A 253167-nucleotide genomic window follows, 5' to 3' on the forward strand; every position below is an offset into this window, starting at 1 on the left:
GTACAGGTTTTGTCCCATTTTAAAGCTAACTGGGACAAGATGGGGAGAGAACTGGTATGGGGGAGAGTTATGGAGGAAAAGAGCTCAGCCCATAACCACGTGGATGACCAGCAGAAAAATGGTTGAAGGGTTTCTTAGGAGAGATGGAAACCACAGCATGAAAGATCTATCAAGGGAGAAGCTTACTTGCTGAGTTGGGCTTCAGGTTTCATGTAAAGTTTAGCCTTCCGATCAGGGCACCTGAGAAGATTCACTTAGGAGGGCTTTTGCAGAAACAGTTGGGAATTCATGAAGAAGGACACATCCATGTGAGTTTTATTTAATTTTGCGTGCGTATATGTAATCATGAAAACCAATGACTGGTTGTCCAAGGCTCTGCCCATGATGGTTTTTGACATAGGGATGCAAATCCTTCCTGGCCACAGTCCTGGCTGCCTTTCGGTGCTTTGAACCCCATTCTGCAAGCAAAGGTCTTTGGAATTAGGGTGGACTCCAAAGGAACTCATTTGTAGGTTGGACAGAGCCAATTAGATTCTTTTTATCTTCAAGAATCTCACTAAGAAACTAAATTAGTTGATAACTAGGAGCTTAAGTGAGGAGGGCGTGGTCACAGAGATCTGTGCTAGGTAGCCATGTCTTCCATGAGCACTCAGATGCAGAGAACAACACTGGTGGGGGCAAGGAGGATTCTTTCTTTCTTTCTTTCGCTTTCTTGCTTTTCTTCCTTCCTTCCTTCCTTTCTTTCTCTTTCTTTCTTTCTTTCTTGATTTCTTTCTTGCTTTTCTTTCTTTCTTCCATCTTTTCTTTCTTTCTCTATCTCTTTCTCTTTCTTCCTTCCTTCCTTCCTTCTTTCTTTCTTTCTCTTGCTTTCTTTTCTTTCTTCCTTCCTTCCTTTCTCTTTCTTTCTCTCTCTCTCTTTCTTTCCTTCTTTCTTTCTTTCTTGATTTCTTTCTTGCTTTTCTTTCTTTCTTCCATCCTTTCTTTCTTTCTCTATCTCTTTCTCTTCCTTCCTTCCTTCCTTCCTTCTTTCTTTCTTTCTTTATTTCTTTCTTGCTTTTCTTTCTTTCTTCCATCCTTTCTTTCTTTCTCTTTCTCTTTCTTTCTTCCTTCCTTCCTTCCTTCCTTCTTTCTTTCTTTCTTTCTTTCTTTCTTTCTTTCTTTCTTTCTTTCTTTCTTTCTTTCTTTCTTTCTTTCTTTCTTTCTTTCTTTCCTTCCTTCCTTCCTTCTCTCTTTCTTTCCTCATTCAAAGGTATTCACTGAGCACCTGCCATGCACCATACCCTCTTCTGGACAACAGTGACTAAAACACAGCCCCTTTCCTCATAGAGTCTACTTTCTAGTGAGGCAAAGGAGAGACGTAAAATAATTAAACACACACTATGCGCTCAGGCAGTAATAAGTGCTATGAAGGAAAAGAAAGCCACTGGGGCCATAGAGATTCATGGGGTTGAGAGGCTGCTGCTTTAGATAAGAGGGACAGGGAAGGTGAAACAAGCGAACAATCCCTGTAGCTATCTAGGAGGAAAGAATGAGGGGGGTGGCTGAGAGGATTAGGGACAAGGCTTCATGTGGTCATAGAGAAATGCAGAGAAGGATTCTTTAGAGATCTGGCTGTCCTTACTGTCCTTGGGTTCTGTGAGATACCCTGCTATACATCTAATGAATTACCCCTTTTTGCTTAAGCCAGTTTGAGTGCCTTTCGTTTTCTTGTAGTTAACAGATTTCAAAATCATCTGCAAATCCACAAGGTGAGTCTAAAGCAGTTACAAGCTACCTAGAATTTCTGTCAAGGCTCCCTAGTCAGAGCACGTGGCGCTTTATCTCCACCTGGTGCCAATATTCTGAAGGTGCAGGAGCCTTAACAAAGGAGCGAAAACCAGTCTGTGAGCACAATGGATGACAAGAGATAATAAATGTAACTGTTTCTTATCCCCAGTTTTAGCAAATTTTAAAAATGGAAGAAATTATATTCTTGAAAACATTAAAAGCGTATTTATTCATGTCAAGATGATCCCATTTCATCTGTAGGATTCCGGGAAACTTGGAGATATTAGTTGTGATTTCTTTGAACTGAGGGCAAGAGCTGGTCCCATCTTGGAGTCACAGGTCACACAGATCACTCTCGATGGCTCTGAATAATTCTGCGTGTGAACCTGGGGCACAGTTTATTCCTGGCCTTTTGCTTTCACTCTAGCTGGAGAACCAACCAGTAAGCTGGGATCCCTCTAGAACTGTGTGGATCCCCAAGATGCACATGTAATCAAATGTCAAAAAGGAACATAGGGGCTTCCCTGGTGGCGCAGTGGTCGAGAGTCCGCCTGCCAATGCAGGGGACGCGGGTTTGTGCCCCGGTCTGGGAAGATCCCACATGCCGCGGAGCGGCTGGGCCCGTGAGCCATGGCCGCTGAGCCTGCGCATCCGGAGCCTATGCTCCGCAGCGGGAGAGGCCACAACAGTGAGAGGCCCGTGTAACGCAAAAAAAAAAAAAAAAGGAATATAAGTAACACTGTAGCTTGAGGCTCTGACTGCTCTTGGACTTGTGTTTAAGGAAATAGTATTTGCTGAGTACTCTGATGCCAGACACTGAACGTATAGTATCTTCTTCTATCCCTAAGGAATTAACCCTGTTGTAAAGATGGGGAAACAACTGCAGAGAGTAAGCACCTTGCTGGATCAGTCAAATTCTGGGTTGCAAGCTCCAGAAGATTGCTCTGGCTGGTAAAGCAGAAACAGGATACTAAAAGGATTTGGGGAAGCTCACAGAGAACCAGGGCCAAGCTTCCAGAGGTATGCCTACAGTTGCACTGCAGAACTGGTCTGATGAGCAGACCACGGCCACTCTTCCAGAGGACTAGATGCCAGGACACGCACCACTGCCATTTTTGTGCAGGTACTCGGCTAGACTGCTTCTGCTATTTTTGCAAGCCCCATTCCTCTTTTGTGCCAGAAATTCAGCTTTTCAGCTGTCATGACTCCCACTGCGCTCTGTCCCTTCTTCCTTGTCTCATCAGCTTCCATGTAAAAATTTGGCCAAGTGGTCTGACCAGGAGAGCATAAAGCTGGGCTGCAGCTGCAAGGGAGGCTAGGAAAGGAAGTGCTGGTGTTTTTCAGCTCCTCTGAAAGGCTGCTTCCACCCCTTATCAGGGAGGGAATTCCCCCCCAATGGAAAGGGGTTCAGATGGGGGCAGCCAAACGCCGTCACATGCCCTCCAGAGTTGCCAATATGACATGACCAGTGAGGGCTGGGGTTGGCGTCTCTTTCCAGAGCCCACTACTTCACAGTCCTTCTTTCTGTCCATCAAATGGAAGGAGATGCTTGCTTTAAAAAAATTCATCAAACAAATATAGTGTTGAGTATTTTCATCATGTCACAAAGTGGTGGAGGAGGGGCGCCAAGGTCAAAAGACACAGTCCTTGCCCTCAAGGTGATAGCTTATCGAGCCATCATCACATGATCGTGGGTGGCAGTGATGGATGACTAGTATATTGATTACCTTCTGTACCAGGCGCTTTGTATCTGTTGTTTCTAAATCCTGACAACAACCCTGCAAGGAGATATTCGTAATGTCACTTTTTTCCAGATGGTAACACTGGTGCTCAGAAAGGCTATATAACGTGCCCACATGACACAATTAAGAAGCAGCAGATCCCAGACTACAACCAGAGGTCTGTGTGACCAACTCCAAGCTGGCGACCATTGGGGGACAGAGGGATTCAGTGGCTTGACAAAAGTCTGCAGCTGATGGCAAAGGTAGGCTTAGAACCGAGGCCTCTGACTCCGGTGTCTGCGTGCTTAGCTGCTAAGGCAAGCTGGCTTGACAGCAGCTGTGCTCACGTCACACCAGGTGTAGGCTGACCCGACCCTCTTTGCCTTCATTGTTCTGAATGCCTTTTATTCAGTCTTGAGGTTTTAAAACTTGTCCTTTCTAGTCCCATGGTTTTGAGGGATGCTGTCCACCTCAGGTGATTCCAGGAGGTAGGGTTGTGTCACTAAAACCAGATCACCCAGAGACCCTCTGAGGACCAGGGCATCGGCCAGCTGAGCGTGCAGGTCACTTCCCCGTCTGACTTTCCACGAGGAGGGCTCATTCCTAGAGTGTGTGACTCCTTCTTGAGAGAAGCTCTTGATTTTAACTCTCCTCTGTGAGGCTGATGGCTTCTATGACCTCAGGGCAGTCACCCTGACTGCTGGGATGAGTTCCTTCCCTAAAGGACAAGGACCGGCTGCTTTTTTAAAACAAAGAATTGCTGCATTAAAGCAAACTGTTAACATGTACACACAAATGGTGAAGCTTAAATATTGAAGTCATAGCAAACAAATGGCAATTCAATATCCAGGGCTGGTGGACAGAATGCTTGGGACGGGGTAGCACCAGATCAGACTCCCATGGCAGACAGGGCGTCTTCAGAGGTGAGGGGCCCTGGGACGGGCTGCTGGTGGTGATTAACTCCCTAATGAGGAAAACGGACTTTTGAAGAAGGAGCATGCGCAGAGCCTTGGTGGGGGATGACGTGAGTGACATTATGAGGACACGCCTCCCAACTGGACAGGTCTGGCAGCACTGAGGGTAAAGAGCAGAGGATATTCCGAGAGAGGTCATGCGAGGCTGAGGGAAAGAGACAGAATTAGAGGAACTGGTTCTTTACATCTTTCTCTCCCGCCTCCCACCACTGATCCAGCTTTCGCCACGGTTACGCAGCCTTAGCTTTCATCTTGTTATTTAATGCGCCCATGCTCCGTATGTAAGTGCTTAGACATTATCACTGTTGTTGTCTGAGCACCACTGGACCATTTCTATTCAGTTCCTGTAAATATGAGCCCATACCATCTCCTCCCACTTCAACTCTCACACACACGCACGCACACACACACACACACACACACACACACCTGTGAAAACCTCAGAGCCTTTTGCTGCACCCTGGGGATTGCTTTGTCTTTGAGAGACCAAAGAGAAAAACCCATCAGCTGTCAAAGATTTTAATTATTTATTTTTAATTACATAAGCAATGCATGAATATGTCTGGTTGTAAAAAATTCACACAATCCATATAAAATTAAAGTCTCCTCCAAGTGACGAATTTTAAATAGTTCTGGTCCTTACCTGTCAGACCATAGGTCTGCGTGGAACAGTTCTGGGGGATGTGGGTGAACCGGGCAGGGGTTTAAGGCAACTGGAGCCTTCGTTATACAGGGAAGGGTAGGGAAGATGGGGTCACTTGTTAATGAAACAGGGGTGGTCTCTAGTTGAACCTATCCTTTCTGTTTAGAAGCTGTAGACTTTGCCAGGAATGTGTTCTTAGAGTTTCGCAGTTTTCTTTTCAAGGAGTGAGGAAGAGGGGACATGGGCTCCTGCACCTCTGTAGAGATTCACCCTTTTCTCTAACATGTGCTGCTTTAAGGCAACCAGCATCAGAGGCAAATGTTTGGCACCCTGGCCCACTGGCTTCTCTCCAGAGGGCCACCTTCCCGGTTCAGGCAGAAGAAAGAGAGTCATCCTCACACATCCCCTGTCCCATGTGACTTAGTGAAGGAATTTCTCAATATTGGTTCACACCCTCCTTGAGTTTAAGGGACCTGGACATGCTTGGCCATAGCAAGCAGGAAGACTTTTGTCAAATATATCTCTTCTCATCAACATTTTATCAGTGGGTATTTCCCTATGACTCAATAAAACCCTGTACACATTGGCTGCAGAACCAAATGGAGATGAGTGAAGGATTTAGGAGGAGGAATAAGAAATGCATTGAATCCAAGAGAGACTGAAGTGGAAAGGATCTTAGAGACAATCAACTGAGTTCCTCACTTTACAGGTGAAGACATCGAAGACCAGAGAAATTCGGTCTAGTGCTTCAAGTCCCATAGGCAGGGTTAGAAGCAGAGGGAGAGCCAGGATTCCCAGTTCCAGACTCAAGGCAGTGCTTTGTCCCTTACCCCAGATTTGGAATTCAAGCTGCCACTGAGATTTACCCACAGGACCTGGGCAAGTGACAACAATTCTTGGTCCCAGTTGCCTCATGGCTCCTATCTACCTTAGAGTAGCACTGCTAAGAACATCACATGAAATAATGACTGTTAAGTGCCATGCAAATCACCAAGCAATTTTCAGGTACAAAGAGTGAACTGCATTTCAGTTATTGGCAAGACAAACATTCTTAATTAGTCAGTCAACGATCATCACCTAGCTGAATAAACATTTTTGGAAATCTGGCCAGCAAGGTTTGCTTTTTAGTTTTGTTCTGTGTTTTGAAGTTCCCTAGAAACTTGGTTATAGACTGAGTGTTGTATGATCTTAGGAAGTTATTTTTAATTCAGTTAGGTGTGATCACGGTGTCGTGGTTATGCCCAGGATGCCATTAATTTCGGGGACTTGGTGATGAAGTGTTTCTGGGTTATTGTTTAGGTGTTCGTATCATGTCTGTAATTTACTTTTTAATGGTTCAGCAATTACAGATGCATGCTTATGTGTGTACACACATATATGGCAAAATGTTAATTTTTGAATCTTGGTGGGAGGTATCTTATACGCCTGGCTGTTGAGTAGACTATCATCCTAACTTCCTGTGTGTTTAAAAATGTTTATAGTAAAATGACTAGTAAGACAAGTTTTCCAGGTGATCCTGATTCTCTCTAATGGTTTGAGCCCACTGACGTGGAGCTGTGAGCCACTGACCAATGACAATGTGTGAGTGAAAAAATCTTTTAAATTCCCTGCTTGGTGTCTTGTCAGAATTGGAATCACTTTTCCTCAGCAGTACTGGTGAGGTTCTATTTCCCGTTGCTCTGTTTTGCTTGTCTGAGTCATCTATAAGACCAAAGTATTGAAATAATAAACCATCTTCAACATTTCCAGGAAGACCTAAGAGGTGATATTGACTCAATTTGAAGATATTGACTAGTCCAGTGGTTCCCAAACTTAGGTGCCTAGAAACATCACCCACAGAATTTCAGCAGGCTTAGGACAAGACACAGGCATCTGATTTAACAGATATAATTCTAATGTACATCGGAGGTAATTCTAATGCACATCTAGGTTTGAGACCCATATTTTAGACCACAATGACCACAAAGCCAAGGTCATAGGTTTGATTCCCAACTGAAGAGCTATTTAACTTTGCAGAAAGAAAGTTCTGTTCCTTAAAGATATCCTACACACCTTATTCTGTTCTGTCATTTTAAAATAGGGGTCCTGGTGGAAAAAAAATGAAAAAAGGGAACCAGGACAAAGAAGGTGAATGGATCAGAGCAATTTACTATTGCAAACCCATATACGATTTTTTTTCCCTTCTCATGAAAACCTGCTACATTCTATTGTAGAGGTGACTGCATTTTGTTGATGGGTGAAAAGAGGCCTTTGTTCGTCGTTCTCTGACTGCCAAGTGTATTCCTACCTCAGGAATTTTGGATGAAAAGGTAAAAATGTCTTGTTAGTATCAGTGAATTATGATCCAAATGACTCATGCTTTTAATGAAAAACACTTGATGCACCCTTACCCGGAATGCCTGAAAGGAGAAACTGAACCTTGGGAAACAGAAAAGTGAGCACTCCCCCCTCACCCAACTACCTTTATTACGAACATTTTCTGGGACTTCCTACACCCCCATAAAGGAAGCCAGGAGCTGCCCTTTGGTGCCGCCCTGGTTTCTTGCAGCAAGAACCAGCAGTGCCCTTCATCAGCACGCCACAAAGCAGCTTCCCGTGTTCTTATGTAATACGTCTTTGCAGCTTAAACCTTGAATTAACCAGAGATGTCATCAAGAAAAGTTTGCCAAGGAAGAGGATGCCCGGTTTAATTAAAAAGATCTTTAATAGTTATTAAGGAAATCAATTTGGAATTCAGGCCTGAGAGCAGTGTTGAGGGAAGAGATCACTGAGAGGAACTTCGCCATCTCTCTGGGTAATGGATTTTAACCCTTTGATCTGCATTGCTTCAAATCCCTGGGACGGTGGTGCAGGGGGATGGGGACGGATGCTTATTCATCACTCATCACTTTTGAATCTACCTTCCAGATCCCAGAGGCAGGTCTGCCTTACATACAAAAAGCCCAAACTTTCTGGAATGCAGTTATCCTGGCAATCAAAGGAAATGGAAAACCATTATAAATTGAAAATCTGCTACCTCATAAGTATGAGCTATTTCTTTTCCCCAAGAGATGCATTATTTCTCCCAGAGGATTTGTGCTTGGCCTGTGCATCAGGTGTCTTTTTCTATTACCGCGCAAACCCTCCTTCTTCGGATCAAGCCAGAAAAAAGGAATTTGGCTCTTTGGAGCACAAGAGAAATATTATTTTCAGTTGTCTCATGAAAATGATGACACCAAGGGTGAAACAGCCAGAGGATGGGCGAAATAAATTGCCTGTGGTGTAGAGGGGACTGCAAAAGGGAAAGAATTTTTATTTGAAAAGAACAACGTTCTGCCAGCAGGGGGATGATTTTAATATCATCCTCTGATGCAGCCCAGCTGAGTTCAAATGCTAAAAGAACTTTTCAAATAATCTCTGTTTAATTAATATTTGTACAGCACTTAATGAGGGAAACTGAAGACAGGTGAGCAGTATGGCTACAAAAACGACTTTCCTGTTGCAATGTAGCTCGTTCTCAGGTGGACTGAAGCGCCTCTACCTGGAACTCCTATCATTACTCAATGGAAACTCAACAGAAAGGATGAACCAGATCTTTGGGCGCTCAACCGGCATCCTAATCACCAGCTTACACTTTCTTGAAGAGTTGGGAACAGGCTTGTATTTATTTATATTACTCGCAGCAAATTGCCCAGAATCTGTGCCTACAATGTCTCTGTTGATTGCTGATTACCTGGAAACTTCTGGGCTTGTTAGCCCCCAAAATGTCTCCGTTCCCTGTTTCACTTGGTCTATTGAGCCTAGTGAGGGGTGTCACTTGGGAGAATTGGGGGTTCGGGGTAGATGCGTTATAATGCAAGCTCTACTGATGAACTTGTGTTGCTGGAAATAGATCAGGTAGCTTCTCTGAGCTCTACTTTCCTCAATTACAAAATAAGAAGCATTGAACTAGATGTTCTCCAAGGCCCCTTCTGACTCTAATAGAGTCTGCTCCACTATTTCCCCTTTGTCTTGGCTGGGTGTATCTGTTCTAAGTTAGTAGACTGATGGTAAACAGGAAATAGTGCTTATTGAAGCATTTGTGGCTGAAGTACCGGTTGTAAACTGGCGAGCAGGAGGCTGGATCCAGTCTGCAGACCTGTTTAGTTTAGCCCACCTAGTTTTTCGGAGAGGGGGTGGGAATTGAATTAGTTAACAACAGTTAAAATCCAGGCGATATCACGAAGTTGGACTTGTGTTTCTTTTGAGAAGTTGGGAAACTCTGGTACCGCTTCATCTTCATTGGCAATGATCTGCTTCCTTGTGAGTCCGACATGGACCCAGCCCCTTCCCGCTGTGTCCTCAACAAGAAGGTTGAATGTCAGTTTCATTGTTTTCATTGATCTCATACCATTTCACTCATTCATGGCCCACGGAGTTACGTGGGTAGAGGAAGAGAGGGTTGGAGGGATAATTTAAGAGTCTGATGTCAGGAACCTCCTGACCTTTGAAGAGACATCTGTGCCAGGAGCCTGGCTGCTTCCTGAGATGTGTGAGCTGCTAGGTGGTTAAAGTTCCTTCAGTTGGGTGGATAGAATCAGACAGCCTTTGACTGATACGGGCAACACAATGATTTCCCATTTAAAGCCAGTGCGATTTGTCTACATTGTCTCTCCTTTGAACAAATGTTTTGATTATCGTTCACTCAGAATTGTGCCCCACAGGAACATTTAGGCTATCCCACACTCAGCACACCCACAGAAGAACTGGAACAGCAAAGACCCTTTTGTCACCTAAGGACATCAATCTTTTTTTAGCGACATCACTGGAGTCCTCCTGTCCATTACAGTGGCCATCTAATTTATTGCCTAAAATATGAATTTCTTGAAAGTGAAAGGGGGCACTATTAATAATTATGCCAGGAAAATAGGAATAAATCAGGACTGCCCTAAGCAAACTGGGGCATGTAGTCACCCTGCTCAATGTGCAACACCCACTAATGACTTGATCACAAAATCTGCTACTGGCCATAGCAGCTTGTCCTGGGAACCAGATTTGTCCCACTTCCACCCCTGGGCATGCGTGGCTCCTCTCCTGTTGAAATTCCTGCCAGATTGGAGAGGACTCACCCTGTTTCCATTCCTTCCAGGATTTGAGCTCTCCAGCCCCTTTCTACCTTTCACTGATGCCTCTAAACTGAAGCCTGCCAAGAAGGACTGTCTTTGATTTGTCACAGATGATGCAGGTGGTGATGAGACGTGGCTGTGTGAACTCTGGGTCCTGGGGAATGAATGATATCTGTCTTCGGATCCCTCCATTTCTTCTTCTGCCCCTGCTCCCCTCTTTCCTGCCACGTAATTCAGGTTAAAGAATTTTCCTCTCCTTTTCTTTAAGCTAATTGGGTCATCCCTTCATGCTGCTAGAACTTTACATTTTCTATGTGGGAGAGGTGGTCCATGGCTCAGGTCACTGCAGGACACCATCACTGAAGATCAAACCATTTTCACAACCAGCAAAGGCATATCATTGCAGCAATGGTGAGTTTTATACTTGGCATTTGGGTGAGGAACAAAGAAAGTTTGGGGGCACGTCAAATAATGAAAGAAAGGAGCAGGCTTTTGAAATGCAAAGATATAAATCCCTTTCCAGGAAGCAAATTATACCGTGGTACATAAGAAAAAAAAAGGGAGGCGGGGTTGAGGGTAGTAGGATGGTGAAAGGAGGTGTTTAACGGATGGAGAAAGATCCAGAAAGCTGAGTCTCAGATCCCTTAGATAAAGCCACCCATCTACGTGGCGAAGATAAGAGGAAAAGTCGGCGGCTGGCTTTATTCTTTTGACAAAGATGCACCAGTGTGGCAGAGAGAGGAAGTAAGAAGGTTGGTAACAGCTCATTCTCATTTACCACACAGCCTAAACTATTCTATCACTCACTTTATAAAAAGGCCTCGCAGGAGACTCGGGACATACAGTTTGACAGAGTCTACAGTGGCAAGGAAAGAGGGGAGGAACACAGAGAGAAAGGGAGCTGATGTATTATTTACAGGTGAATAAAGAACTTGAATAAAGCAGGCTGCAGGATCAGGCCCAAAGACCTGTGTCTGTACGACTGTGGAATAAAGACAGACATCTCTGATTCCTGCTGCTGCCCCTTTTGCTGCTGGAGACCCTTTCCAGTGCTGGGCCTGTATGCATGTGTCTCAGCTCATCGCCGTGCTCCAGTCTGCCCTGCTCTCAGTTACATTTCCCTGCGGCCCAGAAGGGGTAAAGCCCTCACCAGGAAGCTGCCAGGCCTCTGTGGGTACAGTCTCATTAGGCTGGGCACAGAGGGCATCTCACTGGTGGTGGCAGGTCTAATAAGCATGCAGATGGAAGACACACATGCACACACACACTCTCACTGAAGTCATGCAGTGGGCAGAGAGCAGGGATATGGGGGATCAGATCCGAAAGGAACAAAAGGCTGCAGCCTCTGCAGTGAGCTGAATGAGCGTGACAGGGGGACAGCTAAAGGCAACCAGAAGCAAAGTGTGAAAACCCACAGCAAAAGGCACCGGAGAGCATATGCACCGGACTTCACAGCTTCCTCCCATTCCCGGCTTACATTGGCTCCATGTGCCGCTTTACACAGCTTTCTGGGCCCATAATGGGTTTTATTCCACAGTTTTTATACTAACACGAATGACTCACATCTGCTCCAATACCCAATTCGCTCTCTAATGACTTCGGCTGCTAGGAGAGAGCTTGCTAACGACAGGAGTGGCCAAAAAGAGTCCCAATTCAGGGACGAGGAAGGCTACAACCCCATACGTGTGAGCTGGAAGGCCTTTGAGAGGGTATGACGTTAGGAATGGGGAAACAGACCCCGAGAAATCAGGAATTTGCTCCAGACTGTAGAGACCAGAGGTCGATCCATTTTAGGGCACCAGGATAGTACTAATTCAGAATGTTCTTATTTTTCTTATTTTCCTGCCGTGTTAAATCTTTTGCTAGGAGCTTTTCCTCCCCATATAGGCTGTGATGAGAAAAAAGTAACTTGGATTAATCACCAATGATCGCTAATCCCCCACTGGGATTAACTGTGCTCTGCATTACTTAAGGTGGATATTAAAGTTTTAAATAGCTGGGGGACCCCTGAATAGGCTGGGAGAGACTTAAAGGGCTGGACCCTGCATAGAGACTCACCTGGCTTCCAGATGTTTGAAGTCCCAACTGAAATCAGTTTCAACCCTAATGACAGTGACTGGCTTGACAACCCAGAATAATATGCCTTTTGGCTGGATCAGGTAATGACACTTGGCGAAACTGGATTCCCTTCACAGCTCTCATAGGCCCAGGGAATCTTCTGCACTTGAATGGAGGACAAAATAGTAATCGAGAAGCAAGCATTTGGAAGGCAATCCCTGCTGCCCCAGGCACCACAGGCCCTGCAGGGAGCTGCCATGGGAGACCCAAGGCCTCAGTTTCCCCAGGAGCCAAACAGCACAAAGCACCTTACACCTCAGCAGCAGGTGGTGTGCTGCACCATCTCTAAAGCTCGGCGGTGGTGTTGTGTAACTGTTCGCCATCTGGTACTCAGAAGCAGCATCACAAAGCGCTGGAGCCTGGAGCCTGGAGCCGACAGCACCTCAGCGGCTTGCCTGGGGCTCCCCTGCACAGCCTGCTGCAGAGCACTTTGCAGGCCCCAGCCTGCAGGTCCAGGGTGAGGCTCCTGGAAGGATCCAGGAAGCTCAAGATGCTGCAGAGAGGGGTTCTCTTGCTGCTGTCCCCACCCCTCCCATGACCATGATCTACCTGGACCTTTGCCCAGCCAAAGCAGTGGCTGGGAAGCCTACCTCAACCTTTCAGAGTTCTAATAAAGGCAGATCCTAGACCATCCCCAGGGTTCTGTGGGATGGTCTGAGAGCTCAGCTGAATCTTGAGATGGGCCGGCAAGAGTGCTCAGCTTTTCTGGGCTGTTTGATTTCCACCTTTGTTCCCAACCAAAAACTTCTCATCTATAGCCTGGCCGAGAACACTCTGGGGCTACGAGAAAGGACTGCCCTGTGACTGAAAGACAAGGTACCAAACACAGGGGTTTTCAGCAGATTCCTCCATTTCTGACTGCACTTTTTGCTGACTCCATCTTACTGGAGGGTGAATTCTGGAGCCGTGCTTTACACCTGCGCTACCTCCCCACGCTGAGCTCTGTAGGGAGAGGCAGGGAGGATGACGGCTGCAGTAGTAGATGCAGCTTTCACCTCCCCAGGCAACTTGATGAGCTGAGCATCCCTCCAACTCAGGCGGCAGACATGATAGGGCGCTGTTCCCCAGGGAGAGCAAGGTTTCTTTCTTTCCCTCTTTGAGGGATGAGATGATCAGGTAACACCAGCACCTTGCATTTAGTTTTCACAACTATTCATTCACTTGTCAGAGGAGGTAGTATCATCCCCATATTACGGATGAGGAATCTCTAAGGCTCCGGGAAGGTAAAGGACTTCCCCAAGATTCACACAGCTAGTGTGGCTGACCCGGGCCAGGAACCCCTAGTCCAGTGATATCACCATCATTCCAGCCTAGCTGAGACCCACACGGGAATCCAATTCACACTTTGCTCTGCCTCTGGACTCAAGTAGTTTTAATCTTCAGGAGGAAGGAGGATGCACTTCCAGAAGGCATTTGGGAAAAGGGGTTTTTGAAAGATAACCCTCTGTGCTCAGTACCCCCCTGCCCCAAAACCACTTTCCAAGAACCCCATGTGGTTGACCCAGCTTTGGACTCCATCCCCCACCCCCTTTCTGCAAGCACAGAGCCCTGGGCCTTATAGGGAGAGAAAACCCTTACGGGAGATAATTACACCTTAATTTTTAAAAGGATTTCTTTAAAGTTAAATTTAGACCAACTTCAGCCTTCCATTAAGCAGAAAAAGTTGTCAGGCAGCTGCAGGCAGGCAGAGAAGCACCCTGGGGAGCTGGCTGAACTCTGCCTTGGCCCTGAGCGGCCAGGAGCGTGGCCTGCGGGGGGGCAGTAGCCCCGCTAGCGGCCCAAGGTCTCAGCGTCAGCTCCCATAGGGCGGGAGCCCAAAGGGCGGGACCGGGCTGTGAGCGCCACGTGCAGACCCCGGCGGCGAGCCGGAAAGTCCTCCCAAGCACAGCTCCTCCTGGCGCCGGCTGGCTCTTGGATCCCAGCTCGCAGCTGGGGGTGGCGGGTCTCGGGGACGCACCTTTCCCGCCCCGCCCCATCCCAGTATGGCCCGGGAGCTGCGCCCAGGGCTCGCCGTGGGCGACCCCAGAACAGCACCCGGCGCCTCGGTGGGCGGGCGGCGGTAGCGCCCCTCTCAGAGCCCCGTTTGCTCCTGCCCGGGCTCCCTCGGAGTCGGTCTGTCTGTCGGCCCTCCCTCCCCCTTCGCTGTTCCTCCCCCGTCGTGTTCCTCCCGGGGTGCCGGGCACAGCCTCGGATTCCTCGCTCCCCACAGCTCGAGTCAGTTTCCCTCGCGGCGGCTGCCGAGGCGGCGGCAACGGCGGCGGCGCGGGAAGCATCTCTGCGGCCACCGCGCTTCTCCGGCTGGAGCGGGCGTCCAGCTTGGCTGCCCCTCGGCCCTTTCCTGCCGCGCCTCGGGGCACCGTGTGGCCACCACCCCTGCTCTCTTCTCTCCCAAGCGGGCGGGGCGCCTGGTAGGATCCCACCGGCCCTCCACCCGGATCCCGGGGCTAGCGCTCCCGGGAGCAGGGCGCTCTGAGGACTCCTGCCCCGCCGACCCTGACCGCCAGGGGGTGCCCCACGGGCGCAGCGCCGCCGAGAGGAGAAGGCAAGAGGGACCATGCGGCGTCTGACTCGCCGCCTGGTGCTGCCGATCTTCGGGGTTCTCTGGATCACCGTGCTGCTGTTCTTCTGGGTAACCAAGAAGAAGTTGGAGGTGCCGGCGGGACCTGAAGTGCAGACCCCCAAGGTACCGGTTTGGCGGCGCGCCGGGCGCGGGGCAGTGGTTGGCCGGAGGGCGCGCAGCTCGCGCGCCGGGTTTGCGGGCTCCCGGGAAGCCAGGGCTGGGGTCTGGGTGCTGCGAGCAGGTAACCGGGCGCCGGATGCGGCTGCAGTGTGATGTTTCTGGATTTCAAAAAGCTCAGGGGCATCCCCGGCCCCGCGCCGTGTGTAAGTGGGAGTGGGAGTGGGTGTGGATGGTGGGCGCGCTGGCGGGCAGAGGGGGGCTCTCAACTTGGGCAGCGCGCCGGGGTCCCTGGGCGGCGGGGGCACTACGGTCGAGCAGCCCAGGGGGTGGCCGTCCGTGGACGCCGCGAGAGAGTCGCCGGTGGTGGGGTCGGGTGGCAGGGCCGGCAGGTGCTGGCGCCCGCGAGAAATCGGGCGGTCGCGCTGATCTCCTTCCTTGCCTCAGCTGCCAGGCCCGACCGGGGGAGGCCGGAGACCGAGGGTGCGCCGCGCGCGCTTGTGCGGCGCGGGAGAGCGCCCTGCAGCCTCCCGGGCGGTTGCTTCCTTTCGCCACCCCTGCTTTGTAATTTTCCTCGATCCCTCCAGCTGCATTGGAAGTTGAATTGAATGTGCCCTGAACATCACTAAAGAGCCTGTAAAAACAGACGCCTTGGTATTGGTGGGGAGTTGGGGAAATGAGAATCCAAGTGGCTTTTCCAACTCCTGCCCAGTCGGTTCATATGAGCGGAGCCGCAAGGCTCCGTCTTACGTTTATTCAGAGCCCCTATTCCTCGGTCTCCTCTTCCACAGACCTAGCTGTAGGACACAGAAAAAGGAGGCCTCAGGGGGTTTCCTGACCAGCCAGGAAACGTGTATGAACTGGGTCCAGAGAGGTCCTCCAGCGACCGCGAAAAAGCCCTTGGAGAAGATTTACGGTCCCAAGCTGGAGACAGAAAATAATGGGGGAAGGGGGAGAGAGGGGAGGCTCCCAGTAAGTACAGTGCAGAGCACCTACTAGGTGCAAGGTACATAGTGGGTGCTTCTTTATAAGTAGTTGTATGAGTTGGGTAGGATTCTCCTAATTCCGTAGATTAGGAAACCGGTTCAGTCTTTAAGTACCTTGCCTTAGGACACTACTGGTTTGAACTCAGACCTCCGATATTCAGGGTCTTTCCACTATATCAAGTTGCCTTTGAGATTGCCTTTTAACTAAGTCTCTGGTCACTTATGTTTTGGAATCTTGCCAGTGCTCTGTTGAATTCCACAATCATTTATTGATGATCTGCCATGTGCCAGGCAGTGTGCTAGGTACAGTGGGTACAGAGATGCAGAACTTGTTCTCTGCAGTAGGGGGATCTGCCCAGGAATAGACCAGGACCATACAGTGTGCTGAGGGCTACAATGCCTCAGTGCACTGGGCGTCATGGGAGCCTGGGGACTTCCTGGAGGAGGAAGAGGACATAAGGGAACTGAGTTGAGAAGGATGAACAGTAGGTTTGCCAGTAGGTAGGGAGGGCATTCCAGGTAGAGGTTAATTGCACCAAACAGGCTGAGAGGAATTACACAGCACACTGGGTGAGTTTGGTGTCAAAGCATGTGGCCAATGGCAGGGATGAGGTTGGGAAGATGTGTAACGGTCCTGTTGGGTAGGACCTTGTGGGTACCAGGGAACCTTGGAGGGGTACTAAGCAGGGGAGTGATGAGGTCAGACTGATGATTTCAAACAGCCTTCATCCCACTGCATCAATTTTCTCACTCACCTCAGACCTAAAGAGGTCTGAGGTGGGTGAGATCTGGAGAGCTCATAGATCTGGAGAGCTTTTCGTCTTTTTCCCTGGGTGATTCTTCTCCTTGTGAGGTTAATGATGCCCGTGGGGGCATGAACTCTCTCTGTTTTGCGTTGAACCTCATTACCTTAAGCTTGCTTATTCTAGTCTACACCAGGGAGCTGGGACAAGAGATCTGTTTCCTTCTTTGTGCACTTTTTCCGTCTTCTTTTCCGGCCTCTTCTCATCCTGGCGAGCGCTGAGCACACATTGATCGAATGCAGCCACAGGCCAGGCTCTGTGCTAGGTTTGGGGGCGGCTGTGATGAATACACTGTGCCCCTGCCGTTTGGTGGGGGCGGCTCTCACAAGTTCCTGGTTGAGGCAGAATTGCAAACAAAGGAGTAGCGGCACGGTGCGGGGGCAGTGGTCTGATGTCAGAAGTCCGGACATAGTGCTGCGCGGTCACTTGCTCTTTGTCTTAGTATCTTCCTTTTCCCTCATTTTCTGTATCCTTTATAACCATGAATTCTCTAGACTTCAAAAATCTTGATAATTGTTATTATTGGTCACCCTTTTTTGTTAGTAGATTTCTTCTTCCTGTCTTTCACCTGTATTATGCCTTTTTGTGTCTACATATATGTGTTGTGTGTATTCATATATGTGTGGGTGTATTTTGTGTCTGGTGGATGAGCAGCCCTCTGTATCTTAGTGTATATGTACCTGAGGGGCGGGCTGGAGAGACAAAGAGAGGTCCTTCTTAGCACTAGAACAGCTGTATTCACATGACTGATCTACTCAGGAAATTTGCATGTCAGGTCCCAAGGAGTGCGGTGGGTTTCCAAACCTGATTCCATGTCAGAACCACCTGGAAAGCTCGTTTAATTTACATGTTTTTGTGTTTATTGCAGAGATGATTATTCTGTGGATTTGGTAGAAGGTCGTAGAATCAGTATTTTTACAAGGGCTCCATGTGAGTCTGAGGCAGCCTATTGATGGGAGCTAGATGAAGAATACCAAGTCTCTTGGGTTTTTTTGTAGTTCGGTGGGCCCCATGTAAATATGGCCGAATGATTTCATTCCTCTTGAGCTCCTCGTGGACCAAGCCTGTGTGAGCACGTGCATTCATGTGAAATAACAATGGCTAGCATTTGTATCGTGCTTTACAAATTCACAAACTCCGTTTCACATATATTAGCTCATTTAAGCTTCACAATGACCACAAACAATAAGGCAGATCGTACTTTTATGCAGATGAGATTGAGTAATGAGGTTAAACAATTGGCCCAAGACAACAAGACTATTATTAAGTGGCAGCATCGGGACAAGAATGGAATGGGATTATTCTGGCAACTGCTCACGCAAGTGCTCCTTCCATGCCATCAAGTCACATGGATGCCTGGGTCTGCGCTAGTGGGTGATGGGGTGAGGTTAGGGATGTTAATAGCTGCACGATGCCCACCTACTTTCCAAGCACTTCCATGGCTTATCCCTAGGTGCTGGCCTTTGGAGAGCTCCAGGGAGGTTGGTGTAATTTGTGGGGAAAACGTTTCAGAGGGAATCCTGCTCTGCCCTTGGGGGAGGTCATATGGGGCAGAGGAGGCTCCTCTGGCTGGATAGAGTGCACCCTGGTGGGGCGGGTCTGATGGAAGGTTGTGGCATCATTGCGGGGTTGCCTCAAATGGTTGCAGCACCGTTGGTTGAGGAATCATTTGCCAGGGCGGAGATTGTTTCCTCAACAGTAGGAATTATCCAGGGACATTTGTCTATTGTAGGGAAACATTTTTGGTTTTTGAGTGAGTTCAGTATCGTAGGTTTTCCTAGACGATGCTCCTGCAGTCATGGGGAGAGCTCTTGCCTTGGACATGTCTGAAACCAGGGGTCCTCTCTGCCTAAGGCTCTTCCCAGTGTGGTGGAGGGGGGTCAGTGTATTTTCTAAAGCAAGAGCACTGGGCTCCCTTCCCCTAAAAATATTTAGAGAAGTTGAAATGGTGGAGGGATTGGTCTAGAGAGGGCTATGGCGAGGGCTCCTGGGCTGGGGACTTGCCAACTTGTAGATTCCATGTAGCCCATTGCCTTCACGGGGGGCTAGACCCTTATTCCCCTTTCCTCAGTGTTAGGGAACATCCTCCTTCACCCGGCATGGGATCTCCAAAGTGGGCCTGATAATAAAATGGAACCTGTGCTCCGTCACAATCCAAGTGATATGGAGAAGCCAAGCTGCACTCCAGGTTTAAGAAAATCAGTTGGATTTTTTCCCTTAGTTTCAAGAAGGGCTGTTTCTATTAATAGCTCAAATAAAGATTTAAGTTTGACTTTTCAACGTTGATTTGATTTTTTATGGGGTTTCCCACCCCCAAATTCAGCAAAGCTCTAATTCCTAATTGAAAATCCTGTAACAAGCTTGACGCCTTAATTTAAACAGTATTTTAGCAATAAATCCTGTACCACTAAAAAAAAGGACCTGAAAGATGTTTCCATTTTTTCTCTCCCCTATCATTTGTTTGCTTCTTGGAGAATTATACAATAACTGGCAGAATTAAAAAAAAAAAAAACCCAGCAAATTTGTCTCTTATTTCCAAGAAACTAAATTTAGTCCAGGGGCTTAGGGCTTAGGAAAAGCAGAAGAATTTGAAGGCCTGAGGGTGCTTTTGGAGGAAGGTATTGGAAATGTAAAGGCTTTGAATAAAGTGCCTCAGGCCCATGTAAATGTATTTGCGCTGTACTAGAAATATAGCAAAAACTATTAGAAGAGAGCCTGTTTTCTGTAATATTTGTATATTGCAAATGCCTTATGTATATGACACTGTTATTGTATTCCCCATTTATTAGGTAATTTCTCCCACTCAAAAAAATTCATCGATTTTAGAGAGAGGCCCTAATAATCTGCTGACGCTCGGTGGGTGTATGTTAGACTGTCCAGGGAATTTTAACTCTGGCATGACCAGAAACAGCTCATTATCTGATGAACGTTCATCCTTCATGAACATTCATTTCTGTGTGTGCTGGTGCCTGCGCCGGACGCTGTGCTGTTTTCCCATCTAAGGCAGTTCCTGGAGAAGGTGGCGGGGATGGTGTTGCCTTGTGGGCCAGATGTGGCTGCTGTGAGAAGCTGGGAAATACGAGGCTAGAAGGTTGGAGCCTCAGGTGTTCAAGAAATAGCATGCTTTTGCTTTCTAGATACCAACAAGCTTAGAAAAACAAACCAACCCCAAAACCCTGAGCTCCCCTGTGCTTCCTCTCTTGCCCTGTTCAGTCCCATCAGGCTGAGAGGAATTTCTCCTCCTTGGGTCATTTTTGGCCTGCCCTGGGTTGCACCCTTGTCCCTGCTTGCTTTCCCAGCTGGCATTCTCCCCCAGGCCCTGTCCCAGGGACCCACAGATCTATTCGAAGGGAACCTCTTTGAGTCGGTCTGGGGAGCGCTGTCTCTCTCTCTCTCTCTCTCTCTCTCTCTCTCTCTCTCTCTCTCTCTCTCTCTCTCTCTCTCCCCCTCCCCCTAAACCCTTGTTCCCCTAAGTGGCCTGGTGCTTTTGGAAGCAAAGACCAGGAGTCCCTGTCTCAAAATTTTCTAGAGGCACAGAGTGATATCTGCTCAAATCAGGGAAGACAAAGGGGCAAAACCAGAAAAGAAAGAGAAATTAATGTCCCTGTCACAAGCTTCCCCAGCCTGTCTAGAGACTACCCTTTTCCAAGGTTGCTCATCTGTTTGTATCATTTAAAAGCGTTAATTTCCAGTCATCAGAGGCCATTTATTAACCGAACAGGGACAGAATGAGGCTGCCGTTGGCTGATACCCAGGGCCTGGGAGTTTTACAGGGACTGGTTCACATGCCATCTCGTCTGCTGCCTTTGCCTGCATCCTTTCCCACACCTCTCCCATCCCAAATTTCCCAAACAGTCTTATGCATTATCAGGCACCCAGGAACACATTTTGCAGTTGAAGAAATGTGTTTCTGTGCCCTTGTTTAATTTCTAACGTTTACAGTTTTGTCACTCTTCCAGAGCATTTCAAAGTCCCCAATGCATTTTTTTGGAAAAGAATCTGAATTAGAAAGTAGGGAAAAATCCCCAGCTCCTCTCTCTGGGAGCATCTGTGAACCCTGTCATGACTTTTGCACATTCTACCCGAGACCAGCATTTATGGACCCACCATCTGTTTGGGGAAGGGAGTCTGACATGCCGAGTGCCCTCTACAGCCGGCTGCTGCCTCTTCCACTTGTCCGCAGTGACCCTGAGCTGGGTGGTCAGCCTTCCTCCTTGTCTGGACCTCAGAGACTCACTGTTCACCAGGGTTGAAAGATGGAGAGCCCAGCCCTCTCCTGGCAGCTCCCATGATGCCATAATCAAGTGTGGTTTCACCTTCTGGTTTTACTTATATACGTGGCAACCCGGGTGTCTCTTTCTGCCATTGGCAGTGCTGGGGATAACTCAGATAGTCTCTTCCGGGCTCAGTCTCCTCAACTGTGAAATGGGAGCAGCACGCTACAGCACTGCCTGTCTCCCACTTGCCCTGCCTTGCCAGCAGTCTGAGTCATTTTGGGTTAATTGTGAATAATTCTGAAGTGAGACCTCGTGGCTTTAAATAATTATACCACAGATTCTCTGTGTCTATTACTTATCTTTTAATTATTTTACCAGAAATGTTAGATTAACCAAAAGATAAGTCAGTTTCCGAGTTCTCAGATGTTGAACTGATTAAGAAAGAACCCCTTTGGGATACTGAAGAACGCGCATGCACACACGTGTACACTGGCACCCTGGGGAATTCTGCAGAAGCTCCTGAAATTTGCTGGCTCGGGTGTTTTGGTATTTCAGAATAAATGGCCTGAGATGACCTTCTGGGGCAGCAGTCTTTGCATTTGGCATCACAGGACCTAATGAACACTAGGAAGCTAATGGGGAGAGCGAGGAAGAGATCTATCTCTGTGGCGGGAGGAATGTATGTGCCACTCAGGGAGTCCTCTTTCCTCCTGTTTTTCTTTCCATCGCTTCCCTCCTCCCTTCATCATTCTTCCTCCTCCTCTTACTCACATCTCCTGGAAAGCCAGGGGGCCCCAGAGCAGAGAGGCACAGGGCACTTGGTCAGGAGCCCCGGGAAGAAGTCTGGAGGTGCAGGAACCCAGTACTTCCCTGCAAGCACTGACCAAGGTCAGGAGCAGCCTGTCTCGCTGCTGCTCTGGACACAAAGGCCGTTCTTTCCGAAGGAGGGAAGTAGCCGCTTTGGGCCATCCTGAGCCATTCTGCTCAGATGCTCTTATATCAGCATGAGCCCTCATGGCAGGAATTAAGGAGCCGTCAGACCACTATCTCCCGGACAATGCCAATTTCAAGTACAAAGTCTCTTCTGTGTACCATTTCCTGGAGACAAGATTAGGCATTTGAAAAAAATAATTAAATTCTCCTCATGTCACTTGTCTTCTTAACTGTGAGAACTACAGAGATCTTTCAAGGAAATACAGGGCGAGCAGCACACGCACATGTTCCTGCCACTGGGTCTGAGTGCCCAGACGAAGAGAATCTCCACCAGCTGCCTCTTTTCTAATGATCCCGTTGTTTAAACCCAATTTGCATCTCATTCCCAGCCAGAGAAGCGTGGGTAACATCTACAGAGCAGGTAGGACTGCCCCGTCTTGACAAGCTGTCTCCCAAGAGGCCATCGGACCCTTTCCTCTGTCCTCACTAAGGCTTGGAAATAAGGATTGTTTCCCCCTAATGGTCCAGGCTGGGGATTTACGTAGCCCCTGTTGTTCCTCTGAGAACACTCTAATCGTTAATTCCCCACCCCCCCCAGCCACAGAGACACTGAGCCAATCAATATTTATGTTCCCATCACTCACAGCTGCAACGCACAGGCATAATGGACGCCCAAATCCTTGATGGTCATGGAGAAATTAGCTGGCGCCCGTGTTTCGGGCTCATTGTTTTCTAGGATCTTGGGGAGATCGGACCATGTCGTCCATGGATTATCTGTTTCAGGCTCGTTTTCCAGGATCTTGGCGAGATCAGACCAGGTGGTCCATGGATTAATTAAGCCACCCAGCTAATGGGCTGTTAATAGATGGGCAGTTGATAGCTACCAGCTGAGTGCTGAATCGACCTATGGCCTTATTATGGTGGGCTGGTGGTCTTTACTTGCAGAGGCACTGGCTCAAAGACCTGACTAATTAAAGGTGAATCAGGAACTGGAAGATAAGAGGTAGCTTCCTCCCTCCACCTCTTTGTGCGATGTTTTACAGTTTACAAAGCGTTATTATTCACAAGTGCCTCGTTTGATCCTTCCTGCAACCCCTTGAGGTGGGTGTTATTATTATCCTCGTTTTCTGAAGTATGATGAAGCTGAGATTATAAGAGGGAGGAGACTGGCAAGCTCGCCCAACCGTAAGTGGCCTTGAACTCACTCATCTGACTGTAAAGCATATACTGTTTGTATCATGGCCGCACTCAACGTCTGGCTAGCTTCCTTTTCCAGGGGAAATGAAATCTATTTTATATATGTATGTGTTATGTATATATTTTCATATGGACAAAAAGCTTGTGCTCTTGCTGAGAAATGACTCCGTACCTCTGATAAAACACCAGTGTTGCTTTTCTGCATGTAAAAGGGAACGGAGGGTTTGATTAAGGGAATTGTAGAGCCGGTCTCCAGAGGGCCAACAGGACTTTGGCTTTTCTCCCAGGACAGGCCAAGTTTAACTCACTCGCAGGCCCAGCAGAAACATTCCACAGGACACTGTTTTCTACTGTGGGAAGGTGCCGGCCTGGAATGGCAGACTCATGGTCCCGGGAGAAGTGGAGGGAGAGAGGCTTTCCCACCCCTGAGTCCTCTAGTCGGCATTGTCTCTGTCCTTGATTCTCCCTGGCTGGCGGGTTTTGACAGCAGCAAATGAGACTCTGCTGTCATTCAAGAGGCTGCTTAACTCAGAAGTCAACAGGGTTGTGCAATTAAGACAGAAACCGTTGATATGAATCCCTTTCATGATGAATGTGGTTCTTAAACAATCAGAAGCAGTTCCCCTCTAAGAGGAAAAACGTCATTTGAAAGAACCCAAGACGTACATCCTATTTGACATGCGAGGCAGGTGTATGGGAGAATGACTCCAAAGAAGTGTCTTTGGAAGGTACCCAGCATCACCTGAGAGCCTCCTGGCTCGAAGACAGAGGTTGCCCTGCCTGTGTCGTGCCCTTGAAGGCCCAGGGTTCCGCCTCTCGGTGGCTGCTTCGGAGGTTGGGTGTGGGTAACGTAGTTGCTGCCCGTGTATGTGCTTAAACTTACGACAGCATAAAAGCAGGAGGTTGCTAATATCTTCCTGGTATTTTGTCTGCAATTCGGGTAAGCTACCCGGAGGGCTCATGGTGGTGCTTTTGTGATGTGGCCTGAGTGACACAGTCTCTATTGTGGGATCCTGTGCAGAAGCATGACTTCACCACTCTTGTCCATTTCTGCAGAGCGTGGCAACGTTAAAGGGGACTATATTTTTAAAGAGTGTGCATGGAGTAAGAATGAAAAGAAATGTAAACCTAGAGAACTCTGATATTTTCGCTCTCCACTCAAAAGTCCCGATGGTTTCTAATCATTTGTTTAATTCTGGATCAGGTAAACACCCTGTAATTCTCCCTGCCTCTCTTAACACTGAGATTATGGCTTCTGCTCCAGGTTTTAGCTTTTCTCTTAAAACTGAGTGTATATTTTGGAAAACGTCTTGGCAGTGTCTGCTAAAGCAGAACACATGTGTATACCTATGACCCTGCCATTTCACTCCTAGTGATAAATCCCAAAGAAATGCGTTTCGTATTTTGACGAATGCCTCGCACTCAAATTGAAGTCGGCAGACTTTTTCTGTAAAAGGTCACGTACTCAGAAATTTTGTTTTTTTAGGTCATATGGTTTCTGTTGTAACCAACTCTGCTGTTGCGGAGTGAAGGACAATAAGTGAAATTGAGCACGGCCGTGTTCCAATAAAACTTTATTTATGGACCCTGAAATTTGAATTTCGTATAGTTTTCACATCTTGTGAAATATTAGTCCTCTTTTAGCATGATTTTCAAAGATTTATAAATGCAAAATCCATTCTTACTTTGCCAGGGTATCCTTAGACAGGTGGCAGGCCAGATTTGGCCCTCAGGCTGTGGAATTCCACTTACGTAAGGTACAAGAACAGAGCAAAATAATCTATGGTGTTTGAAGTCAATTTCACGGTGACCCTTGGTTGGCATCAGTGACTAGAAGGAAGCAGGGGGGCATTTGGGGCATTGGTACTGTGTCAGTTTCTTGATCTGGGTGCTTGTAACTGGGGTGTGTTCATTGTGGGAATCCATCGAATGCCTGCTTTCTTGTGTTTGTATATGCCTCCTCTATAAGACGTTCAAAAAGAAAAAGAATGAACTGAGTGGGTGGCTTCTGACTTCAGGTGTTAGCACCTCTTTGGGGTCAGAGCATAGAAGTTTTCATTCTTTTTACAGCCACTGGCTTCTATTTCTGAATAAGAGAGTCTTTGGAGAAAGGTCTTGATAGGTCTTTCCAATTTCCCAACTCTTACTCCCTTTTACATACAGGGAGACGTTTAATAACTAGTGTAGTACAGGTACCAGCCACCCAAAGTACAATACCTGTGGAGAGTTACCCTCTAGTTGCTGAATCATAGGAAGTTGGTTGGGGGAGGGGAATCCCAGAGGAGAGCCAGGCGGTGGGAAAGCCTTCAGGGCAGTGGGAACTGCCAATAGGAATTCGGCTCTGTAAGTGATTCCGGGCTGAAATCTACCTATGTTTATAGTTAAGAGATGGAGGCTTAGTTACAGTGAGTGGAATTATATGGCTACAAGCTAGTGGCTTGTAGCAAACCACCTTCTATTCTTTTTTTTTGCACCCAGGACAAAAAGCAGAGAACTAACAACCTGAGCCCTTATGAGTGCCAGGTGTTTCCTGTGTCAGACATCTGTCCTTCCTAACAGCCCTGTACAATAGTAGCTTTATTTTTCAGATGAGGAACATCAAGGCTTAGGGAAGTTAAGTGACTTTCCCAAAGTCATACCACTCATCAGCAGAGGAACTGGATTCCAATCCAGATCTGTCTGGCTCCAGAGCCCACCTTCTTCCCACGTCACCACGCTCACGCCAGGTTTCTCCTCCCTTCACAGTCACACGGAATCTGGTCTCCTGAAAGCGATGATTGAATAGAGTTTCCCCTTAGTAACCTGCCTTTATAGCCCGCTTTGGTTCTGCTTCCTGGAATTACACACATCTTACTGAGACCAGAAGCTGTTGAATGAAGTAGTTTTATATCAGAAGCTATCTCTTCCAGGACAAGTCATTTTAAAGCAATAGTCAAGGAGAAAACTTTACAAAACTTTCAAAGAGAAATAGATTGTGCTTTCAGCACTGTTTGATATCCCTTGTGAACATGACAGATGACTGGGGATGTTTCTGATCCCAGGGTTAAACTTTGAAAAAGGAAATCTCCAAGCTGTCACACTCTTGACCATGTTAAGGTGCTTTCGACATGCCTCAAGACTGATGAAAGGGGGCGTGGTAAGGAGTTAATCAACAGATGCTGAAAATGCAAAGGCCATAGTGAATGGTAACCCCCCTCCATATCACCCCTCAGACAGGAATAGTCCTGTATCCGACATAATAGCACCAATTATTTGGTTGTTTGTGCTGAGGAGTTGAAAGCTATCATGTGCCGGGAAAATACTCAGCATGGAGCAGTAATTATGGATCAGCTGATAATAAAGGATGCACTGGATTGACTGCTAATTAGATTATTAGCACCAAAAACAAATACCTGCTATTAACCATAAATAAGCCACATTTGGGGACTTCCCTGGTGGCTCAGTGGTTAAGAATCCGCCTGCGAATGCAGGCGACACGGGTTCGAGCCCTACTCTGGGAAGATCCCACATGCTGCAGAGCAGCTGAGCCCATGCACCACAACTACTGAGCCTGCACTCTAGAGCCCGTGTGCCACAACTACTGAAACCCTCGCGCCTAGAGCCCGTGCTCCACAGCAAGAGAAGCCACCGCAACGAGAAGCCGGCGCACCGCAAAGAAGAGTAGCCCCTGCTCACCACAGCTAGAGAAAGCCGGCACGACACAACACAGCCAAAAATAAATAAATAAATATTAAAAAGAATAAGCCACATTTATGATATTTTCTACTTTTAAATACACATTTCTTTTTATAATGTGCAATTTCCTTTCTTCCCTTTCTGTGCCAAGACTTCTAATTCTCCCCAGTCATATTAAGCATAGCTGTTTTCTGAGCTGTAACCAAGTTGTTTTCTTGTTTCCTTCTGGTCTCAAAAGCAGTTGAGAGCTCTGACATGTACTGAGTGTCACGTGTCAAGGCCCTACGTGAGATGTGCTAGTTCTTTTCAGGGAAGAAGTCGGGGTTATTCCAGAGCAGAGTCCCGGTCTTTCCCACGGGCACGGAATCTTTATAAGGGGTAAGGGATTGTAGAATTTTCTCTGTGAACTATATGCTGGAGTTAATTGCCAAAGAAATGACCCAGTTGCTTTTTTTGTGGCACTTGGAGCTTTGGTCCTTGTTTTCCTGATTTGAGAAGGATGGGATGGGCGTTTGGGTGCCACCAGCACCTACCAGCAAGTAGCCCATCTTCCTACAAGTGGGTTGACTGTGTATCCCCAGTAGAATGAGATTCCAGCTGTCTTCTGCCCAGGGTGGCTGTGAGTTCTGTGGGTAGGACCATCTGAAAGAACCCTCGGGAGCTCCCTGGGTTGTCTGCGAGGAAAAGCTGCAGTAGGAGTCAGGAGGCGGCTCTGGCAATGTGCTCAGTAAGTGGTGCAAGTGACTGTCAGGTGTCCTGCAGGAAGCGCTAGTGATGGAGCTTTTCGTGGCCACTGTCATAGGCCAGGGGGCTTCCATGGGGAGAGGGTGTGTGGCTGCCTTTCAGGAGAAATGCTAGGTGTTCTATCTGTGTTAAGTTATTCATTCTTTACAAGGCCGACCACAAGGTAGGCAGGCTGAGATTTACCTGGGACTTGCCAGTACAGTCATACTGGGTGTTTAAGGCTGTCACCTTTCTGATTAAACAGTGTCTGAGCCATACGGGTTGTTAAATGTTCTCTTACGAACATTATCTTTGGGTGATGTATTGATTACCCTTATTTTACCAATGAAGAACGTGAGGTTCATAAACATCCAGTGAAACTTGCCCAAGTCAACAGAGCTAGTAAGCGGCGGAGCTAAGACAGGTCTGGGTGATGCCGAGGTGCCAGTGGGGCAGTCGGCAACTGAGAAAGACAGGGAGCTCCTTGAAGGAGTTTCTCCCTTTGAGCGCCCATACAGCATGGGGAGACAGGCTTATCGAACAGGTGGACACAGAGTGGGCCAGTTGCCCTGCACCAGGCCACTGGGTCAGGCTCATCCGTTCATTCAGCAAACCTACGTGGGCATTGCTGGGTGCGAAGCGCTGTGCAGGATGCAGGAGACGGCTGAGGCTGGTTCTGCCCTTCTTGCCCAGGGCGAATTCTTAGGGAGTAGTGGAGTGTGGCGCAGTGGCCCCCGGCTGGCGCCTGGCGACTTCTGTCTCTAGAACTCTGTCTCCCTCTTGGACTTTCAGGTGTGTTGTTTGTTTCTGGAAAGATAGAACTGTGTCGCTGGGATGGCTGTTAAATGGTGAAATGGGCTGCAAAATGGCTAGAAGTCTTTTGTCACTCTTCTGTTAGCTCAAAAAACTGTGGTTGAAGTTTAATCTCCTCCTTAAAGCTCTTCCACTAAAACAGGAACCTGTTATTCCACAGGGCCTCTTATTAGAAGAAGGATTTAGGACGGCCCTTTTTTTTTTTTTTTTTTTTTTAGGACGTCCTTTTAAAGGCCGTTCAGTGAGTTTTGAGGAAGTACATTTGCCAGCATCCACTTGTCCCCAAAGTATCTGCTGTTTGAAAAGCACAGCACTAGCGGAAGGATCACGGGAAAGGAAAACCAACTTCAGGATAGAAAAGTAGGCTGAGCACCCCACTTTAATTAGTTGATGCCTATCGTGGGTTTTATGCTGTGTTGGACACTCTAGACCAGGATCGACCCACGGGCCAAATTCAGAACCCCAAATTCAGTCCTCCTCTGCTTATCCTGTGAGCTAAGAATGGTTTTTAAAAATATTTTTAATGGTTGGAAACAAAACGAGGAAGAAAAATATTCTGTGACGTGAAAATTATCTGAAATTCAAATTTCAGTGTCCATAAATAAATAAATTTCAGTGTCCATAAATAAAGTTTTATGGGAACCATCACACTCGTTATGTGTTGTCTGTGGTTGCTTTCACACTGCCGTGGGTGGCAGAGTTGAATAGCTGTGATGGAGACTAGGTGGCCCGCAAAGCTGACATTTTTACTATCTTCATAGGAGAAGTTTGCTAACCCTGGCCTTAGACCTTTGCTTCTCAAAGTGTGGTTCTTGGGCCAGGGGTGGAAGTTTGCTAGACATGCGGATTCTCAGGCCACTCCACAGCTACTGATTCAAAATCTGCATCTTAATAAGACCCCCCCAGGTGGTTCTTGTGCAATTAACATTTGAGAAGCGCTGCATCAGATAGCAACTAACTCTTGCTCACGAAAAGCCAGTATGAATCATACTTCATGAACTGGGGTCTAGAGTTGGTGCCACATTTCCCTATTTATTGAATTCAGTTTGATTCAGAGCTCCTATTCTCCCGGGTTGGAGTGGGGAATTCCTCTCCTACTCACAGCTTCACAAGGATCCTCATTGTCTGGTGATGTGGGAAGAGCCTAGAACCTTGTGAGCATCATGGTCATGTCTGTAACATCATTGACTAAGCTCTCATCATTCTGTTGCTCTCGGGCTAGTGGGTTCCTTGTGATGCTGGGAGCCCAGAGCCCAGGGCCCAGCCTCCCTAGGGGCACCACACAGCCATGCCTCTGGGACCCTGCTGCCCCCTGGGGCACCCACCACTTTCAGGACTGGTTACCTTCATTGTCTTTCCAAGCTGGAGGAATTCCCTTTTTCCATCACCTTCTGGGCCACTTATTCTTTCAAAACAGCTTTTATGTACCACTTACCTGGGAGTGAGGGAGTTTCCTGTCCAGGTTGTATGCTGAGGTTAGGGGCTGGGACGAGGCTGGGGTGGGAGTGAGTGGGTGGAATGAAAACAAATACAAATGAACATCCCGGTACATTATCCTACCATGCCTGTAGTGTGTTAGGGTGCAGTCTGGGGACATGAGCAGTGCCATGGACTAGCAAGTCCAGGATATCTTCCTGTAGAACAGGAAGTAAATTCTGTAGGAATTTAGAGAAAGGGCAGTTGTGTGGTTGGCAGGGGTGGGGAAGGTCTTCCTGAGGCGGTGGTACTCGGCATGAATGACCAGAGGTCCATGCAGACCAGGAGCAGCCCAGACAGTGGAAGAGTTTGAAAATAAAGCCATTTGCTTATGTTTGTTTTCAGAATCGAATGTATCTGAAAGTAAATGGATCTCTTCAGTTGGGAATATTATGGTCTACTCACTGCGGACTTTGTTCAGGAAATATTTTTGGTTTAAGGATTTTAACTGCTCACAGTTCGCTAATTGCTCTTAAAGGGGCAATTCAGGGAAACTTCAGTGTGGCATTCCCTTTCTCTTACTCCCTGGCCTAAATGAGAGTTGCTGTTTATGTTCTCTATTTCTCACCAAGGCTGGTTCTGGCTTTTCTTGACCACCTAGTTTCATCTTTAGTTCATGTAGCTGCTCTTAGAGAAATGCCCCGTGGTGAAGTCATCTTTTCTACCTACATCCTCTTCAATGAGGTCTCGGCAGGGCTGTGACCAGCAGTCATGTAGAATAGTCACGTCTTCTGAGTCCAGAAGACCTGAGTCTGTATGCATTCGTTCAAGGAATGAAGAAGTGAAGATATCCTGCCTGGTGTCACCAGGAGGGTGGATGGGGATCGGGGCCTGGGAGATTTCTTTCTTCATATATATGCCAGGTAGACCAAAGGCTGATGGCTGGCTGGTGTTCCCTGAGATGTGTGACTGGTCCACCATGCCTCTCTCCAAATTATCTTCTTGGGAAGCTAGACTAGGAAAGTACCTGACCCAGTGGGCATGGAAATATACTCATGATGTACGAAGTTAAAAATAACCTGTGGGGCTTCCCTGGTGGCGCAGTGGTTGAGAGTCCGCCTGCCGATGCAGGGGACACGGGTTCATGCCCCGGTCCGGGAATATCCCACATGCCGCGGAGCGGCTAGGCCCGTGAGCCATGGCCCCTGAGCCTGCGTGTCCGGAGCCTGTGCTCCGCAATGGGAGAGGCCACAACAGTGAGAGGCCCGCGTACTGCAAAAAAAAAAAAAAAAAAAAAAAAAAAATTAATGAATGTTCTGTCTTATTAAAAAGATCTTCCTAACTACTAGGTTGTATATAGAACATCCTAAATTTCCTCTTCTACGTGAATTTCAAAAAACTTTTAAATCTTAAGTCCATCTGGATTTTATTTTTATTTCTAGTCTGAGGTAGAGATTTAACTCCATTTTTTTCCAAATGGATAGTTATTTGTGTCAATATCATTAATTAAACAAGCCATCATTCCCTCCACTAACTGAAATACCACCTTTGTCATATATTTATTTCCCCTAAACAATGGGTTTTAGTTCTGGGAACTCCACTCTGCTCTATTGATCTGTTTATCTCTTACTATATCAATATCATACTTTTTACCAGAATTTTCTTATTAAACCTAGGGGTTACTTGTTAATTAGTCCATTAGATTTTCCAGGTATAAAATCATATCATTATCAAAATGAGTTAAATTTCTCTCTTCTTTCTGAAGATTATTGATTGATTATTTCATTATCTTGTTTTGTCACCTTCATGAGAACATTCAAAATGAAATAACGTGGCAAATACAAGACTCTTTTCTTGCTTTTGATGCAAATGGCTGTAGTAGTTCACTATTTACTAGTTCACATTTATGAAATATTCTTTACCATATTGTAGTGGTTTCCTTTCCTGTTTTGCTTCAAGTTTTTATTAGAAATAATTTTGTATTTTTAATTATATTTTGATTGAGTCATATAATGTTTCTGTTTGATGCAGTGAAATATTTTGACTTCCTTATTTTGAACCATCCTTGCTTTCCTGGGATAAACCCTCTAGAGTTATAGTTTATTTTTATTTTTACTACTGGATTTTGTTTGTTGGCATTTGTTTGGAATTTTAACAGCTATATTCATGAATTAGCTTAATTTATAGATTTTTTTTTTGTACTCTATCAAGGTTTAGATTTAAGAATATACTGCTTCCATAAAATGAATTAGGGAGATTTGTGTTTCTTTTTAATGTAAAATAGTTAAAATAATAGTTTAAATAACTTTGACATATCTGTCCTTTAATGGGCACATAAAAACTCAGCTCTGAAACTATACTGATTTCTTCGATGGTAGCCCTTGACTCCCTTGAACACCTATTTTTAATTTTCAGTCCAGCCTGAAAATGGTCATTTTTGAATAGGAATATTCAGCCTATCATAATCAGTGAAATAATTGATATATTGAATATTTACTATTTATTTTTCTTTCTCCTTTTTATTATTGTCACTAGTTTGGCCAGTCATTATTTCAACTTCTGTTTCCTTTTTAAATGCAGATATCTTACTATACCGTCAACACTGACAGTTACCTTTCTTTTCAGGACATTCAAATAGATATTTCTATAAAAACAAGATATGGATGAGTTTTCCCCACAAAGATGTTTTATTCACTTATTTTCAGTCTGATACATTGAGCCTTTTAGGAGCACTTTTACTTCCTTACTGTTTCTTACGCTGAAATCTGCCAGACCTTTAGAAGGCTTTTACTCCCAACCTCCACCCCCACTAATTTCTAGGTTTTGCTAAGATAATTTAACACTTTTAGAGCTAAATGGCAAATTTTTCTTTGCAGAGTGCCACTTCTTTTTCAAGTATTCTTATTTGTCCCTTTTGTTACATGTTTCCAGCACTTTATACTATCTATTTAGATTCAGCCGTGCAAATTGCATGGTTCATCACTCACCACTGTTTTCATCTCATTCATCCTGAGATTTCTGTTTGAATTCATTCATTTTTTGACCTGAGTATTTTCCTTAGAGGGGGTATGTGGGTTGTATTTTCTATGAACCCTTGCATATCCACAAATATTCTACAAATCAGACAGGTGGATAACCGCTGGCTTCGATGACTGGCGGTCTGTGGCTGGTTTCCTGCTGTCTTCTAGACTCCCGTTTTGCAGATGGCAGGGAAACTTGATAGCTAACTACTTTTCATTTGTAAGTCACTTGTTCTTTCTGTCTGGCAGCCTGTGAGATTTCCTCCTTATCTCTGGAACTTAGGAACATACTTTGGGGTATGTCCTTTCCCATGACTCCTGCAAGAAGCTCAGTTCCATCTGCAGACTTCAAGGGAAGCCCTCTACTTTCAGTTGTTTAATTCTTGTCTGTTCTTTCTTTGTTCGTTTTTGTCCTCCTGGGATTACTCTTATGCACAAATTAGGTCTTCCGAATAGATCTGTTATCCAAATATCTTTTTTGCCCCGATTGCTATTTCTTTGTATTTTTGCTCTTCTTGTGATATCTTTTTTCCATTTGCTCTTCTGAGCCACTGATTCAGGTTGGTACAGTGACCGTCCATTTACTCAGCTTATCTGATGAGCTTTTTAGTTTGAAAATCATGATTTTTAGTTCCAGAAAGTCTTCTTTGTTTGGTGTTGTAGTTGAGCATCATTAAGTGCTGTTATTGTGTTGCTTGTGTTGTCCTTTGCCTCCTCCAGCAGCTCCCACTTCTAAGTGATTTGCTCCTTCATCTCTCTGCCTCCTGGTCCCCTCTATGGGGAACGTTTGTCTACTGGATGAGCCTCAGGACCAGCTGCCTTCAGGTAAGAGCAGCAGAGTGGTGACGGTATTACAGTCTTTGCTCCTGTACTTTGGTATGGTTCCACCTGGCAGGTAGTCAGTTCCCTGAGACACAAGAAGGAACCCCTGAGCTACCCTGGCTTCAGGCTAGAGGGGACTCGGCAGGCCTGTTCAGCTTCCAGTCCTTCCTGTGGGCTACGGAGCAGGAAGTCCTCTCTGAACACTCTCGCCAGCTGAGCTGCATTCCTCCCGGGGTCCATCCCACTCTGGGCCAGGCTGCCCACAGGATTTGGGAGCTCTGAGCTTGCCTCTCTGCTGCTCCTCTCCAGGCTCTCTTTCAGCCCTGCATCAGCTTTCTCCACCCAGCTCTGCAAGACCTGAGGTCTCTCTCATCACAGACTCCAGACCACACCCGTGTGCTGGCCTCAGCGGCTGCCAGGCTCACAACAGCAACCTGCAGTTAGTTAGATAGACATTGAGTGAAACAACTCCAACTGTCAGCAGGGGCACGTTCAAGACCGTTGTCCAAAATTCCTTCATCAACTCCTGCATTTTCAACAGTGAATTTTCAGAAACTTCTCAGCAGATTCTGTTTGAAATTTAGGTTTCTTTGTAAAGCAATTCAGTTCTAGGAGGAAGATGAGAAGATAGAGTCTTTGCATCGACTTTTGTATCTTGTCACCTTCTAGGAGAGGGGGTTTTGCTTTAGTGTTGAAAGAATTTCTTTGCATTGAGAAGTGTTACTGTGATTTTATAGTAGCTGCATATAATAATACCGCTGTGTTAGCCTAATTTATCTAGACCAAAATTACTTCCTTATGGGGTCATTTAGGGGCTGGTAGGTTTAGTCCATCACAAAGTAAGAGTTCCAGAAGCATATGGAGATGGGGTTCTCTAACCAGAGGAAAGAAGACTTGCTGTAGCCTGAGGATCAAAGGGGAGAATTTGGGGGTGGCAGGAAGGAGAAGGTTTGAAGTAGAATTAGGGACAGACTCAGTGGTGTTGTGGACCATGAGAGTGACACGGGATCTTGTTCCACAGAGCGGACAGAAAGCCAGGTGGACCCTGGGTTGCTGGGAAATTCATTGCCAAGATGTTATCAGATGTCCTTTCAAGTGCAGAGAACTGGAATATGACCTAGGTCGTGAATGTTGGCCATTTTGCGTTGAAGACTGTGGCCTGTCCCAAAAACTAGCTCATGAAGAATTCAAGAGATCCTCATGTTTTTCAGAATTTATTAAATACCGGTTCCTTACAAAACATTGTGCCTGGTGCCGTCCCACACATCTCGTTTACTCTCCATCCAATGTTCTGTGTTAGACAGCCTCTTCCCCAGTTTACATAAAGAGCAGGAATGAGAAGCTAAGTGACTTGATCAAGGTCACAGGTCAATAAATGCCCACCGGGCTTCTCTGGTGGCGCAGTGGTTGAGAGTCCGCCTGCCGATGCAGGGGACATGGGTTCATGCCCCGGTCCGGGAGGATCCCACATGCCGCGGAGCGGCTGGGCCCGTGAGCCATGGCCGCTGAGCCTGCGTGTCCGGAGCCTGTGCTCTGCAACGGGAGAGGCCACAACAGTGAGAGGCCTGCGTAACGCAAAAAAAAAAAAAAAAAAAAAAAAAAAAAAAAAAAAAACGCCCACCGTGATTTATTAGCTGAGTCGGAGGCCTGACTCCCATGTGATAGTGTGGCTGAAATGCATAGGTTTTTGCCCAGAATTTGCTCAAACAGTGATCAGAATAAGAAAGCAACCTCGGTACGTTTGCTCCCCTGCACCCTGGAGCCGGTTCGCCGGGAGGAATGTTTCAAGGACCTTCTGCTGAATGGGCAGAATGTGACCACTGGCCGTCTCCAAGGACAGCCTTTTACAGAATTGGACTGAAATAGGAGCTCAGGTCCTCTGAGGAATAAGGAGGGATACAAAGAAGAAAAGAGAAGAAGCAAATACACAGAGCTACAGAGAGAGAAGGCGCCCAGCCCTGTCGGTGGAGGCAACAGCCGTGTGAGAGGCTGTGCTCTTGGTACCGGTGCTTCTGGCGGCCTGTTTAAAAAATAAACGGTAAATAAGGCATGAGAGAGAAGCAAAATAGATACAAAGGAGGAGAGGGTCAAATTGAAACTCATCTTGCATAGACAAGTGAAGAAAGCCAGATAAGGCCCTTTGAAAAAAAGTCTTAAGCAAACATCTATTTACCTGCATCATCTCACCTCATTTTAAAAGGAAACAAAAACTCTTAGGGTACAGCTCAGGAGTCTCCAGAGGGGTGGGGTTTGCGTAGTCCTTGATAGTTTGTTATAGTTTATTGTTGGTTTGATGGGTTGTGGTTTGAAGTCCTGGGTAAAAGCCACACAGGGGGTGGACAGGAACGCTGTCCCAGTCAAACCAGCCTGGGAACCAGCAGAGAGGGGCTTTCCTGCCGTCGATTTAGTGAACAGATTAAATTCTACACGTGTTTAGGATGAATATCTGTTGTGCGTCCAGGGATGAACTCAGCCTTGTGGGAATAAAAGTGTAAGCCCAGGTCCTTTTGCCCCGGAGACTTGTGAAGCCTTTCAGGGTAGCTGCCCTGGGAGGCCTCCATCCTGGTGTCCTTGGGGCTTGTGCCTGCAGAATCCCGGGCAGCTCAGCGATGGCATTTCCCCGTCTGCAGCCTGGACGGTTCCCTGGGGCTTCGGAGCGGAAGCAGGGGGACAGCATATACTTTCTGCCTCAGCCCAGCTTGCACCTTTGAGGCTCTGGGGTGCTCACTGGTTTCAGTTCTCTGGCTCTGCTGGGAGACTCCAGGGAGAGGGTCGGCTTGTCTAGCTGTGTCTTACAAATGGGCTACACACATGAGGGAGGACTAAAGTCCTTGACCCCAAGTCATCCAGGGCTTTGGAGTTACAGTCCAAGTTCCCTTAATCCACATGAGTCAGGTTGAGTCATATCTTTGAAAATCTGACTTGCAGATTTTTTTCCCTCATGAATCTAGTGCCTATGTGAGAGTTGATATAAGTCTTGCAGAGTCAGTTTTTCCCATTCAGAGAAAAAGACCAGTCAGCTTGACATCAATCCCTCCCAATTTTTGAACAGATGGTTTTCTGAGCACTTAAGAAAAAAATGTGGTGGTCGCCAGGGCTAACATGGCTTCCCCTCAGGACAAAGCACGTCTTCTTTCCCATGGTCGTCTACTGGGAGGCCAGGGGAAGGACACAGCAAGCGGTGGCTAACATCTAGCGCATGTGCTGTCACTCCTTCCCCAGCACTCAGGCCAAGGGAGACAGCGCTAACTGTCCCCTCTGCCAGCATATGGCCACAGTTTTCATGGAAGCCGGAACCAGGCTTGGTAGCTCCTGTTCTGCCTTTATTTTGCTCATTAAAGATTGCCTTCTGGGTAAGAAACAGGGTTCTTTCTTTTTTGTGACTTTTTAAACCCTTGGCCTGTTCAATTTCCAAGATGCCTATTGTGTGGACGATGTGTCCTTTGGAGTCACTACAGGTAGGCCACCTTTGACTTGATTAGCCAACAAAGGGAGTGTCTAGAAATGGGGGCCAGGAGGAGGGATCTGTGTGCTTCTTGCATTTACAGGGACTAAAGAGATTGAGGAGGGAAGACAGGGAGAAAGAAGGATTGAGTTGGCTATTCAGACACCTGAAATATTGTTTCAAAGAAAGGCAGTGCAGAAATTAAACCATTTTTTTAAAAAAGAGATGGGGCTCAAAGACAAGGAAAGAATGGATTTGTTTTTAACGATTTCGAGTGGAACTGAGGCTGTTCCTGTGATTGTTGGAAATAAAATTGGTTAGAAAATGATGTCAGCAGAGAGTGGGTACTGTGAACCAGGAAAATAAATGAGCTCTGAAACCACCTTCTATTTTATAAATATTGTTTCTGGAGCTGAGAAAATTGAGACAGATTATTCCTTTTTCTCGCTCCCAAGCTATGGGTGGAAGAAGCCCCGAGTATCCCATTTGGACCTTGTGAGAAGCGTCCCATCTTGTCCTGGCGCGCTAAGTAGCTTTGTCTGCATTTAGACACACTCCATTTCGCTCTCAAGGACCGCTATCGGCAGTAGCCAATTACAAACACACCTCATAACACATTATTGAGACACACTGCAAGCAAATAAGCTGGAGAGATGTTTAATGATTGTATCGCATCGTGTCCATTCCAATCTGTCCGCACTGCCGGAGGACGGAGGGGCCGTGCCTGGGTGCAAGCGTCTCTGTGAATTTGTGCTTCTGTGTATTTCATTTTCACTGTGTCCTAATTGGACATAATTTGAGCCAAACCAGTTTACACTGTCAAGGAGGGAGAAAGGGCATCATTTCACATTCTGACAGGCTCTTTTTAAGCCTGAGATTCCTTGTCTTTGGTTTTCTAAAAGTATCAGCGCTGTTAGCAGCCTGGATTCATCTGAGAACAAGGGATGATGCATTTTCCGACTCCATGGGTGGTTTTCTTCTGTTATCTGTCTCTTGTGGAGAGGCAAAAGTTGGGCATTTTAGAGAAATGTTACTTAGACAGTCACTTCCTCCACTCTTTCATTTGCGGGTTTGGTTTTGCGGTAAGTGTTTGGTGAGTTTTATTTTCTCTGCCGTTTGCCATTGCTGTTGGTTTTGAAGTAATGCCTGCGTTTTGCCACAGTAACAGCAAGCATTCCAGGCCTGGGAGAAGTGGTGGCTGATTCACAAAGCGTGAGGCCTTCTCTTACGGTGTGGGGTTAGGGGTATCAGAGCTGAGAGTGAGGTAACAGCCAGGCTCCGGGGGATAAACCGGAATCCTCGCTTGCTGAAGCAGGGAGCCTTTGAGCTTATCACACCCACTTGCTCTCCTTACATCTGAGGATGCTGAGGCTCGGGAGAAGGTACCCTCTCAAGAGTACTGAGCTGGTTGGTGGTGGAACGTATCTGGAACCTGGCCTCTTGGCGCCTAACCCAAGCTCTTTGCATTCTGCCTGTTCCAAGCTGACTGTGTTGGCCTCCATCAAATGCAGGGCTCCGGGGGGAGTTGGGGGCTGCTGGCAGGATGCTGGGGGCCTGCCGGAACCTCCAGCCATGAAAAGCACCCCAGAGCATGCAGACGATGAACACTTGTATGCTTCTCATTCCTCCAGGAGACTCTTCCCATTCCACAGAGGCTTCTGAAAGAGGGCATATGACTTCAAAGGAATATCTTTTCAAAGGGTTGTTTTTATCCTCCTTCTTTTGGAAGAATGGGATGCCCAATGCTCCTACCCATCTTGTCTTGCTTGAGTTTCACTCTTGTAGTTCTGAGCCTTCCTTGAAGGGGTAGCAGAAGGAAGAGAGGACAAACCTTTGTGTATGCCTGGAAATCAGCCGGGAAGGTTCTCAGCCGGGTGGAAAACTAGGTCAGGTCTTCTAGAGCCTGTTTGTACAGCTGAGTGGGTGTGTCTGGCCTCCCGACTTGGAAAAATTTACTGTTTCACACTTCATTCATAATGTTCCCTAGTCCTTGGCAAGTGAATTGCTTTTGAAGAACTTATGTTCCCATCTGCCACTTCAATTACTAAGGGTGAACATTTGTGACTGATACGGTGACGGCAGAGTCCTGGGTGATTTGACATTGCCCATCTGCAGCCTGAAACCTTGGGGTTCACATGGGGTCATGGGTTTGGTATTTCCCAAATCACACTGCCTGTCTTTGGGAGCCTGTGTTTGCTCACAGCCAGGTGGATGGTGCCAAGTAGCGGCACATTCCTACTGCTACTTTTGCAGCCAGCAAGAGGAATGAGACAGGGCAGCCAGCAAGTTGGTATTTTGAAGAATCTGCTACGTCTGTGGGTGTGAGTGTGGGTGGTGTTGGGGAGGGGGTGAGAGTCTGCAGTCTAGTCTTAAAGAACCAGCTGTTTCCTGGCTGGTCTACAGAAGAGCTGGTGCTAAAGGAGAAGTAGAATGGGAGGTAAAGCGATCAGCACCACGGAAAGCACCCTCCCGAATAGCAGGGAGACTTGCGTTCTGTCTGCGCTTCCCATACTCTGCTTGGATCATCTTCAGAAGGAGCTCCAGAAGGACAGCAGTTCCTTCTGCCCATTCTGCTCTTGGGGAGACTGAGGCTCACGGGGTGACTGGTTGGAGATGTTGTGGTAACCCAGTAGAATAGGCAAACAGGACTTCCAGCGTGCTATGGTTGTTTGTGCAAGACAACCTCTTGCTTTCTGTCCTTGGATATTATACAGAAGCAACAAGGGGAATAATAATAATTTAAAAATGCAAAATGTCATTTTCAGTGGAATTAGAGAATAGATACAGTCTGTGGGATCTGAAGTATGTGCAAGGGCTACCTAAGCAGCTGGGCTTGGGAGAGGCCACTGGCAGATGTGAAGAGGTTTAGAAGAGCAGCAGGAGAGCCTCGGGGCAGCAGATGGCAGAGAGTGTGTCCTGGAGGTGCAAGGGCATCCTGAAGATGTATTGCTTCTTTTCAAACACTGGGCAGGGACTGGCATGAGCCAAACAGAAGGAAGGTGCCTCCCGGGCCTGTTTTGCTTTATAGAAGCAGAGGAGGTGGATTGATACAAAGTATCCCCCAGAGAGACCTATTTGCAGGAAGTAATTTCTGTTGCAGCAGAAAAAGTCATCCCTCCCTTCATCCCTTCCTTCCTTCCTGCCTACATTTTTCTTGAGGTCTAACATACATGCAGTAAAGTATATAACTATTTTTTAGCTTGACAAGCTTTTATATATGTTCACACTTGTGTAACCACCACCAGTTCAAGATCTAGGGCATTTTCAGCACCCGAGAAGTCTCCTTGCGCCTCCTCCCAGTCATTACCCCTCCCACAAAGAGCTTTTTTTTTTTTTTTAAATAGTGAAATGCTACCCTGGTCCTTCCTTCTATCCCACAGGGACTTCCTGCAAAAAGCTGGTCCAAGAAAATCCCCTCGTACAATGATAAGTAATGAAAGAGAAATGAAAAATTGAGGGTATTGGTAGAATAGAAGCAAAGATACTACAGTGAAAAAAGGTCAATAGTAGCCACAAAAAGTACCCCAAATAAGGAACATTTCCATGTAAATGTAGGGAGGAGATGAAAATTTCAATCAGGTATTTCACAGCGTATTTAAAGAACCCAATGAAGCAATCATTTCTATGAAGAAAAACTACAAAGCAGAAACAAGAATTCTGGAAGGGATGACAGGATGGCAAGAGGTGGTGAAACGCAAGCTGTCAGAACCCAAGGAGAAAATAAGGAGGGAAAAGGCAAATCTATCTCAGAAACGAAGATAAAGTTGGAAGGCTCTCAAGGGAAAATAGACACTGGAAAATTCAGTGTGGAACATAGACAGTAGAAATGAGTACAGTGAATAAATGCAATTGTAATAAGTGTTCATGAAGATGGGAGAGAAAATGATAGATATAGAAGACATGCAGTGGAAATCCAAAGAAAGCATCCTTTTAGTCCCTGAAGGAAAACACAAAACCATTGAATGGAACAAACGTTTAAAATATAAATTAAGAAAGCTTTCATGATCTAAAAGAGGAGTTAATATCTAAATGTTGAAAGAACACAAATTTGGGCTTTGGGGAAAATTACCCAGAACAGTTAACACCAGGATATAGCCTTGGAACGTTTTAGGCATTAAGGGAAGGGAATAACTCCCTTCTTTCCTACTTTCTCTCCTCCCTCCTTCCTTCCCTTTCCTCTCCTCCCCTCCCCAGCAGAGTATAGAGTAGGCGTGGAGGTGGCAGGCACAGAAGTTAATTTATTGAGCAAGTAAAGATATATAGAGAGGATAACAGGACCCATGGTTTTCACTGTTTGAGAAGAGATTTATAAACATGTAAAGAGGAAGGGCTAGAAAGAATGTGGAGTGCTGGATTGGAATTAGAAATATCCATGTGTATATGTGTATACATCCTAACTCATTCTGCTGAGATGGTCTGGAGGCAGTGGAACTGTAGCAGCCGTGGGTGTACACTGAATACTCAGAGCCTGTTTTCTAAATACTGTCCTTCCACTAGGAGTTACTGGGGCTCCTCAGAGAAATGGCTGATTTAAGGGATGGGGCAGAGAAAGTGTAAAATGAACCTGAAATATTTTATTTTGCAGAAAGTCAGGAAAAGATTGGAACCTGTCAGGACACAGAAACCAGCTTGGAGTATCCATGGGCCAAAGGACAGTATAAGCATCAAAGTAAAATAAGTATCAGATTACAACCATTGTATAAAATAGGAATCCATGTTAGAGATGAATGAATGAATAAATCAATCAATAAATATATAGATAAACAGATAAGTGGGGGAAAAGGGGAAATGTTTCCTTATGGTAGAATGCCAACTGAGAAATGTAGAAGGAATAACGGAAATAGATATTCATCACTTGGCAACGATCATGATGGTAGTTGATACAGGCAGGAGTTGTCAATGGATGCTAAGTCTTGTGGGTGGAGGTTTCATAAGGATCTAATGTTATTGGCACAATACGGACTAGCTTCCCACAAAATTGTAATCAAATACAATGGAAACATGGGAATTGTCAGTGGTGAAACCTGGCAGACACCGCCTTGGCCAGGTAATCAAAATTAACATGAGTAGTGGTGGAATGTGTTGACCTAGGGTACCCTAGATGTGATGCACTGAGAATACAGCATCATTTCTACTGTATTCCTACCAAATGTGCGTGGCCTTTGTCTGGTCATGGGGAAGCATCGGATGTACCCAGGCCCTACAGAATGAAAGGTCTGTAACTGAGACTTTTAAGGACTTGAGAAACAGAGAAAGGCTGAGGGACTTTTCCAGATTGGAGGAAACTGATGAGACAGGACAACTAAATGGAACACGTCTTGGTGGATAGGATCCTGTACCGGGAAGGGAAAGGAGACATTGTTAGGACAGTTGGAGATATTTGATTAGGCCTGTGGATCAGGCTGTGCTGTATCAGTGTTGATTTTTTGACCAGAAGGGTTTGTATGGTGGTTCTGCTTAGAAGGGTCCTTATCTTTGGGAGGCATACACTGGAGTATTTAGAGATGATAGACATCATGTCACAAGAAAAATCTCTCGCTTTCTCTCCACAAATGGGAAAAATACAGTAAAATGCTCTCATCTAGGGAATTTGTGTGGAGGGGAGTGTAAGAGTTTGTATTGTTCTTCCAACCTTTTTTTTTAAGGTTTGAAATTACTTCAGAAATAACAAAGGGATCATGAAAAAGTTTAAAGGAAGGACGGAAGGAGGGAAGAAGGGAAGAAAGAAAAGAAAGGCAGACAGGCAGGAAAGAAAGACAAGAAAAAAGCAATGAAAGACAGGAAAAGGAATTCATTGGGAATCTGGGCAAAGAAATCAAGTCACTTATGAGGAGAAAAATATCAGGTTGGCCCCAGTTTCCTCTGCAGAAACATTAAACGCCTGGAAGTCAGTGAAACGTCTACAAGATAAGCAAGGGAAAAAAATGTGAGCCAAAATTCCCATCCATCCTAGTCATCTTTTAAGTATAAAGACAGTTTTGAGCATGTGATAACTCAGGGAATATTGTTCCCATGAGCGCTTCCTGAGCAAACTAGTAGAGGATGAACTTCAGTCAACAAAGGGAAGAGTGAGGATGAGCGCCGAGTAGCTCCAACTGTCAATCTACACTAAAGCTAAAACAAATATAAGGATTAGAGCAACAGAGGAGAATGTAAATGTTCTGTGCCCTGATGATGTAGAAATAACACAACCAACAAATACTGGAAGGGGAAGGGGGAAAAAGTAAGTTGTCTGAATGCCTCACTCGATAATAGCAGGGAGTCAAAAGATGTAATTTAGAGCTGACAAATGAAGTAATATAAGCGTAATTATATTTAACAATAAATGGTAAACATTATGAAAGATGATATTATTGATTAAAATCAGGTGATGGAAGAGAGATGCAGCCTAGCCAGAGTAAGTGGTGCCAAGGGGCTCTGTAATGTGTTTGTCAGCTCCCTCCCTGCATGCAGCTGCCACTGTGTTAAATTTCTTTGCATTTTTATAACTGGTGTCCAGGGATGTAAGTCTCTTTCTCTCCCTACCCTGACCATGCCTTTGCTATGCCTCTGTGGAAAGGAACGTGAAGGGGAAGAGGAGGAGATATACCAATTTTATCTTTGCTTGTAGTATAAGACTCATAAATCACGTCTAAAGACATAGATTAAGATTAGTATATAATGTTTTAGTTATGAAATGTAACCACTAGAATGAAAGCATGAGCCTTCCCAGAGGAATCCCACAGCATAAACAATCACAGAAAGACTAGAAATAATGCCAAGAATTCAGGAAACATGATATAAAATGAGAACGAGGAGCAAGCCCATTTGTCATACTGCTAAATATAAATGAGTTTAACTCACCTTTTAAAAAGATTTTCGGATAGGATTATAAATCACAACCCAGTTCTATGTTGTTTAGAGAGACACCCTTAAGGAAAGTGAAATGGCAAGGTTGAAACTACAGGAAGAATGAGTAAAGGAACACCAGGAAAATGCTTTAAAAGGTTAATAAAAAAGTAAATATGGAAATAAAGTAATAATCACAGGCTTGCATCAGAAAAAGTAGAATTCAGGTTAAAATGCATTAAATGAGATAAAGGAACTTCATTATGCTAAAGTATGCATTTCACAATGAAAACAACAGCAATATTGAGAAAACAGAACTTTCAGGAGATTCAAGGAGAAATACAGCAAAGCACACTAGTAACAGATCACTTTAATTTACATGTTTCGGTCTCCAGATAACTGGACAAGAATAAAAATCAATATTGAAGACCTAATTAGCATAAGTAATAAAGCAGATCTGATTGATAAATAGCAAACCCTACAGACTAAATAAATGAAGAGAATGCATCTTCCAAGGGCCCACAAAACATTCACAAGTATTGACCATCTATTAGGGGCTAAAGATAACCTCAGTAAATCCCCCAAATTAGAAAAAAAGATACAAGCAGTATTCTCTAATTACAGTACAATTAAGCTAGAAAGTAATACTAAATCAGAAAATCAAAAGACCATTCCACTAAAAGTAAAATCAAATCAAAACAAAATAAAAAGACCCCTTTAATGCATAGCTCAAAGAGGAAACTAGAAACTGAAAATTCAGATTTTCTGGAAAACAGCAATTGATAAAAACACTAAAAATCAGGACAGATGTGATGAAGCTAAAGCAGTACTCAGAGGGAAAATGATGACCTTAAATATTTACGCAGAAGAATGAAAACACATGAATTAGTCATCTAAGTCAAGGAGTTACAACAGAATGAAAAGATTATAGCAGAGGGAAAGCAGAAGGAAGAAGTAGATAAAAGTAAAAATTAATGAGTTAGCGAAACAGTTGAAATAAATTTCAAAGCTGGTTTTGGGGAAAAACAACAATGAAATAGGTAAACTACTAGTTAACCTAATCAGCAGAATGTGGGAGCAATTGCAGATACATAAAATAAGAACTGATATATGGGAAATAATGACAAAAACAGGAAGTTAAAGGAATCACAGGGGACTACTTCGCTCAGATTTATGCAGCTATATTTGAAAGTCTGAATGAACTAGATTATTTTCCAAGAAAATAAAATTTACTAAACTGACCTAAGAAGAGAATCCAAAATTTCCAAGGCAGAACACAAAAAAACAAACAAAAAATCCTTTTCAAACAGGTATACTCCACCCCAAAATAAGAAAAAAAACAGTCCAGATGGTTTTACAAAGAAAACTTTATCAACCTTCCAAGGAACAGGCAATTCCAATACATTCCAGAGCATAGACAAACAAGAGAAATAGTTACCAAAATCTGACAAAGAAGGCACAAATAGAAAGCCAAAGACTAATCTCACTTATTATATCAATTCAAAAATCCTAGGAAAAATGGCAAAACAATTTCAGTAATACATTTGAAAACTAATAAATCATAATCAAGAGGGTTTTAATCCTGGAATGCAGATACAGTTTTACACTAGTGAACATTAGCAGAAAAGTGATATGGTTATCTTCATAGATGTCGAAAAGTCCTTTGAGAAAGTTCAATCATCATGTTTTATTAAAAAAAATACATACAAAAGCAGGAGCAACTAGGTACTTTCTTTTCTTTTTCTAATATCTTTTTTTTTTTTTTTTTTTTTGCGGTACGCGGGTCTCACTGTTGTGGCCTCTCCCATTGCGGAGCACAGGCTCCGGATGCGCAGGCTCAGCGGCCATGGCTCACGGGCCCAGCCGCTCCGCGGCATGTGGGATCGTCCTGGATGGGGGCACGAGCCCGTGTCCCCTGCATTGGCAGGCGGACTCTCAACCACTGTGCCACCAGGGAAGCCCTTTCTAACATCTTTATTGGAGTATAACTGCTTTACAATGGTGTGTTAGTTTCTGCTTTATAACAAAGTGAATCAGCTATACATATACATATATCCCCATATCTCTTCCCTCTTGCATCTCCCTTCCAGCCTCCCTATCCCATCCCTCTAGGTGGTCACAAAGCGCTGAGCTGATCTCCCTGTGCTATGCGGCTGCTTCCCACTAGCTACCTGTTTTACATTTGGCAGTGTATATATGTCCATGCCACTCTCTCACTTTGTCTCAGCTTACCCTTCCTCCTCCCCATGGCCTCAAGTCCATTCTCTACGTCTGCGTCTTTATTCCTGTCAGCTAGGTACTTTCTTAACATGCTAAAAATACATCTATCTCGGACTAAAAGCCAGCATCATTCTTAATGGGGAAACACTAAAGGAATTCTCACTAAAGTAAAGAATAAGGATCTATACTATTAGTACTATTATTAATCATTATGCTGGTGATACTTTCCATTGCAACTAGACAAGAGAAAACAATTAGAAGAGAGAAATGGGGAGAAGGCAATAGTCACTGTGTGAGATATTATGGCTGCATGACTGGAGAACATATGAGAAATCACTGTAAAACTTTCAGACAATAAAAGAATCCCGTGAAGTAACAATGTACAAAAATTAGTAAACAGAAATCAATACCTTTTGTATTTACAGACATCAAACAGAATGTACATTGGAAAAGCCCTCGGTTACAATAACAACAAAAAATGTAAAACAATAATAAACTTAGCAAAAAGATATATAGGGTGTATAAGAGGATTTAAAAACACTACTAAAGGATACAAAAGGAGCCTTGAACAAAGGGAGAGATATATCATGTTCAATGGAAAGACAACAGATGTTATTCTCTTTATAAATTTAATACAATCTAAATACAATCTATAAATTTAATACAATCTAATTAGGTAAGCTTAAAGTTCATATAAAAAAATAAATAAGAATATTCAGGAAAATTCTGAAAAAGAAAAACAATGTGGGAAGACTGGCCCTCCCAGTTATTAGAACTTACTATAATGCCTCATTTATTGAAAGAGTGTTGGAGGCACATGCACAAATAGTTAAAAGAAGCAGAATGGATAGTTTAGAAATAGACCCAAATACATGTGATCATTTAGTATTTGTTAGAGGTGGCATCTCAAGTCATGGGAGGAAAAGCTTATAAGTTTAAAAAATCCCTATGGGAGAAAAATAAAATTGCATTTATACCTCATACCATATATATTCCAGGATAAAATTCAAAACAAAACTAAGATTTAAATGTAAAAATAAAACTATAAAGGTACCAAAAGAAAACAGAGAGAAGGCAATTCTAAGCAAGATTTAAATCCAGAAGGTGTAAAAGAAAAATCTGTTATATTTGACTAGATAAAAATTGAAAGAAAAAAACCCCAACAAAATCACCTGAATAGTAAAAAATATTCTGTATAAAGTAAACCTAAAAGACAAATGACAAAGGACTAATCACTTTAATAGATAAAGAGCTCCAAAGAGTCAATAAGAATTTCAGTCCTATAGAAAAAATAGGCAAAGATATAACCAGAGAAGTCATAGAAAAAGAAATATGAATGGCCCTAAATGTGTTGAAAGATATACTCAAACTTACCTCGGAAAAAGCCAAATTAAAACTACATATAAATACCATATTTCACCTATCAGAGTGCCAAATGAAGAAAAAAATTCTGAACAGAGTGTATACAATACTCACTTTTGTATAAAAGGTGGTGGAGTGGGGGTGAGGCAGAATTAGAATGTATATTTCACATTTGCTTCTATAGGCATGGGAAATTCTGGAAGGAAACATAACAAGCTAACAATGGTTTGCCTTTAGGGGTGCTGATGTGAACTCGGGATGGACAGGGGTGGAAGGGAAACTTTCCATTGTGTGCCTTTTTTTTTTTCAACCATGTAAATGCATCCATTTTTAAAAGGGATTATTATACTAGCAGGATTCTGACATATTCACTGATATATTTATATCACAAAATGATGCACACCCCCTTATCCCTCACCTACAGAACAGGGTACAAATGCTTCTACTCTAACTGAATGTAATTTACCCAAACCTTTCCCCCTTTAATAAGCTGTGAAGGATAAAGGCAGAGCTCCTCAGAGTCCGCTGTGAGTTTTTCAGGTAAAATCAGCATCATCTCGAATCACTGACTTTTATGAGGCAGTGGAACGTTTGTTTGCAGAATGCAGTGCATTTGCTGAGTGTGCGGTTTACATCTCCCCTGACGCTTTGGTATGGATCTGGATCAAGTGTTAGATGCTTGTTTTGCAGCTTTTCAATAGAGATGTATGAGGGTAACTGATACCAGCTTGCGATTACTCAGTTCCCAGCTCTAATGTAAGTATGAACAATTCTGACCATGTAGAGCCTAGGACATGAAACAGAGGGCATGGAATGGATCACTGAGATTCACTCGTGAAATTCCCCCATTTTATTGGTGAGCAAACACTCCAGTCCAGGTGGAAGGTGCTGAGCTAGAGCAAGAGCCTTGAGATTCTGGGCTGGAACTTGCCAACTCTGGATTCTTTCCCATCTTCCCATTTCCCATGATCACAAAGGTCTTAGAGTGGTCAGTACAGTGTGACTCTATGGACAGTATGAAGGAGGCTTAGTATTAGGGTGTGAATGTCCTATGTTAGGATGCTTGCATGTGGACAACAGGAAACAGAAGAATTAAGCTAACATAACCGAAAAGTCCAGATAATAATAATCTCTCTGTAACAAACCCCTATTTTATTTTCCCATAGCGCAAAACACTCTCAAAAAGATCTTGTTGAATTTTTTTTTCTCATTTGTTTATTTTTTAGCTCTGTGACCAAAGAGGTCTCATCTGGCTTGTCTACTCTTGTATCTCTGATGCCTAGAACACTTATTAGGTGTTCAATAAATACTTGTGGGAGGAGTTAGTTCTCTGCCCTTGGAGTGGAGGATGGAGGATAGAGCAAGCGCATGGTCTAAGAGTGGGGAGAGGAATTGTCCCCCAAAGACATTGAGAGGTGACAATGGATGCACGAGGCCAAAAGACAACTAATGTCCACTGCACCTCAAAGATTTTCAGATAATCTTCTTTAGCTCTCTTCTCCTTCCTTGTTTCTTAGAAAATGTCTTCATGTTCATGTTTTCCCTTCTGCTGCATTTGACTCAGGAGGACGGGGAGAAGCTTCCGTAATTGTGGTTGGTTATTGTGTCTCACACAAGCAGGAGGCACCTCTCACACCACCTGGCACCGCACAGAGTACCTGAGACTCCCCCGCAGTCCTTCCCCAGCTGGAGGATCCTGACTACTTCTCCTTGATTAGAACCAGGACTGACCTGATGGTGTGTAGTCGCATAGCAAGAAAGGAAGAATATGGTTTTAGGAAGATACTTTCAATGGGAAACAGCCAGACAGAGGACGAAATGCAAAGTGAGAGACCCAGGGTTCTGAGTTATATTCAGAGGCCAGTGTCTGCTATTGCCACACCTCTCCACTGAGGTCAAGTTGTGCTTTGGCCGAATGGTGGTGCTGGTGATGCTGGTGGTGATGGTGGTAGTGGTGGTTACCATCTTCCCTGTGTGTACATTTCCATGGTATTCAGAACAGGTTTTCACGCAGGGCATGTGTTATTAGAAAACTCTAATTTGAGACCACAAGTGTTATCATTTGTTAGTTGTGTGATCTTAGGCAAATCATTTAACTTCTTACTCTCAGATTATACGTCTACAAAGCGTGGATGATGGCAATATATTCCCTATGTATCTTCCAATTGATGCGAGGATTAAATGAGACAAAGCATAGGCAAGTGCTTTGAAAACGAATGCACGCGACAGAAGCTAATCTTTTAATGACCTTATTTTATCCCCATAAAGTTACGTATCTTAAAGATCTGAGACTAAAGTCCTTGATTTTAGAGGAGAAAACCAAAGTGACAAGAGGTTTGGCCAGGGTCATATGCCTTAGCTAGTAGAGGAAACCGTTTCCCACTGTGGTAGGTAAAATAATGCCCCCTACTCCCCCAAGATGTCCTAGCTCCTAGAAACTGTACATTAGCTTACATGGCAAAGGGGAGTTACATTGCTAATCAGTTGACTTTAAAATAAGGAGAGTAGCCTGGCTGACCCAGGTGAGTCTAATGTAAATATGAGTGTCCTTAAAAGGGAAGAAGGAGGCAAAAGAGGTCAGAGGGATGGATGTGAGAAGGACCCCACCCACCGTTGCTGGCCATGAAGATAGAGGACAGAGCCGAGAAATACAGGTGGTCTCTAGAAGCTGGAAAAGGGAAGGGAACCCATTCTCCCCTAGAGCCTCCGGAAGGACCATACCCTTGCAGACACCTTGATTTTCGCTCACTGAGACTCGTGTTGGATTTCTAACCTAGAGAACTGAAGGAGAAGAAATGTACATTGTTTCAAGCCACTAGTTTATGGTAATTTGTTACAGCAGCCATAGACGAGGAATACAGGTACCATTCCTCACATAAGTAGGCAAAGAAAGGTAGAGGGTCTTAGTTTCTAAGTCATAAGTGTCAGCTACTTTGGGAACTTCTTCTAGAGAAAGGAGTTGTGTTGAAAATATTCAATAACTACTATGGAGATAGCCTGGAAAAGATTAGGATATTAAATAGCTGGTCGTGGAAATAAATTTTCATCTCTTTCTAGCTAGCCTGCATTCCCTCCACGGAGGGTCGAGAGCTGTAAAATTTTTCAGTGACCTGCTGTAATCATGACTTGTCCTGCTGAGTAGGCAGGTTGACCTTCTCAGGACCAAAGAACATCTTAGTGGAAAGTAAAAAGTAGGAGGTTGAGGCGGAGACTGTTTCTTGTATAAATGGAAGTGGAGACTTTGGCGTAGGCACTTTTTTTTAGGAAGATTTCCCCTGTGTCCAGTCAGCTTAATGCAGGGCCCGTGCTCTGTCAGATACTCAGCGTGCAATTGTTCTCTTGTCGGGGTTCATGCACATTTGTCAGCACATCTGGAACAAGGGTGAAATTCATAGACGCTGAATGCTGGATGGGATCCCAGTGCTTAACCTACCTCGTTTTGTGTTGATGGCATTAAGCTATTGCAGTGACAAATCTCGAGCAAGATGAAGTCATCTCTGGTTGTCTTCTCTGGGTTCTGCCATCTTTCTGTCTTTTTCCACTCCCACTGATGTTTCCATGAGTATTCTGCTGTCCATATCTCTTTAACTCAGCACGCTGTTTGCACTCTCAGTGACTCAGCCTGAATACGCTCATTGGTTCCACTCAAGGCTTGATGTTTACCTAGTGGTTCTTTTGTATCACTGCCTGGCCTATTTCTCATTTTGATCTTCTTACTCCTCCCCTGTGGCTCTGACCTGGCTTCTGGTCTCATATGCTCATTGGTCAGATGATCTACTAAGGCCATAGAAGAGAAATGACCCGCATGGGGCCCCCTATCATTGGGGCAACAAGGGGGCCAGAGCCCGGTTTCCTTTACTCCATTCCATGCCCCTCACCCAGCACACTTCCCACAGTGAGTCTCGGTGGAGGACCAGACACACACAGCCTGTGCCTTCCAGTCTCAAGACCAGCCTTATGTTCTTTGGGAAAATTCCTTAATCGTAAACTTCCATTCTCCATATGCAAAATGGAGAGAGCAGAGAAGCTGAGAGACACCTGGGGAGTGGTGAAGTCTGGGATGTGCAATAAAAATGCATCAAGGGAGACCCAAGGACATACTAGTGCCAGAGCAAAAAGAGTGATCAAGGGGATCTGGCCACATGTTGCCCGTGGCCAGTTTCCGTGGCTCTCACACAAATAGCTTTGGCCTCCAAATGGGCCAGGTCAAAGCCTGCAGCTGGGGTACATTTTATTGCACCATAAACTAATGTGAGTGACCTGGATGCAATGGGTTTCCAGCCAATCAACATGCTTGGGAAGGGCTTCTCAAGTCCAGCTCAGCGTAGTTCAGTCTAGGTCTTGGAATAACCTGGCAGCCTTACTGTTCTGCTCTTGGGTGTTTTTCTTTATAGGAGGCTGCAAGTCTGTAAAAGTGTATTTCAGCCCATTTGCATTCAACACCTGCTGGATACTACAGAAATAAATTGATGTATACATGATAGATAATAAGAAGAAATGTAGCACTTGTCATTTGTTAACAGTGCTATTCATTATTCTTTGCAGCAGCGTGGTGTGATAGATTCACGTTATCTTTTTCCTAAAGAGGAGAGATGAAGCCTGGTGTGTGGGAATCAACATACCATGTCTGTGGTCCCTGCTCAGGATGTGCAGCCCCAGACTCCCCAGGCACTGCTTCTAGAAGTGGCATGGCCTCTCCTGTTGTACAGTCTTCTAAAAGATGAATAGATGCTGGTCATCGATCACTACATTTTATACTCACAGTATTGTATACTCACTACTCTGAGTACATGTAGTGGTGGGGAACTCATCGCTTGAGTTGGCACAGACAGCCAGGATGCTGCTTTATGTTGAGCTGAAGTGGGTCTTCAGTCCTAAGTTTACTCCTTGCAGCCACAGAGAAGGACCCTTATCTTCCTTCTTCCTAACAGCTCTTTGGATAATTGAAGGTACCCGCTTAATTATCTCTCTAACCATTCTTCCTGTGACACGTGTCTGGGTCCCAGAGCATTCCTGGTTGCCTAACTGAATGTGATCCATTTTGTCTATACCTCTATTAAAGTACGATTCCCAGAATCAAATCCTGACTCATTCTAGATCTTTTTCTGGGAGTAGCTTTGGAGCAAGTAGAAAGATGGTCTATATCAGGAGTTGGCAAACTTTTCTGCTGAAGAACCACTTAGTAAATAATTTGGTTTTACGGGCCATATGGTCTCTGTTGCAGCTACTCAGCTCTGCTGGTGTAGCATGAAGGCAGCCACAGACAATATGTAAACAAGAGAGCATGGCTGTGTTTCAATAAATCTTTATTTATGGACACTGTAATTTGAATTTCGTATAACTTCCATGTGTCACAAAATGCTCTTCTTCTGACTTGTTTTTCCAACTATTTAAAAATGTAAAAACTGTTCTTAGCTCACCTGTCATACAAAAATAGGTGGTGAGTCAGATTTGGCAGTGGGCTATAGCTTGCTGACCTCTGGTCTATATTCTCTATTTAAGAGCCCTGAGCTCCTTCCTCAGACCAAAAAAAAAAAAAAAAAAAATACAACTCCTTTCGTCCATGCCTGAAATACCCCCGCTGATGAAGGAGGGAAACATTGCACTCCATGCAAGAGGGAAGGGATGTCAGAGGGTCTACTTAAAAGTGAAAATATTTTGGGGTGAGGGAATCCAGGCTTTACAACTTTAGTATGAATTAGTACTAATGACTTACCTTGTAAAACACTTGCCAGTTTATAAACATGCACTATTTAACTCTGTCATCACAGAACCTGTGAGGTACATATTAAAATATCTACCTTCACAGAAGAAAAAGTGCCTTAAAGATGAAGTGACTGCCTCGGGCTTCATGGTTCAGGCAGAGCTGAGGCTTATCCCAGGCAAGTTGAATTCTCTGCTACCTCTGTTGTTTGAATATAATAAAATATAACATTTATTCAGTGCCCACTTGTGTCTGGCGCACTGCTAGAGAAGGAAGGACAGTAGATAAGACACAGCCCCAGACCCAGAGAGCTCAGAGCCTCGTAGGGGAGATACCTAATGTCATTGTCGTTGCTTGGCTAGAAGGTGAGAGTAGGGTACTCCCGGAAGCTCAGAAGAGGGGACCCTCACCCAGCCCAGCTGTGGACTGGAGGGCTTCTTGAGGGACACTTTGCTCCAACAGAGAAGGAGGGGTGGGCTGGCTTGATGATTCTGGTGTCTGAAAATGATGGGAACTTGGGAGGGTGGATTGGAGCGCTCAAGGGGATGGAAGGTGAGCACCCGCACCTGCTTCATGAGTTTGCCTGTGGCAGCCCTGTTGCCAAGCAAGTGTTCTTTGGACCAGTCCTGTTATCCCCACACATAACTGGTGGGTGTTGAAGATGGCAGTGCAGGACCTTCGGAAACTGTCAGGTACCTTGAACCTAGACTTCAAGTATACTCTGCTACCCTGGCTCAGGCTGGGAAAGCCCTTGAGAGCGAACTTCCTCTAATCTCTTTCAGGTATAAATAAGATCTGCGTAGTTGGGATGGAGGGAGCAGGCCTGCTGCTTATTATTTCTGGGACCCCTTGCATGAAATACACGCTCCCGAGCATCACCTGTCAGATCTGCTGCCTTTTGTTTCATTAAAAATAAAACAGAAAGCCCTCTAAGCAATGGCATTAAAGAACATCTGGAAAATAATCCTGCTTTCCCAGGGAAGATGTCAGTACGTCCGAGGCAGGACTGATGAAGGCATTTTGGAAGCAGTCAAGAAAAAAAAAAGAAAAAACGGATCAGGCTTCAGGGAAGTCGGCATAAGAAGTGAGAAAAAAAATAACCCCAAACCAGAAAATGTGTCTGTCTCCAGAAAACAGTAGTTCTGGTGGCTAACTCTTAACAGCTGGTCTTGCCTGGTTTGTTTTGGTCCAAGTCAGCTATTCTAGAAGATGAAACAGTGACAGACAAATACTTTTTCCTCTTAAACCAGTTAACAAGTAATTATTAAGCCTCCTCAGCATGACCATCATTATGTCATTGGTATTTTGGGGGACTCAAAAGAAGCAGACCGCCTGGCCCGCGTGTCTTATCAAGCTGAAGTCCAGCAGAGGGAAGAGGTGGCATTAGTCTTGAAGCAAACAATGAGAAGGCTAATCAGTATTGGACTGGGGTTGAGACTGCAGATATGGTAGGAGAAGTGAGGGGTCATGGTAAGCTAGAGTAGTTAGCAAAAGCTTTCAAGGAGAGAGTGGGGCTTATTAGAATTTAAATCAGTGGAGAAGATTAGACATTTAAGCAAAGACAAAGAGCAGGCAGCAAAGCATCCCGTCACCACAACCAAGGACACTTCCTACAAATGACCTTGCAACATTAGTCCTTGAGAAGTTCGAGTCCGTCCAACCTGAGCTCCTCATCTTTCCTCGACCAGATTTTTAAACTTTCTGGCATCTGTACCCACATTTTCCTCTCTTATTACAATGGATACACCACCCTCCTCTTACCGAAGACCAGCCCCTCCACTTGTCCTTGGGATCTCATTCCTTTCCACTCTTCTCATAGATGTTGCCCTTCCAAAGCTATCTCACATTTCCCAGGCATCAAAATCGTTTTTCATGTCAGTAGATCATTTTCCTATTAGTATACAAACATAATCTAGTGTCACCTATCTTAAAAATAAAGATATCTGACTACATGTTCTCCCTTGTATCAGTCAGCCATATCCATAAAAATGCTGCATAACAAATAACCACAGCATCTCAGGGGCATTCATACAACAAGCATTTGTTTTTTGCTCATAGGCCTTCAGGTTGGCTAGGAGTCCACAGATCTAAGCTGGGCTCCAAATTGTGGGTTTTGTCCTAATGTGTTCCACATGTCACTCATCCTCCTTCATCCAGAGGCTACCCAAGGTATGTTCTCATGGAGAAAGGCAGGAGCTGCAGAGAGCAGGCCCAATCAGGCAAGTGCATTTCAAGCCCTTGTTCAGGGCATATCTGCCCATCTCATATGCCAGATCATGTCAGAGGTCCAAGCCCAACATCAATGGGGTGGGAAACACACTCCTCTCCTGTGGATGGAGGGAGAGGGAGTGCATGCTTGCTGAGCAGTATTCCACCGTATTCTTTCATCTTCCACACCTTTGTTCTGTTTCTCTTGATGGCCAGACCTCTGGAAGAGGTTGCCTACACACCGTGTCCCCAGTTCCTCACCTCCTGTTCTGTTTTCGTCTCCTCCAATGGCTACTGCCACAACCACTCCACTTAGGCCCCTCTGATCAAGGTCAACAACATCATTCACATTGTCAAAGCCAGTGGATATGTTTCCATTCTCATCTTACGTTCTCCATGTCTCAGTAGCATTCCACCCAGGTGGGCACTCCCTCCTTCTGGAATTCCTTTCTCTTTGGGATTTCACACCCTCACCAGGTCCTGGTTTTCCTCTCTTTCCATGACTGTCCCTCCTCATCTCTTTCTTCTCCTCCTCTCCCCCAGCTCAGTGATGGTATTTCTCAGGACTTGGTCTAGAGCCCCTCTTCTCTACTTTCTCTAAACTCCATCACTGTTCACAGAGTTTGAGGTGCCTTCTCTGCACTGATGACTCTTGAATGTATGTGTCTAGCTCAGGGATCTGAGTGTTCACCTCCTCTCTATTCAGCTGCCTTGATGGTGCCATTTGGTTGCCATGCATAACCCTTGAAGTCAGTACATCCAAATGGAATTGTTTGTCTCTTCAATGTCTCTTCAGTAATTTGCCCCTTCAGTGTCCCCACCCGCAGCCATAAAGATCTTAAACAGACCACATTGGCACCTGCCTCAGAGCCTTTGGAAAGGCTGTTTCTTCTTCCTGGAATGCCTTCTGCCCCTCTTCTCCCCAACCCACCCCTTCCCATGGCTGGTGTCTTGCCATCGTCCAGGTCATATGGTCAAATGTTACTACCCTGGAGAAGCCTTCCTTAACCATTCTCTCTAAAGGAGGCCACTCTCCTCAGACTACCTCATTTTTTATGTCTGTCCTATGTTTCCTACCAGTTACCACAATTAGTCATTCTTTCATTTGTTCTCTTGGATTTTTTTCTGTTTCCCTAACTAGAATGTAAACTTACTGGCAGGCACTCGGTAAATATTTGTTGAATTAATGACCTTGAAAGGCCCTTGGAGATTATCTAGTCCTCTCTTCGCCAACCTACAGGCTGTGGACCCCTGGGGGACTGTGGAATCATTACCCTGGGTCCAAGAAGCCGTAATGTACCAGTAATAACAGATCTCACTCATCTATGTACTGCTAGTTTTCAAATGATGGTATTGTAATGAATAAGATACAAATTCATTTGGAAGTATTACTACATTCATAGGGTCTTTTTATCTCATCTTCTAACATAATTCATAGACCTCTGTCCTTATCGTTGTAAACACGGCTCCAGAGGGATGAAGTTACTTTCTCAAGGTCACATTCTGCAACAGTAGAAAGGCCTGGAGGGAGATGGAAAGTAAAGGTCAGGGGCCTAGGGGGCCATCACTTATAGCTTGGTGATTAAGAGCATGGCTGTGAGCACGTGCTCTGGAGGCATCCAGTTCAGCAGGGTGAGCCTGTGGCTGTGGCCTGAGCTGACTGGTGGGGCTAAAAGGCAGTGACTCGGAGGGTAGTGGCAGGTGAAAGGGTTAAGAGATGGCAACTCTGTGTGCCTGAAAATCACGGTTTAGCCTGGAATAGTGTGACCCCAATCCAGAGATCTTGGGACGTAGTGAAGGCCTGATGGCCGGGGTGGGAGGTGACAGAGCGAGTGTTACACATGGCCAGGAACTGAGCATTTCAATTAGAGAAGCATCAGAAAGGCACAGGAGAGATGAGGGGTCACAGCAATGCACGGAAAGGAAATGGAGTGCCTTCTAATGAGCCCATTAGAGGGGGGCAGGGGAGTGATGACAGGGAGCCGGAGAAAGTGTGATGGAGGTGGCGGAAGTCAGGTTGGGACTTAGGTTTTCCCGGTGAGGACACCAGTTCCCAGGCCAGGGCTGCAGAGGCTGACTCCCTTGCCTCGCCCAGCGCGCCTGCCACCCCATCTCCCCGCCACCTTCCTGTGATTAAGGCTCCCTTGTCCCTGGGCTCGGAGTTGCGCTCTGCGGCTGTGCTTGGGGGCATCTTTTTGAGGCTCTGAAGGTTTCGCTTGAGCACTGGCTCCGCCCTCTCTCTGGAAGCCCTTCTCGTTGTCCTGATCCTGGCTTGCCTTTCTGGATGCCTGGAAGACCAGGAGTGAGGAACGAAGGCTTTGAATCGGGCTCCTGGTCAGACAGGTCAGTCTGGCGTGGTTAAATGCCGTTAATGGGGGGGTCCTATCGCTTCTGTTTGGCTGGTGGGCCTGGCACCCTGGGGGGTTAGCAAATGTTGCTCAAAATAACGTTCCCCATGTATGGGCTACACTGCACCCCATGCGATGCTAAGCATGTCACACATGCTATTTTTAATAGTCACACCAGCTATGGGTGATCCAGGTTATAGATGAAGAGACTGAGGTTCAGGGAGGCTAAGCGACTTGCTTAAGGCTGCCTAGTTACCAAGGAGCAGAGCCATTATTCCAGCCCTACTGTGTGGGGTGTACGAACCCATGCTGCTTCTCCTTCACTGGCCCACCGCCGCAGTGTCTCCAAGGAGGACGCCCCATGCCAATCCCATCCCCAGGACCCAGGCAGGCTGAGCATCAGGTCAGGGTGTCAAAGCCCTTAATGAACGTGGAGGAGCTGGATACATCAACCACGGGGCTTCAAACGCCACACCAGACGACTGGTCCGAAGAAGTCTGTTCCTCTGGCACCAGGTTCCTGGTTCCTTGCATCAGCCACCATCGGTTCGGTGCATGTTCCTGATCTCCGTCCCAACCCACATCTTGAAGGTTCCAGAATCAACTGCTTCTGCTTTAGCCAACACACCAAACTCCTAAGTAGCTTCGTTGCATCAACAGCTCACTTCTCTTAGCCTCAGAGTCTGCCTCCCTGAGATTGTTTCCTCATCAAAAAAAAAAAAAAAAATGGGGCATAATAATGCTTATTGTAGAGTCTTGTGCTGAGGAGTAAATGAGGACAAAATCTGAGCAAGTGCCTTGCACGGTGGCTGCTCCCAGTGCCTGTCCGGCGTGTGTTGGCCGAGGCTGAATTTGGAGGGTGATAGGCAGGTTCGCTTTCTCCCCCCCTTGCTGTATATCAGCCGTCTCTAGAAATCGTGTTCCTGAGTCCATCCCAACAACCTCAGGGAGCTGAGGTGTCCCTTGTAGCTTCCCCCACCAACAGCCTCTCACCAGGCATCCCCTGGGCCCTCCTTGCTTCCACTGTTCTGAGATTCGCCAGCAGCAGGAGAGGAAGTAGGGACTCGAAGTTGTGTAACTGCCCTCTTGTTGGGTTACACGTGGGGTCTGGTGACGGGTCATGGGGAAGGCCTTGGGCCTCAGCCCCTGACCCGGGAGACCAGGGCCTGCCCACTGAACCAGGGCTCCCTGATAGTAATTCCCAGCTGAGAGTCTAGGCCTTTCTGCAGAGACACAGCCAAGGAGGCAGCAGATGGGAACCCTGGCCCCATCACTTCACTTACTCAGATGCTTTGCACGTGGCTGAGTGCCCACCACCTGCCAGGCTCCTGCAGTGAGTGAGGCTCTGGGTAGGCACCTGATGAAGGGTGGGGAGACCAGCTGAAACTCAGTGAGCCCAGGCACAGCCAGACCCCGCTTCCTACCATCCCCTCCCACCCCCTTGTTCTGTTTTCTTTAACTGGAACCGACGGGAGGAAATGATTAGGCTGGGCAGCTCGTTAACGATCATCGATTCACTACGTTCACTTCACCAGGCACTGTGACGGGAAATGCCAGACCATGATCCTCAAACAAGAAAACTCAGCTTTTCCCCCAGGAAGGTATGGTTCCTGGCTCCCTGACTGTAATGGCCTCGGATGCCCGCAGCTAAAGGCACTTAAGCCCACCTGCAGCTTCCAACCCAGCCCAGGCTCTGTGATCATTTTGGGCACAGCGCAGGGAGACAAGCCATCCCAGTTTGCCTGGTTTAGCACTGGATGAACCACGTCTTGGGAACCCGGCCCTGGATAGTTGGTTATGCTAGCAGGGAACATTTCATCCTCCTCCTTGTCGGTAATAACTCATATCAAGTACTTCCCATGTACCAAGTTGACCTGGGCCACACATTGTACATCTTTAGGAAGTTGGTAATCCCCTTCAGGAAGCTGAGACAGAGGTTACAGTTAATTTACCTGATCAGCTTCTGCACGATTCTGTTTCCCCGAACCCCTAACTCATGTTCTTAGCAGCAGGTCAGCCTCCTGCAGGGGCTACTCTAATCCTCTGGTTCCCCCCAAGCTCCTGCCTTGTCCTGGTCTCTGGCTCTCAGCCTCTCCTATGGCTGAGATCCGCTGAGCACTCCAGTACCCTGGGACCAAGGTCAGCCTTATTCCTGACCTCCATCCTGGAAGTCTACAAGAGCCTGGGGTGTGGCACTTGAACTTCTATCGCTGAGGCTTGGCCTTTACACCTGCACTTGGATCCTGTGTGGCTGCCTGCTCACTGCTTAGTAATTATAGCTGCTGCTTGGTCAGCCTTCCTGGAATTATCTGCAACTGGTCTGGGCTTGCAGAAGGCTGTGCTCTTGCCCTGTTGGCACGACGTGGGGAGCACAGCCCTTTTCATATCAGTCTGAACATCCTATAACTAGAGAGTCAAATAGACCACTGGAAATAACATCATGCACTCCAAAGGCACGTATAAATGACTTTTGGAAAGGGTGGGCTCGATTAAAATCAAATTGATTCAAATCATGATTTGAATCACTAGTCAGGAAGAGTCGATTAAATCAATATTTTCCCTTCAAAAATGCATTCACTTTTGATACAATTTTAATGCACAGCCTTCACATCTCTGACAGAGATAGATGTGGTTTTCATTTTTAGAAGTTACATACCATGCATTTTTAAGCTGTGATTTATTTTGACATTTCGTTGAATCAATTTTGCAGCCACGTCTGTCTTGAGTGATGACTTGGTTATTTTATTTACCAAAGCTAATCAAACAAATGTGTATAATTTTCCCAACAAAATAAGCATGTGTACTTTTGAATGTTTAACTGTTTTTTTCTGTAAATGTAAAAATGTGTCTTTGCTGAGATGAAATTAGACTGTTTCGGGCAGATCCAACCCCAAACGCTTATTATAGTTTGCAGTTAACTCAGTCTTTACCTTTCCTTTCTGCTTGCATACATATTAGGAAAGAAAGGGTAGGCTTTTCTCCTTTTGTAGTTCCCAAATGGTTTTAAAATTTAGACTGAATTAGTCTTCTTTGGGAGACACTCTTGTATGTGTAGAGAAGAAATAGCTGTGATCACACAAACTCGATATTCATCCTCATCGTTCCTGAGAATCCAGTGCTTGACTTCTGCCAGCCTTTGGTGTGACCTTCCTGAAGCTTTGTCAGCATCTTTCATGATTAACTGAGCTTTACCCTATCTGAAACAAATTGTCTTCATGCGGATCAGTGGATTTTATTTTAAGAAAGTATTTTCACAACAACAAAACCTTTTAAGACACACCTTTGGAATCAGATACAGTCTTAATAGGGCTGTTGATGGAATGGCTTCTCTTTCCTTCTATCAGCCTTAGAAGGTTTGGGATGGACCCCCATAGAGCAGTAGAGGCCCTGGAAACTTACTTGGGTTTATCTTTTCTGACCCTATTTCTGGCTTCAATTCGTGACACCATCTCTTAGAACACGGCTGTGTGAATTCTGTGCCTGCTGGGAAATCAAGTGCCTGCCAATGGATGAATGGATAAAGAAAATGTGGCTTATATATACAGTGGAATGTTATTCAGCCATAGAAAAGATGGAAATCCTGTCATTTGTGATAACATGGATGAACCTGGAGGTCATTATGCTAAGTGAAATAAGCGAGACACAGAGAGAGCAATACTGCATGATCTCATTTATATGTGGAATCTAAAATAGTCACTCATAGGAGCAGAAAGTAGAATGGTGGTTACCAGGGGCTGGGGGGGAGGGGAAATGGGGAGATGTTGGTCAAAGAGTTCATGAAGGATGAAGAAATTCTAGAGATTCAATATACAGGATGATGACTCTAGTTAATAATACAGTATTATATACTTGGAATTTGCTAAGAGAATAAACTTAATTGTTCTCAATGCCCACCCCCCCAAAAAAGGTATCTATGTGAGGTAATGGGTGTGTTAAAAAAGAAAGAAGAGACCTGCAAAGAAAGAAAGAACCTACATCTTTCTGCAAGAGATGCCCTCTAGTTTTGTTTTTCTAGGACTTGGAACATAAATACATTTGTTTCATCCTGTTCATATAGTTCTAATTGAATAGAATCATAACATTTCAAGATTAGAAAGAAAATAGCCATTTCCTAGTCCATCCTCAAAGTAACTAACATAAAAATTAAGTGACTTGCACAGGTCACAAGCCTGGGACAAGAAACCATGTCCTCTGGGTCTCCCAGAACATGGTGTTTCCTGTAATAAATCATGCCTGGATCTGAGTAATTTCTCCTCTAAGTCTTCCTCTTCTGGAAAGTAATGATTTTTTTAAAAAACTATTTTCCATATATAAACATCTAACTTTTGCTCATTTATAACTGTTCTTGGCTAGACTTTCATAGAACTGCACTTAGAGTCTAGGTATAGAATGGGTGGTTTTCTGGTAAGGATGCCAGATTTAGCAAATAAAAACAGAGGATGCCCAGTGAAATTTGAAGTTCAGATAAACAATACTTTTTTAGTGTAAGTATATCCCAGAAATTGCATGGTGTGTACTTATAGTAAAAACTTAACTGGGCTTCCTGTATTTTAACTGGAAATCCTATTCTCCCTATTATTCAGAGTAATGTGTTTTATTTGGTTACCCATGCTCTTTCTAAGGTGTCGAGTAACATATCTAATCCATCTTACAGGTGGCCAGACATGCTTGAGTTATATTTTCACTGCATACTCTGCTCTTCTGTTTTGTTTCATTAAAAAAAAAATCATTTTGTGTATAGAAAAGCAACAGATTTCTATCTATGAATCTTGTATTTTGCAACTTTACTGAATTCGTTTATTCTAATTTTCTTTTGGTGGAGACTTTAGGGTTTTCTATATATAGTATCATGTCCTCTGCAAATAGGGACCATTTTACTTCTCCAACTTGGATTCCCTGTATTTCTTTTTCTTGTCTGATTGCTGTGGCTAGGACTTCTAATACTGTGTTAAATAGAAATGGCAAGAGTAGGCATCTTTGTCTTGTTTCTGATTTTAGAGGAAAAGTTTTCAGCTTTTCACCATTGAGTATGATGTTAGCTGTGGGTTTGTTATAAATTGCCTTTATTATATTGAGATCTGTTCCCTCTATACCAACGTTTTGAGAGTTTTTATCATGAATGGGTGTTGAATTTCATCAAATGCTCTAATAATGAATTAACAGAAAGAGAAAGCAAGAAAACAACCCCATTTACAATCACTTCAAAAAGAACAAAATACCTTAAAATAAATTTAACCAAGGAGCTGAAAGACCTAAATTCTGAAAACTATAAGACATTGATGAAGGAAACTGACAAAAAAAATTCATTTTGATCAGCTCTGATTTTGCCCCATGCACCATTCTCATTAATGTGCACCACTGCATCCTTTCAAGAAGGGATCCTGATGCTTGCAGAACTCACATCTGCTTAAGCCAACCTGTGTGGCACCAGGTCACAGGAGACTGGCCAAGTCCAGGTGCTGGAGGCTGGAGCGGTGCCCTGAGTTCCCAGTATGGTATTTCTGGGAAGCACCAGGAGGGCCTGGCATCAGAGTGACCACCAGATGGAGTAGCTGTGATGGGGGCTGAGTGACATGAACCTCACTGTGCCGAGGATGGGAGATCTAGACCCTGCCTGATTAGGGAAGCCTGTGGAAAGCTCATGCTGACACAGCCAATTTGCTGGTGGATGGGAGCCTCACACAGAAGCCAATTAGCCCTAGATGCGTGGCTTTCTAATTGCAGTAGTAGCTCTTATTGGCCATCATCTTCCCTCTGGACATGGAGCCTAAGCTGTGGCTCTTGATTCAGACAAACTGTTTCCCAAAGGTGTGGTCACCTGAGCCACGTATCATGGCATACGTTTCCATTTCTTATTTCTTTATGTTTTTGTGAATTGAAAGCGGGTCTGCAGCTGAGGTCTGGGCCCACCCATCTCTGAACCCAGCTGCAGCCCCCCAACATAGCTCCTCTGCTCTCCCTCCAAGGCCCTGAGATGGGCTTGCACAGCAGCAGACCTGGGTACACAGCTTCCTGCTCCAGCAGACCTGAAGTGCCCGAGTTTGCAGCCCTGTACTCTGATCTATGAACCAACCCTGCTTTGCTCTGCTCTCTGGCACCCGAGTTCTCCCAGGTCTGTGTCTCGTCCCATGCCTTGAGCTCAAGTGCCTGTGCCCATCCCTGTTACTCATCTTGGTGGCCTCACCATGCTGTCCAGCTTCTGAACCTTTGCCATGAGTGAGCACTGTCCTGAGTGGGCAGCGTGGCCCCCAGGAGCCTGGGCGGGCCTGAGAGCTCCCTGGTTCTGGCACTGCTGCAGGGCTGGCCCCAAGACAGCTCACCTCAGCCAAGCTCAGTGCGGGGTAAGTGGGCTGATTTGTCGGACTTGCAGAGAGTGGGAGGAGAAACCTTTAGTAGACCAAATCCTCCCAGGATTGCTTTGATGAGAAATTCCGATTGAGACCCTTTCTTCTAAAGTCATTTAGTTGGCTTTAACTCTGGATGCAATTTTCTGGTAACCTTTAAAACAATAGGGTTTTCTTATCAATCTGTGTTCTGTTAATTAGGGAAGGGCTGATGAAGACAGGAATGGGGGGCAAACCTGGTGAACTTATGTATCTAATGATAGCAAACCTAATTACCATTTTCAAAGCCTGGCTGAAACTGTAAAGTTTTGGAGTAGGATCATTACCATTCAAGTTTTCTCCTCCTAACGAGACTGAACTTTCTCTGCCATAGCTGAGCCTGATACTTTTTAATGGTTGTCCCTATTGACTAATGAACATAATTGGTCCTGGCCTTTTTTTCCAGCCTCCTCTTTTCATACTCAGCACAGTCTCCGCTGGAGCCAGTCTTTTCTCAAGATTACCTGTATCCCTTCACTTTTGCTCATGTGTTGTCACCTCTGGCATGACGTAGCAATGTCCTCAACTCCCGACTTGAGCCTCGTGGCCTGCCCTGGTCTCTCCTGTACGCAGGGTGGTACCAGACAACTCCATCTGTGACCTGGTACAAATTTCTCTGTGGACACAACATGATGAATCTTGGTCAGGTTCCTCGGCCCATCCACCATAGCCTTTCAGCATAGACTGGCACTGAAATGCAACGCATATGCAATGGCAAATAGGCAGTGCTGTGGCTGCCCTGCTCATTAGGGGATGAAACCCAAAGGTGATGAAATAGAGTGAGAAATGTGTGTATTTTGCTGGTACTCAGGGAGAAGTCGATTTCATTAAAGACAGATGAAGAGGTAGATAGAGATTTCTGGGAATTGTGCAAGGCGACTTCTGGGCACTTTCAATGTCACTATTGGATGATATAACTGTTTATTATTTTAAATTTTATTTTACAACTTAGGTTTTCATTTGCCTTCATGAAGGAACTCTTAGGCTTATCAAACAAGATTAGTGAGCATCTTCGGAGATTTGTAACAGGAATGGAAACAGGGAAAGCAATATTTAGAGAAAACGGGAAAGTATTTTCCGAGATAATTGAAGGGAAAGAAAGACAGATGTTAAGTAGGGAAACAGAAATTAAAATGGAGAGAAGAAAACTGCCTGAGATGGCAGGAGCTGAGTTGTGGTTGGTGAAAGATGGACGTGTGTACTGGACTTCATAGTCTCCTTGAGGAATACAGGTCAGAACTTAAGCTTGTAATTAAGACGAGGCCCTTTATATTCAGACAGTGCTGGAGTACTCACTTTCATGGCCATAGGGCATGCCACTTAGCCGACATTCTTTGTACCCTGTTTTACTTGCTGTAAAATGGGTCTAATAATGCCCATCTCTTATCATTGTAAGAATCAAACAAGCTGATATCTGTAATGGCTTAGCACAGTATCTGGCATCTCTGATCAACAATTAGAGAAGCTGCAATTATTATAAAGATTGTTACTATAATAGTACAAATAACAGAATTTAGTGCTGATGTCACAAGGGATAGGTGGCACTGGGCAGAATTCAGCACTTGTATAGGACACTTGAAAGCAGAGCCTGTGTAAGTTTGGCCGGGGCTTATGACCGTCTAGCTACCTTAGGTGACCTTACATCCTGGTTCACCTTGGCCAGTTCCATTTATACCTTTTGTCCTAGTGCAATTATTAGCAGTGTCTCCTTTCGTTCTTAAGAGCATTCTGGTGTGGATGACAAATCATATGGTTTTCCTACATCTGGTTCTTACTGTCTAAGTCAGTAAGACAGTATTAGTCATTGTTTCCTATTTTCTCAAAAAGATTATGCGTTTCTTGAGGCCACTCTACATATGTGTAAATCTGGGTATGTATTCACACACGTGCTCACACACACAGACGATTTAGTACTTCTTTTGTATTTGCATCAGTGCTTCCACAGTGCTCATCCCATAGAGATGCGGTGCTCACCTCTCCAGGACCCTCCCCTCCCACTGTTGCTGCTGCATGAGCCCCTCCCTCACTGCTCAGAGGGGGTCATTAGAGGACAGTGGGCTAAGAGAAGTGGAGGCATCGTGTTCATAGGAGCAGCGTTGGTTCTGAAGCGGAGCTGTGGGCCGACAATGAGTTTGCATCCTAAACATCTCCTGGGCCAGTCATTGAATTTCTTTGAGTCTCCGTTTGCTCATATAGAAGAGTAACAAAATAGACCTGGAAGTCTCGTTAGGAGGATTGTACCGCATGGTGCCTGACCGTAGTGGGTGCTCAATAAATGGGAGCCTTGCACAGGACGGCCCTCTAAATATACGTGGGCAGCATCGTGTCCCTGCCCGCCCCTACCCACTCTTTCCTTCAGTTCTCCCAGCTGTTTTTTTTTTTGTTTTTTTGTGGTACGCGGGCCTCTCACCATTGCGGCCTCTCCCGCTGCAGCCTCTCCCGCTGTGGAGCTCAGGCTCCGGACGCGCAGGCTCAGCGGGCCCGGCCGCTCCGCGGCATGTGGGATCCTCCTGGACCGGGCACGAACCCGTGTCCCCTGCATCGGCAGGCGGACTCTCAACCACTGCGCCACAAGGGAAGCCCCTCCCAGCTGTTCTTTATGCACTGTGGTTTCAGGTCCGGTGGTGACCTGGGTATGCCTGAGTGAAGACAGCTTCTGGCCAGGGGGATGGATAGGTCAGTTCACGTGGCTGTCGGAGTTGTGTGCAGGGTGCTTTACAGAGGGTTCTCTCCCTGACTCACAAATGCATGTGTAGAACCTGCAAGAGGCTCAGAGCCCAGTGTCAGGGGAGAGGTCTTCCTACCATGTGTACTTCCTGTCTGCCTTGAAGTTAAATCATGTTATTCAAATGGGATATTTGTGATTCAATAATCAATTCAGCAGTGAAAGGCAAAGGAGCAGCCTGCCAGTTCTGGCGGAGTAAATCATCCCGTAAGCACATGAGGAGCAGCAGCCCCTAATAGCTCTTGTAAACATGCTGTCACTCTTGGGGTTGGGCACCGTCCAGCCAAACCTCTCTCTGATGTTTGTCTCTATTTCTTGGAAGCGCTGCGAGAGCCAGCTGTGACACACATTCTGTATCAGTCAAGAAACAGTGTTCCAACCCGTGTCTCTATGACCCAGAGATTGTTTCCGATTGTTTGCAGATCAATTAGGAGGCCTTTTTGGAGCAGCTTCTGGGTGGGGGGGAGGGTGGAAGCTCAAGGATGTTTGAGCCAGATCTGCGTGTGAAAGATGTGTGGGGACAGTGGAACCCCATTCTGAGCCACACTCTGCAAATGTGCTTCCACTCATGTTCACGGCAACTGTCCCTTGTCAACTTCATTTTACATGTGAGGAAGCTAAGACTGGGGAGGTCAAATGACTGCTCCAAGGTCACCAGCTGAGAGTTGGATCCCGAGCTGACTCTGCAGGCTGTTCTCTGCTCAGTTATGATCAGCCGAAAATGTCCATTAGACCTGAGTCGTCTCCTGCAGTGACCTCTGGCCTCCTTTATCTACTTCCCCTGCACCTTGGTGTCATTCCTCACCCACATTTGCCTCTTTCAGGTCCCCAGCTCACAGGCAGCTATCTGCAGTGGAAACCCCAATTGATTATTAAGCAGGCCACGCCTGCTTCTCCTCCCCTCCCCCACGCCTCTGCCCAGCACAAGGTGGAGATCATGCCTTCCATCCTGTCCTCCCAGCCTGAAGTGCTCCTCTCTCCCCCGGTTCGCCTGTTCTTCCACGTGTCTCTGTCACCTCCCTTTCTGCCCCTCCTGATTCCCTCTTCTCCCACACATAGTGAACCCCACGCGCAGACCCCAGGAGACATCTCCTCTGCTCGGGTTGCTCAGCCCCTCCGGTCGGGATGTCTGGTCAGGGTAGCGCCCAGAGCACTGCCGGCTTCCTGGGCCTGAGGCTCCTGCAGCTGCACACGGGCTCTGTGCTTGCTTTCAAGTCTGCTCTTGAAATTCTTAATGATTTTTGAACAAGGAAGCTCTACTTTTCTTTGCACTGGGACCCACCAGTTATATAGCCAGTCCTCTCTCAGAGCCCAGAAGCCCACCTAGAGGTCTGAAGGAAGGGAGAGACACCAGAATTCAGAGGAGGGTAGAGGTGAGAGCCAGGGAGGCCCAGACACACCAGGTCAGGTGCGGAGAAGGAGGGCCCGGGAGCAACTTGGAAGCCGTGGGGGCAAGTTCCTGGGACCAGGTGAGCCAGGTAATTCAGTGGGACAGGGGAGGCGGCTAGGGACATGCAGAGTCAGAAGCTACAGGGCCTTGACCCCTGCGCCTGTGGGCAGAGAAAGGAGCTGGAACAGCTGTGATGAGGGAGAAGATATCACTTGATACCAGTTTCTGAATGAAACTTCTCCATCCACCCTTGGTGTTAGATCCAAGTGGCTGTCCTTGAAGCCACTGGCTCTCCGTTATGCTCCGCTGTCCTCTGGACATTGTTCAAGAAACAGCTGCGAAAGCACCAGTCCGGACAGTACTCAGACTCATGATGGGCATCCTTGGTTGACCCTGGTTCTACTTTTCTCCAAGTCCGAGGAAGGCCCTGGTATCTCTCCGCCAATAAAGATGGCCCTTACTGCTCCTGCAAGCCTGTGCCCAGCCCCGAGTAGGGCCCGCCTCTCTCCATCCTGCAGACGTCCAACCCACACTTGCAAATCTGCATTTTTGCAACTGGGCAAATGATCTCAGAGTATTCCACCAACTCAGAGATTTGGGCATTTGTTACACACTGGAATTTGGATGCACCTGAAAAGAATTCAGACTCCAGGGTGTAGGATTTCAAATTAAAATTAGAAGGTGTTTCACGGCATTGCTTGGGCTGCACCCGCACGCGGCTGTCAGCCGCCTACCCTCAGGCGCACTGATGAATTGCTGCTGAGCGTTTTTCGGGCTGGTAGAAAATGGATGCATCAGTGGGCTTTCGGAGCCTAAATGCAAGCTTGTGTATTGTGTCAGTTCAGTGTGAAATGGCAGGTGGAAGAAGATGGCCTTTGAGTCAGGGCCCCGCCAGGAGCACAGAAGCACTTCTGTGTCTGAGGACAGGACCTGTTGGGCAAGGCCTGTGTGATGCTGCCATTTCCAAGTTCCTTCCGTCTTCAGAGGGACATTAGGACCTAAAGGGTCCCCGTTATTGCCCTCAAACTGATGTCCTAGGTTTGTTTCTGGGCTCCTTTTGGGATGGTGGACAAGCGCTGGCTGAATTTCTGACTGGTACTTGGTGAGTGGCTGGACATGTGGGACAGTCCCTGATTAACGTGGGAAGGACGCTTGAATGCACGATTGCGTTGATTATCCCGGGTTAATCACTCAGGTGGTTCGTCTCTTTCATCCCAGAGGCTCTTGGAGGCTGCTTTACGGAACTCAGAGGAGAGGTGTAGGTGGATGGAGGAAAGAGTGCGGCTTTGCTCTTGGTTGGGTGATTAAGCCGTCGTCCTTTCCTTCACCCGGGTCTGGGTCAGTGTTGACGGATCTCTCTCCTCCCTGTCACAGAGCGGGCTTCTCACGGAGAAAGGCCGTTCATCACCCCATCGGGATGGGGAGACAAATGACAGCAGTAACGTAGACTGAGGAGGATTAAATAAAACCAAGGAGCTATCACACACAACAGTGGACGGTCATTTAAAAGGAAATCCATCTTGCTGTTGCCCGAGGCCTCTCGGGAAGAAAACGACATCTTCCTATGGCGAGTTTGGTTTTTATTGCCGGGGGTCAGCTTCCAGGAAGCTCCGCCCCTCTCCTGCCGCGAGCTCTCCCAGGCTCAGGGGGAAGAAGGAAGGCTCTGGAGACACACCACCTGGGTTCACACTCAGGGTCTGCCTGTCCTCGGGCGAGATATCACATTTAACCTCTCGGAGAGTCCATGTCCTCATTTGTAGAGTGCGGATAATAAAATCATTTCCTTTATAGGGCAATCGTGCAGGATAAATGAGAGGATACCAGCAGAGTGCTTAGGACGTAACTAGGATGCAATCAGTGATAAGTATGACGATTATAGGTCAGATGCCGGCTGTCTAACCTGTCCATAGACTCTAATAAATATAAATATACTCTAATAAAACACAGACCCTCTCGCCTTCCTGATGTGGCCTGGGGATAAATAACCATGAGAATGTTTAATGCTGTTTCTGAGATACTGACTTTCTCCCTGTCCCTCTCCAGAAAGGAAGATAAAGGGGATGACCCAGAATCTTCTTATTTTCTTTTGATAAATGGAATAGAATATTTATAAATGGAATATTTATAAATTTCCTGCCGTATCAGTAAACAAAGGCTGTCACAGCCATCACAATTGCAGCCCTCCAGCGTGAGCCAGTGAGCCCAGAGGAAACTCAGGGCTGAATAGAATACCTGCCGTCTAGCAGCCAACAGACTGCAGCCACTCCCTGCGGTGGATACTGGCCCCAGATAGCGGAGGTGCCTATCAGAGGAATGATTTCCTTTGAGCTCCAGTGAGCCCCAGACTCTTGCATCTTCCCATACATAGAAAAGTGCTAAATTCCTTAACTTGAGATATCTGGTTTTCTTTCATTAACAATAATCTTTTGATGTTCAGATTACTTGCCCTTTGTTACAAAACCTCTGTATAACTTGGCTCCCCTGCCTCGCCTCCCAGGAGCAGTTTCTCAGAGTTATCTGAAACACTGTCTCCCAGGCTGCAGTCCTCATTTAGCCCCAAGTAAAACTTAACTCGCATCTCTCACATTGTGCATTTTTTTTTAAGTCAACACTTTAATACCTTTACTGAGGTATAGTTTACATACCATAAAACCCACCCATAGAGAGTATACAGTTGAGTGTTACAGTGTATTCACAGCGCATACAACCAGCACCGCAATATAATTTTAGAGCATCTTCACTGCCCGCACCCAGCCCCTGACGACCACTCGTCAGTCTACTTTCTGTCTCTATGGATTTGCCTGTTCCGGACAGTTGATACAAATGAACTCATACAATACGTGGTTCTTTGTGATTGGCTTCTTTCACTTAGCATGTTTTCAGGTTTCATCCATGTTGTAGCATAAATATACTTCATTACTTTATTTTTTAACATCTTTATTGGAGTATAATTGCTTTACAATGGAGTGTTAGTTTCTGCTGTATGACAGAGTGAATGAGATATATATATCCCCATATCCCCTCCCTCTTGCGTCTCCCTCCCACCTTCCCTATCCCACCCCTCTAGGTGGTCACAAAGCACTGAGCTGATCTGTCTGTGCTATGTGGCTGCTTCCCACTAGCTATTTTACATTTCGTAGTGTATATATGTCAATGCCACTCTCTCACCTCGTCACAGCTTACCCTTTCCCCTCTGCATGTCCTCAAGTCCATACTCTACATCTGCATCTTTATTCCTGTCCTGCCCCTAGGTTCATCAGAACCATTTTTTTTTTTTTTTTGGATTCCAAATATATGTGTTAGCATACGGCATTTGTTTTTCTCTTTCTGACTTACTTCACTCTGTATGACAGACTCTAGGTCCATCCACATCACTACAAAAAACTCAATTTCGTTTCTTTTTATGGGTGAGTAATATTCCATTGTATATATGTGCCACATCTTCTTTTTTTTTTTTTTTTCAGTACGTGGGCCTCTCACTGTTGTGGCCTCTCCCATTGTGGAGCACAGGCTCCAGACGCGCAGGCTCAGCGGCCATCGCTCATGGGCCTAGCCACCCCGTGGCATGTGGGATCTTCCCAGACCAGGGTACGAACCCATGTCCCCTCCATCGGTAGGCGGACACTCAACCACTGCACCACCAGGGAAGCCCCACATCATCTTTATCCATTCATCTGTCGATGGACACTTCAGTTGCTTCCATGTCTATTGTATATAGAACTGCAATGAACATTGTGGTACATGACTCTTTTTGAATTATGTTTTTTTCAGAGTATATGCCCAGTAGTGAGATTGCTGGATTGTATGGTAGTTCTATTTTTAGTTTTTTAAGGAATCTCCATACTGTTCTCCATAGTGGCTGTATCAATTTACATTCCCACCAACAGTGAAAGAGGGTTTCCTTTTCTACACAGCCTCTCCAACATTTATTGTTTGTAGATTTTTTCATGATGGCCATTCTGACTGGTATGAGGTGATACCTCACTATAGTTTTGATTTGCATTTCTCTTGATTAGCGATGTTGAGCATCCTTTCATGTGTTTGTTGGCAATCTGTATATCTTCTTTGGAGAAATGTCTTTTTAGGTCTTATGCCCATTTTTGGATTGGGTTGTTTGTTTTTTTGTTATTGAGCTGCATGAGCTGCTTGTAAATTTTGGAGATTAATCCTTTGTCAGTTGCTTCATTTGCAAATATTTTCTCCCATTCTGAGGGTTGTCTTTAAGTCTTGTTTATGGTTTCCTTTGTTATGCAAAAACTTTTAAGTTTTCCTAAGTTCCATTTGTTTATTTTTGTTTTTATTTCCATTTCTCTAGGAGGCGGGTTAAAAAGGATCTTGCCGTGATGTATGTCATAGAGTGTTCTGCCTATGTTTTCCTCTAAGAGTTTTATAGTGTCTGGACTTACATTTAGGTCTTTAATCTATTTTGAGTTTATTTTTGTGTATGGTGTTAGGGAGTGTTCTAATTTCACTCCTTTACATGTAGCTGTCCAGTTTTGCCAGCACCACTTATTGAAGAGACTGTCTTTTCTCCATTGTATATTCTTGCCTCCTTTATCAAAGATAAGGTGACCATATGTGAGTGGGTTTATCTCTGGGCTTTCTATCCTGTTCCATTGATCTATATTTCTGTTTTTGTGCCAGTACAGTACTGTCTTGATTACTGTAGCTTTGTAGTATAGTCTGAAGTCCGGGAGCCTGATTCCTCCAGCTCCGTTTTTCTTTCTCAAGATTGCTTTGGCTATTCGGGGTCTTTTGTGTTTCCATACAAATTGTGAAATTTTTGTTCTAGTTCTGTGAAAAATGCCAGTGGTAGTTTGATAGGGATTGCATTGAATCTGTAGATTGCCTTGGGTCGTAGAGTCATTTTCACAATGTTGATTCTTCCAATACAAGAACATGGTATATCTCTCCATCTATTTGTATTATCTTTAATTTCCTTCATCAGTGTCTTATAATTTTCTGCATACAGGTCTTTTGTCTCCTTAGGTAGGTTTATTCCTAGGTATTTTATTCTTTTTGTTGCAGTGCTAAATGGGAGTGTTTCCTTAATTTCTCTTTCAGATTTTTCATCATTAGTGTATAGGAATGCAAGAGATTTCTGTGCATTAATTTTGTATCCTGCTACTTTACCAAATTCATTGATTAGCTCTAGTAGTTTTCTGGTAGCATCTTTAGGATTCTCTATGTATAGTATCATGTCGTCTGCAAACAGTGACAGCTTTACTTCTTCTTTTCCGATTTAGATTCCTTTTATTTCTTTTTCTTCTCTGATTGCTGTCGTAAAAAACTTCCAAAACTATGTTGAATAATAGTGGTGAGAGTGGGCAACCTTGTCTTGTTTCTGATCTTAGAGGAAATGGTTTCAGTTTTTCACCATTGAGAAAGAACGATGTTGGCTGTGGGTTTGTCATATACGGCCTTTATAATGTTGAGGTAAGTTCCCTCTATGCCTACTTTCTGGAGGGTTCTTATCATAAATGGGTGTTGAATTTTGTCAAAAGTTTTCTCTGCATCTATTGAGATGATCATATGGTTTTTCTCCTTCAGTTGGTTAATATGGTGTGTCACATTGATTGATTTGCATATATTGAAAAATCCTTGCATTTCTGGGGTAAACCCCACTTGATCATGGTGATGATCTGTTTAATGTGCTGCTGGATTCTGTTTACTAGTATTTTGTTGAGGATTTTTGCATCTATGTTCATCAGTGATATTGGTCTGTAGTTTTCTTTTTTTGTGACATCTTTTTCTGTTATTGGTATCAGGGTGATGATGGCCTCGTAGAATGAGTTTGGGAGTGTTCCTCCCTCTGCTATATTTTGGAAGAGTTTGAGAAGAATAGGTGTTAGCTCTTCTCTAAATGTTTGATAGAATTCGCCTGTGAAGCCATCTGGTCCTGGGCTTTTATTTGTTGGAAAATTTCTAATCACAGTTTCAATTTCAGTGCTTGTGATCGGTCTACTTATATTTTCTATTTTTCTGTTTCAGTCTTGGAAGGTTGTGCTTATCTAAGAATTTGTCCATGTCTTCCAGGTTGTCCATTTTATTGGCATATAGTTGCTTGTAGTAATCTCTCATGATCCTTTGTATTTCTACAGTGTCAGTTGTTACTTCTCCTTTTTCATTTCCAACTCTGTTGATTTGAGTCTTCTCCCTTTTCTTCTTGATGAGTCTGGCTAATGGTTTATCAATTTTGTTTATCTTCTCAAAGAACCAGCTTTTAGTTTTATTGATCTTTGCTATTGTTTCCTTCATTTCTTTTATATTTATTTCTGATCTGATTTTTATGATTTCTTTCCTTCTGCTAACTTTGGGTTTTTTTTTGTTCTTCTTTCTCCAATTGCTTTAAGTGTAAGGTTAGGTTGTTTACTTGAGATTTTTCTTGTTTCTTGAGGTAGGATTGTATTGCTATAAACTTCCTTCTTAGAACTGCTTTTGCTGCATCCCATAGGTTTTGAGTTGTCATGTTTACATTGTTATTTGTTTCTAGGTATTTTTTGATTTCCTCTTTGATTTCTTCAGTGATTTCTTGGTTATTTACTAGTGTATTGTTTAGCCTCCATGTGTTTGTATTTTTTACAGGTTTTTGCCTGTAATTGATATCTGGTCTCATGGAGTCATCGTTGGAAAAGAACTTGTTACGATTTCAATTTTCTTAAATTTACCAAGGCCTTATTTGTGACCCCAGATATGATCTATCTTGGAGAATGTTCCATGAGCACTTGAGAAGAAAGTGTATTCTGTTGTTTTTGGATGGAATGTCCTATAAATAAGATATAAATATCTTATTTAATGTGTCATTTAAAGTTTGTGTTTCCTCATTTATTTTTATTTTGGATGATCAGCCCATTGGTGAAAGTGGGGTGTTAAATTCCCCTACTCTTATTGTGTTACTGTCGATTTTATGGCTGTTAGCATTTGCCTTATGTATTGAGGTGCTCCTATGTTGGGTGCATATATATTTATAATTGTTATATCTTCTTCCTGGATTGATCCCTTGATCATTATGTAGTGTCCTTCTTTGTCTCTTGTAATAGTCTTTATTTTAAAGTCTATTTTGTTTGATATGAGAATTGCTACTCCAGCTTTCTTTTGATTTCCATTTGCATGAAATATCTTTTTCCATCCCCTCACTTTCAGTCTGTATGTGTCCCTAGGTCTGAAGTGGGTTTCTTGTAGACAGCATATATACAGGTCTTGTTTTTGTATACATTCAGGCAGTCTGTGTCTTTTGGTTGGAGCACTTAATCCATTTACCTTTAAGGTAATTATCGATATGTATGTTCCTTTTACCATTTTCTTAATTGTTTTGGGTTTGTTATTGTATGTCTTTTCCTTCTCTTGTGTTTCCTGCCTAGAGAAGTTCCTTTAGCATTTGTTGTAAAGCTACTTTGGTGGTGCTGAATTTTCTTAGCCTTTGCTTCTCTGTAAAGGTTTTAATTTCTCCACTGAATCTAAATGAGATCCTTGCTGGGTAGAGTAATCTTGGATGTAGGGTTTTCCCTTTCATCACTTCAAATATGTCCTGTCACTCCCTTCTGGCTTGCAGAGTTTCTGCTGAAAGATCCTCTGTTAACCCTATGGGGATTCCCTTGTATGTTATTTGTTGCTTTTCCCTTGCTGCTTTTAATATTTTTTCTTTGATTTAATTTTTGACAGTTTGATTAATATGTGTCTTGGCATGTTTCTCCTTGGATTTATCCTGTATGGGACTCTCTGCACTTCCTAGACTTGACTGTTTCCTTACCCATATTAGGGAAGTTTTCAACTACAGTCTCTTCACATATTTTCTCAGTGCCTTGCTTTTTCTCTTCTTCTTCTGTTACCCCTATAATTCAAATGTTGGTGCATTTAGTGTTGTCCCAGAGGTCTCTGAGGCCATCCTCAATTCTTTTCATTCGTTTTTCTTTATTCTGCTCTACGGTAGTTATTTCCGCTATTTTATCTTCTAGGTCACTTATCCGTTCTTCTGCCTCAGTTATTCTGCTATTGATTCCTTCTAGAGAATTTTTAATTTCATGTATTGTGTTGTTCATCATTGTTTGTTTGCTCTTTATGTTCTTCTAGGTCCTTGTTAAATGTTTTTGTTTTCTCCATTCTATTTCTACGATTTTGCATCATCTTTACTATCATTACTCTGAATTCTTTTTCAGGTAGACTGCCTATTTCCTCTTCATTTGCTTGGTCTGGTGGGTTTTTATGTTGCTCCTTCATCTGCTGCGTATTTCTCTGTCTTGTCATTTTGCTTAACTTACTGTGTTTGGGGGTCTCCTTTTTGCAGGCTGCAGGTTCGTAGTTCCCATTGTTTTTGGTGCCTGTCCCCAGTGGCTAAGGTTGGCTCAGTGGATTGTGTAGGCTTCCTGGTGGAGGGGACTAGTGCCTGTGTCCCGGTGGATGAGGCTGGATCTTATCTTTCTGGTTGGCAGGACCGTGTCCAGAGGTGTCTTTTGGGGTGTCTGTGGACTTAGTATGATTTTAGGCAACCTCTTTGCTAATGGGTGGGGTTGTGTTCCTGTCTTGCTAGTTGTTTGGCATGGGGCTTGCCAAACACTGGAGCTTGCTGGTCGTTGAGTGGAGCTGGGTCTTAGTGTTGAGACAGAGATCTCTGGGAGAGCTCTCGCCAACTGATATTACATTGGGCCGGGTGGTCTCTGGTAGTCCAATGTGCTGAACTCGGCTCTCCCACCTCAGAGGCTCAGGCCTGACACCTCGCTGGAGCACCAAGACCCTGTCAGTCACATGGCTCAGAAGAAAAGGGAGGGAAAAAAGAAAGAAAAAATAAAAAAAAATAAAGTTATTAAGATAATAATTTTTTTAATTAATAAAATAAAATTTAATAAGTAATTAAAAAAAAGAAGAGAGCAACCAAACCAATAAACTAATCCACCAATGTTAACAAGCACTAAGAACTATACTAAGATAAACATAAAACCAGAAACAAATTAGATGCAGAAAGCAAACGCCCAGTCTAAAGTTGCTCCCAAAGTCCACCGCCTCAATTTTGGGATGACTCGTTGTCTATTCAGGTGTTCCACAGATGCAGGGTACACCAGGTTGATTGTGGAGATTTAAGCCACTGCTCCTGAGGCTGCTGGGAGAGATTTCCCTTTCTCTTCTTTGTTCGCACAGCTCCTGGGGTTCAGCCTTGGATTTGGCCTTGCCTCTGTGTGTAGGTCGCCCTGTGGCATCTGTTCTTCACCCAGACAGGAGGGGGTTAAAGTAGCAGCTGATTAGGGGGCTGTGGCTCAGGCCGGGGGGAGGGAGGGGTACAGAATGCGGAGTGAGCCTGCAGCGGCAGAGGCCGGCATGATGTTGCGCCAGCCTGAGGCGCGGCATTTGTTCTGCCGGGGAAGTTGTCCCTGGATCACGGGACCCTGGCAGTGGCGGGCTGCACAGGCTCCCGGGAGGGGAGGTGTGGATAGAGACCTGTGCTCGCACACAGGCTTCTTGGTGGCTGCAGCAGCAGCCTTAGTGTCTCATGCCCGTCTCTGGGGTCCACACTGATAACTGCAGCTTGTGCCCGTTTCTGGAGCACGTTTAGGCAGTGCTCTGAATCCCCCTTCCTCACGCACCCCAAAACAATGGTCTCTTGCCTCTTTGGCAGGTCCAGACTTTTTCCTGGACTCCCTCCCAGCTAGCCGTGGTGCACTAGCCCCCTTCAGGCTGTGTTCACGCAGCCAACCCCAGTCCTCTCCCTGGGATCTGAACTCTGAAGCCCGAGTCTCAGCTCCCAGCCCCCACCCGTACTGGCCGGCGGGTGAGCAGACAAGCCTCACAGGCTGGTGAGTGCTGGTCGGCACCGATCCTCTGTGCGGGAATCTCTCCGCTTTGCCCTCTGCACCCCCGTTGCTGCGCTCTCCTCCATGGCTCCAAAGCTTCCCCCCTCCGCCACCCGCAGTCTCCGCCCGCGAAGGGGCTTCCTGGTGTGTGGAAACGTTTCCTCCTTCACAGCTCCTTCCCACTGGTGCAGATCCTGTCCCTATTCTTTTGTCTCTGTTTATTCTTTTTTCTTTTGCCCTACCCAGGTATGTGGGGAGTTTCTTGCCTTTTGGGAAGTCTGAGGTCTTCTGCCAGTGTTCAGTAGGTGTTCTGTAGGAGTTGTTCCACACGTAGATGTATTTTTGATGTATTTGTGTGAAGGAAGGTGATATCTACGTCTTACTCCTCCACCATCTTGAAGGTCCTCCCCTACTTCATTCCTTTTAATTGGGAAATAATATTCCCTTGTGTTGATGTACCTCATTTTATTCACCCATTCCTCAGTTGGTGGGCGTTTGGGTTGTTTCCACTGTATTGTGAATAACCCAGCATCATCTTAAACACCCAGGGGCTCCACTGCTGTCCTGGGATGCCAGGGGCCAGTAGTGAGTGGCCATATACCACTTCCAAGGTGGCCAGCCTCTAATTTGGATCCTCTGGGGTTGAGAGGGGAATGGGGTTAGCTGTGTACCTTTTGTTACTCTTTAAAGTGAGTGTCCAGGGACTTTCCTGGTAGCCCATTGGGTAAGACTCTCTGCTCCCAATGCAGGGGGCCTGGGTTCGATCCCTGATCGGGGAACTAGCTCCCACATGCATGCCGCAACTAAGAGTTCGCATGCCGCAACTAAGATGTCCTCATGCCACAACTAAGAAGTCTGCATGCCACAACTAAGAGCCTGCAGGCCGCAACTAAAAGATCCCGCATGCTGCAACTAAAGATCTCACGTGCTGCAACTAAGACCCAGTGCAGCCAAAATAAATAAATAAGTTTTTTAAAAAATAAATAAAATAAAAATAGAGAAATAAAGTGAATGTCCTATTAGGGGCCTTTCTGGGCTTGCAGCCCTTTGTCCTCCTTTGGAATCAGCCAGAATCTGGGTACCTGCAGGGCTGAGCCCCACAGTCCTGACCAGAGGCTCCAGTTTGGGGAATGACTTGGAGCCCCTTTCCAGGCAGAGCTGGCAGCAGGGTGGGGAGTGGAGGCTCCTGAACTTTGTTGCTGGCGCAGATGGGGAGAATCCACACCCACAGGAAGGCAGAGCAGACTCGAGCTCAAGGTGCTGCGTCCCCAGCCTTTCTGCCTGCATCTCCCGCAGATCATGGCTCATGGGAACAGTACCTCCGTGTGTGTTCAGACTGCAGCTCAGGCACAGGGGGACATTGAGCGTGTCACTGTGCACCTCAGAGCTCCAGTCCTTGTCTGAAAAATGGGGTGAGTCATGCCCACTTCCTAAAATGTTAATGAAAATTCATCGAGGGCTTCCCTGGTGGCGCAGTGGTTGAGAGTCCGCCTGCTGATGCAGGGGACGCAGGTTCGTGCCCTGGTCCGGGAAGATCCCACATGCTGTGGAGCGGCTGGGCCCGTGAGCCATGGCCGCTGAGCCTGCGCGTCCAGAGCCTGTGCTCCGCAACGGGAGAGGCCACAACAGTGAGAGGCCCGCGTACCGGGAAAAAAAAAAAAAATTCATTGAGCTGATGGGAATGGGAGCACAGCGCTGCATCTGTAGTGGAGGGTCATTTTTTTATTATTTTTTTTTATTTTTTAACATCTTTATTGGAATATGATTGCTTTACAGTGGTGTGTTAGTTTCTGCTTTATAACAAAGTGAATCAGTTATCCATATACATGTGTTCCCACATCTCTTCCCTCTTGTGTCTCCCTCCCACCCTCCCTATCCCACCCCTCTAGGTGTTCACAAAGCACCGAGCTGATCTCCCTGTGCTATGCAGCTGCTTCCCACTAGCTAGCTATTTTACATCTGGTAGTGTATACATGTCCGTGCCACTCTCTCACTCTGTCACAGCTTACCCTTCCCCCTCCCCATATCCTCAAGTCCATGCTCTAGTAGGTCTGTGTCTTTAATGGAGGGTCATTTTTATTGCACAAGTAGGCTCTACTCCTATGTCCTCCCTTTGCGATAGGCAGGGGATCGGCTCCCCTGCCTTTGAAGCTGGGTAAATGGAGGCATGGAAGGCAACCTCAGTCTTAGCACCACTAGGCGCAGAGCCGGGAACCCTGCCCAGTTTCACAGTAGATCCAGTCACCTGTGGACGCCCCACTTTCCTGAGTAAATGTGTCTGCCTGTCACCAAACCCGCTGGAGGAGGGCCCTCGGGGAGAAGCTCGGTGTTCTGTAAGTCCTCAGGATGCGATGGAGACAGCCCAGCCTCCATGATTCTGCATGTCTGTGCTCGTCGGGATGCGGGCCTCTGCCCCTTCTCCTCAGCCCCAGGGGGGATGCTGCTTCTGTCTCTGGACTCCCAGTGTGGCTGCAAGGCTGCGTCCCCAACACTCTTCCTCTTCTCAGGTCGGATCATCAGGGCTGGAGGGGGTCTTCCCGCTAGCTTCCCCTGCTCTCGGCCATGTGACCAATGCGGGGACCATGGCCAGGGAGGCCTGGTGACTGGGTGAGACGGCAGGGCACGTCTGCTTGCCCTGGACCGGAAGAAGGAAGAGTCCGAGCGGCTAAAGTAGTCCCCGAGGAAAGGATGATGCCTCGACTGCTGGGGGCAGGAGGATCCCTGGCTGAGCGGCCGGGGGGCACCATCCAGCTGCATCACTGGTGTTGCTGGGGGGTGGGCACCCCCTGCTCGAGGGGTTCGGGCCGGTGTGGAGCATCGTCACATGTGGGTGAGGTAGGCCTGGGGCCAGTGCCTTCTCGGCCCGAGTGGGCATGGAATTGGGTTTTCCACCGCCGGAGCGGCTTCCCACTGACTTGATTTCTCTTTTCTGTGTGTGGAAAGGGCCCCGGCCTGGGGGGCCGGCATGGAGAGGCGCCATTGGTGCAGCGGCGGGGCGGCGCCCTGCCCACCTGCCGAGCAGCCCCGCAGGTCGCCCCGCACTCCGACTCTGCAGAAACCAATATTGCAGCTGATTTTATCTTTCCGCCGGGATGGTAGGGATGACAGCGTTTTGGCTGAGATGTAGTTCCTGTCCAGCCCGTGTCAGCATTTCTGAAGGGAAGAGCTCTAATTAAAGGCTTCCCTGCAGGGCCGCCTCCCTGCTCGCTCAGCCCGAGTGGCGTAAATAAGGCCCTTGTTTCTCTTGCAGCAGCAAACCCTGGAGGGTGGCTGGACGCCACATCCCCCATCCCCATTCCCTGGCGGCCCCTAGGAGTCCTGGGCAGAGCCGGTGAATAACTGCCGCTGTCCAAGCCACAGCCCTGCTCTTCTAGCTTCTGACAGGCTCCTGGGTACTTTATAGCAGGGGAGGGTGTTATGCATTCTTCCATCTCCTTCTGACGGTGCTGCTGTGGCCCCTGGGGTGGCCTAAAAACGGCTCAGCTGAGGAGTCAGCTGATGAGAAGCATCTTACAGTGGGCACAGAGTGGAACCTCCGGATTGATGGGAAGCAGGGAATGGGGTCCTGGGAAGGGGGCATCTGCCACGTGATGTGCTGCTTTGGGCAAGGCACCTTGAAGCTATGATGTCATCTCTCTCATGTAGCAACCCTGCGAGCAAGCTAAGGAAAGGGAGCCTCAGAGAAGTTGAGCCACTTGCCCGAGGTCACACAGCTAGGGAGAGGCTGGGGCAGAGATTTGAATCCTGAGCTGAAGGCCTATGCTCTGGTCATTGTGCTCTGCTGCCTTTTTGGGCAGTTTGTGGGGCTATATGGCATGAATGTGTCAGAGCTGCAACTCAAACCTAGGTCCACCTCATGCCCTCCACCCTGCTGTTCTACTTCTCCTGGGCACCCAGGCCAGATTTGCTGGACACCTAGGATTTGTTGGGCACCTGAGGAGGACATGTAGGATGGTTGATTGTGGTGTTTCTCAAAGCAGGAGGTCCCCAGCGCAATTTGAATGTGAGTTCTTTCACAATGTTTCAATTCACACATCACTTTTTAAATCCAACATGGTGAGCAGGACCTGTAAATCTGAGACTCAGGAGGGGCCACTGCCAAGTTGACAGGTCTGGAAAGTGCACAGCAGCATTGGTCCATCCCAGTCCTTCCTCCTGGCCCCTTCTAGGTTCTGCCTAACCCCACCCAGCACCCTGCTGATTGGTGCTGCCTCGTGCACAGTAGGAGCATAAAAACAGATTTGTACCCACTTGAGTTCCAGTCTCTGTTCCCACTTAGAATCAAGGGTTTGCAGCAGGTTCTGTGGAGGAGAGAGCCACTCTCCACCAGTCTAGATGTGACATCTGTTCTGTGTTCTGGTGCACCTGGCCGCGAACCTTGCCATTTCTCCTCTCTTGCCATCTGTAAAAGAGGACTCTGCCCAGTAGGGATGAAATGAGAATGAAATCCTCATCTCGGAAGTCCCCTCCTGTAGAATTGTCTTTTCACATCTTTTCCATCCAGGAAGAGCATTCTCAAGTACTACCCGGGAGGAATTCAGTTCATTTTCAAGATTTTATTGAAACAGTTTGGTTCAGGCACTGCATGAAATACTAGGGTAGGAATAAATTAAAACTCTGATCTTGTCTTTGAGGACTGTTCAGTGTGGGTGGGGACAGTAGGCACCTGGGGACAGATGACAGGATTATAAAATGTAGTGATGAGTAGTCAGAAAAGAGGCAGGTTTAGAGTCAGTTGCAAGACTTAATTCTGAAAGGGCCAGGGAACTGGGCTGAAAGGATGAGGGATAAAGGGAAGAACATTCCAGGTGTAGCAGGAGTGAACCCTTCATGTATTGAGATGCTAGCGGTCTCAAGGTGGCACAGTAGTCTGGGTAAGTGGGGATAGTCTTTGGAGGTGAGACTGTCCAGAGATTTTGGGTGCTTAGTGGGAAGGTTTGAAGAGTTTGTTTCCAGGAAGGGAAATTTATGGTCATTACTCAGTTCGGGGAAAACTACCCTGATGACATTTTAGAGGATGTGTATTGGAGTAAGGAGAAAGGGGGACTCAGTTGTCCTAGGGAGGGGGGATGGGAGCCCAGACTGAGATGGGAGGATTTCATTTCAAATGGAAGTGAGGAAGGAGGTGGATGCCGGACATATTTGGAAGTAGAATTAATAAACCCCTCCATGGATGTGTGGGTTGAGAAAGAGAAATTAAGGAAGAGGCCAAATGTTTGGTTTGAGAAACTGAATGGAGAAAGGAACTTGCCCCTGAGTTTGGAGCTGGGTAGAGAAAGAGCACGCTGGGAGGTGGAGATAAGGCTGGAGTCACGTTGGGTTTGCAGGGTCTACGGGATGTCCAAGCGGGATGCCTGGTAGGGAGTCTGCAGCTCAGGAGAGAGACGTGGTGGAGTTTGGGGCCCTTGGCATTTGGGTGATGGTGGACCGCCTGGGTGTGGATGGCCATCGGGGGTCACTTGAGGGCTGGGAAGAGAAACACCAACACTTAAGAAGGAAATGGAAAGGAAGATGAGAAGAAATGAAGGAGGAAGAGCCAGGGGAAGGCGTGCCTTCTCCTAAAAGCCTGCTGGGAAGAAAGCCTGGGATTCCTGCAGCCTGTTCCTCGGAGATCCGTCCTGTGGCCGCAGAAGCCCATTGTCCCGCTGTGTCCTGTGGCTTCCCTACGAAAGTCCTGGCTCAGGGGAGTGCAGTCCAGACATGGGGCAGAGCCACATGGTTCTGCAGTACTGGCTGTCTTCTGGGCCGCACCGGCTTCCCTTGGAGAGAGGTGCCTTGCTGGGCCCAAACACCGAGACTCATTGGGGGAGCTCTTTAACTCAAACGTATTGCCGGCATTGGGGTGTGCGCAGATGGGCCCCGGGGCCATGCTGACAGCCGCTGGCCCGCTAAAGATGCAGCGAGACTAGGGGAGGCACGGCTCTGAGGAGCTGCCGTGAACAGCGTTTAATAGCCGGACTGTAGTTCATGGTTAGCAAATGTTTTATGAACAGATTCCTCGTGCTCTGTGAATTTATTTATAAATTATTCAATTTATTCGGAATGGATTTGCTTTCCTATTAAGCTCAGGAGTGTGTAATCAGCTCCTTTTCTCCACTGAAGGGCTTTCTCCCTGGCAGGAGTGGAGCCTGTTTAGCACTGGCCCTATTCAAGTTCAGTAGGAGGCCCTGGGTGGTAGGCGTGTGTGTCTGGGGGTGTCGTGTGGATTGTTGGCAAAGCAGAGCCTCAAGAGACTGGTCTACGGTGGGCGGAGAGAGGCCGTCTGGAACAGCTGCGTGATCATAATAGCATCTTCCCAGTCTGACAGAAAAAATCCCTGACCTGGGCTCTCCCTGCTTCCGGTCCCGGCTGCAACGCTGGTTTCCTTGTCACTCTTGGTCGAGCCATTTAGCCTTTCTGCCTCTGCTCTCTTCATCTGTGAAGTACAGCTCGTAACACCTCTCGTCCTCTCGGGTATGTTGTAGGGATTAATGACCGGAAGCATCTCAAGGGTTGGGGAGGGGAGAGGGCTGGTGGTGGTGTCCATGCTGAGTGTTCAAGGAGTGTTGGGAGTTCTTGTTGAAAGCGAGGGGAAATATAATTTGGCATCGCCAATACATCATTAAATTGAATTTCTGATAGGATTTATTCAGGCCAAGTCACATTTTAGGAGAGGTACAGAAAGCACTGGATTGTGTCTGTTCAGACGAGAAGTGGGCTGTGATGTCTGCTTTTCATCCAGAGAAAACTACCCCTGTTGTTTCCTTAGTGCTGGATGGGCGAGGAAGAGGGCAGAGCTGCCAGGCAGGCTCACTTGCCCTTACAATAAAGGTTAGTATAATTTTGTCCCTTGGGAAATAAAAAAGAGAAGACTTTCAACTCTGGAACTTTTACTTAAACATAAGATGCTTCTTTTATCTCTCTGCTTTTTCCTGACATCATTTTCACTAAATTACATAATTAAACCGTAAACCGTCAATGACTTGTAGAGGGACGACTGTATCTCTTCCATACGATTTCTGTTTCTCAGTGCAAGAGCCTGTCTTTCCGGTCCAAAGATTTACTGCAGGGTGAGGGTTTTGTTGAGTCATTTATATTTGCTGTCTTAGCTCTTCCTGCTGGGAAAGAAATTGAGACATTGGTTAGAAGATTTAAGAACTAGGTCTGGTTTTGGTCCTCAGGAGATGTGTGACTTTGGACAAGTCTCCCCGATCTCTGAAGTCTGTCTCACCCCAAAAATAAGTAGGGTAGTAAGGTCCACTTCATGATAGTGTGAAGATCAAATGAGCATCGTCTGTGAAAGCTCTGTGCACCTGCCAGGTGTGGGGATTTATTGCCAAAGTGGGAAGAGGGAAAATGAAATCCACAGGGAATCACCCCCTAAGCCAGACGGCTCCCCTGGGCCTGGCCTGACCTCCTTCTCCTGCGGGGAATGGCCCCCTGGCTGCTGTGTGCTTCTGAGGGGCAAGAGGCGTCTGAGCCCCATGTGCCCCCAAAAGACCTCCCCTAGAGTGATCCTGGCCATTCCGGACAGGAGATATACTAGGTCTGTCTACCCAGAACAAGCCGCAGGGCAACCTGTCCTCGGAGCTCTTTGCCGGCTCTAAAATGAAGGTGACTCGTCAAGGGCTTCCCCGGCCGGGCGCCCGACTAGACCTGCTGCTCACACCGTTCCGCTTAATCCCCACAGCCCGCCTATGGCGGTGGGGGCTGCGGCTCCCCTTCCAGAGATTAAGAAGCTCCGATTGCTTGGGTGCTTTGTTCCAGGTCACGCAGCAGGGCAGGGTTGTATCAGGAGGGCTCAGGCAAGAAACGGCTGGCACACACAGTGCGGCTCAGGGGACCTTAGTAAAGAGGCTGGTTAAAGATCTGCGGGCAGGTGAGAGTATCTTTCCCAGAAGCCCCCAGCAAATGTCCCCTCACATCTCATTGGCCAGAAAATGTCACATGGCCTATATCTAGACCAATCGTATACGTGTGTATATATATATATTTTATATCCTCTTGATAACATGGGTTTGATTTTTCCTAATATTCATTTATAAATTCCAAAAGGAAAACATTTTGTTGGGAACAATATGGGAAATTTGAATATAAGCTGGGTACTCAGTAGTATTAGGAATTATTTTCAATTTTGTTAGGTGCACTTAATGGCATTGTGGTTATTAGGGAAAATGTCCTTGTAGTTAAGAGACGCGCATTAAAATATTCACAGGTGAAATGTGAAGATCTGTAATTTACTTTATAATACTTCAGAATAAAAAAAGACAAAACATGCCAAAATGTTAAGATTTATTAAATCTGAGTAATGGGTATGTGGTGTTCATATCCTATGATCTCTACTTTTCTGTATATTTGAAATTGTTCATAAAAGAAAGTTTTTAAAAAGTTAATTAAACCATGAAAAAACTGCAAAATAAAGCAAACAAAAAAACCCCCCAAACAAACAAACAAACAAAGATCTATGGGCAGGGGTAAGGGAGCCAGCAGGAGATAGAGAACCCCCCAGGGACCAGCACCCACAGGGAGCAGTTACTCGCTAGGGCTGGAGGGGCAGGAGAGGGATGGTGTTACAGGAGCAGGGGGCCACCTTGGTGCCCAGGTAGAGGACGGCTCTGCAGTGGTCAGCTCCTGGGGTGCACAGCAGGGGCAAGTTCAGAGATAATATACCTGGGGGCAATTGGAGAATAACAGGATGCAAACCTGATTCTCTGGCATCAAAATCAGGACTCGTTACCATATCACTGAGCTGAGCTAGTGTTGCACACATGCTCTCAGGTGGCGTGTAGTTGTCATGTGATGACAAAAAAGTGAAGCTCCTGGTGATTGTTCTTCCTGGGGATTGTAAAGAGGGCCGTTGCCTGTCCTTTGCTACTGGAGCCAGGCCCAGTGCCTCAGCGCCTAAACTGGGCTTCTTAGCTTGGCCCTAGCTTTATACTTACGCAATGCAGCTGCTACAGGTGTTTTGAATTTTTTTTCCATCTTGTTACTACCTTGAAATTACAGCAGTTCTTAGACCACTGCTAGATCCCGTTGAATGCATTAATAAAGAAACACATATACGCTACATCAAGTTAAAAACTTTTTTGGAAAAACCGTATTTGGATATAATTTGTTTCCTTTGTAACACTATGCATTTAATTTTATGCGTTTATAAGCATTATTCTGAGAAGGGCTTCCCCACAGCATGTACGCTACAAAAGATTCAGAACCCCTGGACTGGGTGGTCTTGACCTTGCATATGTTGTTGCAACCATAGCTATTGCAGCTGGATTGTGGCAGGTGATGCCTTGAAGGTCTGGGTCGTAGGGCCCGGCCAGTGGCTCCCCAGGTCCCAAGGTTGAGACCCTTGGACCGAGCTTCAGGAGTGTCCCTGGGATGGTTCTGGCTCCTTCTGCCTCTGGATTCACTGACCTAAACACTGATCCTTTCTCAGGATCACACTTCTGAGATAAGTGTCCCGAGAAGGGAGACTGGCGGCAGATAAGCCTGAACCTACCGAGTGGACAAGGGTAAACCAGCTGGTCACCTTCACCTCGGAGTTTCCTCAGTGTGTGATCTCTTCATCCCCTTTCTACCTCAGGATCACTTGGGAAGCTTATGAAAATGTAGATTCCCACTCCAGACCCACTGAATGAGAATTTGGGGAGCAGGACCCGGGAATATGCATTTTATGGGTTTCTTGGGTGACTTGGGGGCACGCTGATATTTGGATGCAGAACCACTGCTTTCAATTGCCTGTGCCCTGGAGCTGCTAATGGGACCTGAGGTTTAAGATTTGCAATGGGTGTTCAAGAACACATCTAATTTCTAAACCAAGTTCCACTCCAGTTGGAGAAAATCGTGCATGGAGGAGAATCACGGCTTCTTGCACTCTGCCGGTCTATCTGGCTCTTGTCCAGCGTAACTAGAGGTCTTCTTGTCAGGCTGTGTGCTGTCCTCTCTGGCTCGGCCACTTTTCATGAGAGGAATAAGGCAGCCAGGGGCTGTACTAGCAGGGTCTCGTCCCCTCTGCTCTGGAAGCCCGGAGAAGTAACATATCCACTGGATAAATCCTTCAAGTCCTTCAAGTCCCCATAGCCAGGGGCTGGCCAGTGGGGAGCCTGTGCCTTTTGCAGTGAGCTGCTCAAAGCTTCTCATTACAACAGGGGACCCAGCTCTCTGTGGGTGGGTGGCACAGACAGTCGAGTGGCAGCGGCACGCCAGGGCTCAGAAAGCAGGTGATGGCCTAATGGCCCCTTTGGCCTCCAGCAGCTGGAGTCTCAGCTGACCTGGGCTGTTCTCTTTTGACCCTGAAGTTTTGCATTGCAATGGCCAGTCAGTTGATCAAGTGCAATGACAAGGCAGTGGTTTATCCAGCACCTTTAATCCCAGCATTTAAAGAGCTGTTCAAAGGTCAGCTTCCAAGTAGTAAGTGCCCATGTCAGTTATGCTTTTTAAAATAGTAGGGTAAATGAAAACAGTTGGCTGGCACCTTGCTAATGCACGCACACTTTCCAGATTTTCCTTAGCCCTTCAGAAGATGGCCAGTGTTACATGGATGATCCATGTGACAGCAGCAAGCCTGAAGATTCACAGTATCTGTGCTGCAGATAATTTCAACTTTCATTTAAATTACTTTTTTTTCCAGAACATGGTTTCTTTTATGTGCAGTATTTTCATGGCCAAGTCTCATCCTCCTTTGCTCTGACAGTTTAGTGGGCAGATCTCTGGCCCAGGTTTCTTGCATGTGGCTCTCAATATGGCTTGGGCCTCAGTCTTGCCATCCAGAAAATGGGCAGCTATTCCCAGTCTCTACTCTACCGGGAGAACCCTTTAGTACTTTTAAATCTTGCTCCATGGTTTCCTGTCTTGAAAGTTGTTATCCACTAAATAAACAGCTTGGATGTTATGATGCTTTTGTTTTCCTACTTTTAAGAGTCAAAATATATTTACTAATTAGAGTTTCTGATTAGCAAGGGAGCCAGGAATACTGAGTTGATATCCTTGTAGTCAAAGGCAAAGAAATGTGACATCCTGTTTCTCCTGTGGGGCTTTATCGAGGATAAGGAAACCGATAAAACCTGTTAGGCCTTGGAATATATGGAACTAGCTCACAGGAGCCCGGGAGGTTGGGAACCACTGGGTGGTTGTTCTTCCTGTTCTTTTTTTTTTTTTTTTTTAACATCTTTATTGGGGTATAATTGCTTTACAATGGTGTGATAGTTTCTGCTTTATAACAAAGTGAATCAGTTATACATATACATATGTTCCCATATCTCTTCTCTCTTGCGTCTCTCTCCCTCCCACCCTCCCTATCCTACCCCTCCAGGCGGTCACAAAGCACCGAGCTGATCTCCCTGTGCTATGCGGCTGCTTCCCACTAGCTATCTACCTTACGTTTGGTAGTGTGTATATGTCCATGCCTCTCTCTCGCTTTGTCACAGCTCACCCTTCCCCCTCCCCATATCCTCAAGTCCATTCTCTAGTAGGTCTGTGTCTTTATTCCTGTCTTACCCCTAGGTTCTTCATGACATTTTTTTTTCTTAGATTCCATATATATGTGTTAGCACACGGTATTTGTCTCTCTCTTTCTGACTTACTTCACTCTGTATGGTTCTTTTATTGGTTCCTTCATTTGTGCAGTAAACTTCAGTGGAGGGAGCACTTGCTGGGTGCTGGAGGTGTAGTGTCAGAGGACACAGGCAAGGATGCAGGAGGACAGATGAACAAAGAAGGAGAGGCCAGGCTGTGAGAAATGCCATAATAATGAGAAAATAGGAGGCTAGGAGGGAGAGTGATGGGGGCCGCTTTAGGTCAGGCAGTTGGGGAAAGTCTCTCAGGGGAGGGGACATTTAAGGTGAGACAAGAAGGAGCCAGCCACGCCAAGGTTATCTTTGGCCACATTGACAGAGTGGCCCAAGTCAGTCTACACATCTGTAAATGTGACTTCAGTCTTATTGCCAACCATCTTTCAAAAAAAATCAGGACAGCCATTAAGTAGACAGCTCACCCCAGGGGCTCAAAGCACTTGTCACATTTCTGTGAAATGGTCTGATTCCTTTTCTCCCTCCCTGAATAATGTGTCATCTCCTTGAAGGCAGGACCCTGACTTGCTCTTCCAAGTATCCACAGAGTCTGATGCTGTGCCTGACTCAGGGGAGGCCTGCAGTAAATTCAATGGGTGGAGGAAGGAAGGAAGGAAAGGAGGGAGGAAGGAGGCGGGGAGGAGGAAGGAAGGCACAGTGTTGATTTTCACTCTCCTCAGGCTTTGTGGTGTGGGGTTCTTGCCAGGCAGTGACAGAGGCTCAAAGGTGGGCGAGAACTGGTAAGTGAAGTCAGCAAGGGTCTTCCCAGCCTTGATCTGATTTGCTGGTCCCTTGAACAGTGTGGTCTGAAGACTGCACGCAAAGGGAAGGTTGAGTAAAATATTAATGCCCTGCTATGCCTCTTGTTAAGAAGGCATGGGTGCCAGGAGAGCTAAGAAGCCAGTCTATTCAGAAGTCTAATTGTTTGGACTTTGAGCTGCCTGGAAGCAGCCGTGTCTATAGGGAAGGCTAGAAATGGGAGCAGAGGACTGCTTCTTAGCAGCAGGGGACAGACCTGGACTTCAGGCTGCAAGTGGAATTGGGACCTCGGGGGAAGCCATGGGATGTCTGGGTGGCATGGTTCCTAGTGTATTTTTGTGGGTCTTATTATATTTTTTTTTACTTTTTGAATTTTATTTTATTTATTTTTTTATACAGCAGGTCCTTATTAGTCATCAACTTTATACATATCAGTGTATACATGTCAATCCCAATCACCCAATTCATCATACCACCCCCCCACCACTTCCCCCTCTTGGTGTTCATACATTTGTTCTCTACATCTGTGTCTCAATTTCTGCCCTGCAAACAGGTTCATCTGTACCATTTTCTAGGTTCCACGTATATTCGTTAATATACGATATTTGTTTTTCTCTTTCTGATTTACTTCACTCTGTATGACAGTCTCTAGATTCATCCATGTCTCTACAAATGACCCAATTTCGTTCCTTTTTATGGCTGAGTAATATTCCATTGTATATACGTACTACATCTTCTTTATGCATTCATCTGTCGATGGGCATTTAGGTTGCCTCCATGACCTGGCTATTGTAAATAGTGCTGCAATGAACACTGGGGTGCATGTGTCATTTTGAATTATGGTTTTCTCTGGGTATATGCCCAGTAGTGGGATTGCTGGATCATATGGTAATTCAATTTTTAGTTTTTTAAGGAACCTCCATACTGTTCTCCATAATGGCTGAATCAATTTACATTCCCACCAACAGTGCAAGAGGGTTCCCTTTTCTCCACACCCTCTCCATCATTTGTTGTTTGTAGATTTTCTGATGATGCCCATTCTAACTGGTGTGAGGTGATACCTCACTGTAGTTTTGATTTGCATTTCTCTAGTAATTAGTGATGTTGAACAGCTTTTCATGTGCCTCTTGGCCATCTGTATGTCTTCTTAGGAGAAATGTCTATTTAGGTCTTCTGCCCATTTTTGGATTGGGTTGTTTGGTTTTTTTAATATTGAGCTCCATGAGCTGTTTTTATATTTTGGAGATTAATCCTTTGTCCGTTGATTCGTTTGCAAATATTTTCTCCCATTCTGAGGGTTGTCTTTTCGTCTTGTTTATGGTTTCCTTTGCTGTGCAAAAGCTTTGAAGTTTCATTAGGTCCCATTTGTTTATTTTTGTTTTTATTTCCATTACTCTAGGAGGTGGATCAAAGAAGATCTTGCTGTGATTTATGTCAAAGAGTGCTCTTCCTACGTTTTCCTCTAAGAGGTTTATAGTGTCTGGTCTTACATTTAGGTCTCTAATCCATTTTGAGTTTATTTTTGTGTATGGTGTTAGGGAGTGTTCTAATTTCATTCTTTTACATGTAGCTGTCCAGTTTTCCCAGCACCACGTATTGAAGAGACTGTCTTTTCTCCATTGTATATCCTTGCCTCCTTTGTCATAGATTAGTTGACCATAGGTGTGTGGGTTTATCTCTGGGCTTTCTAGCTTTTCCATTGATATATGTTTCTGTTTTTGTGCCAGTACCATATTGTCTTGCTTACTGTAGCTTTGCAGTATAGTCTGAAGTCAGGGAGTCTGATTTGTCCAGCTCTTTCCCTCAAGACTGCTTTGGCTATTCGGGGTCTTTTGTGTCTCCATAGAGATTTTAAGATTTTTTGTTCTGCTTCTGTAAAAAATGCCACTGGTAATTTGATAGGGATTGCAGTGAATCTGTAGATTGCTTTGGGTAGTAGAGTCATTTTCACAATGTTGATTCTTCCAATCCAAGAGCATGGTGTATTTCTCCATCCGTTGGTGTCATCTTTAAGTGCTTCCATCAGTGTCCTATAGTTTTCTGCACGCAGGTCTTTTGTCTCTGTGAGTCTTACTGTCAAAGGAGGCACCACACTTGGTTAAGATCCGATCCATGGTCATCAGAGCTGGAGGTGGGTAGGAAGGTATGGCAGGATAGGTGGGGAAAACAGGCTGAGAAGAGTCCCACTCACCTGCATGGGGAGCTCACCTAGCCGCAGGTGCCAGTGGGCAAGTGTACACCTGCGTCTAGGTGAGCTCCCCGAGTGTTCAGGGGCTACAGCTGTCTTCAGTCAGGGAGGATGGGGAGTACCCAAGAGGAAGTGGCCAACTGTCCTTGACAGTCAGGGCTCTCTGCCCATTATACTAGGGTTTCGGCACTGGACCCAAGGTTGGGCAAAGGGCCTGTGTTATCAGGCGGGTCCCCGGGCCTCAAAGAGTTGCCAGGAGGAACCTCAGCACAGGCCCAAGAAGTGGATCGCAAGACTAGGGCCTGGGGCCAAGGAAGGGTCTTTTGGGAGCAGCGGGGCTCTGCTTTGCTGTGTCTGCAGCTGCTTAAACCCCTCCTGTCTCAGCTGAGGGTTGGGCCTGGGCTGAATGAAGGGGCCCAGCTGTGAGGAGATGGAACGAGAGGCCTGGAGGCTGGGGACCAGCAGGGCCTGATGCTGTAGCCCTCCCGGCTCTCCCCCGCTGGAAGTAGGGTGCCAGATAAGATACAAGATGCCCAGTTATATGGAATTTCAGAGAAACAACAAATAATTTTTTCATTATACGTATATCCCCAATATCACATGATGTGTATTTGTAGTTGATCAGAAATTCAACTTTAAACGGGCAGCTTGTATTTTTATTTGCTAAATCTAGCAACCCTGGTTTGAAGGCGAAAGGCAGAAGCTCCCAAAGAAACCACTGATTTCTGATGCATCTGCTGCCTGGCGTGTCCTCTGCAGTCGAGGCTGGTGGAGCTGGTGTTCCTTTTCCACCTCCCTGAGCACGTGGGCCTCTGGGTCAGCAGCTGGGCTGAGGGAAGCAGCCAGAGTGGCCCGGGCTGACACAGAGGGAAGGGGTCTCTTGGCAGAGTGGAGGAGGATGTCCTGCCGTCTCCCAGCCTGCTGCTCTTTGCTCCCCTCCTTGAAAAAGTGTCTGAAGTGAAAATGCCCAACTTCCTGCTCTGACACTGGACCTTGAGTGTGTCCTCTAGTGCTGTGTGGGGTTCTGGGGCTGTCACCCAGACCTGCGGACTCCCAGAAGCTCCGTGGATCCTACTGGTTTTCTTGACGCTGAGAACCCCGGGCAGGACAGCCTGGAAGGGCAAGCAGCCTGTCTCAGTGGGTTGGTTCCGCTGGGTGCTGGGGGTATCTCCTTGGCAGGTGGCACGTTTGTCCTCCCCAGGGAAGTTCTGTCAGCCCAGGCACACGTGACTGCGGAGAGTTCAGTGATGTGCTGTTATTTTCGAGTTGAAAATGAGACGCGGCGGGAGGGGGATGTCCACTAAGCTATTTCTGAAATGTTTGTCACTTCCTGTCACTTTTGAGTACAGGGAAAGGCATCCTCTTAAGACGATCAATACAAACTCTTTATTTCAGTGACTGAACGATGAAGCTGGGGAGCACCAGTGATGGGGCATCACTGTCTCTAGACCCACAGAGGGACGTCAACGGGATAGTGAAGAGAGCAGGTGCCTCTGACCCAGCCCAGGGTCTTCTGGATCCTCTGTTTCCCTTGAATTAGTGAGGGTTCTCCAGAGAAGCAGAGCCAGTCTGTGTGTCTATTTCTACATATGCATATTTGTCTTGTACATCTACATCTATCCATCCATCCATCTATTTATCTATATATCTAGAGAGATTCATTTTAAGGCATTGGCTCACATGATGGGGGGCTGGCAAGTCTGAAATCTGTAGGTCTTGGATACTCAGATCAGAGCTTATGGTGCAGTCTTGAGCTCGAAATCCATAGGCAAGCCAGGCAGGATGGAAACTCCGGCTAGGTTTCCATGTTGCAGTCTTGAGAACTCCTTCTTTTCCAGGAAATCTCACTCTTTGCTCTTAAGGCCTTTAACTGATTAAATGAGGCCCATCCACACTACAGATGGTCATTTGCTTGACTTTGAGTCTACTGACTTACATGGTAATCTGCACTCAAAGTCTGCTGATTTAAATGTTAGTCATATCTGAAAAAAATACCTTCACAGCAACATCTAGGCTGGTGTTGACCAAACAACTGGGCCCCATAGCCTCACCCAGCTGACACATGGCCCTAACCATCACAGTGGGCTTGTCCTCAGACTTGCTGAGTGTGCAGAGCTGGCTGGAGACCCAGGTGGAGTGTCAGCCACTTTCATGCAGATATTTCTCTCCAGTAAGGGGATGTTCTCTTGGCTTTTCTACACGAGGTTCACAAAGGCCAGAGTGTCCATCTTGATTCCCCTGCCCGTCTTACTACACCAGATCTCTTATTGCTTAGGGGAGATGAGTCTTTGTTCTCTTAAGGCCTTAACTGATTGGATGAGGCTCACCACTTATGGAGGGCCATCTACTTGACTCAGAGTCTGTTGATTGTAAATATTAAACACATCTAAAAAGAATACCTGCGCAGCAATATCTAGACCTGTATTCAACCAACCGGGCACCATAGCCTAACCCAGTTGACACATAAAATTGTTATGCTTTTCCTCTGGCCTATCCTGAGAGTCAGAAGACTCTGCCCTTGCCTTGGATAAGAAGAGAGCCAAGGAAAGGTGTGGTCACCTGTGTGCAGAGCAGATACTTGGCACAGCGGGAGGGAGCCAGGAGCTCAGGAGGGCAGGAAGAGGGAGGGTGCACATCACAGTGGGCATATCCACCTGATCCATGCCCCTGCCCTGGAGGAGGTTTGGTGGGCCTCTAGGCAGAGGCCAGGAGAGACTGGCATAAGACAGGAGATCGCTGCCAGCTGTCCCCTCCCTGGTCAGGGATGTTACACTCCCTCCGTGGGCCTGTGAGATTTCCAAACATGACCAGCTGTCTAGAGGGTCTCACACACCCCACCGGAGGCAAGTTCCAGAGGATTCCCACAATGGCTGCCCCACGCGAGCCCAGAGTATTCTGCATGGCATGAAGCTTTCTGCCCAGTTCATTTCACTGCCTCTGTCCAGTAGACTTTTCTGACAATGAAGATGGTATTTTGGTAGCGTCTTCCTGCCTCATCCCTTTTCTTCCTTCTCTGTAGGAAGGCTTCCCCCTCTGCTTCCCCCTTTGCCCTTCTTCTCTTTAGTTATAACCTGCCTGTGACCTGCAGGCTCTCGCTGGGGTGAGGTCACACACAGGGAAGGTCCCTGTCAGTGTGGGGCTGCCCCCAAACTCCACCACCCATGATGGAGAACACTCACCTCCAAGAAGGCAGCACATTCACTCTTTCAATAAATTAAACTTTTAGTTTAGAATAATTTTTAATTCATAGGAAAGTTGCAGAGATAGTAGAGCATTCGTGCAGTCCCTCACCCAGATCCCCCGAATGTTATCCTCTTACATCACATGGAACGTTTGTCACCATGAAGAAACCGACACAGGTGCATTACGATTAGCTCCTGACCTTGGGTTTCACTAGCTGTGCTGTTCCAGGAGCCAGTCCAGGACGTCACGTGGTGCTTAGTGCTACTCCTCCTTCCAGGATCTGTCGGCCCCTTGCGCTTTCTCACACAAGAAAGAGACCCTCTAGACACACCCTTCCTAGTTCTCCCCTCGCCCCCGCCCCCAGAGGCGATGTCTGTTGATCATTGCCGCCCCCCACCCCGAGAGGCGATGTCTGTTGATCATTGCCTCCCCCGCCCTGAGAGGCGATGTCTGTTGATCATTGTGCAGAGGCCTAACCTGGAGCTTTCTCCCCTCTTTCACGCTGGGAGGAAGGAAGCCACCCTGGCCGCTTGGTAAATATTTTACAACATCTAATGGAATCAAGTTGTTTACTCTGCAGGAAATAGAAAGGCATTCATTAAAGACAGTAACAAGCTGGCTGGTTGCTGACCCTTCCGGTTTAATAGCGAGAGACCTGGGAGCTTGAATGATTTCTACTTAAGAAGCTTTAGTGCTGGCCTGCAACTAGAACATCCCAGAAGTGATTGGCTTCTGCTGCTTCTTGGGGCAGGTCTCTCAGGGCCAGGATCCCTGCAGCCTCAGACCCACTAGGGACCTTGCTGGGCTCCTACTCAATTCTGTCCCCATAATGTCTCCCCTGCCCCCCAAACCTCACTTCCCCCAAATTCTCCCCTTGGCTTCTTCCTCCTCAGCTTGATTCTCCCAGCGCATACCCTTTGGGGGTGTCCTGTGGACCACATCCTGAGCCTGTCATGTCTGTGCCCTACTGGGACCCCGATGAGCTGTGCCCATCAACACGGCCCCTTGCCCGTGGGACCTGGCTTTCTTGTCTGGCATGAGAAGGACGGTGCTTAACACGCAGCCCAGAGACAGAGTGGAAAGGACTGCTCCTCCTGTCTGGGTCTGGGAACTCCCACGTCACCCGATGCTACGTTATTTCCCGCTCCTGCCCCACTGCCCCCTCCTCATGTCCCACCTCTGCTTTTCTGGACTTTGCCCCCCAAGAGTTTCATTTCACAGAAGAGTGAAACAAAAATATTTATTATTTAAACCAGGGCATATAAAGGAAGGCTGTAGTAAATTGTTCTGATGCTGTTTACAAGCGTGAAGTCACTAGGGAACCAGTGAAGGAGGTCTGAGCAGAATCTTGAATGAAAGGGAAACAGATCTTATAGAACCTTAGGTTTGCAATTTTGTCCCCTTCGAGCTTGTCACTCTAGGGAGAGATCTGGCCTCCCCGCTTTGCCCTGTGGCTGCCTTGCCCTCTTCTTAGCCTGCTCCCCACCCCTACCCCTCACCCCCTCATCCCATCATTCGTCCCCCTGCCCCATGTACACCCAGTTCTCCGTGACCAGAGGAAGTGAGCGGCCGCCTAGTTCCTCGGCGCCACAGCGCGGCCCCGGCCTGCTTTCCTCGGGGGCCCTGGGAGCTGTGCAGCGGAGCCCTCCCGGCTCTGGCTAGGAGCACTGAGGAGCCTCTGATTGGACTTTGGAGATTTACCAGGAGCCTGGGTCATCTTTCTCAGTTGTCTTGAGTGATAATCGTTCCTGCTTTGAGTGTTTAACAAGTGCAAGTTTGCATGTGATACCTGAGAACAAGCGGAAGACACAGACCCGAACCCAGAGAAGCGAGCCAGTTGATGACTGTTACAGTGCAGAGAGCTAGTTGCATAAAGTACACATCGTGAGAAGCTGCGGGATCTCCAAGGATGGCCAGGATATTTGTCACGGCCTGGGGTCCTCCCTCCTCATTTGTAAGGGAAGGCTGGCTGGGCAGGGTCGGGGGAAGGGAGGGAAAGGAAGGAAGAGACGTCTGTGGGCTGGAGGGAGCATCTATCCAATGAAGAGGTCCTGGTGGGAATGAGGGGGTCAGGGGAAGGGCCCCAAATCCCGGTGAGTGGTAGGGAGGCAAGTTCAGTCCTCATCACAAGGACAGAGAGGCTTCTCTGGGGTCTGGGGGAGAGAGCTGACCTGGCCCAAGGTCAAGAGAGTGATGACAGCGGCATGAAGTGAAGGAGTCAGCGCAGAGCTCTCGGTACATCGAGGGGCAGAGGATGAGACTGTGTCTCACAGTGAGGGCTCAGCATGGGGGAACGATGGCAGAGCTCCGTGGAAGGATGCAGCCCTGGGTACGGGGAGGCAGGGGAGGCAGGCTTCAGGGTGGGGAGGCTGTCCCAGGGCCTGGTCGTCTCTGGCACTCTGTCTCCCTCTCTTTCATATTTGTTCCTAAGAACCCGGCCATTCATTGCTTTAGCCTCCAGAGGCTGGCGGGTGGTGAGTTTTGGAAATGGGTGCAGGCAGGGTGAGGTCCTCCCCAGCCTGGAGCTGCCAGGCCAGGCCTTGCAATCCAGCTACCACGAGGGCTATACACTAACAAAGCAGAGCCCTGTCTTCTCTCTGCCGTTCTGCCTCATCAGGGTCCTCGTGGGGGAGGACGTCGCTGGTTCGAGGCACATTTGGGCATTCCTATATCCCTTAGCCAAAAGCCATAGAGCCAGCAGGGCCCCAAGCCTGAAGTTCTTAATAGAAAGCAGGAAAAAAAAAAAAAAGACCAGTTCATGTTTCCTACAACCCCCCTCCTGCCCGGGGTGGGCAGCACATACACGCAGGGGTCTCTTTTGGGGGTGAGGAGGTTATCCCGGACTCTGAACATCCCCCTCTGGGCCCTTGCATGTGCATTCATGGCCCTCACCTCTGCGCCATTGCTCCCGGAGAGCTGGGAGCAGACTCCCCGGCGTTTGGAGGCATCCCGCGCGCTCAACAGCTTTGGGTTAAAATGTTCTAAATCCCCCTGTTATGGACCGTAAGCTGGGGCCCCAAGGGACTGGTGCTTGGCCGTAAGCCAGGGCTCCCCCGAACGGGTTGGACACTGGCACTGAAAATGAGCCTGGACATGAAGGCGGGTGGGTCCTCTTTCTGGTCCTGGCTGCTAAGAAGACTCCATCCCAGCTTTGTCCATTGCCAACAAGGGCAGGAGCCTCATCTGCCGAGATGGTTGACGTGCAGATTCCAGGGCCTTATTGCCGAGTTCATGGTTCAGTATGTCTGGGGTATGGTCCTGGGATCTGCATTTTGACAGAGATCTCTTGGGTAGTCCTGACGTGTAGCCAGATGTGGGAACCCTTGCTTGAGTCCACCCTCCTAGAAAGAATCCCTTCAAGGTCACTAGCCTAGGCCGTCGTAGATCTGGATGTGGAAGGGAGACTGGGGAACAGCCTGGGGCCTCCCTCCCCTTTGACTTTAGTTACCCAAAAGGGATGAAATGTTACCTGTAGTGCCCATCAGACCTCAGGAGACAGAATCCTTGGGAAGACCTGATTCTGAAGCTATTCAGAGCCAAGGGAGTGGCTACAGACGGGAGCCTGGGCCACCAGGACACCGTGTCTTATAGTGAAGGGGTGAGGTAAAGAGCAGTGTAAGGAGGATGAGGGACTCTGCCCAGCAGCGGGGGAGGCAGGGGTGCAAGGTGGGGCCCTCCTCCCTGCTCCTCTCAGCCTCCTGCTGGGCAGGCCCTGCTCTGTTTTCTCCTGGAGGAATACTCTGCCCCCGATGGGGGCTGGCACTGTGCTCCCTCTGTTCCTTGGGGTTCCGCTGGGGAGGGTGATCTCTGCTGTGAGGTTTAGCACATGAGGAGGCAGAAGGCCTGGATGGAGTCTGTTTCCAGCCACACCACTTCCTAGCATCTGTGCCCAGGCAAGGGGTCCAACCTCCCTGAACCTCAGTTTCTCCATTTGTGAAAGGGGATGTTGATTTCTGTCTGGCCTCCCCTATAGAAACATTCCAAAGACCACATGAGTTGAGAGGTGGCAGAATACCTTGAAATTTCTGAAACAAAGTCCATGAACTTGATATGTGGGACTAAATGAGCGAGCTGGGCAGTGAGGAATGGCGGGAGCTGCGGGGAACCGGACAACAGAATTAGATTCAATCAGAAAAAGTCAATACCGTGGGCTCTGAATAACTCATAGATAAGGCCCAAATTTGGCTTGCAGGCCAACAGTTAACCTCTACTGTAAAGTGTCATTCAGAAGCCAGGTAGCCGTCATAGATTTCCGTACCACAGCCATCAACTATGACGTAGCAGCATTGCAAACAATGCCCTACAAAGTATTTTATGCCTGGGCCTGTGTGTGTGTGTGTGTGTGTGTGTGTGTGTGTAGGGCCTCTAAGAGATGGGCTCTGGCGTCAGCCTGCTTAGATTCAAACCTGGTCTCTGGTGCTTGGACACGTTATTTCAATTTCCCGTACTCTCGATTATTTTCTTCATATGTAAAATGTGGGTAATAATAGCATGTACGTCATTGGAATCCTGTGCAGATTAAATGAGGTAATCCATGAAAAGCTTAGCCCAATGACTGCTCATAACTTGCTCAGTAAAAGTTCGACCTGATGTTTATTGTTGTGTTGTTATTATTTTTCTCTGCTTTGTTGCACAAAGGATTGGAGGGGCGTATGCTGCAGGAACACAGTGAAAATACAGAATAAGGGATGGCGGTAAAAAAGAGTCGGAACTTAAGAGCAAAGATGACCACAAAGGTCTCATGTTGTCCTTTGGAAAGTTTGTATTTTATTTTGAGCTTCCTGTTAACTACAGGGACCAGGGAGAAATGGCCAGTTTCAAGCTTCTTATCAAAAGGGAGGAGGGATCTTGGAAGCTCCTCCTGGATCCATGCTTATCTTGCTTATCATGCTTATCTTACCCAAATGCTCCTGGGATAGAGTGTAGCCAGTATGTAATTTCTAGAAGAATCCTTTCTGGTTTGTGCACTGTTAATATGGAGCACTGAAGTACAAGTTTCTAGAGTGCACAGACCACACATCTGTTTATCTGGCTCTGATTTACATTCTGTGCACAGAAGGATACTTAAATCAATGTCCTGATGAAGATGGTGGTAGTGTCAGTAAATGATAATAACTGGGACAGCAAAAGGGGAAAACATTACCTGATTTGAACACAAACCTTGAGTTTTCGGAGGAAAGCAAGCTCTACGCAATGCATTTATTTTCAGAGGGAATGTGTTGACTTTGCAAGCTTTCGCTGGCCGAAATGAGCAGTGCGTTATTTTACTGCTGAGCCCTTCCAAATGTTTTTAGGAACTCTGATGTGTCAGGACAAAAGGCCTTCTTTTTACAACAATGGGTGGCTTTAGAAGACTTACTAGGGGACATGAAGAAACAATGGTTTGAAAAAATTGATCTTTGAATGACTAAAGGGTCTTGTGATAAGTTGCTGGTCCTTTGCTGTGCCGTTACAGGGTCCAGTATGTGAAGTGGGCAGTCAGGAGACTTGACAGCATTCCCAGAGGGCGGGTCCTTCTGGTACTGCTTTCTGAGGTACAGGGAGGCATCCAGTAGGCTGCCAGGCCCTCTCCCCGATCATCCTTTACCCTTGCCCGCCCCGCTACTGATTTCACCACTGTTGTACCTGCAACTCCAAGGGACTTCTTATAGATGTTGATATTGTATTGCGTTATAATTCTTTGTTTACATGCTGATCTCTCTGGATTGTGGGGAGGGACCAGTGTGGTGTGATGTCTTATTAATCTTCATATGCACAAGACCTAGCATGTAGTAGGCCCTCAATATGTATTTGCTGAATAAATTAAATAGTTTTGGAAACACACACACACACACACACACACACACACACACACACACACACACAAAATCTGGTCCATCCCTTTCTGGTAAGGTGGAGGACCCCAGAGAATTTTAATAGCTTGTCCAGAGCCCCAGAGCTAGAATGTGGCCTGTATGGGGACTGGATCTTCTGCTTTCTGTCTCCAAGTACAAGTGTTTTTGGCTGGAGTTATTAAGTTGTGGGGTTTTTTCCCCCCTCTTATTTGATTACATTGTTTTTTTCTTCTTACACATTCGTTCATTGACTCATTCTTACTTTTTTTATTGAACAGCTACAGTGGGCTAGGTACAAACCAAAACAGATGAAGAATGCTTACGCTGCTCTGTTATGACCCAGATGGGCGGGATGGGGCGTGAATAGGAGGGAGGTCCAAGAAGGAGAGGATATATGTACACATACAGGTGATTCACTTCATTGTACAGCAGAAACTAACACACCATTGTAAAACAATTATACTCCAATTAAAAAGAAAAGAAGGCTCATGGAGCTTTTGTTTTATCAGGGGAAGATAGCCAATAAATAATAGGCATAATTAATAAGGAAGGTATATCATATGTCAGAAGGAAATAAGTGCTATGTAAAAAAGAAGCAAGTGAGCAAGGAGGGGAATTGGAAATATTGAGGTGGGGCTGGCAGTAGGTTACAGCATTTCATGGGATGAGAGTGAGAAAGTGAGGTTTGAGCAAGGACTTGTAGGAGGTGAGGGATTTTGTCTTCAGATATCTGGGGGAGTGTGTTTCTGGCAGAGAAAAGAACTAAAGCAGAGGCTCCAAGGTAAGAGTGTACTTGGAGTGTCTGAAGCCAGGGGCCAGCAGAGTGGAGTGGGCTGGGTGAGCGGAGGGGGAGAAGTAGGAGGTGAGGCGAGCAGGTAACCAGACCCACATCGAGTAGAGTTTTGTAAGCCGTAAATAGGACTTTGGCTTAGATTTGGAAGGATATGAGAGACATTGGAGGGTTTTGAGGAAAGGAACGACATGATCTGACTTGTTTTTAAAAAGAACTAGCTGTCGGGTTGAAAATAGACATTAGGAGAGCAAGGGTACAAGCAGTGAGACCTATTAGGAGGCTATTGACATAATCCAGGCCAAAGATGCTTGTGGCTTGGACCAAGATGGTAGCAGCAGCAGAGGTGGAGAGAAGAGGCAGATACTGGATCTGTTTCACAGGGAGAGCCAAGAGGGTCTCCTGATGGATTGCATACAGGGTAACCCAGGGTTTTCACCTCAGCAGACGGAGGGATGGATTTGCCATCCACAGTCATGGAGAAAAGCTCTGGGCGGAGCTGGATGCCCCATCGCCCCACCCGCCCCGCTGGTTCCATTCCTGGGAAAGAAGAGGAGTGGGGAGAATATGGAATGAGATGAGAGTCCCCGCTTCTGTTTTGAACCCACAATCTTTTTCTTCGCTAATTCAAATGCTACCCTTTCAGTATCCCCTTTAAGATTCATCTCCTCCTTCATGACATCTACCTTGATTAATTTTACCTGGCTGAAGTCTCCCAGTTCATTCCATATTCATACAGAGATATACTTTACTTAACATAATCGATGAGTTTTTGAAAAGAGAGGTATAAGTCACCTTTTAAAAAAATATTAAAGCCTATTTTATATTCTCCAGGGGAGCAAACTATTCAAAGTACCTCATTATTAATGCTTTTGTAAGGCTAGGAGTCCTTTTGTTAGATGACTATGGAGCTCCAGTAATTTATCAGTTTTGAAAGATCAGATTATAGATGTGTAAAACTGTGTGCACACTTATATGTCTCCGTACGTGAGGCACCTGCTGGGCATCTCATCACAGGGCCACTGGGACCCCAGGCTTCGTGCGTTCTCACCTGAGCGCATCATTTTCCTCCTCAACCCTCGTCCTCCTGAACTCCCTGTTCCACCCAGGCCTGAAACCTCAGAATCATCTCTTGATGTTTGTCCTCATCCGTCTTTCTGTCCCTCCCACACCCAGCTCGTCACTTCACACCTGTGAACTTCCTTGCATCTCCCGCATTCTTTCCCTGACCCTCTGCCTCTGTTATAGTTCAGGTGCATGGACTTCTTAACTCTTCTCCCTGTAATGATTCTAGCCCTGTTCTCTAATGCATCATTCTCCATTCAGCTATGCGAGCAAACTGTCAAAAGCATCGTTCTTATCGTGACACTTCTTTGCTCAAAGATCTGTAATCTCCCCATCACCTTGCCTCTAGCTTGCAACTAAACCCCTGAGCATGGTATCCAAACCCCTGTCTGTACCAGCCTCCATGCACCTCTCTGGCCTTCTCAGCACCTGTAATCCCTTCGTCCTCATGCGTCATGAGGGGCATCTGTGATGAGACATGCCTGCGGTCCTTAGCATGAGCAGGTGTGGGCCCCACCTTCATCACCCCTGGCCTGCAGTGCCCCTCAAGCCGCCTTATTCTGCTCAAATCCTGTCCATTTTCAAAGACGTCCCAAGCACCCCTTCCTATTGGAAGATGTCTGTTCTTCAGACAGAAATGACCTCTCCTTCCACAGCACTTTATGCAAATTATTCTCATAGGCCGTATCCTTCTAGTGTGTCCTTATTCTGCTTCTCATATCTCCCTCACCAATCTGTATGACTGCTGGGTGCCGTCTTCATCCTCACCTTTCCTTTCATGTCTTATGTGAAGTGAGCGCTTAAGAAAAATGTGCTGTATGGCTGTACAGCTGTCCTTTTTCTTATTCATGTTTTATTGTTGACATGTGCTGCCCACATTTAATTGTAAAAAGCTTTGTGAAGTCGCGAACTGCCTTTAGTTTTTTACCTCCATCCTTACCGTACTGTCGCCACAGATGGTGTTTATTGTGCTAAGCGCTGAGTTCTTCATTAGCCCTTGTGTTTCAAGGTTTTACGACCCTAATGGTAGAAACACAGCAAATTGGGAATTCATCCCAGGCACTCTGGCCTCTGGTTTGTTTATTCATTCATTCACTTATTTATATCCCACGTGGCGGGTATGAATTTCAGGCTACAACTGTAATGTGCCAGAAATGTCACATTTCTTTGTTTCTCTAAATCAAATTTAATCAGTGCCAAGCTTCCACCTGCTGAGCTAGCTGGAAATTCAGTCTGTCTTTTGAGAGCCTCCCACCCCCACCTACTCCTTGAGGATTGTACAGAAGCCTCAGCGTTCTCACTAGTTCTGAAGAGCTGAGGAAGGACCCTTTGTTTGGGCTGCATACTGGTCACATCATAACTCGTGATCTGCAGGCCAGTGGCTCCTCTGCTTCTGTGTTAGGAGAGCTGGAGGGCCCAGGCTAGGAGCATCAGGTCCTTTCTCAGATTCTCCCATGGTCCCCGGGCACTGCAAGGAGAAGGGTGCTAGCCCCTACTACTCAGGATGCCTCCGGAAACCACGCGCCATCACTTCAGGGGACATTCTCAAAACTTCCACCAGATGAGGGAGGGAAAATACCTCTTGTTCTTTTTAGCCTATTTCAATATTGCCCAAAGAAATCAATATCAGAATGACTTTTCTGTCATACATACATATTAATAATCTGATTTACGCTCAGTACACGTTATAAATTTGTGATGGTATAGAAATAGAAATAAAGAAATTGGACCAGGGAAAGAACCCGAAGTCCCAGTAGCTATAATTGCTATAGTTAAGCTTTGTATTTGGTTGTCAAAACGAAAAGGGAGATGAGGTTTCATAACTCTGTTATCAGAAAGGGAGAAACAATCAGTTTCTCAAGAGAGACAAGTATTTTTCTATTACTTGGTTCTAAAATAAATTTCTCTTGTGAAGCTTTATAGAGGGCATATCAAGTTAAGCCTTCTGAGATATTGCATGCAGGTCTCTGTTCCTGTAGCTTGTGCCTCTTGTTAACTATGTGTGAGGATAAGAGTGCCTGGGGCCCTGCACATGGGAGCATTGAGCACAGATATTGGTTCCTTCTTTTGCTACCTATATCTCCTGCTCAGATTTCTAAAGATGGCCAGATTATTTTTGATATCACCACTGCACCATAGTCTAAACGGAACAAAGACTGAAATAATCATCTACTAGAGATCATAACCTAAGTGGCAAAAAAGTATGGCCAGTCTGGGCAGGTAGGTTCTGCTCCTGTTACTGCCTTTGCCTGGTGATGGCCCTCGGCCATTTTTTTTCCTGCTGAAGTCTTTTTGAGCATTGGAGCTGGGACTCTGTCTTCATCATTGAATCACTAATGCTTCGCATGGTGCCTGTGTTTAACAGGTGCTGACTAAATCATTCTTCAGTTACTATGCTTGTTTTTTCCCTCTATTTCATATCTGTAATATCATCTTTTAAGTTACCCTCCTGGGTTTCAGGAATAATGTGGAGGTAAATAAGAAAAGAGTTCCTCCAAGGTGGACTTTTCTCTGCCTCATACATGATAGGACTAAGGAAATATATCTGAGGATCTATCGGTGATTTAAGGGACATGTGAGAATTAAAGGAAAGGATGAGAATATTGCTTCATTAAATAGAGAATATTAGTAAAGAGATAGAAAAAATATATATATATGTATGAGAACCAAATAGACATTCTGGAGTTGAAAAGTATAATAACTGAAGTGAAAAGTTCACTAGAGAGACTCAACAGTATATTTGAGTTGGCAGAAGAAAGAATCAGTGAACTTAAAAATGGGTCAATTGAGAGTATACAGTCTGAGGAACAGGATGAAAAAAGAACGAAGAAGAATATAGACAAAATCTGAGACCTGTGGCACGCCATGGAGCACACCAGCATACGGGTACTAGGACCCCAGAAGGAGAGAGGAGAAAGTGGCATAAAGAATATTTGAAGACATGATGTCCAAAAACTCCCCAAATTTATGAAATGCGTTAATCTACGCATCCAAGAAACTCAATGAATTCTAAGTAGAATAACTCAAAGAAATCCACACCTGGATACATCACACACTGTCAGAAGTCAAAGACAGAGAATCTTTAAAGCAGCAGGAGAGATTTGTCACGTACAAGGGATGTCAATAATATTAACAGCTGACTTCTCATCGGAGAGCTTGGAGGCCAGATGTCAGTGGTCTGGAATATTCAAAATGCTGATGGAGAAAGACTGTCAGCCAAACATTTTATATTCAGTAAAAACTATCCTTCAGAAGTGAAGGAGGAATTAAGACATTCTCAGATAAACAAAACTAAGGGAATATGTCGTTAGAAGACCTGCTCTACAAGAAATACTAAAGAGAGTCTTTCAGGCTAAAATGAAAAAACGCTAGATGTAACTCAAATCCACACAAAGAAATAAAGAGCAGTAGTAAAAGTTGCTGCAGCATAAATGTATTTTTTATTTATTACTCTTTTCTGTTCCTATCTGATTTAAAAGACAAATATACAAAGCAACAATTATAAAACTTTGTTGATAGGCTTATAATGCACAAAGATGTAATTTGTTTGGCAGTAATATCATGAAGTAGGGGCAAAGAATGGAGCTATATTGGAGCAAAGTTTTTATATACTGTTGAAAATCAGTTGATATTAATCTGAACTAGATTGCTGTAAATTAAGATGTTAATTGTAATTTCCAGGGAACTCACTAAGAAGAAGAAAAAAAGAGACGACAAAGAAGAAACAGTGGGGCATAAAAATGGTACACCAGAAAACATCCATATAACATAAAAGAAAGCAATAATGGAGAAATAAAGGAAAAAAGACACAAGGCATATAGAAAACAAATAGCAAAATGGCAGACATAAATCCTACCGTATCACTAATTACATTATATTCAAATAGACTCAACACTTTAATCAAAAGGCAGAGTTTGGCAAGATGAATTTTAAAAAAATGTAATCCAACTATACGCTGTCTACAAGAGATATGTTTTCGATTCAAAGACACAAATTGGCTGGAGGTAAAAGGGTAAAGATATAACGTGCAAACAGTAACCAAGAGGAGCTATACTAATATCAGACACAATGGACTTTAAAACCAAACTTTTACCAGAGACCAAGAACATTTTATAATGATAAAAGGGCCAGTTGATCAGGGAGACATAACAAATATAAGCATAATCACCTAACAGCAGGACCCCAAAATACATGAAACAAAAATGAACAGAATTGAAGGAAAAAACAGACAATTTGACAATAATAGCTAGAGATTTCAATACCCCACTTTCAACAAGGGATAGAAAACTCAGCAGATGACCAACAAGGGAAAAATGGCTTGGGCACTAGAAACCAAGTAGACTTAACAGATATCCGTAGAATACTCCATCCAACAGCAACAGAACAGACATTCTTCTCAAGTGCACATGGGACATTCTCCAGGATAAACCATATATCAGGCCATGCAGCAACTCAATAAATTTAAAAGGATTGAAATCATACAAAATATTTCTCCAACCACAGTGGAGTGAAATTGGAAGGCAATTACAGAGGAAATTTGGGAAATGAACAAATATGTGGAAAGTAAACAACATACTTCTAAATAACCAATGGATTAAAGAAGAAATCATAGGGAAACTAGAAAATACTTTAAGAAGCATGAAAACGAAAACACAATGTACCAAAACCTACGGAATGCTGATAAATCAGTGCTTAGAGGGAAATTGATGGCTGTAAATGCCTATATTTATAAAGAAGAAAGATCTCAAATCAATAACCCACACTTCCACCTTGAGAAATTAGAAAAAGCAGATCAAAGAGATGGAAGGAAATTAATAAATATTAGAGCAGAAATAAGTCAAATAGAGAACAGGAAAACAATCAGAGGACTAGAAAAAGATCAAAAGTCAGTGACTGGAGTAAGCCCCAAAGAGCTCAAGGGAACGTCCCAGGCAAGGCTAACAAGGGTGGGTGCCGTTTTGTGAGGGGTCCTGGTGCTGGATTAAGCACCCTGTTTTGAAGTGTGGGCTGAGAGGAGTCCTTGAAACTTTCTCCTGGAAGAGTAGCAAAATGAAATAAGTATTCTAAAGGATTATCTGGAGGCAGCGTTCATTATCTGGGAGCAGTGTTCAGTGCATTATAAAGGCTAAGGAATGAAATCAGTAAGGTGAAGCTAGAGGCCACTGCAGTAATCCAGGCATCTAGGGACAGAAGTCCAGAGCTGAGTCATGGCAGTGGAAGGACAGATTCAGTACGAAAGGGGTCAGGAAGGAAGGAGGCTTCACAGGATTCGATGGCTGTCTGGATCTTTGATCTGAGAAGTAAGTAGGAAAGATCTAAGAAGTAAGAAAACTCAGAAAACTGAGTTTAGTCTTGGCTCCATCATTTACTTGCTATTTGATGTTAGGCAATTCTTCTGAGCCCCCAGGTCCCTCATCTATGAAATGAGGCTAGCAATGCTTGCCTGGCTTATATTCCTGAGTTTTCAGTATGATTGAAATGGAATAACGGGCGTAAAAGAGGTATAAAAGCCACTTGTGAACGTTCAAACTCTTGACAAGTAGGAGGGTTTGTTTGCTATTATCATGAGTTTCGTTTTTGTCACGTGTGTTCAATAGTGAGACCATCCAAGTGGAAATGTTGAGTGGATGGTTGGAAACGTGGGAGGGAATTCTGGAGAGAAGTTAGTGCCAGAACCAACATTTGTCCTCACCTGCCTGTCCCAGAGGGAGGAGTAGAGAGAGGAGTGGGGTGGGACGGGCAGGGACTCAGCCAGCAGAGAAATGGAACCCATTAGGGGCAGAGGCAGGCCAGGGTGGAAAGGAAGTGGGAACTCACTCAGGCACAAGGTTTCCCAGAGCTGTAGCTCTGAGATGTGAGAGGGAGAAGCTAACGGGTCTGGGAATGACGGGGTATCTGAACTACACACGGGAGTTTCCGTAGAAAGTGATAGAATGAAAGGCAGCATTATCTGAATTTAGCCTGAGAATCAAGAGTAAGGAAAGGTGGGTCACAGGATAGAGTGTTCATGTAAATGACTGGCTTTGGAAGAGAGAAACGGGACAGTCTCAGAGTCTTGCATTGAGACGTCATCGTCCTTTATTTTGAAATAGAAACTCTGTTGTGGTTCTGCTGTGTGAAGTGTCAGGGTCATGAGGGAGGCCACCAGGGAGGACAGGTGCATGAGGTTTTGCAAGTGGGAGCCCTGCCACACGTCACAGAGAGGTGGGGACCCCAGTCCACAGGAGCAGGAGGGAAACGCTCGGTAAATCAGAGGTACCCCAGAGCCTCGGGGGCTCAGTCTCCTGAGCATCTGGAGAAGCATCCCCCCACCAAGGCAGCAGGGCTCATTTTGGATACCTAATTCTTTTACCTCCATCTGTCCCCTCCCCTGCAGCCAATCTGTTCCCTAACCCAAGGATGCTCACCATCACAGTATAGCCGTAAACTTGGGCTTGGTGTGACTCAGGGTCCCTCCCAGCTCAGGGCTGCTTTGGGAGCTGACCGATCCAGAGGTGCCCTTAGGGTGAGGGACGCAGCCTTTTCTGGCTCCTTCTCTCCCAGAGCCCAGCAGAGCCCAGCAGAGCCCAGCTGTTTTTCCAGCGTGGAGCAAAGTGCAGCCCGAGGCAGGGCTTCCGGGCTGCCGAGTGCAGGAGGCACCTTCTGCTCTTCACAGCAGATCAGTGGGAGGTTGCTGTGACCTTAATGGCTCAGCAGTGCTGCTGGGCTGTGGTGAGCCGGGGCTTCCTGGGCCGGAAAGAGAGAGAATTGGAGGGTAGAGGTGGAGGATGCAGCGAGGAATATTCTCAACAGCTCCCCCTGGCGGAAGATAGCAGAAGCAAGTCGTGCACTTGCTTGCACTGACCTCTGGGCTGCTTCTGTTCTTTCACAGCCCCAGGATGCTTCTTAATACGCTGGACCTCGGAAGTCACCAGAAAAGTAAAGGCAGCAAAAGTTGAGCCCAGCTACCCTGAACTGCCGACTTTATCTGTTTCTTGCAGCCTGGAAATGAAAATTGCTTTGCCTTTGGTTGCTGTTCAAGGCATCCTGGAGCCCTCCCTGCACTGTGGTCTCCCTGCCCAATCCCCACACCCCGACTTTCTCTTCCCCAACCCAGGCTCAGGCAGGGATGAAAGTTCTGGGATGTCGGTGGCTGGAGGTATCTTGAGTGGGTGAGTCGTCAACCAGCCATTCCCCACCAGTTCCCCAGGGACCATGGGCACAGAAGACTTTCTAAGAAAAATCACTCTTGTCATAAGTTAGGGCTTTGGGTCTGAGCCCCTGATTGGTCCCCCACCTTGGGGAGCTGGTCTCATCACCACGGGACCTGAAGGATTCCTTTGTATTCATGAGTCTGGCCCCTGGGTATTCCTCCCCAGATCCCACCATGGCTTCAGCATGGCTTTCCTGGAGGATGAAGACACGTCCTTCCGAAGGAAGGAAGGTCCCCGGCAGATAGTAGGGCAGCTCCAAGGAGTTCCTCCAAGGAGGCACAGGGAGCAGGGCACCGCTCGGCAATGCCAGAGCCAGCGGCTCCAAACAGGAGGACACTTACTGGAGAGAGAACATGTTACCCAGGGTGTGTCCACCCCCTGCGCTGCCCCTCCTCGGGGGCGGGGAGGGCAAGGGGAGCCTCTGTCCCTCCTTGGAGGTCGGGATGTGTAGCCGAGATCCTGCACCCAAAGCCACATTTCCGCGTGGGGTTCAAAGCGTGGCAGGACATTTGAAGACTTCCTTTTCATCCTCACGATCTTATCTGGATGCATCCGGATACTGAGAGGTGTGCCAACAAGCTGGGGCTGTTCGGGACCGAAGAAGACACAGGTGTGCGCTCCAGCTGTTCCCTGCCTGGAAGGCACACGTGTCACAGCCACGTCCGTTTGTATGACGCGCTCTCGCAGAGTGCCGTCGGAGAGCGGGCGCACTGTGGCTGCCCCGGGCAGCCAAGGACGCGCTCTTCTCAGAAGGACAGTGGGGCGTGTATCCATCAGGATATGGGCTAAGCTGCTGTAACAAAGCCACCACATATTATCGTGCTTCCATAGACGCTGCTTCTTTCCTCTCTGAACAGACCAGAGGTGGTCCAGGGTGGGCCGTGCTCTGCAGCATGAACTCACGTAGAGAGCCCAGCTGTCTTCTTGCTTCTCCACGCCTTAACGTGCTGTCCTTGTCCCCATTCCTGAGACTGGCCGCCGCCATCACGTGCAAGTCCCAGCACAGGGGAAGGGGGAAGGAGAGGAGCGGGGACAGCCCATTTCCTTTATAAAGGTTGTGACCTGGACGTTGTACCCATGATATCCCCTCACCTTCCGTTCGTTATGTGGTTCTGTCTGCCGCAAGGCAGGCTGGGAAGTACAGATGCTAGCTGGGTGGGCGTGCCCAGCTGGAGCTCAGGGGTTCTGTTACCAAACGGATGGAGCGAAGAGAGATTCAAGGAGACAGAAATTAGTCTTTGCCCAGATGGCTTCACCGCGAGGGGACGCAGGCGCTGCTGCCGCCCCGTGTGAGACTGATCGGCTCTGTGGAGGGCCAGGTGGTCGGATGCTGGTGGCGATGATGAGGCATTTGGGGGTGATGGTGGTGGAGGCATCTGTGACCGTGAATGTGGGGCGCAAGGGGCAGAATGTGCGTGCATAGACAGGCTGGCTCTTCCTGACTTTGGCTCTTTGTATAAGAGTCAAGAGCTTGTCTGACCCTTCGTTTTGCAAATGACAAAACAGATCCAGAGAGCTGAAGTGACTTGCTCAAGGTCCCACCACTCGGGAGTTGCTGAAAAGAAACTCAGAGCCGAGTCTCTGCTCTACCCTCTATGCGCTCTAGAATTTTCTTGGGTGGGGCAGTTTGAGACATGGGAGCACACGGAGTGCCCAGGAGGCCTGAGGGCTGTAAGAGCGTATGAGACCTGCTACAGATGGCCTTGTTCCTGGCCCTCCACCTGCATGCTAGAAAGCAGTGCTTTCGTTTTGTGTTTTGTTAACATGGCCAGTCCCTCAACTGTAAGCTCCTCTCAGCCGTTGCTGCTTAGCGCGTGAGCCGGCCTCTCCCTCCCCTCACCTTCCCGTCCCCGCTAGATACCGTGGCAATGAAATACCACCTTGGCAGAGTCGGAGAATTTGTCATTTTTACATCTCCACATCCCAGTGTCTTCTGCTCCCAGTGACAAATAAATCCCTGGGCTGATGGCTGGCCCCGGCCATTCATTAAGCAAATAAAGCCCCAGGGTTGGAGCCAGAGGCTCGTAAATAATTCCTGGTGTTTTTCCCCGTCGCCTGCTGCCTCCCAAGCTCTGCATATTTATAATACGGGAGCAGTGTTTCCCACATAGCGTATTATGTGTGGGAGACGTGGGGGAGAAGGACAGACCTGGATGGAGAAGGCCCAGTCACTGCGCCTGGCTGCGGGCAGGGACCCCTCAGCCCTGAGTGCTGACATCATCACCCAGCTGGGCTGAATGAGGGGCTCTGTCGTGTTGGGCCCAGTCGAGGTGGTGGGGAGGAAGGAGACCTGGGCCGAGTGGCAGCTTCAGCCCATTCTGTCCTGGGGGTAGAGGACCATCCTCTTGGAGGAGGGAAGTGGCTGTAGTGTGGTAGAGCCCTTGGCCGGCTGAGTGCTGGTCATTAAGGCCCCTCACAGAGACCAAGCACCCTCACTTCTGTCTCCCTGGGCAGCCTCATGGGTGAGGGGCTCAGACTTCCGCAATGGGGAGCAGGGAGGAAGACGAGAGAGAGTTCATGCCGGTAACAGCGAGAGCAAGGAGAATAATTAACACTGAAGAAGGGGATAGAGTTCAGGCACCTTCATGTGAGTCACGTGCTCGCTATATACACCCTTGAGCAATGGACTCAGCAAACCTCTGTTACCTGAGGAGGATGTCACCATGCAGCACCCTGCCTCCGGCACGTGTACACACACGAACACACACACACATGCACACATGCACACACACACGTGCACACATGCACACCATGGCCCCCTTAGCATGTCATAACCCCCAGGCAGCATTTGTTGCCTAAAGCCTTCCAGAGGTAAAAACTATTATTTATAGAGGTGTACGGTGTACACGGGTGCACGATGGTGGATGTAAATTTCATTTAGCTTCCACCACAAAGGTTGGGCACGTGAAATTGTGGCGAGAAACAGAAGCAGAGATAATGGGCAATAGATACTCTATACCAGTCCCGAAAGGAAGGCTTGGGATACACTATTGACCCACTGGTATCCAGGTTTCTTCCTAAAGTGGCCAAGGTCAGCTGATCTCACCCAGGACCCCTTTTGTCTGGGATCTGTGTGAACTGGCCTAGGACCCCTGAATTTGTAGGTTTGCTCTCTGACCGGGCCCTGTGACACCTCAGAGAGGAAAATGCTGAGAGCAGAGGCCATCTTCTACCCTCAGTGAGAGCATGTGGTTGTCCCATGTAGCGTGAGGTAGACAAGAGTGTTTGTTTAATGTGGAGCATGACGCATCAGAGAATTGTAGTTTTTTAAAGGCACGGGCTGGAATGAGAACGCATTGCAAGCAGAAAGGGAGAGTTTCGTTCATAAAATGTTAGCTTTCATTGTGCTTGCAGGTGTGTGTGCTGTGTGGATGTACTGGCCACAGTGTGAAATGTATTTCTTACCCGGGGTTGAACTCAGAAAGGTGGGCAGCATGGGGAAGGCTGGAGAGGAAAGGGCTCTGGACTTGAAGTTGAAGGTCCTGGGTTCAGTTCCCAGCCATGCCCTTGAGTTCTTCTGCACATATTCACACACCCTGACTCAGGCCGGTCCCCTTTCTTTGTACATGACAGAAATGAGCAGTCCCAGTGGCATGGTGGAATGGTCCAGCCGGAAGGCACCTTGGAGATAAGCCAGGTCTCCGTGGCAACTCAAGGCCAGGGATGGGGAGAGGCTGTGCGCGGTCACAGGGCACGTCAGTGGCCAAGGCAGGACTGGAAGCCCTTGCGATTCTTGCTGCACCCTCCCTCCTGGGGAGCAGTAGGCATGAGGGCCTCAGGCATCTCCTTAGAAGCAAACGTCTCCACGGAGTGACCAGGATGACCTGGCGTCACCCCATTCTAGGCCTCATTCCTCTCTGAGCCAGGGCAGGGTGGCCACTTACACCATCGCAGTCCAAAGTCCAGTCTCTGTCTGGGAAGAGAAGACAAAATATTCTGCATCCAATTAAAAGCAACAGGAGGGTGTAAGGGAGACAGAAAGTAATTCTCCTTCTTGGAAGCCAGCCAGGGCATCCTCGTGCCAAGACTAAGAAGGATAATAACAACAGCCGTAATTGTGGGAAGGAAGAAGCTTCTACAAGGCCTCAGGGACCTGACTAAGTAAGGAGGGAAGAAGGGGAATCAAGATGGACACTCTGACCTTTGCAAACCTGCAGAAAAGCCAGTGACCCAGCCCTTCACTGGAGAGAACCGTCCTCCTGGAAGTGCCCTTGGGTCTCTGGCCAGCTTTGCACACTCGACACGTCTGAGGCCAAGCCCACAGTGATGGTTAATGCCAGGTGTCCGCTGGGCGAGGCTAGGGGGTCCAGTTGTTTGGTCAACAGCAGTCTAGATGTTGCTGTGAAGGTATTTTAAGCATGTGATAAACATTTAAATCAGTAGACTTGGACTCAAGCCATTGACCCCTCGTAGTGTGGGTGGGCCTCATCCAGTCCCTTGAAAACGTCAAGAGCAAGCAGTGAGGTTTCCCGAAGAAGAAGGAATTCTCCTCGAGACTCTAGCATAGAAACCCTGCCGGGTTCCAGGCTTTGGACTGCAGACCGCAGCATCAAACTCTTGCTGGAACCAATTCCTGAGACTCTCTCCCTCCCTCTCCTACTGGTTAAGTTTCTCTGGAGAACCCTGACGAATACACTCACCAGCTCATCTCCAGGCTTGCAGAGCTGACCTCATCTCTGGTCTCCTCTTCCCTCCACCCACATCCAGTGGGCCAACAAGGCTGTGAGCGTTTTCTCACTACCGTAGGACTGTCATTTTCTACGGCCCGTCTCACGTCCAGCCCTGTCTTTTCATCTCTGGTCGGTCCTGTCTCGCCTCACACCTGGACAGTTGCAGTTGCCTCTTCAGCTGGCTCGCACTCTTCCTCTCTCTCTCTCCATCCATATCTCCCTGTATCTATCGTCTATCTCCCCTCCCCCTCCATTTGTCCATATTAGAGACTGTCAGTGGTGGGAGGGTGCCTCGCAGATCATGAAATCCAACCCCTGCTCATGGGTTCTGGAATCAGACCCCCTGCATTGGGATCTAGGCTTGTCAACTTCCTGGCACTACTATAAACCTTTCTGCCTCAGTTTTCCCATCTCTGAAGTAGGTATAATAATAGCATGTACATCTTAAGAGTTATGAGAAGAATTATGTGAGTGAGATGATCCACATAAAGTATTTAACCCAGTATAAATGTGCAAATCAACGTTAGCTAGTTTCATCATTACCGCAGGAGAAAAACATTGGCCCAAATGGATGAAGTGACTGGCCTGAGGAAGAGTGTCTGTGGGGTAGCTGAGCCGCCCGTCAAGTATTGTGACTTCCAGTCGAGGGCTCTTTCTCTCCTGTCCTAACAGCCCACCATCACTGCCAGGAAGACTGTGTGGGATCTCTCTCCTCAGAAGTTTTCAGTGGCTCCCCATTGCTTCTCCAAATAAAATGCATCCTTTTGGACCTGGCATACATTCAGCGAATATTTCTTGAGTAGGACCATGTGCCAGGCTCTGGATTGGGTGTTAGGGATACCCAATGGAGTTCCTGCCTTCACGGGGCTTACATTCTGGTGAGAGGAGAGAGAAGGCAAATAGATGTGTAATCTCTATGGTGCTAATGAATGCTAAGAAGAAAAATAAAACAGAGTAAGGGAAAGGGTGGTCCAGATACGTCCTCTGAAGAGCTGAGGTGAGATTTAAGCAGGAGGGAGGGAGTCATGCAGATATTCTGGGGAAGGGCATTCCAGGTTGAAGAAATAGCAGGTGCAAAGGCCCTGAGGTGGGAGCTTGGCAGGCGTGGTGGAGGAACAACCCGGAGCCCAGTATGACTAGGATGGGGTGCGTGGGGGGGAGCAGCAGGAGATGAGAACGTGTCGGGTCTTTGGGCCACGGTAAGGCCTTTGTTCCTGAGGGACTTGTGCAGCCAGCAGCTAGTTTGGGGAAGAGCTGTGCCGTGATTTGACTTACATGTTTAAAGGATAACTATTGTCGGTTTCTGTGTGGAGAATAACCTCTAGGGAGAAAGGGGAGAAACAGGGAGGCCAGTTAAGAGTACAGATAAGAGGTGACATTGGCTCGGGTTCTGGTGATAGTGGGTGGGCGTGCTGAGAGGTCACGTGGGATGTATTTCACCTTTGCTGACAGTGAGAGGAGTCAAGAGTGACATACGCTGAAGGTTGGAAGGAGGCATTTGCCTCGTACTGAGACGGGGGAGGCTTAGAAGAGCAGGTTCAAAGAGGAAATCAGGTTTTGGGTTGGGGACGTATGTTCAGGATATATTTTAGACCTCAAAGTGGAGATTTGGGGTAAGCAGTTGGAAACGAAGAGGGAAGAGGTTGGAGGTAAAGATATAGGTTTAGGAGTCATCTCTATGTTGAAATCCTGGGGCTTGACGAGATCACGTAGGGAGTGTGTGTGGATGCAGAAGAGAGGATGACAGAGTACAGAATCTCGGGCCAGGGGAGGAAGAGGCTGAGAAGGGGTGTCCAGAGAGGTGGGAGGAAAACCAGGAGAGAGTGGGGTCCCAGAGGGGAAGGAGGAAGGCACCCCAGTAGGAGGGCTGGGGTTACTGTGCAGTGATGCTGCAGGATGAAGCATGCTGAGAGTTAAGACTTGTCTATTGGATTTAACCCTGTGGAAGGACGACCTTCCTATGGGCCGTTCGTAAATCATGGATGACCTCCATGAGGGCCATTTCAGAGGACAGTAGGGCTAAGAGCCTGTTGGGGTGGGGTTCAAGAGAGAAGAGGAGGAGACGGTGAAGATGGGATTCTTTTTCCATAAAGGGAAGCCGAGAAAGGGGCTGATAGCTGGAGAGGGATCTGGGGGTCAAGGGAGGGTTTTTAAAGATGGGAAATATGGTACTAGATCTGTGTGCTAGTGAGATGATCCAGCAGAGAGGGGAGCTGTGATGATGGAAGACTGAGAGAGTGCAATTGCGGGAAGGAATTCCTTGAGTAGGCAAGAGGGGAGGCAAGAAGCGTTCCCGCCAGACCCGTCCTGGAAGTGGTCCCTCTAGGCCATCTGTGCTCTCTGCCTGGGCTGTCCGAGTGCTTTTATCATCAGTGCGGACTTCTTCACTAAGCAGACGGAGTGCGTGCTCAGGGAAGCAGCATAGCAGGGCCACCTGTGGGTGGGGAGTGAGAGAGGGAATTCAGCTCCCACCAACCTGCCCAGAATTTCGGTATTGGAAGAGCTACAAAGAACCTCTGTCCATTTCAGTATACTTGTAAATATACCTGTAAGCGTTACTGTGGCATATTGTTTTTATGTAGAATTATATATTGGGAGGCATCATGATTTCTTCTGGTCTTAGGACCCCCTAAAGATCCTAATTGGGCTGCCCTCGCCCCACCCCCTTTCTCCCCCAGGAGGCTGTGAGTGCCTGGAGGATGCATTGCATCCTACCTGTCTTGGGGCCTCTGCAGCATCTCCTAAGCTCCTAAATATACATTTCCTACGTGTGAAGACACGGTTTTGCAGAAGTGTTACATGGAAACTGGAGGCCCCGTGTGGGATGATTTTCTGACTTTGAGGAGGGCAGAGTCGTGGTGGTCTTATTACAGAACCGGGAGAGAGCAGGACCGTAGGGCTGAGGCTAGGGTCCAATCCATAGACTCAACCCAAGGGGGCGCTGACCCAAGCCAGGTGTTATGATGGGCCCCGCATCCCAGCATCCGCCACCCAGGGGCCCCCTGGGGGGCTTCGTGGCCATATTTTGAGTGTGCCAGTGTCCATACTAAAAGAGAAGGCAGGCATTGATTTGCCTGCTCATCCTCATTTCTCCTGAGAAAATCAAGTGGTTGTCAAAGAACAGCCCTCCCTTCTCCCCTCCCTTCCTCTCCTTTCTGACCCACACCTCCCATCCATCCATACACGTATTTGCAAAACACAAGCAGGGTCTCTGAATGTATTCTAGCCCATGAAGACTAGGCTGGAAGGGTATATTTCAGAGCCACAGAGGAAGAAAGAATCTCTCTTCCATCTAATTCCTTACCGATGCATCTGCCTTCCATGCCTCCACTGCACACACAGCTTGTCGCATTTTTACTGATTAAGACAACACCCTGTAGAGTAGATGTTACATCCCCATTTTATAGATGAGAGAAACCGATGCGTGGAGAAGTGAGGAAACCTTCGCGGGGCACACAGCCAGGACAGGACAGAGCACACGTTCATCTCCAGTCTCCTGGCTCCCAGGATCCAGCAGAGTTCTCTTTCTACCACACCAGGGGTTGGCAAACTTTTTCTCTAAAGGGCCCGATAGTATATATTTTAAGCTTTGTGGGCCATATGGTCTCAGCTCTGCTGCTTAGTGAGAAAGTAGCACAGTGTGTAAAGGAGTGGGCGTGGCCGTGTTTCCGTAAAACATTTTTATCAGAGCAGGTGGTGGGCTGGATTTGGTGCACAGGTCTGAGAGAGAGTTCCCCAGACCTCCTCCAAAGCTGCCTCTTCCCTTCACGCCCTTTAGTAACCACAGCTTCACAAAGCCCTTGGAGGGTCCCTTCCTTGCCGGCAAACTGGCCCATCCGTAAAACGCCTGCTGGCTTTTCCAGCTCTCCCGTGCATCTCTCTTGGCTCCAGGATGGGCATTTCCACTCCTGCCTTCCCTCCAGGCCCATTGGCAGGTGATTAAGAGCCCAGCTCTACATTTCTGACAGCAGTGGCTGGCAGAAGGGACCGCGTGGCTGAGATAAGCGAGTGTGTGCTGGGGAAGGGGGCTGGCCACGTGGGATGAGGGTTTCATTCCTGCAGAGGAGTAATAAGCACGTAATTGGCTTTTCGGAATCATGCAGGCTGCTGGAAAGCCTGTCTCTCCTACACACCATGCTCTCTTCTGAGCCGCCAAGGCTGGTTCACCCAGAGCGGGGATGAGCTGGATGAATTCTGCATCAGCAGGTGGGGGCCACCTTGTCCTCAGTGATCACTGTGAGCTGTACGATGCTTGGGAGCTGAGAGGCAGGTTAGGACAAGACAGAAGGTAAGTTGTTCCCACTAGCAACCCCCCTCTCCAGGGGGTGCAGGAGAAGTGGGTCTGGGAGGACCATTCCTAGACCCAGCATGACTGTTGAGGAGAAGAGAATTAAATCGCTTCCCCAGGGTGCTGGGTCCCCATCCTTTCATGACCCTGAGGCCACCTTGAACTCCAGGCGCAGGTGGGAACTGCCCATCCCCCAGCTCTGTGCTGCCCAGAGAGGGTGCTCTGACAACGTTTGATGGTGGGTAGGGCAGGCGCTGCTGGAGGTCCCCCGCTTCTCTCTAAGCCTCTCTGTTCTCTGGGGTGTCACTGACCCACATGAAGGTATTAACAGCTGCAGCCATGTTAATGGCTTTTACAAAAATCAGCTTTCACTGTAGGTTGACTTTAGTGCAGTCCCCCTTTAACGAACACAATTAAAATGTACAGTCTATAGAGCGAGTCTGTGTTCACGTCCCGGATAATGGTCCAGCCCTGCTTTGCGTGTTATAGCAACGAAACATGTCTAACGTGTTTGTTCCCCAATCCCTGATCAGTTAGCGCTGGTCCATCCAGCAGAGGTGCTGTTCATAGGGTAGACTGAGAGCCTCTCCCTCCTAGTCTAGCACAATTCTATACTTAGATTCGGGCACGATAATACTCTCTTATATTTGTAGAGAGCTGTTATGTTGTCAAGGCGCCTTTCCATGCATCTTTTTACTTCATTCCCACAGTGACCCTGTGACCTAGGCAGCTCAGGTTGATTCAGATGATTCCCATTTGACAGAAGGCTAATGGAGGCTCCAAGCTTGGACTTCTGAGGTCACACAGGGACTAAGTGCTGGCCCCTGGAAAGGAGGCAAAGCTGCTTAATGTCGAGGAGAAACCCTTGCACCCTCAGGTCAGCCCTGTCATAATCTTCATGCCCTTTTGTTGTGGCCTGCAGGCTCCCGACGCACATCGTGTGGTCGTGTGGTCGCGTGGTGCACCCCTGTGGCCTGCTGCCTGGCCCAGGCCCTGCAGGACACAGACAGATTGTCAACGAGTGCTCATTAAATGGGTGAATGAATGAGGGACCCTGGGCCTCTCCCAAACGACAAGCCGGGTGTCAGACACTGGGCTCTGCAATTCCAGAAGGAAGAGTTCTTTACAAATGAAAATTAGAGCAACACCCACTCAAAGTAAGCTCTGATGTCAACAGATTCTCAGCCCAAGTCCGATTCTAAATTAAGACTGCACTGATTCATGTTGACCTGGAGTTGGAGGGCCCAGTGGAGTCACAGAGCCTCCATCCTTTCCGAGAAGGTCCCGGCCCTCAGGGCTTCCATCCCTCCCACCCTGGAGGCACATGGGGTGGTGACTGAGGACAGCCTGCATTTGTGGGCTGACTGCCCTCTACCAGCCTGCGGCCTTGGGGACATGACAATCTTTCCTACCTCATGGCGTTGTTCTGAGGATTGTATGAGATGATGTCCGATAAAGCGTTAAGTGTAGTGCCCACAGACACCTAACTCGCCCATCACCAGCCCCTGTGTCACTGGCATTTGTGGGGCCCAGGGTCACTGTTTGTTCACCAGTTAATGACCACTCACTTAGAATCTGTCTGCCCTTCCTGGGCCTGGGCCAGGCAGATGGCCGCGGGGGTCCACCACGCAACCGCGAGCCTGCAGGCTGCAGTGACAGGCCAGGAGTCCCGAGGGCTACGTGCTGAGTAAAACTGTGCGTTTTATTGTCACCACCCCTGACCTCATGCTCTCACATCCCTAAGAACCTGCACAAATTTTCTTACTCCTCACTCTGTCCATCCCTAGAAGCCGTCACTGTTCCAGATATCATTTGCTTCAAATACAAGGAAAGAAGGAAGGGAGGGAGGGAGGGAGGGAGGAAGGAAGGAAGGAAGGAAGGAAGAAAAAACAGATCACCCCTCTAGACTCTTTAGCAAAAATGAACAATAAGTGGCCATTATTCCTCTCAAGTGCTTCGAAGCTGAGGCTGCCTGGCCCGGAGGCCTTGCTGCCCTGCTGGAGTGAAATCCCAGAGGGCTGGCCTCGCCCTCTTGTTCTCCAAGCCTTTGTCCCTTTCACACATCTCCAGACCCCTTTCTTCTCAGGAAAATTGCCTCTCCCGGAGCTGGGAGGCTGCTGAATTGTTGGCCCTGACCTGAGTCAGGAGGAGCAGAGAGCTGTCCCCAGGGCCCAGGGCCTGAGGGAGGGTAATTTCACCCTGGTCGCTATAACTACAGACGCCCTTATTACTCACACAGACGTCTTACCCTTGTTTAACAACATATTAAACCATTAGTCTCTGTGCCAGTGGGTTCAGTGAGTTCACAGTGGCAAAAGCTGCTCATTAAATCCCCTTTTCCCTGCTTAATCTCTATTAAATTGATTGCCTTTTAATTTCATCAAGTGCCCTCTTTCTTCACCGGGTGCAGCAGCCCCGGCATACTGCTAGGTGAGAGGGGCTGCTGCGGGGCTTTCTGGGTCTTCCCCGGGTGGTCTCTGTGGACTGCAAGGTCACGGGGCAGAGGCTCACCGGAACGCTCTCCCTGAAGAATGGGCCCCGCTCCGGGCGCTGTGAAAGAGTTACGGGTTTTACTCTCCTCTCACTCATCTCTGAGTCAGTACCTGGGGCAGAAGATTCCAGTCTTTAAATCTTTTGCTCCATTCGTCTGTCCAAGAACCTGGGTTCCCTGTAGGTTAAAATAAAAATAGTCTGTTTTCTTAGGAGGAAATTTAAGTATTCGTAAAAATGGACAGTGTGCTCTATATACGTATTACTTGCAGTAAATTCAAACGTCATTAAAGTTGTAATTGAAGAGAACTCGTATCGCTAGGAGCCTGTCAGTCAGTGGTCGCACTGTGTCCAGTTGTGGCTGAGCACCGGTGTGCCGAGAGGTGCTCCAGGAAGCCAGCTGAGCGCCGAGCCCCTCCTTTCCCTATCACGCAGCAACTCCACGCCCTCACCTCACCTCAGTCACTCTTCTTGTTAGGTTAGGTAGCTGTGTCCTGTGCCTGCTGTCTACTGATAAGAGGAACCAAATCTGAAGAGGTGGCAGCCATAGCTTTAAGTTTAAGGGGACTCTGTCCACTTAGGTGGGACTGGGGGGTGGAAGGGAGAGGTGACACTTCCCTTTCTGTTTCACAGAGACCTTTAACTGTGGAGAAAAGCACAAATTCCCTAAGTGTGGGAGTGGTGAATGGGCCCACTCCTACTTCTACTCCTTGGTTCCCAGATCCAGCTGTGAACTCCGCGTGTTGACTGTAGAGCCATATCCTGGTCATGGGTGTACGGCAGCACCCTGAGGGCTGATGTCCTGTCCTCTCAGGGCGTCATCTCCAAGCTGGTGCCTCATCTCCGCTCTAATAGGCTGGTGTCTTGTAGATGGCATAGTATGTTTTAGGGTCAGTGGATCTGTAGTCTTGTACGTATTGCTTTTCCTCTTTGACATAAAGTCAGTCCCTTGGTACAGGGTGATGCCATTATGGGGAATCCTCTGCTCATAGGTCAGACTTCGTGTGAGCCCTCAGCAGTGGTACTAGTCAAGGCTCTGCAGACAGGAAATTCAAGCACACACCTGGAATGTTCATCTGGGAATGATGAATCTCTCTCTGCCTTTTCCATTATGGAAGGGTCCAGTGTTCACCCTTGAACAACACTGGGGGTGACCTGAGTATAACTTACAGTTGGCCCTTTGTATCCACAGTTCCTCTGCATCCAAAGATTCAACCAACAGACCATGTAGTAGTGTTTTATTTACTATTGGAAAACATCTGTATATGAGTGGACCTGTGCAGTTCAAAAGCACGTTTTTCAAGGGTCAAATGTAATTAACTTGCACCCAGTGGCTGGTTGGTCTCCAGCAACCAGTGGATGGTGCTGTATCGGACTCAGCATTGGCCTCTGTTGTCGGCAGGTTGGCCCCGTGGCTGTGGCAGTGGCTGGATCAGACTTAATGAGAGGGAGCCCAAGCCGCTAAGCCCACACGTACCCTCTCCCTTTGCCTCCATGACTGCTACTTCGTTCCTGAGCCCGTTGTGAAAGCGCTAGGGTGGCTAAGGACAGAGGCTGGCTGCCTGTTCTGCTGTGGATGTTTCGCCGTGGATGTTCTTGGTGGGCATGAACACGTGACACGTACTTCCTCACACGTGCCAGCATCCATGAGGCCATCACGTGCATCAGCCCAGATCTGCTTGTCTCCAGCCTTAACCTTGCTCCTTCCAGGCCCTTGACCAACCAGCTCAGCCGTTCACCACTGCTCATTAGACCATGGATGTCCTTTCCTTGGGCCACTCCACACAAGGCGCATGACTGACAGCCTTGTCTGAAGCTCTACCCACTGGGAGGATTTTCCCTCAGCACCATTCCAAGGCCACAATGGGGTGTAGCTAATGCAACCACAGTCTATTTGTGGTTTGCACCCATCTGTAGATCCAACTAACCCATGAACAAAGCTCAGGCTTTCCCCTTTATCTGTCAGGGGAAACCCCGACCCCTTCCCCATGAGGCCGAATTGGTGAGCTGAGTGAGCAATGTGGGTGCAATCGTTCTAAGTGACGAGGAGGAGACGTGGTCTGGGCCACCCGGTTTTTTTTCTTTTTTTTTTTTGTGGTACGCGGGCTTCTCACTGTTGGGGCCCCTCCCGTTGCGGAGCACAGGCTCCAGATGCGCAGGCTCCGCGGCCATGGCTCACGGGCCCAGCCGCTCCATGGCATGTGGGATCCTCCCGGACCGGGGCACGAACCCGTGTCCCCTGCATCGGCAGGCGGACTCTCAACCACTGCGCCACCAGGGAAGCCCTGGGCCACCTGTTTTTGAAGCCTTCTTTCTGGTCGTGCTTAAGCCCAATTGTGGACGTTCCTTTCCATTTTATGATGGCTTCTCCAAGGCCTACTCAACCTTATGACTTGGTAGGTCCCACACTATCCAGTTCATTGTGAGTAGTTTGGGCTCTGTGGTTGCTTCATGTTCCATGGGTAGATTTTTTTTATGCTCTTCTTTTACTTGATAACCCAGGGTTAGGGGTGTGTGTGTGTGTGCATGTGTGTGTTTTAATATTCTGTTTCTACCAGGGCCCAGAAGCACGTCCTGGCATATACTTCCTTGCCTCAGTGGCATCTATAACCTTGCTACATAGCCCTGTGGTTCTATGCTTCAGCTCCTCTTTTGGGTCTTTCCAGAAGCTACATACAGCGTTTTTCTCTACGACAGATACCTCTGGTACCATGGGCTCTGCCAAGTTGTATGCCCTAAGTGTCAGAGCTGCTTGACCTGTAGCCTTGACCTTCCGTGGAGCCCATTTTTGTTCTGGGTCTCTTAAAACTAGCAGACTTTGAAGTTATCTGATAAATGGGTAGGAACAGTATTCCCAAGTGTGGAATATGCTGACTGCAAAACCTGAAGAGACCTAGCGCGTGCTATGCTTCTCGTTCAGTGGAGAAGGTGCAAGGTACAATCCCATGCCTTTTGCTTTGGAGGGGATGTCCCAACAGTCCCCAGATCCTGGGATCCCTAAAACTTCAGCCATAGGTCAAGCCCTTGCATCTTCATAGGGTGCATCTCCCATCTTCTGCAGCACGTGTGTCCTACCTAGACTTCAAAGGTCCTTGCTAGTTCCATTCATCTAGCTTGATTAACATGATGCCATCCATATAATGGACGAATGTGATGTTCTAAGGTATGTCCGGATAGTCCGGGGCCCTTTGGATGACACTGTGACAGAGAATTAACACAGCCCTGGAGCTAGCCTATGAATGTATATTGTCCATTTCATATGAATTTCAGTGAATTTCTGATCTTCCTTCCTGATGGGTATTGAAAGAAAAGCATTCACCAGGTCAGTGGCTATGACCCAAGGCTGTGTCACTCTGTTCTAGCAGATATACCGCAAATGACCCAGCAGCTTTACTCGTGCCCACCACCTGGTTAGGTTTGTAGTAGTTTATTGTCATCTGCCATAATCCGTCCGGTCTTTGCCTTGGCCAGGATGGTGATTTAAATGAGCATTGATAGGCATCGCTACCTTGGCATTTTTTAAGCTTTGTGGGTGGCACTAATTCTCCAGGGAGAATGGGATTTCGGGGTCTTCCACGTGTCCTTTCCTATCACAGCGGCTCCTGTACTACAGGTCAGAGAATCAACGTGGTATTTCTGCTAACTAAGTTTGTCCTTTCCAGTTTTATATTGAAGAACCAGGGAAATGACCACCAGGTAGGTCTGTGGATCCAGTCAACCCACTGTGAGACTGATGTGGGCCAGGCCCGCATTTCTTAGCTGACCTCTCTTTGCCCGCAGTCCAGCAGGGGGACTTTGATGGCATATTGGGTCACAAGGTGTCAGTAACAAATTAGACCCTGTGATTGATAGTCCTCAAGAGACCTGGCTATGGTTACCTTTTTGAAAGAAGACCGACTTTTTTCTCCACCAGATTCCACAGCAGCCACCTGATTCCACAGTTTTTATAGGTGCGATTTCCCTCAGACTCCTTCAACACCAGTTGCATTGCACCAGCCAGGGCACACGCTTTGACCTGTATCCTGGCTGGTCCATCACCAGGCTGTTGGAAATAGCCACTGCCACAGCTTCTTCCACCCACAGCCAGTGTTGGGGTCCTATGGCCATCCAGCCAGCATGTTATCCACCTCCTTAGCGGCTGATCCTGGACGCAGAGCCTGAGGCAGGGATCCCTGTGGAAGTGGTTTACTTGGAACATGCCTCCAAGAGGAGGGACCTCAGGGAAGCAGGACCGCTGGAGACGTGCTTTAGCCTGGTCCTGCTGGGAGCCCTGGATTAGGACCTGCTTCAGAGTTGGTCCGACTTTCATGCAGGAGGGCTGGCCTTGGGTCCCCTGTGCCAGTTAGCCACTGGCTTCTCGGGTACTCCCAGGAGGGGACCCTGCCAGACTCCTACTCACTGGGGTGAATTCTCTGGAAAAGGAGACAGCTCTGAGTCATTAGCTCATCAGCAGCGAGGAGTCAGTGGAGGGAAGAGTGTCCTGAGCCCAGGAAAAGGCTCAGGGTGGGACAGTAGTAGCACCTCTGGCACCTTGGATCCTCTCTACGGACCTGCTGTTCTAATCTCGTTTTACCAATAAGGAAACTGAGGCACAAAGTGGTTTGGTAATATTTCAAGGGTCACCTAACAAGTAAGAATCCAAGCTGGGCTTTGAACCCACATTCTCTGACTTTGGGACCTCTATACATCATGGTCATACTTCATTGCTTTCCAGGCTACCAGACCAAGGCCTGCATCGCGCGCGCACGCGCGCGCGCGCGCACACACACACACACACACACACACACACACACACACACACACACACACACACACACACACACACACACACACACACACACACACACACTGCTGCCCTAGTCTGGGCACAGCAGGAGCAGGACTGGCTGGCATTGGTGGAATGGACTTAAGTAAGGGGTTAGGAGCACAATTAGTACCTCAGTGGTCCATGGATTTGGACAGATGCATCCTTTTTTTTTAAACAACTTTTTATTTTAAAATGATTTTAGACTTGTAGAAAAGTTGCAAAAATAGTATGGAGAATCCTATATCCTTCACCCAGCTTCTCCTAATATTAACATCTTATATAACCATAGTATTATATAATTATCAAAACCAGGAAATTAACACTGGAATGATATCCTTAACTAAACTAAAGACCTACCATGAACTAAACTACAGTTTAAAACTTCCCCAGTTTTTCCACTAACGTCCTTTGTCTCTTCCGGCATCCAATTCCAGATCCCACATTGCCTTTGATTGTTCTGTCTCCTTAGTCTCCTTTAATCTGTGACAGTTTCTCTCTTTCCGTGTCTCCAGTGCCCTTGACACTTTGAAGAGTACCAGCGAGTCTCTCGATTGGGTTTGTCTGATGTTTTCTCCCGACCAGATGGAGGTTCTGTGCTTTGGGTGAGGATGCTGCAGAGGCCATATTGAGCCCTTCTCGGCACATCATTTCAGGGGATACACGCTGTCGATGTGTCGTACGAGCGTGGTGTTAACCTCGATCCCTTGGCTAAGGTGGTGTCTGTCCAGCTTCTCCATTGTAAAATGTCATTTTTTCCTCTTTGTAATTAATAAAAAATCTTAGAGGGATATACTTTGAGACTCTGCAAGTATCCCGATTTGACTCTGGTTTTAGGATCGATGGATGCAGTTTTTATTGCCGTTTTCTGGACTCCCTTAATAAGGTGGAGTTGGCTTCTTTCAGCAGTTCCCTTATCAGGAGTGTAGTCCTGGGGCTCCGAGCAGGTTGAAGGCAGCTACCTCCAGCTCTCTCTGCAGGCAGCGAGCTGACGCTCCTTTATGGCTATCGGATCGGTGCTTCAGTCCCTTCCTGCTTCCTTTCCTTCTCCTGGTCCCCTCCCCTGCTCACTTCAGTCTCCTGTTCCTGGCCTTGCTCCCTCCTTCCTCTGGTTTGCTTGTTGAGTCAGTTGAGGCCACAGGGACATCATATGGGGCCTGCAGCCTGCCCAGAGCTCTGCACTCTACACTTGCAGTCAACCAGAGAACTTCCAGATCGACTCCCACCCTCTTCCTTCACAGATGAGGAAAGACACAGACAGGTTGAGAGGAATACGTGGGTGCCAGTGCCGGGTCTAGAACTCGGCTTCCTGACCTCCGTGCGCTCTGTTCCCCAGGGTGCCCCATCCCTCAGGGCTGGTCCTGCAGTGGTCGCCCGGGACGGCCAGGAGAAGGTGGCGGCTGGCTGGCAAGCTGGAACCACACTGCCCCTCAGCCTGCTGTCACCTGCCGGGAAGTCTGGCTTCCCGTTCTGGCTTCTCTTCCTCAGTCCTGAGAAAGGGGGCTGTTCTCTGCCTGGTTGGAAACTGGGGGCCCCACGCCTCTCTGTGGAGACGCTTCTCCCTGTTTTGGAGCACTGGGACAGGGACCTTTGTGAAAGCCCAGCATCTTCCATGAGTATCCAGACCCAGAGCAGTGGTTCATCCTCTTGCCTCTTTGCGGGGAGCGTTGAGGTGGCGGTGCTCACTTTCATTCCCATTTTCACCCTCATCTTCGGTCTCCTTCACCTCTTAGTGAACAGTTATTATGTGCAAGTCACTGCTTTATATATATTTTTTCATTTAATCCTTAAACCCTATGAGATGGGCATGAGTCTCCCCATTTGACAGGTGAAGGAACTGAGGCTCAAACAGGTTAAGTAGCTTCCTCCAAATCACACAAATAGTGAGTGGTAGAGCTGGCATCAGAGCCCAGGTCTTGAGAAAACTTAGGTCTATTTTGGTTCCTTATCAGCAGCTTTTATGATAGCTTACAGAGATAAAAGCCTGAAGCCATTATCCACATTATTATTATTTTCAGATTGTCAGAGTCGGTAACATTTTCACAGCATTATATGACCGTTGCCATAGCTGTTTCGTTTTAATTCCATAATTAAATAGATTCATTGTGCCCCTTGTTCTTATAGTCCATTCCTGGGCTTTTCTTTTTTTTTTTTTTGCGGTACGCGGGCCTCTCACTGCTGTGGCCTCTCCCGTTGCGGAGCACAGGCTCCGGACGCGCAGGCTCCGCGGCCATGGCTCACGGGCCCAGTCACTCCGCGGCACGTGGAATCTTCCCGGACTGGGGCACGAACCCTTGTCCCCTGCATCGGCAGGCGGACTCTCAACCACTGCGCCACCAGGGAAGCCCGGGCTTTTCATTTTGAACCATCTCTTCATTGGCTGGATGTTATCATTTAGTAGATTCTTCAAAATGGGCTCAGAGGTGCTGTGATCCCCAAGGTCTTTGACAGTGGGAACGTCAGTCTCTCGCCTTCCACGCTTGAACAGGTTAAGATGCTCTCGGGTCATACCTGGAGTTAGCCTTTGTGGCTGTTCCTTCACTGGCATCTGTGGATGAATGTTGCTCTGGGGAAGTTTGAAGTCAGCAAACATTCTTCCTTTTGTAGATGAGAAGCTGTCTTGTTTGTTCTGCCTGGATGCTTGATGATTTCTGTCTCAGTCGTCCAAGTTCGATACCTAAATCAGGAACCATCTCTGGGTCAATTGTTCTGTATCAATTTTTTGTGGAACGTGGCATGCTCTTTTGCTGTACAGATTCCATTTTTTATTCATTTCAGGGGCTTTTTTTTTTTTAAAGGATGAATACCTTTTGGGCGTTTCACCTGTGTCTCGCCTTCAGGTTCGCTGGTTTTCTGATGTCGGGTCACCTTTGCTGTTTCTGCATGGTTTTTTCTCTCCTCTAGTTGCTTCAATAAATTGAGCTTTTCTCCTTTGCAGTCACAGTGACTCACCCAAGGACCCACTGCTACTGGGTGGCAGACGGGGATGGAACCCTTTAGTTTGAAATTAGATTTTCTGCTTCATCTGCTACTTGGAATTTCTACATTTATTTACTGGTTCTGCAAAAGCATTTAGTGGTTCTCGATTTTATAATCCTTCATTTTGTTTCTTTGTTTTATCATCTGATCTTCTAGCTCTTATTAAATTCATGTTCTTAAGTTGTTCTATGGTACAAAGCGTGTTTGGGTAATTTCTTTCTGTTCCTTAGGTTATATTTTCTTTCAGACTGGGGTTTTTGGTTTATGTGTATGTGCAGTGGGATTTTTAATTTTTTTTCATGCTATGCTCCATTTCTTTGTTCGTTTTTGTTCATCTCCTCCCACCCCCCGTATTCCCCAATGACATTTGCATCATTGCCATGCAGTATGTTTTCAATTTGCCTTTCCTACTGACCCTGACTTAGGGTGAGTCAGTTCTTGACCCCTTTCCCAGAATGTCTGGGCTTGTTCATTTTCTCCACCAGGAGTAGTTTGAGGGCTGGGGGTTCTGTGTTCCGTCCACTTTTCTGCAGCCTGAGAGCCTTGGCTGGGGTGAGAATGGAAGTGGAGAGCTGGCCCGAGGCTGGGAGTAGTCTTCATTAGGACGCCCAGCCTCTCTCCCAGATGCCAGGAGTCAGAGGGAAAACCCTTGCTCCTACGTCTATGCAGTTTGGGAGAAGAAGGCCCAATACACAGGTAATTATAGTAAGTGCCATGATGTAAGAGGAGGGGCCCCTTTCAGATGGCAGGGACCCGATTTTCTCAACTTACTTTCAGTACTAGTGGTGGCAGTTTAAGGTAAGGATACCAATTTTGTGGGGACTGGAATTAAGGACTTGCAGGCCATGGTAAGGACCTTGGCCTTTATTCTGTCGATAGGCTCCAACTATGTATTTCAGAAAAGTCACTCCAGCAGCAGCATGAAAATTAAATATGGATCTGAAGACTTAACATCCCCAAAGCATATCTGTTGGTCAGCTCCGCGAAGAGGCCAAGAAGATAACCTTTTGTACTTGGAGCTGGGGCAGCATGGAGTAGAGACTTTCCTGAGACAGGCTGACATCCCTCCACCCGTCTTTATACGTTCCCCACTTCAGACACCCTCAGCTTTGGGGCAGCAGCTGAAGACACCCCGCTTCTCTTCCCAGGGCTCTTCCCTCGTGGGCCTCTGGGGGTGTTTTCTAGAGCTGTCCAGATGACAGCCAGGCCCAGGGGCTGCACATCGGGATAATAGATCTCAAGGTTGTTGTGTTTTCCCAGCGCAGCACAGAGCAGGGCCCGATGATGCGGTCCCTCTGTGTAGCAGTCCTCATTACTGTGCTCAGCATGGGATGGGCAGAGGCTGGCAGCGCTGGGGAACCGGCTCTGGGCCCCTAAAGTATAACTTAGAGGTGGGGGGGGAAGACATCATTGATTTCTTCCCTGCCAGGTCTGCCTGCGTGAGCTCATCTTTTCAGGAACCCTCCTAGGGTTCCATGGTGGCACTGGGTCCTTGATACTGTAAGCAGAGATTGGTATCTGTGTCTACACAGACATTTCTGTGGGGAGAAGGGCTTCCATCATGTTGAAAAGGGGGCCATCTGTCCTCAAAATAGTTAAGAAGGCCTGCTCTAAGTCCTACATTTGACAAGTGGGGAGACTAACCAGAGACCCAGTGAGTAGAAGTGATTTACCCAAGGACACAAGGTAGTGGCAGAGGCAGATCTAAAAGCCTGATCTCCTGGCTCCTTCCGGGAATCCTCACTACATCTCTGGTGGGATCACTTCCTGCCCCATGGACACATGATGTTGTCTTCACTTTACCAACAAATGAAGTTGTAGCTACCGTTGACGGAGTGCTTAGTGTGTGCACGGCACAGTGCTCAGTGCTTCATTTAGTCTGTTTGTTCACAAAACAGAATCATGATTTTACAGAATAGGCAGCTGAAGCTCACTCAGAGAGGTTAATCACTCACCCAAGATAGACAGTAACTGGAGGACAGAGATGGTACACTCAGCTCTTTGGGGGCATCCATTCTACCCACCCCCACCTCCCATCTGTTTGTACTCCTGTCTCAGTGTGGCCCAGGCCAGGACTTCCCCCTCCCTGCAGTGTTCTCTGACGGGCCCAGCCCTGGCTGTTTCTTCCTTTCTCTGGATAGGCAGGACCACTGTAAGTTCTTCGTCGGCAGATGGTCTGGGTTCAACTCTCAGTCCTGCTACTTCCCTGATGGCTTCCCTTGAGCGTATGTACTTCTCTGTAGCTCTGCTTATATATGACGTGGGAATAATAATACCCAGATCTTGGGGATTTTAAGAGGATTAAATGAGATAATTAACATCCATCGAGTCATTTATTCAACAAATATTGGAGAATCTACCATGAGCCATGCAATATGCCAACAGTGCTGAGCAAAACAGACCAGCTCCTGCTTTCAAGAAGGGTGTGGCCAAGGTGCAGAGGCACACATGAAATATATACTTAGACCAATGTACCTGATACAGGCTGTGATTTCCCAGTTCTGTAAAAGAGACGTGTAAGTTCCTAGGAGAGTATAGGAGGGACTTTATGCAGCCTCAAGATGCATGGAGGCCCTCTTTAAAGATGTAACACTTAGTTTGAGAGCCAATGGATGAAGAGGAGTGATCAGGTGAAGAATATTCCAGGTAGAAAGCACGGCAGGCATGGAGGCCTGAGATGGTGTATTCATTTGTAAGAACTGCCATAACAAAATACCACAGACTGGGTGGCTTAAACTACAGACGTTTATTTTCTTAAAGTTTTGGAGGCCTAAAGTCTGAGGTCAAGGTGTTGACAGTGCTGGTTTTTCCTGGGGCCTCGCTCCTTGGCTTGCAGATGGCCGCCTTCTCATCATGGTCTTTTCTTGGTAGGAGGGCACCCCTGGTGTCTCTACCCCTTTTTATAAGGACACCAGTCATATGGGATTAGGGCTCCACTCTGATGACCTCTTTTTAACCTAATCACCTCTTTGAAAGCCCTGTCTCCAAATGCAGTCACATGGATCAGGGCGCACCCCAATAACCTCATTTAACCATAACTACCTCGCTAAAGGCCCCATCTGCAAACACAGTTACACTCTTGAGGTATTGGAGACGTCAACAGATGAATTTTGGGAGACCAGAATTCAGATGGGAAAGAGCGTGACTTGTTCTACAAGCTGAAGACAGGCCAGTGTGACTGGAGCGTAGTAAACAAAGAGGGAAAGGGAGACAGGAGTGAGGCTGCAGAATTTGTGGAGCCGCGTCAGGCAGGGCTCGGAGGGCTACGGTACAGAGTGCGGATGGTATTCTGAGTGCAGCGGGGAGCCACTGGAGGGGTTTTGTGTCCGAATGGGAGAGAGAGGATCAGGTGTCATTTTAAGAAGGTAACTCCTGAAAATGGATTGTTGGGGCCCAAAGTAGAAATACGGAGTTGGGGCCTATTGCAGTCAGTATTTCAGAAAGGAGTCAGTGGTGGTGGGCGTGGTTGTAGAGATGGGGATGGTCGTGGGGAAGGATGGAGACACGTGGTGGAGGCTGCATCCATAGGACATGGTGGTGGGTGGGGTACAAGCGATCAGAGTGAAGATGAGGGTGAGAGAGAAGGAATGTGAAGGATGACTCAGATTCCCAGTTGAGCAGCTGCACGGGTGCTGGTGCTGTTTCCTCACAGGGGACAGACTGGAGGAGGTGCCGGTTGTGATGGGAGGATCACGAGTTCCACATGGGACCTACTCAGCGTGAGATGCTTGTGAGACACCCGGGTGGGCATGGCAAGCAGGCATCTATTTAATCTAGACGTGAGCTCAGAAGAGATCTGGGCTGGAAAGATATCATGGGAAATATCCACCTGTAGAAGGCTTTGAAGACACAGGAATGGAAGCAGTCACCTGTGATGAGCATATAATGGGGGGGGGGGGGATTAAATCCACAGGCAATTCCAAGATTTAGAAGCCAGGGAGGAGGAGAGGCCAGCAAAAGAGGTGGGGAAGAGGGCAGAGGATGAGGAAAAGCCCAAGAAAGAGGGCTCCTGGGAGCCAAGAGACAAGGGCACCTGAAGGGGGATGTCCCCGGTGGGATAGATGCTGCTGAGGGACCAAGGAAGAGGCACGTGCCGCATCCTCGCTCAATGCTGGGCAGCCAGCGGGCTCCCAATCGACATGGGATCCTTTTCCTCGCCACTCTCTCCGTCTTAATTTGTTCCTGTATTTCTGAATATCTATTGCCTTTTCCCTCAGATGACAGTAGGAACCCAAGAAATAATGAATAAATGAATGAAGATGTGAATGACAAGGGCAGCTGTGACGGGTGGTCTCCGGGGTGAGGTGCAACTCCCCTCATCTCCTCTCCTGCAGCCCTGGGCATTGATTTTGTCCCAAGGCTAGGCTGGCTGCAAGATTCCTGGGCCCTGATGGCTCCCGTCTAGCACAGGGCCCTCTGGGGAGCCACTTCGCATGCTCATCAGGCATCCTGGCCTGAGCAGGACCGAGACAGTCCCCTTGGCTGCTGGGGCCGGGAGCCGCCTCCCTCAGCAGGTCGCTGGAGTCCCTGTCGGCTTCCCCCCACCCGCCCAGCGGTGTCGACTGCACTGTAATCACACAAGTATGATTCCATTAAAATGTCACATTTGGAGAAATCCATATAAACAAAGCATTAACAAGTGCTTGAAAATAGTAGTCTTTACTGCTAATGACCTACTTTGTCTATGCACCCACCGTACCCTCCTGCCATCCCCAGGGCTGCCGCTTTCCCCAGCCTCGCTTTCAGAGGCAGACCAGAAGGTACAGTTGTGCCTGCTGCCTGGAAAGCCTTAATGTTTAATGTGCTGGGAGAGGCTCTTTGATGCGTGTGTCCGAAGTTGGCCAGGCCGGGGGGAGCCCGGCACTGAGCCACTTACCAGATGAGACAAGAGGATGCCACACTGGCCTACCACCCCGCTGCCCTCTGCACTGCCCCCGGCAGACCTAAGATCCTGATGGTGGAAGAACCCATGGAGAGAATCTGGTCCTTGGGAAACTGAAGAAAGAGGATGGTGTTGAAAAACTTGAGGGTCGGATTCATGCCATTGGCTTTGACTCCCTCCTCTCGGGAAGAGATTGAACCTGAGACTTAGTGTAAGGCCTTGCAGGAGGAAAGGGTCCTGCCCGGCGGCTGTGGGCCAGAGTGAGTCCAAGCTAAGAAGGTAGGTGGGTGGAGAGGCACGGGGTGAGAGGGCTTTGATAGTTTTTACCTCATTCCCAGGACAGTGCTCTGGAAAAGTGGAGATATTGACTTTTCTTTGTCACCAGAGTCTAATTTTAGTGCACTAAGGAAATGGATTACTTAAAGGAATCTTGTAGTGAGTGCTCTTAGGCAGTAGGACATAAACCAAAACAGCTCTGGCCAAGTGATTAATCTCTTCCTGATGTATCTCAATTGCAAAACCGGATCCCCAGAGAGTCCCGTCTGTGGTTAAAGTCAGAGTAAGCTTTATTCTGAAGAAGCGAAAGAGAAGACCACTGTGGGTTAAAAGATGTTGAATTAGAGGATTGGCGATGTTTTATTTTTGTTTTTATTGAAGTGTAGTTGATTTACAATGTTGTGTTAGTTACTGCTGTACAGGAAAGTGATTCAGTTATACATTTACATATATATATACATTCATATATATATATTTTTTTCCACTGTGGTTTATCTTAGGATATTGAATCTCTGTGTTATACAGTAGGACCTTGCTGTTTATCCATTTCATATATAATAGCTTACATCCGCTAACCCCAGCCTCCCACTCCATCCCTCCCCAACCCCGTCCCCCTTGGCAACCACCAGTCTGTTCTCTATGTCCATGAGTCTGTTTCTGTTTCGTAGATAGGTTCATTTGTGTCAAAACTCTAACTCAAAAAGATACAGGCACCCCCTATGTTCACAGCAGCACTATTCACAGTCGCCGAGACATGGAAACAACCTAAATGTCCATTGACAGAGGAATGGGTAAAGAAGATGTGAGATATATATACAATGGAATACCACTCAGCCATAAAAAAGAACAAAATAATGCCATTTGCAGCCACATGGATGCAACTGGAGATTATCATGCTAAGTGAAATAAGTCAGAAAGAGAAAGGCAAATACCATATGACAGCACTTATATGTGGAGTCTTAAATATGACACAGATGAGGGTAGAAGGTGTTTTAAATGTCACTCCAGCACTTGACATCCCTCACACAGTTCAGGATTAACCTGCAGAAGGGATCATGCCACAGGTGCTTTAACGAATGGACAAGAATGGTTGGTGACGAGCACGTCATTTGGGGAGCAATTACTGGTGCTTCCTAAGGTGAGAGAGATGCCCCTGTGGGTCTTGTTTGCAAAAGCAAGTGCTTTATAAATCCCTTCTTTATAGTTCATGCAAGATGCCATAGACGAGATTCCTGCCAGGCTGTAAAGATGGTCAGTATTTAGGACAGGCTCGTAAAGATTTCTCCCAGTTTTCCAACCCACTGCCATTATCACTTGCTATGTTGCCCGCAGCACTAAATTTGCCCTTCGCAGAGGTGGGCGTCCTGCCTCCACCCAGATTCAGCAGCCGTGATGTCTGCTGGGTCTGCTTTTGACATAATAGAGCCCCTTTCACTGAAAGCCAGCCAGCAGCCCCCATGGAGTCCTGGGAGATAAAGCCCTTTCAGAGTTATTCACTCCAACCCCACACCTGCATATTCAGCAGCTGACCTAGTTTTGAGGGAGCTGGAGGGTATCTGGATGTCACCTTATTTACAGAGTGGATAGAAAATGCGCTAAGCTCTGGGCCCTGCCTGCACACAGTATCTGGGGAGATCTAGCCGGCACCTCGGAGGCAGGCGGAGAAGAGAGGAACAAATTCTCCTCCGCCAAGAGCTAAGGCTTCTTGCTAATGTCACGTTTGGGGAATGAATGATAGGGCTTAGGGGACATGACTCTGAAACTCCTTCTAGCCAGAAAATCCAGTTTAGCACCTTTTGACCTATGGATTAGGGGAGGTGTTTCCAGGATAGCCTCGGCGGAAAGTGTATGACGGGGCTTCTGGCGGGCACCTCCTCCCCCCTCCTTCCTCCATCCTTCTCTAGGCAGGAGCTGGGTTTGGAAGCCTCTTTCCACGAATGACCCTCTGCCATTGTAGGTCCCGGTAAAGGATATGACGGAGCCCACCTGCCTGGGTTTAATCCCAGCATCTGCACTTACTAGGAGTGTGACCTCGGCTGATCTCTTTAGTTCCTCAAGCCTCAGTTTCACCTTCAGTAAAATAGGGTTCATAATAGCACCTGCTTCAGGTTTGTTCCGAGTATTCAATGAGTGACATCTTTAGGACAGAGCCTGGCACGCAGTAAATGCTACAAAACAATTAGTTGTGATTGCTGTTCTGAGTGACTATGTCCAGTGTGCGAACTGATCACCTTTTCAAGTCGGTCCTCTTCCCTGGCTTCTCACAGCCGTCTCCATCTTGATTACTCCACGGTCACCTTTGCCCAAGAAGAACCTAGAAGGAGATTTGGGGAAGCTGCAAACCTTGCCGAACATATTCCTTGTGAGGATAGCTGTAGGACTGGCCACTCCGGCCCTTGGAAGCCAAGTCCCAGGACGCCTGGAGAAGACCCTCTGGGGCTAATGTGTCAGAGGAGGAAAGGGGCCAGCAGTCGAGCAGGGAGCAGGCTCCTTGGCCTGATGGGAGCCTTAGGGTCTCAAGCAGGTTCAGGTTTCTGACCCCACCCCTGAGATCCCCAGGTCTCCCCCCAGAATCACCCAGCACAGCCTCTGTGCCTGCCCCAGACCCCACCTTCACACACATAAAAAAGGGACTTAGCACAGAGGCCACACAGAGCTGTTTCCAGCCTTCCAAGCTGGCAGTGACCTTATGTATTACTTTTTTAATAAGTAGTTTTCTGGTTGTGTCGTTTGCACGGCACTGTGCTCAAACCCATATCTGAGGTGGGGCTTTTGGGTGGATGAGCCCTCCAGAGCCCCAGGCGACATCAGCACTGATCATGGCCTGTCTCTTTCATCACAGCCGGACAGTAAGCCGGTGCACCCAGTCACCTGAGGATGCAGTCACAGGTCACATTTCTGCCACAGGGAAGGAAGAAGCTAAATGTAGCTTAGCCGACTGTAAATCGTAAAATTGTAAACTTTTCTCCCCATTAGCATTCAGTCCCCAAAAGGAATAATAGTAACCACAGCAATGTTGACAATAATAATGTGTTACATTTGCATTATGTTTTGCAGAGCAATTTTCGGGTCTTATCTCATTTCTGAGACTTAATCCAGGACGGTAAAATTGTGTGGGGTAAAGATTCATATTGCCCTTGGGGTGGAGGAAGAAACCGACCACAGGAGGTTGAAACGGCACGCTGAGCAGAGCCAGGCTCAGGACCGGCTTTCCTGACTCCTGTTTTCGTTTAGCATCTATGGGACCGTCGACAGGAATTACAGGATCTTCTCTGATGATGTGCATCCCCTTCTCTGCCCATCTCCACCTTCCCACACATCAGCACTCTTGCTGCTGCATGTCTGTCAGGGCGAAACTGAGTTGAAATGTACAAGGGGCCCCTTGAAAGAGAAGAGAAGTCACAAAAGCTTGATGCCTGTAGCATGAGCACTTCTCCCTTCATTCTTCCCTCCTTTCCTTTACCCTCTTCCTTTTACCCCATTACTGTCTCTGGGTCACAGTTTGGAAGCCTGCAGACTCACCCCATGGGTGTATTTTGCTTCACCCAAAGGGGAGGTTTAAGGCGGTGTCACTAGGCAGGTACTGTTTGGCACCTGTAAGGTCTTCTTCGCTCAATTTCTCTTCTCGGTGACCCTGAAGGCATGTTCATTTGTGACCCCTGCTGCACACCTTGGTTCAGTCGGGCCCCTTGAAAATTGCTTGCCTCCGTAGCTATTCCTTGAGGCTAACGAGATTACTGATGATGCCTTAAGATATTTCCTGGCCCTGTACAGGTGAAGAGGGAGACCTCTTCTGTCACTGGGAAATTCAAGTCTCGTTTTTAGTGTTTTGTGTTTTTCCTGCTTCTAGTGAGTGAGACTCTTGCCAGCCGCTCTGGCCACACTGTTGGGCCATCCCAGGAGGAATGCCCTCCTCTTCCCTTGCAACCCTGCCCTGAGAGATGGCTGCAGTGTCACCCTGGCAGACCTCAGCCTTTGGAGGTGACCCTGTGCCCAAGACGACTCAGCTGTCCACACCAGAAACAATGAGTTTCAGTTCTGTTGAGCTGGAGGCCTCCCTTTCTGAGCTAACTTCCGGTCCCCTCTCCCTAGGTCCAGGCCCTCTCCTTGGGCCCTCCCGAGCACAGGTTCCGTCTCTTCATGCCTGGTGTCCTCCAGCGCCAGCCTCCTGGTTACAGGCACAACCACCCTCCTTGTGCCACCATGCAGTCCACCAAATCCTCTTCCTCCTGGGCCCCGTTCGGTTACTTGGCTCCCAACCCCACTTGATCTCTTGCTCTCTGGGTTCCAGAGCTGAAAGGGACAGAGGCTTCTCATGTTCCCATGGTCTGTTTACTGCTCCATCTTTGAACACAAAGAAGATGCAGAAATCCATGATGCGGGTGGGGCCAGCTCTCTTTTAATCCTCATGCCCACCAGCAACTGGGAGGTGTTCTTCAAGCAAACAAGTGTTGTGAGATGCCCATCTCCATAAAGGAGCCCTGGCTTTGGTCTTTGGTGGTGGAATGTATAGGGCATTGGGTAGGAAGGGAGCAGACGTGTAGCATTGGGGCTCACTCACTCTGGCACGTGCAGGGGGACCAGACCTTCTTGCCCAGTCACGCTGATCTATACTTTCCTGGCGTCTCCCTCTCATGCTAATTAGCAAGCGAATTAATTTCCATATAAGGCCCACATTGCATGAGACTCTTTCTCTTCCCCTATTCCAGAAACAAGAGCTGGGCTTCTGTCCATCCTGTTAATCACATTATATTTCACAGTTGGAGTTTTCAGGCAATTATAATAATTATCAGAACTTTTCTTCTTTCAGAAAGCTCGAAGCATCCCCCAAAGCTGTATTTGCATGTGATGTGCAATTGGAAAATAGGTGGTCAGTGTGTGTATTGGGCAATGACGGGGAGGAGAGGACTAGGTGGTGGTGTCTCTTGTCCGAGACCAAATGAGACGAAAGCCAGCAGTAGAGTCATTGTGGTATCCAGACTGTCAAGACCCCCCAGTGGCTCAGAGAAGCCACAGCAGACCCAGTATCTAGGCACCTGGCTCTTGAGGGAGTGGGGGTGAGAAGAAACGTGGGGAAGAAAGACAGAAGGAGGTGGAATAGAAAAGTAAACTTATCCTTGATGAGTTATCTGCTACCTCATTTGGCCTGAGAAATAGCCCTTTCCTCCTCTATTATATGCCCATTCCATCTATCAAATTCTTTAAAAGTGACTTTCATATAATTAATACTAGCCATTAAACTACAACATTGAAGGAGCAATTGCCTAATTCTGAGGAAAATTTAAATTTATTACCAGCACCCGAGATAAAATAAATTCCTAAAGAGAAGAAGAGAAAACCGTGCAGAAGATAAATAGAAAGCCAAGTGGGATATTGACTTGATCCTTCTCCAGTGCAGGGTAATTTGGCTTCTAAAGTGAGTTAGATCATAATAAATTAAATTTAGATTTCTGCACATCAGTTAAATAACTCCCCAGACAGAATTCCAGTGAGAGGAAGAGGTGATAATACATGGCGGAAAGATTGAAATGGAGATCTTATCTAAGCATCCATAATTGACGTGCTGTCCCTGGACGAGGGAGAAGGAGTTTGCGGCTCTTTCCTTTGTCATGAGCCCAGATGGGTGAGTGAAGGGCTGGCTTGCCCCTCCTTCTTTGTCTGAGTTGGTCCTGCAGACTGTGGGGAGTGTGTTACCGGCAGTCACTCCTCTCCCAGACCATTCCTACCAGGTAGGACTTACATAGCTGTACTGGTGTGATGAGGGATTCTGCTGTCCTCTCTTGACTGGCCCTTGGAAAAACAAGGTCACTTCCCAGATGGATGCACATTAGGACAGTACAGAGGTGGGCAGATCCTCCTGCGTTTTTGTGACTGCCTAGCAGGGTGAACAAAGTGGCCCCGTGGATGAGTGAAACATCTGGTGATGGGGAAAGAACACTGGTTTTGAGGTCAGAAGTCCTGGGTTAGAGTCTCAGTCGTCTCCAGCAAGCTCTTATGCTTTCTTAAGCCTCAGTTTTCCAATCTGCAAAATGGGAACCACCTAACTGGCCTGCCACCTGCATGGGGTTAACACAAATGAGATATTCCAGTGAAAATGCTTTGAAGACTGTAAACGTTTCTGTTTGTCTTTCAATCGTTATTATACTTTTCTGTTTCTAAAAATTCTGTTTGGTTCTTTTACAAAGAACTTTTGTTCTTTCCTAATTTTTTATTCCACATTTCAACCTACACATGCTTTATATTGTATCTGTAATTTCTGTGTCTGGATTACTTGGAGGATCAGAGTACGTTGTTTATAGTTTCCACTCCCTCTCCCTTATAGTGGACTTGTTCCCTCTGTGTCTGGTCATTTTTTATTGTGATTCCGTCTTTTGGTGAGCTACATGGGAATCCTGGGAGCCTACCTTAGAGATGCTTTCCTCCAGATAGTATTTATATTTGTCTCTGCTGGGAGCCAGGTTACAGCTGATCTGGGACCATTTAGTCCCACTCCTCGACCTTAATTATGGAAGACTCAGGTTCAGTTATCCCACCTTTTAGGAGCCTGGCTTTACTTTCTCAATGACCTTTGCCCTCGGGGCAGCCTCGCATCTTTACTTACCATTCAACTATCCCAGCTCTGGCTTTAGGCCCTGTATTTTCCCTGGCCTCACCTCTCCTCTTGTGGTGAAGATTTTCGTTCTAGAAAGCCCAGTAATGCATTAAAAACCACATTTGTGCCACTTCCCTGGCGGTCCAGCGGTTAAGACTCTGTGCTTCCAGTGCAGGGGGCACAGGTTTGATCCCTGGTCCGGGAATTAAGATCCCGCATGCCGTGGGGCGTGGCCCAAAAATAGAAATAATAAAATAAAACAAAACAAAATATACCTTCAAAAAAAACCCACCACATTTGTTGTTATTTATGCAGAATCTAGCTGTAGTTCAGCATGAAGGTCCTGGCGAGTATCTGGTCTGCCGTGGTGCTATAAGCAGACGGCTCCAGTGGGTAGAAGGCAGGGGCACTCGGGGTGGTGCTGGGAAGCCACAGGCTGCGGTCCTGGAAGCAGCCTGGATGCGTGGAGATGTGAACGCCAGGCTGCACAGCTAGCATAGAAACTGGGTCTACAGGCCTTGAGGCACAATTCTCAGTTGTGTGATCTTGGGCAAATAATTAATCCTGCCCGTGCCTCAGTTTCCTCACTTGGAGATTGGGGATACAATTTTCTGTTGTATATTGGGATTGTAAGGGTTAGACATCATTTGGGTTACCCCTCCCTCACTACTGCCCTCTGAGGTTCTGACAGGGGAGCTGGGATGGGTAGTTTTGTGTGCCCAGTAGGTGGTGGACCTTATCAAAGGCACAACAAAGCAGCTTCTGTCTAGGAAGCCTGCATATAAAAGTTAGATTGTATTATGAGCAATGTCTCCCTTCTCGTTCTGCACATACGGAAGGGTTTCCAGGGTGTTTGAATTCCTTGATGAACCCCACCCAACTTCACTTACTCCTGTTCTCTTGATCCTTTGGTAGATCTTTTGCACTTCTCTGTGTCATGTTTTCTGAGTTGCAAGTCTTATATAATGGGGGGTTGGAAGACCCGGGGAACACATAGTTGCCATTAAATATCTAAAGGGTATGAAAAAGAAAGGTCAGATTTGCATTAAATATCCCTGGGGATAAAACCAGGCCCCAAAGGGAGATACTACCAGGAGACAAATTCTGGTTCAAAATTAGAAGAAAACTTCTAGAAGTTACAGTCCTTTGAAGCTTGGAGTGGGCTTCTTGGGACCGTTCTGTCCCTGACTTGTGGGATGTCCACCGGTGGAATGTTACACTAGAGTTTAAAACATTGGGTGGATAGATGAATTATATCGTCTTTAAAGTATCAGTTATATCAGTTTTTTCAATTATGACCTTCTGTGTGTGTTAGTCTCTCACATTCCCATCTTCCTGCAGGAATCTGCCTGCAGAGTTCCCCCTTTCTTGCCCTAGACTGGCAGGATGAAGCCCACTGCTGAGAGGTGAATGACTGCCCACAATGGGGAGTGAAGGGCGGGCGGGAGGATGGTGAGAGGGGGTACAGACATCCTTGCGTGGAGGAAGATCTCTAAGCAAAGAAAGAACTGGACCTCAAAAAATGGTGGGAAACACATAGATAATCTTCGAAGGTAACCCAAGAAAATGGCAGTGAGGATGTACTAAGGTTGAGTCCCCTAATGGTTGAGCGCATGGGAGCTGGAGCTAGGCTGCCTGGGCTCAAATCCTGGCTCTGACACTACCTGTGTGACATTGGGCAAGTTACTCAATCTCTCTGTGCCTCGGTTTCCCCAGTTATAAGATGGGAATGGTACTACTGATATCTATTATAGTGAGGATTAAATGTAAATATTTAGGACAGATGATAAGAGCCCCCCAAGGTGTTAACTGTTTATTATAAGGTGAGTCTGAGACATTCTCTTAAGGATCAGGTGCAGTTCAGAGTAAGATGGAAGCCTTAGCAAGGGCGAGAGATTTTCTCATTTGAAAGTGAAAAAGAAGAGACTTAGATCAATAAGAGAAAACTAGTAATACCAAGCTGGGGAAAGAAGGGAGGGAGACAAAAGCATTAGTGGAAAATAAAGGCATCTTCAAAACCTAACAGAAGGGAAGGCTACACCCATGTTTCTTGAGCCAAATAATCAGCTTGAAACCAGAGTGAGAGAAAGCAGGCCAGGGGAGGACGGAGGAAAGGGGATTCATGATTTCTCGTGGAAGTGTGGTGAGAGGAAAGAAGTGAAGCGACTTAACAGAGGTGCTTTCGAGCTTTCATTTTTAGTGCCAAATTATTTAAGCACTGGTCTTGGCCAGGGGGTTGGCTGACTTAATCAGATAGTTTCTACTTAAAAGATGGTCTGCGTTTTTGTTTGTGGCCTCATACTCCTCTTTTGAAACACACACACTCGAGATTGAATAAATTCCGGTCAGAAAGTCAAGTGGTAGCAGCTTGGGGGGCCACGTGGCAGTGGGCGCAGCTCTGGGGTGGGCCCTTGGGGGGGCTCCTTGGCGTGTGTTCTTGTTTTGGAAAAGCATTTCACCTCCTGTGCTAGGAAGGCTTGCGAAGGTGAAAGCGCCTGTTCAGAAACTCTCTCGATGTTCACATGAGCCAGGAAGCAAGGAATCCGATGCATGGGTACAGCGTACATGCCCTGGGCCCTTAGAGGCCAGATGTGGGGACTTGCGAAATTGAAGAGCTTGGAAACCAGCTCCAAATCAGGACTGGAAGTATCTGGCAAAGTCGCTGCCCCTTTAGAAATTCTGGGAGGACCGCGGTCAACTCTCTTCTGGGGGCAAGCAGGGCAGGAGTGTCTGGCCCTTCCTGCGGGCATGTCCCCCACTCCACTCCTCCAGAGGGGTCTTTCTCTGCCCATTCATCCTCGGCAGAGAGGACGCCCCTTGTTCTGTCCATGATAAACAGAACAGACCATGGCGCTGGGAGGCCCTAGGGAGATTCAGTCGGGGGTCCCTTCACTTACTAGCCATCGTGCATGGGCAAGCCACCTTACCTCTCTAAGTCGACCCCTCCCTGTCCAAATGGGGGTTGTGTGAGGATTCTGTGACAATACCTGCAATACCTGCTTCATAAAATAGAGGTTGCTATTCAAATGGTAGTGTTGTCTTAAACACAGTCTCACCATTATCTAATACCTCCAGACATCATTATAGAAACACCAAGCTCCCAGTACAGGGAGATCCCCCCAGTGGATCCAGTGCAGCAAAGTGGGAACCAGCTCCGCACCCGTGACCGCCTGAGGGCGTGGTCCCCTCCAAGGATGCCCTTGACAGACTGCTCAGACAGTTTCTCTTGCCGGCCTGGCTGCTGCTCTGGCTCTAGGCTTTCTGGAAGCCAGCTGAGTGCTCACGGCACCATCTCCAAAGATGCCAGGGATGCTTAGCTGCCCTTAGGGTGGCGATTACCAGGCTGAGCAAACCACCCAAACTTGTAGCCCCTTGGCCCTGAGCCTGGTCTGGTATTAATAGAAAGTAGGGATTGGGATGAGACCTAGAGGTTGGTCGAGAGCCCTCACTCCAGCCCCTGTGCCTCCCCACGGTGCCTGTCCCACCACCTGCTTCTCCAGCTGATGGATAGAACTGTACACCTGGGCCCCATCAGGCTTCCCTTCCCACCGGGTTAAAGTGCTGAGGTTGCCTCCCAAATGGTCTCCTCGAGGAGCTTTCTCCCCTCCACTCCATCCTGCACATGCAGCCAGAGATACTCTCCCCTGACCTGCTTCATACGGGACCAGCCACATTCTGGAATTTTCTTTCACTCTTGCTCTCTTTGCAGTCCACACTCTGACCTCCCCATTCTGACCTAGCCATTCCCTGAAAAGATGCTCCTCCCCTGAGCCATTCTGCCTTTTATCTGGATTTTCACTGCACACATACTTCCCTTCCCCATATCCCCTTAAGCAAAGCAAAATCCCTGCTCATCCTTCAAGTCCTAACTCATTTGCTGCTGCTTCTGGGAAGCCGTTCCCATGTCCCTCACTCCTCTGTTACAGGTGTCTTCATGCAGGTGTCTCTACAATGTTGCGCCCGCTGGAGGGCAGGGGCCTTCCATCTCCGCATCTCCCCTCCCCAGCACACAGCACTGTAGGGGCTCACAACTTATTTTGAGATTTGCAGTGAATTCAGTGGGGCATGAGCCAGTTGGAGATGGTTCAGGGCGCTGTGGCCCTTCCCGCAAGAATGGGATGTCAGGGTGGCCCTGAGGTCATGTTCCAAGCACAGGTGACATCTTTCAGGCTGTGACATGACACAGCCCAGGCTGGGGGTTTCATACCACCCCCACACAAATACCCCCATGTAGCAGCAGTATCACAGGACATTAATAAAATCAATTATTGGATAAAAATCACTGGTTTCCAGTGCTTCATTTTGTGCTATTAGCTGGAGAATGCTGTTTCAAAAGGAGATAACAGAGAGAGAGAGAGAGAGAGAGAGCGAAAGGGAAAGATCAATTATCAGATAAGATGCAGTGGTGCCTGAGATGAATGTGTATGTGGGCGAGCGGCCCCCCTTACCTGCCAAATGTGGACCGAGCGCTTGCACTGCTGTCAGCAGCACCTGCCCTGGGCCTTCCTGTTTAGATGCCCTGAGTGCAGAAGAGCATCCTGGTCAATGATGGGATGGGCGGTACCCGGGCAGCTTCAGATACCTGCACAGCGAGGAGGGTCAGTAACACATGAATGAACATCTCACCCTCGATGCCAGCCCCAGGGCTCCAGCCCTCGTGGTCCAGGTCGGAGCCTGGTCAATAGGTTCTTCCTGGCACAGGACTCTTTTGGCTTTGATGCACCTGAAAGGTCTGAGCTTTGTTGATACAGACCAGCTCTCCCCTAGCGGGGTCAGCACTAGTACCCACTGGGCAATGGCTATCAAGGGAAGCATCCACTGTGCTGAGGCCCTGAAGCCCATACCTCCTGCTGGCTGTGTGGAGTCTCTGTTGGCTGCAGAGCTGGGGTGGGCAGAGCAGAGGCGGCAGCCTGGGCTCTGGGCAGGAGCCGTCGCCTCCCTGTGTGAATCCCCTCACCTCCTCTGCACCGGAGGGTCCAGGAGACAGAGCTCTGCTTTGGGCTCTGCCACCAGCCACCCGGGCGACCTCAGACGAGCCAGTAACCTTTCTGAAGGCTTGTCTTCCCTACTCTGCAGAGGGTCTTGGGGAGGGTGAAACGGTATCGTGAATGCAGAAACCGCCTTATACATTCTAAAGCACTGTCTTCGCTTGTGGTGAGGGTTATTACTTGCTCCCCCGTGGACGCTCCTTCAAAATAAGCCCAGATTGCTGGGTTGGAGGAAGAAAGGGACACACAGGCATCCATCTGGTGGGCAGCACACCATTATAGATGGATTGCTTACTTCTCATCGCCGCCTTCCTTTGGCAGAGGAAGGAATGACAGTCACTGTGTACCACCTGCTATGCGCCAGCCACTGTGCCAGCACTTCTCACCAAGTGTCTCAAATTACCCTGGAGAAGTGGCCCCTGGGGTTAGTATTCTAGAATCCAGGTCCCAGCCCTGCAGCATCCTAATTGTGAGATCTGGAGCGAGCTACCTGGGCTATAGAGCCTGCTTCCTTGTCCATGCAGTGGGAATACGAACGACATCCATCTCCTAAAACTGCTCTGAGAACTACACGAGATAATGAGAGTATATAGGTCCTAGCACAGTGCCTGGTATGTGAGCACAGCACTCGTTAAATGGTAGCTGTCATTGTCATCGTCATTCTGTTGTTATTATTATTGCTCATGGTTTTATTAACGTCCTACCTCTGCCCCTATCTTTGAGCTAAACCTCGCCAGCACAAGCCTGGTCTTGGCGGCTGGGCACTGACAGCCAGAGGGGGGCTGAGAGGACCGGGAGCCGTCCTCACAGACTTCCTGTTCATGTCACACAGATTCCGGATGCTGACTGGGATGACCTATGGGACCAGTTTGATGAGCGGCGGTATCTGAATGCCAAGAAGTGGCGCGTCGGTGATGACCCCTATAAGCTGTATGCTTTCAACCAGCGGGAGAGCGAGCGGATTGCCAGCAGCCGGGTGGTCCCAGACACTCGCCTTTTCAGGTACTTTTCCCGACCCCTCCCCACAGTCATGTCAGGTCCACAGCAGGCCAGCTTTGTGCAGCGCCCAGTGCCAGGAATCGGGCCAGGGAAACCGTTTGTTGCCAGGTAGACACGAGGGGCTCTGTGATGTTGCAGTTTGCCCCGTCTGTGCTTCTTGCTGCCGTGAGCCGTCCCAAAGCACCCCGTGGAGAGGGAGGAGGCCTCCACCTGCACCCTGCCGCCCTCACCCGGGGCTCACCCTAGGCATACCCGCCAGGAAGTCATGGAACACTCAACACCCTACAGCCAGAACCTTTCTCCCCTGGCAGATTCCCATGGCTGGTCCTGGCTTTCACACTGGGGGAGGGCAGGCCTCTGGGCAGTCAGGCTGGTGGTCTCTTCTGTCGCTGGGAGGTCCCCCTGGCTTCTCTTCTCATGTGCCAAAATGTCAGGCCGTCAGAGGTCCTACAGCCTGACCTCCTGGCACGTGAGAAGAGAAGCCAGAGGGGCCTCCGCTGTCTGCTTCGGAGCAGCCCTTTCACACAGCCTCTGTCCTGCTATCCCCTTGGTCAGGCCCCCTTCAGATGGGTTGCAGAGATCAGGCCTGGGGCAATGTGGAAAGCTTTGTTTCCCAGCAAAAAGAGGCTTTATGAAGGCGCTTCGCCTCTCAAGCCTTCCTAGAGTCAGCCAGCCCTTTGCTTCCTGGGGAGGCCTGAGGAAGCAGGTCAGACTCACCCAGTGCCTCCCCTCCTGACCTCCAAGCTGGGAGGCCCAGCTGTGCCAAAGACCCATGAGGGCGTGTTTCCTGTCTGCTGCGGGAAATTGACTTGGCACCCAAAGTAGCAGACCGGCAAGCTTGGGGTAGAGGGGCTTGAAGGCAACGTCAAATGAGAGACTGTAGGGTTGCTGTTAGCTTCTTAGCTTTCTGTGTCTGTTTGGGCCTCTGGGTACTGAATTGTGGACACTGGGGTTTAGAAGCAGGACAGTAAAAATTCTCATGACAAACGAGGCTGGTCGATCAGGTGGTATGTAAGTTGGCGGTATGGGAAGGCTGGTGGACTCAGTCTTCCCGACTAGGCTGCACAACTCAGAACTTTGACTTATACAGTTTATTTCTGTGGAGGGGTTTGACCAGTCCTGGTTAATTACCATCATGCCTAAGAGGAGCCGGAGTCCTGGTTTCCCCCATGAATAAAGCCAGGGGACTGAACTGGATGAGATCTATGCCTTCTCACTCTGAGAGTCTGTGAACTCAACCCTCCCCTCGAGGTACCCAGAAGATGCTTCCTTAGCAGTGGGGCCTGGAAGTCCCTTTACCCAGGACACTCCCTGCTGCCTGCCTGAAAGCTTCAAGTCAGAGTCTTGTACTATTCCTATTAAAATTCCCCAGCACTTACCCTGGTCCTTGGACATGATAGAATTTTATTTAAATATTAGATTATTTTATTTTGCGGGGCGGAGCGTATGTATAGGAGAACAGGGAAGAGAGAGCAGGCAGAAGGCTGAGAAGCTCCACTGGGTCTCCAGCGTCCAGATGCTGAGGCCCTGTAGAGGGACACGGGGACACCTCCTCGCCAGGAAAGGGGCTGGTGTATCTGGGTGACAGCTGTCGGAACTGCCTCTGAATGCTCCCACCTGCAGGGAGGAGGCGTCGGGGAATTCACTGGGCAGGCAGATTTGCAGGGATACCTGGCCAGGACTAAAGTCTGCGTTCACCCTGTTTTATGATCTGAGAGGCAGAAATGAAAGCATTTTATAGGGCTGGACATAGTGGTAGTTGTGGGTGAAGAACTCAGCCTGTCCCCAAGGATCTGAGTTCCCCAGGTCCAGTTCCAGGCTCCCTACCTGACCCAGTGTGTTTCTTCCGTGAGGTAAGTGTGATCTTCTGGGATTGCAGCAAGAAGGGAAGAGAAGATTTAGACAGAATGCAGACACCCTTTGGAAGACAACGAGGAAAAGTGTATCAGCCACATGTCTGCCTCGGGACAGTGACCTTGCTCTGCGGGAGCTCGGATTGTGTTACTCAGAGCAGTTCAGATTTATGGATCCTAATCTGAAAGAGCAGGAAGGGGAGACGACAGGGCATTGGGAATGAGGGCGAGCACATGGGACCAGGCAGCCATGGCACGTGGTCCCGCCTACTGTGCACAAAACCCTAAGCAAGCCCTGACAGAAGCCGCCCGCTGATCAGCTCTCTGCAGGCTGAGTTTGGTACGGGACTGACCCTGTGCCTGTATCACCCTCGTGATGGGAGGTCCGGAGACTGCAAAGCCCAATGTTCTCCTCTCAAGTAGGCCCCCACGGAGTGGTGACTTTCTGTCTCCAGGACCTACCATTTCCAACCCTTACCTCCCAGGGAATCCATGTCCTTGAGGTTGAAGTCACCAGCTAAGTCCCTTCATCCTTCTGTGATTCTGGCCTCTCTGCTGTATCCTGTCTTCATCCTCTTCCAACCCTGGGGCTTGCCTGCTTGGGCCCATTCTCAGGCCCTGCCTGTCCCAGCTCTGACCAGCTGTGGCTGCTGGTGACCTGCGTCTACCTGACCAGGGGTTCTCAGTGGTGACTGACATTTGGGGCTGGGTAACTGTAGGTAAGGGGGGCTGTCCTGTACTTCAGATGTTTAGCAGCATCTCTGGCCTCTACCCACGAGACGCCAGTAGCACCTCCCCGAGTTGTGACAACCAAATATGTCTCCAGACGTTGCCAAATGTTCCCTGGGAGCGAAACTGCCATGAGAACACCTGCCATAAAGCCAGCCCTGCTTGTTACCTGAGTTCTCAAGAATGAAACATAAATATGCCTTCTCAGCCCCAGCAAAAGGATGAGGCCATATCTTCCCCCTAAGTCAGAGTCAAGCAGAAGGCAGTACAGCCCAGGGGTTAATGATATAGAGTCTGGGATCGGATCACCCTGTTTCCTGTCTTGCCTGTGCTGCTGACTAGCTGAGCAAACTCATCATTACCTGGCTTCCCTGGTCCACACTTTCCTCTTTTGAAAAGTAGGGATAAAAATAACAATGATACCTATCTAATGCGCTTTTCATAAGGATCAAATAATCTATATGTAAAGTTACTTACATACTCCTTAGCAAGTAGTAAAAAAAAATTTTCATTGTTGTTATTATTGCACGGTAATAATATGGGCAGGTTGGCACTGCAGGGCCAGGAATGGAAGGGAAGTGTCGGGGCGGGGGGGTCTCCTGAGAAAACTGAAGATACTCAGGCAAGAGAGGCAACCAAACGCCGAGTGTCAGGAAGGAGCATTAGGGAGATCACTTCAGTTGTCAGGAGGGGTGGGGGTCAGGGAGGAACAGAGGAGGGCCTCAAGGGTGAGTTCAAAGCTGGAGAAATGGGCGTGGAGTGTTGGTCACGAGTGGGGGTCCCAGCAGTTCTCAATCCAGGCATCTCATAAGAACCACCTGGGGAACTTAAGGAAGGCTGATACCCAGCCTCCAACCAGCTGAAGTGTCTCTTTTCTGAGTTCCCCAAGCGATTCTAGGGAGCAGCCAGGGTTGAGAAACGCCGTTCCAGGTACGTGTTTGTCAAACTTAAATCACCTGAGGTTCTCGTCAAACTGATCCAGCAGGTCTGGGGTGGGGCCTGAGAGTCTGCATTCCTATCAAGCCCCCAGGTTCTGCCGATGGACGGTCCATTGATCACACTTCGAATAGCAAAGGCTTAGACCGATGGTTCTCAAAGTGTGGTTTCCCAGACCAGGAGACTTGTTAGAACTGCAGTTTCTAAGCTTCCCCCCAGAACTGCTGAGTGAGGCACTCTGGGGTGGAGCCTGGCGATCTGTCTCAACAAGCACCACAAGTGATTTTGATGCCTGCTCAGATTTGCAAACCACAGAGCATCAGCTGGCACTGCGGCTTCCTTTTATGGGTCAGATGAAGTCCATGGGTGGGTTGGTCCAGCTGAAAGGCCCAGGGTTTGAGTAGAAAGTAGGCCCTGGTATAAAGATGCCTTCCTGCCTGCAGGCTGCAGCCCTGTCCCTCTGTCCAGGTGATGGGGCTCTGTCTCAGGCCCTGTAGAGACCTCTGGCTTCTCTGCCCCTTCCTCTTCTCAGTTTCTTCAACCACAGGGTGTATATGCTGCCATCCTCTTGGCAATTGGCATCACCTTTACCAAGAAGCTCCTACTGTGGCCATTGGCCCACCCTGGACTCCTGGTTCCTTTGTGGGACCCGACCCCATGGACACGGCTTCCCTCTCCCTGTCCATGTTCCCATCATGCCTTGCAGCTAAGGTTCTACTAGTTATGACACCAGTTGCCCTCTAGGGGGGAGAAATCTTTGATGTGTGATAGGAATTCAATAAATGTTAGTTGAGCAAATGAAAGGGAGAGTAAGCCTGGAAAGACAACTGATTACTCTTTTCCTATCTGCCTGATGGGTAAATAGGACAAGAGGAGCTAGAGGAAGCCCCCTTCTCCGTATCCTCCCATCCTCATGGGCTTCAGATAAGGGACCAGGAGAAGAACCTCTGTTAAAGGAAAAAGGCCTTTTTCCCTTAAAGAGTTCTCATTACTGAGAAGAGAAGAGTGAAGAAACAGCATGTGAGAGGGGTCTGAGCTTATTAAATTTGCTTCAGATTTTCCTACCACAGTAATTGCATTGTGATGTATAGGATGCGTTTGAGCAACGCCTGAAACAGAGCTGTTAGCTGAGCATCAGAGCGGGCACTGCTGAGAGAGCGTGCACTGGGCAGAATGGCTTAGGAATCCAAAGGTACCCAGGTGGAGTGAGGAGGGGAGAAAGGAGGAAGGCTGCGGAGGTTTTCACCAACCACCCACTGTGCTAATTGAAAAGCGAGTGCATTGGTGGCGTGGAACGCTGACAAACAAGTCATGGCAGGTTGTCACGTGATAGAAGAAGCCCCAGAGGGGCCTGGGGCTTGATCCCCTGTGTGAAATGGGATAGAGTCACCATCTTTCTCTTGGTCCTTTACCCCGTGGAGTGCACGGTATTTTGTGGGAGGCAGCAAGGTTTACCTGGAGCCTGGGATGACTGAAGTGAGGAGTAGCAGATAAGACTGGGGGGCAGGCTTTGAACTCTCCATTCCAGGGTTTATGGGGGCCGTGGGGCCCATGGGGTCAGCAGTGAGGAGAGTTTAGAAATGAGTTCCTACAGTTTCCAGTGGGTCTACTCATTCACCCTTCAGGGTCAACAACCTTCCCCTGCCCGCCCTACCCCTTATGTAACATTTGACATTTTCACAATCTTGAGATGGAAACCTGCTGTCTTGGGGCTTCAGACATGTCTTTGCTACAGCTTGGTCTCCCCACCCCTGATTCAGGCCCAGTGAGAGCAGTGGGGACAAGGTGACCAGCAATGGCCTTCTGCCCATCCCTGCCCTGTCTTGGCTTGTTTTCTCATCTGTAGTTGGACTAGATAACCTCAAAGCTTTCACATTCCCTGAATGCCACACAATTGTAGACGGGTTCATTCTTCCGTGGTTGGCCTTCTCTTCCTGATATAAACATACGCTCCGCTCTCCCAGCCGCCTCGGCCTCGTGTGCATACAACACGGGGTGCTTCAGGGGCTTCCCTGGTGGCGCAGTGGTTGAGAGTCCGCCTGCTGATGCAGGGGACACGGGTTCGTGCCTCGGTCTGGGAAGATCCCACATGCCGCGGAGCAGCTGGGCCCATGAGCCGTAGCCGCTGAGCCTGCACATCCGGAGCCTGTGCTCCGCAACAGGAGAGGCCACAACAGTGAGAGGCCCGCGTACCGCAAAAAAAAAAAAGACTCTGTCAACACGGGGTGCTTCATCAGGGCATCCTAGTCCCGCATTTTCCCCCTAAGGCCCGTTGTTCTGTTAACTTGGATGAGAGCCTTCATTTCCAGGGCACTACCTAAGTCCTGTGGGGCCTCAAGGGTGAGTGGATGTGGCTGCCTGTGTTGGGGGCTGGAGGTGGGGTACCATAAGTATTTCAGTGAGGAAGAGACAGCGTCTAGCTGGGGTGAGGCTGAGCACATTTCCCAGGGGGGTTCTGCTGTTTCTCAAGCATTGTCTGGTCGAACAAACAGTCCTCATTTTCCAGTCCTGCCGCCCCCACCCATCACCACATTCTGGTGACAACCGCTGGATTTGCTATCATCCAAGTAGCACATAAAACGTCTGGCAGACAGGAAGCCATGAAGTGGAGGCACACCCCTCGTGAAGGGGGGAAATATTTTGATGAGGCACATGTATACTTTCGCTGTTGCCTAGCAATGCTTATTATGGGGTTGCTTTGATTGCAGGGGAGCAGGTGGCAGGGTTGATGCGCCCGTGAGCTGTGAGCTGAGAGGAGTGAGAGCTGGGAAGCCTCATTAGGTCACCTCCCCCGGCCATGCTGGGTTTGACTGTTCCCCTCGGCGGCATATCCTCCTGGGCTCTGTCCAGTGCGGTGCTAAATCATTCCAACAGTGGGATGCCCATCGCTTGCCTGGAGGGAAAATTCCACACTTCGATAATCTCACCGGGAAGACGTTTTTCCTTGGCTTCTTTTCATCCTGGGAAACGAAGGGGCCGTGGCCCAGTCTAGGATTGCATTTATCCTTCCTTGAATTTACTCAGTTGGAGTGGCTGCCGAAGATCATCATCGTTTCTATCCTTGTCCTCGTCACTTAGCAGTAATAGGATCCAGATCTTTGTGGCTGGAATGGCTAAGCGTAACAAATGTTCATATTCCCTCAGAGTCAAGGCAGCTCCACTAGCTCAGCATAGACTTGGTGATTCCAGATCAAGGTGGAGGGGAGGGGAGGGGAAACCCATCGCAGGCAGTTAGCTTTGCAAACAAGCTCTCCCATCTGCTGCATTCTGGTCTCTGTGCGCCATTTTTCAATACAGGAGTTTGCAAGCCCGTTGACAGTGGTTCTGAGAGTGCTTCACTCCAGAGCATCTGAGAGTTTCAGGGAGCTTTGGAAGGGAATAGCGGGAAGAGTTTCCCAACAGCCTGGAATCTCTCAGCAGGAGAACTGTGTCTGCTGCCCTGGGTACCCCTGATTGCAGGACCACTTACAGGCCCCGGGAAGGGGTTCTCTCCAGGGTGCGGAGGAAGAAAGACCACAAAGGCTGAGAGAGCAGGGCGTCTCTGGGCCAGGATTCCTTCCACTCAGGTCCCCTGTTCCTTGTGTGCTGCCCCTGCAGGTCCCTCCCTCAACCCCCGGCCTGCGCTGTGAGATTCGGACAGATTTCCCAAAAGGGCAACTCTTCAGCCTTTGAAAGGGGGCCAGTCAAGAAAAGCTACTGATGAGAACTCATCTGGACAAACCGCCTTAGCTAATGTTTTTTCACACCTTGTTTCCTAGTTAATTCCCACCAACTTGACTTCCCACCACTGTGCATCTCACTCATTCCCTCATTTCCCCATTCATCCACTCAGCATATTTACTGAACACTAACCGCATGCCGCGCTCCGTGCTAGGAACTGGTCTCCGCTCCCAGGAGCTCATGGTCTAGTGGGAGAAGTGCACAGCAACGGGTTCCTGATGCTCAAATGTGGATTGCCCTGAAGCCATGTCCTTATTTCTGGAGTTAAGGCACAGCCTTCCTGCCCTTGATTTCCAAGCACCCATTTCCTGCCCTGTCTCTGGTTGGGTGTAGCTATTTCTGTCTTGACCATGGAACAGAACACAGGAGTTAGGAGCTTTCCCATAGGAAAAAGACAAAATAGCATTAGGCTGGCATAAGGAGGAGAAGGAGTTTACACGTGAATGGGAAGCAGAGGTTTTTTGAAGGAGGCAGCATCTGGACCGCAAGAACTAGGGGAGACAGGTAGGATTTTTGCAGGTGGGAGGCATTCCAAGTTGAGGGAACAGTGTACCAAAGGCAAGGAGATGGAAGAGCCACAGTGTTTTGTGGGAGTCAGTCCAGTTCCTTGGAGGGTGGGATAATGGAGGGGATGAGTGGGGGAGGATAATTCTGGAAGGGATACTTTGGGCCATATTGGGGCAAAGCCTTGGATTTGGGGCGAGGACCTTACAGTTAATTCAGTAAACACTGGAATGCTTTCACTTTCACACTTGACCTGGCCCCTCATCAGAGCAACCCTGAGAGACGCCCTAGACAGCACGTCTTGGGGCAGCACCATATTTTGGGAGCTCCTGCCTGGGGGAGGGGACCAAGCCCAGCCTGAACCTGGAGCCGGCCCAAGGCAGTGGGGCGTAATGTGGGATCTTGGCTCTGAGGCTCTGACATCCTCAGGGTGGGAGTGTTGTGTCTTACACCTGGGAGTTTACTCAGAGGTGAGGTGGGAGAGATGAGAAACCAGAACTGGTCCGGCAGGAAAAGGAGCTGGTAGGGACCTGGAAAAGGGGGTTTGTTCTTGACCCCCAAACTAACTGCTGGGCTTCAGGATTGAGTACCAGTACTGGCTGTGGAGATTTGGGCAGAACAGCAAGACTAGCAGATTAACCACATACCTAGGTATGGAAATCCAGGCTCAGATAGGTTAAGGGACTTGTCCAAGGTCGCACAGCTAGTCAATGCTTGGGTTAAACTCAAAATCAAGCTTTGAGATTCTAGGTGAGCGTGTGTGTGTGTGTGTGTGTGTGTGTGTGTGTGTGTATATATATATATATATATATATATATATACACATATATATATAATTCTGTCACAAACATAAAACCCCTATTATGGCCAGGTTCACTGAGTGAGTGAGTGTGTGTGTGTGTGTGTGTGTGTGTGTGTGTTTGACTTGTGCTTGTAGGAACAAGCAGAAGAGATGATGCGTGAGGATTCTGGGCTTCAGATAAGATAGCTGGATATTTTTATTTTAGTTTTGCTTAGAGACACAGAAATAACATATTTCAGTTGGTTAATGGAGTCAGTAGTTTCTTCTGGTGTTCTGTCACTGAGGCCAAATTCTAATGGGCAGGTACCCCACGAAGAACGCTGTGTGGCTTTGAAAGGTACTAAATGGCCTTGCTTCTGGGGGCAGATTTCCCTTCCTCCTCCTTGTGTTTGTCCCCTTTATTACATGATGCCTGAGGAAAGAGGCAATGGAAAGAGATGTAGAAAGAGATGGAGAGGTATATTCAGTGCCCAGAATAGGAAACTGGTTTGGAATTAATATTTGCCATGAAAAAAAAAACAGCCCCCAATACTTATTACTTATACATATTGCATAATTAAGCTATTAGGGACATATCAGTAAATGAGCAGTCCTGGCGCTTGCTCTCATGGAACTGAGATCCCCAAGTGAGCAAATCCCCCACTGGATGACTGGGAACTACCTTAGTGCCCCTACAGGCCACCAGTCCCTCCTCACCTGTGGGTCACTCCCCATGGGAACAATGTTCCCTTACTCTGGCCTTGAAACTTAAGTCCTGGTGCCCAGGGCCAGTAACACCAAGGGGAAGGTGGTATCATTTCTCTCTCCTCTAAATTATCTTTTTCTTAAAAATTTGGTTTGGGGTGTGTACTTTTAAAGGTCAGAGGCAGAAGGCTGAGGGGACCTCGGATTTGCGCTCTGTGTTCTGGGGTGTTCTCTCTAGCACTATGAAGGGCACCAGGATGGTTGGAGTTCTAAGAAGGGGACAAGGCACTGATGAGTTTGCTACCTATTTCATTACAGTCCTTGCCTATTTCATGGGCTGTATCTTGAATCCTTCCAGTTCCGTGGCTTTTGAAATATTCCTGCAACACCAAAATATACCCACGGATGAGGAGCTCTCTTCGTCTTAAGTAAACTTTCTATCAAAGTATCACATACATCTAGGAAAGTTCACACTTTGTACATGTACAGCTTGATGAACTTTTCCTAAGAGAAGTTACCCATGTTCCTATATCAAGCACCTCGGTCAGGGACAAGACCCTCAGTTTGCCAGAAGCCACCTTTGTTCCCCACTCTGCTCCCCATCATAAGTAACACTGTCTAGACTTCAAATGCCATAGACTAGCATTGCTTGTTCTTGAGCTGTTTATAAAGAGAATTACACAGTGTGTACTTTGTGTGTCTGCCTTCCCTCAAAGGTATGTGTATGTTTAATCCACTTGGAGTTTATTTTGGTATAGGGTGTTAGGGAGTGTTCTAATTTCATTCTTTTACATGTAGCTGTCCAGGTTTTCCAGCACCATTTATTGAAGAGGCTGTCTTTTCTCCATTAGAGGAAAACATAGGAAAAACACTCTTTGACATAAACCACAGCAAGATCTTTTTTGACCCACCTCCTAGAGTAATGGAAATAAAAACAAAAATAAACCAATGGGACTTAATTAAACTTAAAAGCTTTTGCACAGCAAAGGAAACCACAAACAAGACGAAAGACAACCCTCAGAATGGGAGAAAATATTTGCAAATGAAACGACAGACAAAGGATTAATCTCCAAAATATACAAACAGCTCATGGAGCTCAATAGCAAAAAAAACAGACAGTCCAGTTAAAAAATGGGCAGAAGACGTAAATAGCCATTTCACCAAGGAGGACATACAGATGGCCAAGAGGCACATGAAAAGATGCTCAGCATCACTAATTATTAGAGAAATGCGAATCAAAACTACAGTGAGGTATCACTCACGCTGGTCAGAATGGCCATTATTAAAAAATCTAGAAACAATAAATGCTGGGAAGGGTGTGGTGAAAGGGAACACTCCTGCACTGTTGGTGGGAATGTAAATTGATACAGCCACTATGGAGAACAGTATGGAGGTTCCTTAAAAGACTACAGATAGAACTACCATACGACCCAGCAATCCCACTACTGGGCATATACCCTGAGAAAACCATAATTCAAAAAGAGTCATGTACCACAATGTTCACTGCAGCTCTATTTACAATAGCCAGGACATGGAAGCAACCTAAGTGTCCATCAACAGATGAATGGATAAAGAAGATGTGGCACATATATACAATGGAATATTACTCAGCCATAAAAAGAAATGAAATTGAGTTATTTGTAGTGAGGTGGATGGACCTAGAGTCTGTCATACAGAGTGAAGTAAGTCAGAAAGAGAAAAAAAATACCATATGCTAACGTGTATATATGGAATCTTAAGAAAAAAAAAAAGGTACTGATGAACCTAGTTGCAGGGCAGGAATAAAGAGGTAGACATAGAGGGGCTTCCCTGGTGGCACAGTGGTTGAGAATCTGCCTGCTAATGCAGGGGACACGGGTTCGAGCTCTGGTCTGGGAGGATCCCACATGCCGCGGACCGACTGGGCCCGTGAGCCACAACTACTGAGCCTGCACCTCTGGAGCCTGTGCTCCGCAACAAGAGAGGCCGCGATAACGAGAGGCCCGTGCACAGTGATGAAGAGTGGGCCCGCTTGCCACAACTGGAGAAAGCCCTTGCACAGAAACGAAGACCCAACACAGCAAAAATAAATAAATAAAATTAATAAACTCCTACCCCCAACATGTAAAAAAAAAAAAAGAGGTAGACATAGAGAATAGACTTGAGGACTTGGGGTGGAAGGGGAAAGCTGGGGCAAAGTGAGAGTAGCATCGACATACATACACTACTGAATGTAAAATGGTTGGTTGGTAGGAAGCAGCAGCATAACACAGGGAGATCAGCTGGGTGCTTTACGATGACCTAGATGGGTGGGATAGGGAGGATGGGAGGGAGGCTCAAGACGGAGGGGATATGGGGACATGTGTATCCATATGGCTGGTTCGCTTTGTTGTGCAACAGAAACTAACAGTATTGTGACGCAATTATACTCCAATAAAAATCTATTAAAAAAAAAGATAAGTGTGTGAAATCCAGCCACATTTTGCAAGACAGTTTGTTCATTCTCATTGCTGTATAGTATTCCTTTGGAGGAATATATTACAATTTATATATCTGTTCCACTTTTAATGCTCATTTGGGGTTTTTCCAGTGTGAGTTTCTTCTGAATAGAGCTCCTATGAGTAACCTTGTATTTGTCTTCTGGCGAACAGGCGTATGCGTTTCTGTAGGGTGTATTTTTTGTTGTTGTTGCGGTACGCGGGCCTCTCACTGCTGTGGCGTCTCCCGTTGCGGAGCACAGGCTCCGGACGCGCAGGCTCAGCGGCCATGGCTCACGGGCCCAGCCACTCCGCAGCATGTGGGATCCTCCCGGATCGGGGCACGAACCCGTGTCCCCTGCATCGGCAGGCGGACTCCCTACCACTGTGCCACCAGGGAAGCCCACCCCTGGCCGCTTTTTAAGATTTTGTCAAACATCTAAGGAAGTGGTTAGACCGTTTCCACCCCCACCAGCAGGGTGAGAGTTCCGGTGGCTCCGTGTCTTTGTTGGCCGTCACTTGCTGTAATCAGTCTCTTTCATTTTAGCCTTTCTAGAGGCTGAGTAGGGGTGTCTCATCGTGGTTTACATCTGCCTTTCTCCACGAATCAGTGAAGTGGAACGCCTTTTCCTAGGTGTATCGGCCACTTGAATCCTTGATCAAGAGTCTTGCCCCTTCCCTGTTCATCTTTCTGTGCTCTTTGCCCAAGAACCAAGCATGAAGCCTGGCTTTGAGTCTGTCCTCAATTATCTCCTCCTCTTCTGATTAGTTTCTGGCATTTTGTCCCACATCTTGGCAGCATGATAAAATGAGAGGGGAAGAGCTGAATGGAGCATGAGAAGATCTGGGTCCTAAGATGCTCCCCAGCTCTTCTGCTCTCTGGGTGACATTTCTTCACCTTTGAGAAGAGAGAAGCAGCTCAGAGATTGTTATTAAGGTCACTTCTAGCTCTGCTGCTGGTGGAAAATACTCTGCCAGTAAGAATGTGCAGGAAGTGACTTAGGGACTGACTCAGATTGGAGTCTATTTCCAGACGCAGGGTTCCTTCTAGCTCAGCAGCAATGGCCCGCCCCCAAGACCCCGGTTTAATCGTTCTGCTCACGCACTCCCCTTCCCGACAGGACTCGAGGGCCCCGCAGAACCAGTGGAGCTGTCCTTTTTTATTGCTGCCGCGGCCGTTTCCTTGTATGGTTCCCCTGCCCCCTCATGCCTTCCCCTCAGTGGAGGTCACCAGACTCCCTCCCAGCTGGAGATCCAAATGTAAGCTGATGTGACACAATCTTTGCACTTATCCGAAGGTCTCAGGATCTATTAAACACGACGACAACAAAACCATCTACCCCTGGAATTGACACGTGGGCGGCAGCTTGGCTGCAAACTGGTGACCTGCCCACGTTTTTCAGTCTAGTACAGGGAGTTGGGACATACGGACTTTTCCCTTTAAAGCCCAGGATGCTGTCGTGTTCAGTTACCATTATCCCCCAACCCCTAGTGCACTTGGCGTGGTGTGACGCCCCTAACGCCAGAGAGAAACAGGGCTGGTAGGCCTGGCTTGACGAGGCCCAAGGAGTCTCAAGGCACCTTTGGCAATTCCTTAGTGAAAGGCTGAACCTTGTGGTAAGTGCCTAGAATGAGAATAATCACACCTTATATTGACGGGAGACTTTCCAAAGCACTCTCACATCCCTTACCCGTGATGTCCTCAGTAGCCCTATGGGTGAAGGGGCCATTGTCATTTCACAGCAGAGGAAACAGAGGCCCAGGCAAGGCAGCTGGTTGGCTAAGTGGCAGAGTAGGTCTTCTCGCCATGTGAGCCCCAAGAGAAGTCATCTCTGCCACTTACCAGCTGGTCCTCGGGCAAATTACTCAACCCCCGAGCCTCAGTTTGCTCATCTTTAAAATGGGAATAATAACGGTACCCAGGATTGCTGTGAGGGTGAGCAGATCCCTAATCCATGCTGAGCCCAGTCTTCAACCCCTAGTAAGCGCTCCGTGACTGTTTGTTAGCTGTGGTCGTGAGCAGTCCAGCAGTAGCACTCAGGCCCTGGGGCCTTTTCACCGCTCTGCAGCTGTGGGTAAAAGCAGGTCCAAGAGGCGGGCAGGGAGGGTGACCCAAACCAGGACAAAGGGGTGATGTGAGTAAGTTTGGAGAGGTCCTGGCCTGGTGCCTCGTCCCACACCTCTGAGTTGGCGTGCGCTCCAAGAGCAAGGCGGGCAGGGGTGGAAGTTGTGCAGAGAGCATCCTGCCTCATCCTTGGCTCTCAGCACTGAACACTTCACGTGCCTGAATGTCAGACTTACTTTGGAAACTAGAACACAAAATAAGCCATGAGGCAACTGCAGTGCCGCGTCTGGTGAAATTTGCATTTTTCAGATACCGGGGATAGATGCCAAGGCCAGCAGAGGGAGTGATTTAAGGGCTGGGGTCCAGGAAGTACAAAATGTGTTTGACAAGAGATGAAAAGAGCAGAGAGGAGATGACAGCTGTGGGTGGGAGAAGCTGTGGGAAGGAAGCTGCCCGTGCAGCTGTGGTGACAGACAGTGGGATGGAGCGACGTGAGCCCCGGGGACCAAGGACAGCGGGAAAACTCACTGAGGAATGTGTGACGTGACAGAAGAAGGGCTCTGCTGGGGGACCCGGGGAGTCACGTGGCAGCCGGGCTTCCATCTGGACTGACAAGTGGCACGATCAGCAAAGGCCCCTTGTGGGGTCCTTAGTGTCCTGGATGTAGGAAGAGGAGCCACTTACATTGGACTGAAGCATATCGTATCTGACAGCTCTCACGTCTGCCCTCACCTCACCCTCCCAGTGACCTTGCAGCCAGACCACGCATCGTTATCTCTGTCCCCTGTTTTCCTACTTCTCCCTGTCACTCCTTGATTCATCATATAGACACATCATTTTTTCCTTACTCCAGGCCGTGCCGAGCCTGCCTGTCGAGACATCAAGTACCCAGTCTGCTCTCATGTCTCCATCCCAGGGCAAGCCCACTCTTCACCCTGTGACCCAAACCAGACCCTCGGCGTCCCCTCCTCTCTCACCCTCACTTTGTTGGGTCTGCCTCCTCCATAGCTCCTGGTCCCTGCCCTTGCTCCCTGCTGACAGCTCTCGCCTCTGCCTGGGTGACCGCAGCAGCCCTCAGCCGCCCTCCCACTGGGCTCTGGCCCGCCACCGGTCCACCCTCCACACCTCCTCCATGGAGAGCATCCCAAATGCCGATGCATCGCTCCCCATCCAAACCCTGCAGAGCTGCCAGCCCACCCCAGCCGAGCCCAGGCTTGCAGCTGCCTGACTGCACAAGGCTTCATTCATGCCTTCTCACCTTCGCTGCTCTCTCCCCTTTCAGGAATGCGGGTTGGTTGGGTCCCCACTCCAGGAAGACATTTTGCCCCCTCAGGCTAAGTAGGGCAGTGCCTCCTACTCGCTCACCTCTGAGCAGCACCCGTTACCCCGAGTTTCAAGCTTTCCCTCTTCCCTCCTTGAGCCACAGGAGCAGGGATGCTGACTTCCATTTGCACCTCCCTCCAGAGCTCCACACAGTGCCTGGCACTCAGACGCTTCATCAGTATCAGCAGATGACTGATGGATTCAAAGAGCACCCCACTGGATTCATTCTCAGACAATCTACTGAAAACATCAGGGTTTGCAAGTGCAGGCGTGGGAATGAATCCTCAGAACAGAGGGAGAAAAATCACGGGAAATTTAAAACGACCTTCACTCAACAAAGAATTCTCTGTGTTACCACATAAAATCAGCCAGCATTTATTGATCAAACTAGTCCCCCTGACACGTGGTAGGCACCTTACATATGTTCTCTCAGTTAAGCCTCATGACAACTTTGCTGTGATCCTGGGTTTAGAGGTGAGGAAAGTGACTGCAGTCGGTTGAGTAACTGGCCCACGGGAACATTAAGCAGGAGAAACATGGCCGCTGCCCACAGAGAAGATAGCACAGCCATGCAGGAGGGGCAGGGAGTCCAGGGAGCCCATGAGAAGTGCGATGGAGGGGCTGACCTGGGCTAAGCATTGCACAAAAGTTGCACTGAGGCAGCCCTGGAAAGGACGGTGGCTGGATGGGGAGGTGTGTGGAGGTCGTGGCTCAGGCATGGCCAAGGAGGCGTGGACTGGTTAGCAGGGCTAGAAGGTTCAGGCAAGAGAACCGTGGGGCGGAGCTGAAGGGTTAACACGATGGTGGGGGACTTGGGATGTGGCCAAGGTTTAGCTTAGGTAACTACGGAAGGTAGGGAGAGTTACGTGTGTGAAGCAGGGTGTTAGGAAGATTAATGTGGAAGGTGGGGGGAGGAATGAGATGAGGAGTAGTCAGAAGGCCATTGTAGTCCCACAGATCAAGGGGGTGGGCCAGGCTTGGGCAGATGGAAGTGAGAGTAAAAAGAGGGGATGGAGGCAGAATTTGGTACAGGACTGACTCGGGGATGGGCCGACAGTCTAGAAGGGTACAGGCGGGCACGGGAGGTCTTCCACAGGGGCCCACCGTTATGAGTCCCCTAGAGCAGAAGAGACATTGGATGCTTGGCCCTCAACCAGACCATTCTGGCGCTCAGTGTGCTGGGTCTGACCACATGCCTGGAGTCACTAGGCTACAGGTCTTATCTCAGCTGCTTCAGTTTGAGGAACATTTCCCCCTTCAGGTAAAGGAAGGGAATGACTCTTCTCTGATCCTTTAGCTGCAAAGTCTGAGAAGTATCAGGACACAGTTCAGGGAAGATCAAGGGGAGACATCCTTCCTTAGCAGGCGAGGGACACCCAGACTTGTGATTTTCCATCTTTCCAGAACCTTCCAGCGTGCAGACTTCAAGAGCAAAAACAGAGAGAAAGGTCAACATGAAACAGAGTTTTGCAAACGAGTGTGTTGGCTGACCATCAAGGGTCATTCTAGTGGAGTGTGAGAGCTGAGTTGGGAACCAGACCGTCTGGTGTGACATCGAGACTCTGCTGCTTAGTGACTGTGACCTCACGGTCGTCTCCACGACGAGCGAGGAGGTCTCAGCGCACCTACCTCAGGGAATGATTGTGCAGATTTATAGCTCTTGGAAGAATACCTGAGACATAGGGTTCAATAAATGTTATCTATTATTACTATTGTGTAATGTGATTCAAGCAGGACTAAAATAAGACTTGGAGGAGCCCTAGTCTCAGACACTGAGGAATCTTTTTCAGGAAACATTTCAAAAATAAGCCTTGGCCCACCTCCACACTTCCTGGTCCTGGCTAGACTCTGCATTTGCCTTTTGAGAACATTCTCCCCTGCACACACACATGCACACACACGGGCACACAGCTGCCATCAGGGTAGTGCTTGGTACCAACTAACCCAGGTCCTGGCAGCATCCCAAGAGAAGCCTCTTTGCAGCTTCCTGAGAGCAGCTGATCTTTCTGGAGAAAAGGCGCTGCTACTTCCCTGTGGTTTCCACCAAACCTCAGTGTTCCACTCACTTCAAAGGGGCTGAGTTGTCTGGAAAAACACAGTGGTGCAGAACGGAGCCATGGTCATTTCTAGGAGGTCTAAATGTGGCCAGAGGCGTCTGCATTTGCCAGGTTAGTTGTGCGTTCCGAGCCCAGATTGCGCGTGGCAGCTTGGACAACAGAAGTGCGTGAGGAGATACACTGGGGCTAGAGACTGGAAAAATCATACCACGTCATAGCATCAGCAGCACCAAGAACAGAGCTGGAGCTGCTGCTTCCAGAGCAAAGCGTGGAGATGTCTTGTCTTCTGCGTTTAGTATCCGTGCTGTCTGAGGAGGGTGGACATAGGTGCATCATAATTTAGTGGGACAAACCCTTGAACTGTACTTTCAGATGCCATTTGGTGAATTAGTGCAGATCTGATCTGTGGAGTTGGGGAAAAGGTGAGGGAGATTTTCTTAAAGTTTAATTTTACGATTTATAACGCTTTTAATGATTCTGTGGTTGTGGCCTTTTTGATTGTTTAAACACCCTTTCTTTTATGAAATAACAATGATGCTAGATGATGAGAGTTTTAAAATATAATTTTGCTGCAAAAGAAAATGTTGCAAACCTCGTAATCTTCTCTATATTTTTTTTAAATTTTATTTTACTCATATGAAAGAACCCAATATCTAGAAACTATTGTCTGACACTAATGTTGAAATTTTAAATTAGATTATATATAAGCTAGGTTCAGTAATGACCTAGGACAACGATGTCTAATAGAAATAGATGTAAGCCATGTATGTAATTTAAATTTTTCTAATAGTCACATTTTAAAAAGTAAAATTTTTTTAAAGACCTTTTTTTATGTGGACCATTTTTTAAAGTCTTTATTGAATTTGTTACAATATTGCTTCTGTTTTTATGGTTTTTTGACCACGAGGCATGTGGGATACTAGCTCCCCAACCAGGGATTGAACCCATACCCCCTGCATTGGAAGGCGAAGTCTTAACCACTGGATCTCCAGGGAAGTCCCTAAAAATTACTGATGAGGTAGCTTGCGTTTTTTATCAGTCTGAAATCCTGCGTGTATTTCACGCTTCCAGCATATCTATTCTGATACATCTCAAATGCTCAGAAGCCACAGGTGGCTCATGGCTACCATATGGGACAGCACAGGTCTGGGAGAAAAGGGCATCTGAGTCATAGTCTGGCAGTCCTATCAGCTAGGATTCAGTCTCTCCCCACCCACGTGAGGAAGCATTGTTCATCGCTGGGACTTCAGTGAACAAGGGGAACATCCCAGCTTTTTAAACATAGCTGAGTTTTCAGTGCAACAGAGAATGCATCAGACCTGTCCACAGGCACCAGATGACTGTCCCAGAAGTTCTCCCAGGACAGCCTGAGCCCAAGGCTCCCCATTCTCCCCACATGGTACCATTCTCAGTTCGGGTGACTTGTTTGGACTCCTCTGTGTGACTGACCTTGGCACGTCACTCAGCTTACAGCTCTGCAGCTTCCATGTGCTGGTGCCACCTGTCACTTGGCAAGGGACGTTTTCTCCTCTGGCTTTGCCCCCATGGAAGCCTCACCTGCTTCCTCCCCCATTCACTCATCCACTCATTATTCAGATGTTTATCGTACCTATACTATGTTTAGTCGCTGTGCCAGGGACTGAGGTTATAACTACGAATAAGTCCTGGCCTTCATTGCAGCTAAGAGTCAGCAGAAGAGACGGAGAGTTCCCAATGCTTGGTAATAAACCACAGTGATGGGGTGAGTGCAGGGTCCTAGGGGGGTGCAATAGAAAAGACTTGGAGATCAAGAAATGCTTCCGAGGGGAAGTACCTTCCAAGCCAGGATTAGAAGAGGAAAAAATAGCCAGGCCTTGGAAGAGAGGAGAATGCCTTTCAGACACGTGGGAGGGAGGGCAGCGCCTGCTGAGGTCCAGAGGGGAAAGAACAGGTGAGGCAGAACGTGGCTGGAAGTTGGAGGATGTGAAGAGAGGAGTCACAGGTGAAGCCGGGTCACCGAGGATGGTAAGCGGTGATTAGGGGGTTCAACTTTATTTTGTGAGCAGTTGGGCAGTGTTGAAACATGTTAAAAATTTGCAGTTTGGAATGATCATTCTAGCTGCAACATGCAGGAGAGACTGGAAGGGGATAAAGCCAGCTAGGAAGCGGCTGCAGTAATCCAGAAAAGACATGATGGGAAAAGAGAGAAACAGCCAGATTGAGAGATACGTAAGAAGGATTGATAGGATTAGGTTTAGGGAGGCTGGTGTCAGGGACGGAGAGGCAGGATTCGAGAATACCTCTTTGGTTTGGGCACATGGTAGATGGTGAGCTGGGGAACACGGAAGGGTCGGCAGGCTTGGGCGAGGTATGAGAGGCAGAGGGTGGCTGAAGAGGTCATCTCGTGGGGACATCCAAGAGAAGATGCTCATCAGATTAAGGTTAGGGTTGGGATCGTCAGCAAAACAGATGGGAAATTGAAGGCTTGGAAACAAGTAAAATAATCTAGAGGGAAGGAAGATTGAGGAGAGAATGGCTTAGGAGAGAATTTTCGAAAGGAGCACCAGAATTTCAGAGGAGGGAAAGAAAAGGAAAACCAAGAAACAGCCTAAGAAGAGGAGAACCATGCTAGGGTGATTCTGCCAAAGCCAACGGCAAAGATCCAAACATTTAATGAGATGTATGACCCTCAATATTAACTACTACGGAGATGACAAGCAAGGAAAAGACTGAAAATTTTCCGTTAGATTTAGCAACATAGAGAAGTAATGGGGACCTTGGTGGGAATATTTTGAGGGGGTAAAAGGGCACTGGAAAGCAGAGGTGGCCAGTAACCCCATGTGGACTGGGCCTGGGGCTTCTCTAAACCATCTGACAGGGCCCCCCAAGCCTGACTGCTTTAAGGAAGTAGCAAGTTCAATAGCCAAGAGCTAGGAGATCTTAGCTTGGCCACTGCCAAGAGGGTGAACGTGGCAGGTCCATTTGCTCACTGTTCTGGGCCTCAGTTTGCACATCTTTAAAAAAGGAGGGAGCTGGAAGCAATGCTTTTAAAACCTGTGTGTTACAAAATTCGGTTTTTGGTAGGATGTTAAGTGGTAGGCTTGATACAATATATATATCCTGTGAATATGTGAGTTCCCATGATATGTGAAGGATTTTAGGGCAGGGTTTGAGGTCAAAGCTTGGTAAACAGGATGCTAGTGCAAGTCTCAGAACCTTTAACATGTTAGTGTGCATGGGTGGATCACCAAAAAGTTAATCTAGTAGTTTTCCAGTATTTCTCATGTGCCAAACTTACTTGACTCTTGTAGACTTTATTCAGAGCGTGCGTAGGCTTCTGGAGATGCAGTCCAGCAGCTCACAATGTAGGGACTGACTAACCAGAGGAGCTCTGTGGTCCATTCCAGTCCAGTATTGCAGCAGCCCAGGAGTTTGTATGGAGCCAGAGAGGGAAAGATCTCCCAGCTACTCTGGGCTGCGAAAGAGCGGCAGAGACTGAGCCTTTGGCGGCCTCCAGACAACATGGCCCCTTACATCCTAGTGTACCGCTCTCCAGTTAGCTTTGCAGCATGTCAGCAAAGAACCCTTGGGGCATTGGTACATCGCCAGGAAGATGAGCTTGCGGAGCCTGCAATTAATAATGATGGTGGAAGTGCCCTAGAATTGTCAAGATATAGGTTGTCTTAGAAATGTGATGCTACTGGAAGTAGGTGGCTAAGAAATCCAGAGGGTTCTCCGAGGAGCAAGAAGTGAACTGCAGACCCCGAGCTGGCCTGACAGATAGATTCAACCAAGAGCATGGCGATGGTTGGTACAGGGAATGCATTTGTTGGCCTAAATAGGCCCAGCCTGAGACCAAGGGCTGTGCCAAATGGCCTCGTGTTCATGGAGTGGAGGGATGTCTGTGTTACCGTCTAGGTCAGCCTTTCTTTACTGGACTTCTTCAAGTGAATCAAGCCTTAAAGCCCTATGACATCCGTTATATGAGATGAATTAACTTCTCCTCTGTGCGTGTGGAAGGGTACTAGTTATGCACCGTCCACGGGAGAAGTGAGAAGAGAGTCTCTCAACAATTTTCTATGTGTTTGATTCATATTAAGAAGCCCTAAGGGAGCTGAATCTTTAAAGACTGGAACAAACCCCAAAGGTACCCCTGAAGAACTTCCCTCTGTACGTTGTGGCCATAGGAATCCTGTACCTAGCAACATCTTGATGCCAACAGAGCATGAATGAAGTGGGAGCTCTGGAGCTCTGCGCTGGGAGAATCGTGATGCCTTTGCATAGCTCTTCCAAGTACCCAAGAGAATTTACCTTTGACCCCAGGGCAGTGAGAAATCCTGGTGGACTCGGGTTTTCAGGAGCTAAGGGTACCTGTATTCATTGTCTGTTGCTGCATAACAAATTACCATGAAACTTAGTGGCTTAAAATAATGTTTATCATCTCACAGTTTCTGTGGGTCAGGAATTCAGGCATGGCCAAGATGGGTCCTTTCCTTCAGGGTCTCTCACAGGCAGTGTTCAAGGTGTCAGCTGGGGTTGCAGGCATCTCAGGGCACGTCTCAGGGGGGACTCTCTTCCAAGTTCACTGACATGGTTGTTGGCAGGATTCGGTCCCTCACAGGCTATGGACCAGAGGCTGCTTTCAGTGCTTTGCCATGTGGGGCTCCCCATTCATGGCAGCTTGCTTCAGCAAAACATACAAGCGAAAAAGATGGAAGTCACTGTCTTTTGTGACCTAATCACAAAAGTGACATCCCATCACTTTAGCTGTAGTCTGTTCCTTAGAAGCAAGACACGAGGTTTAGTCCACATTCAAGGCTAAGAGATTACACAAGGAGGTGGGTGCTGGGGGCCTTCATCTGCTCACCAAGAGCTCAACCAAGTTCCTAAGCAGTTCAATTCCCTGCCCTGGCCCCCTTATCCCCTTCCCAGGATACTAGAATTTAATAACATGGTCAGCAGGGACTTCCCTGACAGTCCAGTGGTTAAGACTTCACCTTCCAGTGCAGGGGGTGCGGGTTTGATCCCTGGTCGGGGAGCTAAGATCCCACGTGCCTTGCGGCCAAAAAACCAAAACATAAAACAGAAGCAAATTCAATAAAGACATTAAAAAAAATGGTCCACATCAAAAAACAATCTTTAAAAAAAAAAGTAACATGCTCAGCAATTCAAAATGTGGCCGTGTCATGGAATAGCAGATCTCACTGTTATCTTAAGTGTCTTTTATGAGACGCAGGATTTCCATAACGCTAAGTGAGGGTGACTTGAGGCAAGAAGTAGGAGCAGTATATGTTCATGTGGATGAACCAATTAATCTGCATGTGAAATCCCAGTGAAGTTGACACGAACTAAAAATTTCATGCCTTACAGTGTATAGTGTCGCCCATGAAATGAGATTAAAAGGAATTTCTGGTTTTACAGCTGTCATACTTTTTATACTGCTCGTGTTTTTCTCCTCTAAAGAGTCAAGTTTGAACCTAGAGGTCAATTATAGATTTGGCGTTTTATAGTTTTCGGTCATCTTCCTTTTCCGCATAGCTGAGAGCAGGCTTCCTTGCACAGAACTGAGCTGGGAAATGTATTAGGTATTCTTGGTCCCTGTCCTGAGGGAGCTGACGCTCTGGAAAGGTCACTGGGCCAAGAGCTTTTCCCCTCTCGTCCTTTCTTCCTCACACACGTCAGCTTTGGGGGGGGGTGTTGGTGGCAGGAAAATGGGGAGGAGATGTGGTCTCCCTGGGACCTCTTCTGGGCTATAGTGGAGGACACAGGGGGACAGAGACGGAAACGGGGACCAAGGAAAGGCTGTGCCACCCACCTGCAGGGAATCCAGGTGGTCACTGCCTTGGGGACAGTGTTCTCCCAGGAAACTAGCCCTACGTACCCCCGCTTCACAGCTTATGCCTGTTTCCCTTGGCCTTTGCAGCTGTAGAGTTCAGGCAAATGGCACACGTGGAGAAGATAACCCCTTCGTTTTCTGTCTGGTCTGGCCTCTGGAGCGAGCTCTGGACCTGCAGGAATCGGAGGGACAAACTGTAGCTTTCTGCTTAAAAACAGGTTCACGTGCCTCCCAGGGCCTCGTTGAAATCACCCTGTGCCCACCCTTTCAGGCTCCATCTGGGCGTAAGTGGGAGCCCCTGTTAGGATGTTCCTGTGGCGGCTCAGCCAGCAGTGTCCCAGTCTTGCTGTCACTACCCCGGAACGGCAGGCAGCCTGTCCCTCCCTGCTGGGTTCTAGAGCTCGGTAGAAGCTGCTCCTTGGGGATGGTGATCGAGCGTGAGCCCAGGGGTCCACATGGTGTGCAGGGCCCATAATACACCTAGGGGACAGACGGCAGCTAGGGATACCCTGATGCCTGGAATGGTGCTGGCACGGAGAGGTGGTGGCTTGGTGACAAGGATATGCAGCAGGCCTGGGCTCACTAGCTGCAGTGAGTTACTTAACCTCCCTGCGCCTCAGTCTCCTCCTGAGTGAATCCATTAAACAGTGCACCCTCCCACAGGGCTATCTGTGAACCTTAAATATGCGAGGTGCTCAGGACAGCGCCTGGCAGCAGGGGTCACTAAGTAGTCGTTTAAAAACAATAAATGCTGGAGAGGGTGTGGAGAAAAGGGAACCCTCTTGCACTGTTGGTGGGAATGTAAATTGATACAGCCACTATGGAGAACAGCATGGAGGTTCCTTAAAAAACTAAAAATAGAATTACCATACGACCCAGCAATCCCACTACTGGGCATATACCCTGAGAAAACCATAATTCAATAAGAGTCATGTACCACAATGTTCACTGCAGCTCTATTTACAATAGCCAGGACATGGAAGCAACCTAAGTATCCATCGACAGATGAATGGATAAAGAAGATGTGGCACATATATACAATGGAATATTACTCAGCCATAAAAAGAAACGAAATTGAGTTATTTGTAGTGAGGTGGGTGGACCTAGAGTCTGTCATACAGAGTGAAGTACATCAGAAAGAGAAAAACAAATACCATATGCTAATACATATATATGGAATCTAAGAAAAAAAAAAGGGTCATGAAGAACCTAGGGGCAAGATGGGAATAAAGACACAGACTTACTAGAGAATGGACTTGAGGATATGGAGAGGGGGAAGGGTAAGCTGTGACAAAGTGAGAGAGTGGCATGGACATATATACACTACCAAACGTAAAATAGATAGCTCGTGGGAAGCAGCCGCATAGCACAGGGAGATCAGCTCTGTGCTTTGTGACCACCTAGAGGGGTGGGATAGGGAGGGTGGGAGGGAGAGGGAGAGGCAAGAGGGAAGAGATATGGGAACATGTGTATGTGTGTAACTGATTCACTTTGTTATAAAGCGGAAACTAACACACCATTGTAAAGCAATTATACTCCAATAACGATGTTAAAAAAAAAAAAACCTACCCTGAGGTAGATAATTTCATCCAGGAAGTCACTGCCCAGCTCCCAAGTGGCAAAGGGTTGGCCCAGTGTGTCCCACCCCAGGCCTGGTTTCCACTGTGTCATGCTGCATATTTGTGTGACCTTTCCCCTTTCTCTAACTGCCCTCAGCCTCCCCTCTGGGGTGCCAGACCCCCGCTTCGAGAGTTTGCCTCCTAGACACAGAGCCATTGTCAGTTCTGGACATTTTAGTGATAATAATTATTATGCTGTACTCTCTGCTGCAAAGTTACTTGGTCTGCCTCTCCATCACTCCCTCCTGTTTTCACACGTGAGAATAAAATCCCAAATGTTTCTAATTTTTTTTTTTGCGGTACACGGGCCTCTCACTGTTGTGTCCTCTCCCGTTGCGGAGCACAGGCCCTAGACGCGCAGGCTCAGCGGCCATGGCTCATGGGCCCAGCCGCTCCGCGGCATGTGGGATCTTCCCGGACCGGGGCACGAACCCGCGTCCCCTGCATCGGCAGGCGGACTCTCAACCACTGAGCCACCAGGGAAGCCCCCAAATGTTTCTGATTTATGACCTCATCTTTTCTCCCTGCTGCCCAGTGCTAAAATGGGGCTGGTGATCATCATAACACTCTGTTTACGGGCTGCTGCCAGTTTAATGAGCTTGTGCAATAAAATAAAAGGCATGTGCACAGCATTGCAGCTCTGTGATAACTGACAGCCATCCTCACTTGGGGTGTTTCTAAATCCCCGCTTGGCACCTGTTCAGGTGCAGGGATGAGGCGGGCTAGGCAGCAGAGCAGCGATTGGCTGGTGGAGAGATGGAAAGAGATGGAAGAGGAAGCTCTGACCCTGTGCCAGGCGTTAGCATCTCAGAACACCTCTCTGGAAGCGTCCTCGGCCAGTAAATGACACTGAACGCTCAGGAAATGGATGCTTAGGAAGCACTGTGAGACCCACCTGAACTTGGAGAAATTAAGTCAGTTGAATCTTTCTTTAAAAAATGAAAAGTCAAAAAGGAAACTACGGGTGGAGAATCAGCTCAGAGGAGCGCGCGTTATGCAGGAGCTGCTGTGGCGATCAGGACAGCAGCCCAGGGCTGGCATCTGTCTCTGCACGCAGCGGTGGTCCCGCCCTTCCTCCTGGTTGCACCCTCACACCCATCTTTCCTGCTCGCTAGCTCTTCTCTCCAGTAAAACCCCTGAATCTTTAATAAATTATAAACATGTTTCTCGTCCATCTGCCGGAGCCAGATCTCAGTGTTGGCAGCTTTTTCCATTTCCCTGGTGCCCCTGATAGATCTTGCCGTTTGATGAATCTTTTAGATCCTCTCACAGGAAGCCCACGCACATTCTGAGTCCCCACAGTGGCCTGTTTTAAGGATTTTTCCTGGCCCCTTGGCCTTGTTGCTGCCAGTGCCCAGGGCTCGCGTCCAAGCGGGACTGCAGCCCCCCTGGGCCTTGAAGGGCAGGTGGCTCATGCGCAGGGCTTGGGGAGGTGGGCCCTATCCCCTCGGGCTCCTGTGCCTTAAGCAGGTTGAGTTCACAGTGGATGCTAGGGACAACTACCACATTAGAAGTCACGGAACCTGGACGCAGCTCATCTCGGCCGCTCACCAGGTGTGTGAGCTTGAGTGAGATCCTGAGCCGCAGTTGCTCTCATCTGTGGAGTAGAGGTTCTCAGAGGCTGCTGTGAGGGTCCGAGGAGACGGAGGATGAGTCCAGGCACCATGAGCTGAGAACAGGGGCAGGAGGAAGACAGTGATGAGTGCCGGGAGCCGGGATGCCCGTTCCTCAGAGCTGTGATGCACCGCCTTCTGCTGGCCTGCCCTCCCTTGGGCCTGTGCACACAGGAGGCGCTTATGGGATTTCTGCCCAGCCTCGAGGAAGAGCCCCTGTCCTTTATCCTGCAGGAGCAGGAGGCTGGAGGGGGCTGAGCCCCGGGAGCAAAGCAGCCCGGCCGCCAATGGACGCCTGTTGGGCCAAGTTCCACCCACTTTAGGAGGTTGGACTAGGTCCTCTCCAAGCCCCTTCCTGCCTTGGCTGAGCTCTGAGCTTGTAGTTCTTGTCCAAAAGCACTGAACATTGCCTGGAGGCAATATTATTATTACAGTAATATTTACCGCAATGCAATAATATTACTCACCACCATTGACTCAGCAGCTATGAAACACCACGTGTTTTGCCTGTATTCTCTGCAATCTCCACAGACAAGCCTGAAAGGGAGGTATTTGTCCTCAGTTTACAGGTGACGACACTGAGGCTCAGAGAAGGTAAAGGACGTGCCCAGGGGCACACAGCCAGTTTTCAGCAGATCCAGGATTCACACTGACGTCACAGCCCAGGTTCCTTTCTCTAACACTGATGTTCTCTTTGCTCTCTTTACCGCCTCTTGCCTCCCAGTGCCCCTTACCCGCTGTCAGACAGGGCAGAACCACTCACTAAGGACGCCTTTCCAGCCTGTGCAAGATCTGGCTCCACCCAGCGGGAGGAGGAGTCTGCAGATTTAAACGTCATGTTAAAAATAATGATAGGGCTTCCCCGGTGGCGCAGTGGTTGAGAGTCCGCCTGCCGATGCAGGGTACACGGGTTCGTGCCCCGGTCCGGGAGGATCCCACATGCCGCGGAGCGGCTGGGCCCGTGAGCCATGGCCGCTGAGCCTGCGCGTCCGGAGCCTGTGCTCCGCAAACGGGAGACGCCACAGCAGTGAGAGGCCTGCGTACCGCAAAAAGAAAAATAATAATAATAGTAATGATAGTCACTATTTGTCAGGCATCTATCATTACCTAACATATTAATAATTTAGGGGGAAAAATCTACAAGTTAAAAGGTGTTGTCTCCACTCTCCAGGTGAAGATACTGAGTCTTGGAAAAGTAAATGTGGATGTCCAGCCACACAGTTGAGCCTCCGCTGCAGAACGGCCTTCACAGCCTTTCGTTCAAATCAACCATGCTTATTGCACGTCAGCTACGATCAAAGCTTCTGGTTACTGATGCTCTGGGAACCTTTAGCAGGAGAGCCTTGGGCCCAAGCTCTGTTTCACAGATGAGCAGACAGCAGCCTGCAGAGGTGGCTGGTTTACCCACCGTCTCGCAGCTGGTCAGTGGTATCCAGACCCCTGGGCCAGTATTCTGCCAACTGCCTCACTGGGCATCCGGCCCGCAGGTCCAGAACCGTGCTGTGACGGGGATGCTGTACCCTGTGTGTGTCCATCTGTCCCTATCTCACCCTGTGAGATCCAGCACCTCCTCCTCCATGAAGCCTTCTTCACATTCACCCCACCCCTGCCCCATCCCCGGGCAGAGGTCCGCTTCCCTCTGCTCTCCCAGCGCCACATGCATGCTGCTGCGTCGCTGTGCGACTATACACCTGCCTCCCAGCTGGATGCCTCCAAGGCAGGAAGAGGAGCCCCGTCCCCAAAAGCTCTCTAAGCGGGTAACTCCCAGCACCTCCTGCACCAACGTGTCCCCGAATAGCTTACCTCATAAAAGCTGGGATTTGGGATCCCATCACCGCCCGGGGTGTGGAATGGGACGCCGTCTCCAGCGCAGTGCCCAGGCCTGACCCTCAGCGCAGCCCTGGCAGCACGGCCTTCTCAGTCATCACGCTCGTCTGTCTTCTCTCCCGTCTCTGATGGAGGCAGGGAGGTTCTGCTAAGCTCTCTGTTTATCACCTTCCTATAAGGAGACAGATGATTATCCTTCCACTCCCTGACATCCCCCTCATTCCTCTTGGTGCTGACAGTGCTCACTGCCGCCTACCCCTCTGCCTGGGTCCCTCCCAGCCCCTCCTTGCCCGCCATGGACCCTGCAGCACACCAGTCGAGGGACCCCCCCCCCCGCCCCAAGTCCACCTCTGCCAGCCCCCTGCCCTCCTCCCTTCCCACTGCTCCCAGCTTAGACTCAGGTCTGAATCCAAAGGTAGGCAAGTCCAAGGCCTCTTCTCACTAGGGGCCATTTCAAGGCATTTTCCTCCTCTTTTATAATGGTTATTTAATGAACAACAAATCACCCCCAAACTTTAGTGGCTTAAAACAACAGGAATCATTGATCGTCCTTATGGTCTCTGTGAGGTAGGAATTCAGAACATCTTGGCTGGGCGGTTCAGGCTTGGAGCTGCTAGAGCTGCCATCATCTGAAGGCTTGACTAGAGCTGGTGGACTCACTTCCAGGGGAGCTCGTTCCTGTGTCTGGCAAGTTGGTGCCGGCGGTGCGCAGGAGACCTCAGTTCCAACACACGTCAGCATCACTCCACAGGACTGCTTGGGTGTCCTCACAGCATGGCAGCTGGCTTTCCTCCAAGTGGCCAAGGCAGAGTCTTCGGTGCTTTTATGATTTAGCCTTAGAAGTCACACACTGTCACTTCCATCATTTTCTGTTAATCCTATAAGCTAGCCCTGATTCAGTGAGGGACAGAACTATATACCTCCCCTTTTAAAAGCATAAAAGGCTAAGTCATCAGCTCACCTAGGAATGCATTTCCTGAATTTCTTTCTCTCTTTCTCCATGAATGGGCATCTGATATACTTATCTCTTGTTCTAGGGACATGGAGATAGACAAGGGTCCTTCCCTAGAGGAGCTCATAGTCAAGTGGGGGAGATAGTCCATCTTGAGAAGTGCCAGGAGAGAGAGATGTACAAAATTATGGGAGCACAAAGCACAGGTCATTACCTATCTGGGGGAGTATGGAACGCCTTTGCAGACAAGAGATATTTGCTCTGGGTCTTGAAGGATGAGTAGGAGTTCAACAGGTGGAGAAAAGAGAAAGGACACTGCTCCATGCAGAGGTAATAGAGCAGTGGCAGAAAGCTATGGCAGCATATGAAGTTGCAATTGTGGAAGGTCTTGAAGGCTGTGAAAGGGAGTTTGGACTTTCTTTATCAGGAGCCACTGAAGGCTTCAGGCCAGAGGAACACCTGGGCAGAGCTTTGTGGTAGACTGGACATGACTGGCAGGGGCAGAGGGTGGAGGCAAGATGACTGGTCAGGAGACTGCTGCAGGAATCCCCCAGAGGAGTAAAGACTCTCTGAGCTGGGCCCATGGGGACTAGAAAGGAGAGGTGGGTTCAGGGGGTGGGGATTAATTAGGAGGTGGAGCTGACGTGATGTGGTGAGACGTTGTCTCTGTGGGGGGAGCACAGGCAGGTCTGAAGGTCATGACCAGCCTTTCCACTGTCTCTTCCCCTGGGGCCTTCCTTTCCCAATTCTTGGCTCCTTGTGGCTGACCCATCCCAGTCTGTGCTCAGGTCCTGAGCACAACAGCCCTGCCTTGTCTGTGTAAGTCCTCTTATTTTAGGGTTTGCTCTTGTAGGAAAAAGTGTTCAGAATTATTAGGGAGGCCAAACGGACGTCATGCCCATGGGCCTAGGATTGAGGTTCTTAAGTGTTTCAGGCCACAGACCTCTTTGAGAATCTACTGAAAGCTATGAACCATCTTCCCAGGGAAGAGAATAAAAACACATTTGTGTTACAAGTTTGCAAACAATGTCAGAGGGCTCACAGCCCCCTTGAAGTCCATCCTTGGGTCTCTGGATCCCAAGTTAAAAGCCCCAAGAAAGCCCCAGGCCTAGGAAGAAAGTAGAAAATGAGGAGAGGAAATGTTTGACTCACCAAACATCTGTTATTTACTTCCTCGTTTAATACCCCTGGAACAGCGAGAAACAGGAGGCAGTGTTTACCCAGGATCGCCCCTGGTGGCCCCAGCCTCACTTGGTGGGTTTATTTCCATTATTATAGTAATTTTCGGGCTGCGGGCTACAATTTTCACTTGCAGTGAGGTATTAACTTGGTATTACCCCGCATGTAATTGTCATACAAAATGATCCTGGACATGGGGAAGTGAATGCTTTTTCAAGATGGGGTTTTCCTACGAACGCTGGGTTTTAGGGCTCTGCCTCTTTAAATATGCCAGATTTCGGTGTGTGTGGCCGGAAGTCAGGGGTCAGCGTGGTGTGGTGGGCTGGAGCTGCTGGCCCAGAACACAGGGAGGCCTTGGCAGGCTGGGAGGGACACAGACTGGGCAGCAGAGCCCAAGGCTCGGGGGTGGGCTTATGTGGCTACCAGGAACTATGTGCTGTAACCCAGGCACGCGGCAAATCCCACATTTATGTTCTGTACGTCAACTTAATTCGACTCCAGGCCCAAGTTTCCCCGAGGTGGTGGGAGATTCAGCTCTAATCATTCTCGGAGCTTCCTGGGCTCCCCCGTAGGGCCAGGTGAGGCCCTGGGGTCTTACACAGTGCTGTGCAGCTGGAGGGGGCCCCACCAGACACCAGGCATCTGTCCATGCCAGTGATGCCCTTGGTTCCAGCCCTTGAGATCTGCTTTGTCTCTAAAGGTCTTCTTGTCCCGCTGCCTTGCCTTCCCCAGATGCACCCTGCTGGGGTACTGCACGGACCTCCCTCCCACCAGCATCATCATCACCTTCCACAACGAGGCCCGCTCCACCCTGCTCAGAACCATCCGCAGGTAAGAGCTTTCCCGTGTGTCAGCCTTCCAGGCTGGCACTTGGCGAGGGCATGTCTGCCCGCGTGGGGAGGGGGACCAGTTCAAGTGTTTCTAAGTACCTGCCAGGCACTGTTCAGCACACTCCACATGTATCCGCTAGTAGTCACTCCTCACGCTCCTATGAGGGCGGCTATTATCCCATTATACAGGAGGAAAGATAGAGGCCTGAGGCATCGGGTTACTTATAGAAGGTCACTGGAAGTCATAGAGGACTTGGTCCCAGAGCACTTGCCCTTAACCACTGCGTAGACTGCCTCTAGAACATGAGTTCTCATTTTCACAGATGATGAGGAAGCTGGGGCTCTAAGGCTGAGTACATCCTCCACCCCCAGCATCAGTCTGGGGTTAGAACTGGGGTCTGCCAAAAGCATCCAAGAGAGACTCCTGCCTTCCAGGCTGACCTCTTCTCTTCCTTGGAGGAGTCTTCTGATGCCACGCACCTCCATCCCCCTCAACACATGCTCACGCGCGCGCGCGCACGCACACACCCACACACACACACACCCACCACACACACACACACACACACCCACACACACACACACACACACACACACACACACACACACCATGAGGGCCTTCTTCTGGGCTGCTTCTCTGCACATCTCTACTCTAGCACTTAATGCATTTTTCCCAGATGTGATCCTCAATGAACTCCTGACGGGTAAGGCCTGTATCTTATTCGTGTCTTACCTCACCTCCCTGTGGCATAATAATTAGTCCTACGGCATAGAGCTGCTTTGGTTAATTCAGGTAAAGGGACTGAGACTGTGCTGGCACAGAGCAGCCATCCCTGTGTCTGCACAGCTAGTGAGCTCTGAAAAGAAAAGAGGCTCTGGGGTACCTAAAAAGGCACCACACTTGGAGTCTGAAGACCTGGGTCAAGTCCCCACCCTACCACTTCCTTGCCTTGTGACCTTGGATAGGTCATTAGCCACATCTGGAAAGATGGTGATAGAAAGGTCTTTCATGTTTCAAGTTCTGTCACATTTCCCACAAGAAGACATTACCCTGGGACATTTGGGGGCCATTATAATGTGGGGACCCCAGGTCCCCCATGCTTTCCTTACACTACGTTTATGTTCTCAGGGGCACTTCAGCTGCTGCCCTCAGACTCACCCGTCTCAGCTCTAAGACTTATTTCTCGTTCTCTTCCTGCTGCTTCTCCGTCTCTTTATAACAGTAATGATGGTACTTTATGATAATAATACTAACATGTTAAACGTATGCTGAGCTTTATGGTCCACAGAACACATTTTTTTTTTTTGCGGTACGCGGGCCTCTCACTGTTGTGGCCTCTCCCGTTGCGGAGCACAGGCTCCAGACGTGCAGGCTCAGGGGCCATGGCTCACGGGCCCAGCCGCTCCACGGCATGTGGGATCTTCCAGGACCGGGGCACGAACCCGTGTCCCCTGCATCGGCAGGCGGACTCTCAACCACTGCACCACCAGGGAAGCCCCACAGAACACATTTTCTCTCTCACTTCAGTTGGAGCCCCATCGAACCTTGTGAAGTCCAGGTGCACGTAGGGAACGGAGGCCAAGTCCACAGAGCTGGGAAGCACAGGAGCCAGGATTCGGGTTTCTGACTTCCTGGGTGGAAGTGGGGAGCAGTAGGGGTGCAGCCCCAGCGCCTCTGTCTGCCGGCCTGACGGAGGGCTTCCCCCGAGGCCCTGGTGCCCTGCACTCTGCAGGCGGCTTGGGGCCCATCAACACGATGCTCTTCAGAAGGCGCCATGAAGTACCAGACTGTACCCCCAATTCTGCTGGGCGCTTTGCTGAGAGAGCTCAGGACCTCTTTCCTGCCTCTCAGGAACTTCAGTGTGAGCCAGGCCCCTGGCTCAGACCCAAGTGTGTTGCATGAAAACATCAGAATTAGGGCCCAAGAGCCAGGTATGACCAGACGGGCATTAACATCATTAGCAGGCAGGGCGGAAGTGAATTTTAGGGGTGGAGGCAAAAAGATTACTTCTAGGAAATTCCGTGGCCAGGTGTCCTTTGCCTTGGGAATCCGTACCTCCCTTTTACTCCCTATCCTGTTGCACAAATAAATCGCTAGCCACTGAGAGAGAATTGAATGAAGAGCACTTCCTATCTCACTTTTGTTGATGAAGGGATCTTTCCTAAGGCGTCTTTTCATCTTTAACTTTCTAGAATTCTCATGGCTTTGCTGCCAGGCTCTGGCAAGGGAAGGATGCTCGAGGAACTGGGAAGGACCGAGTTGCCCTCTCGTCCCTGCCATGCAGCGCCTGGCCAGGCCTTGGTCCCTCTGCCCATCCCTGCCCAAGCTCCTGCATTAGCCGGGGATGGGGGGTGGGGGAAGGCACACATGGGGGCGCTCAGAGCCAGGCAGAGGCATGATGTAGTGGGTGATGGGGGGAGAGAGAGAGAGTCACAGCCTTGATGAGTTCGGGGACTTTTCTCACTTAAGGACTGAGAAAAGCCCTGAAGAATGGTTTATCTTGACTGGTGTTGCCACGAGACCCCGTGCATATGTGAGACCCAGGGCCGCCCCCTTCTTCTGGAGCGCCCTCCGGCCCCCTGCCTCCCAGGGGGGCTCCGGACCATGCTGACTGGCCAGTTTGTAGCTTGAATCTCCTTGCTGTGGCTTTTGGTAATAGCCTAGATTTAGAGGAGAAGTCTCTCAGATTCAGGTGGTTAAGAGATTGGACCCTGGGGCCAGATTTGCCCACTCTGCCCTTACCAGCCGTGTGACCTTGGGCACCTCCTTCACCTCTCTGCCTCAGTTTCCTTTTCTGCCAAACAAGGAATACTGGTAATAACTGCCTCACCTGATTGTGGAGAGGAGTGAATGACTTCAGGTAGGTGAAGGCCTTGGAACAGTGCCCGGCACAGTGAGCCTGGGTAGGCGGCAGGTTTCTGAGGCTGTGGCTCTCAAGCTTGAGCAGACATCAGAATCCCCTGGAGGGCTCGTTAAAACGTGGTTTCTTGGGCCCCATCCCCACGTATTCCAGCTCAGTAGGTCTAGAGTGGGGCCCAAGGTTTTGCATTTCTAACAGGTCCCCAGGTGATACTGATGCTGCTGGTTCTGGGATCACACGTTGAGAACCGGTATCGCCATCATTGTCAGTCCTCAGATTCCGGGAGCAGCTGCTGGGCACCAGGCAGGGTGCTAAGCTCCTTTTCTGTGGCGAGGCAGTGTGCTGACAGTTCAGTACTTCCTGAAGCTCTCCGGTTAGTGAATGGCAGATCCGCAGACACAGCACTCGAACCCAAGTCGGTCTGACTCCAGAACAACTAAACTCAACTGTCAACCGGCCCCAGGTCTTCATTCAACTGGTAGTTGTGGAACGTCTGATAAACGCTGCCTGCCTGTAGCCCCGTGCAGTTCTCAAAGCAATTTCAAATACATTTCCTCATTTCACACACACAATAGCCTGTGGAGTAGGTCAAGTAGTAACATCACCTGCCTTTGCAAGGAAGCTGTAATTACAGATGGAAATGAAGGCTGGGACCTTCCCGGTGTCTTGCTCAGGATCGCATAGTAGTGGATGGTAGAGGCTGCCTGGCCTCCCACGCTGCTGTACCTGCCATCTCTCAGGGGGTTCCGGGGGGCCCCATGGTTAGGGCGCGGCGGGCAGAAGGTGTAGACGCTGCTGGCAGCCGCCCTGTGGCAGAGAGCGAGCTGTGGATAGGAGACTCAGGATAATTCCCAGGACGAGTGTGACCCCCGATGCTCCCATAAGGCGAGCACTCACTCCCCTGCTAGGCTGTGAAAAGAAAGGGCTCAGAACAGTGCAGTGGGGGTGAAGCAAGGAAAAAGCCGGGCCCTGGAGGAAAGGGAGGGTCGGCTTGGCTGTAGAGGGACTGGTGAGCTGTCCTGGCGGAGAACTGATGAGACCAAAGGAGGGAGATGGAAGCCACCAGGGTCCAGGGGATGAAGGTGGGGTGTGCAGAAGAGAGGACCCAGGGGGACCATCTGGGCCGAGCCAGGTCCCCTGGGCTGGACTTGACCTGTTTCCTTCTCCAGCCACCCCAGGCACCCAGACCACCTGCCCATCTCAGGCCCTCCCAGCCCCGAGTCACTTTTTCGGTGCCCCTACCATCACTCCAATTGCTCTGTTTAGAGGAGCAAAAACCAGCCAGGTGTCACTAGGAAATGGTGTAATTAGCACTTACCGCTGACGATTTCATTCTTTTTTTTTTTTTTTCCTTTTTTAAACCCTGGACATTTTTCATTCGCTAATCATCTCTCAGTTCAACCAGCACAGAGCTGCACGCGATTTACCTTTTGATGTTCACAGAAGACAACTCTTGAATTTCAAAGAGCCGGCAGGGATTTGGGGAGATCGCGTGCAGAAGCTACAGCCGTAATCAAACCTCATTAGAGGGTATTCTTCCAGCAACTTTTCCCTCTCTCTCAGCCTCGCTCTCCCCATCCCACTCTGATTAGAGGGCTGGTTGTTGGGTTTGGTGTGTTTCCTTTCGGATGATCGTGGCGAGGGTTCCCTCCCACCACCTCCTGCCTGCCCTGTCCCCACCTCCCAACAGCGGGCTCAGGGCTTGGGGTTGGGGTTCCTCTCTCCCCCTCACACTAGTTGCCATGGTGAGAACTACAGTTTCATGAATAAAGGTAGCTCCAGGCGCAGTTCTCCTGGAAAGTCTCTGCATCCTGCTTAGAAAGGACAGCTCACCAGAAACAGGGCTCCGGTGCACACACGCCTCCGCCAGCGCCCATCTGAACCCCGTCCTCAATACACGCAGGGCGCTGGGTGCCCCACGGTGGGTGGTGTGGCCCGGGAATGTTTCTGAGGAACCGTGCAGTTTGGCATGTTCAGGAGAAGCAGGATCCAGCCACCTCAGGCCTGAAACCCAGAATGAAGCCAGAAACCTAACCTTGACCTGTGGGTACAGATCCACAGCACAGGAGAGGAAATGAAGTCAATTCAAAAGTCACCACTGATGCACAGAACAGTAATAATTGCTACACTTTTTATCACTGTTACCAGCAGACACTGTGCTAAATGTTTTAGAAACATTCTCCTTTAATTCTCCCAACAGCCCTGTGAGTGATAGGTGCTATTATTATCCCTGTTATACAGATGGGAATACTTTACTGCACAGAGCAGTAAAGTAACCTGCCCAAGGTTACACAGCCTGTAGTAAGTAGCTCCTGGACCACAAGCTTCTCACAGAGCTCACATCTCCTTTGATCCTCATCATACACCCAGCGCCCAGCACATAGTAGGTGTGCACTAAATGGAGTGAATGGTCATGGGCCAAGGCACAGCTGGACTCTGGCAGTACAGACAGTAGCTTGACAAGGCCTCTGCCGCCGGGGAGGTGGCCATTTTGATGGGCCAACAAAACCAGCCCTTGGAGTCAGGCTGGCGTGAGAGCCGCAGGAAGCTTCAGATACAAACAGCTGAGGGACCCCAGAGGAGGAAGCAGTTCATTCTCACTAAGTGGCTTGGAAAGGCGCTAGGGAGGAAGTGACATTTGAATGGATCCTTGTGGCACAGGAGGGGCATTTCACGCTGTGGCAGCGGTAGGAGAATGGCCCTCGGTTGTAACAAGCAGGATGTCTCCAGATAAAGGCACTGGGCACGAGGAGGCTGGAAAGAGGGCTGGCTCCAGGTCGGGAAAAGCCGTGAAGAGCGTGCTGAGGGTTTGGGGTGTAGATTGTGGGGAGCCTTTTGTCAACCTATGCACTTGCATTAGTGAGGAAAGTCACACGATCGGAGGTCAGATCTATGCTTCAGAAAGCCCACTCTGGAGGTCACGGGAGGATGGCCTGACAGGTCGGGCTACTGAAACAAAACAGGCAGAAGAGGTTGGATCAGGTTGGAGGTATAAGAGGTGAAGGTGATCTGAGTGATACTTTTCAAGGAAAACCAGCACATCTTGGTCACTGGTGTGATGCAGGATTTCGGGGAGAGGGAGGGTCGATGAGGGTGGCACCGGATCTCTGGGTGCTATGTGGGTGGTGGTGACATTCACTAAGACACAGCAGAGTTGTGTCCCAGTGGCTCACAGTGAGCAGTGTGACTGGACAAAGTTTTTCGGTTGTTCTGAGTTTTATTCTTCAAATGCACTGGTGTCTATTTAAAGCTCAGGTTGAGGGCTTCCCTGGTGGCACCGTGGTTGAGAGTCCGCCTGCCGATGCACGGCACGCGGGTTCGTGTCCCGGTCCGGGAAGATCCCACATGCCGCGGAGTGGCTGGGCCCGTGAGCCATGACCACTGACCCTGCCCGTCCGGAGCCTGTGCTCCGCAATGGGAGAGGCCACAACGGTGAGAGGCCCACGTACCGCAAAAAAAATAAAAAATAAAGCTCAGGTTGATACATGTATTTGCCGCTGGAAGTCATAACGATCTTTCCTCTTTCAATCTCACAGCATATTAAACCGCACCCCTATGAATCTCCTCAAGGAAATCATATTAGTCGATGACTTCAGCAGTGACCGTAAGTACCATCGCTCTCCTGTGCTGTGGACACAGATGTCTGTTCCCAGCCCCTGTGTAACCAGCAGAGGTGAGCCCACTGCTTCCCTGGGGGTGGAAGAAGCCTGGGTTTACAGTAGGTTGGAAGACATTAAGTGTCCAGGCGGGGCTCAAGGAGTACATAAACCTTACATTTGAGAAACAATGTCTTGGGTTCTCTGCCATGAGTCTTTGAGGATCTAACCAGTTCAATTCAGTAGATTCTTGATGGGTTTGGTGTGTATATGCATGTGTGTCACTGCCCCCAACCTACGTTCCTGGACTTGAAGAGACCCCATACCTTCAAAGAGACCCCAAGCCCTGAAGCAGGGCCCATGACTAGAGATTCCTCACTCATAAACTCTGATAATCCATCAGCCTGAGCTGAGGCCACCTACCCTCTTCCTTTCATTCCCATGGCAGGACTCATGGGGAGGGGGGTTCAGTTTTGGGGACGTCCCATCACTTGGCCATGACACAGTGAGCAGCTGCCTTCCAACCTTTCAACCACTGGTCATTACCATCCCCTAGTCATCCTGTCCAAGAACCTGGGTCCCACCCAAATTCACAGTCCAAGTCCACTTTCCCCGAGAAAAGCACGAGGGAGGTTTCAGACACCGGTGTGTTCAGTTTGACAATCAGGTACGATCATCGCAGAAGCACTGTTACACTTCAAGTATGGATATTGCTGGCTCCTCTTCCGAGAGCTGTCATCCCAGCCCCAGTACTGCTGCAGGCAGTCAGCCACATGCATGCAGAACCGCTTCTTCCCAGTGGCAAACCAGGGGAAGCAGGTGATGGCCGCTGGGGATAGCTCCGAGTCCCAGAAGAGTGGAGTCTCTCCCCACCAGCCCTGATGCCTGAAGCTGGGCGTCAGAGCCACTACCACACTGGGGTCTGCTGTAGGAAGGCTGGAAACCCACACCTCTGACACAGCCTCAGAACCTTGGAAGTCATGCACAAGTAGGTTGTGCACCAGATCCAGGGTAATCAGATCGGACCTGAGTTCTGAAATTCAGTGACCTGATCTCCCTTCCCTAGTGAGAAAGGGGTTGGAGCTGGGGAGACACTCGTCCTGCTGGGAGGTAGCTGGCACTGAGGCTGGAGACAGGAATGCTGCTGGATTCCCTTAGAAGCAGAATAGCTTAGTGGTTAGAGCATGGCCTCTGGAGCCAACTGCCTGGCTTCAAATCCGAGACCTGTCACTGACTCACTTACTAGCTGTGTGCCTTGGGCAAATTATTGACCTCTATGCACATCAGTTTCCTTGCCTATAAGATGGGGATAACGATGATATATATGGCTTACATAAGGATGAACGTGTTAACGTATTTGAAGTGCTTAGAACAGCGCCTGGCTCCGAGGAAGCTCCTCTAAGTCTTTGTGGTCACTCTGTAGAGTCCAGACCCAAGCAGAGAGACTGAGGTTGGCCAACCAGTGAAGCAAAATCAAAACTTATGATGTGGAGTTCAGAGCCAAGGAGTGCTGGGGCAGGCAGGCATGCCAGGGCGACTCAGGGTGAATGCCTAGGATGGGTCTCTTGCCTATCCCAGCACATTTCCCTGCATGGTGGAGAGCTGAACGAGCTCTGGGTGACGGGATACACCGGATGGATCCCCTAACAAATAGGGTCTCCTGTATTGAGTCCATGAACTGAAAGGAAACTCCAAAATTTGTCTCATCCATTCTCCGGCCTCCCAGTGGCTTTTTATCAGGCCCCATGTAAGTGAATAGGACTCTGATCATGCTTTGAATGATCTATAAAAAAGCAGAAATGTCCCCAGGTGACCATGCCAAGATTTCCCATCTGGCAGTGTTCCAGCAAGTACGCAGGTGCCACTGTGTGACTGACCTGCTCCAAAGTGGCCCCCTTGCGGCCACGTTGTATTTTGCTAACTGTGGTCAGTCAGCCCCATCCAAAGCCCACAAACACCCTGGCTTCAAGGCAGGGCACCGTGGTTGGGGGCGGGGACGGCAGGCAGGGCTGCCGCTCACCTCCACCCCCAGGCGCTCAATCCACGTGACCTCTTGTCTTTGCAGCCGAGGACTGCAGACAGCTCCTCAAGCTACCCAAGGTGAAATGCTTACGCAATAACGAGCGGCAAGGTGGGTCTGTGCTGCTGGGTGGGGCCGGGGTGGGGGTGGGGGTGGGATGCGTTTGGGCGCGTGTTCTGTGTGGTCCCAGACAATGGAGCGACGCTGGCGCCCACTCGGCCGATTGTCCCTCCTGCAGGTCTGGTGCGGTCCCGGATCCGGGGTGCCGATGTTGCCCAGGGCACCACCCTGACTTTTCTCGACAGCCACTGTGAGGTGAACAGGGACTGGCTCCAGCCCCTGCTGCACAGGGTCAAAGAGGTGAGCGAGGTGGGTTCCGTGCCCCCCACTTCCGTAAGCTCAGGACTTCACATGTGTCCTCAATCCCTTGGGGGGTGGGTGGGACAGATTGCTATCCCCATTTTATAGATGAAGAGAATGGGGGAGAGTGGCCTTCCCCGGGGTCGCCCAGCAGGCAGCGGTGGAACAAAGCCCAGGACCTCTTCTTTGCATCACACTGTCACCCACAGCAGGCCTGCAGGCGGGGCTGCCGATGGCTGGTACATGACACGCAGCTTCCTGGCCAAGAGAACTGCCCAGAGCGATTTCTCCCAGATGTTAGAAAGTTCCAGAAAGGGAGTGCTGATGAGTGTCATTTGTGAAAAGGAGGCAGTGGAATTAACCAGGCCTCAAAATGCAAATCCTGAGGCTTCTGACTTATCTCCAGCCATGTGTCACCCTCCTCCAAAGGCCAAGGTGGGAGCCGGGGGTGGATGCTAAGAGACCTGAATTCCTTGCCACTGTCTGCCCTTAAATTACCCTAGAATTCTGTCTGCTTTCTCTCTCTGGGTCTCAGTTATTCCTCTTGAAATTTAAAAAAAAATTTTTTTAAATTTTCCCATCATTATTTTATATTCCCAAAAATCCATCCACCCCTCCCCTGCCTTGATCTGCAGAAAGCACTGCATGCTTAGATGCCAGTGTCTGTGACTAGCATTTATGCTGTTCATTTCCTCCCTGAGTTACTGTCTCCTGCAGCTGCTCTGTGAAGTCGGGTATTTTTAACATACCCATTTCACAGGTGAGGATCACAGGGAGAATCATATAATTGGGGCTGATATTTCCTACCTGGTACCACCAGCACCAGGGGCCTCATTGTTGCCTCAACAGCATCTCCCCTGTGCTGTGGTTATTTCCTTCTCGCTCATGAAGGTGCTCCTTGACTCCTATTGCAAAATGACGGTTTTCAGAGGATGAAGGAATTGAGATGTGTGAACCGCTCAGAGTACTGAGAAATCCTTACCAACTTTGTTCATCCATTGAGAGAACCTCGGTGGGTGTACAGAGTTCCCACACCTGGGCCTAGATGTTAAAACCCATCCCGTGACCACTTTCTCTGAGATCGGGAGGGCTCGTATAAGTGTGTGACATAACCAGGTGAAGAGGTCTGGATGGAGACATAGTCGGTTATGAGCAGACCATTCTGTTGAGGGGCTTGGCCCGGCGCTGGAGGCCCTTCCACGTCCTCCCCTCCCTTTGTGCGCCATCTATGAATGCAGCGAGCCCCCCCCAAGCCTAACACTCTTACAAAGCTAGACTCCTCCTCCTCCCTGCCCGTGCCCGACACGCCCACTGCTTCATCTCCCTCTAAGCCCTTCCTGTCCCTGGATGCCCTTCCCCTCCTCTCCACAACCCCCTTGCTCTCCAGGGCCTCACCCATGTCTCCCCTCCTCCAGGAAGTCTTTCCTGACTGCGTGGCCAGCTGGGATCCCTCCCAGCAAGAATTGCCCACTTAGCCCTACAATTTCCTTTTCTGGGTTTAGTTCTCTGTCTCCCTTAACAGATGACAAACCCAGGGCGGCACCAATCACCTCACTGTGGTCACAGAGTCAGGTGCTCAGTGTTTGGAAATGATAATAATACGAAACTAGATGCAACGGGAGGTGATAAGGTTGGAATAGGAGGAAAACGGGCTCGCTTCGTGCCTCTAAGTTAACTACCAGACATTTATCGAACACCTATTTCGGGCAGAGTTTCGAGGGAGAGTTGGGATGGACCATGGAAAAGGAATCCACACCCTGCTTTCTTCCCCAACCCGGAAACTTTTTTTTTTTTAACATCTTTATTGGAGTATAATTGCTTTACAATGGTGTGTTAGTTTCTGCTTTATAACAAAGTGAATCAGTTATACATACACATATATCCCCACATCTCTTCCCTCTTGTGTCTCCCTCCCTCCCACCCTCCCTATCCCACCCCTCTAGGTGGTCACAAAGCACCGAGCTGATCTCCCTGTGCTATGCAGCTGCTTCCCACTAGCTATCTCTTTTACATTTAGTAGTGTATATATGTCCATGCCACTCTCTCACTTTGTCCCAGCTTATCCTTTCCCCTCCCCATGTCCTCAAGTCCACTCTTAGTAAATCCGGAAACTCTTCAAACCGTGTTGTTTAGGGTTTTCATGGAGGTTTCTTTACATAGGCGTGGTTGATGAAATCATTGACCATTGGTGGTTGAGCTCAATCTCCAGCGTCTTTCCTCTCCTTGGAGGTGGGGGGAAAATGGGGAAGGGAATGTGAAGGGGTTGGGCGTGGGGCTGCAATTTCCAGCCCTTTAATCACATGGTTCCTCTGGGAACCAGCCCCCCCTCCTCCAAGAGTCACCTCATTAGTATAAACTCAGAAAGAGTGAAAACGGCTTATTATGAGAACAAAAGATACTCCTGTCACCCCCAATCAGTCAGGAAATTCCAAGAGTTTTAGGAGGAACAAAGGCTAAATTCAGATTTCTTTTCATATCACAATGTCATAGTATATACCACATTTTGTTTATCCAATCACCCACTGATGGACATTTGGGTTGTTTCTGCCTTTTTTACCATTGTGAATAATGCTGCTACAAACATTTGTATACAGGTTTTCCTCTGAGTACCTGCTTTCAATTCTTTGGGGTACATACCAAGGAGTGGAATTGCTGGGTTGTGTGGTAATTCGGTGTTTGACCTATAAGGACCTCCAGGCTGATGTGTCCCTGCAGGATGCTTTCCTCGGGCAGCCTTAATGAACCTGGAGGCCCTTTCCTTCCCCGTGGCGCTGAGTCCATCTCTGAAGCCCTCTTTGAAAAAATGCTCTCTTGTGTATCCCTGCACAGCAGTCCTCCTCTAGGAGTCATGCAGCCCCAAGAGTGGGCTCAGCCCCCCAGGCCAAGCTCCCAGTGCCCACCACTGTCTGACCTAAAGCTTTCATGGCAGAGGATTGCTCAGACAAACCCCAGACTGTGGTCCCACCCTCACCTGCAGAGGTTTTCACCAGACCCCGACTCTTGATAATGAGATGGTTCTGCTGAGACATCCCCTTCAGGATGGGGAGTGTGGGCGTGTGTCAGCCTCTGTTTCCACGTGTCTCGTATGTGTCTCATCTCAGAGTAAAATGTGATTTGATCTTGTGAGTGGAAGTGGAAATTTTAAGCTGTAATTGGAGTTTGGGATTTTCAAAAATAGAAATAGATAAGGAAGAGGTTGGGCTTGAGCTGTCAGAAGCTGTCCTCAGCTGGTGTTTTCCACATGGAAAATCTCTTTGATTTCCCTTCCTTCCCTTCAATTACATGATGATACTTGAAACAAGCACCAAGTTGTTAGGGTTTTTTAAACAGAGGCTTCTTCCCTGCCACCCTTATCTACATATTCCTTTAGTAGGAAAAAAAGATTTTAAGAAATTTCAATCCCTGTAGCATTTGGCAAATTGATATAAATAATGGCTTACATATGCTTCAGAGCCCTTTCACATGCTTCCTTTCTTGTTCCTTCCAAAAGCCCTGTTAGGAAGGCAGGATAGTTTTGCAAATTATAATTTGCCTTTACTTCATAGATGAAGAAACAGAGTTCCTCAGAATGTGCTGATTTGCTTAAGGTCAAATGTATTCTAGGGCTTCCCTGGTGGCGCAGTGGTTGAGAGTCCGCCTGCCGATGCAGGGGACATGGGTTTGTGCCCCAGCCCGGGAGGATCCCACATGCCGCGGAGCGGCTGGGCCCGTGAGCCATGGCCGCTGAGCCTGCGTGTCCGGATCCTGTGCTCCGCAACGGGAGAGGCCATAACAGTGAGAGGCCCGCGTACCGCAAAAAACAAAAACAAACAACAAAAAAAACGTATTCTAGATGTCAGAACCAGAATGGGAACCCAGGTCCCTGACCCCCCTCTCGCTCCCCCATCCCTCCCTCCAGGCTAGCAGACACCCCACACTGTACTCCTCTGCTCTCCTGTCCACCACCTTCCCTAGACAGCAAGAGCTTATTCATCTTTGTACCATCCACAGTCCCTAAACCGTAGTAGGTGCTCAGTGATGCTGGTGGATGCAATGAGTGAATGGTCGTCTCTAGAAGTTCTTTGGTTGCCCGTTTACAATGTGGTTTTAACTATATGAGATGGTGGAGAAAGAAGAGAGGTACGACTGGAGGGGTAATTGATGGCCATGGGCTCTCAGTGGGGCTTGGGCTTAGATTTGTGTCGGAGGGGGGAGGGCGTGTTGTTCTTGATCTGCCGGGGATTTCAGCAGCTGCCGTTTGAGCTTACCTGTGGACCTAGCCTTAAAGATAAAGCCACGGGAGCACACAGGTGGGGACCTGCAGTGGATCTGGGCATCTTTAGGGAGAGTCCATCCATCCCTGAGCCTGTGTGAGGAGAGGCCGTCCTGCTCAGCTGTAATTGATCCACCTGCTTGGCCTCTAGCCATTGACAGTGTCCTCAGAGAGAGTTCATAGCTGCCCTCTTTTAGCCAATGCCAGCTGAACACCTGCTGCCCAGCCGGCTCTGGCCTGGGGCTGAGGGATACAGAAGTGGAGCAGATATGACCGCCAGGGTCACTCAGGGAGGTTTGTGTCCTGTGTTCGAGGGGTCATGTCTAACATCTTCTGCAGCCCCCTCATAAGGTTGGCTCCACATAGCACTTAGCCCCAAACGTCCCTCTCTGCCTGTCTGGCCTCCGTGACTCTGAGCCAAGCAGCTGTCACAACCGTGTTGTGGAAGGACAGAAACCCTCAGAGCTTACAGAAGAGTACCCCAGAGTCTGTCACAGCCCTGGAGGCAGAGCCCATGGGTGGCTTCTGGGGAAGCCTGTGGCCAAGGTAAGCAACCAGCATTTTATTTTGCCTTGCAGTTTCCAAATATTGAGGAAAGATTAAAAATAAACAGTATTGCAGTTTGGGGTCCCCAAGACCACCCTCAGCTTCAGTAATTCACTAGAAGGACTGAGAACTTAGCAAAGATGCTACACACGTGGTTACTGTTTATTACCGCAAAGGGATGTGGATTAAAATCAGCAGCGGGAAGAGGTGCATGGGGGGAGTTCCGGGCACGATCGTGCAATTGTCCCCTCCCAGTGCTGGTGTGCGGGCAGCCCTTGCTTCCCCCAGCCAGGATGTGTGGCAACATGCACGGAGCATTGCCAAACAGGGGAGCCCACCCCAGCCTAGGTGTCCAGGGTTTTTATTGGAGGCCAGTCACATAGACGTGGCTAATCACCGCCATGGTTTCCCTGCCCCTCCAGGGGTCAAGTTGAGTTGGCACCCCGTGACCCAAGGCCGTCACCACAAACCTCATCGTTAGCATAGACTATCTGATGTAACCCCAGGGTCCCAGGTGAACAGACACTTTTATAGGCAGAACATGCCAAGGGCTTAGAAGTTACCTCTCAGGAGTTGAGCAAGGGCTAAACGTATCTTTAGGTTCATCCTTTATGGCACAAGGGTTTTTACCTAAAGACTCAGTGAAGCTGTAGAGGCCCAAACTCAGCAGACAAAGGCAAAAAGAGGACTTTGTCAGACCCACAGAAGAAGATCAGTCTCTGAACTTCTGAGAACATTTCAGAATTCAAGTCAGGAGAATATCTTTGGGGTGTGTCTCTGTGGAGATATTGGTGTGGGTGGTGGATGGCTGTGTGTGCGTGCAGTGTGTGTATACACACGGACGCATGGTGACAGGGGCCCCAGAGCGCTGTGGCAGCTGGGCAGGAAGCATCTGTGCACATCCCAGAGGGGGAAGCAATGCATTGAAAATGAGCATCTCCTTTCGCCGGAGCCAGTTGGCTTCAGAGGCACCTTGTCACTGTTGAGATGAGCTGTGTGTGGAGGCCAAGGGCCAAATTAAGTCTGTGAATGTCAAGGCGGGTGCTCGGTGAATCTGAGCTTAGAATTAGAAGACGACCTTATTTATGGGAGAGATTGAATCAGGAAATTAAATGACTGCAAGAGAAACAGAAGTTCCTGCCCATGCTGACGGGGGGTGGTAGGTGCGAAGGATTGGAAAAGTGGTCCTGCCTTGTAGGCCCAGGCCTGTTGTCTCCTCCCAGCTGCTGGATTCCCATTCAGCCAGTGAGTCTCCTGGTCACAGCTCAGTTATCCTGCCCATGGGAGCCCAGTTTCCCCTCCTGCATACCAGCACGGGAGCGTTCATCCAGAATTAAGGAACATTTTAAAAACGTACGCAGTGCCTTGATGGCCCCCAAGAACTGGTGAATTTGTCTTGCAGATTTTGAAACTAGCCCCTGGATGACGTGGATGCTTATCAGCGGGGTAGCCTGGGGGAGGTAGCAAGCAATGAGGCCGGAAAGCTAGAAACAGGCCTGTTTTTGATGGTCTTGGATGCCAGGCTAAGGAGTTTGAACCTTATCTTCAAGGCAATTCAGGTTTTTAGCTGTTGAGCTACAGAGTGAGATTTGAAAGACAGCTCTGTCAGCCACCTGTAGAATGAAAGGGAAAGGGGTGAGGTGAGGGTGGGGAGAGGAGCTGGGAGTCACTGCCGCGTTCGCCAGGCGCGAGGGGGTAAGGGAGAGTCGGCATCCACTCAGAAAAGCAGTTGTAGAGTTCCAGTCGGCAGGATCCGTCCGGTTGATGGGCAGAGGTGTAGCTTCTTAAGGTAGCGCTGGGGAGGAAGGGGGGATATGTTGACAGAAAGAGGGAACCAAGGGAAGGAGCGTGTGTGGGGAGAGGATGGTGAAGGCACCGCTGAAAGGCCGTGTGCGTCCACATGGAGGGGCCGTCCACCCGAGCCTGGAAGCGAGGAGCAAAGTCAGGGCTGGAGGTGCAGGCTTGATTCTCACAGGTGACAACTCAAGTCTGGAATCTCTGGAGATGCTACGCATCAACTTGCCCGTGAACCATAGGCATAGAAGGTAAGTGTTGGGAAATTCCCACTGTGGAGGTGTGGCTTTGCTTCTTGGAGCTGCAGGCTTGAGGCCACCTTGCTGGCTGACTGTGTCCTCTGCCTCCTGAGAGCCCCATGGCACTGAAGGACTTCAGGGCTCCCCTTCTTCCTGACGTCCCTTTCCTCAGTGTGCAGCGCGCCCCAGCCAGCCTCCCCGTGTCTCCACCCTGACTACATGGCCACGAGAAGGCGCCCGGGAGTAAAGGAAAGGCTCGTAGCATTGTAGGCATCATACCTGGAGAGGTCGCAGTGTCTGTTGGCCCATTTTATAGATGAGAACATTGAGATCCAGAGAGGAAAGTTCTCATCAAGGCCCTGAACCCAGTCTCCGGCCCTCCCAGGGCGAGGCCCTACCGAGCCCTGGCCTGGCTCTCTTATGCCGCCATCTGAGCGTGCAGGCCTTCTTTTTACAGGACTACACGCGGGTGGTGTGCCCCGTGATCGATATCATCCACCTGGACACCTTCAACTACATCGAGTCGGCCACGGAACTTAGAGGGGGTGAGTGGGGCTAACACCCTTGCCCAGTGAGGACTTTCCTTTTCTCCTGGTCGTTGCTGCCAAGGGGGAAAGTGAGAAAAATCACCTAGCCCTGCATCCTGTAATGTCAATAGCTCCAGGGTGGCCCTCACCATGGGGACTGTGAATGGAAGGGCCGGGGGGGGTGGCAGGTCACTCCTAGCCCCCTGAGCTCTAGCTCCAACACGGGGTCACTCCAGGGCCTGAGGATTTGAGGGAAGCAAGGGCCCCCCTCCAATGTGGGGCCTGAATTGTTCCAGCATCTCAGTATTGGGTGCCTCCCTCTCTTCAAGGCCCACCACAGTTCTGCCCAGGGCTGAGTGCTGGGCTCCTCAAGAGGGGTTTGGGGTGATTCAGCCCCTCACAGACCTCCTGCTTACACGCCCCCACTCCCGAGACTCTTGGCCAAGGGCCACACTCCATAACTGTCCATCGTGTCCCCCTTGGGTCCCACTCTGGGGCTCTGTCAACTCCCACTCTTTATCCTGTGCCCTTTGTTCCCTAAGTCCACCCAGCAGAGAAGCCTCAGAGAGGCAGTAGGGGGTAGAGAAAGAAGGAAGCCGGAAGGGAAATCAGGCAGCTGTGTTGCCGACCAGCTTGGGTGAGACCTGTTATCCCTGGGACCACCTGGGAAACTGGGTACGTTCTTGAGCTTCTAGTAAAGGGACAGAATGAACAAGGTCTGCAGGTGCATCAGAGAGACCAAGTCAGCCATGTGGATGCTGTGTTTCAGGGTTTGACTGGAGCCTCCACTTCCAGTGGGAGCAGCTCACACCAGAGCAGAAGGCTCGGCGCCTGGACCCCACTGAGCCCATTAGGTGAGTCAGGGCAAGGGTTAGGGGTGGGCAGATTCATAACCACTTGGCCCTTCCCACTGTCACGTGGTATAGGGAAGCAGTCCGTGGGAGATGCTCACACGATTGGGCAGAAACCAAGAGGACCCTTTGCCAGGCCAGCACCGCCTTTGCCCTTATTTTAGGAGGTTTCCGTCCTCGTGGAGACTTCTGCTGAAGGGGTGGGGGCCGGTGGAGACCTGTGCTGAGGACTTGCCCAGCGCTGTCCACCCACGCACATGCCATGTCAATATTTACACTTCCAGCTAAATGTTGGAGGGTCCCAGACGGTCCCGTTTGAGCCTCTGACAAGAGAAAAGATGGTTCCTTAGCCCTCAGGTGCTGGATGTCAGGATTCAGCCCAGGTAGGTCGAGTCAGCCATTGCTGTAAGTGGACGCTGCTGTCAAGGCATGGCCACTGCTATGAACACACACGACTGCCGCGTCCCACGTGAGAACGCGACAGGCGCGTCAGCTCTGGGCTGCCTCTGCGGTGCTGCCTTGTCCTCATCTACATTCTCACTTCCAGACCCCATTGTGACCCACAGCACAGTGGCCAGATGGCCGCCTGGGGTTCAGGCCCATCCGAGGGCTCGGCGTAGAGCACGGGTCCACCCAGCGGTGTCTGCATCGTGTGTGTGGCTTCAGTGTTCCCAAGACTGGAGGGTGCACGTGTCCCAGGCCTGTTGCGAACCTCCAATCTAAAACTTTCCTGCCTCCAGTGGAACGTCAGGAGGCCAGCAAGTGCTTCAGGGTGTGGAGAGAAGACCACGGGACGGGGATTGCTCCTGCCGGGGTTGCAGGGATGCTCTGGGCTCTTCAGGGGCACCTCTGCAACGCGGGGCCTGCCACAGAGTAAATGTTTGATCATTTTCATTGAACTAACTTAAGTCAAACTGAGACTCAAAGGGCTGTGAAGAACTGAGTGGTGACACTCAGACAAACGGTGGGAATTGGGAGAACTTTGCAGTGGGACCTCTGTCGCATCTTCCCGCCAGTCCCTCCTCCCTCCTCCAGCTTTCATGACCTGGCGTGATGCCGAGAGGGAGGTTGGAGCCACGTGGCATGCCAGATAGTGCCATTTGCTCCTAAAGGGAGAGCAGAACCTTCTCACCATCCTCAGGACCACGCAGCACACACCAGTGCCTCGGTTACTTGCTGCCGGAAGTGTCTGATGTGGCAAGTGGACCAGGACAAAGTCAAGGTCAAGGCGGTGATGGTGCCGCTGCCTCTGGGTTTCCCTTCTCTGTCCCAGGGGTGGGGTTTTCGGGGCAGGTTCTCTTCTTGTGGGAACATCTCTGCTCCTCAGAGGACAAGTGTTTCCCAGAGGATAGTAGGGTGTCGTGGCATTGGGAGACCGAGCTTCTGACCTGCTCCCCGTCAACTAACTGACATAGAAGAAAACGCCCTTCGCCCTCTGGACCCACGGAATGAGGGGCGGGGTCCCGGAGGGCTTGCCAGCACCCAGGCCGAGCTGTCGATTCTTGCAGACATGCGTCCTTGTGCTTATCGGGTTGCTTGGCTGGACTCTGCAGCCCTTCCTTTCCAAGTGGCTTCTCCGGAATCTCTTGCAGTGGTCAAGGGGAGGGGAGCTTGGGAGAGGACCCCAAGGAAAGAGAATGAAGATGAGGGTGTGTTTGTTTACTAGGGCTGCTGCAGCAGAGTACCACAGGCTGCGTGGCTTAAACCACAGAAACATACCGTCTTGAGCTCTGGAGGCTGGAAGTCCAAGACAGGTGTTGGCATTTAGCGGTCCTGGCATTTAGCGGTAACCCTGTGCATCGTCCTCTGCCCCTGTTTTCTCCTGTCCCTGTCTCCAGGATGCGTTATGGCTTTCTTCTTCAGTCATTAAGAGTTATTTCCTGGAAATTTATGGCTGTTGGCCTGACCCACAGCATCTGTTCTCCTAAACTGGGCAGTGTAGAGAAATCTATCAGAAAAGTCCGTGTCCTGCCGTGTGGGGGCAGGGTTGCTTCCTTCTGAGGGCTGTGCCGGACCTTCTCCTGGGCTTGCAGAGGGCCGTCTTCTCTCTGTGTCTCCTCACATTGTCTTCTCTTTGTGCATGTCTGTCTCTGCAACTACATGTCCCCTTTTATAAGACACCAGTCCTATTGGATTAGGACCCACCCTAATAACCTCATTTTAACTTGATCACCTCTGTAAAGACCTTCTTTTTAAATAAGGTCACATTCTGAGGTACTCAGGGTTAGGACCTCAACATGTTTTTCGGGGGATAAAACTCAATCTGTAGCAGAAGGAAAGAGAGGAAAAGAAGAAGAGAGAGTCCAGGCTCAGGAAATGGATGTGCTGTTCACAGCTGCTGCCGCAGCCCGTCTTCTCTGCCTGGTCGGTGGCCCGTGGTCCCCACTCCCTGTACTGGAGCTCCCAGGAGAGCCCCGCTGGGCAGGGCCTGTGGCAGAAGCCAGGGGGAGGCTCCCCAGGCCCTCCGAACAGCCGGGGTTCTGAGCAAATCCCGACTGCCCCACAGGAGGTGTGCAGACGAGCATATTAGCCTGTCTGCAGGGTCAGGAGATTTACAGTCGAAGGGAAAACGCTGGAGCATGTTCCTGTTTGAGGTAAGTGGACAGTATGGCCTCAAGATCAGGACCACCAGGACAGAGAACACGGCAGCAGCCCCGCTCCCATGACTGACCCTCCTTCTTTTCCTTCCAAATGCACAGGACTCCAATCATAGCTGGAGGGCTCTTCGTGATGGACAAATCCTGGTTCGACTACCTGGGGAAATATGACATGGACATGGACATCTGGGGCGGGGAGAACTTCGGTGAGTCACTGTCTTCGCATCCAGGGGCTAGTGTGCGGGTCTCCGTGTCATTGGACCACGTGTGCCTGGGATGAGGGCCAGGGAGATGGGGAGCAGGTCACTCCTTTGGGGGAACACCACGTGGGGTGCCAGAAGAGTGGCTGCTGGGAGGGCGGAGGGAAGGAGGGGGATTATCCATGGGGCCACATGGATGCTGCGGACCAGGGAAACACACCCGGATGGACCATTAGGGGGAAGTTGAGATGCAAAAGCTGGAAAGACCAAAGGAGGAGCACCGAGTCTGAGGGCCAGAGGCAGGCTTGAGCTGGGAGTACTGAACATGGGGATTTGGAGTTGGAAGGAGACTGGGGATAAAAAGCATGAGGAGGAGGATGGACAGCAACGCCATTAACATCTGGATCACATCTGTTGGCTGGTCTAGGCGTACAGCACTCGGCACTGGGTTAGCGAGGAGGGTCTGGGTGAATGCTGCAGAAGCCCTCATCTTTCCGCGCAGAGAAAGCAGTGGGGGAGGGGAGAGGGGCTGGGTCACGTGTTCCAGAACTGTGTAAACACATGGCCAGGTGTGGCCACAGTGGTGTGGGCTGCCATGTGCAGATCCAGGAGAAAGTAGTAGAGACCCGTCCCATCTAGATGATGACAATGACTGACCCTCCAGTTTCCTCGTGTGTTAAAAGTGTAACACAGGGATGCTTTGGGGGTTGCTGTGGAAATCCGTTCAGGTAAGTCTGTAAAACCCCTGGGCACCATGTGGACACAGTACACGTTAGTTACCATTTCTTCCCTCCAGCAGGTAAGACCTAAGAGGTGACCAGCCTATAAGCTGCACGAGGCAGGGATCTGGTCTGTTTGTTCACGGCTAGCTCCCTTGCCCAGTATGGTGCCTGCCACGAAGGAGGCTTCAAGAACTATTTGTTGAATAAACCACAGGAGAACCATTGTAAAGCAATTATACTCCAATAAAGATGTTAAAAAAAAATAAAAACATAAACCGCGAGAGAGGAAGAAGAGTCCAGGGGTGTCAGGGCCCCTTCCCCTTTCTGGTGCCTGGGAGCGTGTTTGGCATGGGCTCCCTGAGCGGTGGCGCAGGCCAGGGGAAGGATCCATGGGGCTCTTCCTGGCATTTAGCGGTAACCCTGTGCATCGTCCTCTGCCCCTGTTTTCTCCTGTCCCTGTCTCCAGGATGCGTTATGGCTTTCTTCCTCAGTCATTAAGAGTTATTTCCTGGAAATTTATGGCTGTTGGCCTGACCCACAGCATCTGTTCTCCTAAACTGGGCAGTGTAGAGAAATCTATCAGAAAAGTCCGTGTCCTGCCGTGTGGGGGCCAGGTTGGAAGCTTGGCAAACAAAGCAGAAAATCCCAGTTCCCACAAACCAAACCAAATCCCCTGACTAGGACTCAGTCCTCGGATGCCACGGGGGTCTTTGGGGTGGGGTTTGAGGGGGGATCTGCCTGCACCAGCCCGGGAGAACTGGGAGCCGGGTACACCCTTGGCGTTCTCAATGGGGACAAGGTCTCTGTCCTTCTGGGCAGAGCCCATCAGATGTCCTCCCGTTCACAGTACCTCTCGTGATTCTTCTTGATGTGCTCTGGCCTTTATCCCTGTACATTGAATCCTTTCTGCAGCCCTTTTGATAGACAGCAGTCATCCAGTCTCTGCTCGAATGCTACTGATGATGGTGTGTTTGCTGCTTCACAGTATGGTAAGTTCTGTTGTTGAGAATTTTTGTGCTGAGTTGTTAGAAAATTCTTCTAAGTCGAAGCCCAGCTTTCATCAGTCAGGCCTTGTTCTGCCCCTCTTGACCCACACAAAGTACGTGTGGTCCTTCCTTTCCGTGGCAGCCATGTGTGGATGCAGGCAGCGTGTTACTTTCAATCATGTCACATTCTGGTCCAACCTACCAGTACCTTCTCTTTATAGCAACGTTGACACACATCTGCTCACATCCAGGGTGATCTCCTCTTGTTGGTTTCCCAGTGGTTTGACATCACCAGGTGCTGACTGGACCAGGGAAGTAGGGAGGGGCTTCGGGAGAGGTGTGGGAGAGACATTTTACAATCCATCACAAAAGTTTTTAAATCACAAAGAAAGCACTGCAGACAGCTAACACAGGAAACACTGTTTTCTCCAATTCCAACATTCCATTATACTATAGCCAACTCCCAGCACTTTTTTTTTTTTTTTTTTTTTTTGCGGTACGCGGGTCTCTCACTGTCGTGGCCTCTCTCGTTGCGGAGCACAGGCTCCGGATGCGCAGGCTCCGGATTCACAGGCTCAGCAGCCATGGCTCACGGGCCCAGCCACTCCACGGCATGTGGGATCCTTCCGGACCGGGGCACGAACCCGCGTCCCCTGCATCGGCAGGCGGACTCTCAACCACTGCGCCACCAGGGAAGCCCGGGGTTTTTTTTTGATATTGAGCTGTACGAGCTTTTTGTATAGTTTGGAAATTAAGCCCTTGTCAGTCGCATCGTTTGCAAATATTTCTCCCAGTCCATAGGTTGTCTTTTCATCTTATTATGGTTTCCTTTGCTGTGCAAAAGCTTCTAAGTCTGATTAGGTCCCATTTGTCCACCTGCAAAGGACAGATGGTGAGGAGGGGAAAAGGGATCTGCATGTCAGAGTAAAACATCCAAGCTCCAGTGTATGGCAAGAGGGCCCCTTGCTTCCAAGTCCTGAAGATCCTCTCCCCTCAGCATCACTCATGTCCATCCCCCTCTTACTCTCCTAAATGATTCTCCACCTCCAGTCTGCTCCCCTCAAAGCCATCCCCACACACTCCCGCCAAAGTGCTCTTGGAAATGCCAATCTCTCCCACCCTCCCGGGTTTGGCACCCCCTGTGGCCCCTTCTTGTCCTAAAGACAACGCCCACACCATTCCTTGACCTTGCCCACCTCCCCAGCCTTCAGTCCAGAGGTACTGACAGACCCTCCTGCACTGCCCGGACATGCCCAGCCATCTACAGAGATCCAGCCTCCACCCTCCACCAAGTGCCAAATGGCCACAGATCACAGCTCTGGGGCTGCCTGGCCTCCCCCAGGACTAGGACACCCTCCCTACCCACCCTCTGCCCACTCCCTGCAGCACCCTGCTCTCCTCTCCACTGGTACTGGGCCCTCTCGCGTATTTGTCTGTTTTTTCTTCTGTGCCTTCCACCTACAAGAACGTTCATCTAACTTCTCGACCTTGATGACTGGAGCGGTGGAAACTGCTCGCTGAATGTGTGTTCAAAGCGGGAGGTTGACCAGGAAGGGGGTTCAGGGTGGGAAGGACCACATGTACACAGCTCTGAGGCTCCATTTAAAATCAGTCTCCATGCATTAAACAGAGCCTGTGGGGAATAACAATGGCAGGTGAAGATGTCTTTCCTTTCCCGAGACGTGGGCTTTCTGTGTGTTCCAGACGTAGTTGCCTTTGTTGCATCGACTTGATTTCACAGCACAGAAGTCCATGAGATCACTGGACAAGGCTCTGGCCAGGGTGACCGGGACCATCCTCTGTGGCACAGTGCCTGGCCTGCCCATCTCACTTTCATCTGCTGGGAGCGGCCCCAAGGGGCCACTTGAAAGCCAACCCCAGCTATGCCCTCGAGCAGCCCGACCCTGGTGCAGTCATTCCCACAAAGCGTTTCTAAGAGGAGCTGAAGTGTTGATAATTACATCTGCAGTTCAGCATAGGAACAGGCTTTAGGGAAATGTGGCTTTTAGCCTTTTATTTTTCAGAAGTTGTTTTGCATTAAAATTGGATGTTTAAACTCCAATTTTCATAACACAGGATACATGGAAAATATCTAATCCATCTACTCACTTTAGCTTTTGGTCTTTAGAGGTGATGAAAGGAACCTGTTGCCCAGCAAAAGTGTGCACGCGTGTGTGTGTGTGTGTGTGTGTGTGCGCGTGTGCGTGTGTGTGTGCGTGTGCGTGTGTGTGTGCGCGTGTGCGTGTGTGTGTGTGCGTGTGTGTGTGCGCGCGTGCGTGTGTGTGCGTGTGTGTGCGTGTGTGCACGCGCGTGTGTGTGCGTGTGCGTGCGTGTGTGTGTGTGTAAGTGGTGGGGTAGGAGGTGTGCCTTTCCAAAATGGAGGCCTTGGCACATATATGAAGGGAGAGTACGGGATTTCTGGATTTAAAATGGGGGGTTTCTAAAGCATACCAGATACAAAAGACAACGCTGAGGAGAGAGATGAGGGCCCCAGAGAGGAGCTGCCACCAGCTCCCCCATCCCCAGAGCAGCCAAGGACATCAGGCTGTGTCAGGTTTGGCAGGAACACTCCTGTGTGTCAGCATGGGCTGTGGAATCAGACAGGCTCATGTTTGAATCCCGCAGTCATCACCAGTTCTGTGTCCTCGGGAAAGTTGCTTTACCTCACTGTTTCTAAGTCTTTAAAGTGGAGACAGTGATCCCCATGGTAGGGGAAGGGCCTCCGCCAAAATACATCCCCACCCTAATCCCCGTATTAGAGAAAAAATTATTCTGACCCTTGTTAAAATGGTAAGAAAGACTTTACTCAGGACTCTCACAATGGGTGTCAAGGCTGTCGCAATGGCAGGGCTGGGGGGTACGGGGCTCAGCTCCAAATACAAGAACAGGTGGGGATTTGGATGCAAGGAGCAGGGCGGGGGGCGGTGAATGGAAATTACTAAGAGGGAACATCAAAAGTGGGGGGGATAATATTCTTGAAGTGACAACGTTATGAAGGAAATAGTAATGGTTAACATGGGTTAAAGGTGAGGTTGACGGGAGAGGAGAGAGGTGGTGTGATTAAAAGGGCAGCATGAGGGATCTTTGTGGTAATGAAACTCTTCTGTGTCTTTACTGGTGAATACATGGACATATGCATGTGATAAAATTGCATGAGGTAAATACACACATGCACACACACAAATTCATATACATGAAACTTGGAAACCTGAATATGATTGATGGATTGTATCAATGTGAGTATCTTTGTTAAATTCATGTACTAAAATTTGAAAGACGGTGCCATTAGGGAAAACCATGAAGGGTGCACAGCATCTCTATTTTATTTCTTATAATTGTTTGTGAATGTACAATTATCTCAACATTAAAAGTTTAATTTAAAAACAAAGTGGGGGGAATTCTGCTACACTGACCTAAGGTTTCTTTTTTTTTTTTATCTTTATTGGAGTATAATTGCTTTACAATGGTGTGTTAGTTTCTGCTTTACAACAAAGTGAATCAGTTATACATATACATATGTTCCCATATCTCTTCCCTCTTGCGTCTCCCTCCCTCCTACCCTCCCTATCCCACCCCCCTAGGTGGTCACAGAGCACTGAGCTGATCTCCCTGTGCTATGCGGCTGCTTCCCACTAGCTATCTGTTTTACGTTTGGTAGTGTATATATGTCCATGCCTCTCTCTCACTTTGTCACAGCTTACCCTTCCCCCTCCCCATATCCTCAAGTCCATTCTCCAGTAGGTCTGTGTCTTTATTCCTGTCTTACCCCTAGGTTCTTCATGACATTTTTTTTCTTAAATTCCATATATATATGTTAGCCTATGGTATTTGTCTTTCTCTTTCTGACTTACTTCACGCTGTATGACAGACACCATCACCCTGATACCAAAACCAGACAAGGATGTCACAAAGAAAGAAAACTACAGGCCAATATCATTGATGAACATAGATGTAAAATCCTCAGTAAAATACTAGCAAACAGAATCCAACAGCAAATTTAAGAGGGTCATACACCATGATCAAGTGGGGTTTATCCCAGGAATGCAAGGATTCTTCAACATACGCAAATCAATCAATGTGATACACCACATTAACAAATTAAGGAATAAAAAACATATGGTTATCTCAATAGATGTCCAGAGAAAGCTTTTGACAAAATTCAACACCCATTTATGATAAAAACCCTCCAGAAAGTAGGCATAGAGGGAACTTTCTTCAACATAATAAAGGCCATATATGACAAACCCACTGCCAACATCGTCCTCAATGGTGAAAAACTGAAAGCATTTCCACTAAGATCAGAAACAAGACAAGGTTACCCACTCTCACCACTCTTATTCAACATAGTTTTGGAAGTTTTAGCCACAGCAATCAGAGAAGAAAAGGAAATAAAAGGAATCCAAATCGGAAAAGAAGAAGTAAAGCTGTCACTGTTTGCAGATGACATGATCCTATACATAGAGAATCCTAAAGATGCTACCAGAAAACTACTAGAGCTAATCAATGAATTTGGTAAAGTACCAGGATACAAAATTAATGCACACAAATCTCTGGCATCTCTATACACTAATGATGAAAAATCTGAAAGTGAAATCAAGAAAACACTCCCATTTACCATTGCAACAGAAAGAATAAAATATCTAAGAATAAACCTATCTAAGGAGACAAATGACCTGTATGCAGAAAATTATTATAAGACACTGATGAAAGAAATTAAAGATGATACAAATAGATGGAGAGACATACCATGTTCTTGGATTGGAAGAATCAACATTGTGAAAATGACTATACTACCCAAAGCAATCTACAGATTCAATGCAATCCCTATCCAGCTACCACTGGCATTTTTCACAGAACTAGAACAAAAAATTTCAGAATTTCTATGGAGACCTAAGGTTTCTTACCAGGGTAGTCAGATATGGGGGCCGGGACAGGCTGGGGGGATGGATTCTCTAAACCGGCTTAGCAGGATTCTTGCTAAAACGGGATGCAGGCCTGACGAGGGTAAGGAACAACAGTTCATGCCTAGTCAGAGAGAGGGCGAGCCTGAGTAAAGTTTGGTCACGGAGAGCATCTCCTCACCTAGATCCTGTCAGGAGGTTACCTTACACGGCAAAAGGGAGTTTGCAGATGTGATTAAGGCTCCTGAATCTGAAGCTGGGAGAGTGGCCTGGAGTGTCCAGGTGGGCCCAGTCCAATCACTTGGGCCCTTTGCAGCAGAGAACTTTCTCTGGCTGGAGTCAGAAGAGATGGAGCAAAGCAGTCAGAGAGGTTCACAGCCTGGGAGGAACTGGCCTGGCTGCCACTGGTGTGACGGGGGAGGGGCAGCGTGGATGTAGCAGGGGCCCCTGACCTACAGCCAGTGAGGAGAAGGGAACCGCAGCCCTGCGACCGCGAAGAACCAGCTTCTGCAAACAACCTGAATCAACTCGAAAACTTCAGAGCCCCCAGAAAGGAACCTAATCCTGCTGACATGTTGATCGCGGCCTGGAGAGACCCTCAGCAGAGGGCCCAACCAAACCCACGCTGGGTTGGTGTGGTAATTTGTCACGGCAGCAGTAGAAACACGCTCCCAGGGCCACTGTGAAGACGAATGAGGCCCCGAGCAGTGGCCTTGCCTCGCCTTCGGGCTGCAGGCGAGCAGGTTTGTCAGACGAGCACTGTGTCACACCCGCGGGAACAGTGGGTCCCTCTCGCTTTCTCTTTTGGCCTCACCTTTTACAGGTTCAGGGGCTCGAGATGAGAGAAGTGGCCTCCTCTGAGAAGAGCAACCAAGTCTGATGTAAAGTCATCCTCCCCCGACCCAGCTGGGGCTGCTTGCTAAGCCCCAGGCCCAGGTGCGGTCCCTCAAGGCCACGCGTTTCCAGAGCGACTGTGGAGAGGTAAAGGGTGCCGCCATGACGTTCGCAGCCGGACAGCCCGTGGTGACCAGGGTGGGCCTGTGGTTACTGCTTGTTCAGAAGTCAGGGACCTGGATGCAACCCTGATTGTCCCGGATGGTGTGAAGCATAATTTTGCTCATAGGTTCAAGGTTATCCTTTGTGGCCCAAATAAGATTGCCTCTACTCGAGTCCGTGTACTCATTAAAAAATAATAACAGAGCTTTCTAGCTCAGGTGACCCTGAGAACGTAAAGATTCTTGAAAGGAAAGGTCCCTGTCACCACATTTGTCTGTGTGGACGGAGGAGTGTCTCTTACTGACCATCACTGTCCCCTGCAATCCCTTTGTCCTCACTAGATTTCAACCCGGCCAGAGGGAGAGTGGCTAATGCTGTGTAGACAATAAATATGTCTGTATACAGTCCATGAGGTTCCACTGCCTTCAGGGGAGCCCGTGTCTGATGTTCCCTTTGCCTTTGTGTAGAAACCGGGCTATCAGAGGAGATTTCAACTTGACCTATATGGCCAAGGAGTGGTATAGGAATAGCTGTGATTCGGTTCCTGGGGAGGAAGCTGTCCCCTTTCCCCTGGATTCCTGTCCACCATCACGGCTCGTCAGGTAGACGCTGGCTCTGGTTAAGGGTTGGGGGCTTATGAGTGCTGGTAAAACTGCTGATGAGTTGATGAGGAAATAGAAGGAAAGAGCTGAGAACAGAGGCTGGGGAGGGTAGTTTATTCCCAAATATTAATCTGAAGTTTAAAAGAAGAAGGCAACAGCGCCCCCAATGAGGATGGAATAATTACACATCTCCCTGCCTGGAATTCAGAGCAGATTTGGGGCTGCGTGACATCCATCACCAGGGAGATTATGCGGGTGCTGACTCAGTGAGAACTCCCCACAAACTCCCTACATCATCTTTTGACTCCTTCACTTAAGAAAGTGATGACTTTGCAGGAACTGAAGACATGGCAAGTGGAGGGTCTGGGCTCTACCTGGAAGGCCCACTGCTTTACACCTCGGTCTACGGCCCCACTGCTTGGACCTCGGGATCACAAGCCTTTCCCAGAGGCTTCGGCACAAATCTGTGACTCACCGTACCTGGGTTGCAGTCCTGGGAGGATACACATCGTTATCCTGAAGTCAGTGGTGTAGTTAAGGGTGGGACAACTATACGTCCTAGGTTTTAAATACTCCACACTATGGTACCTGAAGGTCATTACACTGATCTGAACGCTCCAAGCTTCGTCACCCAGACTGCCTTGACTCTGGCCGAGGCACAGCAAGGCATGTGTCTCAGGTCATCTTGGATACGACAGTCTGGACTCCAGAGGCGAGAAGCTCTTACTGCATCTCAGGCTGCAGCCTCTGTGGGCAACATCTGCTGGCCGGAAGCAGAGCTGAGACAGGCAGGTGTCAGGACTGGATGAAGGAGTGGATAAGGCAGCTGGTTATAGATTGGTCTCTCTGGTTCGTCTGCGAGTGCCCTGAAGGCAGGAGCTTCGTGTCCACAGCCACATTGGCTGATGGTGCGTGTCCACACTGAGTGAGATGGGGTCAGGGCAAGGGCAGGAGTTTTGGAGCTGGGGAGATGGGCTTCAGAGGCCAGCTACCCGCTGTCAGTCGTCCTATCAGGACTGCTTCTGCATCGTCAAAAACATCCCCAACCGCGTGTGGGGTTGTTAGGATGACTAATAAGTTACTGCCTGAGGGAGGACCAAAGCCCAGCCCAGGAAAAAATGAAAGAGTCCTTTCCTCCCCTGCAGAACTGAGATGCTCTGATGTGTTAAAGCAGCACAGACACAGGAAAACGAGGAGGAAGGATGGTTTTAGAGGCGGAGGAGAGGAGGCAGCCTGCAGAGGGCTATTAGAGGATGCTGATGGGGTAGAAGACGTACCGCATCTGAGGGCATCCAGTGCACCTCGACAGAGCGTCAGGCAGCCGCGGAGGTCAGTGCTGGAGCCCGGAGTAGAGCTGGGCTGGTGGGCTAGGGGTGAGTCCTCAGCGTCAAGCGAATGTTGGGGTCAGATGAGGAAGCAGTGTCAGCAAGGCACTCAGAGATAGCGCCTTGGGTAGGAGAATGCCAGAAGCCCAAAAGGAAGGTGGAGAGGAGAACGGTACTTTCTGAGGTGGGGTCTGTGCATCATGGTGGCAGCGGGGGGGGCCAATAGATTCAGAGAGAAGCAGAATGCTGGGTGAAGGAAGCACAGGGAGAGGAACGGGTTTCAGGGGCGGGAAGGGTGGGTGGCACTGAGGCACAGGTTGGAGGGATTTGCTTTGCAAATGAGGAGGGACGTATGTCTCATTTGAATACATGTAAGGAAGAGACCATAGCTGAAATGTATGCATATTTTTGGAAGAAAGCTGGCACAGAATTGGTAGGTTATATCCAGTAAGCAAGGCCTCCATCTCTGGTTTTGAGGTCCTGGAGAGGAGCTGATTATTGGAGCCCAGTAGACCTGAGCCCTGGAGGCTAAATTCACACATGTCCCATCACAATTCCCTGCACCGAGCCCTCCGCCCCTTCGTGCATCACTGCAGGGTGGGGAGCTGGATGTTGGCCGTCAGCTAAGCTCGCTCATCATCCCCCGCCAACGCCAGGCTGGTGCCCCCGATTCCAACCAGGCAAACGCCAGGGCGCCGTGTATCATGGATTTCTATGGAGTCAAAATCTCAGGTGTTAAGTACCACAGATTTCAACGGCCTCCTGTGGCAGAAGCAGGAAGCTGTGAATCATCTAGGAAGTTGGAAGTGGGCACAGGTGGGCGATGCCGTTGGCGTCCATGTCTTAAAGAGACAGCCTGCAGAGGAATGTCTTGTAACTGCTACTGAGATTCCCAGCACACTTAAGAGTTTTCACAGTTATTCTTGAAATTCCATTTCATTTGATGTCAACGGCAATCCTGTGGAGTACTTTTATGATCTTCATTTTACGTGTGAGGAAACCCGGCCTCAGCAAGGTCAAGCAGGTTTCCCAGGGACACGGCTAGTGGGTTACTGCAGACCTGGGGCCACGACTCCAAAGCCAAGTTCTTCCCGTCTCTCCCCGACCCTGTGTTCTTGCCATCATTTGACAGCATTCTTGAGACGTCCGTTCATCATCCTAGTGTCCACGTTGCCCCCACTCTGAGGGCAATCCGAGCTTGCTGGAAGTGAGCTGTAGCCTGTCTGGGAGGGCACCTGGGCAGGGGGCGACAGCTGTCAAGGCAGCCTGGCCTGCAACTCTTCCAGGGACACGGGGCAGGAGGCAGGAGGAGACAGGTAAAGGGTGACTGAGGACAGGTGGGTATGAGAGCAGATGAAGATCAGGATGAAGAATCTGTGTCCAGGCACTTGAAGAAACCCAGGGAAGTGGGGCCCAAGGTGCTGGAGGGTGCAGGGCATGTCGTACATGGTGGGACAGCACTGGAATACCCGCGTCCTCATTTCCTGCTCATGGACACCCGGGCCGCTTCCAGGGGCGGTTGCCCATGGGCACGGGATTTTCCTGAGCCATCCTGTCCTCCTCTTGCTTGAGCTTGACGGCAGAAGCACAGGCTAAGCAAGCATTTCAGATGGGCAGCCAGTGGCGTGCAGCGAGGAGGCTGCCCTGGGTGCAGTCCGTAAGGGGCTACACCATCTGTAGAGGAGTTAACAGCGATAATAAAACCCCTCACAGTGTTCAGCAATTGCAAACCAGGGCAGTGATGAGAGATACTCCCCCACCACCCCTGAATTCCGCTGCTCCAAGCCTGCAGGAAGCAGCCCCGAGGGAGAAATGCACCCGCCAGCCTAGTCCCAACGTTAGCAGAGTAACTCCACCCCTCCCCGCTCCCGGAGGTCCCTGCAGCAGCAGCCAACGGGAAAAAGGGGTTTGTGTGCAAATCCCCACCCAGGGGAGCACCTCCAACAAGAGCTTCGAGGCTTCCAGCACTTTCTATGGCTGCTCCCAGCTCTCGACTACGGCTCAGACTTCCTCCTCCGGGCTAAGATTCAGGGGCCCTTGCAGCGGGTAGAATTGCCGTCTCAGTGTCGGGAGGCTCTGTCCTGGACACCTTGTCCAGGTGCCTCCTGGGAACTGGTCCTCTCTGTCGCCTCCAGGCCATGTGGCTTGCTAGCCTGTCAGAGTGGCAAACGCACTTACTCCATGACAGCCCCTTCTATCTGGACCTTGACCATCAGAAAATTCTCCCATGGTCTCCAGTGGAAATTCTTTCTCCTCGGTCCTGGCTCTAACCCTCTGGGATCATATGAGCTCGTCTAATCCATCTTCCACGTGCTCAAAAGCAGCTCTCCCATAGCCCCCAGGCTTCTCTTTCCAGGCTAAAGCATGACAGCAGTGGCCCCCGCCGTGCGGGCCCCTGAGTGTGTTCCAGAGGCCTCCAAGAGGGCAGCGAACAGGTGTTGATTTTTGTGTGCTCCTCCCTGCCGCCCACTGTTTCCCTGTTAACTCAAACCACCCTCCCAGGTGTGAGTTGTTACCAATCCTTGTTGTGGGCCGGGAAGCCGAGGTTGCCGGGCCAGTGGAGCACGCTGGTAACCGCCGCACCCGAGGCTGGGTGCGGCCGGCCCTCCCCGCTCCCTGGGATTCCCTGGCGCCTGGAGTCTCAACGCTGCCATCCTGTGCCCCTCCGTCCAGGAGGCAGAGCAGTGATGGGGGGCATGGCTGTCTTGCAGAAATCTCCTTCAGGGTGTGGATGTGCGGGGGCAGCCTAGAGATCGTCCCCTGCAGCCGAGTGGGCCACGTCTTCCGGAAGAAGCACCCGTATGTTTTCCCAGATGGAAATGCCAACACGTATATAAAGTAAGTGTTTGCTGCAGTGGCCGAGGGCTTTTGTGGTGATGGGTTGCTGCTGCCCTGGGTTCTCTGGGAGGTCGCCTGCGTGTTCTGGATGGACAGGGGTTGTGGGTCCTGCTCGCTGGGCTGCTGCCTGAGCAGGAGAGGTCAGGCCTGCCCGTCCAGCTCAGGCTGGAAGCCCCAAGGCTGTTCTCCACTGTTGGCTTCCAAGGCTTCACAAGGCCCCACACGTAGCCTTGGGGGCTCCAAGTCACTGGGCAGCGTCATCCTGCAGGGCTCAGGGCCCTGGGTATTTTGGGTTGTTTGGGGTGGGGGAAGGGTGACCGTTTTGCCCCTGAGTTCTAGAAGATCCGCTGCTCCCACCTTCAGGCTGGGTCATCAGGGGAAAGGCCCTTGGGAAGATTCAGGAACGGGGAGGCACAAGTAGATACAACCCGCCTGACTGCTCCAGGGCCTCGAGGGTGCACAGAAGCAGCCAGGCTGGCACAGGCCCTGCGGCCCTGGGCTCCTTTCCTGGGACTTGTCATCTCCTGCCTGGGGACAGGACGAAGATCCTGGGGTCTCAGTGACCCAGTGGTGCCCACTTGCCTATTCCTGCTCCCTCCCTCCTTCCATACGCCCTCTGCTTTCCGTGATTTTTTTCTTCAACCTTTCTCCTTTTTTAAAAAAATAATTCCTTACACCTCTTTCTCCTTTTCTTTTTCTGGTCCTCCAGCTTCGTCTCCCCTTGTCTCTTGTCACTTGACAGCTCACTCCCCATTTGTTTCCACTTTGCCCTTTTTTTCTCTCATTTGGTCCATTTGGGGGAAGCGCCTCTTTTGGTGTTTTGCTTCCCCTGCGGTGTTCTTCTCCTCGTCTGGGTTCTCCCGTCCTCGGTTTCTCACACGTATGGACAGCTGTGGGTGTGGACAGGTGTGGCGGCGTGATGGGCTTGAACAGGGAGAAAGTTGACCCCATGCTGGGCAGGGCAGGGCAGTGAGAACCCAGTCAGCAGGGACAGGAACAAAGGCAGGGCTGCCTGGGCTCCGGGCTTTTACAGGGAAAGGTTATCTGGGGGCGCCTGGCACAGGAAAGCGGTGGGGCTGTGATGGGGAAAGGGGCCAGCCTGGGAGTGAGGGGGCAGAGCCTTGGGCTCCAGAACGTTCCTCGTGTTTGAGACTGGGCCCTGGCCAGCGGGCATCCTGCGTGCCACCAGCGGGTCATTGGAGGGGAGGGAAATGTGGGGCAGTGTCTCCTCGGCAGCTTCCAGTTTGCCGGTGGTTAGGCCAGTGAAGGGAGGCGGCAAGGCTCTGTTAGCTGCCTTCCGAGCACCAAGAGCTGGGCTGCGTGTGCATAACTCCTTCCAGGCTCACAGGCTGGAAGGGCGTGCCACACCCGCTGTTGAATGCCTCTGTTTCACACAGTGGCAGAAATCTGGAGGGGCGTGGCCTTTCTGCTGAGACCCCCAAGTCCACGCCCTCGGGGAGCAGGTGCTGCTTCAGCCCTGCTCCTGGCTTCTGATTGTTTTCCCACATCCTCTCTTCCTGGTACCCCTGCCTCCTGGACAGCTGAGCAATGACATCCTCCGTGTCGGTCTCTGTGTCTTTTTCTGTGACCTTGGATGTCAAACTCAGAGCGAATAGCCGATTTTTTAGAAGCTTCAGAGTCCTGGCAAACGTTTGACCGAGAGGGCGTGATTGCTTAATTCTTTACACCTGCACCAAGCTAATCACGTGGCCTGTGGGAGCCCGTGTGTGGCTGGCCCCTTGGAGAGCACGTGGCCTGTGGGAGCCCGTGTGTGGCTGGCCCCTTGGAGAGCACGTGGCCTGTGGGAGCCCGTGTGTGGCTGGCCCCTTGGAGAGCTGGGCCCCGGGCCGAAGGGGAGAGCTCTGGAGCAGGTGCCCGCGCACGGCCAGCGGTGAGATGGTCGGCCCTTCTCCTCTTGTACTGGCACCGAAGGGACGTACCAGATTCTCCTGGCTCTTTTCTCCCTGACTTTTTTCTTTTTTGAGGGCGACAGAAGCTCAGTTTCTGGTGTAATATCTCTGGCCTGTGCCTTTTGGGAAAAGAGTATGTAGTGACTACTAAAACCCTGTGTCTCGGGGTAGAGGTCCCTTTGGAGATTGGTGGAGGTGGCTGGGCTCAGCACTGTGGGCAGAGTAATGTTACTGGACCACGGTGGGCCCCACGGGGGTGACGCTGCCGGCTTGCCGCTTGTGTATATTTTACCTGGACACGTCCCAGGTCCTCTCTGATCCTCCCCGACACCCCCTGTCTCCTCAGGAACACCAAGCGGACAGCTGAGGTGTGGATGGATGAATACAAGCAGTACTATTATGCTTCCCGGCCGTTCGCCCTGGAGAGACCCTTTGGAAAGTAAGTGTCCCTCCTGGTTTATTTGCGCAAAGCACCAGGAGCCCCAGCTCGCAGGCCTGTGTGCTCAGCTGGTCTCCCGAGCCCCCGGGCCCCTCCAGGGCCCAGGCTGGGGCTCTTCTCCCTTCGTGCGCCTCCTTGCTCCTGCCCAGTTCTGGCTGCAGGGCCTTGGACAGCTCTTGTGGGATGACCACCGGGCAGCCTGGGCCATCGACTCAGTGGCAGAGCTGTGCCTTGTGCAGTGGACTGGTGTTTCCAGCTTTTTATAGAAAGGTGGGGTGCTGGGCTAAGCAGCCCTGGTCCCTCCAGGTCGGAGTTCCTTCCTTCTCATCCTCAGCTGCCCAAGCCTCAATCTTCTGCCTTCCTAGGAGGAACGGTACCATGCGATCTCTAGAGCCGGGCTCCAGCTTCACGGGGGTCGAAGAGGACAGAGAGAGAAATTAAGGGCCAGATACCATTACATGAGATAGCCCATTAGTCCTCCGCAAACTGAGAAATGGGTATAATTACCCCTGTTTTACAGATGAGGAGACTGAGTCCTCTACAGGTTCAGGTACCTGGCCTGGATCACACCATTACAGGAGGGGGAGAAGGCTCAGATCACACCTGTCAGATTCCAAAACTCTGTGATGTTGCATTCCCCAACCCAGGGTTGATTTGAGTAGAGAAAAATGGCAACTTCATTGATGTTATCATTCGTCTTTTGCGGGGGGCAGCCGGTGGCTTTTGTCATCTAATGTCCCTCAGTCATTCTAAGGCTGTTGACAGATGGGATTTTTGCAGCCTGCTCTCCACAGGTCGAGCCCATCACTGCCCGGGAGGATTAAATCAGAGGCTGCTAAAGTGATTTGTGTTTCTGAAACCATAAACCCACACTGTCTCCACTTCTCCTACTCAGAGCCTCCCACGGCGTTTATTCTGAGTCCTCAGCCAACTTCCGGTCTTTTGGCCACGTGGGTCCACCCCTCCTTTCTTCATTGCCCTCCCCTCTCCAACTTGGGTTCCACCTTCTTGCTTAAAGAGAATGCTTAAAAGATGATGTCCTCAGATCTCTCGCTCTGTTGGGCATCTATCAACCCTCCCTGGTGAAGTTCTCTTAACCCTGGATGAACCCGACTTTGTACCGTTTCCTCCCCGGTTCATAGGCTGCTGAACGGTTCTGGGCCTATCAGGTGGTGCTGCTACCACTCCGTGGCCATCAGGCGCAGGGAGGCCCTTGGTGGACCTCTTGAGCCTGCCACCTTGCCTGGCCAGCCTTCTCCCTCAATCTCCATTTGTACCTTTTCCACTCTCCCCAGCTGCTGAGTCCACCCCACTCCTTTCACTCACAGAAGATGACACCTCTGTTCTGTAGATGAAATAGCACCAACTTCCCAAGACAGACGAACCTGTATCTGCACCATCCTTCTGTCTCTTTCATCTTGAAGGATAAGGTGTGCCTCCTGTTCTCCGGACACCCTCTTCCCCCCTGCATTCATTCATAAATGATCATTAATCGAGGTCCCACCGCCTGGATTCATCTCCTCCTGCCTGTCGGCTTCTCGCACTTTAATGTGCACACAGATCTCCCGGAGATCTTGTTAAAGTGTGGATTTTGGTTCGGTAGGTTTGCAGGTCTGTAAGCCCCACGTGGTGCCGGGCTGCTGGTCTGAGGACCTCAGCTGAAGGAGCGAGGTTTCAGGGCGATGGTTGCCAAACTGTCTGTACATCGCAGTCACCTGGGGAGCTTCAAAAACTCTGCTGCCTCTACTCCACCCCCAGAGAGTGGATTTCCCCTGGGCTGTGGCCTGGGCTGTAGAATTTGTAAAAGAACCATCCCCCCACCATCAGGTGATTCTGATGCACAGACAGTGTGGGAGCCCCCGTTCTAGGGGACTTTGCCCTCTTTCACTCTCCCTGATCACCCATCTCTCTCCTCTATTGCATGGTCCCCGTTGGCATTTAAATTTATTCAGTATCTTACATAGTTTTTAAAAACAAAAAAGGAAGAGAAGGAAAGAAAACAAACTATAAGAACTCTCCCTCAGGGGCTTCCCTGGTGGCGCAGTGGTTGAGAGTCCGCCTGCCCATGCAGGGGACACAGGTTCGTGCCCCGGTCCGGGAAGATCCCACATGCCGTGGAGCGGCTGGGCCCGTGAGCCATGGCCGCTGAGCCTGCGCGTCCGGAGCCTGTGCTCCCGCAGCAGGAGAGGCCACAACAGTGAGAGACCCGCGTACCGCAAAAAAAAAAAAAAAAAGAACTCTCCCTCAGTCCAGCTTTGCTCATCACCTATACCCAGTCTTTTGCTCCTTCAGAGCCAAGCTTCATGAAAGAGCTGCCTGCATCGCTGTCTGCTGCTCCCCTCCCCCTTCTCCTGACTGCGACCTGAGGCCGTGCCCCTATCCCCTGCGATCACTCCCACCTGGCCCACCCATGACCCCCTGGGACCCCTACCTTTCTCTATGTTACCCCATTGGTATGAGACTTCTCCCACCCAGCCCCCTTCAGGCACACTTCTGATCTCGGTTTCCAGACCTGCAGTCTTGGCTCTTGTCCTGCGGTGCAGGCTGCACCTCTTAAAGGGCTAACAGCGCCACATTGTTCTCTGCTTAGAACCCATCCATGGCATCCCATTGCCCTGAAAATGAAGTCCAAGCTCCTCCACAGTATTTCACAGGACCTTTTATGGTCTGCATCTTCATCTCTCCTCCCACCCACCTGCCCTCTCCCATGCCCCCACATACATCCGTTCACACACACACATTCTAACCTGCACCACTGTTCCTGCCAACAGACCCCTTCCCTCTCCATGTGCACTAATCTCTCTCTGCTATTCCCCTGGCGCTACCAGGGGCCCCCACCTCACCCACTTTCTGGTTTGTCTGGACAACGTCCACTTTCCTTCCAGATACCAGCTTCCACATAACCACTCGACCACCACTGACCCGACAAGCATGGGGCCGCCTCTGAGGTGCTCCCACCCCACATCCACGTCGGGCTGTGAGCACCCGGTTCGTTACCTGTCTCTCTCTTGCTCGAAAGTTCACCATCACGTCCCACGTTGGGCACAATGCCTGGCGTGTACTAGGTACTCAGGAAATACGTGATGAACAAATACATGACCAAAGCCCAGAACCAGCTGACGAAGAGGATTCTTTGAGGCTGGGCTGGTTGAGGCAGGGCGTCGGGGGGATGGCAGTTCAACAGCAGAATCCAAAGAGAGATTTGGAAGTAGACCCAGAGCCCCGGCGGTGAATTAACAACACGCGGAATGTTCTCATAGCCTCGTTTTTAATGAAAAGTAAAAACAGCCCCAAATTCTGTTTCCAAGTAAAGCACAAATCTTTGGTGTCATGACCGCTCCACTGTGAGATATTGCTAAGTGTTTCCATAGCTCCGTCTGGAGCTCTCAAAATCTCTCTCGGTTATTTTCTCCGGCACCCTCCAGGGAGACGTGGGTGCAGAGCATGGACACGGTTAGTGCTGTACGCCTCCCAGCCTGGAGGGCTGGTACCTCCTGGGTCCATGTTGCTCGTACCCATCTCTGACACAGCTGTATTTTGTCTCTGTGTCTGCCCTCCCCCTTCGCCCCCAGTATTGAGAGCAGATTGAACCTGAGGAAGAACCTGCAGTGCCGGAGCTTCAAGTGGTACCTGGAGAACGTCTATCCGGAACTCAGGTATCCGCCCTGTGGTTTGAGCCTTTGCTAGCTGCAGGGGGAGACCCTCCGCTGACTCAGTCTGGAGAAGGGACCCCCTGTGGCCATCTGGATGAGGGCTTTTAAGTATATGGAGGTCTAAGGCCAGTTGGCTCCACTTATCCCTGAAACCAGAAAGAGAATTCTGTTAATCAGTAGCATGAGGGATTGAGGTTAGCTGTAGCAGTATTTCTCAGCTGCTGGGCTTTGAACTCTGGGGTGTGACCTCAGGGCATGGACTCACTGATTCCATTCCAGGCTCCAGTCTCCTGGGTTGTTCCCTGCTGCCTTGCTGCTAGCGGCCCCTCCCCCATCCCCAGGCCCCGAGCAGTGCAAGTCATTGTAACACAGCCGGGGTGAAATGCCCCTGCCATTCTCCAAACACTGCCCGACCTCTCCAACTGCTGCTGTTACTACTAATCCAAAGAGTAGTGGTTTCTCATCCCTCCCGTGGCTTTCCTCTAGAGTACCCAAGGACTCCTCCATCCAGAAGGGCAGCATCCGACAGAGGCAGAAGTGCCTAGAGTCTCAAAAGCAGAAAGACCAAGAGATCTCCAACCTCAAGTTAAGCCCCTGTGTCAAGACTGAAGACAAGGATGCAAAGTCCCAGGTAAGGTAACTGGCTGGGGATGCTTGAAAGTGTGAATGGACTTGGCCTCTATTTCCTGCTTCGACATGAATCAGGTGTCTAGTTATACCCGGAGCTTAACAGCAGAGCAAGAGAAGCACGATCCCCCTCACTCTGGGACTGGGTTCACTCCGCTTGGTTTCCAAATGCACAAACTTTCTCTGAAAGACGCCTCACCAGGCAACTTAGCGCCTATAGGAATTACCCGTTAAATTAGCAGGAGTTTAATGAGGATGTCATTGGTGTCCAAGCTGCTGGCAGTAAATGTGGGCTGATCAGGCAGGGTGGGCAACACAGCTACCTCAAAAATATGAGATGCAGACAGAAAAGCATCCTGCTGGGTGACACTGTCTCCAGGTAAAATGCCTGCTCTGTGAGTCTCCCCGCTGATTTAACCCTGACTTCCAGACAGTCACGACAGATGTGGTACAGCCTTCCCCATCATCCACCGCCCCCATCTCTGGGCAGGGCCGTCGATCATCCCCTTTCTGCCTCAGCAGGCCTGTGGCTCCACCTCTGCTGTCTCCTGCTTCCCCCAGGTCTGGAGGGACCATCGTCGCCCCTTCTCGGAAAGGTTTCCTTGTTCCTTAGCTGTTTCATCAACACTGTGGGTCAATGTACTCCCCTCTGAGGAAAGAACTCTTTTAAAGAGTCACTGACAAATTCACAGCCTGTCTCAGCCTCTGTAGCACTTGCCCTGCTGGATGCATGAAAACACATCCATCTTATAGCTTCCCTCCTGGCTCTGGAGACACTGCATGATCCCGATTGTCCTGCAATCCTGTTCTTTCCACCCGCTTTTGTTTTTTTGTTTTTTGTTTTTTTTTGGCTGGCTCCCCTCCCCACTCTCATACACTTATGGTGAGTAATCACCCAAGTTCTCAGTTCACTGTTCTTTTCTCTGTAACTGGTTCCTTGGAGATTTTATCCATGCTTCCAGCTTTGGCAACCTCCTTTGTTTTATTTTTTTTGTTTTACCATCTTCATTGGAGTATAATTGCTTTACAATGGTGTGTTAGTTTCTGCTTTATAACAAAGTGAATCAGTTATACATATACATATGTTCCCATATCTCTTCCCTCCTGCATCTCCCTCCCTCCCACCCTCCCTATCCCACCCCTCCAGGCGGTCACAAAGCACCAAGCTGATCTCCCTGTGCTATGCGGCTGCTTCCCACTAGCTATTGGTTTTACATTTGGTAGTGTATATATATCCATGCCACTCTCTCACTTTGTCACAGCTTACCCTTCCCCCTCCCCATATCCTTAAGTCCATTCTCTAGTAGGTCTGTGTCTTTATTCCTGTCTTATCCCTAGGTTCTTCATGACTTTTTTTTTCTTAGATTCCATATATATGTGTTAGCATACGGTATTTGTCTTTCTCTTTCTGACTTACTTCACTTACTTCACCTCTGACAGACTCTAGGTCCATCCACCCCACTACAAATAACTCAATTTCGTTTCTTTTTATGGCTGAGTAATATTCCATTGTATATATGTGCCACATCTTCTTTATCCATTCATCCGATGATGGACACTTAGGTTGTTTCCATCTCCGGGTTATTGTAAGTAGAGCTGCAATGAACATTTTGGTACATGACTCCTTTTCAATTATGGTTTTCTCAGGGTATATGCCCAGTAGTGGGATTGCTGGGTCATATGGTAGTTCTATTTGTAGTTTTTTAAGGAACCTCCATGCTGTTCTCCATAGTGGCTGTACCAATTCACATTCCCACCAGCAGTGCAAGAGGGTTCCCTTTTCTCCACACCCTCTCCAGCGTTTATTGTTTCTAGATTTTTTGATGATGGCCATTCTGACCGGTGTGAGATGATAGCGCATTGTAATTTTGATTTGCATTTCTCTAGTGATTAATGATGTTGAGCATTCTTTCATGTGTTTGTTGGCAGTCTGTATAACTTCTTTGGAGAAATGTCTATTTAGGTCTTCTGCCCGTTTTTGGATTGGGTTGTTTTTTTTTTGTTATTGAGCTGCATGAGCTGCTTGTAAATTTTAGAGATTAATCCTTTGTCAGTTGCTTCATTTGCAAATATTTTCTCCCATTCTGAGGGTTGTCTTTTTGTCTTGTTTATGGTTTCCGTTGCTGTGAAAAAGCTTTGAAGTTTCATTAGGTCCCATTTGTTTATTTTTGTTTTTATTTCCATTTCTCTAGGAGGTGGGTCAAAAAGGATCTTGCTGTGATTTATGTCATAGAGTGTTCTGCCTATGTTTTCCTCTAAGAGTTTGCTAGTTTCTGGCCTTACATTTAGGTCTTGAATCCATTTTGAGCTTATTTTTGTGTATGGTGTTAGGGAGTGTTCTAATCTCATACTTTTACATGTATCTGTCCAGTTTTCCCAGCACCACTTATTGAAGAGGCTGTCCTTTCTCCACTGTACATTCCTGCCTCCTTTATCAAACATAAGGTGACCATATGTGTGTGGGTTTATCTCTGGGCTTTCTATCCTGTTCCATTGATCTATATTTCTGTTTTTGTCCCTTTACCATGCTGTCTTGATTACTGTAGCTTTATAGTATAGTCTGAAGTCCGGGAACCTGATTCCTCCAGCTCCATTTTTCATTCTCAAGCTTGCTCTGGCTATTTGGGGTCTTTTGAGTTTCCATACAAATTGTGAAATTTTTTGTTCTAGTTCTGTGAAAAATGCCAGTGGTAGTTTGATAGGGATTGCATTGAATCTGTAGATTGCTTTGGGTAGTAGAGTCATTTTCACAATGTTGATTCTTCCAATCCAAGAACATGGTATATCTCTCCATCTATTTGTATCATCTATAATTGCTTTCATCAGTGTCTTATAATTTTCTGCATACAGGTCATTTGTCTCCTTAGGTAGGTTTATTCCTAGATATCTTATTCTTTTTGTTGCAATGGTAAATGGGAGTGTTTTCTTGATTTCACTTTCAGATTTTTCATCATTAGTGTATAGGAATGCCAGAGATTTCTGTGCATTAATTTTGTATCCTGCTACTTTACCAAATTCATTGATTAGCTCTAGTAGTTTTCTGGTAGCATCTTCAGGATTCTCTATGTATAGTATCATGTCATCTGCAGACAGTGACAGCTTTACTCCTTTTCCAATTTGGATTCCTTTTATTTCCTTTTCTTCTCTGATTGCTGTGGCTAACTTCCAAAACTATGTTGAATAAGAGTGGTGAGAGTGGGCAACCTTGTCTTGTTTCTGATCTTAGTGGAAATGCTTTCAGTTTTTCACCATTGAGGATGGTGTTGGCTGTGGGTTTGTCATATATGGCCTTTATTATGTAGAGGAAAATTCCCTCTATGCCTACTTTCTGGAGGGTTTTTATCATAAAGGGGTGTTGAATTTTGTCGAAAGCTTTCTCTGCATCTATTGAGATGACCATATGATTTTTCTCCTTCAATTTGTTAATGTGGTGTATCACATTGATTGATTTGCGTATATTGATGAAATCTTGCATTCCTGGAATAAACCCCACTTAATCACGTTGTATGATCCTTTTAATGTGCTGTGGGATTCTGTTTGCTAGTATTTTGTTGAGGATTTTTGCATCTGTGTTCATCAGTGATATTGGCCTGTAGTTTTCTTTCTTGTGACATCCTTGTCTGGTTTTTGTATCAGGGTGATGGTGGCCTTGTAGAATGAGTTTGGGAGTGTTTCTCCCTCTGCTATATTTTGGAAGAGTTTGAGAAGGATAGGTGTTAGCTCTTCTCTACATGTTTGATAGAATTCAGCTGTGAAGCCATCTGGTCCTGGGCTTTTGTTTGTTGGAAGAATTTAATCACAGTTTCCATTTCAGTGCTTGTCATTGGTCTGTTCATATTTTCTATTTCTTCCTGATTCAGTCTTGGCAGGTTGTGCATTTCTAAGAATTTGTCCGTTTCTTCCAGGTTGTCCGTTTTATTGGCATAGAGTTGCTTGTAGTAATCTCTCATGATCTTTTGTATTTCTGCAGTGTCAGTTGTTACTTCTCCTTTTTCGTTTCAAATTCTATTGATTTGAGTCTTCTCCCTTTTTTTCTTGATGAGTCTGGCTAATGGTTTATCAATTTTGTTTATCTTCTCCAAGAACCAGCTTTTAGTTTTATTGATCTTTTCTATCATTTCCTTTATTTTTTTTCATTTATTTCTGATCTGATCTTTATGATTTCTTTCCTTCGCTAACTTTGGGTTTTTTTTTGTTCTTCTTTCTCTAATTGCTTTAGGTGCAAGGTTAGGTTGTTTATTCGAGATGTTTCCTGTTTCTTAAGGTAGGATTGTATTGCTATAAACCTCCCTCTTAGAACTGCTTTTGCTGCATCCCATAGGTTTTGGGTAGTTGTGTCTCCTTTGTCATTTGTTTCTAGGTATTTTTTTTATTTCCTCTTTGATTTCTTCAGTGATCACTTCGTTATTAAGTAGTGTATTGTTTAGCCTCCATGTGTTTGTATTTTTTCCAGATCTTTTCGTGTAATTGATATCTAGTCTCATAGCGTTGTGGTCGGAAAAGATACTTGATACAGTTTCAATGTTCTTAAATTTACCGAGGCTTGATTTGTGACCCAAGACATGATCTATCCTGGAGAATGTTCCATGAGCACTAGAGAAAAATGTGTATTCTGTTGTGTTTGGATGGAATGTCCTATAAATATCAATTAAGTCCATCTTGTTTAATGTATCATTTAAAGCTTGTGTTTCCTTATTTATTTTCATTTTGGATGATCTGTCCATTTGTGAAAGTGGGGTGTTAAAGTCCCCTACTATGAATGTGTTGCTGTATGTTTCCCCTTTTATGGCTGTTAGTATTTGCCTTATGTATTGAGGTGCTCTCATGTTGGGTGTATAAATATTTACAATTGTTATATCTTCTTCTCGGATCGATCCCTTGATCATTATGTAGTGTCCTTCTTTGTCTCTTCTAATAGTCTTTATTTTCAAGTCTATTTTATCTGATATGAGAATTGCTACTCCAGCTTTCTTTTGGTTTCCATTTGCATGGAATATCTTTTTCCATCCCCTCACTTTCAGTTTGTATGTGTCTATAGGTCTGAAGTGGGTCTCTTGTAGACAGCATATATATGGGTCTTGTTTTTGTATCCATTCAGCCAATATGTCTTTTGGTGGGAGCATTTAGTCCATTTACATTTAAGGTAATTATCGATATGTATGTTCCTATTCCCATTTTCTTAATTGTTTTGGGTTCGTTATTGTAGGTCTTTTCCTTCTCTCGTGTTTCTTGCCTAGAGAAGTTCCTTTAGCAGTTTTTGTAAAGCTGGTTTGGTAGTGCTGAACTCTGTCAGCTTTTGCTTCTGTAAAGGTTTTAATGTCTCCATCAAATCTGAATGAGATCCTTGCTGGGTAGAGTAATCTTGGTTGCAGGTTTTTCTCCTTCATCACTTTAAATATGTCCTGCCAGTCCCTTCTGGCTTGCAGAGTTTCTGCTGAAAGATCAGCTGTTAACCCTATGGGGATTCCCTTGTGTGTTATTTGTTGTTTTTCCCTTGCTGCTTTTAATATGTTTTCTTTGTATTTAATTTTTGACAGTTTGATTAATATGTGTATTGGCGTATTTCTCCTTGGATTTATCCTGTATGGGACTCTCTGTGCTTCCTGGACTTGATTAACTATTTCCTTTCCCATATTAGAGATGTTTTCAACTATAATCTCTTCAAATATTTTCTCAGTCCCTTTCTTTTTTTCTTCTGGAACTCCTATAATTCAGATGTTGGTGCATTTAATGTTGTCCCAGAGGTCTCTGAGACTGTCCTCAGTTCTTTTCATTCTTTTGTCTTTATTCTGCTCTGCAGTAGTTATTTCCACTATTTTATCTTCCAGTTCACTTATCCGTTCTTTTGCCTCAGTTACTCTGCTGTTGATCCCTTCTAAAGTATTTTTAATTTCATTGTGTTGTTCATCGTTGCTTGTTTCATCTTTAGTTCTTCTAGGTCCTTGTTAAATGTTTCTTGCACTTTTTCTATTCTATTTCCAAGATGTTGGATCATCTTTACTATCATTTTCTGAATTCTTTTTCAGGTAGACTGCCTATTTCCTCTTCATTTGTTTGGTCTGGTGGGTTTTTATCTTGCTCCTTCATCTGCTGTGTGTTTTTCTGTCTTCTCATTTTGCTTATCTTACTGTGTTTAGGGTCTCCTTTTTGCAGGCTGCAGATTCATAGTTCCTGTTGTTTTTGGTGTCTGTCCCCAGAGGCTAAGGTTGGTTTAGTGGATTGTGTAGGCTTCCTGGTGGAGGGGACTAGTGCCTGTGTTCTGGAGGATGAGGCTGGATCTTGTCTTTCTGGTGGGCAGGTCCACATCTGGTGGTGTGTTTTGGGGTGTCTGTGGACTTATTATGATTTTAGGCAGCCTCTCTGCTAATGTGTTCCTGTGTTGCTAGTTGTTTGGCATAGGGTGTCCAGCACTGTAGCTTGCTGGTCGTTGAGTGAAGCTGGGTGTTGGTGTTGAGATGGAGACCTCTGGGAGATTTTCGCCGTTTGTTATTACGTGGAGCTGGGAGGTCTCTTGTGGACCAGTGTCCTGAAGTTGGCTCTCCCACCTCAGAGGCACAGCACTGACTCCTGGCTGCAGCACCAAGAGCCTTTCATCCACACGGGTCAGAATAAAAGGGAGAAAAAGTAGAAAGAAAGAAACAGGATAAAAGAAAATAAAATAAGATAAAATAAAATAAAGTTATTAAAATAAAAAATAATTATTAAGAAAAACAATTTTTTTGAAAAGTAAAGAAAAAACGGATGGATAGAACCCTAGGACAAATGGTGAACGCAAAGCTATACAGACAAAATCTCACACAGAAGCATACACATACACACAAAAAGAGGAAAAGGGGAAAAAATAATAAATCTTGCTCTCAAAGTCCACCTCCTCAATTTGGAATGATTGGTTGTCTATTCAGGTGTTCCACAGATGCAGGGTACATCAAGTTGATTGTGGAGCTTTAATCCGCTGCTCCTGAGGCTGCTGGGAGAGATTTCTCTTTCTCTTCTTTGTTCTCACAGCTCCCAGGGGCTCAGCTTTGGATTTGGCCCCACCTCTGCGTGTAGGTCGCTGGAGGGCGTCTGTTCTTTGCTCAGACAGGATGGGGTTAAAGGAGCCGCTGATTCGGGGGCTCTGGCTCACTCAGGCCGGGGGGAGGGAGGGGTACCGATGCGGGGCAAGCCTGCGGCGGCAGAGGCCGGCATGACATTGCACCAGCCTGAGGCACACCGTGCGTTCTCCCGGGGAAGTTGTCCCTGGATCCCGGGACCCTGGCAGTGGCGGGCTGCACAGGCTCCGCGGAAATGGGGTGTGGATAGTGACCTGTGCTGGCACCCAGGCTTCTTTGTGGCGGCAGCAGCAGCCTTAGTGTCTCATGCCCGTCTCTGGGGTCCGCGCTTTTAGCCGCGGCTCGCGGCCGTCTCTGGAGCTCCTTTAAGCAGTGCTCTTAATCCCCTCTCCTCGCGCACCAGAAAACAAAGAGGTAAGAAAAAGTCTCTTGCCTCTTAGGCAGGTCCAGACTTTCCCCCAGACTCCCTCCCGGCCAGCTGTGGCGCACTAACCCCCTGCAGGCTGTGTTCACGCCGCCAACCCCAGTTCTGTCCCTGCCTCCGACCAAAGCCCAAGCCTCAGCTCCCAGCCCCGCCCGCCCCGGCGGGTGAGCAGACAAGCCTCTCGGGCTGGTGAGTGCCGGTTGGCCCTGATCCTCTGTGCAGGAGTCTCTCCGCTTTGTCCTCTGCACCCCTGTTGCTGTGCTCTCCTCCGCGGCCCCGAATCTCCCCCACTCCTCCACCCGCAGTCTCCGCCCGCAAAGGGGCTTCTAGTGTGTGGAAACCTTTCCTCCTTCACGGTTCCCTCCCACCGGTGCAGGTCCCGTCCCTATTCTTTTGTCTCTGTTTATTCTGTTTTCTTTTGCCCTACCCAGGTACTTGGGGACTTTCTTGCCTTTTGGGAAGTCTGAGGTCTTCTGCCAGCATTCAGTAGGTGTTCTGTAGGAGTTGTTCCACATGTAGATATATTTCTGATGTTATCTGTGGGGAGAAAGGTGATCTCCGCATCTTACTCTTCCGCCATCTTCCCTCTCTCCTCCTCTGTTTTCTTGATTCACAAATTCTGTATCTTCATCCATCCATGAATTCATTCATTTATTCATTCATTCACTCTACAAACGTCTGTGTAGACTCTGTTGACTGTGGAGATGCATAGGTGAAGGGCTAGGTTGCAGGCCACCATGGCCCCTCGAGGGATCTAATGCAAAAAGAAGCAAGTCAGCAGCCATTTTGATATAATCTCTGTCCTGGAGAGAGTTTGGTCCTTGGTGCTATAGAAGTGCAGAGAGATGATATCCAACTTCTACACAAGGATTGGGGAAGTCTTCCCAGAGGACCTGAAAATGAGCTGTATCCTGAGAGATGAGTAGAAATAGGCCAGGTCACGAAGGGAAGAAAGGGCAGGTGGGCAAATCCAGCAGGTACCAAGGGCCGGGGCTGGGAGCCAGGGTGCCTTTGAAAGGCTGCAGGGAGACTGTGGTCAGAGGGGTAGAATGGTGAGGGAGCAGCAAAGGTAAGACTGGAGAGGAGGGAAGAGGCGCGTCATGGCCCCTTTTCCCAGCTGAGGAGACTGACTTTTATCCTCAGGGGTAGGAGGCTGTGAGAGCCCAGGAGGTGGCTCCAGGATGGCGGGTTTACACTGAGACATCCCTGCCGGACTCTCCCTCTCAAACACAGGGTGATCTAGTGAGTCCACAACCACAGCAAACGCCTCGGAAACTCAAGCCAACAGATGGCTCCAAGCGCCCGTCAGGCTCCCCGGCCACCTCATCACGCCACTAATTCTCTCCTGTCCGTCTTCCATGGCTTCTCTTTCTCCCACATCCCCCATTCCTGCAAATCCCGTCCCTTCTCCCCTCAGAATAGCTGCTCATGGCCCCAACATTCGCTTCTTCATGCCAGATCAGCGGCCCTCAGCCTCGGCACTCTTGACGTTTGGGGCTGGGTCACTCTGTGGTAGGGCCCATCCTGTGTACTGTAGGCCGTCTAGCAGCAGCCGGTCAAAGCTGTCTCCAGGCTTTACCAAATGCCCCTGGGGGACACAACCACCCTGCTTGGGAACCACTGTGTTAGATGCTGGCCACAGCCTCCAGTAACATGTGCTCACCAAACCATTGTCCCCCATCCCCATGCAGCCTTCAATGGCTCCCCATCGTCCGCCACAGAAACCCACACTCTCAGCCTGGCATTTGAGGCATCGCACCACCAGCCTCCAGCTTGCTGAGATCTTTTCCAAAAATAATCTCCGCTCCAGCAAGACACGGAAGCGGGCTGCCTGAGTCAGACAGGAAAAGGGGAAGGAGACAGAGGTGTCGGTTTCACTCTAGGTGCGGCAGCCTGGCTGAGAATGATACCACTTGTCAGTGGCGTTTTGTAGAATGTGTGAGTAGATAACGCACGTCCCTGTCTTCTGAATCCACGTGTGGGCCCTGCTCATGGGGATCGCAAACAGCCAAAACGTTATCATCCCCCTTTCCCTGAGACAGAAGTTTGCCGCCTCTGTTTCCAGCAAAGTAGGGGTTTTTCTGGTACTTCATGTCTTTGGCTGCATAAGGAAGGTGGCGGGGGGAGCCATGGGATCTCTGGGGCTCAGGGAGGGGCCACCCAATAGCCTGGCCCAGGGGGAAGCTGCCAGGCCTTTATTTGACTAGAGGAGAGTGGTACCTGTTCTGGCTGACGTCCCAGCGGAGTGAGAAAGGGGAGAGGAGAAAGCTGTCGCTGTGGGAAACTAAGGTTTAGCAGAGTAACAGGGTTCAAGTGAGCGAAGAGTTCTTCTGTAGAAAATCGTGCCAAGCTGTCACTCCTCTGTGCTCTGGAGAGAACAGTTGGGTGTGTGTGGCAGCAGTGCGAATTCAGGATATGGGAAGAACACAGGAGACAGGACGATGTTCAGTTCCCTTCAACAGATGACACCCGCCGAGTGTGCACGGTGCCCTGGGCACCAGGCTGCATGCTGGGGTGCCGGGTGGGATTACGCCGGGTTAGACACAGCCCTCTCCTAGCGGGACGCGCGGCCAACGGCAGGCCTGGGATGCCTGTCCAAGTATTCTGAAGGCGTTGAACCCACTGATAGAAATCCGCACAGCAATTTCAGCTAGACTCGTCCCCCAAGTGTGTGGGCGTGTGCATGTGTTTCTGGGCGTGTGCACGTGTGTGCGTGGAGTATATACCCTTGCAGGACTGACTTACACTACGTTTCTCATGCTTTCGGTGTCTGCTGCTCTTTCCTACGTAAACCACCCGTCCCGTCGTCCTCCTTCCCAGCGCCTCCTGCTAAGGTGATAACCCTCCTTTGCCTCTTCTCCCCTCTTGCGTCTCTCAGCTTGTCCTGCCTCGTGGCCTGTCCAGAGAAGTTGCATCTGCCCCTCAGACCCCTTCCTGTGCCTCGTTCACCTTCTCTCCTGCCCCTACCTCTCTGTCTCTGAGAGGCCACGTCAAGCCGATTAAGTGTTACTATTATCCTCGTTTTGCAGATAATGAACGTGAGACCTGGAGAAAATTCTCCAAGGTCACACACTAGTAAGTGAGGATTTGGAAGTAAGGCAGGATTTGGAAACCTGGCTCCACAGCTCTGCTCGAGCTACTGCTGCCGCTGGGGTCATGGCTCGTTCCAGGCCCTTTGATTCAGTTTAATCTCGGGAGACCCCTCCTCCAGGTCGTAAATATTAAAACGATAGATCAGCTCCTCCTTGACAGGAGATAGCTGGCAGGAGCTTCCTCCTCTCGGCCACTTCCCAGTGGCAGCCCCTGTGAGAAGGGAAACCAAGGTCACACCCCGTGTCGGGGGGCGGGGAGGGGGCAGACCAGAGAGTAGGCCCCTCCCCTGACACTGATGGGAACCGGGCAAGAGTATGAACGGAGGCCCACCCGCCGCGGACGCCACACCAGGCCAGGGGACACGCGTGGCGCTGGCTTCCAGCCTGGGCTGCCCCCCTTTACTTCCCACCCCACCTCTGTCCCCCACTGTGAACTCCCAGCCTGCATCTCCCTGTTTGGTCACTCCCCTCTCAAGGGTCCCCCTAGGGCCTGGGTGTGTGGACCTGGGACACAGTCCATCCTCTGGAACGGACCCAGGGGAGAGAGAGCCACACAAGTCCCGAAATCAGGCTCGGGTTATTTGGGTGGTAGATTCCGGCGTCTTCAACACGTGGGGTGAAAGAGCAGCAGAGGATGGGGCTCGGGGGCCCTGAGCTCTGCTTCCAGCTGGCCACTGACTCTCCAGGTGGCGTGTCCCCGTGCACGTGGCTGTCCTCATTGTTGAAAGGAGACCATCCAACCATGGCTGTCCTATGGCCCCAATGCTGGCTCACGACCCTGCTCCACCGCAGCCCCATCCACCCCTCACCCTCCCTCCCTTCCCTTTCTTTGGCTGGTTTGTCAACCTTGGGAACAAAATATCTAACCTGCGTGTGTATTCAAGATGGCAGCAACCTGATGCCTTGGGTAGAAGGAGAAATACATCATCAGTTTGTAAATGTGTGAAGCCGCAGAAGCCTTCTGGGTAGTAAGTTTCCTCTCAATTTTATTGGATTCCCTAGAAAAACACTTGTGAAAGATAGAAAGAAGACAGATGCACCAATCTCACTGTATCCCCATTTAAAGAAAGGGAAAAAACATAAATGAAAACCTTTTTAGTGTGTCCTGCCACCTGGATCCCCAGCAGTTCAGGCTACTGGCTTGTGAGGGATGCATGCAGGCCACTAGGTAGCCTGGGTGGGTGAGATGAAGGTCAAAGCTCTTCCCCCAAACCCGGACTCACACTGGCACCTCTCGGTGAGTCTGCCAGTGGGACAGGTTGCCAGCGGTCACCTTCCCTGCCTGACACCACCCTTCCTCCCCGGCTTTCTCAGCACACCCTTGGGAATGGCCCCATCACGACTGCCTCTCCAGCATCTGTCCTGGGAGGCGAAGCAAAGGCAGTTTTCCAAAGGAGGATCTCCAGGGCCGTCTCTCCTCCTGTTGGCATCCTCCACTATCACAGCCAACGGGCGGAGGGTAACTGAGCACTTGCTCCCTGTTCAGCACCATACTGGACCCTCCGAGTACGGGACTGCTGCAGTCTGCATTTCAGAGCTGAGGGGACTGAGGCGCAGGGTTAAGTAACTCACCCAAGTTTATGGGGTTAAAAAACAAGCGAGCCAGGGTCTTAGCCCCGGCAGTCACTCCAGAGTCCAACAGCCTGGCCTAACACAATATGTACTGGGTGTCTTCTTACAACTTGGGAGGAAAGGACACGATGGACTGGAAACAAAGATCCCCGAAGTGAGTCTAGTCCCAGTTGAAGGAGAGGAGCGTGTCTCAGAGCCGCCCCTGGTCAGAGGGCCCCCACCAGGGCACGGCTGAGTGTCCCTGCGGGTGATGAAGGGCCCCCGCACAGCCAGTCAGTGCATCTGGGGGTCCCGCAGCCATACAGGCGCATCAAGAGGTCGGCTGAACTAAAGGTTCGCTTGGACCCACTCATTCATTCCCAGCATCTTGTCTGAAGCAGCTTCAGGGGCGTGTTCGATGGACGAGGGCAATGCCCAGTGTGGCCTACGAGGTTTGAGGCCAGCCCGTGGCCTTGGACGCGCTTGGCTCAGATCCCGTCTCACCAGGGAGGTCCCGCATTCACAGTCAACCCCAGGGTCTGCCCCTGGCATTGCCCAGAGCAACTACTGACCTCAGTCCACCTTCCATCCAATCGTACCTACTTCCCAGGGTGGCTGTGAGGGTCACGTAGACAGCGGAAGGTGAACAATCAAGAACAGAAGCGTCCCTCGGCACCGAGTTACTTTGGCCGTCTAACCACAGCACAGCCAGCAGGGCTGCCTCCCATCCACTGTTTCTTCTCCGTTGTTTACTCTTCTCCACACGGGAGAATTTTTGAACAGGGAACTCACCACCAGCAGAAAATGATGTATGCTTCTGCCTTAAGGAAAACACAGCCCCCTAACGTCTGTCCACATGGCAATGTTTCTCTGTCCTCTCCAACCACTCCTTCCCATGTGTTGGAAAAAGATGGTTCACGGAGCCTCTCCTCCAGGGGCCGGGCAGTGGGCTGAGTGCTCCACGAACATCTGCTTGTTTCAGCTTCACAATAACCCCCACTTCACAGATGGGGGTTTCACAGCAGGCTTAGAGGAGGTGACCAAGGCTACCCAGGTCATATGCTAGTAGCGCCAGAGCAGGGTTCAGACACGGCCCTGCCGCCTCCAGACACCAAGCTCTTAAGACTAGGCTAGGTAATGAGAATTTATTGCTCAGTGCTCTGTGGTGACCTAAATGGGAAGGAAACCCAAAAAAGAGGGGATATGTGTTTATAGATAGCTGATTCACTTTGCTGTACAGCAGAAACTAACACAACATTGTAAAGCAACTATATCCAACAAAAACTAAAAAAAAAAAAGGCTAGGCTAGGGTTTCTCAACCTCAGCACAGTTGGCATTAGTACCAGGTAATTCTTTGTTGCAGGGACTGTCTGTGCATTGTAGAATGTTTAGCAACATCCCTGACCACACCCACTAGGTGTCAGTAACAGCCCCGACCTAGTCATAATAGTCAAACAATGCCTCCAGACACTGCCAGCTGTCCCCTGGGTAGGTGGCTAGGGGCAAAATCACCCCAGCTGGAAAGCAGTGCCCTTGCCTACTGGCGGTGGCTCTGGACCATTCTAAGATCAGCCCCTGGGCTTGGGCCCCAGCTTAGCATCATGCCTGCTCCCTTCAGAACTTTATTCCTTCAGGTATCTCCTCTGAAGAAAATCTTTCCTCTCTGCTCTTCCAGCCAGTGCAGGACAGTAAGCCCCAGGCTAGCTGCCATGGCCAGGTGAGCATTTACTAGCGAGAAGTCTCCTCCCCCAGTGACGGGTCACTCCTGTCTCCCACCCACACTGGCAGCTCCAGAGACTTCCTCCAAGCACAGAAGGCCTTCAGGCTGTCCGGCCTGGACCATCCCCTCCCCAGCATCAGTTCCCCTCTTCCAGGGCAGCAGCAAAGAGGCTGGAGGGCCAGGAATGGACTGCCTCCTCCTCGACCCCTTACCAGCCCGTCCCAGAGGGGCGAGGCATCCCACACCACCTCCAGGATGGCCTCTGGGTTAGCTTCCATGGATATGGCCGTGTCTGTGTGCATTGGGTTGAAGGCTGTGACTTTGCCAGTCCCCGAAATGGAGCCGCCAATGCTCACCAGTCGAGGCCAGGCCAGCCTGAGCAACCACTGCCGCCTTCTTGAATTCATTTCTGACTCTGAGATTCATTTAATAAATCCATTCATCACCGACCATTCTGCAAAGCCTGACAGGCCGCAGAATAGGAATCGGAAAACCTCTCCTTGCTTCCTTCCCCACCTGCTCCCATGTTCTGCTTCCCTCTTAACTCTCTTCTCTTGCATATGTGTGGCCACAGAGCTGCGTCCCTCTGGGCAATTGCGAGGCTGAATTATTTCGATGCCAGTATAGCACCAGCTAATGGAAAGTCCACATAGTATGAGGGCTTCAATACCTGTCTGTGCCTGTGCACGTTCTCCCCCGGGCGTCTCGAGGTGGTTTCCTCAGAGCCCCCAGGGTACCATATACATTCCTTCCCAGAAGGCGTTTGTGGATGGGGTGTCTCAGAGTTAAAAGGACCACCACTCCCCACCCTACCCCACGCCATCCTCAGCACTTCTGGTTTTTGAAGCCCCTAAGGATATTCAAAAAGAAGTGCCCAGGGCTTCCCTGGTGGCGCAGTGGTTGAGAGTCCGCCTGCCGATGCAGGGGACGCCGGTTCGTGCCCCGGTCCGGGAAGATCCCACATGCCGCGGAGCGGCTGGGCCCGTGAGCCATGGCCGCTGAGCCTGCGCGTCCGGAGCCTGTGCTCCACAACGGGAGAGGCCACAACAGTGAGAGGCCCGCGTACCGCCAAAAAAAAAAAAAAAAGTGCCAAAATGGGCTACCAGAAATTGTGGTATATTTTAAGTTTTTATATTTAATCAATTAATGCTTTTAACATAAAAAACACAAAGCTAGTGTATTGTAGTGATTGTAAGATAATTACGGGGTTTATTTTTAAGATGCTAATTCATGGTTCACTGCAAGCTGTGTGGTCGGGTAGTGGGACGGAGCGATGAGCCTCATCTTCTTTCCATGTCGGTGACTGTGTGTTTATCCTCATTTCCAGGCAATGCAGAAGTCTAACATTGAGGCCAGTGGTACGGTGGGCCTGGGCAAATGGCCCCCTGGCAGCCCTGCCCTTGTACCTGGGCCCTGCTCTCCCCCCGCACCACAGGCCAAGGAATTCTCAGGGCTCACGCCTAGGACCTGTGTCCGCCTTCTACATTACACTCCCCAAATGTGTAGGACCCCAGAATCCACCCTAATGACCCGAGCCTGATTTTGGGACTTGTGTGGATCTCTCTCCCCTGGATCCGTTCCAGAGGATGGACTGTGTCCCAGGTCCACACACCCAGGCCCTAGGGGGACCCTTTAGAGAGGAGTGACCAAGCAGGGAGATGCAGGCTGGGAGTTCACAGTGGGGGACAGAGGTGGGGTGGGAAGTAAAGGGGGGCAGCCCAGGCTGGAAGCCAGCGCCACGCGTGTCCCCTGGCCTGGTGTGGCGTCCGCGGCGGGTGGGCCTCCGTTCATACTCTTGCCCGGTTCCCATCAGTGTCAGGGGAGGGGCCTACTCTCTGGTCTGCCCCCTCCCCGCCCCCCGACACGGGGTGTGACCTTGGTTTCCCTTCTCACAGGGGCTGCCACTGGGAAGTGGCCGAGAGGAGGAAGCTCCTGCCAGCTATCTCCTGTCAAGGAGGAGCTGATCTATCGTTTTAATATTTACGACCTGGAGGAGGGGTCTCCCAAGATTAAACTGAATCAAAGGGCCCGGAACGAGCCATGACCCCAGCGGCAGCAGTAGCTCAAATTGAGCTGTTGGGGAGAGTGAGTGTAGGGGCCACTTTGTGTACCTGACTTAGGATAACCTCTCTGAGCCTTACCTTCCTCATCTGTAAAAGGGGAATAATGACAACACCTACCTAATTGGAGTCTTGTGATTAAGTTAACATGTGTAAAGCTCCCAGAACAGTGCCTGGCACATAGTAGATGCTCAAGAAATGTGAGCCTCTATTAGCCATCTTGTCATGGTTCCGACGTTACCTCCATGTATACAGGTGTCTTCCCCTTGCAGCTTACCCTGGAGGAAGGCAAATGGTTTGCGTAGCATGGTGATGTTCACAAGGCCAGAAGAGTACATTTCCTAACGTTTTATTATTAAAAACAAAAAAAACAACTGAATAGATACAGAAATCGAACTCAGTGGAAGAGTATGAAGAACCCCCGTGTACCCATCCCCAGGCTTCAGGAATTCTCAACTCACAGCCAGTCTTTGTTCGTCTCTATTTCCATCCACTCCCCAGGGAGTACTTTCTGGTCTAGGTCGTCTCTCGACACCAAGTGGCCTGGTGCAGGGACAGAAGGTCCACTGGACGGTAAGGGTGTCGTGGAAGAGGAGAGATACAGCCCTTAAAGGGGTCCTCTCTGCAGCTCCCGTTGGGGCATCCGATTCACAAGTCTTCGTTGCCCCATGATAAGACAAAGGACAGATGTTATCCCTGTTTTACAACCTAGGAAAAACCTCTTGAAGGTTCACGTTTGACAACTATTATGCCAGCATTTCCGCCCCTGATCGAAGAGCTGGGCGGTGGCCCGGGCTGCTTCAGCAGTTGGTTGCTCTCTGGTCTCTGGCGCTTGAAGGAAACATTCCTCCTTCCTCGTAATGAACCTCACCGAACGCCCCGTTCCCTTCGCCTCCGTCAGAACTCTGCATGTCCATCCGATTCCTTAGCTGCTCCCCATGCAGGAGGTCCGGGGCCAAGTGCTCTGTTCTCCTGGAGTGCTGGCGTGCATGCGCCCTCTTGGAATGATTTTACTTCTCACAACTTCCTTCTTTCCTTCCTTCTCCTCTCCCACCCCCTCCTCATTCCCTTTGCCCCTCCATCTGCCTCTTGTCACAACTCTCACGTTCTCAGGGTGCCAATTTGGACTCCTTTTCAAAGAAGGGACATTCTAAAGACAGCTGGGAGGATGGGGGGTGTGACCTGCCGGGTAGCTATGTGAAATGTCAAGTGTGGGGAACAGACACCAATCCAAACGGAGAAACTGGAGACCATGCAGTTCAGCCGGGGTGTCCTTCAGTCTCCTGCCCAAAGCCCGGAATTGGTCCTTGCCTCTCAGAGGCAGCCTGCATGCCCCAGGCCAGTCCCCTTCTTGGGATAGGGGCGGGGACTTCACCGAGGGTGTGACCCAAGAACCTCTGGCTCTTGAGTAGCATTTTCCCAGGTCACCTGTTGATAGTCGATTCCCGCTAGGACCGCCCCCCCGCCCCGCCCAGTGCTTCGTACCAAGCTGCGCTAATTGTCACACGTAGGCACAGTAGTATCCCAACAGGGGTGGCTTCCAAGCATCCTGAGGTGACCCTTTCTGGCCTCTTCCCCTCCAGATCTGGGCCTTCACATACACCCAGCAGATCCTCCAGGAGGAGCTGTGCCTGTCAGTCATCACCTTGTTCCCTGGCGCCCCGGTGGTTCTTGTCCTTTGCAAGAATGGAGATGACAGACAGGTAAGTGCTCAGCGCGTCTGCCCTGGGACGTGGCCGCCGGTGTGGGTCTAAGTCTCGTGTGCAGGAAAAGAGAGAAGCTTCAGAGGAGGAAGGGTTGATAAGGAAGAGGTTCTCTGGTTAGGAGAGGGAGGGAGGGGCCTCTGATACCATCCGTGGTGCCCACAGCAGCGATGCGCTGCCGTGTGAAAGCCTATTGACCGCGCTATACCTCAGCTTGCGTGTGTATCTTGTACTGCCCTGTCTTGCTCCGACGCCCACCTAGGATCCCAGAGCAGGAGCATACTGGGACAGAGCCTGCGGGGCCACAAGGATGAACAAGACTCGAACCTCTGCCTTCGGGGGCCTTGGCCTCTGGCAGGACGTCCAGCAAAGTTCACAGCACTCTGGATGTACCTTGTGCCTAGTTTCTCTGGCGGCACAGTGTTGGCTCCACTCAGTTTCCTGCCAACTGGGTCCTGGTGTTAGAGAGACCGAGATTCAAATATCCGTTTTCATGGCTCACTGGCTGTGTGACCCTTGGCAGGTTACTGGACCTCTCTGAGCTTCAGTTTCCTCCTCTATGAAATGAGGTTGATGATGCCCATCACACAGGGTAGCTGTTTAGAGCAGTTCACTGAGATGATCCATGATACCTGGTCAGTGGTAGCTCCCCAATACGTGTCCATCCCCTCCCTCCTTGTCCAGTGAGGTGAAGTCTGGGAAGCAGCAGCACGAGACCCCCTCTCTACTTGGGCCCCTCATGTGCTGAAGCACTTTGGAGGAGCAGAGGTTCGGCTTCAGGTGCTGCCCAGGAGCCCCTCCCCGCTGCTGCCTCACCATCCCCGCCTCCTCATTCTCACCCACTTCTTCATGATGGTGCAGATACCGAGCGTGGATCATTTCTTTAGCTGCTCCTGTGACTAACTCGCTTCACATTTTCTGGCCTATGGCTTGGAAAGTTATTGCCTTCTAATGAGTTTTCCTAGCAAACATATTGATTTCGCTTTTACTTTTTTTAATCCGATAAAAAAAAAAAGAAAACCAACAACAATACCTGGCAAGGCAATTAGTTGCAGTTTTCTTCCTCCATGAGACCATGAAGTCAAGTCTCTGGATGACCCTAGCCATGTGGTGTCAACATTTCTGATTACGCTGGAACTCCCAATACTATTGCTAGGACCCAGGACCTTAGCCAGAGAATTCTGGTTCATCCTCTCCCCTCTCCATCTTCCCAGCAATGGACCAAGACTGGTTCCCGCATCGAGCATGTGGCATCCCACCTCTGCCTAGACACAGACATGTTTGGCGATGGCACTGAGAACGGCAGGGAGATCGTTGTCAATCCGTGTGAGTCCTCACTTATGAGCCAGCACTGGGACCTGGTGAGCTCTTGAAGATCCGTGTCGGAACCGGCGGGGGCCGTGGGGTGGTGCTTCCCCGGATGAGAATCGGACTGGAAACCAGGCTGCAGGCAGCCCCGAACTACTGCAGAAGCCCTGAATGGGGAGGCGAAGGCAGAGCGCCCCCCGCCAGGACAGGAACGGCTGTCAGGGAGGATGCAGGAAGAGACTGCAAGCCAAGAGCAACTCAGAGACAGATCCCCGTGTTCTCAAGGCCGTTAAGTTCCAGTCCTGGCTGGGTCTGCCCCTGCACGGTACCTGGAGGCAGAGATCCGATGGGAAGTGTTGATGTGGTTCCCTGTCTTAACGAAAGAGGCCAGAGAGAGCAGCCTTCGTCGTCACTAGGCCAGGACTCGACTGAGAGACGAAGGGCGGAGGTGCTTTTCAAAACAAATAAAGGACCGTGGAGGTTCTGTCTGTGTCTCTCCTCCTTTCTTTCCACTTAGGTTAGCTCAGAGCTAGGCTGAGTTCTCCTTTGAGTCGGGGTGGGCAGGTGGTGGGGCCTTGTTGGGGGTGGAAAAAGAGGACGGAGAGATGGGAAACCTGCCCTCTGATCCTGAGCTGCCGCTGGCAGGCAGTGCCACCTGGAGAGGACACGTAACTTCTCTGGCCCTTCATCTCCTGTTACATCAAGTGGGGGAGGCGAAGGACAGCAGTGTTTCCTACCTAGGGATACACAGTCTCATCTGGGGAAACTGCATCAATTCAGCAGCCCTAGGGTCTACCTGTGGGGATCCCACTGCAGTAGGTCCAGGGCAGGGTCCAGGCTCCTCCCTGGTTGGAATCACTGCTCTAGGCGTCTCTGTGGGCCCTGATGGCTTTAGAGTCTGTGGCCATCGGTGTGGGAGTTTCTTCCTCTAACAAATCCCCAGTGTGTTCTGGGAATTGGGTATGGTGGTTGTACATTCTTAGTAACTAGGCTTTAAGAAAAGAACCGATCCATGTTGTTTAAAAGTTCCCGGAATTGCCTGTACGTTCTCAGCCGAGGTAAGTTCACCACGTGCTAATTAGTAATGGTTTTAGCTAGCTATCGCCGAGAAACAAATGACCCCAAAACTTAGCAGCTTAAAGCAACACACATCTCTGGCCGCACAGTTTCTATGGGGCGTAGCCTCCCTGGGTCCCCTGCTTCAGGGTGACTTGAAAGGTTGCAGTCAAGGTGTGGCAGTGGTTGTGGGTAGGACGTGGCCCTTCGCTGTTGGCCAGAAGCTGCCCTCAGTTCCTTGCCATGTCGGCCTCTCTAACCCAGCCACCAGCCAAGCAAGCCAGGAAGGCAAGAGTACCAGCAAGATGCAAGTCACAGTCCTTTCCAGCCTCGTCTCACAAGTTACCTCCCATCACTTTTGCCACATTCTATTTGAGAGAAGTGAGCCGCTAGGCCCAGCCACACTCAAGGGGAGAGGATTACACAGGAGAGCTGGTACCAGGAGGTGGGGGCCATTTGGATCCACTTCGGAATCCATCTCCCATCTTATACCCCGAACGGGTGTCTGTCTCCCCTTCATCCAGAAAGCCTTCCGTGATGGCCGTTGTTCAAGCTCATCATTAAAAACTCCATGACTGTGGACCACTGCAGACGTGGAGAGTGAAGGGCTGAGTGCAGATCCAGCGTGTCCTCGGCTGGATTTGTTTATGCAGTCCTCCTGTTGCCTTCTTTAGTTACGATTTGACGGCTCTGTGGGGCTGACTCACGCCCCACTGTGGAAAGGCGAGGAGGCCATGTGATAAAGACACCTATAGAAGAAGATGTTCTGTTGGCTGCTCAAGCTACAGGGCCACCGGGTTTAAACCAGTTTTGCAGAGAAGAAAGAACAGTTTCACCAGCGCCCTCTCCCCTAAATAGGGGAAACAGATTCTGCACTGAAATAACTAAAGGAGCTGGTATTGTCCCCATCCGTGTCCCTGTCTCCCTCTGTAGCTGTGCCTGTCTGGGAGTTCCCCGGTGGCAGGAAAGCTGGCTCGTGACTTACTTTAGCCCCAGCGCTGAGTCAGGCACATCAAGCTCTCAGTGAGTATTTTCCTCCAGGTGTGATTGGAAACTCGACTCCTTGTCCAAGAGGAAGGGACATTACTCCTTTTACTCCCCCTGTAAAGTCACAGAGTGTAGGTGGCCATAGGTCTCTGTTGAATACCCATGGAAATGGGGAAACAGGAACGGAGACCTCTGCCCCAGAGGGACAAACATTTTATTTTTTAATCTCAGCTGCTTAGATGTGGCAGAAAAGCTAAGGCTCGGGGATCCCACTGACCTTCCTCTTACTAGTGAAAGAAGCTGGGACGGTAACAAAGACTCCGTGAAGGACGTGGGGGGGTAGTTTGCTAATGGAGACACCAAAGGTTCACATTTGAACCTGCAGGGTATGCATCTTACGACCTCCTTAGTGGAAAGCAGAACTTAAAAACTGATGCCAGGGCTTCCCTGGTGGCACAGTGGTTGAGAGTCCGCTTGCTGATTCAGGGGACACGGGTTCGTGCCCCGGTCCGGGAAGATCCCACATGCCGCGGAGCGGCTGGGCCCGTGAGCCATGGCCGCTGAGCCTGCGTGTCCGGAGCCTGTGCTCCACAATGGGAGAGACCACAGCAGTGAGAGGCCCGCGTACCGCAAAAAAAAAAAAGCCAATACGGATCCCTATAACTGTGTAGGGTTATCCAAACACCCTCTCTTCAGTAAGTGGATGGTGATGGAGCCAAAGCAAGAGTAATTTGTGATTTAAAAGCAAGAATAGCAGCAGTTCCAAAGCTCCGCCGATTCAAGGCAAAGCTGATGATACCGGGGTGGGACGGCAGCCTGCCCCAGTCTGAGATTCCTGTGTCCTGCAATTATGCAGCGGAGCAAGGGTGGCCAAGCCTTGCCAGGCAGTAAGGTCTTTGAGTGGGTTCTGAATTAGAGTCCTTGGTCAACTCTGATCGTTCAGTTTGAATGCCAGAGTTCAGAAACCTGGAACGCCTCACTGTGTAGGCCAGCAGTATTGTGGGTGAAAGTGAAAGTTTGTCAATGACATCAGCATATGAAAGCAGAAAAGGACCGGCTCTCTTCATATCTTATGGGCTAGCAAGATAGAGACCCCAAACCCAGCTTGGGGAGTCACCACTCTGGAGCAGTCTCATCACACTGCCGGGCGAGAAGGTGGCCAGGTGTGGCAGAAACGCCTCACCGGTGGTTGCCTCTGGCTAGCGCGAACAGACATGAGCGATGCGGGCTCCTAGGTCTCTAAATGGTGTGGTGTGTGAATTAAACGAAAGGGAATTTATACATGCGTTGTATACATTTATGAACTGGAAAGAAGAGAGACGGGCTTCAGGCACTCTCCAGTGACTGGATTAGAGTGGGAGGGATGATGGTGTTGAGTGGACGGGCAGAAACGGGAGTTTTTCAGTAGTTCTGGAGTCAGCATAGTGGCCACGCTGGGTGCCACATTGAAGCTGAGACTCACTCTCTCGGCAGTTTCTTTTCTTATGTACTGTGTAATTTCTCTGTGTGAGCTCATCTTCAGCAGGAGTTATTGCCTCTGGGCTGTGGAAGCATGCCTCAGGGAAGGTTCAAGTTTGCCTCTGTTGGGTTCCATTGAGTTCAAACCAGTGTGTACACTGATTTTTCCAATTGTAGTTTCCACACTGTGAAAGTTCAGTGAATTTGGACCCCACATCTGTGCTTGGCACCCTCTTGGATTTTGATCCTTTGCAGATTATCTTTCCTCTACCCAGATTGTTGTCCTGCTGCCATGCCAGCTGGTAGGTGGGGTTTGTTTAGCCCTTCTGAGCACCCACTTAAGTGTAGGGTCCCATTTCTGGCCCCAGCCACTCATGAAGCTGTGGTCTTCATATCGGCCTCCACTGGGGTGTTGAAACCCCAATCCTGATTGCACAGATATCTGGCTTCCACTCCCTTTCAGCTCTCATTCACCATGCTGGCTTTGAATTCCCACTCATTTTTGGAATCTGGAATTTCTCTTTCCTTCCTTTCCAATGCAGCTGTGATTTCAAATTGTTTTATTGAATTTTATCCAATATTTATAGGTGTTTGTGGAAGGGGGCTTTCCTGTGTCAGCTCAGACCAAAATTCCTTAGTGCTATAATTAGCTGTCACCACTGTCTTTCCCACTGGCTCTGGGACCATGTCTTAGCGTAGACCCTCAATAAATTTCTGTGAGTGAGTGAGAGAATAAGCCCATGATTCTTCAGTACTACTTCCTAATTACCTCCTGGCTATAGCCACCAGACATTAGAGTTTTAAAAAGATAGCAAAGGCAGAAATGGAGGACCGAGAAGACGAATTTATAACAATGAAACCTTGTTATAATACACAAAGATTTAGGGATCATGCATATTTTATCTCATAATGACGGAGATTAATACTGAAAGCACTAACTAGAAAGAACTATCAGTAATGGAAATCTTTAATACTACAATAGAGCCTGGCAAGGGAGAGTCTGTTCTCATAAACTCCGGGGGATGGAGATGGGAGGGTAAGTGGGAAGCACTCACATCTCCCCTGCAAGTATCTCAGGCATATTCGCCGGCATCTGGTGATCTGAGTCCTGGCCAGCCTTCAAGGAGAGGCTCACCTTCTACCTGTGCTCCATCATACTTTACCTGCAGCGCAGTTACGCCTCCTCCGTTCCCCAACCCCACACACTGTGCTCCTGGGGAGACAGTGCCCTGACCTGTCGGGTCCCTTGGCACGTGACAGCACCTGGGGCAGCATCTGGCACGCAGAGGAGCACGGCGAAGGGTTGCATGAGAGGTCTGGCAGCCGTGCACAGGTGGTGGCCTCTGGCGCATCACCCACGGTAGGCGGGAGCCTCTTCACCCCAGCATGCAGAGCCAACCTCTCGAGCTCCCTGGGGGTCTAAGGTCTCAGGCAGCCCAATTCGGATTAGCAAAATCCAAAGCTCCCAGCGCTTTTCCATTTGCCATGGAGCCGACTAATTTAATGAAGCCGTCACAGAGCAGACCTCAGGGCTTATTGGAAAAGGACTCGAGCACGACATTATTTCACAGCAGTAGATTGCATCATTTTCATTTCACAGCTTTCCAATGGGAAATAATAAAACAAAATTACAAACATAATGAAGAAAGAAAGGAGGGGAAAAAAAAAACCTTGGGTGAGAGATGCATCCTCTGTGCCATGAAAGGGCTGGTTACCTTATTCACTGGAGCCAGTAGATACTACCTGGCTTTGCTCGCAGGAAGGAGTGCAGCCCAGGATGCCTCCACCTGCTGCTGAAGCTAACAGGCTGCAATAACTCACCGCCCAGCACGGCAAGGAGCCCTGAGCACCCCTGCAAAAGGCTCACTGGATGGCCTTCTGAGAAATTCCAGCTTCCAAGAGCTCAGCCCTCCCTGGGCTGGCCACAGCGCTGGGGCAAAGGGCTGCCATTGGTGATGGCCGGGCAAGGTCTTGGGGTGTTAGTGTGCACTGCACCTCCGTTCCACACAGTGGCTTCACCAGGGGGCCTTCATTCATCCCCAGGTTGGAGGAAAGAATAGGTCCCTTCCTCCATATGAGCTGAAAGCCAGGGGCTAAAAGGAGTCAACAGAGAGACAAAGCTCTTTCCAAAGCTGTTCTCATTTACAGCACTGAGGTGTAAGATCAGGGGGCGCAGCCAGCTCAGCTGGGCCTTTTATTCCATTCTGCAGACCTGTCCAGAGCTTGAGGCGATGCCCCAGGCCTCTCCCCACAGCCAGGAGACTGAACTCCATTCCACCCAGGCCCAAATTCCTGCCTTGCCTCATACTGAAAATAACTTTCTCCTCGGTTAGTGGAGGGGTTTGGGGCCATGAGGAACGAGCTCCCTCCTCTTTCCCCTCCCCTTCTTTCCCCTCCCCCTCCTCATTCTTGACCACTCACCTGCGCCTTCATCTTCCTCCCTTCTTGCTCCTGCAGTGATGCGTCCCCCTCTGCTACCCCCTCCCCATTAACTGAACAGGGTCCCGGTTTCTCCTACCCTGACATAAAGAAAAAAGCCTTCCCTTGAACCTGGTCTCCCCTTTTTCTTTGGCCAACACGCTCCTCTAAAGCACAGCAGCTGGTCCCATGGACTTAGATCCTGGCTCTTCCAGTTCCTAGCTGTGTGACTAGGGGCAAATTACTTAACTTCTCTGAACTCAATTTTCTCCTCTCTAAATGGGGCTAATAATTGTACCTATCTCATATGTTTATTGTGAGATTAAATGAAATGACTCATGTGATGTTCTCAGCACAGTGCCAGGCACGTATTATGTCTAAAAATGTTGGTCATTGTTATAGGTTTATTGTGAGAATTACACATCAGTTTCCAGAGCAGAGGGCAGGACCTGGGAGTAGGGAGGGCTGAGCCTCGATCCTCAATCCTCAGCAGTCACTTAGAGGTCAGGCTGGGGCCTGAGACTCTGTGGGGTTGCCAGGAGAACCCCCGGCAGCCCTGCTCTTTGATTCTGAATTGGTGGTGGGCCAGGAGGGGAGGAAGAAAAGAGCTACAGTGAGGGCAGTGAGGGAATGGCAGTGCCCCTCGCTGGCCTTGGCCCTTTGTTGCCTGCAATCACCATTTGCCTTTCCTGGTGCTGCCTCAGCCTGTGTGTTCATTGCTCGTGGGTTCACACTGACGGCTCTGTCACCTGTGTGCTAGGCCCTGTGTGCCATGATCCGTGCAGAGCCCCGTGGGAGGCCACGTCGTGCACAGCGCCAGTGGTGTCATAGACAAGGACAGAGGACAGGCATGCGAGTAAGGCCCGGCAGAGAAGTCCAGCCCGGCCCCGCACCCCCAGAACCCCCTCCACACTCGCATGGTGGTCACACCGCACCCCAACAGCCAGGAGACGTCTCCAGCTCTTCTTCCGACCCTCTGTTTGGCTCTTCAGTCTAACCTAAGAGTTCAGCTCTCACACCTGAACTCTGCCTCTGTTCCCTCATCAGCCTGGCCCCTGCGTGAGTTTTCAGTTTTGGTGTTACCCCCAGATGCTGTTGGACACCGGGTCCGGCTCGGGTGCTGGCGCTCAGTGCCCCAGGCTTCCGCCTGCCTTCCGGTGGGGTCCCCTGCTCCAGGAGTAGAGTCTGATCTATCTCACCAAACCAGCTTTACAGGACACTTGGTCCTGAGCAGACGAATAGGACGTTAAGGGCCCAAAGAAGTGCAGACAGAATGTTGCACCAGAAAAGAGATTCCAGTAAAGAACTGTGAGGTCCAAAGGAAGAAAAGACCCCATGTGAGATGAACTTGAAACATACCTGAGACTTCAAAAAGGTGGACACAGAGACACATGCTAGGGGATAAGAACAGCCTGAACAAAGGCACAGAAGCAGGAAAGGATGGACCTTTTTCAGAGAATGTGGAGCAGCTCAGCTAGCTGCAGGTGTAGAAGACATAGAAGAGAGCGGAGGGCAGGGGGGTGTCAGGCAAGGCAAGAGAGGGGGCCTCGAATGCCAGGCAGAAGATGCTGAACTTAATTGGGTAAGTACTTCTGAGCTACTGAAGGTGTTGGAGCAAGGAAATAACGCTGGCCGGGGCGGAAGAGGAGGAAGACGGATGGGACGGCAGAGAGTAAGGTGGTTTGGAGGTGAGATTCCGTGAAGAGGGACCTGATGGAGACCCCAGAAGTAGTATGAGTGCCACGCTATGTCACCATCAGTCAGAGGGGAAAACAGACCAGTTATGGGAGATCCTGGAGGCGGACGTGGGAGGGGAGGAAGAGGAGATGAAGCAAAGCAAGATAAGGGCCTTAACGTCAGACGGATTCTGCGCTGCCGGCCGAGCAAGTGCCTTCGTGGGCCTACGTTTAACTGAGTATCTGATAACCAGGCTTAATTATTTAATTATAATCCATTTCTGACACACAGAAGAAGACTGGTAGCATAGCAACTGCTTACACAGTGCTTCCTCTGTGCTTGGCATTGTTCTAAGAGCTTTAAAGAATTTAACTTGGTCAATCCTCTTGAAAATAGTAGCGATATAATATAATAACAGCTATTACTATCTCCATCTTACAAGTGAGTAGCTTGAGAGCCAGGAAGCTTAATAAGTTGTAGAAGTGAGATTCAAGTTCAAGAAGTCCACTCCAGAGCGCTGGCTTCCTAACCACTAGGCTCTGCTGCTTCTCACTCGGAGGACAGAATAACAGATACTCGTGTCCTCAAATTAAGTAGTTCTACATCTTTAACAAGGGTGAGCCGTGTTGAGCCTCCATTCATCCAGCCATCAGTCGTCCTGCGTGAGGTAGGAAGGGTGAAGGGAATTAGCATTTCGGGAGCTATGGTTATGTGCCAACTGTGTGCTTATGGGCTCTGCAGTCACTTTTGTGGAATGCTGACAGCATCCCATGAGGTAGCTTATCCTTCGGGTTTTACAGGTGAGGAACTTGAGTCTCAGAGAAGTGAAATAACCCGTCAAGGTTACCCAGCTGATATGTGGCAGAGCCGTCTGCCTCTCCTTGGTGACCATGCTGCCCCACGAGCATGGGGATTCAGCCCCCAAATGCATATAGCAATCACTACGCAATAAATATTTACTGGGCACCTGTCATATGACAGGCACTATGCCAGGAGCTGGCCACTGACCGTGCCCTCAAGGAAAACGAGCGGAGGAGAGAACTGGGTTCTATTTTAGAGAGAGTGGGGGCTGCGGGGGGGGGGGTGAAGAGCAGAGGGGTGAGGGGTGCTCAGCGTGACCACAGCTGTAAGAGGTCACTTGAATGCAAGGGGCACAGAGGAGGGATGGGCAGGCTTCGCAGAGGATGGGATGGCTGAGTGGTAAGGCTGATGGGACTAGAGGAAGAGAAGGCGGGATTCCAGACGCGGGAACCCAAGTTTGCGTCTCCACACTGTCTTAGAGCCCCTGGCTCAACCCTGGCGATAATGTAAGGGTGGCAGTTTTCTTCATGCACTTGCGACGATTCATCGAGAGGTTGGAGGAAGGCTGAGCCATCTCCTAGGAACCCCTTTCTGGGCCAGAAGGATGCGGAGGCTGGCTGTCCCCTCTGTATCCCCATGGTAACCTGTGTCCCCATGGGAGGCTCTGTCTCCGGGTCCTTCTGTGGGAACAGCACCCTCTGCACAGCTAACGGAGCACTTACTCTGTGACCTGTACCTCCTCTGTTCATGTGTCTGTCCGCCCACCCTCATTTGTTTGGACGCATCTCACAGGAGGGGACCCACCTGCATTTGGTAGCGTCTGGCCCTCAGAGGGTGCATGTTGAACTGAACCACCCTGCATGGACCGAACCAGATTTTCCACGTGAACTGCTCCCTGCTTTGGTCCCACATCCAACCAGCCAGGCCAGGGTCATAGACATATTTCTGTCCAGAACAGGCCCTTGCAACTTAAGCAGCGCAGACAGGCCATAGTTCATTCTAACTGCCAAGAGTTCTTTCTGTTGGGTCATAAAAGTGATGAAAACCTCTCAAACCTGACCTCTGCTGATGGATAGCCAGGTGCCTCTGCCCTGCGGCCCTGGGGACTGACAGCACAAACTTAGCAGGGACTTTGCAATATTCAGAACTGCCTTAGGGAGCTCCCGTTGTCCTCGGGGGCTACTCAGCCGTCCTGAGCAGGACCGGCCCTTCCGAGGATGGCAGGGCAGTAGAACAAGGGCCCAGAGGGGTGACCGCTGACCGCCCTCCCCTGCCGCAGTTGGGTTTGGGACGTCCAGACTCAGTCAGCTTCAGGGTAACAGCCAACCTGGGGTGAAGTGATACCTGGGGAGGGGAACCTGGAGGAAGACAAGGCGGGTACCAGCAGTCGTGTTCCATAGTTCAGATTCTAGAACCAGAAGCTCCCATGCGGAAGCATCTGCTGGGTATCCAGCACGGCCCAACGTGAATTCTCCAATATGAAACAAAGTCATTCCAGGGAAAACGGGCTCGATTACCTCTGCCTCTGCTCCACCCAATCTCTCTAATTGTAACAACACGCCTGCATTGCCTTGGATTCTGTATTCCTATGGTAGAATGAAATGAAAGAAAAATCTAGAATAGTGAGCACAGACAGAAGTTTGAAAGAGCATTTCTAGTCCAGCTCCAGCTTCTTGGCAGACCTGTCCCCAATCATAGCAGCCATCTGCTTCTATTTTTAAGTGCCTTTAGAAATCACTCTGAATTTGCTCAAATCAGATCGATACTTAGCAACGCCTACTCTGTGTAAGCCGTCAGGGTCTACCGAGGCTACAGTGAAATGAAGTGCCCTTGCCCCACCCGTAACTGCCCTGTGAGGAGGGTAGTGTTTGCCTCATCTGCAGAGTAGGAAGCTGTGTTTCAGAGCAGTGCAGTAACTTCTCCGAGGACACACAGCAAGTAAGGGGGCGCGGGGGACAGGCAGGGCTGGAACCCACTTCTTTCAGCTCCAGATCCCAGGCTCCTGTCCTCTTTCCTTTTCTTTCAAGAAAGTCTAACTTTAAAAATCTAATCAAGAAAAACATGAAACTGATACTGTATATAGTGTAACTAAGGAGTTCAAAATGTAACACATTTTAAAAATTGTCTTTTTTGTTCACGGTGAGAAAAGCTGAGGTTTGATGACTAGTTTGGTTGAAAAAAGATCCAGCCCACTAAAAGGCTGTGGCAGCTGTCTATGTCATTTTTTAAAACTCAAATTTGTATTTGTTAATTATTTTTGTAAAAGTAATACTTGTTTGAAGTAATATTTACATACAGAAATCCCCCATTCCACACATGCTCCCTCTCCCCAGAGAGAACACCCCTCACATTTCCAGGGCTTCCCCCTAGCATTTACATCTGTCCTTTAAAATCATACTGCTGTTTCTTGAAATATCAACTTTAGACATTATCTCTTCACTTTGGGCCATGGTAGATAAGGATTTCCTTTTTTCATACCATAGGCCACATTTCTCTCCTTTTATCCCTGTGACATATTTATAAAAGAATTTTTGGCAAAAATCAATAATCAGCACTGATACACTGAGTCAAATGGTGAAATACAGCCAAACCTCTTTTCTCGTATAATCTTTTTCCTAGAATTAATAATTGCTTCCTTTTTTAAATTTACCTGGTTTTCTGTGAATCTTTCACACTTCTCTCCAAATTTTTCTATGTCATAATAATACCTTCCATAATTTCAAACCAATCCTCATTTCCTTTTTTGTTGTGTTTTATTTTGTTTTCCTTGAGTCCTCACACAAGAGGCTCTGTTTCCAAATGTCCCTATGTCCCAGCGTTATTGGTTGTTTTCAGTGCTTGCTGCATAGCAGACGTGCTGGGAACTTTTTCTTCCAGTCTCTAATTTTGGTTCCCCTCTTTCCTGGATCAGATATCTTCTTATTTCTTGGTTTACTTTTTTTTTTTTTTTTTGGTGAACAACATCTTAGAGTGCATTCCTAAGAATGAGCACATTGTATTTTTTGAACTTGAATTTGTACAAGCAAAATTTTTGAATTGCGAACATGTCTTTATTCTACTCCACATTTGTTTTCTACTCTGGTTGTATAAGAAATCCTAAGGTGGGGAATTCCCTGGTGGCGCAGTGGTTAAGAATCTGCCTGCCAATGCAGGGGACACGGGTTCGAGCCCTGGTCTGGGAGGATCCCACATGCCACAGAGCGACGAAGCCCGTGCACCACAACTACTGAGCCTGCACTCTAGAGCCTGTGAGCCACAACTACTGAGCCCACACGCCGCAACTACTGAAGCCCGCACACCTAGAGCCTGTGCTCTGCAACAAGATAAGCCACCATAACAATAAGCCCGCGCACCGCAACGAAGAGTAGCCCCCGCTCACTGCAACTAGAGAAAGCCCGCGCACAGCAATGAAGACCCAATGCAGCCAAAAATAAGTAAATAAAATTGTTTCAAAAAGGAATGAGAAAAAAAAAGAATGAGAGACTAAAACAGCTGGAAGTTCTGTGTGTCTGGCCAGGGCATGCCACCTGGTAGGCTGAGCCGTAGGGTGATCGAGCGTGATTGGCCTTTTCGTCGTTGGGGTGGGAGCTCCCAGCTGTCAAAATCAGTAGGTGTTTGCTCTTGGCTCTTCTAGTTTCTCCAGAAAACTCTTGGTTTCCTACCTGGGAGATTTATGCCAGGCCTGGCTTTCTGGAAATAAAGCAAGGGAAGAGCTGAGGCTGCCACGCTTCACCAAGCATGTTTTTACGAGGGAGAAGAAATAAATACATCTGGTTAACCAATGCACTTGACCCCATCATCCTCATGGTGGTCCTGCCCTCATCCCCGGCCTCTGAGTGGGTGGGCCTTAGCTTAGAGCCTGAGACTCCTCTTCTCTTGTAGAGGAAATTACCTACAAATTGATCCAATCAACAGGATATGTGATTCAAATACTCCCTGATTCCTACTGTGCTCTCTCGTGCAGACGCTGTCATTCTTTATGGGTCTGTTTGAAGGGTGACATCTGATGTAGGACATCCTACATCCTACCCCACCTGGGGTCCAGGTGGTGATGTTTCCTCATGGAGCTTCTTTCAGAAAACGACTGCTTTCCTATTTCTCTTTGTGTCATTTGATCCTGGTTTCTTGGGACCCTTCTTTTTTAAAACTTTTCTTCACAGAGTGTTTGTAAGCTCATCACACTCATTTTCTGAGCATCTGGTTCATGTGCCTTGAAGCAGGAGCCTCTTGGTAAACCTTCTTTAAGTCTTTGAGTTTCACGGTCACAGCTGTGAGAAGGCCTTCTTTAGTCATCACTAGGTAAGCTCGTTCAGTCACAGAGCAGGAAAGCCCATCGTCTCTTCCGACAGTGCGTCTGATTTACTCTATCAGAATCTCACTGGCTTTAGAGCCTGGGAATCTGTATTTTGAGAAAATCACCTAAGTGATTCTGGTCACCTCCTAGTTGACAGGGGTCTGCCACACCCTTGCCTTTCATGCCTAATGCCTGAATTTGGAGCTCTGATGTCCTGGACCACATGTCCCTGGGTCAGACTACCTGCCCACTCCAGCCTCTGCCCACCCACTGCCCTGGTTGGACAGGGCCTAAACCCCGGACCTTAAACTTTGCATCTTCGCTCAGCTGTGGTCCTCCTCTCTGTCCTCACACTGGCCTCCTGGACTCAGGAGGGCTTACTTGCCCTTGCCAGAACTCATGTCCTCCCTGCCCCATCACCTGCCACCCACCACGCCCCCCACCACACACACACCCAAGTCTGATATCTTGCCTCATTCTGCCCTGACCCATCCAGATCTGCCTGTGCTGTGAGTCCCATAACTAGAAAGGATGCTACTGGGTGTTATGACATTTGGTCTAGTGAGCGATGCAGTCAAAGAACACTGAGAAGGAAGTGATGACCTTGGGCTGGCATCTCGGGGAGGTGTCGCACTGAAATGGGATTTCAGCTGGACTTTTAGTGGAAGAGTATTTTTGCGTATTCATAGAGGAGGGTGAAGTGAAGTCTAGGAAATACTTACCAAATGCCTCCTACTAATACTCATATATATTATCATTGAATCCCTACTCTAGGATAAGCACTGCATATGTGTGTGTATATAAATACTATATATATATATCATTTGAGACTTTCAACAACCCTCAAGGGAAGCTTGGTTATCCCCATTTTAGAGATGTGGAAAATGAGGCACAGAGGAGAACTGTTCTCTCAAGACCTCAAGAATACTAAATGCTAAGAGGAAGACTGGCAGACCAGTCTGCTGACTGCTTTCTTTTCTCCTTGCGGTTTGCTCCTGCTGCTTCCCTGTAATTAAAGAAAGCAGCTCTCCCCTCTGGGAGCAGCAGCCTCCTCTCTTTCTTCCCAGGGAGACATCTGCAAATGAAACTCAAATCAAATCACACTGTGTCTCCCCACCAGCATGTAGATCACCAGGTTCCTCCCCCACAGGCGTCCATTATTGTGGTAGGTGAAGTGTGGCCAACCGTGATCTTGGTAATTCGGCGGCCGTGAGAGTTGTCTGCAAGGTGGGGTGGCACGGCCAGGCTGCAAGCCTGTTCTCCTCTGCACGCTTCTTTTTCATTCCCCATAGCTTTCTGAGACATTTACTCAGAGACTAAAAGCATTCATGGTTCAATGCAGCCCCAGATCTGAATTACTTTGTAAAACTTGTTAAGTGCTTTTAGAGTTAGTCAAGCAAGAAAATATTTGACTTTTGTTCTAACGAAAGCAATTTCTAACATTTGAAATATAGAAAACAGCCCCACTTTTGCACTTCAGACACCAATAGTTGCCCGCACGCGTGGCCCTGTAAGTACACAATCCATGAAAATCTAACTTTACCAAAAAGTTAAGCTAGAGGAGATGATTCATTTGTTTACCAGGATGCCTTTGTACAGGAATTCCAATAATTCGAAAACCTGAATCCTAGGTCAGGCCCTACCACTTACTGGCATAGCCTCTCTGCACCTCAGTGTTCATCTCTGTAAAATGGAGAGATGTCAGACTAAGCTGTCCCATGAGGCTGTCATGAGAATCTAGTGGGCTATAGATTGTAAACCAAGATGTGCTTGAGAAAGATGAGGCCCCTTTGATGAGAGGAGTAGAGGGCTGGGGTGAGGGGAGAAGGCAATCCTGTCGGAGGTGGGGGGGTACCCCAGGTTGTTAGGAGACCAGCCTCCCACCTGGATTAGCTTGTGAACAGGCTCCCCTCAGTTGCCACTGCAGGATATGAGCTGTTCCAAGTCCCATTATCCTCATCATCGCCCCACAGCCCTGCTATTCACTTAAACACCGCAACTCCTGAGTACATTTCAATTTCTGATCATTAGTTACGAGATTGTCTTGTTAATTCTGATTCAGCAGATTTTGCTGAGACAGCTCTCTTTTTTCCCTTTTATTTTGGTCGTGCTGCACACAGCCTATTCAGACAGACAATAAATCTGGTGGCTAACCTCCCTCCCGAGGATGAATCATCCGAAACTCTGCAAAGGACACGGCCACAGGGGTGGCAACAGGGAGGGGGCCTCCTTGCAGGCTGCTTTGTAGGTGACTCTGGGGGACCTTTGCGATTCTGGCCCTGGGACACAAACCTGCCGGTGGTGATTACATCAGATATAACAAGATTACCTCAGAGCTCAATAGCAGGCAGATGGGGGGTGGGGGGGAATAGAACAACCAAGGACAACTCGGCAACATCTGTTCCTGCTTTGTGCCACTTTTATTAGATCACAGGTGTCATGCCACTGAATTCGCTGTCGATTTATCTAACCTAGAGGTACCAACAGAATTTTGCGACCAGCAAGATTGGTTTGGGGTCCTGCACCTCTCCCTCCTTTCCTTCCCTCCTTGTGTCTAGTTGCTCGCCCTGGCCATTGGCATGAGTAGGTTAATTGTCTTCCTTGGTCTGGTAGGTAACCCCTTCCAACCTTAGACCTAGGAAAAGGATGAGCTCACTCAAACTAAAATGTTGTTCTGGTCAGTTGTAATACTCTTGCCAGGGGACCGGTGGTCTTTTCGGAAATTCTTAAGAAGAATCGACACCCATGGAGGATTTACAATATGCTGGACACTCTTCTTAACCCTTTTTATGTATTAACTCACGTAACTGCTACATCAACCCTGTGAGGTAGATGTAATCCATATCCCCATTTTGTAGATGAGGGAACTGAGGCACAAAACTGGCAAACAGCTCTCTCTGTAGTCACCCATGTAGTAAGTGGCAGGGCTGGAATTTGGTCCCCAGTTCCAGAGTCCATGCCCTTAGCAATTGCACTCTGTTAATGAAACTTGATTTTGTCACGAGATATTGCTGGAGTAGCTTGATGCAATCGCAGGATAGCTCAGTCTCAGGGGAGAGAGAGAGCCTGGGTTAGACCAATGACAGGGATGGACTAGAGCTGGAGGAACAGACCTAGCTGGTCAGCTGAGACGAAGTCCTGTCTGATGGAATCCAATCAAAGGCAAGAGTAACGGTCCAGGCAAGCAATGCACCTCATGGAAGCTGACATAGGATGGAGGAGTGTCCCAGACCAACAGATAATTCAGGCAAGAAACACTCAGCAGGGCAGGCATCAGGGGTAACTGCCAGCAGGCTGTGGGACCCGGGTTGGACCCCAAGCTGAGGTGGGCTCGGGAGCAGGAATTGAGAGTTAGGAATCCCTACCTCACATCATATGCAAAAATTAACTCACATGAATCAATGACCTAAATATAAGAGCTAAAACCATAAAACTCTCAGAAGAAAACACAGGGGTAAATGTCTATGACCTCAGATTTGGTAGTGATTTCTTGAATATGACACCAAAAGCACAGGCAACACAAGAAAAAAGTGGATAAATTATACTTCAACAGAATTAAAAACTTTTGTACATCAAAGGACATTATCAAGCAAGTGAGAAGACAGCCTAGAGAATGGGAGAAAATATTTGAAAATCATATATCTAATAAGGGTCTAGTATCTGGAATATATAAAGAACTCTTACAACTCAACAGTAAAAGGACAAACAACCTAACTAAAACATGAATGAAGGAATAAAATAGACATTTCTTCAAAGGAGACATACAAATGACCACCAAACACATGAAAAGATGCTCAACGTCATTAGTCATTAGAAAAATGCAAATGAAAACCACAATGAGACACCACTTAATACCCACTAGGATGGCTATAATAATAACAATACAAAAAAAAAAACAAGAATACAAGTGTGGACAAGGATGTGGAGAAATTAAACACTTGTACATTGTGTTATATAAATATGGCACACGGGAAATGTAAATGGTTTGGCCACTATGGAAAACAGGTCGATGGTTCCTGAAAAAGTTAAGCACAGAGTTTATCACATGCACCAGCCATTTTACTCCTAAATATATACCCAAAGGAAATGAAAACAGCTACTCAAACAAATCCATGCACATGCATATTCAGAGCGGCACTATTCACAATAGCCCAAAGTGGAAACAATACAAATGCTCGCCAGACGTAGAATGGATAAACAAATCGTGGTGTCTACATGCAATGGGCTATGATTCCGACATAAAAAGAATGA

At 48.8% G+C, this 253167-nt stretch overlaps 1 protein-coding gene across 2 annotated transcripts; it reads left to right on the plus strand.

Annotated features, from left to right (window-relative positions):
* The first annotated feature begins 14223 nt into the window (after positions 1-14223).
* On the plus strand, positions 14224-236697 carry GALNT14 (polypeptide N-acetylgalactosaminyltransferase 14). 2 transcript variants are annotated; one of them, XM_073791464.1, is made up of 15 exons: positions 14224-14990; positions 147343-147512; positions 178376-178474; positions 184871-184938; positions 186996-187061; positions 187189-187310; positions 194599-194686; positions 195438-195522; positions 198219-198322; positions 210560-210686; positions 212943-213035; positions 216608-216691; positions 217175-217319; positions 234798-234917; positions 236132-236697. In XM_073791464.1, the coding sequence occupies exons 1-15, from the start codon at positions 14862-14864 to the stop codon at positions 236288-236290; spliced, it is 1659 nt and encodes a 552-aa protein (XP_073647565.1). In that variant the 5' UTR covers positions 14224-14861; the 3' UTR covers positions 236291-236697. The 2 variants fall into 2 exon arrangements, with proteins under 2 accessions (XP_073647565.1, XP_073647566.1); XM_073791465.1 differs by lacking the exons at positions 216608-216691; positions 217175-217319.
* Positions 236698-253167: the final 16470 nt, after the last annotated feature.

This window comes from Tursiops truncatus, chromosome 14 (genome assembly GCF_011762595.2).
Source record: "Tursiops truncatus isolate mTurTru1 chromosome 14, mTurTru1.mat.Y, whole genome shotgun sequence".
Taxonomy (NCBI): domain Eukaryota; kingdom Metazoa; phylum Chordata; class Mammalia; order Artiodactyla; family Delphinidae; genus Tursiops; species Tursiops truncatus.

Excerpts from the sequence above, each read along its gene's own strand:
- GALNT14 (XM_073791464.1), top strand. The coding sequence starts at position 14,862 with ATGCGGCGTCTGACTCGCCGCCTGGTGCTGCCGATCTTCGGGGTTCTC. Across the intron at positions 187,311-194,598 it reads TGCTGCACAGGGTCAAAGAG|GACTACACGCGGGTGGTGTG; the intron begins GTGAGCGAGGTG and ends TTCTTTTTACAG. Across the intron at positions 234,918-236,131 it reads AGAATGGAGATGACAGACAG|CAATGGACCAAGACTGGTTC; the intron begins GTAAGTGCTCAG and ends CCATCTTCCCAG.